Source organism: Vipera berus (genome assembly GCF_964194415.1).
Source record: "Vipera berus genome assembly, chromosome: 4".
In the NCBI taxonomy this organism is placed as follows: Eukaryota; Metazoa; Chordata; class Lepidosauria; order Squamata; family Viperidae; genus Vipera; species Vipera berus.
Genome location: NC_138206.1, coordinates 40,089,963 through 40,309,766, shown reverse-complemented (window position 1 = coordinate 40,309,766; position 219,804 = coordinate 40,089,963). Strand labels below are relative to the sequence as shown.

Genomic DNA, 219,804 nt, shown 5'->3' with positions numbered 1-219,804 from the left:
GAAGGAGATATTTATCATTTCCTCCTGTGAAAGACGTGTCCTCAGCGGAGAAGTGTTTTCTGATTTCCTATCTATATTTATAGTAGTTATTTATTTAGTGACCTTCTCTTCTCATCCTGGAATCCTCCTTTGCCCTTTTTTAGTCTGGTGGAGAATCTTAGGATTTAAAACTTTTCCCTCAGAGGCTGTTTGGATTTAAACAAAATCAAACCTCAGAGGAACTACAACTGCATCGGTGAAAATTCTCCTGTACCGTTGAAATCAGAGACATATTTGTCAGAAAGTCGGCTACAGGAATGACTAAAAGCACACACACACACTTCAACTACTTCTGTTTGCATGCCATTAAATGTTACGAGAACTACAGAAATATCTACTTCCTGCTTAGCACCCATAGCCATTATTTTTATTTTTATGTTAAATGATGCATACATGGAAATAAAACATAGTATTTTAAAAGTGTGAGACTTAATGTGAATATATTAAAATATAGAATAGCCAGTGCCCACATCTGAGATTCTTTTAAGTTTGAGGCAAGGTTAAATAACCCTCTTGCCACTTCGTCTTCTGATTGGCCCTAATGCCATCCGTCCATCATTGAGGCAATAAATCAAAAGTAATGTATTGACCTAAAAACGGAGTGTTGCTTTAAATGCAGAAATTTTTTATTTTATTTTTTATTTTATTAAACTTATATACCGCCCTTCTCCCGTAGGACTCAGGGCGGTTCACAAGGTTTTTTAAAACAGTACAACAAATTACATAGATTAAAAACAATTAAAATAATTAAACTAACCTTGAAACTAAAAACCCCCAATAACAATTAAGATACAATTAAAACCCCAGTTAATATTCTCAGTCCAGAAATGACTTTAATTAGCCTATTTTCTTTGTGGAAAAGGTAACTATTTCCTAAGATGTGATTAAAGTGCCACCACTAAACAGAATTGTAACGATTCAGACTCAAAAGTTCAGCAAATACCTTTTATACAATACTGCCTTTTTCTTTTTCAATCAGACTCAAGCAAGGAAGAAAATACAGAGGTTACATTATTTATTAAACCAATGGAAAATATTGTTAGGGCTGGACAGGCAAGAGAAAACTTTCTGGCTTTCTCCTGATTTGCTGGAGTGGACATTTGGCAGAGGTGCAGAGGGTATTAAACATAACTTGGCATGTCTCTCTCTCTCTGTCTCTTTAAAGTTAGGCTTTCCCAATCTGGCACCCTCCTGATATGTGTGATTACAATTCACATAGCATGACCTTTTGCTGTGTTGGTGAGGAATTATGAGAACTATAAATCAACAAAACTGAAAGACACCAAACTGAGAAAGGCTACTCACTTGTGACCTAAAAGGAGTTTACAGAATACCAATGTACAGGATTTGCAAATATAAACATCTGCAACCAAAGGCAGTTAGTACTGCCGTGCCAAAAGGTAGAGGTTTCTCTACCCCACCTCACCCATCTTTAAAGTATTTGTATACAATCTGAGACAATTAAAAGGTGGCTTGCTTAAAAGCCCCTACGCCTCACCTATTGGGTTATGATTCTGGAATGTGGCCTTAACATTGCTTTAATACTTTAAACTGGTAAATAGCCTCCTCTTTCGCTTGTTGGGTTAAAGTAGAGAGAGCCAGAAAACTATGGGGAAAATACTACAACAAAAGCTTTTACCGGAAAAAAGATGCAGTAAGAAGAGGAAGTGGAAAATTGAGAAATAACGAGAAAGGCAAAAAGCAGGGTGCAAAACTGATTCTGCCTTGCTCTCTCTTCTCTCCCCTCACTCCTGGAAAGGCAGTATCTGTTTAGTTTTGCATCTAAATTTAAACCTTGATTGCTTTGTCTCCCTAAACGCCGGCTCTCCCCACCCTCCCTTCCTCTCCTCCCCCAAGCAACCTTCCCCCCCTCCACAAGTCTTTACAGCAGGCCACATAGGACTCTTGACAGTTTCTAAGCTGAGCTGGAACTTGGATTTTTACTCTCCCAAGCAGTGTGTTCTTATTCTTTTCTCTTTTTTCCCTGCCTGCCTGGTCAGAAGCTTTGAACAAACAGAGGAAATAAAGGGGAAAATAAAAGAACGGGATGGGGGAAGAAATACTTCCCAAGACCATCCCACACCTGCACAACAGAGAGGTAAACATATTTTACTTTTTACTTTCTCTCTTATTTAGCTCTGTGATCTTTTGGAACTCTGAAGTAAACACGTAGTTGAACCTTAAACAGCCCAAATATCAAGTTTGTACCTCAACTGCTTACTCATTAATGGGTAATGATGTTAATGTGAGGAATGAAATACCATTTTTGTCCTTATCAGAGATTTTTGAATTTGAAGCAGGTTAATTTTACTTGACTCAAGGCATCTGTGTGTCTTCATAAGAACGTTCGTATTCAAGGCCGATGTTAAATAACTGACATTTGGTTTATCTGTTTATTTTTTTACTTGAAACTAATTATAATATATTGGGGAGAGAATTTGGAAATTCAGTCTTAAGAGTTAACATATTCACAATAGCTACTGCTCAGGTTGAAGTTTCCTTCTCCGATTCAAATGTTCTCTTTGTGTATTCTTAGTCCTCATATCATTGGTCTCAATTCCTTATCTTCTTTTCTTGGTTCATACCTGCAGTACTTAGCAAAGCTTTTTGTACTTCATATTACCTCACAAATGCACAAATCCAATATGTCATAAAAGCAGTGGTAATCATTTTTTTTTCTTATTTGAATTGCGTGGATAAATAGATTCCGGGGGGGGGGGGTTGGGTTGCAATTCTGTACTTGTTATTTTAAAAAAACATTCTTACTTACAACAATTTCAGTAATTGTAATGTAGAAAAAGTTTAATACATTGCAATTCTGTCCATAGGACTTAATGAGTGGAACTTTCTATGGATAGTATCTCCCTTTAAATTACTGATTTGCAAGTATCATATCAATACATCATTAAATGGATAGTCTGGCATTAAATAATTTGAAAATTGATAATCTACTGAGCAGGACATAAAAATATGCCCATGAAAATATGAGAAAAACACACATAATAGGTATGCTAGCAAATGCAATATCATGTTCTTGTTTTCATATTTCAAGGCAGGAGGAAGAACATATTAGATCTTTATAGGTCCGCATATGTCCAAACATGCATGTGTGCACACACACAGTGGCATGCTGACAAATGACTGGGTACATTACTTGTAAAGCGGTTAATAGCTAGGTTGATTATTTGCTATTATCAAATCTGTTCTTTAGATCTGTTACATATTTGAATGCACTGATCTACTTTTTAGCTAGCATTCTCATGATTTCAAAAAAGTAGAAAAATGAAGATACATATGATTATCTCATTTCCTATTATACAGTTAATTTGTAAAAGAACTAAAAGAAGCTAACGTGCACCTTGATTTATTTAGTGCACAGGTCTGCAACCCGCGGCTCCGGAGCCACATGCGGCTCTTTCAGCCATCTCCTGCGGCTCCCAGTCCTCTGCCATGTGCAGTCGTCCCCCCCAAAAAAAAGTGGGACTAAAAAAGTTCAACCAATCAATTCAAATATGCAGGGTAGGTGCATATCTCGCCTTGGCTCCACTCTTCAAACCCTGTTCTGCGCATGCGGGCATGTACGTGCATGTGCACACATTTTTTGCGGCTCCCAGTTTTTCCTTTTGTGAGGGAACCGGTTCCGAGTGGCTCTTTCACTGTTTCAGGTTGCTGACCCCTGATTTAGTGAGAAAGACTGTAATGTTTACAAATTGGATTTCAGGACTGAGATTATTAAAATTAGGTATTATTCAAGGAGAAAATAGTTGCCAATCGAATTGCACACTGAACCCTTGGATTTTGGTTTCTATTTGACCTTTTCCAGTCCTTTGCTGGGTTTACACCTAATAAGTACTCATAATTTACTTGTTTGCTTTTTGCTTAGTAAAACTGTTATTCTAGCTTAGTACTGTATACAAACCAAGTCACGATGGTCTGTTCAATAAAACCTGATTATAAAAATTCTGCTTTCAGATTATGTGTGAATTCAGCCCTTATTTGCCCTTATCAGCCCTTATTTGCTAAGATAACATAGTGTTATTTGTGCTATTCATTCATATATGGGACCACGAATCATCTCTAGATTAGTGCTTTTTCTAAGTATTCGTGAATAGAAAAAAACAAACTTTGCTCAGTGCTAAGCCTAAATATTTCTGAATGTCCACTTTCAAGTTCTGATGTTTTCATAAATTTGAAGGCAGTAGCAGATTGGATCAGAAGATTTATCAATTTAATCTTTAAAAAGATTAATTTCCTGTTTAGAGAATCACATGCAGAAACCAGCTAGCATAGCTTATAAATATCTGTGGGCTTTGTCAGAATGTTGCTTGCCTTTTTACTGTCTGTGGTAAAATCATCTGGGGGAAAAAAGAAATGTAGAGAACTCGATATAGGTAAAAATTAATCAAGAAGAATTAATCCATAATCTATATTTAAGCATTAGGTTGGAAAATATCAATATGATTTAGTGTACTGGTCACAAGTATCCATACAAAGTAACAAGAAGGGGGCAATATGCCATCACAATGCAAGCTCTGCCCTTTTTGTATGTGCATGAGGAAGAATGCCTCTGGAGTGACATTTTTCATACTTCACAATGTTGGTTCCTCCAGAGAACATGGAATGATAACAGCTAAGCAGCTAAGCATGTTAGACTCTGAACTTGTATGGGAAACCACCGTGGTTAGAGTCAAGATAGAATTTAGGAACTCCTTTCTCCAGGAACCATTCCCCATTTTTAAGATTGCTATGCCAAGCTTGTAGAATTAGAAGCCCATCATAGATCTTTGTGGTGACTGTGACTATAAAGTAGCAGAAGTTTGCCTCAGGTGACAGACATAAACCACTTCTAATAAACTGATGGGAAGATCCTGGCCTATATAATTACACAGTGTAACGATAAAAAAACCCCCTTCTTTACAGATTAGTCTTAAGCACTGAAAACAGACATGTTCTCTTCTCCTTATGCTAGCCATTTAATATATGCTTTCATATAGTTGGACATGATTGGAGATAGTTAGATTCTTCAGATATTTATGTTTCCCAAAACTAATATTAAAGTAAAAGGTATGAAAGAAATCTGCAAATGAACTTCAAATATTTCCCATGAATTGCCTTATGGAAAAAAATTGTTGATGCTATCTTGTGTTATACAGATAACTGTAACAACAGAATTTTCAAAACAGACTATATTGCTGACTCATTTAGACCTGTCCATTGTATCTATATATTACCACTTTCCAAAATCAGTGACAGCTACAAGTAGTAAATTTAAAATTATAGTATATGAAGATGAAGAAGACAAGTAATTGTAAAATAGTGAAAGTAGTAATTAGCAGACGTGTGTCACTATAGATTATGCAAATACATATTGCCATTTAAGCATAGTACAGAAATGCCATCTATTGTTTCAGAAATGAAAGGGAGAAAAGTGAAAGGTAGACTATAGCTTCTTAAGGAAGGTAACTATGCTCTGACGTTTGCTTTAAAGAACTACAGTAGGTTTCCTTTTGGAAAATATAGAAAGAAAAATAAATAAAACATTAGGGTGAATACTTCTCATTAGATCAGCCAACTGAGTGGTATTCTTTTTTAAATTTTTATTTATTAGTCAAATTTATATGGCTACAAATCTCACAGAAAATGACTCTGAGTGCTGTACAGCAATCCAATAAAACAGTTGAAATATAAAAATGTCCTATCATTATTTAAAAGCCTTAAAAACTATAAAACAAAACTAAAACAGAAGGAAATGAACAGGCAGAGGAATATTAACAACGTGGGAGTCACCTCGTTTACTTGTCCCTGGAGTCCCAAAGCCTGCTGAAATATCCAGATTTTGTGGGATTTTAAATACTCAGAAACAATGAGGCTGATCTCATCTCTGAGGAGGAGAAGATTCCACAATGTAGAGACCATGACAGAAATGCCCGCCACTTATAGCCCATCGAATGAAGCTCCCTAGAAGAGACAACCCATAATATGTCCGTTCTATTGGATCCAGTAAGATGGGCAGATGAAATCGGAAAGAGGCAGTCCCTCAACTAACCCAGTCCCATGCATTTGGCTATGTAGTAATTTTTCCTTCATTTTGTAGAACTATCTTTGAATTTTAATCATGCTGCACTAAAGATAACATGGCGGATATCTCAAGGAATGGAGGATACACATTCCAAACAAGATGAAGCTTAATGTTTACAACAGCTGTTGCCTGCAGTGGAAGAAAGGAAGTTAGTAATATTGTTTGTCTGGTGGAATAGAAATTGATATAGTTCTAAGGTCTAGAATCTAGATATTTCTAATTTTGGTCATTACTAGAGTTGTGTGAACCATTTGGAGACGTGCATCACAAACCTATTAAAGTAGCTTTCAGAGAACCAGGGAGGCACATATCCTCTTAAAAAGTCAAGGCAGTTATTTTAAAAGTTTCCCCATATTGTCTGAAATTGCGTATGCCTACATAGAAGACACTTCTGTTATGATTGTCACCAAAGCAAAACTGGCAATGAAATCCCTTATCCTAATTACAAGGGAAAGGGAAAGAAGGTATGTGTCTTTGGAAGAGAAAAAGCAAACCTGACAAAATGCATGTCAATTTCATCCCTCTTAATTTGGTCTGGGCCACTGTGTGGGAATTGAAAGGCATTTTCCTCTGAAATTAAAATATTCAATGAGTTGTCATTAGCCACTTTGACCGTTTAAAGGTAGAATTCCATTCTACATGTAAAATTCTGAGTCAGTGTGGGATAATTATTATTACAGTGACACATTATGTTTGGAGTCACATGGTACATTAAACCAGGATTTATTTAACTACTATTTATTAAATACTGTTAGCCAAGTTCACTTGATATCCTAAATGATAAGTCATAGTTAACAGACTGCAATCCTGTGACAAATTGTGAAACACTAAGCAAATTAAATAAAGCACATTTTGTTTAACAAGGTAAGTGAACACTGTCTTATCAGTCAAGATTGCTAGCCTCTCATTTGACAAAAGCTGATTGTAGGATTGTAGGATACGATCTATCAGTTGATCCTACTTTGATCCTACTTTTTACACACACACACAGACACACACACACACACACACACACACACACACACACCCTACTACATATGCTGATATAAATATTACAGATATAGATTTATAACTCGTGGATCAAGCAGTTAAAATATGTTGAGGAAATCACCCATAAACCATTTGACCTTCCTGAGAATACCCCAAAGTACTGTTCATCTAATATTTCTCAGTTACCTTTGTCCATCCTTAGCATTATTACTCAGATCTGAATGGAACTTTTGCTCAAGAAAGTGTCCATCAGATTGCAGCTTTTATAAACTCTTTCAGAAGGAGATATAGATCTATCCACAGAATCAGATTACTTCCTCCCTCCCCCATAGCTTTCCCATACTATTTGGTCTGTGGGTGTGTGATTGTATGATTGTGCCAGGTCCCAGATTCCTCCTGTTCCAGTTTATTTGAAGCAGGGGGAAAGCAGGATCTGGTGTGATTCCATGTGCCTGGCATTGGTGCAGTTGGGATGCAGGAAAGGAGTTCAGATTCATTCCTTTTGGAAGAGTCTCTATCTATTATTTAATATAGTTCATGTAGCTTTATACTTTAGCAAGCTTTTTTTATATAGTATTTACATCATTAGCATTTATTTCCAGACACTGTATAGTTTCAAGTATAGAGGAAATATGAGAAAAACATATTGCTTAGATCTAGAATATTATTAATGTAATAATGTAATGTATTATTAATGTAATGGATATTATTAATGTAAAGGCACGTTACTGTGTATGCTGCTAGTTACTAAGAAACAGATTCCCATTCTCATTCAGGAAATGTTATAGATATAGATATCTGAGAAAATACTGTAAGTGCTGTGTATGTTTTGTTACCTTGCTTCCTGCCAGGATGAAAACTGCATATCTTTTGTCATCATTTAAAAAAACAAAAATAAAATCCTATACGCTCCAAACAGGATTCACTATGAAGCGAATGCTACGTGGAAGATACAGATTTTCAGTTTTGGTTTTTAAAAGATAACAAAGGATGTGCGATTTTAATTTTGGTTACTATTCGAAACTTTTATAGGAACTGCTACAGAAACCATGTATCTTAAATTGCATAGTAACCCAATGTGAATGGCAAGACTCAGTACTGCTTGGGAGTGTATAAATGCTGCTTTATTGTATTGCCATAGAAACATTATTTTTATCAAGATGATTAACCAGTTACTAAGACCAAAACATGACTTTTATCAATTACTAAGATGGTTGACATGTCTTTTTAATCACTGATGGTAGCTTCACCCAGGAAAAAGAAAGAAAACAGCTTCTAAGTGCTCTGACATTCTTTAATTTGTCCTTCTTAAAAAGCGTGCATTGTCCATGAGCAAGATGTCTTATGAATGGTGATGTTTTAATCTGTTCACAAAGCCACAGTATATATTCTAGGACAGCTAAGGAATTAAAATACATAGCTTCAACCTAGATTGACCATTTTATTACCAGATACTTGAATTCACATGTTTAAAATAAAAGGCTTGCCTGGAGTTCATAGAATATAAATTCATAGAGGGCAACATCTTGCTACAGTTTAACAAGACCATTCTTGAAATTTCTTAGTGGGAAAAATAAATGCATTAAGAAAAACTCTGTTTCCTTTTAAAAAAGTGAGTCCTGTCTCTTTGTGGATTAGTGGCTAGTGAGTCCTTCGGGAGAAGGGTGGTATAAAAATATAATAAATAAATAAATAAATAAATAGTGGTACAGGAATGTCTTTCATCCTCTTTGATGGTGAATAACATATACTGTGTGTGTGTGTGTGTGTGTGTGTGTGTGTGTGTGTAAGTGTGTGTGTAAATTTGTATACATGCAATTATCATGTATGAGTTCAGTGTTAGTAATACAGGGAGGGGAGGAATTTACTATGTCCTGATATTCATCATGGTTTTGCTCTGGCCTTGGCCACCTGGATTCAGAAACAAGGCAACATGAAATCAGGCCATTTTAACAATGGGGCTGTGTCTAATCAGTTTTTAAGTGTAACAAACAAGTAAATAAATAAACAGTGGTATTTACAATCCAATTAAACGTGGCCCTCTTTTCCATCATCAAGAACCAACCATTTACTTATAAGATGCCAAACTTTAGTGGATACTTTGGGCTCTTACTAAAGAAGGTACATTGGTTAGATGCAACCTGCTCATTGTAAGATAGCATACAACATTTTCCAATGTACTCTAAAAATATGAATAATCGAGTTCCTCATTTCAGACAACCAAACAATAATTGCCTAATAAGCAACACTTTCATGAACTTCTCAAAAATATCTTGGACAATACAGGTTTCAAAAAGAAATAAATTAGCCTTGTTGAGGGTGGGTACTTATTCTTTGGTTTTTGTGCTTTTAAGTCAATGTTGGCTCCTAGCAACTGTCTGAACAAGACCCTACAAATTTCTTGCCAAGATTTCAGAAGTGGTTTGCCATTGCCTCTTTCCTAGGAGCAAGAAAAAGAGTGATTGGCTCAAGGTCACCCGGCTAGTTTCACACTTAAGGTGGGATTAGAAGGCACAGTCTCTCAGTTTCTAGCCTGGTGCCTTAATCACCACATTATAACTTCGCTTTTTCATATATTCTGCCTGCGTTTGAACTTAGGTTAAAATTGTTGTCCGATTGAAGCTTGACTCCTAGTAACTACATGGATACTGTACAATCATTGCCAACAGCAAGAAGCATTTTGCAATAGAATTTTATGATTTCCTGATCTAGTTTCCAGTCTTAGGATTCACTGATGGTCTCCCAAAGACTTACTTAACTTTCAAGTCCAGCTACCTGTTGACAACAGTGTAACTTGCCAGTTTTTATTTGCCAATTCAAAAAGTAGAAAAACTCAAGCCTTTTTAAGGCATTTTCATTTAAACATTAGCATTTAACACTTTACTCTTTACTACTGAAACTCTTTGAGTGCCAAAGGTTAATGAATGCCATTTCCCCATTCCTCTATAATTCCCTTTGAATTCCAGTTGAAAATACAAGAAACCTCTCAAGAATGCTAGCATACTTATTCAATAAATATTCAGAGAATATTTTTTCATACCACATCGCCAACCATTGACAACAGCTCTTACTTCAGTTGTATTTAGAGATGCCAAAGTCTTCTAAACTTGAATCTTTCTACACGTGTCTGACAGTGATGTTTACGTAAGTCAAAATATTTAGCTTGGATCTTGGCTATCTTAAATGTCCGTGCAAAAATAATACTAATGCTGGCTGTTGAATTGCCATTTAATAAATTTGATAAACTTACCCATATATCTGATACTCATGTTATTTATTGTTTCTGAATTTTTATTTTCAGATTTCAATCTTGTAACATTTAGGAAAAACAGCTTCTGACATTTATTTTTATTTCTTGGAACATTGCAGTGAACTTTGACTGAGGGCACTATATATTTATTGTGCTATGCAGCAGGTGCTGTACAATTAAGCTATGCCTTTTTGGCAGGGTGCCGATCAGGCTTTGTAACCATGCTGACTTTCACATTGGCTACTGGGAAACATAGCTGTTGACTTCAACATAACTAGATTCTTTTTCCACTGTGGAGCACTAGCCTTCTCCTCCTTATTCATCCAGCAACATTGTCTTCTTACTTATCCAGTAAACTGGAGGAACCCAAGCTTCAATCTTTCATGTTCTACTTTTACATTTCATTTGTAGGAGGTTCTGTTTGAAGGACATCCAAATATGAGTCAAAGTGGAGATTAACATGTGAACGTTTGGGTCTAAACTAATTCTCCCTAGTCAACCATGTTGTGCAACATATGTTGCAGAGCTCAAGGCTGCAAGTTTTAAGACAAAATGGACTTCTCTCCCTTCTGCTTAAAGATATTCCTGCAAAAATGGATGGTTGTAGATAATTCTGTCTCCGTGTTCCTTTTACATCTCACTTCTGCAGACTCATGGGGGTGGGGCTATGCATTTAAAAATGGGAAGGGTGGCATAGGAAAATAAGATCTTGTTGGTAGTAAACGGAAAGATTTAAAAATGGCTACCAAGCACTGCTGGCATATTAGGGTGACTCCAGGGCAGTAGCTCAACTGCCCAGTCATCCCATGTAAACAGAGTCTTTTTTTTAAAACACTAGTAGGCTACATTGGATCTGGAATGAAATTATGTGAGAATGTGTTTTTGCTCTACTGCCTTAGTCTGGTGAAAATCTGTTTAAAAGTATTCTAGTGATAGGCAAAGGATAGTGCGTTAGGACGCTGAGCTTGTCGATCAGAAGGTCGGCAGTTTGGCAGGTCGAATCCCGAGTGCCGCGTAACAGGGTGAGCGCCTGTTACTCATCCCAGCTTCTGCCAACCTAGCAGTTCGAAAGCACGTAAAAATGCAAGTAGAAAAATAGGGACCACTACGGTGGGAAGGTAACAGCGTTCCGTGCGCCTTTGGCGTCTAGTCATGCCAGCCACATGACCATGGAGACGACCTCGGACAAGCGCTGGCTCTTTGGCTTTGAAACGGAGATGAGCACGAGCCCCTAGAGTCAAAAACGACTAGCACGCATGTGCGGGGGAACCTTTACCTTTACCTTATTCATCTGAAGTGACCTATAGTTTACTAATAAACACAGTTGCTTCTATGTTATATAAGAAATCTTTAATTTGCCAGGAGAGGTACGTACAATGGTACTGTTAGAGAAGTATTTTGTGGTAGCAAAATATATAGTTATTTGGAAATCTATAATATTTAGAAATATATCTCCTCAAAATAAATCATGAAGGCAAATTATTACTAGGAAATATAAATAGGATTATAGCCTTAATCTATATTTCCAATACACCCCGGGTTTTGATCATTTGCACTTTTTTCCCCCTCCCAAAGATATCAGGGGTCTCGACTGGCAAGTTCAAAACCTCCTGAGAGAAAACAGGGGCAAATCTCAGATATAAGTGATTCTTTCTAGCCAAAACTGTTTTAGTTCTATGATTGTGCTTGGATAATTCTCTCTCCCAAACATCAATAATGCTACATATCTGAATTTATATTGTATGCAGCTTTCAAGAAGCCCCACAGCATGTTACCTCTTCTAAACTAATCCAGATTTAGCCTTCACTCAAATGTATCCTCATGAGAAAAGTTCTAACTGCAACTGGACATTTCTCTGGCCAAGTTCTATTTATGAATTTTAGTTGTCACAGGAACTCTTGGCATAGTGTAATGCTATTCTATCCAGTCGGGCAAAGAGGTCACAGAAACAAGGGGAGCAGAAATTCAATGGAAAGCTTTTTCTGAACAAGAAATATTGTTAACTATTCAAATGGTATAGATTGTTGCTGTTCAAATGAAAAAGTGGTCAATTGTTTTTATCTTCGTGGCTTCCTGCAGTTCACAGATGTTTCCTGTAAATTGTTTGAGAGAAGCTGTGCAAGGCAATCTTGCACTTGCTTTGTTTGTAGCCAGAGCAAGTTTTGTCTCTCACAACATTGTGCTTTTCTTTCAGGTAGAAAATCACCGTAAATTTACGTCCATATTAAAATAGTAGTTTTCATTTTCCCAGTTTGGTTACTGCATCTCATTCCTACAAGAATTGCAAGCAAATAGTCCTACACAGTTCTTAGAAAGAAAATTTGATATATGAATTCCTAAAATCTCATGTCTAATATTAACAGTGAAAGAAAACTTTCTCTATAAAGGAGATGTCATATTGACTTTCATTCATCCCTGGCAAATGGATTTATAGAATATTTTTGACTATGGAATGATTATGTTCCTATTAATCCAGTAATTGCCCCAGCAAGAAGAAGGTGCCACTACTCCTTCAGTCATTCCAAGAAGGCATTGTCATATATTGCCTTTCTATCCACTAAATCAAGGTTGATTTTAACATAAAAAAGTAAAGGTAAAGGTTCCCCCGCACACGCGTGCTAGTCGTTTCCGACTCTAGGGGCCGGTGCTCATCTCCGTTTCAAAGCCGAAGAGCCAGCGCTTGTCCGAGGACGTCTCCGTGGTCATGTGGCCGGCATGACTAGATGCCAAAGGTGCACGGAACGCTGTTACCTTCCCACCGGAGCGGTCCCTATTTTTCTACTTGCATTTTTAACGTGCTTTCGAACTGCTAGGTTGGCAGAAGCTGGGACGAGTAACAGGCGCTCACTCTGTTACGTGGCACTCGGGATTCGACCCGCCAAACTGCCGACCTTCTGATCGACAAGCTCAGCGTCCTAACCCACTGAGCCACCGCTCAGTGGGTTAACATACATATGATCAATTTACAGATAATAGAAACTACAAACCTTTAGGTCACAACTATTACCAGCTTTAGGAGCAGAAATCTCTATGTGTTGTTACGATTAAGGTAAATGCCGTCCATACTGTTTCTTATTTCATCTCCTTCAAGAGAGAACTGTATGGAACCACAGAAAGGTTCACTGCTCTTTAAACTTCAGATGTTTACAGTTACTTCTTAAAACCAGTGAACGTTTATAGCAGATGTAAGGTCAATATAATTCTGCAGATTTTATTAGACTGCCCACTGCCATAATGTAGCAGAGCAAGAGGAGAAAATAAAGCAGGTTGCAAAAAAAAAAAGGTTGCTCATTGGAAAAAGGAGATTAGTATAGCTAGAGCTGCAGCCATTTGTTTACTTATCTCTTAGCATGTGTTGTTTCTTGAGCAAGGGGCCTAGCTTGCTCCCATGCTCTCAATCACAACAGGCATTGTGGAATTTCCTTCTATGGAAATAATCAACAGGCCAAAACAAGCTTCACACACCCACTTCCTGAGTAGTTTCTGCTGTGCTTGACTCCATACTTCAACTTGCGAAGAGAAAAGCAGTTTGAATAAAGGCTCTGATGATTCACCCCCTTCCTTCTGCTCAGGGCTGATTCTTTGATATACCATCAACTTTATTTGCTTCTTCCTTTTAATTATTAGAGCACTTTTTTCTTTAAAGTGAAACCATGTATTTGAGAACATTGACAACTTATCCTTTTTTTCTATTCCTTCACTTTTGGTAAAATATCTTACTTATTTTAGACAGATAATAGTCCTAAAGGATCACCAAAGGTTTAGTTCTATTAAAGCCACAGTCTTCTGTCTATCATAAGAACAAGTTAATTTCTTAAGGGTATCTCCTGCTTGAAATCACAGATGCAACTGGATGAACCCTTTCTTCTGTAATAGTAGTAATTGCTGCTGTTTTAAATTAAGTGTAAGAAGAACCATTTACTATGATTATCAGCATGGGTGGACTTACAGTATGATGCTAATTGGTTGTTACAGCAGAGGATGAGCAGTTGCTTGTTCATCTCTAATATTAGATATTATAGTACAATTATGATAATTTAAACCTATTCTGCATGGTGCTTAAGCTAGCTGTTTAAGCATCATTCCAGAAGGGACATGGATCACCCCAAAAAACAAAACTGCGCACAGTTGCATAATATTTCAAACTACACATGTACGGGTTTAGAAACATTGGCTGTAATTTAGATACATCTCACCATAGTGGGAACATTGCACTAAGAGTTCAGTCTGTCTTCTAGATACAAACAGTTGCAGTGCAATTCAAATTCTCCTTAACATTTGTCTTCAACTGGATTTGAAATGGGCAAGTCTTCAAATGAAGAACATGTTCAGATGAAGGACATATTCAGTAGTTGTGACTCCTAGTGTCCTGTCTACAACCATGATGAAGTGAGGCAGTGACTATTTGCAGTTATGATGGCAACTATCATGGAAACCTGCCATGAACCATGCAAGAGGGGAAGGTAATGCACAATGTATTTTCTGTAGTATTGTGGCAGCTCTTGGAGTGCTCAGAATACTGGAGCTCTCCCTTCTCTAACCAAAAACATGCCTTTATTTATAAATTGAGAAAATAGTATAGTCACTTGGATATTTTAAGAGAGATACCAAGTAACACATAAAACTTTGTGTTTCACAGGCTTTCAAAACAACTTCTAACAAAGAGCCTTGGTGGAGCAGTGGGCTAATGCCTCCTTAAGTAACACCAGCTGCCTGCAATTAGTGCAGGTTCGCATCCCACCAGGCTCAAGGTTGACTCAGCCTTCCATCCTTCCGAGGTAGGTAAAATGAGGACCCAGATTTGGGGGCAATTAAGCTGACTTTGTAATAATGCCGCTTGGGTTGTGTGTGAAAGCCCTAATAAGCAGGCATATACATAGAATGAAGGCTACTGCTAAGCTTGTAAGCCGCCCTGAGTCTTCGGAGAAGGGCGGGATATAAATGGAATATATATACCGGTACATATACATATACATATACATATACATATACATACATACATACATACATATATATATATATATATGCTTTAAACTATTATTATACACACAGAGTAATCTACAAAATGAAAGAAACTATCAGAATATATTCATAAAAATATCTCTAAATAAAGTAATTAGTGCTATGATCAAAATAAAGGCAAATGTTTGCTAAATTGAAACTTTAAAAAATCAGATTACATTTTATACTTAAAGAAGGACATAAAATTCTATTCAAATATAGTTTCCAAAAAAAGTTCATAGATTTGTGTGGATTATTCAGTATTATGATGTTTCTGTCCAGGAACAGAAAAATAATGCAAGAAAGGTGATTATCTTTCCATAAATATCATTCTGGGATTGTGATGCATACAATAAATGTTTATGTGAATTGTCTGAATGCTATATTCAGACAATTCACATAAACATTTATTGTATGCATTGCAAACCCAGAACGACATTTAAGTCGATACCCAAAATACATTCACTTAAGTTATATTTCAAATCAAGACAGCCTTACCAATTGGTGTGTAATACTCAGCAATTCATTATAAGTACTCCAACATTTTATTCATAGAAGATACTGTTAAATGATGAAAGAAATAGAAGTCTAGTTTCAGTCTTATTTGAATATTGCTTTTAAACGATATTGACAGCCTGCTTGAAAATAAATAGATATAACAGTACCTTACTTCTCACATACAGTGTGTCATTCAGTCCATTCTCCTGCCCACATGAGAGCTATTGTTACACCCTAATACTCCATAGGTAGAACAGTGCATGTGTCTATGCAGAGTTTCTGTGCACATTATGAGTTTGCTTATATTTATTTTAGCATGTGGAATGATCATATTCAGAAATCAACTTTATTTACACAGCCTTACTATTACTGTAGTGTTATAGTAATGACAATGAATTTGTACTAGGATTTCACTCAATTTATTTTTACCTTCCTACAATTACGTTATCTTATTCTTCAGTTAGCCTGGAACATGTGTCAAAATGTATTCCCCTCAATGGATGGAATTGCTACTGTTTCCAAGTGACTCTTAAATACAGTTGCAAGAAAAAGTATGTGAACCCTTTGGGATTACAGGGAGTTTTGCATGAATTGGCCATAAAATGCGCTCTAAACGTCATGTAAGTCACAACAATAGAAAAACACAGTCTGCTTAAAATAATACTACACAAACATTAGCTGTTGTCATGTTTTAATTGAACATAACATGTAAACATTCACAGTGCAGGGTGGAAAAAGTATGTGAACCCCTAGCCTAATTACTTCTCTAAGAGCTAATTGGAGCCAGGAGTGAGCCAACCTTGACTCCAATCAGTGTGATGATATTGGATGTGTTGCTGACAGCTGTCCTGCCCTTTAAAAACACACACCTGTTTTGGGTTTACTGGTCTCAAGAAACACTGTCTGATGTGAACCATGCCTCGCAGAAAAGAGCTCTCAGAAGACCTACGATCAAGAATTGTTGACTTGCATGAAGCTGGAAAGGGTTACAAAAGTATCTCCAAAAGCCTTGATGTTCATGTGTCCACAGTAAGACAGACTGTCTACAAATGGAGAAAGTTTAGCACTGTTGCTACTCTCCCTAGGCATGGTCGTCCTGTAAAAATGACTGCAAGAGCACAGCACATAATGCTTAATGAAGTAAAGAAGAATCCTAGAGTGTCAGCTAAAGACCTACAGAAATCTCTAGCACATGCTAACATTTTTGTTGACACATCTACAATAAGGAAAACATTAAACAAGAATGGAGTACATGGGAGGACACCACGGAGGAAGCCATTGCTGTCCAAAAAAAATATTGCAGCACATTTGAAGTTTGCAAAAGAGCACCTGGATGTTCCACAGCACTACTGGCAAAATATACTGTGGACAGATGAAACCAAAATTGAGTTGTTTGGGAAAAACACACAACACTATGTGTGGAGAAAAAAGGCACAGCACACCAACATCAAAACCTCATCCCCACTGTAAAACATGGCGGAGGGAGCATCATGGTTTGGGGCTGCTTTGCTGCCTCAGGGCCTGGACGGATTGTTGTCATTGATGGGAAAATGAATTCCAGAGTTTATCAGGACATTTTGCAGGAAAACGTACGACCATCTGTCCGCCAACTGAAGCTCCGCAGAGGATGGGTGATGCAACAGGACAATGACCCAAAGCATACAAGTAATTCAACAAAACAATGGCTTCAACAGAACAGAATACTCCTTCTGGAGTGGCCCAGTCAGAGTCCTGACCTCAACCCGATTGAAACGCTGTGGCATGACCTTAAGAGAGCGATTCACACCAGACATCCCAAGAATATTGCTACACTGAAACAGTTTTGTGAAGAGGAGTGGTCCAAAATTACTCCAGATCGTTGTGCAGGTCTGATCTGCAACTACAGGAAACGTTTGGTTGAGGTTATTGCTGCCAAAGGAGGGTCAACCAGTTATTAAGTCCAAAGGTTCACATACTTTTTCCACCGTGCACTGTGAATGTTTCCATCTTATCTTCAATTAAAACATGACAACAGCTAATGTTTGTGTAATATTATTTTAAGCAGACTGTGTTTTTCTATTGTTGTGACTTACATGACGTTTAGAGCGCATTTTATGGCCAATTCATGCAAAACTCCACGTAATCCCAAAGGGTTCACATACTTTTTCTTGCAACTGTAGCTTGGAAGACATGTATCAAAAGTATATGCAGCATTGATAGAGGCAAACTATTTTCTTGTCCCTGGAATACTATAATGGCTATTTGTTTTCCCAATGATTTAATTCTGCCTTGCTGAATTATTTGTGAACAAGGACAGAATGCTTGTTCTTCCTCCCACACACACACACACTTCTTTCCAAACGTTTTAGAGTCATATTTGATTTTTTTCAAACTGTGTAATTTGGGAATATACTCTGTGCATCTGTAGCTGACAGTCTTTTGCATGATCTAATCGAATCTTAGTATGTTTCCTGAGTCCAATGCAGTGAAGGACAAATCTTTTCTTATTCACTGAGAACAATATGTGCAGAAATAGATGTTCAGAGGGAAACAGAGCTTCCTTTAAAGAGAAATATTGGCAGGTGGAAGCTGTTTAACTCTTCTATGGCTTACCAATAGTAATGCAATCAAAGAAGGACATAAGGATGAAGACTGTGGCTCCACTCAGCAAATGGACCGGGCAGGAGGCTCTCTGAATACAGCAATTAAGTGGAGAAATTGATTTTATAATCAAAGTGGCGAAACATTTTGTAATCAAAAGTGGAGAAATAAGTGAAGAAATACATTTTGTAGTAAAAAAAAAAGTTGCCTCAATGTAGCTACTTATTCTAGTGGTCACAACCTAAAATTATTCAGTTATACTGCAGTTTGTCTATTCTTTCCTGCACATAATTAATTTACTCTACAAAACAATTGAAACACTATTTAAATGAGTGGTGTCCTGGTATTCTGGTACTCTTAGCTTTTGGATTACTGATCAAAGAATACCATCAAACTGCTAGCAAGATTAGATTTATGGGACATCATGGATAGAATTGTGGATTTAGCTAGCAATCCTCCTACCTTTCCTTTCTATAATCTGATTCTAATTTGAAAGTATACGGTTCCCCACCTACTTCCCAGTATAATATTAACATATTACATTAAATAAAAATATGCCATAGTTGTTCTCCAACTAAAATCTTTTCCAAATACTCTGCAGAAGAGAACTGCAGAATTTCTTTTTACCATTCTCCTAAAGAATAAGTGGACTAACCTGACTTCAAGAGGTATTCTACTTCTGGATCCCAACCTGAATCTTTTCCTATGGTATCCCCAGACCCACCTACTGTAAAATGATAAGACTGTGACACACTCTTTCTCTCCCTCTCCCTTTTCTGGCCTTCCTTCGTTAGCTCCTGTCCACGTCCCTATTCTCTTTATCCTGGGAACAGACAATTTGTTCATTTAACACCTGTTCCTCTTTCCCCAAGTTCTCTCACTACTGTAGCCACCAACCTCACCCTAAAAGAGGGCTATTCATCTAAGCCAGGGCCCCCCAAGTCCCAGTCTGTGGATCTGTACCGGTCCGTGGCATGCCAGAAGCCTGGCCACGCAAACAAGCAAAGCCCTATCCCCGGGGTGCAGGCAGAACATGAAACCACACACACTCTGGTCTGTGAAAAACCTCTCTCCACGGAACCGGTCCCTGGGGCCCAAACTGATCTATGTTATCAATCCCACTTCTACTTTCTTCAGTTCTAGATTCCCACGCTTCTACCAACACGATTTCCAGCCAAGAAGGGATTGTGTCACCTTTTCCCCCCACAGGTTTTTGTCTTATTAGTTTAGTATGTGATAGCAACTACACCCTCTTCCACTAACTTCTATCAGCTGAAAGACGTTGTTCATAATGATGATCTCCCAGCCACCAATTTCTTTTTTCCAACTTCTTCCTCTTTTCATACCTAAATCTCTTTCCATCTATGAGTATTCAACTCAGCTAAATGTCTCACCAATTCAAATACTCTTAAGCGTCTTCTTCGTTTCTTTTTCTAGTGTCTACTTTCAAATAAATCCATTTTTCCTCTAAATACAATATCAACAGCAAAAACAATGCTATTATCTTGCCACTCAATTTTAAAATTGAAACAATAATGGAATGAGCTAGTAAGCAGATTTTGGGAAAAGAGTTGTCAGGTAGAAAATGATATTTAAACCAATATTCATGCCAGTTGCATTCATACAACATAATATAATTTCCTAATGCCATTTATTATTCCCTAAAATAGTAAATGATTTGAATATATTATTTCTTAAAATATTCACGTAGTAAAACAAAATGTGAGACAATCTGATCATCAAGATAAGTGCTACATATCAGTAGGATTTTTGTTTTAACAATAAAAGTTTTAGGTTTTCCCAACTTTTCCCCCTCTATTTCTTAGATTGAGAAACATTTCATTTCTGGTTTTCTTTCAGGACAAACCATCAGAAACCAAGATGATGGTGGAAAAGCCCACAACTCCATCTGTGGCCCAACTAGCAGGAAAATTTCAAGAGCAATCCTCAGTTTCTGGAAAGGAGGTAGGGATAATACAACTACAAAGGGAAATTCAATTTACACATCGGGGCAGCCCTCCCAACTTTGTGTATATAGTATTGAGCATTCCTTAAAGAACCAATATTACATATGTTCTATTCATATCTATCTCTTTGCTCTTTCATACGTTTTCCTTTGTTTTTAGATCCCAGCTCCTAAACCAGTACGCAGAAAGCCTCCTTGTTCTCTTCCCCTCCATACAAATAAGATGGAGCTAGGACAGAATGGTGAGCTAGTAAGTATTAATATTTTAATGAAACTGTACTTCTTTTATAAGACATGTTAATAAAAACTCTAAAACTGAAGTGCTGCAATTGCTGTAGGGTTGTTTGGTATGGTACACAGTAGTGATTTCCTTACATCACAGAACCTGATTCTATCTCACCAAGTTCTTCCAAAGGTGCTTTTTCAAGAGGCAACTGGTCTTTCTGGTTTTTCTTTGAAGACATTTCGCTTCTCATGCAAGAAGCTTCTTCACTCTGAGTGGATGGTGGAGAATGGCAGGATTTATATTTTTTGCAGATAGCTGGTCATTTGCATTCTTTTAGAGAGTCATTGAGGCCTCTTGGTGGTTTATCTGTGTCCTCAGGGTCACCTGAGTAGTGCAAATGAGTATGGAGCCTTCTTGGAACTGCTTGTTGTGATTCAGGGTCAGCCTGTGGGTTCGGCATTTGGGTCGGATGATTCAGAGGAGGAGGAGGGGGGTGTTGGAGAGGTTGCTGAGGGGGTTGGAGAGCTTGCTGACGAGAGCCCTCAGCCAGGCCCCTCCCACCTGGTCACGACGCAGACCCAGCTGTGTGAGCCTGACAGCGTGGATGAAGATGACCCACAGCTGGCCCTGTTCAAGGACGCCCGACGCAGGAGGCAGTCAATCAGGAGTAAACAGAGGAAGGCAATGGGGCACCTCGGAAGGAGGCAGAGAGAAGCCACGCCCTGAACTGTATAAAAGGGGAATGCGTGGGAGGGCTGGTTTGCTGAAGGCAACCGCTTGAATAGCTCCTGTTTCATGGTTCATGTCTTGTTCTGTTTGCTTTTGTGTCCATAAATTTGGCAGGCTTAGTTCCAGCCTCTTGCCTTCTTGTAAAAGGGGTTGTCCCTGCCTTTTCTGCAGGGCCGGTAGCAGGCTGGTACAGAACACTGCTGAAAAGAGCCTGGAGATAGATGTCATATCCCTCCCCCTCTGTTGAGAGATGGCTGTACAGTTTGGGATTTGATGAAGGCCCACTTGGGAGAGCCACATGTTCTGAGGGTTGCTGTTAAGCAGGTCTTCAACTCGGTGGTGTAGGGTTCTGATAACTCCCATTTTGTGCTCCAGTAAGTGATGAGAATCAAAATGTAAATATTGATCTGTGTGAGTTTTCTGTAAACTTCAATGTTAAGGCTTCTGTCTTCTGTAATGTGTATGGCACGGTCCAGGAAGGCTATACTATTTTCCTTAATATCTTCCCTCATGAATTTGATGTATCTGTCTACAGAGTTGATATGTTTGGTGAACACTTCCACTTCCTGTGTTTAGATCTTGACCCAAGTATTGTCCACTGGGTGGAGTTCCTGTGAAGGAGTTTAGGCCTTTGATTTCTACCTCTTCTATGTAGAGAGTGGCCACAACGGGGGACACAGGTGAACCCATGGCACAGCCGTGTTTTTGTCTGTAGAAACCTTCATTGTATTTAAAATAGGTAGTGGTCAGGCAGAGGTCCAGCATGGCACATATCTGGTCTGAGGTTGGTTATGTCACCTGAAGTGCTGTCTTGTAGCAGTCATTTCTCCACTACTGTGATAGCTTCAGTTGTTGGAATGCAGGTGAAGAAGGAAGCCACATCTTAGGAAACCATGGTCTCATCCAAGTCCAGTTTTAGTTTTCAAATCTTGCTAGCAAAGTCCTGTGAATTGTTGATTTGATAGGTGGTGTTGCTAACTAGAGGAGCTAATAAGGTGGTTAGATGTTTTGCAATGCTGTAGGTGACTGAGTTGATGCTGCTGACAATTGGTCTGAGCGGAATTCCCTCTTTGTGGATTTTGGGAAGTCCATATATGCATGGTGTGGCTTCCCCTGAGTAAAGACGGTAGTATTGTAGCTTGTCGATGGCATTGTCCTTCAGTAGTTGCAAGAAATCAACGACCTTTTTCTTGTAACTGCTGGTGGGAAGTCTTCATACATGGCAGTGTCCTTCAGAAGACTGTTCACTTTGGCCTTGTAGTCACCTGTGTTCAGGATGACTGTGCATTTTCCTTTATCAGCTGGCAGGATGGTGATGTTTGGGTCTCTTCCTAGGGATGTCACTGCTATCCTTTTTTGAATTGTGAAGTGGGAAGGGGGAGTTTTGGCACTGGCGAGGACTGCAAATACCTTCATCCTTATTTGTTCTGCCTCTGGTTCTGCCAGTTTATTGTTCCTGATGGCTGACTCTCTGGCTGTGAAGAGATGCAATTGGTAGCTGTTCTGGTGTTGCTGCAAAATTCAGTCCTCTGGCTAAAATATTATTTTCTGTTTGGGTAAGCTCTCTGACAGACAGAATTCTCACCTATCGGTCAGTTTTCTGAGACATGTCACTATCCATATGGGTTGGTTCTTCTGTTTTGTGTGTTTTTTTATGCCTAAGCTATAGTGTAGAAAAATTGCCTTTTTGCGGTCCTTTGCTCTTGTGGTGTTGTGCTAGTTGTGCTTCTTTGTAAATTCTGTGATCTCTTCCAATACTTCTGTTGATAGAAGTGATTTCAGGTCTTAGAGTTTGTGTTCCACTCTCTCTTTCAAAATCTCAATTGTAAAATTAATCTGTCTTATTCTTTCATTGAGAATTTGGAGCTGTGCTTTCTGCAGGATGTTTACTGCCTTGTGTCCCTTCACTGTTGAACACAGGCGCAGGCTGTTGGGGATGAGTTTGTGTTACCTGCATCTCAAGTTGAAGCGCAAATGATTCCTGTAGTCTGCAATTTGGGGGCAAACTATTCATACTCCAGCCCCATTTGAAGGGTGTTCACCCCAAAGTGCATAACTAAAGGTCCTTGGAGATTCTCAGTCATCCAGATAATGTTTGTCCCAAAGGTGCTTTTTCAAGAGGCAACTGGACTCTCTTGTTTGTCTTTGAAGCTGTTTTGCTTCTCACCCAAGAAGATTCTTCAGCTCTGAAGAAAGACTTTTAAAAGGCATTTAAAAGACAAAGGCCACTTGTTTGAAGACAACAAAGTCCACATTTTAGACAGAAAGGGCCACTGGTTTGAAAGAGTGATCAAAGAGGTCATCTATGTCAAAATTAAACAGCCCTCCCTCAATAGAGGGGGAAGGATAGAACAACATCTATCTCCAGGCTACAACACAGTCCTTTCAGCAATTCCAACAAGGCTTCACATCCATTTGCACCACTCAGGTAACCCTGAGGACACAGATAAACCTCCATGTGGCCTCAACGACTCATTAAAAGAATGCAAATGACCAGCTTTCTGCAAGGATATAAATCCTTCCATTTCCCACCATCCAGTCAGAACTGAAGAAGCTTCTTGGATGAGAAGTGAAACATCTTCAAAGAAAAACAAGGAAAAACAAAGAAAAACCAGTTGCCTCTTGAAAAAGCACCTTTGGGACAATCACAGCCTGGATGACTGAGAAGCTCCATAGACAATTACCGAGTGCTATTACTACAGAGTTCCTGCTTGCCTCCTGATGTGAAACATCTGTCAACTATGTTTTATAAATACACCGGCATGTTACTAAAAGAAACCACCCTATTGGTTATCACGACCCAGGAAGAATTGGGCTTCCAGAAGATGCGTAATCCATGTAGACAAAAGCAGACATATTTATCATCCGCCATATATGTCTATTAGATTGATCATATATTGTTACTACTGTATTTTCTGGCGTATAAGACTACTTTTTAACCCATGAAAATCATCTCAAAAGTTGGGGGGTCGTCTTATACGCCGGGTCGTCTTATACGCTGGAAAAAAAACATAAATCAGTCGAGCGTCCCCGTTCTTGCAAAGCCGGGCCGCCCCGCGCAACCGAGCTATCTCCGGCGTGGCTCCGGGACACGGCTGGGCGGGAGCGTCGGGCGGCTCTCCCCACGCGAAGGCGGCGCTGCCCGTCGGCTCTTGGCCCGAGGGGAGGGCCTCGTGCCCGCCGCACTCACCTGTCACCAGCACCGCTCTCCCCCCGTGGGGATGCGCTTCCGCCGGGCGGTGCTGGCCGAGATGAGCCAGCAGGCAGCCGCCGTGAGCGCGGCACTGAGGGGCAGCGGCAGGACGGCCTGGCCCAGTGCCTGCAGGACGGCCAGCAGCCCTACGCACAGCAGCAGCCGCCGGCTCAGCAACAGGTCCGAGCGCAGAAGCCGCACCGCCAGGCTGCCCAGGAAAAGCAGCCACACCGAGAGGCTGCACGCCCAGTCCAGCTCCATGAGGGGCAGGGCGGGAAGCCGGCCGGGAAGAGGGACCGGGAGCCTGGGCCGAGCGCACCTCGGCCGACAGTGAGAGGCGGCGGGCGGAGCTGCCCCACCCTGCGCCCAATGGGAGAAGTTCAAGGCCTGGGGGGGGAAGCAGGAGGGGCGCCGGCCGTGGCGGGGTGGCGGCTGCCCTCCAGCGCTGCCTGCCGCCTGGGAAACGCTGCGCCTCGGGGGCCGGCAGAAGCGCGGGAGCAGCGGGAGGGCCGGCGGGGCCAGTCGGGCCTTCGCCTCCTCTGTGACGGGCAGGGCATGTAAGTATTTTCCGGCGTATAAGACAAAACCTTGAAAATCTTCTTAAAAGTAGGGGGTCGTCTTATACGCCGGAAAATACGGTACTAAAATTAACATCAATCTTTTTAGATAATTTGACATGTTTCTAGTTGAAGATCAACACAGATGTAGAATCCAAAAGCAAATATCTCCAAAATATAGCTTATATCTTCCCAAATAAGGCAGGTATGAGTACATAGATATTTTTTAAAAAATTAACATTGAATCATTATAGTAAGATAATTTGATAGTAGGACAGACAAGATGAAAGCACTGAATTCCCATGAAATAGATAATGTCTATGTGGCTGATAGGAAGAGTTGAAACAAATAGAGGGTAGAACTAATGACAAAAGTAAGCAGATATTTCTTACAGTTATCTAAATTTGTCAAGAGTTCATCCAATTAATTCCAGGACTTCAGGGCTCAGATGTCTGCTTCTTATTCCACATATACAATAAATATTCATTATACTGTTCCCTTTCAGGGTAGACAAGGTAGTTTTACATTCTTTCTCCATACATTTCCTTTTTGGGATTAATAACAGTCTTCCAACTGCCATGTGCAGATACAGTCTTCACACATACATTAAAAAGTTATATAGCCACAGTAGCCTTAAATTTAACATTTCTCCACATGCATCATTTACTTCTTATCATTTACATCGGTGGTTCAGTGGGTTAGGACGCTGAGCTTGTCGATCAGAAGGTCAGCAGTTTGGTGGGTCGAATCCCGAGTGCCATGTAACAGAGTGAGCGCCTGTTACTCGTCCCAGCTTCTGCCAACCTAGCAGTTCGAAAGCACGTAAAAATGCAAGTAGAAAAATAGGCACCACTACGGTGGGAAGGTAACAGCGTTCCGTGCGCCTTTGGCATCTAGTCATGCCGGCCACATGACCACGGAGACGTCCTCAGACAAGCGCTGGCTCTTCGGTTTTGAAACAGAAATGAGCACCGGCCCCTAGAGTCGGAAATGACTAGCATGCATATGCGGGGGAACCTTTACCTTTACCTTACCACGTGCATCATTTACTTCTTATCATTTACATCTTATCATTTTCAGTACTCTCAGTTAATCTCTTACTTGCTTTTTATCCAATTTTTATTAAATGGCAACAATTACACTGCTCACTTCAATTTCATTTTTGAAATACAATTTTCTAAAATATTCCTTATAACATTTCTTCATTTCAAATCACCTCAGATCATATGACATTTATTTTTAATAATATCTAGTCTCCTGGTGACTCCTTGTTTAGCCCTTTTTATGTCTGCTTCCAGTAATTCTGCTGGGAGATTAATCTAGTTTCTAGTAGATTACTTGAGCAACTGCATGACACTGCATTAAAAGATGTATTAAAAGATAACAATCTATGGCAGTGGTGTCAGTGATGGCTCAGAACCACTCTAGGTATTCTCCAAATGTGTGGATGTCAATTTCCAGAAAGCACAAGCCTCCCTTGGTCAATGTTGAGAAACATATGAGTTGCAATCCAGACATCCAAAGAATGCTATAATTGGAGAAGGTTGTTGTGATTTAAGTAGCATATTTCTATTCAGTGACCCTGCCATCTGAATAACATCATACCTCTCCACAGTGGCAGCACTAGCAACATTCAAATGTTGCATTACAAGTTGTAGTCAAGGAATAATCTCTGCATTGCCATTTGTTTATTTTAGCAATTTCAGAGATCACTCAACTCAAAGGACTCTGGAGGCCCAAAGACTGACATAAAAACAAATCCCCCCTCCAAAAGGGGCTCAACCATCAACCACTTCCAAGGTCTCATTTCATCCCAGATATAAAGCCAATAAAAATGAGAGAAGGGCGACATAGCAACGGTGGCAATAGGAATTTTCATCCTTTTAGTTACTTCTCTAATTTCTGAATCCCTTTAATTTATCTCCAGAGTGAAGTCAGAATATCTAGCAAAAATATGACAGTACAGGCCTTCATAAGACCCTACAAACCTGTCTATTGTATCATTTATCATGACTATAAGGTAAAGGTAAAGGTAAAGGTTCCCCTGTACAAGCGTGCTAGTCGTTTCTGACTCTAGGGGCCGGTGCTCATCTCCGTTTCAAAGCCGAAGAGCCAGCGCTTGTCCGAGGACGTCTCCGTGGTCATGTGGCCGGCATGATTAGACGCCAAAGGCACATGGAACGCTGTTACCTTACCACCATAGTGGTGCCTATTTTTCTACTTGCATTTTTACATGCTTTTGAACTGCTAGGTTGGAAGAAGCTGGGACGAGTAACAGGCACTCACTCTGTTACGCGGTACTCGGGATTTGACCCACCAAACTGCTGACCTTCTGATCGACAAGCTCAGCGTCCTAACCCACTGAGCCACCGCGTCCCGCATGACTATATTTATATCTAATTCATATACATCTTTCTTTTGTGGAATATAGTCCTTCCCAAGGAGGGTTCCTTAGGGATACTCCATATTGATAACAAACATTTTCCTAAAGACTTTTTATATTTAATAATAAAGAAAATGTAATAATTAAACATCAAAGATTTTTAGAAAGTAGCAAAAGATGTCTCTTTCAACCAACTCTGTTTCTTACTTCTGTTTTTACAGAAACAATCCCCAAATGCTTCTCGGCCTATAAGGATAAGGCCCAAAAGTTCTCCTCTCATTGAAAAAATGCAGGTAAGATCTGAATGCATTATTGCTCTTCTCCTGATGTTTTAAAGACATTGATAGTTAAAACATTTGGAACTTCTAGTTGCTGATGCTGTCATGCAGGCAGAAAAAGTCCAAAGCTGCAAAGACAGACCTATAGTGACAATATGGAATGCCAGAAGCCTGAATATAGGAAAGCTCAACACAATGAAAATGAAACACATTGTCTACACATTGACATCTTGGGCATCACTTCATTCACATGGAGTGAAATTAGATACCTTCTTTCAGAATATCGTAATGTTTACTGCTACTCAGGACAAAAAAAATCCACACTGCTTGGATACAATACAGAGAAATACAGAATAATATCAATTGAATTTTGTGGACAGCTCTTTAATATAATGATTATTCACGTTTAGCTCCAACTACTGATGCAGAAAAGAGGATTATTGAGTTTTATGGTTAAATTCAATCTGAAATTATCAGAATATGCAAGTAAGATGTCCTGCTTGTAGTTGGAATGCAAAAGCTGGAAAAGTAAAAAAGCAAAAATGTAGATGGATTATATAAAATTAAACAGGAGGGCAATTTACAAGTTTCTCAACTTTTTCTTTGATGTTTATATAAATGGGTGTAACTAGGTGGAGTACACAATAATCATACTTGATTATATTATTGGTTCAAAAAGGTGGAAGTGCTCCATTACAACAACAAAAATATGGCTATGTGCTAGCAGTGAAAAACATTATAAATTGCTCATTTTAAAATTTCAAGTAAATCTAAAGTGGAAGACCAAAGCCAATAAGTTTCCATAATAAGAATTTCAATATATACCATCATTTTCATTTAGAACCACTTTGAGGCCTTGAACTCTATAGACAGGGAGCCAGAAGGAGGAATGAGGCATGAAATTAAAGTGTTACAGTAAGGGGGAATATAAAAAAAGACTGCCAAAGGCTAAGAATTAGAAAAAAGCAAACTGGATTTCAAATCGAATAGTGGATATTGCCAAAAGGAGAAGAAAGGGAAGGCCAAGAAAGAAAAGACAACGTTCTTAGGAAGAAACTTAAGTAATTTCACAGATCTGTTAAGTAGCAGTATTAGAATGATATCCATAAAGACATCAAAGAGGGAAATAAACTCAGAAAAACAAACAAGGTCTTCCAAAGATTTCCAAACTCAGAAAAAGGCTCCAACTTTGAACTGATTTACTAAAGGATGACAGTCAAGGTGGACGGAGTATATTGAAATTCTATGCAGTAGAAATGCCAATATCCAACATGATGAAATGACTAGGTAGCTACAAGTCACTGGAAAACACTGTATATCCTCTCCCTGCATTTGTTCAGCTATGTTCAGCTAGATTGGAAGGACATGAACAGAGTTTTAAAAGTGGAGTAAGAATCATCCATAACTGCTCAAGACTGATGACACTGTTATAATAGATGAAAATTCAAATGGTCTACAATCAATTCTCTGTTGCATTTAAAAGCCTATTGTTAACTGCAATGATGAAAAGTTAACATGCCAGCAATTTTGAAAACCAGGATTTGTTTCATTAGTTAGAATCATGGGTGCCTGTTAGTATTATTAAACGTGTCAGATGGGGAGGGGCAAAAAAACAAAATGGTCGACATGACTAGCTGATTGAAGCCACAAAGGGATGGAGCTTCAAAGTCCCAAGGGCATCCCTTTGGAGCTTCAATCAGCTAGTCATGGGTTTGGGGGGGTTTCCTCTCCCCTCTGACATTTCTAAGAATAATTGATTGATTGCACAGTCCTGCTTGCCAACTTGGCTTCTTGCTCCCCATCTGGCAGATGCCCTGATGGCTGATGTTGAGGAGTGGTGAGATGCTAAACAAGTGATACAAATAGGTAGTAGGAAGAGGGCACTAAAGATTGTCTAGGGGCAGAAGGAAAGAGAAATTGAGCTGCAAGAAAAATCCCCTCATCCCCCACTGCACACAAAGAGAAAAGAAAATAAGTTGTTAGCCTCCTCTCCCATCCGTAAGTTCTATATTTTTTCCTATGATCATTATAGATTATTGGATGGAAACTAATCAAGGAGAGAAGCAACCCAGAACTAAGGAGAAAATTCCTAACAGTGAGAACAGTCACCCAGTGGAAGCTTTAGAAGCTGTGGGTGCTGCAACACTGGAGGCTTTTAAGAAGTGACTGGAAAGCCATTGGTCAGAAATAGTATAGGTCTCCTGCGTGAGCAGGGGGTTGGACTAGATTACCTCCAAGGTCCCTTCCAACTCTATTACTGTTACGGTATGCTGTTACAATTTATATCAGAACTATCTCACAATTCTGGAAATAGAGAATTTAAGAGAAGTTTCTAGACAATCATGAATATAGAAAATTAAAATGCTGAAATTATGGCCATATTCACCCTTTCTTTGATACCAAGCCACTGTTGATATATTTTCTTGGCTGAGATGCTAGAAAATCTATAAGTCAAGCCACACACAAGAATAGTGTCTATATTCAAATGTTTTGGAAAGGCAGCTATTCTCCACCTCTGCTCTTCCCCAAATTATTTGACATTGTCACCACTAGATACTTTGGTTGGTGAAATAAATATCTTAAGCACAAGAGCTCCCTCTTGTGATTACAGTATTATCAGCAGTGATTTCTGAAAGACTGAAAGGTTTGCTTTTTGCTCTACCATCTAATAGTAGTCTAGTCCAGGGGTAGGCAACCTTGGCTCTTTTATGACTCATGGACTTCAACTGGCTGGCTCAGGAATTCTGGGAGTTGAAGTCCATGAGTCATAAAAGAGCCAAGGTTGCCTACCCCTGGTCTAGTCAATTCCACTCTTTATTACCTTCTCTCCTAGAAACTCATGAGAGACTTATTAAATGCCTTGCTGAACTCAGAGTTAACCTGTGAACAATTAAACTGGTCATTCTATTAAAAAAAACACATGGCTTTGCGTGACTTGTTCCTGATACACACATGTTGTTGGCATTATTCTTTAAATCAGGGCTTTTCAACTTTTTCACAGATTGTACCACTTTTAGGACATATTTGAGTACCACCAGTGCTTAGCAAGGTGTCAAAAAATTGATGACTAAAAAAGGGGGGGATTTATTGATTAGATTTATTTGTTGTTATAGAAATAGCTAGTTTATTATGGAAAAGTAAAAAGTTGAGGTTCAATGTTAATGCTTCCTTCTACTGCAACAGTCTGTTCTTTTTCCCTTCTCCCCCTCACTTCCCCCCCTTTTTCCTCCCCACAGTGTCCTATTATTTCCTTTTGTATTTTTGTATTTTATTCTATAATCTAATAAAATATTACAAACCGTAGAAAAAAAGGAAAAAGTACCAGTTTTAAGTACTTTGGTGGCTGTTCCTTTGCTGAATCACTTTCCCTTTGCACTGACAAATGTATGATGAATTTATCCATGTTTACTAATATGCACCACTACCAGCTAGCTCAGGGGTCTTCAAATCTGGCACTTTTAAGACTTGTGGACATGGCTGGTTGAGGAATTCTGGGAGTTGAAGTCCACAGGTTTAAAGTTGCTAAGTTTGTAGACCCCTGAGCTAGCTGGTTGGCCCTTTTACTTCTCTCCCTTCTGAGCTCTTTCCACAGTGTAGTAAGAATGCACCCCACCCCCAATCCCTTCCCTGTGCCCTTAAAGACACAGGAATCAAGTGCAAAGCAAGAAAGGCTCACAAAATAAACACATAAACTCAGTTTTCTTCTCTTTAAGCTGCCTCAGGTGTGTCACGTGTCACAATTTTGCAACCTGAGACTGAAAGGCTCCTGCAATTGCAAAAAGCTTTAGCTTTAAATTAAGCCTGTTTACCTTCAAAGAAAACTTTCTAAAAGCCGTAGACAGACTCAGGATAAGGGGGTAAAACTAATTACATTTGTTTAAAGGGATTAAACCTTTCTTTGTTGTCTTCTTTTTTCCTTTCTTGCCCAAACCACCTCCTTTTATAGCCTCTCCTCTCCCCCCCTTTTTCTTCAGTTCACCTCCAGCTCCGAGCTGCTTCTGGAAGCGCCAATCAGCTGGAGCCCTGCGGGCTCCTGGGGCTTCTGCCAAGCCCAGACAATACTGCAGCTGCATCTCCCTCAGGCTTGGGTTGCTTCATCTCATTCCCCTCCCCCAAGGACGGTCGCATACCACTTGCCACATGGCAAAGTACCACAGGTGGTACGCGTACCACTGGTTGAAAAGCCCTGCGGTAAATCAGGGGTGTCAAACTGCCAGCCTGCGGGCCGGATGCATCATGCCGAAACCGTGCCCACCCCATTGCCGGCAATGGCAAAAAAAAGTGACGATATGTCACGACACGTCACTTGACGTTGCGAGTTTGACACCTCTGCTCTAAATGCTCACAAGCCAATTGTTTGATAATGTGTTGCAGAGGTTTGCCTGGGTCTCTTTGACTCTCATGTAAAGATATGAAATACATTCATCTTTTTCAAGTCCTCTGACACTCTGTTTGTCCTCCATAATGTCAAGGATTTACAGATGAAGCTCCAAAATAATACCTACAAGATCCTTCAACACTCTTGGATGTAATTAGTCTGGGTCCTGGAGAGTCAAACCCATTCGTTATAGTCAGGTGGCTATTTTTTTTTAACTGACTACAAGCCATTTTGTCTGTCAGTTGTCCTACTTAGATCCATTTGCACACAGTTCTCCTTTGCACAGAAAATTGAAGTAAAATCAGATATGTCAAGTTCTACCTCTTTCCAAAATTTGTTACTATCCTGCCAATTTCCCCAAGCAGCAGCTTCTCTCCTTCCCCTTTCTTCCTTTTTCTTGGCAAAATATTCTTTAGTATCCTTTGCAAACCTACGTTCCTTTCGGACTTTCTTTACACAGATAATATAACTGCTTATTGTATGCCTGTTTAGCTATCATATCCCAACTGACATTTTGTAAGCATACCCTTTTTAACTCTCAGCTCCATCAAAATTCATTATGCATTCACAATTATTTCTTAAAACTGTCCCCTATTCTTTTCTCATTTAGAATGGTGGTGACTGTATTTCCAGTATCTTATTTTTTAGAAGTTCCTAACTCTCCTGCAAAATCTAAAAGAGCAGGCTAAGGATAGATCATCATGAGAAGATGTAGTTGCTAAGACTCAAGAATAGTTTGATGTTACATAATCACTCAGTCAACTCTCCTGTATTCTCTTTGACTTGAGGATGTCTGTCTGTGGGATTCTATTCAAAAGGCAAAGGTTCCCCCGCACATGCGTGCTAGTCGTTTCCAACTCTAGGGGCCGGTGCTCATCTCTGTTTCAAAGCCGAAGAGCCAGCGCTCTTCGGCTTTGACCACGTGGTGGTCAAAGCCGAAGAGCGTGGTCTCCGTGGTCATGTGGCTGGCATGACTAGATGCCAAAGGCGCACGGAACGCTGTTACCTTCCCACCGTAGTGGTCCCTATTTTTCTACTTGCATTCTTACATGCTTTCGAACTGCTAGGTTGGCAGAAGCTGGGATGAGTAACAGGCGCTCACTCTGTTACGCGGCACTCGGGATTCAACCCGCCAAACTGCCGATCTTCTGATTGACAAGCTCAGCGTCCTAACCCACTGAGCCACCACGTCCCTGGGATTCTATTAGGCACTTGGAAAAGTTTATTAAAACTGGATATTCTAAAATCTGAAATGCATATACAATTCTGCCCCAGTTTCTCTTTCTGGAGTATCTTGAACCTAAGATAATAAGGTAATTTCTTCCGATGTTCCCACTGCTTTTACCTCTTTAGCCAGCAGTTTTGTATTTATTAGCATCAGAAGAGCCAAGTCTCCTGTTTCTCCTTTAAGAAACACATGAAAGACAAGAAACAAAATCAGGAAGACTACTACTGACTTTTTGGAACTATATAGTCTCTTGGCTGAGTTGGTTTTCCAGCAGATGTCTTCAGAGTTGAAGCCTGAATGTTTTTTAATCTGTATTGTCCAGATGTCTTGCCCGGCTTTGCTAGCTACTGTAATCCTATAGTAAAATCCTTTTTTTTCCTTTTCTTGTATTCTTGCCCAATGCTCTCAATTAGACATCCATATTCAAACTCTGGGATCTTAATACATGTGTGCACTTTCATCACATATAATGCAACTCCTTCATCTGGCATATTTTGGTAAATAAAATTCTATTTGTTAATCTTTGTATTTCATTCATGCACTCTATCCTGTCAGATTCCTTCCTTCTTCTCTTTCCTTCCTTCCCATAAACTCCCTATCTCAATTGCATGAGTCTGGGTGACTAACCATTATTAAAAGCAAGATAAAAACATTATAACAAAGTAATAAAGCAACAGCAACCAAGATAAAATTAACACCACCATGGTTGTTCTCCATACTCTGTGCAATTGTACATAAACAACTGGGAAGCTTAAGTTGATCTAGCCAGACCTAACATATCAGATGCCTCTGTGTCTCACATACTCCTCCCAGTTGAATTTCCAGGACTTTGGGTTGCGCTATTTTTCGAGTTTTCTTCTCCTTCCTCCAAGGGACTCAGTTTAAGGCCCTCTGAATCTACTTTGCGTGGCACCTTCTAAAAGTTTTCTCAGTTCTTGTGAGATGCAAAAACCTTTTACAGAAATTGTTTATCCAAATAGTTCCTATTGGATCATCTGTGTTGTTAGTTGTTCATTCTCGTATTCTTCCATCTTCCCAAGTCATATCCTTCCACAGGAAGGAGTGAAAAAATACCATCTGGACCTCGGGTCTTTCACTTTCCTGTCCAACTCTTCATAATCCTTTGCTGCCCTTCCATTGCATGTTTAACTGGGTAATTTGTTCCCATGTAAATCAACAGAAAAGGAATGTGTCAACAGGCGTTCAGTCTTCGAAAACTTTTCATCACATCCTAAATGTGTGCGCTAGGAAGGCAGCATGTTTTTCTTGGTGCATTATTCAGCCAACAGACTGTGCCTTCTCAGCAAGGAGTCTCTAATCACTACCCCCCACTGCTTCCCGTTCTTCAAGACAGAGGCGAGAAACCTTCCCTTTGGACAGACAATATTGTCTTCTTCCTCTGTCTCTGAGGTTTGGCTGCTGCTGCTTGTCCAACAATATGAACAGGGAAGAAAGATTATGGAATTGCAATTTATTCTGAAACTCAGGAGAATAAGAACTCTTTTTTTTAATGTAGGTTTGGATGTTTGCGTCATGTTCCTTCATTTCTCTGGCCTCTTTATCTGCTCTTCTCCTATATTCCAGGAGGCTTCTTCTTGGTAACGCTATGTAAAAGTGCTTCTCATGAATGTTGAGGGTTCTCCCATCATAATTTGTCATTAATTTGGGGGCTGAAAAGGGGTGACTGTCTTCTTGTGTGTGGATATTATAGTTTTTACCTCACAACTGTGTCTGGTCAATAACTATAGAAGAGGAGTCCGTTCACAATGTTGCATCGGATTGCCATATCCCGTGAACTATCGGTGGGAAGGAGCTCTTCCCTTCCAGACCTCTTCAATCAATTGTATCTCTCATCCTCAAGTTGCTGCCCCCACTCTTAAGTTCCACTCAGGCTTGCATTCAGAAGAGGACATTGTGAAACAGCTTCCTTTTTTGTAAGGCTCACACAGCTGTTTTGAAAGCTATTCTCTGTTGTCTGGATATGGGACAATATATGTGCTACGTAAATGTGCTTTAGGAAGCATCTCTTTAGGATGTTTTGAATAGTCTTATATCCGGTGTTCTTGGCTGTTAACAGAACATCTGCTCAGAACCCTGGTTTATGTTTTCTTTGGTTTTTGGGTGTAGCATTTTATTTACTAGCGGAGAGGGTTGCCCTTCCGTAATTGCACGTCTGATAATACCCTTCACCCCATCTCCACCACCAATTATTTCCTACCCTTTAATAGGGAACTACAGAAGGTCTCCAATAATGCCTTAGCCGTTCAGAGATAAATAATAATAATATCTCAACTCCATAGACTACATCTTTTTTCTTCCACTTCCCCCTTTCCTATTTTTTTTCCTCCCACAGAGTTGGATGCTATTTTATATTTTCTACAGAGCCTTTGCTGAAATATTTTTGGCTCTTATTTTTTTTAAAAAAATTGCTTATTTATTCAGGAAGTAAACGTGATTAATCCCTCCCCACAAAATAAAGTTGATACTAGTTTTGAAGTTCCCTGCTCATCTTTGAATGCTTTTTTTTTATTTCTTCATGGATGCTGGCAGAGGTGCTACAATTATTCCAGAAAAAAGATATTCAGTACAGTATGTCATTCCTTGGCAGATATCCTTATTAAGCATTTAGGAATCTCACTGTTTCACTAATATTAAGCGTGCTCCATAAACTAGTTGACTTCAGCAATACATAACGTGACTAAAATTAAGACAAAATTTCAAATATTGAGAAGGAAGTGAAAGTACTTATTTATGATTCACTCATTTTCTTTACAGGCCAATTTGGCATTTTTTCCAACGTCTATGCTGCCAGGAGCTTCTCCTAAAAGCCCTGGACGGAAGGCAATGGTGTCTCCCTTTAACAGTGCACCTGTCAGCCCACACGCTCATTCAAGTAGTCCTGATGAATCTCCAGTTAGTTTTGATCAACCACCAGAAGGCACTCATCTTCAGTTTTATAATAAGGTAAGATATAGGCTGGGGACATGGTGGCTCAGTGGGTTAGGACGCTGAGCTTGTCGATCAGATGGTCGGCATTTGGCGGGTCGAATCTCGAGTGCTGCGTAACAGAGTGAGCGCTTGTTACTCGTCCCAGCTTCTGCCAACCTAGCAGTTCGAAAGCATGTAAAAATGCAAGTAGAAAAGTAGGGACCACTACGGTGGGAAGGTAACAGCGTTCCGTGCGCCTTTGGCGTCTAGTCATGCCGGCCACATGACCACGGAGATGTCCTCGGACAAGCGCTGGCTCTACGGCTTTGAAACGGAGATGAGCACCAGCCCCTAGAGTTGGAAACGACTAGCACACATGTACGTGGGAACCTTTACCTTTTAAGATATAGGCTGGTCACCATAATATTGACAATTTAAAGATGAAAAAGGAAAGGAAGGAGTCAAGGGAGCAGGAGGTCTCTCAAGATGTAGTACCATCAAAACATGAATACGAAATAAAATGCGTCAATGAACAGCTGTAGCAGTTTTCAAACAGATAACAAAGTTTTGACCAAGTAACAGTTAACTAATTGGAGTAAATGAGTCTTTATTTTTAAAGAAAAAATTGAAGTTCATTTGACTGGAATATTAATTTAATTTGTTGAATTTTATAACAGTAATAAGGACATTGCATAGTTTTGATCTTTTTAAAAAGTATTCTTGAAGTACGGTACATATGATGTTCCTAGTATAAAGTAGCTTCCTGAATTCTGTCCTGGGAACCTTTTTAAGAAGAGGAAATGTTAGAATATCATTTTATTTTTATTGTTAGGCAATTGTTCACCTTGCTTCCTAGCTCCTACTGCTAGCTTTCCAGCTTTGCTTGGGGCTACTTTCAGATGAGGTCATTTCTTAAAACAAAAACCACATTGGCCAAAGCACTTGTAACATGCTAGTTAGCACTGAAAAAATATTGGAATATTTTTTTGTTAAGGAACAATCATATGTTCTTCAATGTGAAAGAAATGATAATGCCAAAAATTAATCATGAAGAATAATTAATAGAGTCAAGGAATGAATGCAGTTCTCTTGGTTGTTTTTAGTGATGTCTGGTCTAGGTCATGTTCTTATTTCAATCACAGCTTTATCCACTTTCAGGTAAGGACACGAGGATCAATCAAACGTAGACCGCCATCTAGAAGGTTTCGAAAATCACAGCCAGAATTTGGAGATGACCTAGATTTAGAAGGGATAGTTTTACCTCAGGAAAATGGTTCCAAAGCTGAGGAGAAGGAGGATGTGGGTGTATTTATGGACAAGAATAAAACTATGAAATCCTCACTTGCCCCTGTGGATGGCATAGATCATCATAAGAAGAAAAATCATCAAGCTTCTGATGAAAAACCCTCATCAGATCTACAATCTAGTGGATTAGAAAACAAAGAGAAGGAAGTGGATACAGAAAAAGTAACAAAATTCAAAGAGAGCCAGGAAGACAAGACACACCAGAATCTTTCAGAGGAAAAGCCAAATACGACTGTGAACGTTGAGAAAGAGAAGAATGCAGATACTGATACTGCAGAAGATACAAAAAGAACACCATGGAACTGCAATGCTTCCAACCTGGAAAACGCTTATAAAGAAAAAAAGGGGAGAAAAATAAATGAAAGTGAAGATTCACATCACGAATCAAGCATACAGGATAGTGGGACTTCACAACCTAATTCAGATATGAAACTATTCTGAACTCCAGGATATGGTGCTAATATAATTACTAAGCAAATGATAAATGGGAAGCCATTTATTACAGTTCCTATTGCAAAACCTGCTTATAAACTATTTCTAGTTTATAAAAGTTTATAAAGAAATAAATTATTTCTTAAATGAAAACACCAAAGAAACGGAATTGTTACTTTCTGCTGGCAATTCTTAAGAATATCTGTGATGAACAGCAGCCTTACCAAGTTCCTTAAGTTTCTCAAACTTGGGGACAGGCCAAAAGCATGTTTTGGAGATTGTTGTCTATTAAATTTCAACAGTTGCTAAGTGGTTTTTTTTAAATGGAAAGGACTATGATCCATATTAATTACACTTTCTGATTAAAGTTGACATTTCCAAACCATTTCTGGCCTGCGAGCTAGAATTATCTTGCATACATATCCATTATAGAATCAGGAGAGAGCCACCAAAAACTCAGTCCCTAATGGTTTTCTTAGTGCCCTTGGAATAATTTGTATATGTGATAAAGCAAAAAACAAACAAACAAACCCATCCCAAAGTGATTTCCTACAACATTTCATATCTTTTGAGTTTTTCTGAGTCTGCTATTAAGCATGGGAGAAAGCTATGACTGGATTCAGCAAAACAGTTATCATGGATTCGACCACATGATTGCTAAGCCATTGTGATAAATAGGCCATGGCTTAGGGTTTAACATATGCAAATTCAGTTATATGACTTATTTAGCAAAGAAGAGTGAAACTGTAGCTTGATATGATGTGTGTATTAAATTTGTGGATATTTTTATACATGAATGTTACATTACGTTTGAGCCTCTTATGCTATTTATCTAATCCTCTTGGTTATTGTTCATATTTTTTTTAAAAGGAAGAGTTATTTATAATGTAAATGACAGATCTTCCTGTTGTCTTTTTAAAAATGTATTACATACTGAATTGACTGAAGCAATAACATCTTTCAGTTTCACTTGTCAAAATAACATACATCTTACAAAGTCTGTTCTTCTCTTTAAGAAGTCATTTATAGTGATTGCTTAAGTAGACATCTCCAATTATTTTAGGAAATAGGAATAGAATAAATATAAATATAAAAATAAAAATAGGAAGCACTGGATCATGCCCCATTATATACTGTTTTAGAAATGAAATTCCTAGTCAAACATGGGATCTATAAGAAATAATGGCTGAAATATCAAATGCGGAGAAATCACATAATCAATAAATTAGGGAAAAACAAACTGTTCACCTATGCATTGCTGAACTTCACACAGTTCTACTCGACGTGACTGAAGAATGAAAGCATATACCTATCAGTGTGAATAATGTAAGTGTAGCTATTTGGAAGGAATTTTGCCTAGGTCTGCAAATATTGCTTATACATCATAGGTATCACAGACAAGTGAACATGGTTCACTGCAGTGTATTTTGCATATTGTGCTGGTCAGCTGTAGAATTGTTCTGCATCTCAGTGATCTAAGGAGAGCATAGCATCATTTTCTGAATAGAGAAAAAATCAGGTACTGCAGCAAGCAGCATGGTCTAAGAAATAATTTTTCCAAACTGTGACTTGCAGATAACTTCTAAAAAACAGAATGACTACTAAGTGACTGAAGTTTTAGTATCATCACAATGAATGGTGCTGATCTCAGAAGACAGCACACTGTTAGACTGTCATCTCTTCCCAAAAGCTATCTTCAAAGCAGAAATATGAAGTAGTTTAAAAAACAACCATACTGTTAAAGAAATAATATGGTATATTAAAGAAAAAGTTTTGTAATTAAAGATACCCATTTATACCAAATGGACAGTTTAATTTTGTGAATTTCTCAAGTAGGTATGAACGAGATAATAGACTCTCGTTGACTGTACAATTAAACTGGTATGTATTGCTTTCTGATTGTCAAGGATAATAGAAATGTTATATAAATATTTATGTAATGTATGGATCATGTCATTCTGAGAAATGAATTTTCTTATGCAATTATGATTTGTGTAAAATGTGTTAAATTTCAAAGCTATTGTGCATTCATTTATTATTTGATCCAGAAAACTAACATTTTCACACCGAAATTGTTTTGCTTTTTGTCCCTTCCCCATTGAGCAAAGATGCATCCCATGTTGATCATCTATTGTTTCAATTATTACTTTTGGGGAACAATAGCTGTGGAGGAATGATTGGATTCTTTTTTTTCTTGGATTTTCATAACGGGTGCACTGCTAGCTATGCCTTGGCTAAAACATTAACCTCAAGAACAGTGTAGAGATTTTTGTATTTGTTTTGCTAAACCATCTCAGTTATTAAAAACTTTTAGGTTTCCCATTACATGTCCTGGATTAAAATGTTAAAAAATGACCTATTCTTGATTTGCTGCAGAAACCAGGATATTTATACGAAGACTTATTCACATACTAAATCCAGAAAGAATATAATTGTTTAAAAAAATTGGAAAAGTTTAGTTGGAAAACTATCTGGAGGTCCCATGAGATAATACTGAAATTTTGTTACTAGGATGATCTCATTTTGTATCTTTTTTGAGATTAGCTAATCAATACCTGAAGCACTGAGCCTTTTCATAGCATCTTAAATTTCTGACATACTATATAAAGATAACGAGGACACTTTAGAAACATAGAAGGAAGTAAAAGAATTTAAATCTGTCCTTTAATTGGTGCCACTATTGAGCCATGTTTTTTTCAATATATTCACTTATTTAATACTTCCTCTTACTGGAAAGCATTCTGTTATCAGGAACATCCTTAAAGATCTGACAACCATAGTTTTATTGTCACATAAAATCTATTAAATAGCATAGTTTATTGAGACATGATTCACAAATACATGCACATGAGTTGTGTGTTTTCACTTGATATTAATGTAAAGGAGAAACATGTTTTTAATGTAGGAGTGGTGATGCAGTAAGTATACATGACTCTGACTATTTATACATTGACATTTCATTTGTGTTGGGAATATTTCATTCATTCATTCATTCATTCATTCATTCATTCATTCATTCGATTCTTAGGTAAAGGTAAAGGTAAAGGTTCCCCCGCACATGCGTGCTAGTCGTTTCCGACTCTAGGGGCCGGTGCTCATCTCCGTTTCAAAGCCGAAGAGCCAGCGCTTGTCCGAGGACGTCTCCGTGGTCATGTGGCCGGCATGACTAGACGCCAAAGGCGCACGGAACGCTGTTACCTTCCCACCGTAGTGGTCCCTATTTTTCTACTTGCATTTTTACGTGCTTTCGAACTGCTAGGTGGGCAGAAGCTGGGACGAGTAACAGGCGCTCACTCTGTTACGCGGCACTCGGGATTCGACCCGCCAAACTGCCGACCTTCTGATCGACAAGCTCAGCGTCCTAACCCACTGAGCCACCGCGTCCCTATTCGATTCTTAAGGTAAAGGTAAAGGTTCCCCCGCACATGTGTGCTAGTCGTTTCCGACTCTAGGGGCCGGTGCTCATCTCCGTTTCAAAGCCGAAGAGCCAGCGCTTGTCCGAGGACGTCTCCATGGTCATGTGGCCGGCATGACTAGACACCAAAGGCGCACGGAACGCTGTTACCTTCCCACCGGAGTGGTCCCTATTTTTCTACTTGCATTTTTACGTGCTTTCGGACTGCTAGGTTGGCAGAAGCTGGGACGAGTAACAGGCGCTCACTCTGCTACGCGGCACTCGGGATTCGACCCGCCAAACTGCCGACCTTCTGATCGACAAGCTCAGCGTCCTAACCCACTGAGCCACCGCGTCCCTTCCATTCGATTCTTACCCTGCCTTTATTATTCTGTAAGTAAGTCAAGGTGATGAATATACTTAACACACCTAATATTCCTTCCTCCTCCTATTTTTCCCACAACCACCCTGTGAGGTGAGTTGGACAGAGACTGAGTGACTGACCCAAAGTCACCCAGCTGAGTTCATGTTTCAGCCAGGATTAGAACAAAGATTCTCCTAGTTTCTAGTCCAGGTCTCTACTGATGGTAGAGGGATATGGTTGATAATGGCTTTATTTAGTCATCGGATTTAAAGAATTTATAGTACTGAAATTGTAAGACTGATTTTGAAACAGAATTGTGTACAAATGATGAACATGTGATTGCTAAATTTATAAATTGTTACTGAAAGTTGAAACAGAAAAACAAGTAAAGGAAGAGTGATAGTCAGCTAAAAATTTTGGTTATAACATACAGGTGGAAACATGGGGAAATATGTAGTTGAAAGGAATGAGATTTACACTGTTCTAATCTTAAAGAGAATTTTTATAAAATGACGTACCATGGATATGCAGTATGACTCCAGAAATATTATCTAAAATGTATAAATGTACTTTACATTTATGTTGGAAATGTGAACAACAAAAAGGGTGAAAAGTGAAAAAAACGCTTTAAAAAATTAGATTCAACTAATTCAGGGGATTTTAAAGATTAACACCTCACAGGGTTATTGTAGAGAAACAGGGGGAAGTGTTGGATATGCCTTGAATTATTTGTAAAAATAATACAGGCAGAATACAATTTAAATAAATAAAACATTCAACGGAAGTTAGAACTTTTCTTCTTGAGATTGATGGATAGTTGGAAAAAAGTTATGGAACATTATTTTTATATATGGTAACTAGTGAGATAATTGCATGCACATGTGGAGAGCATGGCATTTCATACCACAACTTATTACTTATTGAAACTACTATATCCAATGAGATGGAAGAAAACTACCATTTTCTCAAGGAGATCAATGCATCACCAACAATTGTGTGCTCCAAAGATGTTATACAATAATTCTCAGAAAATACGGCTCAGCTAGCATTTATTGAAGTTGGTTCAAGCTTTCTGGAAAACATGCTATTTGAGAACGCTGATGGAGAGTTCTGAGTAAAAGCAGAGATTTTATTTATTTATTTATTTATTTATTTGTTTTTATAAACCGCCCTTCTCCCGAGGGACTCGGGGCGGTGTACAGATTTGCTAGAGATCAGAATAAAAAGCACGTCTATGACACTCACCTTCCTGTGCATATGTTAGACCCACTGGAGTTGGCCTGATGTCCGGATTTGTCCACTGGGATTGTGCAGATTTGTGCTGATCAGATACAGATCCTATCATATACGTTTTATAGACCATGGAAATCAATGAAAATAGACCTTTCGGGGCGGGGGGAGGGGAACAGTCTACATGCAGAATAAGTGGATGAAATGCTATTTTAAATGCATCTTATGGTCTGAAAAAACTAAAAATGATGCATGTTAGGCGTTACATGCCACCCTCTCCGGTGCATGTGTCTAACTAAGCCAGAGGTCTTCAAACGTGGCCCTTTTATGACTTGTGGACTTCAACTCCCAGAATTCCTCAGCCAGCCACGCTAGCTGAGGAATTCTGGGAGTTGAAGTCCACAAATCATAAAAGGGCCAAGTTTGAAGACCCCTGAACTAAGCCCTCCTCTCTGCAGCCCTCCTGTACTTTTATCTTAGAAAATTCCGCAAAAACCCGGAAGCCAATGAAGATTTTTTTCCCCCCTCAGGATCTTTTATTTATTGCCATGCCTGTTAGAGGCACAGGAGCCCTTACAGACAAAGTAACTTGTAAACTTTATTATTTATTTAGAGAGAAGAGGGGAATCGGTTGGAGAGGAGAGGAAAGGGATCGAGAACGCCTCGCCGAAATAAACTCCATAAAGCTCCTCGTTTCATTAGAAACGGAACAGATTCGCACCCCGCATTTACTACCGTACATGCTATGTCAAAAAAGGGCTTATGAAGAAGGAAGTAAATCCGGGCCCCCCCTCTTCCTCAAGAGCGGAATGGTACAGTCTTCCTCCGAGAAGGCTAAAGCGCCTTCTCTTCGGGGACTGAGTTTAAACGGAAAAGATTCTCCGTGAGGGAGGGAGGCACTAACGGCAGATCTTTTAAGTAGGCGAGAAGCGAAGCTAAACGCCACGGCTACTACTGTCCAACGCAGGGGTAGGCAACCTCGGCTCTTTTATGACTCATGGACTTCAACTCCCAGAATTCCTGAGTCAGCATAGCTGACTCAGGAATTCTGGGAGTTGGAGTCCATGAGTCATAAAAGAGCCGAGGTTGCCTACCCCTGGTCCAACGGAACCATTTTCCAAAAGCCGCCCCCCCTCCCCCGCCCTTGGGAGATTGCGCAGTATCATAGGGGCGGGATAAAAGTGAAGAAGCGAGCCGTGGAGGACTTTGCTGAGAGCGGCTCGTTGGTCTAGGGGTATGATTCTCGCTTCGGGTGCGAGAGGTCCCGGGTTCAAATCCCGGACGAGCCCGTAATCGGAGGAAAAAAAAGTGGTTTGGTTTCCTTCGTATTTTGAGGGAAATGAGGCCATTTTTTTTTAAAAAAAAATGTTTTACAGAATCTTTCATCAAAACAAGAAGTCAGACAAGGACCAGATACCAAGATGCAAATAAATAATCTCCCCAAAGTCGAGGAGAATGGATTACCAGAGCTGCTTTTGAAATTCCGCATAACTTAAATTTATATATTTTTTCATTTGTACGAACTGCCGAAGAGACCGATTGCGTTTACATTTTTGTCCTTTTTGATAAAAGCTTTTTTTTAAGCATTCATTGTCACAACTTATTATTTCGTGTGTAGGAAAGCACCGGAGTAAACGAGAGGAAAGGAATAGGCTTCCTTTTTTTCATTTTACTTAAAATTGCAGCATGAATTGTCGAACGATCAATAATAAAAAGAGGAACTAGTCGATATAGCGACTCGCGTTGCAAGCGTCGCTGGCGAATGAATTGCAATTGCAGTTGGTGAGAATAAATCCTGCTACAACGTTTTCTAAAGCCCTGGAGCGAACCGAAAGCATAGCCTTCTGTCAAATATTCATATACGTTTTTAAAAACAACCAGGTATTATTATAGAAATGATTAAAAAAAAGTAGGGCTCGTCCGGGATTTGAACCCGGGACCTCTCGCACCCTAAGCGAGAATCATACCCCTAGACCAACGAGCCAGTCTATGCGTTTACTCTTATTCTTCTTCTGGATCCTAATTTTAGTTGTTACTACGATCACTTCTGCTTAAAAAGGATCACAATTTCGGGACGCTGCTTGAGAGATCATCACTGAACCACACCGAGAACCGCGTGATTGTTTTGTTTTAATATCTGTGCTTTTTCTAAAGCCTGCAAAATAAGTAATCCCCTTCAAAGGCCGATGTTCTTGGCACAGAATGTCATTTAGATAAAAGTATAGCGCAGGGGTCTTCAAACTTGGCACTTTTATGACTTGTGGACTTCAAGTCCCAGAATTCCTCAGCCAGGCATGCTGGCTGAGGAATTCTGGGAGTTGAAGTCCACAAGTCATAAAAGCGCCAAGTTTGAAGACTCCTGGTATAGCGCATATTGCATACTCGCATGTACGTTAAACACGGATACGCTTCTGTCACAGCAAACGTCAGAATAGCCCTTCGCACAAAGGCTGTGAGAGCCTTGGAGGTATCACACCTCCGGCGTTTTTTTTTAAAATCTGGAAAACATTTTGCATTGGGCGACAAAACGAAAGAAACAAAGATGCATTTACGGGGTTCTGTGTCAAATGAGGGGAAGAGGACAATCCGATACATTTTTCACAGCTATCATCCTTTAATAAGGCAGGGTTTTTCCCCAATCCGTCAGCCTCAAGATGGGAGACTTTTAACTCCCAGAATTCCCCAGCCGCACAAGGCTTTGCTGGGAGCTTCTGGGAGTTGAAGTCCACCCGTCGTAACGTCGCTGAGGGTGAGAAATAACCGGTCTAAGAAAGCCCGCCAAATCCACTCGGAGCTGATTTCCGAGGAAACGCGCCGCTAGAGCTAACTTACAAACCGGAGAGTTTGGTTTGCTGCCGATACACAACGAGCCCCGGCCGTCAGAACTATTTGGAATTCGCTTCGAAAGCTGATTGTGCCAGAAACATTTGCGCGTTTTCCTTGGGTCAGCCGGAACGTGTTCTCCGCGGGCTCGCCTTTTCCACTTTTCTCCGGCGGGTCTCCTTAGCCTACTTCAGGGGTAGGCAACCTCGGCTCTTTTATGACTCATGGACTTCAACTCCCAGAATTCCTGAATCAGCAGGAATTCTGGGAGTTGAAGTCCATGAGTCATAAAAGAGCCGAGGTTGCCTGTTGTTGTTAGTTGCGAAGTCGTGTCCGACCCATCGCGGCCCTATGGACAATGTTCCTCCAGGCCTTCCTGTCCTCTACCATCTTCTGGAGTCCATCTAAGCTCACGCCTACTGCTTCAATGACTCCATCCAGCCACCTCATTCTCTGTCGTCCCCTTCTTCTATTGCCCTCAATCTTTCCCAGCATTAGGCTCTTCTCCAGTGAGTCCTTCCTTCTCATTAGGTGGCCAAAGTATTTGAGTTTTAGCTTCAGGATCTGGCCTTCCAAAGAGCAGTCAGGGTTGATCTCCTCTAGGACTGACCGGTTTGATCGCCTTGCAGTCCAAGTGACTCGCAGGAGTCTTCTCCAGCACCATAGTTCAAAGGCTTCAATTCTTTGGCGCTCAGCCTTTCTTATGGTCCAGCTTTCACTGCCATACATTGCAACTGGGAAGACCATAGCCTTGACTATACGCACTTTTGTTGACAGGGTGATGTCTCTGCTTTTTAGTGTGCTGTCTAGATTTGCCATGGCTTTCCTCCCCAGGAGCAAGCGTCTTTTAATTTCTTGGCTACAGTCCCCATCTGCAGTGATCTTGGAGCCCAGGAAAATAAAATCTGTCACTACCTCCATTTCTTCCCCATCTGTTTGCCAGGAATTGAGAGGGCCGGATGCTTCCCGCCGACGGATTTCCAGTTTCCCCCCAATAGATATAAACAGAGTGCCATGGGAAGGAAAAATAAGGGGGCTCTGGTAGAAAGGTGACGCCGGTACTAGCGGCAGCACCCGCAACAACAGCAGCAAGGGGCGGCCCCAGAAAGCCCAAAACCGCATCAGCTCGCCCTCTCGCTCGCCCGCCCGCACCATGGCTAGTCCTGGCGACTCTTCCTCCCTCCTGGCCAGTCTAAGAACTTAATCAGCCTGCTTCCCCCTTCTCCTCAAAGGCAGGGGACCGCTTCTCCCCGGCAGGCCAGGGCAACGCTTGCCTTAAGTCAGGCACCCTTTACCTGCTTGAGAAGCAAGCTCACAAGTGGTTGGAGCGATCCCCTTGGAAATCGAAAATGGGATCTGAAAACTGAGGCAGGGATACTGCTCGGAATGTAGATGAGGCAACGATCATCGAAATAATAATAATAATAATAATAATAATAATAATAATAATAATAATAATAATAATAATAATAATAATAATAAAAGAAGAAGTTGGAAGGGATCTTGGAGGTCATCTAGTCCAACCCCTTGCTCAGGCAGGAAACCCTATACCATTTCAGGCAAATGGCTGTCCAGTCTCTTCTTAAAAACCTCCAGTGTTGGAGCATTCACCACCTCTGGAGGCAGGTTGTTCCACTGGTTAATTGTTCTAACTGTTTAAATGTCTAAATGTTTGTAGAAATCGTAAATAACCTCAAAAGATTCTGTTAAAGAATTTTCTTTTGAGGGTGCACTAACCCTCCTGGACCTGCACCCATAAAGAAAGGCTATATAACCCTACGTAAATGAGCGTACTCGGGTTTTCTCTTGAGCTGACATTTGAATAAAGTGGGGTTATTGAAATCATATTTCAGTTTACAATGTAATAACCGTAACGGAAAGCAAAGTGAGCCTGTATTGGGAAAGGGCAAGTGTTGCTTCTCCTTTTTCTTGTTTAGTGGTACTAATTTTTAAACTGGGAACTTTGGGCCTTAACTATTAATTCACTCCATTAATTCACTCCAGATATACCGATTTTATTTTATTTTTTGGTACAGAAGTATTTGTATTTTGGTTTCTTAGTAAAACTGCACGTGCACCTGTAGAATCAAATCGGGGTCTTGAAAATTTACAGTCGAGTTGACAATCATTCAAGTTCAAACTGAATATTATTCATGTATTTTCTTCCCATACCTGGGTACACAACAGATACCATTTCTTTAGCTGTGCCTGCATTTTGAGGAAAAGGAATGTTCAAGATTAGAAACATTTGTGGAAAAATTCCAAAGCAGCCAGATAATATGGGAACCTGGTGTTTGTTGATGAGGATTTTATACTACTTCTCAATCGATTTCCAGACTATAACTGGAAAAAAACAATTGAACCAACATAAAAACAATAAGTTTGCAAGCTGGTTGCTACAGAGGCATGAAAGCTAGCTGGGTGAATTTGGGCCAGTCACTCTCTCAGCCCAACACACTCTCTAGATGTGGTATGTTATTGCAAATCGATTTCCTAGACTTAAGCTTGGTGTTAGGGAGAGAAACTAATATTTTATGTATCAATAGATCTCTAGGAGTCGATGGCCTTATTCCACTCTTGAACTGTCTGTTGTTGTCACCTGGGATCAGGAAGGGCAATGTTAGAAAGAGCCATCAGAGAGGTGCAGACTTGAGGGTTCCTGATATTATTCTCATTGTGTTGTAAAAATAAATATCAATCTTGTTTGTACAATTTCTTCCCCATACAGGTGTGCAGTATTACATTACGAGTGAATGATTGTGCCATTGTATGAAATGAACAGGAGTAACCGAGAACCAATAAAGTGATGTGGTTTTATCAGAATTTTTATAGCCAATATCTAGCCAAGGCCTCATCTAAGCTCTCCCATCTCTATCTCTTACAAAGGATATGAAGAGGATAATATTTTACTACTGATTTTTTTCAGATGTATGCTTTCAAGAAATTATCCTATTTTAGCTAATGGATAAAAATATTCATGCAGATAAAGCTGAATTATGTTGAGACTTTATTAAAATATAAGTCTTTGTGGAACCACTCTTACATTTCAATGCAATGTGAGCTAATTGCATAAATTATGATATACATATTAATTATATGGCAAAAAGACCAAAACATGTGTTTTATCTACAAATGAGTTCTGAAACTGAAATCTTTGAAGGGTGCTCATTGACTTAAGCAATTATGAAACTACTATTTCGGAGGTGTCAACCAACCTATATATTCTTGGAGTAACAGATTATAAACATGAAAATAAGGATTTCGTTGCCTTAAGATAATAAAATTTGTAAAAATAATAAAGGCTGGATATAAATAAATCATCCCACCAGTTATGTTGGACTACCTCTCATAAATTCAGAGCCAGCATAATCAAAGCAGATAGTAGATTATTACACTACTAGACTTCTAGACAAAATATAATCTGCAACATGAACAGGAAGCTGGAACATGGGGCGAAGACAAAAACATAGATTTTTTACTTACTGTTAGCAAGGTTTAGTAGTTAATATATCGAACTAGGAGCTGGAAGTTGCAGGTTCTATCAACTGTGAAGTCAGTGGCCCCCAATCTTTTGAGCACCAGGGACCAGTTCTGTGGAGAGAGGTTTTTTTCCACAGACCAGTGGAGATGTGGTTTTGTGTGCTGCCTGCATCCCATATATGGGGCTTCACTTTTTTGAGCAGATTGGTTTCTGACTGCTGCAGACGTGCTGGTCCACAGACAGGGTGTTGGGGACCTATCCCCTAAGTGACATACTTTTGAATCACTTTGTGATTCATGACTGTAGACAGATTAGCCTGGAAGTGAACAAGCTGTGGTTGGAAGATTTTTTTAACAGCAAGCAAAAGCAGAGTGTGATTTGCCAAAAGCATTTTATTGCTGTTTATTTATGAAAGAATATATTTATTTTAAAGGGATAGGGTGGCTCAGTGGGTTAGGACGCTGAGCTTGTCGATCAGAAGATCAGCAGTTTGGCGGGTTGAATCCTGAGTGCCGTGTAACAGAGTGAGCGCCTTACTCGTCCCAGCTTCTGCTAACCTAGCAGTTCGAAAGCACGTAAAAATGCAAGTAGAAAAATAGGGACCACTACGGTGGGAAGGTAACAGTGTTCCATGCCCCTTTGGTGTCTAGTCATGCTGGCCACATGACCACGGAGACGTCCTCAGACAAGCGTTGGCTCTTCGGCTTTGAAACGGAGATGAGCACCGGCCCCTAGAGTCGGAAATGACTAGCACGCATGTGCAGGGGAACCTTTACCTTTACCTTTTTATATTTATTTTAATCAAATTTATTTCTGATATATATTTGCAATCCTTAAAAATGTTTTGGCATAGTTTTTCTTTGACCCTTATCTCTTAGGTATTTACAACTATAATGGGCTATCCTAGTAGCTCGGTGTCTGAAATAATAGGAAAATTTGTTGTTTAGAATTAATGAAAGTATCTAAGGTAAAGAAGAAAGAATAGAAGAAACCTTGTGTGCCTGTAAAAAGGGTTTGCTTTGTTTTTATTTGATGCATTTTGGAAAATGTATTCTTTTTATGTGTATTGAAAATAACTCAGTAAAAAATTTAAATTAGCTTTAAGTTACAAATATAAGCAATCAAATTAGTTATTTGAAAAATTCTTATGTATGTTTGTTATAAGGCAGACATGTCAAACACAAGGCCCGGGGGCCGGATCCAGCCTGCAAAGTGGTTTCATGTGGCCCACAAAGCCGTCCTGGAAACAGTAAGGGAACGGCCCCCACTGCCTTGGCCCTGGCCCAGAGACCCTCCTTCTGCCAGAGACCCTCAGATCTGTCCCACTCCTGCCCAGGCCCCCATAGCCACCCTTGATGTGAACAATGTAGGGCTGGCCATGCCCACCCAGTAGGCCATACGCACTCTAGCCACGCCCACCCAGTAGGCCACACCCACCCGGCCCCTTGAGGGCAACCGCAATGCTGATGCGGCCTTCAATGAAATTGAGTTTGACACCCCTGTTATAAGGCGTCAAAATTAGGAATGTTACTATAATAAACCCTGGAATATCTAGAAGGAATGTGAGAGTTATTAAAACATACAACATATGGTTACTTTTATTGTGAACAAAACTGAAAAAAAGATTGACCCACATGATGGCAAAACTGACTAACGTTGAGAGTAGCTATGATGATTTCTACTGCAAAAGTATATTGTGGGTTGCAGTGGCAAAATTCTTAAAGAGAGGTTTAAATCAAGGGCAGGTGCTGAATATCTTCGTTTGATCATTTTATTAAGGATACAGTGAAGGAAGGAAGAGTACGTTTAATTTATATCCATGTTTATTTTTCTACTACTACAAATCCTACTTTGTGTGTCACATTCCCCTTAAGCCATCATTAACTAGAACAGACGAATTTGCATCCAAAGGGTTTTGTATTTTGCACTCAATATTGTGCTTATCTGTTTGCTTGTTCAATATTCTATACTTCCATCATTATCTAACAATAATGGCTGTAGACTGTATGTAGATTGTATGCAAGCAACCCTCAGATTCCTTCCAAATCTGGTGGAACTCTAGCTCTGAATAAGACAGAAATTACTAAACACATGGAGAGTATGTTATTTAATTTATTATTTAATTTAGTTATTATCTGATCTTGTCCGTTTTTAAAATGTGATTTGCCACTATATCTGTCAAAAATCAAAACACAGTTCTTGCCCCTCTAAATGTTTGTACTCCGCTGAAATAAGGGAAGAAATGTGTAAATGGAAAAGAAAGGAAAATAGGATCAGTCTGCACTGTTATTTTATTGAAAATCATTTTCTACTGAAACTAAAAAAGTGGAGTTTTCATAAGTCGTTTCAGGCTGCTGAAAAGGCATATCAAATCAGCATTCAGAAAGCCACCTTATGTGGCTCAAATGTGAAAAGTAGAGCTGAGACAGGACAATGAGGTAGTCTTTTATCTTTTAAAAATCCTAATCTTCAGTCTATACTGAAGCATATTTTTCCAAATAAGTATCCAATACAACATCAGATTTGATTATAGTTTGCATAGTACAGCCTTTATGGCACACTTGTCACAGAGGTGGGTGATATACTGTAGCTCCTTCAGAACTCCAGGTAAAAGCTGTTATGTCAACAGAGAGAGAAATTATTGTGTGCCATACAATCAGTCATAAACAGGTAAGACTTTATTAGCTGAGGGAATCCCATTGTACAAACTGCTTGCTTTTACACTAATACATGCTAGCAAGTGTTGTCAGTTTTTTACTAAAAATATGAGCAGTTTTTCAGCATAGCACAATGTAATATTGTGTTTCCCCAAAAACAAGACCTGGTCTTGTATTTTTTTTTTTGCCTCCAAAAGGGGCACCAGGTCTTATTTTGGGGGGACGTATTTCCTGCTTACCTTAGGACTGCCGTAGCCAGGCCTCTCATTCCCCACCACTTCTGCGGTCTCTTTGGAAAGGCCTCTGATGGCGAACTGGAGGCCAGGGGGCACGACGCTCGTCAATCTGGAGCTTGTTTCTCGGCTGCAGAAGCCTTTCCTGAAGGCCTCTGATGGCAAAATGGAGGCTGGGGGCGACATGCACGAGCAGTGGCAAGCAGCGACAGAAGAAGTTGGCCGGAGAGGCGAAGCAGGTGTCGGGACATGGGAGGCCTGGCTGCAACTGTCCTAAGGTAAGTGGGTGTGGGGTGTGTGGGGTAGCTCTACCCCATTCCCACACTAGCTTGATTTTTACCTGTGCGTCTCGCTCCACCTCGTGCAGCCAGGTGAAATGGAGTGGGAGGGGTCTTAAGTAGGGCTTATATTGGGTACACATGTAAAAATCAAGCTAGGGCTTATTTTGGGGGTAGGTCTTATTTTCGGGGAAATACATTACATGTACTTTAACATTTATTCACACAATTGAAAATAATAGAATAAATTAAATGTGCTGAGAATCATATCTTTTGGGATAAGGATTTGATTATAATCCAGTGATCAATTTATAATGAATGTAATGAGAAACTGGGATGGAAACAAAACTGCATGTAAGCTCTATATAGTTGAAGAAAATTTCTTCTTTGAGGTCTAGTTGATTAAAGTGTTCATTATACTATTATAATTATATATTATATTCTGTAGAATGTCTTTGCCATTTCAGCACATTTCTTGAGCCTTCCAATTTGCCTCTGGGTACAATTCAAGGATTATTACTTTCTTGAAATTGAATGATGTCTCTTCTTACCTGGTGGTTACCTGGTGGATAGATTATGCAATGTGCTGTACAAGGGCTTCTCAAATAATATCTAAAAGCCTCAATTGTTCCTAAGTGTGGCAGCACAGGGCAATTGCACAAAGATGTCTTTAAGCATAAAGGGCCCAGTTTGTCTACTGGATGCTGGGGAATGATTGTGTTAAATGCTGAACTGAGTCAACAAACAACAAACACACATGAGTTCTTCTAAGTCCTCCAAGCTCAGATGGAGAACAGAAGAAATAGCATCCTCTGTAGAGCAATTTGGTCAGTAAGCAAACTGAAGGGGGTTAAATCCTTCTGAAAACATTTCATAATGATGGATTTCAGTGCAACCGGACAGTAATCATTGAAGCCTGTAATTGTGGACTTTTTTTGGCACTGGCAAAATGATGGCCGTCTTAAAACACGACGGGACAACTGCCTGCTGCAATGAGAGATTGAAAATATCTGTAAGAACACAAGCAAAAGAACACAACACAAGAACACAACACATTTGATGCAATTCAGGACGCTGATTATTACTTATAAAATTATAGCATGGGGTTGGGGTATCTGAAAGATTGTATTATACCCAATGTTTTTACCTTCTCATTAGGTCAGGCAGTATAATCCTGCTGATTATATGGTCAGGGTGACCAGGAAGCATGCCTATTCTGTAGTTACACCTGCCCTCAGGAAGATCATATCATATCCGCTTGGGGGGGGGGCGAAAGCTCTAATAAGCAGGCATATACATAGAATGAAGGCTATTGCTAAGCACATTTGATTTGTGCTTAGATTGTAAGCCGTCCTGAGTCTTTGGAGAAGGGCGGGATATAAATGGGATTAAAATAAAATAAATAAATAAATAAATATCTCCTGAAGTTAAGTTGGCTCCAGCTCTGCTCACCTTTTAAAAAGCCTTAAAGACCTGGCTGTTTTCTTGGCACAGGATTCAGACAATAATTCAGGCCATATTGTTAGTGCATGGTATCTTTGTTAGCCACTTTGTAATTTACTTAATCATATATTATACATTTTTGTTGCGTAGTATAACAAGTGCTGGTCATACTTTCCCCTTGACATTTTTTTTCCTCTTGTGAGTCAAGCCTAATTATTTCCTGCCCTCCAAAGTTAGACATACTTTACAAAAAGCTTAAATACTGAGCAGATAATTTGTGTTAAAGTATTACCGGTAATTTCATCTATGCACTAGTAATAGCTTCAAATTGTTTTTCCTCCTGTAATAACTGCATAATAAATTAGATTGAACCAGAATAACTTTAATGGAACACTGACAGAAATATTGGGACAAGTTGTAGGAATTTATAATATTAAATATTTATATTAAAATAAAAGAAAAGTTAATTATAAATAAGGGCTATTCTATCATACATATCCAGTGGTTCTAGCTGAATAACTGTTTCTTGCTGTACAGCCAGATTTCAGTTAGCAAAATTGGCTACAATCAATGTAAAAAACTATTATTTTACCATACCATATTATAAAATTGTTCAAAATTAAAATTACTTCAAAGAATTTGTTTTCTTTTTCAGATGTAATATTATGCTAGTTTATACAAGACCTTCCCATCTTGTGGTTTCACTGAGTGGTTGGCTTGAATACTTCTAGCTATAGTTGCAGTACACCTGAAGAAACACCTAAAATAATTAGTTTTCCTTAATTACTTATTTTAATTAAGATGCTTAATATTTTAATGGGTAATATTTACATGTTTTTGGATTGGGGTGTTTAAGGTTCCACTATAATATTTAGGGATTCTTTTGATGTGGCAGACCAACATGGTTACTTTTACTGGCTTCTACCTGTTATGCTTGATTGGAAAGAAAGAAAGAAAAAGAAAGTTTTTGAAAATCTCAAGCTCATCAATGTGCATTCATTTTTTGTTATAGTTCTGCCTATTTATGTACCCACAGCCAACACTTAGCATGGCCTTTAGACACCACAAGTTCTCTATGTTGTGACTTAAACATAATACTGCAGTCATAATTTATTGCCTTTCAATCTTCATATTTTGCATTAAAACTATAAGAAACACAATTTTAAAAAAATGGAGGGCAAAAGGCCACCTAGCAACACACACAAAAAAACAAGGAAGATCTGAAAAGCATACATTTTGGAGGCGAAAGAAGGAAGGTGATGAAAGAAAAAGCAACTTCTTAGCCAATAATTTTAGAGAGAATCAGGAAATGAAAGCTCAGCTAAAACTTTATATATAGTTCAAAAAAGAGAAAAGCAGTGGTATACTGGCTTCCCTGTGAAGTTGATAAATGTTAATAGGTAATAAAGAAAAGTTAGTTTTTTCCTAAAAAGAAGGTATCACCAGGTAATTCTGAGGGAGAGGATGAAGACAAAAAAAATTAAGATTTTTGGGAATATTTGTCTTTGTGGGAAATGGAAAATATAACCCCCTCCTCGTATACCAAGATGAGGCTGGAGCAAACCTGAGATAGGCCCCACAGTAATGATTTAAAAAACAAAAGCGTTAGCTTGAACTCTTTATTGTTTCACATATTGTTTCACAATATAAACATACTATTTGTAATCTGCTGAGCTTTGTGCAATATGAAATTGCAAAGTAGGTAATTCTGTATATATTTGGAACATGAGTATTATAACCATGGGAAAAGGGGAACTAAAAGTAGCAGATGGATGGAGGGTTCAGATGAACATGGGTATAAAATTATTACCGTAGTTTAAGTGTAGCTCAGGGCCATTGGCCTATAGCTGTCCTTTTGGATTCTGCTATACTATATGGTCCTCACTGCAATGGGTTATTAATGTAAGTGATGTTGTGTTATTATGCTTGCTATTTTCCAAATCATTAGCAAAATAAACCTCTGAATCTTAAAGTAAGAATTACTGTTTTGTGTTGCTGTCTCTTGTCTTTTCCATTGGGCTTTTCCATGACATCTTGAATGCATATAACTTTCCAGCTCACCTTTAGGAACTGAAAAAAACTTGCAGAAAGTCTGGGTGCATTTTAATATATTATCCATGAGAAATTTTGAGAAAACTATATACAAGATGACTGAAGAAAGGCAAATATTCCGTTTCAAAGTTGTGCGTGGGAGGGAGAGAGAATCCAAAGATCTTCAGTTCAGTAAGTCTGACACCAACACCTGATAAGATTCTAGAACAGAGCATGGAGACACCAATTTCTAAGCACTGTGAAAATAATGTTTATTAACATGTCATGGATTTATCAAGTCTTGCAAAACTATCCTGATCATATTTCCTTGATTTGGAAACTTTTTAAATAAAAGTGTAGCAATGATGTGGGCATCATTCAACAATGTATCTGACAAAATACTCCATGATTTACAAACTAACTGATTATATATATATATATATATATATATATATATATATATATATATATATATATATATATATATATATATATATATATATATATATATATATATATATATATATATATATATATATATATATATATATATATATATATATATATATATATATATATATATATATATATATATATATATATATATATATATATATATATAATCCCATTTATATCCCGCCCTTCTCCGAAGACTGCATGGCTAGCTTCAGAATCATGCACAAGATTAGCAATGACCCCAATTACCCACTGGACTAGGTAATTACCAATTACCCTTCCTTTTCCTGGGTGGGTTAGAGTGGAGACTAGGTACTGGAGAGTGAGTTGTTTGGAGAGTTTAAATGGGCCATTACAACTGTATGATTCTACCCCAACTTCTACTGTGTATTAAAAAGAATAAGTAGAAGTATGCTCCTTAAAGTAGCATCTTGAGAACTTAGTTTAAATCAACAGTGCACAAAAAGCTATAATACTTAATTTCTAATACCTGTCATAATGGAATACTTAAGCATACTTTTTTTTTACACTTTCCTACCTTTTAATGGGAGAAAACAGGAAATTATTCACTTGGCTATACCTGACATCAATCACCAAGCAAAACCTGTTAAGAATGCGTTGAAATTAATGAGAAAAACAGCCCCTGTTCATTTTTATACGAGGAATTATCTCAGAACGAGGCGTTATCTAGCCTTGAACAGAACGCGTACTTTCACAATCTGGGCAGATGCATGGTTAATAACTGGGATGCCGAAGAAGGAAATAACCGTCGGATAAAAAGCCACGAAATCACTATCATGTCTGGGATACTTCCACTTGAGCCACTGCCGTACTAAAAAAAAACACCCGGGCAGAAAGCGAATCCTGCTGCAATATTTGAGAAGGCTACAAAAAGCGCCTAAAAACAGCTCCTTATCACGAGGGCGGGGCGGTGCTTTTTTTTTTTAATAAAGCCTGCAAGGGAGAGTGGCAGCTGGAATCTCCAACCGCTTTCCGCCAGTGGGAGCGAGAGGCAGAGCCTCGTGAAAAGGAGACGCGGGATTCAGGAGGTGTGCGTGATTGACAGAGGCGCAGCTCAATGGGCGTGCGGTAGTCCCCCCTCTGCTTTCCCACCCCTCTCCAACCATGGGTGGGGGTGGAACAATGGGAGGAAAAGGCGATGGAAGCAGGAAAATGGCAGCGGCGTTGGCAGCGGCGGCTTTAGCGGCGCTTTCGGGGAGCGGCGGTTCGCGGCAGGGCGCGGCGCCTACGGCCTCCTTCCCGGCACTCCTCCTTCTGCTGCTGCAGCTTGCGGTCCTTTCGTCCCTGCGTGAGTCGAGGCGCGTTTTCAGTATCGTATTGGGCGCCGGGGAACTGGGGGAAGCGGAGGGAAACGAAGCCAGCGCTGGAGGAAGGAGAGGCTTCTTCCTCCGCGGAGACCCGTTGCCTTCTTAGCCAGACCGGGCGTGGGCCGGAGGTGGAGGACCCGGTTATCCGCCGACTCCAGTTTGCGCTGGGAGGGGAGGGGGGGCATTAGGCTGACCGCTGGGCAAAGGGCGAAGGAATGGAGGGTAACGCTGCTTTTGTGAGATGGACGGGGAGGCTGGATAGGAGCTCTAAGCAACACACACACACACACACACACACACACACACGGTGCCTCATTTACTCCCTTGTAAAGGGGGGGGCAGAAATAAATGTACTACGCGTCAGGATAATGGTGCCTGTGTACATTTTAATCGCTTTGCAAAACAATCTAGAACTGAACCTACTACAGATGTTAGTAGGTGTTCTCTTGTCTCGCACCTACAAACACACACCCCGTTTCCCGTTTTGAATGCTGTATCCCCTGTTGTTTTTTGTTATCACGTCCGCGACATAGTGCAATTGCACAAATGACGGGGACGTTCTGCTTGGGGAAAAGCGGGTGTGCAAAGGTAGAAAGAGTTGCTACGTTCTTGAATGAATACACTACACATAAGCGGCAGGACTTACTATACTTATTATAGCGCTCGTACCGATAGTAGTGATATGGTTGTTGGCTTTCCAGGACTGTTATTTGACGAGTACAGAATGAAAATAAATCGCCCCAAATTGGCATAAGTATAAATGAATGCTTTACACTGTTTTAGAATTTCAAGTTCTTTATTTTACTTGTTAAACAACTTGATATAGCTGCTTATTTACCAAGAAACCTTGGACTTTGTCTTATTGGGAGCAAGCAGAACCCAATTATTCTTAATTCATCATATGTCTCAGATGTCCTAACTGAAGCTGATGATGTCCTGATAAAACCCAAGTTGTGCTCAGAATCGCTCAGCTCATACACATTATGTATACTGGTTAGACCTGAACATCAGTTTAGGAATTGGTTCCTGTGATATGATAAACACTCATACGTTATCAGAGGATTTTGCTCAACTGCAAATAGGTTTATCTAAATGATATGATATCATTGATGTCACTAGTTTGCTAATCTGTGTGCAGGCAACAGTGTGATAGGGAATATTCTATCCTATGCTCCCATTTCTCATAATCTGTTTAGATGGATTGCAAAAGTATTACATGCAAAAGGACAACATTAAAATGATTTTATAAATCCAATCTGTCCCTTAATTGTGGCAGAGTGCTATATTTCTACAAATTAATTGATACGCACACATTACTTCATTCTTTCCCAATCTGGTGCCAAGTTAGACAATATTTTTGTACCCTGAAGCAATATTAGCAGTATGAAGGTGGCATTATTCCCTATTTCTGAGTTTTATTACCATGACAATTTTACACGAAATCAGCATTTCATATTTGATGTACTTTATATAATTACACAGCAAACAGAACAATAGTAAAATTGTGTAACATTTATCATTCAGTATGGATGCTAAAATTATTTTTCATGTATAGCGTGGATATAAGTGAAGCTAATATCAAGATTCAGCCAGTGTGGTGCTTTAAAGTTGTTTTTATAATGGAAATATTGTATTAGTTGAAAATATTTTTTTCATTTTCGAGTTCCATGCTTTCTACTACAGTAGTTACAAAAGGTGATGTAAGACTTGTTAATTTGTACTATATATTTATCAGAAGTGAGATTTTTCCACAATTAGATCATCAAAGAAAAAGAATGACTAATGAAATTAGCAGTGGTTAAAACGAATGCAAGTTTTGTCATGGTTTATTGTAACCTTGTGCCCCAGAGGTAAATGTGAAGGTGGATGAATTTTTTTCCTTTTTTGTATATGGCATTTTTTATGCCAAAGTAGGCTCTTGTCTCCCAGAAAGAGAGTTTAGTTTTAGAATATGAAATACTATATTATTTTCTCCTCCATTTCTATGCTTAGCATTTTGTTTGTATATTGTTCTATTTCTTTTTTATTAGCACAGAAAACCTACAGTATTTTAAAACTTAATTCAGTATTTAAAACCTGATTTGAATTTTGAACTGGTGGTCTTAGGGCTCAGTTCAAAAACCTACTTAGAGACCTTATCTCTTGAATAGAAACTGAGTTAGGTCTGGTTCCATTGTAACCCTAAGCTAAAATGTGTCTTTTTAATTTTTGTTTAGCAATATATTCAAAACCATGTTATGTATGGTCTACGCATCACAGTAATCCAAAGGCAAACAACATTTCAGTTTAGCATTGGAGGATACACTTTGGATACAATTTATTCCAAGATGGAAAGGTTTTTTCTTTCTAAATTTCATCAAAATATTTCCTCTCATATTGCAATTATTGAATAAACATCTTATTTTCTTCCATGAAACCAATATTTTTAAAAGACAACTGAATATAAAAGCAGTGTTATCTATTAGTCAGATTTGAGAGTGCCTTCACAAAACACTTTTAAAAACTTCAATTTAACGGGAAAATAACCTTAGGATGATTGTTTATACAGTGTTCTGGAGGAGTAAGAACTTTTTTTTTTTACAATTGGCTACATTCTTAAATCTAAACTCGATTTTTGTCTTACATTAAACTGGTTAGATAATAGCGATTTCTCAAAAATATAAACCTAGCTGTTGCTGTTACACATGTTGCGACAAGAATTCTCCATGAAGCAACAATTAAGTGAGTGTTCATGTTTCTTCTGTCTATCTCTTATAGTATAAGTAGGATAATTTGACTAGGGGCAAAAATAGTTATTCCTTTCAGATTGGTTCTGCAAGTTGAACTGGGCTGGGCAGATATTAATAGGCAAATGAAATAATGCTCCAGATGGTTGCCTACATACAGCTTGCTTCAGGTGTAGGTTACCTACTATCTTTCAGGTATTCAGATATAAACCACTGTCATTTCGGACAGCAAGGAAGGACTCTGGGGAGTTGTCATCCGTACCATTTAGAGAATACCATGATAGCAACTTCTTGCGGAGTTATTGATCCAAGCATTACATTATAAAGTCAGCAAGTTCTACTTCTTAAGTCATTGAGTTGGTAAGGTACTAGATGCTTATAGAATCGTACTGATCAAGATAGGACAAAAAAAATGTTAAAATGTTTCCATGTTCAATCAGACTGTTTTAAAATCTAAGAATACATCACAATTTTTCAATAGTAGATCAAAGGAGCATGGAGTATTCTTTAACAAAATATAATAACTTAATATATTTTCAGAATCTTTCAATTCTCATTGTAGCAGTTCATAGTGGTATCAAGTAACATGTGACCATCTAGATGTTGTTGAACTCAAATTTAGATTAGCCCTTGTAAGCCTGTCAAATGTTGAGGAATGGTGCAAGTTGCAACTTGATAACATTTGAGGTGGCCATAGACTGTCCATGCTTAATCTATGCTTTATCTATAATCATACCAATTATTGTACTGCTGAGTTCCTTCTTACTATAAGGAAATCTGCAAAAAAAAAACTCTTTAGTGAAACCAGAAACTAAGCAACTTAATGTGTTAGTCTTCTATCAACGTCAGCCCTGGTCAACATGACTAATGGCAAGGAAATTTTAGTCCAAACTATTTACATGGCTTGAGTCAGGCTACTATTACTTTCTGGATTAATTGAATATAGTGTGATAATCAAAATTAATTGCCCCTAATGTTTAATTTTTTTCTAGACTAAACTCCAGTTGTTGAACAATTATTGTCAAAACTTTGTTTTACAAAATCTTGGTATATAATTTAGAAAACACTTATTATTCCAATTTGATTAATGTGGTGTGCATTTTGTGTATTTTGTGCCGTGACTCTTAAAAAGCTTAGGAAATGTGAACTCCAAAAAACAATGGGATTGAGTGTTGCTCTTTACCAGTGCTTTTTTGTAAGGAAAAAAGGTGCTAGAACTCACATCTTGTTAATCTTCTATTTATCTTTCCCATGTAGTCAAATCACTGTACACACACCCACACACATCAGTTGTGTAATGAAACATAACGGTTGCCGCCCGCAGTAAGCACTCAGCACATGACCATACGACCAATCACAAGCCAGCAGTTGGATGAAGTACACATGCATTTGACCTCACACACAAGCAGCCCGCATGCATCATTTTAATGATTTTGCCACTGGCCTGCTACGCTCGACAGGGCGATTCAAGTCCACATGGAGCAAACATCAAATTTTCAAAAGTTACTTTTAAAACTTGGAAAATCCATCAAAAAAAGGTGCCAGAACTCCTTTCCAGTGAGTTCAATGATGAAAAAAGCACTGCTCTTTACTATGTTCTGGCATTATTAAAGTCTGTAAATATTGGCAGGTGATCTAGAATAATCAGTGGTGATTCTGTGTCCCAATCTGTTATAAGGAGGTTTTGATAATTACTTTCATCAGGAATATTATTTTAAGCTGATTTGCCTGCGCTTTTGATCAAAAACTGAAACAGCCTTGAACTAATGCAGAATCCTGTAATATTAGTTGTGAACATTATGAATTATACTATGAAAGTCAGGAAACATCAAGAATGTTGAAAGAGGAATATCATGGTGTTGCTTCAGAGTAATCATAAAGTATGATTTCATCATCTGAAAAGAATAATGTCAGCCAGCTCTCCCAACTGGGTGCTCAAAGGTGTAATTTTCTTATCTCTTCTAGCCAAATGAGTTGTTCCAACTCATCCTGCATATACTAGTTTTAAGAAGAGGTTGCAAGCTAACGGTTTCTGGGAATTTAAACTTTGAATTCTTAAAAACTAGGTCACAAATGTCAACCTACTTATTTTTATAGAGAAGTTCACAAAAAAGCTAAAGCCTAATTTGTGTACTAATCTGGAATGTTAACATGCTATTTGTTTTGGTTTAATTATTGGTGTTCCCTAGTTAGAAAAATTTAGTGACTTTTTTTTAAACTAAACTGCTCTCTGAGAGCATGTGAAAATAAAACATGCAGTTTAGGATATCAAGATCCTGCAATTATGATTCTGAAATCTATTGTTTTCTTAAGCTTCACAGGGCCTGGGTGGAGTTTTTGAGAGTAAACATTGTTTTTTTCTCTCTCTAATTTCAGAAAACTCAGTGTTGCATTGAAACATTTTGGTACATTGTTTTTCACAGGAAGTTGACTGGGTACTGAAACAATTGCTTCCTCTAGTTGTGTGTGTGGTGTTTTGATTCTATGGATTTGTCATTAGAAAACATTTTTGGATGTTGCAACATTTTTCTGGAAAAGGAGGATTAACTTGTTTGCCAGTTTCTAACTTTGTTACTAAGTTTTCTTCAGTATTTCAGAAACAGTATTTCATGGGATACCATTGCTTGTAAAACAGCAACAAACTCCAAAGCATTTTAGGTAGCTCCTTATCAACATCCAAGTATAAATTTTGAAACTATATTCATGTTTTTATTAGTTAGAAAGCCTTTGATTCTTATAATCTCTGGTTTGACAAAATGGGAGGATTCTTCCCAAAGGTTGCTAGATGTTGCATTGAAATGTTCAAATGTATTTTCCCTGTTTGATTTTCTAATACTGGTATACACCTACATTCTGCATTCATTGAACATGGGATTTTTTTTTCACCTTTATCTCCAAGTATGTCACTAGCTGACTATAATTTTTGAAAGAAACATACCATTGTATTTGTTTCAGAGTGCTGATTTACAGAATGCCAGTGTTCAGTATTGATATTTCTATTGTGACAATATTAGGCGTACTTGGTTCATGATTCTGAATCCTATATACCTTTTTAACATCAAACCAATGTGCCATGTGCCTTAATCCACCCACATGATCAGCACTAATACTACACGTCAGGGGTGTCAAACTCAATTTCATTGAGGGCCGCATCAGCATTGTGGTTGCCCTCAGGGGGCCGGATGGGTATGGCCAGGGTGGGCGTGGCCTACTGGGTGGGCGTGGCTAGAGTGCGTATGGCCTACTGGGTGGGCGTGGCCAGCTCTACATCGTTCGCATCAAGGGTGCCTATGGGGGCTTGGGCAGGAGTGGGACAGATCTGAGGGTCTCTGGGCCAGGGCCAAGGCAGTGGGGGCTGTTCCCTCACTGTTTCCAGGATGGCTTCGCGGGCCGCATGAAACCACTTCGCGGGCCGGATCCGGGCCCCGGGCCTTGTGTTTGACATGTCTGCTACACGTCATTGTCATTTGCTGTTTGTTAGATAGATACCTTCTAACCTGGGGTGGGGGTTGACATTCTGTAGTGACCTGTTTACACTGATTGTGAATGTTAATTTACTCTCCTTCATGGGAGTGGGTTTCTACTTACTTTTCCAATGGATCATACTGTGTTCTCTTGTATATGACCTATGGCCATTGGCGATCTTTCTAGGAATTTAACTCACAACAATTTAACATACAGAAATTTAAACCTAACTTAGTATATATCCTCTGAGGTCTCTAGTGGGTTTTTTTTTACAGTTTAAAACATTTTTTAATTTGATGAAGAGGTGACCGTTAAATTTCATATTTGGTTTTTGGTTTTCCAGAAAAAACAAGATGCCTTGGTGAGGAATGAATTGTAGAAAGAAAAGTGTAATATGATCAGGTCTATTTTGAATCACAGTTAACTGGAACCACACATCACACTAATTATAATTCATTTTTATTTGGCAAATATTGAAAATTGCCATTGTATAATGGCATTAGACACATATTCAACACTTTCATCTAGAAATGTTTGTTCTGCCAGCCAGCTATGAAAGCAGATTGAAAAGAAAGGATTAAACTGAGTTTGATAGAAATGCTCAGGGTTTAATTGTGGAGTCCTTGTTGCTCTCTGAGCTTGACTGCTTGCAGACATTCTGTTACTTCATTAGGTAACATCAATGGTGCTGCAAACCAAGGATTCTCCAGTCAGTTTGAATGCATATAGGTTTTGAAAAAACTTCGTGGTGTTATACCTGTTCTGAAGGATAATTGATGGGTCATCTGATTGTACAAGAACAAATGTTCCACCTACATTCAAAAAGTGGAAATTTATTTTTGTAGATTTTGGAATGTTGTCAGTCCAGATTTAATCAAAGCACGATACTCAGAGGATTTGAGGGTTATGTTATCTAAGTGACTTTGTGCATCACAAGCTGAACTTGAGCTACTAGCATGATGCAACAGCTGTGCATGCCCCACACCTCGCAGCAAATTTAATCTGAGAAATAATAGAAATAAAGTAGCCAAGAACCAGATAAGTTTTTTTTCTGTATTACTGAACATTGTGTCCAGTAATAGGCACCAGATTTTAGAAAGGACATCAACAAAATAGAGCTTGGTCGGAAGGAAGCCATTTGGGGAGAGGGTATATAAATCAAATAAATAAATAAATAAATAAACTATGATTAGCTTACAAAAGTCTGGGTGAGGCATGATGCCTATCCTCAGCTACCTGTCAAGCTGCCATGCAGAAAACTGGAACAGAAATGGTAGGGTTAATTAACAAGGAAATATATTTTGGTTGAATATCAAAATAAAATCCTAACAATAATGGTTCTTCAACAGTGGTATAGAATTACTTGGGAGATGTGTTCTCTGCCACAGGTGTTTAAACAGAAGCTGGATGGCCATCTGTTGAGGATGGAATAATCCCCGGCTCCTAAGGAGTCCTCGGGGATGCTACCTCAAGAGGGAAGAGCGTTGGGTGGGAGCCGGCAGGGCAGTCCTGCACACGCACGCACTCCCCGGCTACTAAGGAATGCTCCTTAACAGCCGGGGAGCGCATGCGTGCGCAGGACTGCCCTGCCAGCTCCCGCCAGACGCCAGCCTGCCCTGCTTCCTCCACAGTGAGAGGGGAGGGTGTGCCTTCCCGGGCTCGCTGATTTTCCGGCGTATAAGACGACTGGGCGTATAAGACGACCCCCCCCCCAACTTTTGAGATGATTTTCATGGGTTAAAAAGTTGTCTTATACGCCAGAAAATACAGTATGTGCAGTTGTTTACACTTTCAAAATCAGCAACAGTGAACAGTGATAAAAAATGATAGAAGTTCAATGTTTTACCAGACACAGGAAAAACAGCTGCTAACATATTGAACAGTGGGAAAATAAGCCATCAGTATCTTAAGTCCTTTATTAATTCTAAATCAAGAAGTAGGCAGGGGATAGAATAGTGCATCTATATAGTACCATATGACAACTTCATTAAGTGCATGCAACACTTATTTAGAAAACAGCTATATAATATTGAGGAGAGAGAAATGTCACGCTGCAATTTACAATTGCAAGTGGTTGCTCTTATATCAAATGGATAGCAGAAGAGGGAGTAAAGAAATACTGTATTCTGTCTGTAAATTAGGCTTGCTGGGAAAGAAATTAGATGTCTGTATAATAAAGATGAAAAATTCTTGAAATAATGTGTTGTACTGAGTTTCTCTCTTGAGAATGTAAAAAAAGCCTGGTCTGCACATGACAGTAAATTGTAATGTTGCATCCATACTTTACACAAAATCAGAAACTAACCAGCAACATGATGGCTTAATAAGATAAAGTGAACGGAAACTGCTTATTTTTTTATTCAATCTTTCATTTAATAGATTCTTCAATCTTCGTTTGGCTGATTAAACTCTTCATACCTATGTTTGATATAGTTAATATTTATGTAGGATCTGGTATTCTGATTCTTGTAATGATATTCTTGATAGTCCAGGTTTCAGCTGTGGAGGTATACACACCGCAAGACTTTCCTGTGGAGAATGGGACTGAAGCAAAGCTTCCATGCACTTTTACTTCCACAGAAGTGATCAGCAGTTCAGCTTCTGTCACCTGGAGTTTCCAAAGCGAGGGATCATTATCTCCTGTCTCGGTAAGATACTGTTTGCAAAAGAAAATTGTAAGAGGTAAAAAGCCGTGCCTGTTCTTGCTTGCTCCTTGTACTACTAAAAACCTGATTGTTCCCTTGAAGTGTTGGCTAAGATATTAATTGTATTTTGCTCCAAAATTGGTTGCTACCAAAAGCCTTGCTTAGATGAGGAAATGCTTTAACCCACTTCACCTGCTTGGTTAGTTATCTTTTTATCTTAATATGATGGGGAAAATAATAAATTGATAACAGAAGGAAATCATGTAATAGTAATAGTTATCAGTTCAGTTTGGGGGGGGGGGAAACAGAATTGAGGAAAGTGAGGCAGAGCAAGATACCTGAGCTCCTGAAACTACTCTGAAACTTTTAAAATTCTTGTGATATTATGTGTTAAATATTTCTCTGACCTTTCAGCTGGTTTAAAACCAGCTTTACAGGCTCTCAAGTAGAGTATTATCATTGTCACTTGCACTGGTTTGAAATTCATGTATTGTATGAGTTGAGTTTTAACGAAATTTGGATTAGTTAAGAAATAGGGGAAAGCAGGTTTTTAATACAGCATATTTTTTGTGTTTTCGATTATAGTTCTTCTATTATTCCAATGGAAAAGCATATCCTGGGAAGAGTACACAATTTGATGACAGAAGCAGCTGGGCTGGAGACCTTAACAAAAAAGATGCATCAATCACTATAGCAAACATGCAATTTCAGGACAATGGAACCTATATCTGTGATGTTAAAAACCCTCCAGATATAGTTGTTACACCAGGAAAAATCAAAGTCAGGGTTATGGAGAAAGGTATAGTAATAAGTGGATGGATGAAAAATTAATTAATGAGTGATGGAGAAGTTGTGCGTAAGTGGCATTCTTTCTCTAAAATTACTGTATGTAACAATGCACTGAAGCAAGTACTTGTTTGGCTGTTCTGCTGCATTTTATTCCATTATTTCATTCTGAACAGTGGAGTAGAAATTTCACCAGCATTTTACTGTAATAAAGGTCATGGAATAACTTAGAATGAGCTGACATTTTTAAAAAAAGGGAAGTCTAGAGCACGTCCTAATGTACTGTCCCACTGACATACACACACACACCATGGTGTTAGGAGTCTTTATTAAGGCTTCCAAGCCTTAATTAGTATTCCCCAGCAATTCTGTGTGCCAGCACCTGCTCACCCACAATGAGCTTGGCAGGGTACTCAAAAGAAGCCAGCACTAGTCCACAAGGCAAAGGGACGTCCAGTCCACTAGTCAAAACTAAGTCTCCAAGACAAAGGCATGTGCCAAGGCAACAAGGCAAAACAAGTCCACAGGACAAGGCAAGTCCACACAGAAGGCAAAGATGAGCCCACAAGGCTAAGGCAAAGGTAAATCCACAGGGCAAAAGCAAGGCCACAGGGCAAAGGCAAGCCGAGAAGGCAAAGGCAATTCCACAGTTAAAGAGGCACAATCCGAAGTTCAAGGCAAGAACACAGAGCAAGGAAATGGACATGTTCCCAGCATTGTTTCACTCACCTTACTGAACTAAATAACTGCTTCCTGGTGCAGCCCCTCAAGACGGACAAGGCTGCCTTTTTGCAAGTAGACTGGCTGATGATCTTGGTGCCTGCCTCCTCTCAGCCCTACATGCTCTTGGATCTGGAGGAAGAGTCGGAGTCAGGTCTTCTTCATCTCCACTGACCAACTGCACCTGTGTGCCCTCTCCGTTCAAAGTCTCTGGGCTTCACAGCTTCAGCTGTGCCTCTACTGTCTCTAGCTCAGCCAGCTGCTTGTCTGGTTGCTCCCCTGTGCTCAGCCCCTCCGCTCTTGGCTTGTAGCCTTCAGCTGCATCCCTTCCTGACGTGCCTGAGACTGGCTCAGAACTCTAAACTAGCATCTGGGGAAGCATGTAGGGGAGTCAATCACACCTAAAGAGATGGTTTTCTAAGTGGTATAAGATTGATTAATTGTCAGAAGGCCACATGAATGGTAATGTGAATTTGTCAGGAAAGTTTGCCAAATTATTCCAGATTAAGGATTAATTATTCCTTAATCTGAAATCAATTTTGTTTGATTCATAATGTTTTTAGTAAATGACAGAAATGCTGCAATAAAACATAATTTTATTTTAGTAAAATATTTTACAAAGTGCTTCGGCATTCTGATGTGCAAGCTAGTGTATGAATGTCATTGCAGTTAAGCATATATGTAGTTGAAAATCATACTTGGAGAATACTGTCAAAGGTTCCTCCTCAGAGTGGAATAAACACCAGTTGGAGTAAACCACTATATAGTCTTGGGCCCTGTGCAATTCAAGTTTTTATTAATGACTTGGATGAAGAGATGGAGTGAATGCTTATTAAATTGCAGGTGATAGAAAATAAAGAAGGATATTTTAAAAGGCAAAAATAAAATTCAAAATTGCCACGATGGGTGAGAGAAATATGCTAAGAGAATTAAATATGAAAAGAGACAAATATAAAATTCTTTTTAAAAAACAAATCAAATGCACAAGAGTATAGTTAGGGACATATGGTAATAATGCTTGTGAAAAGTATTGATTACAAACTGAATCTTAGTTGGCTGTTAAGGGTTTTTTTTGGAAACATAAAGGCAAGAGGCATTCTATATAACATATCAATGGGTTTCACTTCATGTTTAATAAGTAAATAAAAAAGCATACTGATAATATAGATGCATCCACAACTGAATTAAAAATTCTAATGGAATAATGTGTGATCAGTTTTAAAAAGGTATAGGATAACTGAAATGAAAGTGGTTTTTTTCCCCCTCTTCAGGTAACCTGACTGTAGTTCCTCTTCCCCTTGTGTTCGGGATAACCAGTGTTGGCATTCTAGTTTTAGTTTTCGTCATCATGCTTATTGTGTGTGTTACGATCAGAAAGAAGAATTCCAAAAAGCATTATTCTGGGTAAGGCACTATATTTGTTGTTTCTTTAGATACGCGAGGGTGGAGGTGGAGGGAACACGGAACAGTTTGAAACATGAATTGTGTGTTTATGTTAAGTTACTGGGAGAGCTAGAAACCACATCCTCCTGTGCTTATAAATTATCAACTTCATGGCGTACATATGTTCATATGTTGCTCCTCTTTGTGAGCATAGGTCCATTAAGCTTAGTGTCCTCCTTGAAAGTAGTCTAAAACTACTCCCTTGCAACTCTTAGAATAAAGGAGGCTGTGGCCCTATCAGGTTACATTCTGGATGGCACAACTTTTTTTTCTAAGATTGGGGGGTATGACTGCCAGTTCCTTTTACAACAGTCCGCTTTCCATAGCTTTCCAATCTTGGTTTTGGGAAAACTGCCCTTCTGCTATTTTCACTGGCTTTATCATATGCATGACTTCTTTTTGTTCCTGTTGCGCTCATGATGCCTCCTGTAATTTGGCTCTGAGGAACTTCTATTAAACAATATCTTCAAAGCAGATTATATGCCATGAAAAATTGGTTGATGGGCTCCTTTGAACTGGTGGTGGCACTTACTTTGCTTTGTCACTTAATCCCAACTGAAATGCAGTTCTGTGCGTAGAAAATGGCACGTAGCAATTCTTTCAGGATCAATCATTTCATGGCCTGACTTCTTGCTTTTGTAGATCCAGTAAATATTATTCATACAGTGCTAAAAACTCGATCAGTACTGGGTGTACGTAATTGGCATCTTTTTTGTAACCTTTCAGAATTTAGAAAGTGCTGCAATAGATGTCAGTGGTAAGGTTGAATGAGTGCAGTGAATTGACTGTATAAGCTCTGGTTCAGAGTGGCAAGCTTAATTTCCCTCCTGCATGTAACTGTTTCCATAACACCTGAATACTGATCTGCATCCACGGATGCCAAGTCTTAATATGAATAATAATTTTTTTCATCAAGTTGTATTATTTCTAAAGGTTTGGGACTATCTTTGTTTAAAATTATTGTTCTTTTGTGGTTGTCTCTAAGCACCAAACATTAACATTGACTTCACTGACTATACTGTGTTTCTGATGGTTACTAAGTGGTGGGATGTCTATTCTAGTAATTACAAATAAGAACGTGTGTGTGCGCACACACACACACACATTTGTGTGTGTATAATATATGATATCTAATTTCTAAATAAACTAACAGAGCTGTAACTGAGATGGGTGGTGGTGGGAACTCTTGCATGGCAGTATCACAATGTCTATTCTTTCTTTGATTTTTTTCCCTATTACTACTTTGGTATGCTGGGATTGGATCCTGCTTTTTATCTTCCTTTCCTTACAGAGATCCTGATATAGATGCAAGACTGGGAATGTAACAGGGCTGGGTCATCTCTTCCAGTCCCACTATATATCATGGTAACAAATCATGCCAGTAGTTCTTTGGTACTTCATGTCCATATGTATATAATTTCTGCCTCCCTTGCTTACTATCCTGCTAACATATTTCCAACACTTATGCTGAATTTCTGTTTTGTGGACTGTTGGTGAAGGGGCAGCATATCTCATCTATTGTCTGAATTTTGTTGTCTCATTTCTTCAGTTTTGGCAACAAGGCTATGTACCTTCAGAAGCAGCTAATTCAGATGTATGAATGAATGGAATATTTGAACTTTTTATACTATGACAAAAAATAAGGGTGTCGTCAGTAAAAATATATATATATATACCTAAAAATATTTAATGCACAAACTGTGAATTCAGTATTATTAACTGGTTCAGTGCTGAGTTGCACGTTCTCTTAGAATAGATTCCAGATGCTTATTTGTCCTTTGATCGTTGTGTGCTGGGGTTTAGTCTTAATAAGAATGAAGCCCATTTACTAGTACTTAGGTATTATTTTCTCAGTATTGTGTTTCTGTGTATTGCTTCATATCTCATGTCTGTCTTTTGAATGTTCAGTATTTATATTTGATAACAAAATTGGTTAGTGGAGACTGCTTTCTGCTTAATCTCATTGTCATCTTGCCATGATCACACTTGCATATGATTTTAAATGATGCTTAAAAGTTTTGAACCTTTCAAAATTTTTCAATACTTGGTGTAAATATGACCTAAAACATGATTTGTTTTCCCGCACAAGCCCTAAAACTAAATAAAGAGAACTCAATTAAACAAATGAGTCAAAGACATATTTGTTCATTGAGGAAAATGACCAAAAGCTGCTTATTTAAAGTATAGAATTCTTGATAATCACAATCAAAGTCTGATCTTCACATCACGGGCATGTGGAAATGTGCCTTTGCTTAAACAAGGTTTCTGAGGACCTCCAACAAAACAGTTGTTGATGCTCACCAGACTGGAAAAGGTTGCAAATCTATTTTCAAAGAGTTTGGATTCCATCAGTCCACTGTAAGGCAGATTGTGTGCAAATGGAAACAATTGAAAACCATTTTTGCCCTTCCCCAGGACTAGTCAACAAATCAAGATTATACCAAGAGCAAGGTGTGTAATGCTGTGAGAGGGCTCAAAGAAGCCCAGGGTAATGCCTGAGGAACTTAAGACCTCGCTTGAATTAGCGAATGTCAGTGTTCATGAGACCACTAGCAGATTACTGAACAATGGCAAGATCACAAGAAGAAATGCGGAGTTGTTGAATACAAGATGGGTGGCAAATACATTTTAGGAAGGAAGGAAGGAAGGAAGGAAGGAAGGAAGGAAGGAAGGAAGGAAGGTCATTATTTTCCCAAAAGAACATTGCTTCTCATTTACAGTTTGCAGAAGACCATGTAAATAAGGAAGATAGCTACTGGAAGAATGTTCTGTGGATGGATGAGACCAAAATAGAGTGTTTTGGTCTGAATGAAGGCAAACACTGCAATCTACCAAAAAAAACCTTAACCCATCTGGGAAACATGGTAGTAACAGTATCATGTTTTGAGCCTGTTTTTCTACCTCTAAATTAGGATGACTTGCTTGCCATCATTGATGGAACTATGAATTTTGAATTGTAGCAGCAAATTCTATAAGAAAAGGTCAGGGTATCTGTGAACTGTAGCTCAAGAGAAAGTAGATCAGGCAGCAAGACAACAACCCAAATGCATAGTGATATGAGGAAAGAATGTTTAAAGCAGGACAAAGTTAATGTTTAAAATGACCAGATCAAAGTCCTGTCCTTAATTCTATAGAAATGTTGAGGAAGAACCTAAAGCGGGCAGCTGATGCAAGGAATGGGAAGCTACATAATTGGAAATGAAACAGTGGAAAAGTTGCTTATGTAAAAATTTCTATATATGGAGGAACGGACTAAAATTCCTCCAAACTGATATGCAGGGCTGCTTAAAAGTCACAAGAAACTTTTAGTTGCAATTATTGCTTTCCAAGGGGGACACACTAGTTACTGAAAGATTCATGTACCTCTTCCATAGCTTGGAATTATTTTCCTCAATGACAAAAAGAACAAATAAAACATTTTTGATCCATTTGCTTAATTCGGTTCTCTTTATCTAGTTTTAGGCAATGTATGGAGAACAATAATGTTTTAGGTGATAGATGTAGAAATATTGAAAATTCAGAAGGGTTCTCAAATTTTTAAGCATCACTGTGTACGCTATGTAGGAAGAAAACCAAACTAGATTAGATTTCCCCAATATGATAACTACAGATACTTTGGGCTACAGTTCCCATCAGCAGCTATTGACCAAAACATTTGGAAATCTTATGAAAAGCTGATATACTAGAAAAGGGTTAATTACTATTCCTATTTTTAGAACCAAAGCTAGGTATTTCTCCTAGCAGCAAATTTTTATATAGAAAAGTCACTTCCAGGTGATGTAATACTCAATTCTATATGATCTGACAGAGTTGGCAGGTCTGCGTTCCATTGTTTAAGCATGGTCAATTCAGGAGATGCTGGAAGTTGTCTATCCAGCAGTAGCACCTTTTCTCCAGAGATGAAATCCCTTCTTGCCCTACCCTGATCTTATTTAGATGAGTGCTTACAATCTAGCTTTCTTCCCAGGACCAGGGCTAGAGTGAGTGGTAGGATCCTTGTTAATTGTTTTAATTTGTGAGATGATGGTGGTTTTCTCCACTAGGGGTCTCTGTATTTTTAATTGCGTGGATTGTTTGACTTAAACGTTACATATTTTATACCACACAGAGTCATAAGGGAGTTGGGTGGCTTTTAAATCTAATCAACTCTAAATTAAATCATATTCGATGAAGATGGCAGGGGAAGTTAATCCTTTATGTGGTTATGAGTTTCTTTACCTAACCTAGAGCTAGAATGACTTTCTTCTTTGTATGTGAGGGGAGAAAATATAGGCATGACTAACCTGAGCAAGTATAAAGCAAGGATGTATGTGTTGTCTGTCATTCACTGAGGTCACTCTGTTTGGCCTAATGCCACCTCATCTTGCCATCACTTGCCTTTTTTTTGTTTTGTCTTTTATTTACTTCTTGAATGTTATTCTGCAAAATCTGCTTGCCACCTCATCAGCTGCAGTACCTCTGAGAGTTTGATGTCTCCAGTTAAGCAGGCTCCACGGAAGTCCCCCTCCGACACAGAGGTTTTGGTAAACAGCGTGCCCATCCGATCTCATCAGGTAAATGGTATCATACTCTGACTCAGAGATTATCTAGTGGCTGGAAAGGTGGTATTTTTTGCTAAGGGGAAGAAGGGACGGTTCATCACTGAAACACATACATGGAAAAATATCTGGATAAAGCCCTGATGTACCAGACCCTGTGGTGAGGGATGTAGCTATCTTTTGGCTATTATTTTTGTGATATTTGCTGTCTTTGGCAAAACTAAACTACTGCAGGGTGACTAATCTTAATAAATGATAAATTTCTGTAGTGAGGTAAATTATTAAAGGTTGTCTACCTTCATGTAGGTCTTCAGTCCTAGATATTTGATTTATAAAAATTCTAGAGGATTGAGTAAATAGCTCTTCCACAGTATCTCAATTTCTTTCAGCTGTAATTATATGCCTTTGGGAATATTAAGTATTTAATGTTTTAGATTCATATAGAATTGTAGGCATCATCATCATCATCATCATCATTATTATTTTTTATTATTATTATTATTATTATTATTATTATTATTATTATTATTATTATTATTATTATTATTATTATTATTATTATTATTATTATTATTATTATTATTATTCCTCAGTCTTGGCCCAACACTAAATATTACTTAAGAGTATTATATCCAAAGAGACTGAGGGACTTTAGAATCAGGTATGGCACTAAGGTAGTAAGGCTGGCTTGAAATAAATAATAGGTCTCTTTTTTTCTACGGTGAATCATTTTTGTTGGATGGAAAGAAATAATAGAAATTGTATTGATTAGAAAAGATTGTACTTTTAAAAATCTGTTCAAAGTTACCTATCTTAATAGAAAGTCATAGACTATGATGTGGTTTGGGATGCTTAAGTAAGGAATAAAATCTCATCAAAGAGAGCACAAAACAATTATGAAGTTCTCTTTGGAAAAATGAGAAACATATATATATGTTTCATGGAGATATTACTTATTGATAATTTGATGTTATAATGCAAATTTAGCTATTTTCTAGCTAACTTACACAGTTCCACATGATATTTTCAGGGGTTGCAGTTGACTATTAGTAGTCTTGACTGTAAGTCCAGAAATTAGCTGGCAATATTTGTTTTATTAATTGCTAGAGTGTTGTGGGAAAGGAAAGAAATTGTAGTCTTTGTATGCCGAGTTCCGAAGGAATGGTGTCAGCCATTGCCAACATGGAGTTTCTTGTCATTTATGAATACCAGATGAGTGAGTACTTAAATATAGATCTGGATTATGAACCTTAAAATGAAAAAAATGACAAACCTTAAAATGAAGCCTTGGTGGAGCAGTGGGCTAATGCCTCCTTAAGTAACACCAGCTGCCTGCAATTAGTGCAGGTTCGCATCCCACCAGGCTCAAGGTTGACTCAGCCTTCCATCCTTCCGAGGTAGGTAAAATGAGGACCCAGATTGTTGGGGGCAATTAAGCTGACTTTGTAATAATGCCGCTTGGGGTGTGTGTGAAAGCCCTAATAAGCAGGCATATACATAGAATGAAGGCTACTGCTAAGCTTGTAAGCCGCCCTGAGTCTTCGGAGAAGGGCAGGATATATAAATGGAATTAAATAAATAAAATTAATGATATTGATGAAAATGTTGGTTTGCTTTGCTGCCTGGCAAATGAAGTTGACTTGGTTTTGGAGGCTATTCTTTGAATTTTATAATATAGTTATAAAAATTTTATAATATTGTATTGCTGCTGTTAGAATAAGGAGGGGTTTACACACACACACACACACACACACACACACACACACACACACACACACACACACACACACTGAAGAAGGCAGGGGAAAATTAAAAAAAAATTCACCAGCTTAATACTGTACCTTGAAAGTAACAGCTTGTGCATTACCTATCTTAGTCACCTCTTTACTTCCTAAACATTTAGTCCTAAAGTTGATTAACATTGCTTGTTCTGAAAGCAGAAACTTGTTGCCCAGGTTGGATTTCAGATGGCATGTCTGAAAACAGCCTTCATAGATTCATTCCATTTTCAACTAGACTCATCAGGTTTGCCTTCTTGTCCTTATCGATAAATTCATCTGAACCATAATTTCTCACAATTGTGCATGTTTGAGTGGTATATAGTATTCTCCTTTTCCTTTGCTCATCTGTAGAATGCTTGATCATTTTGAATGTGATAATTAACTATGTTCTCTGCTTTCTAGATCTAATACTGACCCGATTGGTTATCTGGGTTCCTATATGTACAATGAATAAATTAGAAGACAATATCTCAGTTACATAGCACTTCAGACAGCGCTTCTGAATGCTAAAATCTTTTTCCCGTGATTTCTGCTAGAAACTTTTCTGTCAACATGTACTGTATATTCTTCCTTTTTTTCTGAAATACAATTATTCTTGCGTACTTCTCCATGCTTATTCTTTTTTCTTGAGATTTATCTGGCAATATTTACTAGTTGTGTAAACTAAGATATGATTAAAAGTGATTAAAATGTGTGCAAGGACCCACCTCAGCTAACCACCCAAGAAAGCAGAACTCTTGAAACGGGCATCGTCTCAAAAGGAACTTTTATTAGGGGTTAGTGACAGTAGGAAAGTCAAGGTGAGATCTGTGGAAAATCCCGTTTAAATGGTATAGTTAAACAAGCAACCTTTCTCCTTCCACCAAAGTCATAGTCTCCATTTGAAATCCGGCCAATCCACAGGTGGCACGATGTTTGGGTAACTGGCACAGTTGGCGCGCATCTCAAGGTTTTGTTTCTCTGTAACTGTGTCCCTGATAAGTGAGACACATTCTCTTCTCAAGTGGATAGAGGTGGGAAGGTAAAGTAGAAAGCAAAAGTCATCCCAAGCGAAAGCAAACCCCCGCCACCCAGCAGAATGGCAGGCCCCAAACAAGAGGCATAAGGCATGGGAAAACAATAAGGATTTGGGGACCTGACAATGTGATTGCCCTTTCCAAGGATTGACATAAATTCAAATAATTTATTTAAATGAAATTCAAACAATTAACATAAAATGATTGCAAATTAGTACTTTTTGCAGCAAATTACTATTTATATAACTGATTACAGTTGGAAATTCCTGCAAGAGACTATGATGTTTCTCTGATCAACTCTCCTTGCTAGAAAATAGTTACACATAGTAGCTAGAAAAAGCATGTTAAATTAAAAAAAGATGCAACTTCTTTTTAAGATGACAGCTGCATATTAGGGAAAAATTAAATCTTCCCCTTTTTCCTACTTCTTTGCAGTTAACATAGACCTTATTGATTCTTTCCAATTACTTTTCTCCTTATAAAATGCTTCCTTATCTGCACTGTCAATCCATTAAACAAAACCCTTTGACTTATGTCCTAAAGAACTGGACTGTTAAGTACTTTTTTTCCTGTACAGAAAGCAGATACATGAATTATTCAATAACTCTAATAGATATAATGAAGCTATACATTATTGCTTAAAGGTTTGAGGAGGCCTATTCTGAAAAATATGGGACAAAGTTACTGTAAAGAATACATTTTTGTACTCCAAATGTTGTCAAGAAAGATTGACAGAGTTGTAAAATATAAATGCCTAGGAATTATTCTTCAGTTACTTGCTCCTTTCTTGTTGGTATTCCATATGCTTCCTTTTCTTAAATTACTGCCACCTACAAAAATAAATGTAATCTGTGATGGTGAGTGTGTGGAAAAGTGGAATCTTGTGAGTTAGCTGTTAGTAGGGCTGTGATTGCTTGATGTACTTTTGAAGTACTTTTTGTCTATGTAAACTACACATGATCTTACCTCCCTGAAGCATGAAACCCAGAGAGCTATATATTTGCTGTGAATTTTATATTCATTTATGTCAACAGATCGATGGTTACAGGAATAATCTATATAATTGGTATGATTTCTAAGATTGGATTTCAAAAAGAGGCTATCAAATCCCTTGTTTTCATCTGCATGTGATTCTGAGTTTTCATTAGCCGCTGATAGAATAAATAATGTTTATACCATGTTTGTTTTTTCTGTTTTTAGGGACCAGTAATTTATGCACAGTTAGATCACTCTGGAGGGCATTGCAGTGACAAAATCAACAAATCAGAGTCTGTGGTCTATGCTGACATTCGGAAGAACTGAGGAGATTACAACCTATCCAAAGCTTAACAAAAGTTCAAACTGGAATTGCTTGAAGAAAATTGACCCAGAGAACTCATATGTGGCCTTTGATGCCTAGGCTAAGACCAATGCATGTGCATACAGAGAGAAAGAGATTATATATGAACTGTGTGTAAATAGTCTATTTAATCATACAGAAATGAGAGCAATGTTGCATGTTAAAATATGATGATAATTCTGCTTATAAATGGCCAAATAGTTCATTATATATTTAGGAAAAGGGGGAAAAACAAACATTCATGTTACATCTTTAGGCAATTTGTCAATTGTTATATGGAAAAAACTGGAAATACTTGGATATTCTAATGGAATTGGTACCTTTTTATGTTACTTTTGAAATGGACACAAGAACTACTTCTGCATGATTTCTCTTAATATTTTTGCATTTTGTTTTTACAGATCTAATTTTTCATACAACTTAGGTCTTCTTCTGCTCTAATGTCCTCCTTTTCCAGGAGAAGTAATCTTTACCTGCTTTAGTTTCCAACCCAATGGAAGGCAAAATTTTGTCTCCAAGGAATTTACAGGCAGTCTCCCATAAACAAACTCTGAGACATATAAAAGTTTTAATCAAGTAATTTTTATAGTACAACATTAGCAAATACCTTGAGATGTTTTTATGGCTCTTTTCTGGTTTCAGCAACAAAGATGAAACTCAGTTACCTCTTTGAGCAAAATAGGGTGCTGATTTTGATATGCCTTTCTATAATCTATATACCATCTCTTCACAGTAGTCTACTTCTAAGAGTTACAAATGGCTGGTTGATGTTGCAGTTGTAAAAAGAAATGGTTACAAGTTAATCTTTTATGGCACTTCATGGAAGGCATAAATATATTAGGACGGTTTTACTGCCACTTGTTCTTAACTCTCATTCAATTTTACTCTGAAACTTAAATAGTTGTATACTTCTCTACTGTGGAAGAAGTCTGCCTTTCATCTTTTTGATGTCATTCCTATTAACTCTGAATCTGCTCTTTCTCCCTCCCTCTACCTCAGTGTTTCAGGTACACTGGTGCTATTTGCTTTTTTCTTAAGTACTTTACATGTCTATAATATCTGCTCATATGCTTTTCAGCTTTTTACATGAAAAATAGGTTTAAGGGTTCTTTTAAAAAATGGTGCTTTTTCACTGAAACAAGGGTTGGCTAATACTAAATTGCTAGTCTGTGCAGCACACGAGAAGTGTGCAGTTGGGTCTCCATATTTGTAGAGGTTACGTGTGAACATGCAAAACTTTAAATTCTCTGAAAATTTGTACTTTTGTCCCAATATCCGTAGATCTAAACACTTGGGCAGCTATTTAGAATTATCCAAAAGATATTTAAATTTATTTTAAATGACTTCAGTGTGATTTAGAATAATGAGTAACATTTTTGAGCCATATTTATGGAAACACTGTATCAAAATTATATTACATTACTGTAATTAAGAACAAGGCATGCCTCGGTATTCACCACCGAATTCATTACTCCTCAGTAATAGGGTCTCAGTGAGTGGCAAGAAACAGGTTTGGGTGATGCTGAGATTTGTGTTTTGAGAGGGATGAGGAGTTTTAGATGTTAATGTAGAAGTTGTCTTTTCAGGAACATTGTAATGGGAAGCTTTGCTTCTTTTGTTTGAATCATTGAACTTTGCTGTGAATGGTGTTAAAATATTCCTTGATCTTCATTACATAAACCATATTGTCATCATATTTCTAGAAGTCCAAACACATTTGGAATCGGTCATTGTGTTAGGTTTTTCAAGTTGAGCTTCTTTGACATAATTCTTTCTCAACTTCATACTTGGAACAATGAAGCAACTCGGATTTATCATGATACTGTTGTTTCTTGCCTGTCAATTAAATCTCTACAATCTCATCCTCTATATCAACCTTTTCTATGCTTCACATTCCTAGGAAATGTTGGATTAATGTTCATAACCCCTACAAAAATATTACATTTGAAGATGAAGTCTAATTTTTGAACAAGAAGTTGAATCATACCAGTACTGCAGAAGAAATTGAACAATTAAATTCTAATTTATTCAGAAAAAAATATAAAAGGTAAAATCAATCCCAACTGTGAACATAAAATTCAGTGGCATCTTTGCTTCTGCTTCTCATTCATGATTTTGCCAAAAAGTGGGACTTTTTTTTTTTTGCAGGACTGCAATTTGCAGGTATGACTATGGATTCAGACAATTTGCAGATTTTGTCTTGATTGACAAAGAACTGAATTTAGATTCACACGTATGTTGTTGCAAATGTAATGACATGGAGTTCTTTTCCACCAGGTCATGGGAACATATCCAGCACTGCACACAAAAACTCTTCCAAAGTCTTGCTTTCAGATTACATTCCGTGAGCTTGATTTGTCCACAAATCAATATGATTTTCCTTCAGCTCTTCATCATCTGGCATTTTCTCCAAATTGTAGGACTATGGATCCATAATCCATTCTTATAAAACCTTCAGCTCTACAGATCAAACAATTTTGACAGCATTTCTAAATGAACCACAGTCTCATTACACATGGTAGGAATTATGGAACCAACATCATCAACCATTTTGTCAAGCGAAGGAAAATTTGAGAGATTGCCTCCTCCTATCCTTCAAGATGAAATATATAAATTTTCTTTGAAGGGATTCAATTTTTCCCCAACCTTCAACATGTTTATCTTTTTTTAAAGACAAACACTCAGGTCATTCATATGAGTGAAAATGTTAGTTAAGCAAATCTATGTTTGGGCAAATTCATTTGATTCTAATGCCCCAACGAGATCCCATTCATGCTCCTCCAAAAAAACCTTTGATTTCTTCCTGCAGTTCAAAGAAGCAGGGTAAAGCTTGTCCTCGTGACAACAGACTTTTTTGTGGAAAAGCAAAACTGAATGCTCACTTCCCAGATCCTCACAAAATGATTTGGAGTTGTGATGGTTTAAAGTATGCCCCTTGATCCAGTTGATGATCTTCATACAAATATCAAGTACTTTCTTTAAATTTAGAGGCAATATTTTGATGCCAAAGAGTGCCAATGAAGAAAAAATGGTTAACTTGCAAGTGTATAATCTTTTTCACCAATGCAGAAGAGACATTTATTTCCAAGCATTACAGGTGCTGTGTCAATGCACAGAGTACCAATTGCCTTGACATCCAAATCGGGTGTCAAACTGCCGGCCCGTGGGTCGGACGCGTCATTGGGAAGCTATGCCCACCCCATTGCCAGCAACAGCAAAAAAAACCCTTCGATACGTTGCACAATGTCACATAACATGAGTTTGACATGTCTGATCTAGATCATGCTTAGTGAAAAAGTCTTTCACCAACTGCATCACATCCTTTGCAGTTGTGTTTGTTTTCAGATCTTTTCAAAGCAGGAAGTCACTCTTCCAAGCACCATCATTGACATACCTCACTAATGTTGTGAGTTGACTACAGTTGGAGACATCAATTAAATGGAGATTTTAAAAGGACTAGGTCTGACATTTGAGATGATTTGGCCCAAAATATCATCATTCAAATCAATGATTTGGTTGTGAAGGACATTATTTGGTGGGTGCAACTGTTTAATATTTTTCTTGCTTCTTTGCTCTTATAATTGTTGCCATTTCTACTGCACATGGATTGTTCAGATCTTCTGCAATAGTATCAGGCTTCTTGGATTTGGCCACTTTATATGCCACTTTGTATGACACAAAAGGTAGGTTTTTCCCCCCAACAAAAATGCAGCCTAATTTTGGAAGAGTTTCTTGTGAATCAAAACAAGCTCTCTTGATTTTTGATGACTCAACATCATGCCCTTCAACATCAGCTGCCCCATGCTTATTCTTGAAATGCTCTTGAAGCTTGGATGGCTTCAGATTTGAGTTGGAAAACACAACACTGCAAAAAATGCACCAGGTCTTTTCCAAGCCATCATTTCCTGTTGTGCAAGTGAAAAGAAAGCACAAATAGTCATCATTCCATTTTCTTTCTCTTTTTTGACATGAAGTCTTAGTTTGTAAAACAAGGAAAAATATATGACCAAGTATGAGAAAAACTATAATTAAATCAGGGATGTCTGCTTTATTCAGTCCGACATGCCTATAGCAAAATATCACAAGAAATACACTTTCAGTGTTATATTACGATATCCGAGTTACATCAACATAAATCATCAGGTGAAAACTCTACAGCAGGAATGTAAAACCCGCGACGTCACATGACATTGCGTGACATATCAGGACTTTTTCCCATTGCCAGCAATAGGGCGGGTGCGGTTTCAGTGAGACGAACTCCTGCTATGCATATATCAATGTGTGATAGACATGATACATCACAACTATATGTCGTCTAATATTATTCACACAAGTGGGCTTATTTAAATGTGCTGCTCGAGTGATGAAATTAGTGATAAACAGTCACAACGCACTCAACCAATGCCATAATTTATATGAGAGTAACATCTGGAAGTGAATGACACTGTAGTTGGTCTATTTCACTACTAATAAACCTACACCTGGCTAATATGAGTGAATGAATAGATTGGGCTACCAGAATATGGTGAAATGAACACACGCAAAGGAGTTTACATCTCTTTCTACTTGAGCAGCTGAAGACTTGGAGTGTGCTTGAGATAAACAGTACCTCCTGTCTTTTCTTCAATCCTTTCATCTTCCGTTTCTTCGATTATATATGGGAGAAGTCAGTGGCTATGAGGGAGGTATTTGATTGGTTGGATAAAACATAAGTATGGGATTGGCCAAGTGATGTTAAGTGAGGTGCAAGTGACAGAGGTGGTAAACAAGCTGAGAGGCCCTGAGGGGTGAAATACTTAAGGAACTCTTGAACTCATTAGTTTATGAGGGAAACAATATACAATTATGTCAGATGCTGCACGATAATGATTTTAAAAGCAGTACTCTGGCAATCAATTACTTATGTTATTAAGACTACGCAACACAACCACCTACTACCACTGCTCAAGGTACGTGGCTGGCTGGCTGAGTGATGACTTGTGACTCATCACTAAGGGACACAAGCCACTTTTGGCTGCACCCCTTGAAATTCCATCTTGCACCTTTCAGAGGTGTGGCCAGGAAGCCCAGATTGGGAATCGGCTATAAAAACCTGTACCACTCTTCTCCTACCCAACTCCTTTATTTCTTTAATGGTTTCTTGTTTTGATTGCCTGGAATGGTTCCTAATTTGTCTGGATTTATCTAATGTAAACTTTGGGCCACAGTTTCTTCCAACAGGCAGACTTCTCCTTGATGTTCTCCAGTGCATTATTTTTTGAAGTAATTATGATCTGTCTTGTAACTAGCTCAGTTTACACTACAGAGTTTTTCCTTTCTCTACTTAGTATGTTTTGGTAGAAGCAGAAGTAATTCAGTCGTCAACACATGAGCCTGAAGCCTAAGTCTTGTTAAGAGATTACAAAATCATGTAACTGTCTGAAACACTTCATAATTGTTTCTATTTCTATATGCTGAGTTGCACTTTTCACGTATTCAGATTCCAAACTAAGGTACAAAAATCTCTCAACTTATGTATGAGCAGTGTTTTTGTGGTGCTGTACATTTCTATAAAATACAAATGACTTCCAGTTGTGAAAGTTAACTTCCCAAACTTTAGACGTGCTAAAATTTCCTGTCACTAGGTAAATCCATTCCATGCAACACTGAGCCCTTTTTTTACCTTGTTTCTGCACTTTTAAAAAACTGGAATTTTTTATTGTACAAGTCTTTCTTTTCCATATTCTCATAAGCAGCTTTATATTGTACTCTTGTGAATATTTTAATAAACTTTTTTCATTACTGGTCTGTTGTATGTTTCAATTTGTCAATCTACTATGATAGACAATGGAATAATTTGTACTTTAAATGGGTAGTCAGAATTCAAATAGCTGGATTCATATCATACAAAGCCAGAAAAGATTTTATTTTATTTGTTTTGGCTTAACTCAGTGGCTTTACTTGCCATATAGTGTAAGCAAACCGGAGCAAAACAATTAGTGCGCCTATTCAATGAAGAGTAAATGTGGAGTAGAGAGATAGAAATGAGTATCAATTTTCACATTTACCCAGAAGGGAAAAAGCATGTTGCAGAGACTGTTACAACATACATTCCCTATGTTGGGACACAAAGAAACATGTTTTATTTTTTTAAGGCTAGTTCTTCAATTTTAAAACAAGGCATTGCTCAGGTTGCGTAAGTAGTCAAAATAGTTGAAAAACAAACTATATTTATATGTAGCTTGTGGCTTTCCAAATTTTGCAACATACAGTAACCTTAGCCAGCATATTTAATACTGAATGGTACTGGGAATTGTAGATCTACAACATCTAAAGATGCATAATTCCTATCTTTACACCCCTGAAGTCATACTGCTGGGCTCCAGTGTTATTCACTTCCCTCCTGAATAAAAGGAAACTCGGATAGTAATTCTTAAAATGCGGGTAAGCAACAACCTGTCTATAGCAACCACCCCTGTATCCATGAAGTCTCTAGAGTATTAAATACCCATACATCCATACAATCAGGCAAGGCAGTATTGTTATATACAATTGCTTTATTCTGAAAAGCTGCTGTCTATCCAAGGAAGGGGAAGAGAAGAAAAAAAGACTCCACTGATATTACCAGGTAAGCAGGAGGGCTTGGAAATCATGATGAGTTATACCAGAAATAAATGTAACTATGATGAGAAGCAGCAGCAAGATAACTGGAGCAAAGATATGCAATTTAAGACAGAGGAAGGAATAGCACAGGCCTAGAATTAGCAAAACATAGGCCGGCGATCTCAGTTTTTTTATTTAAAGAACTTAACTGGCTGCTTATCCTGCATATTAATCCTAGGTGGCTCATAGCAAAACCAATAAAAATAAAATCCCAACAAGGCACTATAGTAACCCATCCTACTAATCCCATGACATAGCCCCATCCTACCCTAATGCCTAAGGGAAGAATCGGGTCTTCAAGGCCTCCCTCATCTCAGCTGAGAGGCTGTTTCAAAGGGCAGGGGCAGCTATATGGAAAGCATGCTCCCAGGACCCAACTAGGTGGCAATGTTTGAGGGAAGGCCCCTAAAGTGTCCCCTATCTAATCTAATGGGATGGACAGATAGGATATCCTAAGGGAGAGGCAGTTGGGCAAATAATCTGGCCCTGTGCCATGTAGGGCTTTAAAAGTGATAACCGGCACCTTGAATTGTACTTGGAAAACAAATGGAAACCAATGCAGCTCAAGCAACGGTGCTATAGCACAAGCACACATGTGGTGTAGGATCCATTGCAGTAATCGAAGTTTGTCTCTGGGCCAATGAAGTTCAGGAGCACTCTGAAAAAGTAACATTTCTCTAGCTATGTAAAAACAAAATATAACATAATCCCAATCTTCCACAAAGCACTTTTTTAAAAAAAAAATATGATACTGATTCTGATGAATTTTCATATTTTGAAAAAGTGAGCATTTCTAAAATATAGAAAAATATATGAATTCGGTCCTGCCCTGTCCCCAGTTTTCCAGTAGTTTGTGCTGTTTGGGCCATTGGATCTATAGCTATTAAGACTGCAGCAATGTTGAAGAAGAAATTATATTTGGCATCTATGCATATGTCAGCACCTCCTGAAACCTAATATGTCTTTTTCTGATTATGAAGTGGCAGTTCCCTGAGCCTGGGAAAGATTATATTTAAGTTGCTGGTGAAAGATATGTGAGACCCCTGAATCCCCTAAATCACATTTTCCCCCTTCAAATTCTGGTTTCTGAGAGTCGGAAAAGTCATCTTGCTTCTGTCCTTAAAAATACATGCATCAGTTGCGTTTGGGCTTAAGAAGAGACTTGGAGCTTATTAAAAGAATTTATTTAAATGCAAAGAGGCTGCTTTCTATCTTTATAGAAAAGCATGCTCTATCACTTTTAGTAAAAATTCACACTAGGCAACTGAACAGGATTAAAACTAGGTCCCTTAGGAAGTAGTTTACATTGAGATTAGAAGAAATTAACTAGAATGTCTACTGCTGCTTTTCCAGTTCCTTGGCTTTTAATTCTTGGTTATACCTGTCAGAAAAGGAGAATACAAATTATTCAATATTGCCAACATGTTGTGAAGAAGAAAAAACCATTGCATTAAATCAGAAATTACAGTTTTCTTTGTTTTTCCTATCAGTTCTTTAAAAACATGGTTGATATGCAATACGAACTAAAACTAAACTGCATTGATTTTAATTTGCTTGTAATTTAATTCAAGAGAGAGGTTTTATTATATATTCCATTTAAGGAAGGCTATCGGATCTGGACTGCAAAAATCTGGACCACCATTATATGTCAGGAAAACATTTGTATTTTTTGCTAGATCAGGTAAATGTATGAACTTTTGCAGTTCATATCTGGCAGGTCCTATTTTAAATCAAACTAGATGGCAAAGTTTATTTGTGCACATACATGTTTCCTTGTAATAGCATGACTTGTTAGGAAAGTTCAGCTTCATATTAATTCAAAAATGCCACTGCACAATCTAAAATTATATCACTTAAGCTTGCTATAAATATGTATTTTCAATTAGTAGAAAGTGGTTTATAACAGTGCAGTACTTTTAGCAAGATGAACCCTCAAAATAAGTGGTTTTCCATTTTCTACTGAGATATTTTTTTCACATCCCAATATAGCCTATATCCTTGGAATCTTCTGGTATTCCCCTATCCAGATACAAAAAAGATCTAGTCCTATTTAGCTTTTTCAGGATATGTCAGAATTTCCTAGCTCTTGCCACCTGCTCCAACAATATTGTTACTAAACAGAAGATGAGTAACACATACCGTATGGATTGCATAAAATGAGAGTAATCAGTAGAAAAAGCAGACCAACGTTTTCCCAAGGACTTTTATGTTTAAAATAGGCAATGTTCAAAGCAAAGAGGAGCAAGATAGTTTCTACCAGGTCATCAATTTGCATTATGCAAGGAAAACAATGGGTTTGAATAAATCTAGATAACTGAAATATTATCTACTAGCAGCCTAAGAAAAATCACTTCTATTGAACCAGGACTGTTATAGTAGGCTTTCAAAGACTGGCCTGCTAAGGAACCAACTAATCCTATCCTAGAGATACTACTACTACTAGTTCAGATGAGCTGAACAAAGGAGAACCAAAGATTACAGTATCAGCTAATAAGGCACCTAATGCTTCCATTCCTTGTTGGACAGTTTTTGTTGTCGTTGTTTAAAAAAAACAGGAATTACTTTTTACATATCTCTAATACTGACCAGCCCCAACTCCCTATAATAATAGTTGGGAATAGGATCAGACACCAACATGGGGAAAAATGGTTGGGAAGGCTCCCCCTTCCCCCCTCCTTCTCTGGTCCTATCATACAGTCTTTCTTATTTTTAAATACCGTATATACTTGAGTATAAGCCGAATTTTTCAGCCCACTTTTTGGGCTGAAAAAATCCACTTCGGCTTATACTCCAGTGAACAAAAAAAAAAGAACTTACCGAGGACTTGCGCGCGGCCGAGGCTTCGGTGCTTCCGGGATCGCGCGCACCTCTCCCAAGCCGCTGCCGTCCGGAGACCTGCCGAAGTTTGGGGAGGTTTGGGGAGGTGCGCGCGCACCTCCCCAAACCTCCCCAAACGTCGGCAGGTCTCCGGACCTCCGCGCCCTGCCTGCCTGCTTCTTTCCGCTGCCTGGCTGCCCTACGATGGACGTGTGGGGGAAGTACGGGGGCCGTGTAAACGGAGTACGTGCGGCGCCGCGCAGGTCTGATAGAACTAGGCCGGCAACGGGTGCTTGTGAAGCGGCTGAGGGCTGGCTAGGAAGGGGGCGGCGGCGGCGGCCGCGAGGAGCTGAGGCGCCGTCCGGTAGGTAGAGGCCGTTATGGGAAGGAGGCGGGAGAAGGGACGTGTGGGGGAAGTACGGGGGCCGTGTAAACGGAGTACGTGTGGCGCCGCGCGGGTCTGATAGAACTGGGCCGGCAACGGGTGCTTGTGAAGCGGCTGAGGGCTGGCTAGGAAGGGGGCGGCGGCGGCGGCGCTTTGCGGGTGGGACAAGGCTCTCGAGAGAGAACATGGCGGAGGCGGAACCGACCCCGCCGCTCCCTGCAGGGGAGAGAAGCCGGGCAAGCGCTGCTCCAGTCCTCGCTCTTCTTCCCTCTCCCGATTTTGCCTTCCTCTCCAAGATAAGTTCGAGCGGTAGGGGAAAGTTAGAGCCCCTTTCCGAGGCCGCCCCTTACTTGGGATTGTTGGGCGAGAAGGCGACGTGGGCACGGAGGAGGAAGTAAGTCGCGCTTTACTCGTCGCTGCGGGGGGGAGAAAAAAAGTTCTTGCCGGCCGGACTTGGATGGCGGCAGCGGCCTCAGCTGGGAGCCGCAGCCCCGCCTAGTCCGGCTGAGCTGAACCAGCTCAACACAAAGCGATCGGGCCTTTCCTCCCCCCCCTTTCCCTCCCCCCTCCCGCTCTAGGGCAGAGATCCCCTTCCTATCGCTCGGGGCCTTTCGTCTCTTTGGCTCGCCACGGCTGGAGCGGCGAGAGCGAGCGGCAGAGGAGAGATGGTGGGCTCCTGGCTGCCGCTTCTGCTCTGTGCAGTTTTCCAACAGGCCTTTTTGGAGAAGAGGAGGCAGAGGCTTGCGGAGCGCGGATCCAGCCTCCGCCGGCGGCAGAGGCTTGCGGAGCGCGGATCCAGCCGGCGGAAGAAGCTTGCGGAGCGCAGATCCAGCCTCCGCCGGTGGCAGAGGCTTGCGGAGCGCGGATCCAGCCTCCGCCGGCGGCAGAGGCTTGCGGAGCACGGATCCAGCCGGCGGCAGAGGCTTGCGGAGCGCGGATCCAGCCTCCGCCGGCGGCAGAGGCTTGCGGAGCGCGGATCCAGCCTCCGCCGGCGGCAGAGGCTTGCGGAGCGCGGATCCAGCCTCCGCCGGCGGCAGAGGCTTGCGGAGCGCGGATCCAGCCTCCGCCGGCGGCAGAGGCTTGCGGAGTGCGGATCCAGCCTCCGCCGCCGACAGAGGCTCGATCCGCTGTTCTGCAAGCCTCCGCCGCCAGTTAATACCCTGTATTCAGCTCTGGGAAGTGGGGGGAAGGGGGAGAGAGGGGGAGTTTGGGAGGAGGGGGAGGGGGAGCTCCACGGTGCAAAAATAAAGCCCTGCCGCTCTTCGCGTTGCTTGCCCAACTGGCTGTCATGGGACCGCACGGATCGCCTCGCTCCCACCGGCAGCTGATTCCTTCGAGTTTGGTCTCGAGCGATTTTGCATTTTCTCCAGTGCTGAAAGCCACTCGGGGAACTTGAGTTACCGGCTCCCCGATCGCTCCACCCTCATCTTCTCTTCGTTCCCGCTTCCCCTTCCGAAGGTTCCTCTCGCCGTCCGTGACTAAAGTCCCACTCCCACCCCCCGCGGCAGGTTGGATCCCCCCCAACTATCTTGAGTACCTCCTAGAGCCCCGCGCTGCCCTCCCCCAGGCCACCGCAGCCGGAGAGGACGGCTCTGAAGTTAGATATTCCGCCCGTAAGTCGCAGAGGGACCCCGGGTGTTCATAATTGATCCATAAAAACCTAATACCGAATAAAAGTACGATACATCAATAAAAAGATCCAATTTGATTTCCCCCCCCCCGCCACACACACACACACACAGGTTGGAGACCCTCCGACATGGCTTGGGCACCCAGAGGCTCCCGCTGCCCCCTTTTCTCCACCGGGCGAGAGAGGCAAAACGTGCACCAGCCCTGCCCCCATCCACCTCCAGTGTGGATGGCTCTGCCAAAAGAAAAGCAGCCGAAGCAAGCCTCCCATTGAGAGAATGGGGCAGCGGAGGCTTGCAGAACGGCGGATTGAGCCTCTGCCGGCGGCGGAGGCTTGCAGAACGGCGGATCCCAGCCTCGGCTTATACTTGAGTCAATAACTTTTTCCAGTTTTTGGGGGTAAAATTAGGGGTCTCGGCTTATACTCGAGTCGGCTTATACTCAAGTATATACGGTATGTTGGAGATATAACTTTCAGAATTAAGCAATGGAATACAACATTGGCAAACATTTCCTAATTACCTACCTCCATATGCGGTACAGCTGAGAGCCACCAGCACAGCCAAGAAAGAAATTAACAGTAAACAGGCCCCAGTTTTTAGGAATAATTACTAGAGAATACCTTGACCAGATAAGGCCTGTTGAATTAGAAAACAAAATACAGATCTATTACCAATTTAAAATAATGATTTGATTCTCAAAATTTATCAAATCTATTAGGAAAACTTCACAGTTGCTCACTTTCAGTCTACTCTCTCATCAAGTTTATTCAGTAATTGCAGGATTGCTGCTATTTCCCTTACAGCTGAATGAAAGCTTGCACCATCTAGAATTACTATCTTAATCTAAAACCCAGAAGATCTGTAGATTTGCTGGTGCAAGAAAAGTATATGTTTAATGGCAGATTAAAAATGTTATTGAACAATTCTGTTATCCAGCAATGAACTAGCAATAAAGTACTGCATAGAGTTTTGGCTCACGTTTTTACTATCATGAGATGAAACAGGAACTAATGTTTGAAACTTGCAACCTGTTAACACTTGTAAAAATCATGTATGTAAACCAATTAGTTACACTGTTACAGCAATGTACAGATTGTAGCCAGTTTAATTTTCAGAATAGAATTTAGCAATATTCCTTACATCTCTGCTGAAAATCAATAATTTTTATACAGGTAAATCTCCTTCACTGTCTGTTCAAATTTACAAAGGTAATAAAAAATAACTTTGGGACCAAGGTGCACATTTACAATCTTCGGAGTTTTTCCTCAGTCACGTGATTACCATTACAGCCAGCACTTGTTGTCCTGTGCCTGACCCATTTCTCCCCCCCCCTTTCCCTCCTCATAGGGCAGAAAAATTGGAAACGATTACAAGAAATAACAAATAAAGTGGCTGTTTGCCTAGCTTCCAGCCTGAGTGTACTCGGAGTTGTAGTCACTAGGGCATTCCTTTCAATGTGTGTTCCCTATTGTGTGGCTGTTTACTTTCTTGTTATGCACTTCTTTCCAATGAACGTAAATACAAATATTAATTCTCTTCTTGCTAATTATCCCAGCACTGGTGAAGCATTTCAAAAGCCAGAGGCGTAGGGAAAAAGGAAAGAAAGACAAAGTAAAGTCACAAGCACAGTTGCAATTACCGTATTTATCGGCGTATAACACGCACCGGCGTATAACACGCACCTCATTTTAAAAAGGTGCGGTATTTACTATGGGTCATTAACATTATATCGGCGTATAACACGCACACATCATTTGCCCCCTATTTTCAGGAAGAAAAAGTGTGTGTTATACGCCGATAAATGCGGTATGTAATTTCCGCCTTGGAGACTGCATCATTTAACAATCAAGTTGCCAGTCCCAATTGTGGTTGCTAAACAAGGACTACGTATTTAACCTAAGCAAAACTTCTAGACTAATGTACTTCTGGTTCAAATATATCTACTTTTAGGTGTTCTAGTTAGACAGTCAGGTAAACTTAATAATTATATAAACATTTCTAAAATTTTATATCTATATTTCAAGTATATGGCTTGAAAACCTTTCATAAAATAAATTGTTAGTTCAGTTTTGTCTTGGTATTAAATTAGAGCTGATGATTTAATCTTTTTTTCCTCTATACTAGATAATTAAAAGAGAATACATACATACCTGTAGCTGTTAGGACGGCAGATTGTGAAGTGCTGAGTTTTTCAGCAGGCCTACTCATATCAGCCATTCCAGCACATACCAAACCCTGCAATAGGAAGCAATAGCTTAATTTAATGTGTCAGTAATAGTACTTTCATTTTTTATTAATACCAAAGTGCTACAGTCTAAACCAGCAGTTCTCAAAGTATGATCTAGGGGTCCTTTCCTTTGTCCTTGAAGTCAAATAAATCAATAGTTTTAAATTTCTCTGTTTTAATTCCTAATACAGTAAATATTGATAGATATAACTCACATAAATCAAAGCTCTTTGGGTGTCTTCTATCATTTTTAAGAATGTAAAGGGGTCCTGAGACCAAACTGTTTGAGAACCACTGGTGTCAGGACCCACCCCAAACCACGTCTTAGGAAGACAAAACTCTTGGAGCCAAATCTAGTCGAAAAGGAATCTTTACTATGACATGCTTGGTGGTAGGAATACAAGACAGGACTTAATATTGTTCTACAAACTAAAACCTTATAAAGAGTTCCCGGTTCAACCCCCCCTTAACCCCACTTGGTCAGTCCCCCATCATTTACCTCGTATCATCCCTCTTGTGGGAAAAGGAACTTAGGACCTTTTATGTTTATTGCTCTCTTCCTGGACACAAGCCAGATGCTACCTGCCCTAACCCTCCCTTTTGTTCCCCCAGTTCAAAAGGCTTCTCTTTTCCTTTGAAATGCCTAATACAGGCTCAATACACATTCGTTCCCTCCTCCTCGGGAGATGGCAGAATCCAGGAACGACGTTTTAAACATACATTTATGAATATGATATAAATGGACTCTGACAACTGGTCTATACCATTCAGTTTGAAATCATATATTTCATGCATGCCATTTAGATAGCTGGAGTTACATGTTCCAGTCCATTTTGAGTTTTAAATTGGGTTAAGGAGAAAACTAGGATTTGAGTGGTACGTAATTTCATATCAATGCAATGGACTGGCATTAACATGCTTGTATCAAATAAAACCATGTTGATTTGGGGCTCAAATTAATCTACATCCCGATATATATGAGTCATACAAACCAGAGTTGTTTTCTCATTTTTGTGATTTCACTTTCCAGCCTACTTCCATGGTCTTATGGGGGGCAAGGGGGGAGAAGGGGCATGAAAAATGGGCAGACCTGACTAATGGTGAGATACGCCTCGCCCAAATTGTCCATGATAATGCTGACCACAATCACGACATTGTAGATTTTCCCATTCCAATGAGACAGAAAGTAGGAAGTGAAGGGAACCTCCTTTACAATGGCCAAAAGGACTATAAATAACCAGCCCAGATATTTCAGATTATGTTCAGTTGACACATGAAGATTTTATTATTTACTTATTATGAAACGTATGTTACCCAACTTGCCAAGAGGTGACCCCAGGCGGCTTACAACAAGTTGAGGAAATTGTATAAAAGATGGGATTAATGGGTCAGCCATCTTGTCCTAACACCGCGGGCTGGATACTTCATGCAGAAACCGAACCCACCCCAGCTCCGGCAAGGAGAAAAGTGTTGTGATAAGTCACGACACATAACGTGACACAGCGAGTTTGACACCACCCTCCTAATAGGACCATTATGTTAGAATCTAACTTATCTATAATGTGTTCCTTATTTAAGTCTGGCTACATAACTAAAAATATTTTTTAATGTAGACCTTTGGGAAATTCCATTGAATCTAAAATCTAACAGATATTAATAATTTTTTCATCAAGTTCTCAGATAACGTTTCACACAAAGAGGAAAGATTTTTTTTCTCAAAGATTAGATTAATATGGTCTTTGACTATGGAAAATAAAGTGCTTGTCTACCAGGAGACCTTCCAGTAAACCAATTTTTTTAACTAACTACAGTTAAAGTATATAACTGGTCTTTAACACAGGAAACACTAGAATTATGTATGTTTTGTATGAACCATCAAATCAACTTACCCATTTCATAACAGGTGCCCAAAAAAAGACTGTTTTGGGACCTGCAAGAGAAAATTTTACTTAGTCTCAAAAGCTATTAAATTCATTTCAATAAAACAATTTTGATATGCAAGCCACAAAAGAAATGTTACAATTAAATTTCTCTGAGTAAAATCTCTATAGTAGTTTGACATGTCTTGCAATTCATGAAGTATATCCACGTTACAGAAAAAAGGAATTGTGATGACAAAAATACATTTTTTCCCCAAATGAATTAAATAATGCAGCTTTTCTTCATTTGTAGAAAATGTTTCATGTTTATTTATTTGCAAAATTTATATTACCGCCTACTTGCTCATGGCAACTCAAGGTGGCTTATAGGAAATAAAAACACAATATAAAAGAAATAAAAATAATACAAAATAAAAATAAAATAATAAAATATCCCCCACCCCCCAGTAACCACACACACTCATACCAGCGATTCAATGGTCTCCATCCTGCTCTCAGTTCCCCAGACCCACTGGCAGAGCCACATCTTCAGGGCCTCCCGAAAGAGTGTCAGAATGGGGGTTAGTCTAATTTCCAGAGGGATGATGTTCCAGAGGGAGGGAGCCAGCACGGAGAAGGCCTTTCTTCTGGGTCTTCTCAGATGTATCCCCTTAGGGGACGGGACCCATAACATGCCTCTCAGCTCTAGTGGGTTGGGGTGGATGTGACCAGCAAGAGATGGTCCCTCAGATAATCTGGTCCCAAGTCATGAAGGGCTTTAAAGGTGACAACTAGCACCTTGAATTGCACCCGGAAGCAAATTGGGAACCAATGCAGCTCCCACAGGAGAGGTAATACATGTGCACACTGAAGTCTGCACAAAACCATGGGGGCCACTGCATTTTGCACCAACTGGAGCTTCCGGATGCTTTTCAAGGGCAGCCCCATGTAGAGCGTGTTGCAATAGAAAAGATGAGAGGTGACTAGGGCATGAGTGACCGTGAGTAGGGATTGTTGGTCCAGGAAAGGGCGTAACTGGTGCACAACTTGCAGTTGCACAAAGGCCCTCCTGACCATGACTGCCACCTGCCATTCGAGCAGGGGAAGCACCGGATTGCACACTGGGTCTGTTTGGGGCAGTGCCACCCCATCCAAGACCAAAGGTGGCAATTCTCTGTGGACCAAAGAACCCAAACCCAGAGGCACTCGGTCTTGCCAGGGTTCAGTTTCAACCTGTTGCTTCCTATCCAGTCCCTAATAGCCTCCAGGCATTGAGAGAGGAAGGTCATGGCATCGCTTATCTCACCACGGGCTGAGATATACAGCTGAGTACCATCAGCATATTGATGATAGCTCAGTCCATTGTGACAGATGATCTCACCCAACAGCTTCATGTAGATGTTGAATAGGAGCGGAGACAGTACTGAGTCCTGCAACACCCTGCAAAGTAGTGGGCGAGGGCTGGATCTCTCGCCCCCTATTAACACTCACTGAGCGGCCACAGAGAAAGGAAGTGAACCAGGATAGCACAAAGTCTCTCACTCCCAACCCCTGAAGCTGCTCCAGAAGGATACCATGGTTGATGGTATCGAAAGCTGCCGAGAGGTCAAGTAAAGCAAGGATGGATGCACTACCTACATCCTGCTCTTGCCAGAGATCATCAAAAAGCGTGAGCAATGCCGTTTCTGTGCCATATATAGGCCTGAATCCTTACTGGTAGGGGTCTAGATAATCCGTTTCATCCAGAAACCTCTGGAGCTGCAGTGCAACCACCTTCTCAACTATCTTCCCCCAAAAGGGAAGGTTGCAGACAGGTTGGAAATTATCCAACAGGGTGGAATCCAGCGATGGCTTCTTGAGAAGAGGGCGGACACCAGCCTCTTATGTTAACAGTTATTTGTACCTATATAGAAAAAAATCTTTTTGGTAAACTCTTAACAGTAAACTCTCTTTCTACTAGTCAGAAGTATAACAATAAATAAGTGAATGCAAATAAATAAATAACACCTCCTACCCTGAAATTAACCTCAATTGTAACCAGCTAGTATGTAAACATGTCTAGAACTATCAGAAGTGCTTTGGGTCATCATCATAAGTGGAACAGAAATAAACAGTAAAAATAAAAAAATTATAAAAGTAAACTTTAGAGAGTCAATTTAGTGTAGAAGTTAAAACACCAGCCTAGAAAGCAGGAAAACATGATTTCTAGTCCTGCCTTAGGTACAAATACAGCTGGATGACCTTAGGCCAGCAATTCTCTCTCAGACTTGGGGGTGGAAAGATAGACCTACTTATACAATGGAAATTCCCCTTATTTTCCTAGCTTTTCCCCAGATGCTATTGTAGTGTCCCAATATTTGGTACAGTAAAATATCTAAAATGCATTCATAAAGCTGCTTTTTTCCCTAGGTCATAGAACTTTATACAGTATTTTCTTCTGTTTTCTAACAATGAACCTGGTCAAGCTGCTCTTACATTTTCATTTTCTATTGTTATTCCAGAGAGATTGTATCTGTAAAATCACTCAGCTTAGGGATCACATAGGTTTATAATATAATTTAAGAGATGCAAATTGCTATTTGTGAAGTGAAATAACCCCAAATACAATATTGATCACTAGAAATAATTTTTCTGAAAACTATCCAAGAACCTTCTACAATTAATCCAAGGGATGAATGAAATTTTTGTAATAATCTTTTAATTTAATTTAATTTAATTTAATAATATTTCTATACCGCCCTTCTCCCGAAGGACTCAGGGCGGTGAACAGGGCAAGAATAAAAATACAGGATTACAAAAGTTAAAAAATAATTAAATACATGCCCATATACTAAAAACAATTAATACATCTTAAAACCCCAATAAAATAACAATAACAACCCCCCCCAGTCCCTCATCAGGCCAGGCCAGCTTGTTCAAAAAAGTATGTTTTTAGCTCGCGGCGAAAGGAGCGAAGATCGGGCGCCGTCCGGAGCTCAACCGGTAGCTGATTCCATAGCTCCGGGGCGCCCACAGAGAAGGATCTCCCCCTGGGGGCCACCAATCGACATTCTCTGACCGGTGGCACCCTGAGGAGGCCCTCTCTGTGGGAACGCACAGGGCGGAGGGAAGTTGATGCCGGCAGCAGGTGTTCCCTAAGGTACTCCGGACCCCTGCCATGTAGGGCTTTGAACACCATTACTAGTACCTTGAATCTCACCCGGAAGACAACTGGTAACCAATGCAGCTCACGGAGCAAAGGTGTAACATGGGAGTATCGGGAGACTCCCAACACAACTCTCGCGGCTGCATTCTGTACCAGTTGGAGCCTCCGGGTGGTCCTCAAGGGCAGCCCCATGTAGAGAGCGTTGCAGTAGTCTAGTCGAGAGGTCACGAGCGCGTGAGTGACCGTGCATAGATCATCCCGGCTTAGATAGGGCCGCAACTGGCGCACCAGGCGAACCTGGGCGAAAGCCCCCCTAGTCACAGCCCCTATGTGATCTTCCAAGGTGAGCCGTGAATCTAGGAGGACTCCCAAGTTGCGAGCCCTATCTACGGGGGGTAATAGTTCACCCCCCATAGAAAGAGGTGGAATATCCGAATAAACCCGGGATGAAGGTATGCAAAGCCACTCAGTCTTGTCGGGGTTGAGTTGAAGTCTGTTCCTCCCCATCCAGACCCGAACCGCCTCCAGGCAACGGGACATCACGTTGAGGGCATCACTGGGGTGGTTTGGGGTCGAAAGGAAAAGCTGGGTATCATCAGCGTACTGATGATACCCAACTCCAAAACCACGAATAATCTCACCCAGCGGTTTCATATAGATGTTGAACAGGAGAGGCGAGAGGACCGACCCCTGAGGAACTCCACAAACGAGAGACCTCGCGGTCGACCTCTGCCCTCCTGTCAACACCGACTGCGAACGTCCCTGGAGATAGGAGGAGAACCACTGTAAAACCGTGCCTCCCACTCCCAATCCCCTGAGACGCCGCAGCAAGATACCATGGTCGATGGTATCGAAAGCCGCTGAGAGGTCTAATAGGACTAGAACAGAGGAATGTCCCCTGTCCCGAGCCCTCCAGAGATCATTCACCAGCGCGACCAATGCTGTCTCCGTGCTGTACCCGGGCCTGAAACCCGATTGGTACGGGTCTAGATAATCCGCTTCATCCAGGACCAGAGGGAGCTGATGCGCCACCACACTCTCAACAACCTTCGCAAGAAAGCGAAGGTTGGAGACGGGACAAAAGTTGTTCAATACAGCTGGGTCCAAGGCAGGCTTCTTGAGGAGAGGCCTCACCACCGCCTCTTTCAAGACGGCGGGGAAGCTACCCTCGTTCAGAGAAGCCGATATAACTGCCTGGAACCAGCTGCGTGTCCTCTCCCGGGCTGCATAAACCAGCCAGGAAGGGCACGGGTCCAATAAACATGTGGTGGAGCTCAGCCTCCCCATGATCCTGTCCACTTCCTCCGGAGTCACAGAATCAAACTCCTCCCAGGTAATATCGACAAGACCGCCCGCGTCCTGATCGCCAGACTCTGCCCAGTCAGAGTCCAGACCGGTCCGAATCTGAGCGATTTTGTCCGACAGATGTTGGTTAAACTCCTCGGCACGACCCTGCAAGGGTTCTTCCCTCACCTCTTGATTAAGGAGGGAGCGGGTCACCCTAAACAGGGCGGCCGGGCGATTATCTGCGGACGCGATAAGGGTAGCGAAGTGATTAGACCTCGCCTCCCTTATCGCAGCGAGATAAGACCTAATATAGGCTCTTAGTCGCAATCGGTCGGATTCGGATCGGCTGGATCTCCAACCGCTCTCTAGGCCCCGTCTCCGACGCTTCACCTCCCGGAGCTCCGCGGAGAACCATGGAGCTCGACGGGATCTGCACCGGGTCAGGGGCCGCAAGGGTACAACTCGGTCAAGAGCCTCAGTGTCTGCCCTTTCCCAGGCTTCCACTAAGGCATCTGCCGAGCTGTGAGCAAGGGAGGCAGGTGGGGACCCCAGCGCCGCCTGGAACCTCTCGGGATCCATTAAGCGTCTGGGGCGGTACCATTTAATTGGTTCCACGCACCCACGGCGGGGGGTGGCAAAACGGAAGACCAGCCGCAGGAGATGATGATCGGTCCATGACAGGAGCATAACAATTGGGGAGCCCCCACCAAGATCATCTAACCACCGTCCAGATAAGAAAACTAGGTCAAGGGTGTGGCCTCCCTCATGAGTCGGTCCCGAAATTACTTGCGTCAGGTCCATGGCCGTCATGGAAGCCATGAACTCCCGATGTTCTGAACCAGCCCTCTTCCGGCCTTGTAGTAAGGCAAACCCCTATTCCAACAGAAGAGACTGGAGAGCGTCCAAGGCTGAAAAGCGTTTGCCAAGATTTAATAGTCAATTAACAAAACAAGAAACAAAAACACAGGAACTTGAATCCTCAAGCAGAAGGGTTGCTTTCAGCAACCAGCCCCTCCCCAAACACTCCTTTTATTGAGAGCTCAGGGCGTGGTCTCCCTGTGCCTCCTCCCGAGGAGTCCCACAGCCTTTCTTTGTTTGTTCCTGCTCGACTGCCTCCTGCGTCGGGCGTCCTTGAACAGGGCCAGCTGTGGGTCATCATCCTCCGCACTATCGGGCTCACGCAGCTGAGAAGAGGTCCCCGGCTGAGGGCTCTGCAAAGCCTCCAAACCATCATCAGCCGGTTCGTCTCCCTCCTCCCCCTCATCTGAGTCATCCGATACATCGGAGCCGGCTGTCGGACCCACAGGCTGGCCCTGAGTCACAACACCCGAGCCAACTCAGATGATCCTCCCAGCGATGGTAGATTGAAGTCCCCCATTTCGGGAACTCAATCACCAACCCAGAGAGGACATCGAGAAGCTCAGGCAGGGCTGCTGCTGTGTGACTAGGCAAAAGGTACACCAGCAGCAAGCCCAACTGCGCACCAGGGCCGCATCTCAAAAAGAGAGACTCACACCCGACTATCTGGGGAACGGTGGCCTCCCGCGGACACAAGGTCTCCCTCATAACAACAGCCACACCCCCGCCCCTACCCTGAGCCCAAGGCCGGTGTAGCACCCGGAAACCTGGTGGGCAAAGGTCAACCAGAGGAATCCCGCCCTCTGGGCCCAACCAAGTCTCCGTGATGCAAGCCAGGTCCGCATTCAAGTACACTCCTCGGGGACCTCGGGGCGGAGCCAGAGGGTCGGAGTGCCTCACCGCTTGTAAGCAGCAGAGAGGCCTTCCTCTGCTCCTACACCTGCTGCCATTCCCTAACGTCGTGGGAATAGGTAATCCCATGACCAGCCCTGGAGCCCCAGAGGCAACCGACCCCCGCTCCTCCCCCCCGCGATCTACCTTGGCACTGGCCTGAACAGAAGTTGTTGGACTGCCCCCCTTGTCCAAACAACCAAAAAGAGTACCCTACCCCCTCCCTAACCCCCTAAAAATTTAGAAAGAAAACTAACCAGGGGCCTCTTGTTGGGTTTCCATCGAAGGCCCCTACCCGTGCCCAGCCATCTCTCAGGGTCCCAATAAATGGGCCCTTCCTCGAGATCGTAAGCAGCTAGAAAGGCGGGTCGCACCCAGGAAGGGGGAGCACCCCTGAGGGCGAACAAGTCCGTGCAAGAATATTTAAGAGAAGGCATAAGGAGTAATCGGCTTCCTTTTTGAAATGTCAGGTGCTGCAAGGGAAACTGCTTTTCATGCTGAAAGTTAGGAGACTGTATACAAAGCCTCCAAAAAAAGAGCACATATTATTTATAAGTAATTATGGGTGTATAAAATGTATTGGACCATTATACAAAACTGTTCTATTGGCAGAGGGTTCAGCATTTTCCAGAAGTAAACCCTCCAAAGCAGAAGCAGGTCACGATGTTCTAGATGTAAGCATTCTGCATGAAACATTAGACTCATTAGAATACTTTATTTGGCCAAATGTGATTAGACACACAAGGAATTTTCTGGTGCAGAAGCTCTCAGTTTACATGCAAAGGAACAGAGCAATAATAATCATAATGGTAATACCAAAAATACACTGGAGTAAAGAAGATAAGACAGATAATAATGCTACAGCCATACAACATGGGTAAATGTACATAGACATTAAACAGTACTGTGTTCAGCAGAGTGATGCCATGAGGGAAGAAACTGTCCCTGTGTCTAGTTGTTTTGGCATGCAATGCCTTATAGTGGTGTCCTAAGGGGAGGAGAACAGATCTATTTCAGGGTTGGATCACACTAAGAATATCTCAAAACCATTTCCAGTTTGAAGGATGTAGTTCCAGGCACAAAAACAAAAACAAAGCTTTATCTCTGTTTTAGCTAGAAAAATGCAGTTATAATCACACTTCTGGTAAGCCCTGATGATGAACTGACAATTGTCCAAAACAGAGAAACCCATTGTGACTGAAGTGGCACCTGATTGCAAGAACTGGGCAGCTGAAATCTCTCTGAAATTAAAGAGATTATCAGATTATCCACATAGCTGTTATTTTGCAAGTTATTTTGTGACCAGAAAAATTGTAAGTCCAACTCCTATTTAGGAATAAGTTTTAAGTAATGTCCTTGAATGTCCGAGGACCTAAGGACAATATGAGCAAAACAGCATGCTTTAGTGTTTTAGACTTCAGTCTTTTACATACTTGTTGGGGTTGATGAACATTGAAATCCAAACTACCTGGCAGGCATCAGCTGGCCTCTCTTTTGACATGGGTATTTTTTTTTTCATCCTGGTGCTTTAAATTCCAGCATTTCAACTCTGCATGGCCAATAACTATGCCGTGCCAGGAATGCTGGAGTTTGTTTCTCATTATATTTGGAAAGCACTAAGTTCAGTAATATTCTATCCACGGGCCAGATACCTCACATGGAAGCCGCGCCCACTCCATTGCCGGCAATGGCAAACTGTCCCGATACGTTGCACAACGTCACGTGACGTCACGAGTTTGACATGTCTGTTCTAGGGTGTGTATTGCATCTCTGAGTAGTGTACTTTTTTAAAAAAGAAAACTACTTTTCTGTTATTTTAAAGATGCTCTGGACATTAATATTTCACATCATTCTAGAGAAGTATTTGATACCACCTTGCAAACTAAAGTTAGCACTCTGAAGTACTCAGTTCTAAATTAAATCTTTGAGAAAACTATTGAAATTTAGTGGTATGTATGTATCTTTTGTACTAACTAGTAGGTGCAGAGACAAAGAGGATAACAAAGCTCTACTGAATTCAAGAAATGTTCTCAGTGAACAACTCATGGCAAACGTGGATATGCCCTTGCATAAATAATAATGCTGTGATCATGAGATTCTTAAATGATATAAGATGAAATATAAAGGTTGTGACAGTTATTTTAAAATAAAGTTTAAAGGTTTCCCCTGCCCAATTGTGACCAATTCAAGGGGCAGTGCTCATCTCCAATTCCCAGCCGAGAGCCTGCATTGTCTGAGAGATAATTCTGTCATCGTGGCCAGCGTGAAAATACAGAATGCAGTAACCTCCTGCCGAAGCGGTATCTATTTATCTACTTGCATTTGCATGCTTTCAAACTACTAGGCTGGCAGAAGCTGGAGTGAGTAAAGGAAGCTCACCCCATCGTGTGGAGCTTGGGTGTTGAACCTATCAGCCCAGCATCTTAACCGCTGAGCCATCGTGCCACTCTTAAATACATATTGTTGGATCAGGCAGTTGCATACATCAGAGCTGGTCAGATTTTAAACTTTACTTTTCACTAGAATGCTAAGTAACTAATAACATGCAAGGAAAATAATGGTTTAGTAAGGTGAATATGGAACAAGGAGAAATGTGTCTCTGAGTACATGTCCAATATAGGAATTGGTTTTGAGTACAAATTGCTTCTCACAACTTCTGTTATTCAGTGCCCTTATTTTTTCATCATTTAATTTCAGGTTTTTGTTTTGGTACGGTTATTAAAAATAAAAAATCCCTCATTGTGGGCTTGTACTAATTTAATTCCATTTTATTCTCTTTTTGTACTGTTTTGAACTGCCCTGAGTCCTTCGGGAATAGGGCGGTATATAAATTCAACTAATAAATAAATAAATAAATTTACTTAAGTTTATATCAGAATGTCTTGGTATATCTATACTTATCTTATGTGAGTCCTGATCCAGGTGATTATGAATGCTACCTTGAATTATAACTAGCAATTGTTTTATAAGACACTTTCTTTATAAATACTCTTAATTGTTACAAGCCACAAATTATTTCCCAGTAGGGTTAGTTATTTTTGCTGCCTTAGAGATGTTCTAAAGAGTTTTCTATTAAAATAAGTATTACAATGGATAGAAAAACCAGCTAATTTCTTTTACTGCCTTTACTTTTCACTGCACGGTAATCATCTTAAATAAAATGATTGTCTGTAGGGTACAAGAAACTACCGTACTAGAAAAAGGGAAGTGTTAACTGCAAAGAATATTTCACAAGCCAAAAGTAAAAGGATTTCTCTCCAATACTGCAGGTTATGTTCCAATCTAGGGGAAATGTCATAGTGTATCAAATTAGGCCATCAAACTGTTCCAGGTTCACATGGCATGGACTTTGAAAATATGTTTAAAATTGAACAGAAACTGACACTAAGGCTAAGAAAACAGTGCCATCAGGATAGTATAACTATCCTGATGTTATACTGTAGCTCAGCAAAAACAATGATTCATTGTATAACTGTTGAGAAAAGCAGTAAGTCAGTACAACTACCAGAATAATAATGATTTATATAAATGTATGGTGCAACTAACTACAGTTAGAGCACTTAATATAGTTCTGTTCAGCACATGTTAAATATATTAAGACAGAGAACAGCTACTGAAGGAACAACCAAAGTAGTCAATAGGTTGGAGAAGAAAAGCTACGAAGTTTGAAAATAAGGTAAATAATGTTTTTTTTATTCCAGTATGTTTATTTACTACCACTGGTATTAGCTTCCCTTTCAAAACCTGTTGCTAAGGAAGAAAAACAGTAATGTGTTAGTGTATTCTTGTTCTTTTTTGTGAGTTTTCCATATATACTGGTTGAGCCACTGTAGGAGAGACTGCTAGATTAAATAGGCACATCTCTTCTTATATTCAAACACAATTCACATTCAAGTGATTGAGAAAGAATCTTGTTAACAATTTTACTCTTCTTATACAGCCCAGCTACTACTAACCTGAAAAAGTATACCGAAGAGACACTGAAGCTAACTTCATACAAAAGAAATAACATTTTGTTGTTAAAGTAATTGTTACACATACCACATTCCCTTTCTTCCAGTGAATAAACCCAAAGGGATACAAATACAGTTGAATGTGATATCAGTGAGATGAGGAATTTTGCTTTGTAGTTTATAGTATGCCTATACAATGCAATAAAATGTCTACAGTCTAACCACAGAAATAAAAATTAACTAATCCCTAACTACACATAAAGCAATCAGTAACTGATGCCATCAACTCATGTCCAAAAGCTGTTTTGAATAACTATTTGTTGTAATTTACTGGAAGTCAATAGTATAGGTCTGACTGAATTTCTGAAAGAAATAGTTCCAAAGGGCAGATAAACATACACACAAACACACACGGGGGGGGGGACACTGCCTGCAGGCCTCCACCATTCTTACCCCACTGAATTGGGGAACCACAAACGGGTTCTTCCAGGACATACAAGTTGGGATGGATAAAACTGGTTGGAGAAGGCACTCCTGCAAGTACTCCAGTTTCAAGCCATGTAGCTGTTAAAGTCCAAACAATAGTTTGACTTGTTCTCAGAAGCCAACAGGAAGCCAGCACAAGGCCAGACCATAGCTATTTGTACTAGCATGTATCTGTTAACAACTATGTACTTGCATCTGAGACCAATTCAAATTTCTTGACGGTCTTCAAAGGCAGCCTCATATAAAACAACTTGAAATGAAACCAATACATGGTGATGGTGGCATGAATAACTGTTATAAGGTCCTCATAGTTCAGATATGGCCACAACTCCTATACCAACCAAAACCGGGATAAGGCATTTTTGAATTTAAAAATACATTTGCTCTTGTTATTGCAGTATGACAGGATTTCAGAACCCCAAGACAGAAAAGTTCTAAGTCTGTTTGCATCCAGCTGTAATATAACAATAGCTGCATAATAGATGTACTTAGTTGCTACGTTAAATATGGGGTTGAAGATAATTTTTCCCCTTTGCAACTTTTATTTAAAAATAATATGGAACAGGAGCCATTGTCAGTTTTTCTTACAAGGCTCTGACACCAGCCATGGGGCAGGCACACCAGTCAGCACTTCTGGACAGACAAGAACTCAGCAATGATCCTTTCTGGACTAGCAAGTTTCTGTTGCAACTTAACATTCTTTCACCAGAGAACTTTTGAAATAGATGCTAAGAGTTACACATTTATTTATTATTATTAATTAAATGTGTTTGCCGCCCATTTCGCCATGAAGCAACTCTGGAGGTTTATCTTGGAACCTTAATTTTAGGCTGAGTATCAGCAATTCAAGTCACTATTTTGAAGCGCTACAACATCAATTGTATTTTTCCTGTATGACAGTTTGACTTTCCATTTAGTCGCTTTAATTCAGTCTTTCACTCTTTACTGCTAGCAATAAAGATAACAGATCTTATTTCTGAAGCTTCTATGTCAAGTAGAACAAACAGATGTTATGTTTTCTGCAACCTTTGTCAATTCCTTGATGATTATATTACTGAAACTAAAGGCGAAGGTGAAGCAGTAGGTGACAAACTTTAAATTATAAATGATTCTATAAGATTTAAAATGTATTGGAACTTCAACATCTTTTTTGGTAAGAGGGAGGGGTTTAAGAAAGGATGGGGAAGGAGGTTATAGGATATTTCCCTTCTGCCACTGAAATGTAGAAAGGACACTATTGGATTGTTACCCTCACCCTGTCCAGATATTTTATAGCTTTCCCCAACCTAGTGCCTAACAAATGAATTTGAACTACAACTCCTAAAGGTGCTTTTTCCAAAAGGCAATTGGACTTTGCTTTTTTTTTGTTGAAAACATTTTGCTTTTCATTCATGAAGTTCCTTCAGTTCTAACACTGGAAAAAGCATCTTTGGGACAACCATGACCTGGATGATTGAGAATCTCCATAGACAGTTACAACTCCGAGAACTTCTTTATTCAGTTTATATGGTGGTTGCTCACATAGCTGGGATGTTCAACGATGTATAGAAATCTAATTCTAAAACTCTAAAAGGGTAATAACTTGGGAAGGCCAGCCTAGCTGTTTGTAAACTTTGTCCTCCAGACAAGAGGAGAGATGAATACTTTGCGGAATTTCTTGAGAGAAAAAAAAAATGTAATGCCACATCAGTTTAACCATCAGTCACGCACTCTAAGTCTTCTGTGTTATTTATTTATATTCCGTCTTTCATTTTGGAGTTCAAGAAAGTATTGAAATAGGATTAAAGTACAGTACCTGGTCCAAGGTCACTTAACAACCTTCATGGTAAATTGGCCTTAAATTTCCAATTCCTCAGAAACTAGCCAGATATTTGACATTCGACATAGGGGTAACACACCACATGCGGACACCTTATGGTAAATGCTGCAATAGGAGGGGCAAAGCATCTCCAAAGGTTAACCGAAAGCCAGGACGTGTAAACCTGCATTTCCTGGAAAACACTTTTCTGGACGGCTGGTTAAAAGCAGGCCTTCTTCAAGTGGACGTCTGCAGGACCTTAACTTTTTTTTTCCTTTTCGTATTCACCTTCTCACACATTTACACCGATCACCTACAGCAGGGGTCTTCGAACTTGGCCCTTTTATGACTCGTGGACTTCAACTCCCAGAACACCTCAGCCAGGCACTCTGGCTGAGGAATTCTGGGAGTTGAAGTCCACAAGTCATTAAAAGGGCCAAGTTTGAAGATCCCTGACCTACAGCGACTAAAATGCCGGTTTTTCCCCCCTTTCTCCCCCCTCCCTCTTTTCTTCCAATACCTGCAGGGTGGTTATAGAGAGGGCGCAGGCGGGGTGGCAACATAAGCTCGATCTTGTCTAAGAAACGGTGGTAAGAAGCACGGAAGCCAGCCACGGCAGCCGCCATCCTGTGCGCCCGGTGACAGCGGCAACGGGAGCCCCGAATTCAGCGACGGCGCCACTCGACCTGCCGTCCTTCTCCTCCTCCTCCTCCTCCTCCGCCTCACACGACCCGAGCAGAAGCCGAAGCCGTCCCACGGACATAAGCCGGCGGTAGGACGAGCCCGGTTTGCTTCGTTCCGATTTGCTGTTGGAAGGAGAAAGGGGCGTGGCTCAACAGCTGTCCTTCGTGTTATTGGCCACCCACTCCTATTGCCACCACCGGCTTCCTCTCTCTCTCTCTCTCTCTCTCTCTCTAGCCTCGATGACAAGCAGCGGTGTCAACACTTGTCTGCTTTTTATGACGTTCGCAAAGCGAGCGCGAAGCAATGACGAGGGAAGCCACACAATTATTTTCTGTTATTGGAACATTGGCTCCGGAAATATAATGTCGCCTTAGGGTGCTTCTTTAACCTTATTCAGGAAAGACGAGCTTGCTTTCAAACGGTAGCCGAGGCCGAACGTGCCTTTTGCCAACCGCCCTTTTAACTCGTCCTGACTTGTTTACACCTTTGAATGTTCGGTGGGTCGACAACGTGGCCGCGACCTGAAGACTTGGCTATTAATTTTTATTTTTTATTTTAATTCCATTTATATCCCGCCCTTCTCCGAAGACTCAGGGCGGCTTACAAGCTTAGCAGTAGCCTTCATTTTAAAAAAAAATATTAAATTTTAGAATGTGTTTATTGTTTAGGGCTATTTAATTTAATTCTATTTTAATTTTTATACATTATGTGTTATTTATAGTGTTTTAATTGCCCTGTACACCGCCCCGAGTCCCTTCGGAGAGGGGCGGTATATAAATCCAAATAAATAAATAAATAAGCGTGAGGGAAGGAGGGGGACGTTTAAAGCGTCAGGCGGTCGGCTCGGTCTCTCGTCCAGAAAGCCAGCGCGAGACGCGTCGGGGGGGGGGAAGGGGCAAACGGTTATTCCTCTCCACACCCCGCTTTCACTCTCGCGATGTCTCCAGCCAGCCGTTTCCCTCTCTGTGGGCGGGGCGGGGAAGGCGGGGGGAGGAGCTAGCGTTGCTGTGGCAGCTCTCCGAGGAGGCGATGGGGAGGGGAGGGGAAGAGTTGAATGGCAGCGGCGGCGCTGTGGTTACGCGCGCGGGAGGCGCGCGCGCGCGGTCTCCATGGTGAAGCGGGGGAGGGGTGGCCCCTCGGTAAGTGGCAGCGACTGATGTCGCTGGCGCCCGCCGTGGCAGATCCGATCCTCCTGGCCGAGCACGCGGTGCCATGTCCCGGGGGTGCTGCACCCACCTCCTGTGGGATGTGAAGAAACGGAGTTTGGGCCTGGAGGAGCCCGGCCTGCTGAGGAGACGGTATCTAGGTGAGGAAAGAGCGGGGAGGGGGAGGAGGAGGGCGGGGTCGGGGGCGCCGGGACGCGGCGGCCCTGTGTCGATTTCCCCCCCACCTACCCCCCCCCCAAGCGCCGAAGCTCGGTTCGATCTTTTTTTTGACGGCGAGCCGTCGGGACCGTCGTCGTGGAGCAGCCTTTTCTGATCGCGAGCCCCCCCTCCTTAAAGAGCAGCGCCGTGTTAAAGGTTTGAATGCCGAAGCGGGGAGCGGTCGGTCGGACAACCCCGGGGTGGTCGGTAAAAACGGCTAGGCAACCTCGAGCGATCTAGCTCTCTTCCGCGCCCTCCGGTACACCCGCTTCCCCCCCCCCCTTTATTTCCCCCTTAACAAGTTTTCTCGGCGGCGAGTCCCGGGAAAGAAAAGCCGCCTCTTCCGAACGCGAAAGGTCGACTTGCGGTTTTCCTCTGGTCTGCTTTTAATTTTGAATATCCCGTTCTTCGGCACGTTGTTGCGCTTGGCCAGGGAGCGATACTCAATTAATTGAGCCGAGTTCGGTTTAATCAACTGGACCGCTCTTCTTTCCCGTCCGCTGCCCTATCATAGGTCTCTTGTAGCGCAGAGAAATCAATCAGGACGGGGCTTTAGTGCCGTTTGCTGCCTTCCATTAATTAGCATGAGCTAAATCAGGGGTCGGCAACCTCGGCTCTTTTATGACTCGTGGACTTCAACTCCCAGAATTCCTGAGCCAGCTATGCTGGCTCAGGAATTCTGGGAGTTGAAGTCCACGAGTCATAAAAGAGCCGAGGTTGCCGACCCCTGAGCTAAACAAACTCAGGATGTACATAACCTTGGAAATGTTTAACTCAGACGGTTATGAGGTTCTGGCTTTCATAGACTTGGGGATTCAACCTCCCCCCCTTCTCCCCCCCCCCAAAATATGTAGTACGAATCGCTCCGGAATAATCAATCATTAAAATATGATAGCGACCTTATTTTATATCTGCAGGACGGATGCATTTTTACCAGAGTTGAGCCGAATCGACAGTGTTGGGGCAGTGAAATAAAATCAAATTGTTATCTTTTAAAGCCCTAATAAGCAGGCATATACAGAGAATGAAGGCTACTGCTAAGCCTGTAAGCCGCCCTGAGTCTTCGGAGAAGGGCGGGATATAAATAGAATTAAAATAAATAAAATAAATAAATAATGTTTATTAACACAGGAAAAATAATGTAGCACTAAATTTTCTTTATTTTGGTATGTGTGGTTATGGACTTTCTAAAACTTTGTAAGAAAAAGGTTACTTTTAATCAATTTCTGGGTAGTAGCCACACTATTTTTTTCCCCCCCAACTAATAACTTTTTGTTTTTAAAACTGCCCAGCATGGGAAGGAGATGGCGAGATTACAAATGATTTCTGTGTGCTTTTGCTGTAGCTATATATTATAGTCTAGATATTATAATTTATTAAAAAACTGATATTTGGTAGAAAAACAAGTGATAGCAGAGTTGCACCTGTGATTTGCCTGTTTACATCCAGGTGTATATTTCATTGCTCCCAAATTGGTTTCAGTATGTACTATTCTAATGAAAGTGAATATACTCTTTCAAAAAACCAGGAGCGTGGCAATAATTTTTCTGAATACTAAATTTTAATAAAAGGTAAAAGTTTTATGAGCTGCAGAAAAGATGCTGCCAGACTTATTTTCATTACCATAGGCTGTTCTTCCAATACTCTCACCGCCCTGAGTCCCTCGGGAGAAGGGCGGTATAAAAATTTAATAAAACTAAAAACTAAAAAAACTCTCTTGGAAAAGTATTAATCACATCTGTCAAACTTGGTCTAGAAATCTGCTAGAGCCACTCTTGTGGCTTTTTCTCCTGAAAGCTGATTTTTTAAAATATTACGCAGAATTACAACCTCATTGCCATCAATATGTGGTTAAATAGGTCAACATTTATGTATATAATAGGGTGTAATTATGGCACATTAATATCAGCAAAATGGATATTAAAAGAGTTAAATGACTAAAGAAGAAAAGAAAAGCCAATTCTAGAAAAATCAGACAACAGGCACAATCCTGTTCTTCCTCCAAATACTATTTTTTTCTTGCATAAAAGTGTGAATGCATTTGATAAGTTTCCTCAAGTTAATTTGAAGAGTAGTCTTCCAATTACATCCCAATTACAGGGAGTGATGTTATGATGATATTTTGGAGGCCCATGGCATGCTTATTGTTTGAATATTTTGTATGAATTTGGTGTAAGTTTAAGATGGGAACAATTATAAATTTTAGATATGTTGGGCATAGAATCCCCATTTAACTATAGCTAACTATTTTCTCTTTTTTGTTGCTTCTTATCTTTAATTAGTATAGCTTGCTATTTCTTACTTGTTTTCTGCACTTTTTAAAATGGTGCTTACCATGAAAAAAATAGAGTAATATCTTGAATGTATATAATTTAATAAAGTACTAGGCCACTGATTGCCCATCATTCATTTCTGATTGGTCCAGGTGAATATTTCAGTCAATGCTGTATCTAAGACTGGGCAATGATTTTTCAATTCTTGGAATTCTTCCCTCATTGCTATGAAGAGATAAACTAAAACATACCAGATTGACTTGTTTACATTCAGAATGAATTGGCTTTTCTCCTAAAGATCTTCAAGTTCTAGTGATACTGATACATTGTATTAGCTAGTTTCAAAGATCAATTGTATTTGTTGCTCATTTAAAATACTAAGACCCTATAACCACTCAAGAGTTGTTCAGAACTATTCAGATTCAGGCAACATATAAATGTTAATAATAATACTAAAATGAATATGATCGGAACAAGTTTGTTGCTGCTTAATATTTTAGCTATTTTACATTTGTTTTTTCTATTGTATGAGTGATGCTGATAATATTTCTATGAACTTCTGACATAACAATAAGTGGATAAAAAGTGTTTCAGTAAACAGGTATGACCAAATGCAGATTGAAAAGGTATCAAGACAACAAATTGTAAACATGCTAACATAAGGACTGTAGACTTATTTTTGTCAGGACTACTGCATCCACTCAAAACATTCTTGATTTGGTTTATTATTTTGATTTATATGCCACATTTCTGATAAAATGATTTAAAGTTGTTCATAGTAAGAACAACATACACAGATGCAAAAATACGAGGCAAAATGTATACAGTAAAATATAAAAAGTGGCATCTTCTTCCTACTGCCACATATGAAACACCTGTTCAGTGTCTAAAGCATGCAACATTTGTGCATGCTCTCAAGCATCAGATAAAAAACTAATCTTAGAATATACCCTCATAGGAAAGCAAATAACGTTTCCTTGTATTGCAATTTATAACTAATAGATGAAGATGCATCACATTTCTTGAGATAAAACTAGTTATATATAGTAGAGTACTTTTAGAGCATTGTTTATTGTGCTGCTAAAATATGCCAGTTTTAAACTAACTTTAAACTGAAATGATTGAGGCATAAATGTTAAATGGTAATGAACTAGAAGGAAAATATTAAATATAGTCAATGTTTCTCTTAAAGTGTAAACTCTTACAGTTCAGTAATGGTATATAAACAGTTAAAAAGAAGCAGATATCAAAGCAAATTAAACATTGGATATAACATTTAGAATAATAAATGATTCCAGTTAATATATATCTTAGTCTTTATTGAACAAGACAATTACCAACCACTTCAAAGGTTATACACACTCTCCCTCCCAGAGATTGATTATATGTAGCACATTTTAAATGTACTTGAGTGACCAGGTACAATAGAATACGTGAACCCATCTACATACAATCCCAAGTGCAAGATTGATGTAGAGAGTATTTTGTTTAATTCAGTCAGTGATTCTGGATCACCATGAATGAACTAATTTAAGAGAATATGTAAATTTGTTGCTGCTAGGGAAGTGACTTTATAAAAACACAAGGAACTATTTAAAATATATTTTAAGAATAACCAATGTATACCAACCATTATAATGAGAATATTAATTTCATGGCAGTATTTCAGTATTTGATATAGGTTTATAGTCACAGAATTCCTTTTTAATGCTTTCCAATGCAGTGTGAAAAAGTTTATAGGTCTTCTGAGAGATCTTTGCTGAACATTGCATTTTTTACTGGATGACACAACTATTTGTTCAGCACACTTGGGATTTGACTAGATTCTAATACAATTTTGCTTTCTCACATCTGCAAGCATTGCATGTGCAGTTAATAGACAACAAAATATATCAGAATATTATTGAGGGTTTCAGTAATTGTTTTCCTTTAATACAAATGACTAAATTATTTATCATTCAAATAAAAGATATCTCTGGCACTGATATATAAAAACTGTATCCAGTCATTTGAAGGTAATACCATGCCAAAGAGGATAGTTCAAAACATAATTCAACAACAGCTTTACAGTTTGTAGCTATTTAGGGCCCTGTGAAAGAAGTAGGAAACACATCTTTTTACATGTGGCAAAATACCCCCCCCTGGGGAAGTTCTAACACAGACATGTCAAACACAAGCCCCGGGGGCCAGATCCGGCCTGCGAAGTGGTTTCATGTGGCCCCCAAAGCCATCCTGGAAACAGTGAGGGAATGGTTCCCCCTGCCTGAGCCCTGGCCCAGAGACCCTCCTTCTGCCAGAGACCCCCACATCTGTCCCAGTCCTTCCCAGGCTCCCATAGACACCCTTGATGCCAATGATGTAGAGCTGGCCATGCCCACCCAGTAATCCATACGCACTCCAGCTGCGCCCACCCAATAGGCCACGCCCACCCTGGCCATACCCACCCGGCCCCCCAAGGGCAACCACAATGCTGATGTGGCCCTCAATGAAATTGAGTTTGACACCCCTGTTCTAACAGATTGGATGGAGTTTGCTTACGGGTATAGCTTTTAGTTACAACCTGAGCTTTAAATGCCGACTCAAATCTTATGATCTGAGAATATCCTCAGGAATTACGCCTTTCCATAGAAGCACAGGATACATGTTGCCTCTTTTTTTCTGCATATTGGGACAGTTGCAAGGATCTGAAGAAAGTCAAAACAACCCAGTTCCATTTTAAAGTATCAAACACAGATTGCATTTTTCCAGGTTATGTGCAGAGCAATCAAACTTTTGAGCAGTTACTTTGAAGATGGACTACATAATAGCAGAATTGATTTTGGAATGGTGCAAAGGCCGTGTATGAAATGGTTTTGAGTTTGTGGGAGATAGTCATTGAATGGGTGTCTAATTTTAACTCTGTTTATAATCAGGAACAATATGAAAATGGTAGAAACGTGAAAGAAAGTTCTATTTTGAGAAAGAGATAATCTGATTGATGACTGTGCATGTCAAGAAAATTATTCAGGCTGCTTCTCACTCTGTTAGTAAACCCCTGAACGGCTGTACCATTATCAGGTCCTATAACTGAATGCTAAAGAAGATAAACATATACAATCCTCTTCCCACTTAGATAAAAAACTTTATCTTCGACTTTAGTTTACTATATAGAAGAATTTTTTTAAAAGTATGAAAGAAATTCAAGTGAGTGTTGTATAGTTGCAGTCATACTTTAGTGAGGACTAAGTCCTTGGGTCTGTAATTTGCTTCCTATAAAAATAATTTCTTGAGTTTATACAGTTGTTTTGTAAAAAATATGAAATATGGGAAATAAGTATATTTAAAGAAAATTTAAAAGTTATGCAAGCACACATTACTTTTATAGTGGAAGTAACATTTTCTTGCAAGTTAATATTTTAAATCTAGTCTGTTGCTCTAACACTGTTTACTTCAGTTGAACATTCAAGTATGTGTAACATTATCATTCACTAAGCAGGAAGGGTTATATTTAGCTATGTACTCATTTGGCTGTGTCATATGTTTAAAAGTCCAATAAAGATTGCAATATTGCTATAGACAAAATTGCTTTTCCTTACATAATAATGTAATCACATGACAGCCAAATGCATCTCAACGATTAAAATTAAAATCGATAGTAAGAATTACTTTAAAATTGATTAATTATGTTAAGCTTTTAAAAATAGTGATACAATATTTGAAGTTTAATAATTTTGTCAATCAAGGAAACAAGGTCAGAAATGTCAATTGCGATTATAGCTTCCTCCTAAAATATGGGGAGTATTTTTAGTTAAGATAGCTCCTTTTTAATGAACGAAACAATATGTAATGATTCCTTATATTGAAGAAATTAAGAAGTACATCAACTGAAATCACATTATTTTGTGAGGTATACTGTACTAAATGCCCACAAGTTGCGATGTACTTTGATCTGAAACTCTTTGATTTAGTTCCATAATCATTGTTCAATAAAACAAAATGAGGTATGAAATCAATTACAGAGGACAAATAAGTTATTTAATTACAACAGTTGTAGAAGAAAAATATACACAGTTTAGAATTAATATTTTAAAAACTGATGTTTGCAAAAAATACTGAAAAAGTGATGTGGAATATTGTCCAGCAGTAATAATAGGTTTTTTTATGCACCAATAACTATATGCAGACTAATACGATCACAACAAAATATAAAACCTCTATAGCTGAAGAGCCCATAACATTTAAAACTATTGCTAGAATCAGTATCTAAATAACCCTAGATATCCATATAAAGAATTAATGCTTAAATCAGCTTTACTGGTAAGAATAGTAATTAAATCTAAGCCAGGGGTCTTCAAACTTGGCCCTTTGATGACTTGTGGACTTCAACTCCCAGAATTCCTCAGCCAGCGTGCCTGGCTGAGGAATTCTGGGAGTTGAAGTCCACAAGTCATTAAAGGGCCAAGTTTGAAGACCCCTGATCTAAGCTATATTTGTAATTCACTGCGGTATGCTCTTGTGATATCAGTGTCCATATAAATATGATAAATAAACATTTTCTGGAGATAGGAAAAGAAGGGAGTAATATGCCATCTTTGATAGATAAATCATATTCACATAGTGATGTATAAACAATGAAAAAAGAGAATATTAGAAGTTAATCATTATGCCTACTCTGATCTAATGTAAGAACCAAACGTTGCTATAACAAGGAATCTTGAAAATTCTTACATGATCTATTTTTAAAAATAAATTGTATTTGCTTTGTATTCTACATTCCTTTATTTTGCAGTATAGTACATACAATTATAAAAAATATGTAAAACCATAGGTTTTATATCAACTGTAACTGAAACATTTCAGTTATGAACGGATTTGTACTTTCCTAGCTACCTTACATTCCAAGTCTGTTCAAGCACTTATAGGTTAGTTTCATATTCTCCCAACTAAATAGCAGGTAGACTTCTTTTTGCATATATTAAATGTCTAGAGTTCAAAAATCAAGTTTTCCCTTGGCAGATCTAAAATGATCGCATTGATCGTAACAATGTGCTCAAAGTAGAATGTGACATTTGCATTTGTAGAAGTGAGGGTAAGCTGGATACAGTATTGACAATTCCTCTATTTACAATTTTTATATCTTTATATCCTTTATAAATAGAAGCTAAAAAGAATAGTGCCCTAATCCATCATTAATTTATATATATTCATGGAAGAAAACTTCAAAAATTTGATACTTACAGTATATGTGGGAATTGACTCATCTTATCTGTTAAATAAATATTTAGACCTGTGTTCATATTTCGTTAGCTGATCACTTGTGTAGGTTTGCCTACATTCATTCGGAATACATATGTATTACTGGATTGGAAAATAGTGTTTTCTTTATTTTTATTTTTCTTATTTTTATTTTTTCTTATTCTTATTTTTCTTTATTTTTGCTTTAGTATTGTGTTTTAAAGAATTTCTGCACTAGGTATTTGATTATCATTGCAGTTGATGTTTCCCTTAAAACAAAAGCAATTCACTCTTCCAGAAGTGTTCATTTTTGGAATAATGCATGTTGGAATGTACTCAAGGAAAAGTCATTATAGTAACTTTTCATGTGCTGAGGCAAGTTGGGAAATTTATTCAAATTTGAGGACAGTTGTGTTTTGCCTTTGACATTATATTGAATGTGTAATGCTACAGTATATATTTCTGACTAAATGCTTGTTGGATAACTCTTTGCCTGCTTGGTTGGCTGATTGGGCTGAACAAATGCTTATCCATTGTCCAGGAAGTCAAATTCCCAGTCTCTAAATATTGGTTAATAATCTTGGGTCTACATACAGTGTGATACCTGCCCCAGAAAATTGAGAGCAATGGAGTTTTTCAGGTGGTGTTTGTAAACATTAAGATATGTTAGTTAATCTTACAGTATTTTTTTTCCACAGGGAGAAGAGAATTTATCCAAAGATTAAAACTTGAAGCAACATTGAATGTGCATGATGGCTGTGTAAGTGATTTCTTGTTCCTTTTAAATTTTTAAATACTTTTAACATTATCTTTTAAAATTGTAACTGATTATACGCTTGCAAACCTCCCTCCAGATAAGAATATGAGGGCAGATTTGTAGAGTTGGCAAGGATCTCCATTTAAAAGTTTCTATTGCACAAATGGACAAGCACAGTAACATGCAATCTTGGTTATTTTAATAAAATAGTTGCAAACAATTTCGTATAGTGAAAGAAAGGCTGTGTCTGAAAATGAACATTCTATTTTCTTTCCCATCTCTGCCCTTTTGGCTGCCTGGCACTGTATTGCCTCTGCTCCCTTTGTCACCCTGCACTTTGCTCATCCTGCTGACCCTCTTTGCCCACATTCCTTTTGGCCTGCTGCCTTGCACTTGCTGCCCCTGCTGCATTGTGTTCATTGTCTCTGCCATCCTGCACTCTGTTTGCCCTGCAGGCCTGCCATCTTCGCTACCTGCAGCCCACTCACCCTGTTGTCTTAATGTTCTGTTCCCATTGTCCCGCTGCTCTGCACTTGCAAGATTGGTGCATGCTATTTGGAGAACATGCAAGCGGCTTTGGAAAGAAGACCTAGTGCAGCCAGCTGCTGCCCCACACATGGCCAGGCCAGACATGTCTTGCCAGTAGTGGGAGAAACATGGTGAAAGTTGGCTGGGCATGGCAGGGTCTGCGGAGTAAAGGCTGGCAGAGATGGCTGTGGCTTTGCACTTGATGCTGGAATGGCTGGCTGCAGTGCATTCTAGGGTGATGGCAGCAATAGCACTAGGACTAAATAGAGGCCTGGGATGCTGATGGCTGGCTGAGACTGCTGCAGGTGCTGGACCTCTACTTCAGCCCCTGCTGAGAAGTGGCACTGTGAAGTGCAGCTAAATGGGTACAAGTGTTCACTAAGATCTGCGGGTGTGAACAGTTGAAGTGCCCTAAACAATATTGCTTATTTTAAGTATTAAGTCAGTACAGATAGTCCTCGACATTCATTTAACAATTGTTTGAAGTTACAACTGCACTGAAGAAAATGACTTACAATTGGTCCTCACACTTACACCATTTACAGCATCCCCCTGGAAGCTTTGCATTGAGACAAATCAGCCATCAGCAGACACACAGAGATAAACCACATTTACATACCATTCAAAAGAGACAATAAAAAGCTAAGAAGAAAAGAAAAAGATCAGAACACATTCTCTTTAACAATCAACACACAAATAAGTATGGATTAATATAAGTCAAACAATCAAGCAGAAAACTGTCCCAATCAAGAAACTATCAAAGACAAAACCACAACCCCACCAACACTGGCAGGGCAAGCTACTTTATGGAAACAGGGAGCAAACCCTACAGTAACGAGCACTGATGATGTTACTTACAGTAAAATTGTGGAAACCTTTTGGGAAAAGTGTACATTTGAGGTTTGATGGCTAATAACACCACTTTTTTTAGAGTAGTACCATAAGACTATATATCAATGGAAAGATAATTTAATCAAGAATGTAACGCAACAAGGTTTGTTCAATTATTTGTATTCTATGAAAAGTTATAGCCAAATAACCAGAAAAAGGAAGCACAACTTGCTTAGGTTAATATCAGGTAGCTTTCCTTCATCTGATTGTAGCCAAAAAGCATGAGTGTTTAGAGAGCCAATCAGGTGTCATCTTGTTTTGGCAATGAGCCAATCAGATCACAGTAGGATTCAGTTATTGATGTCATGTATTGAAGCTGAGAAGAGGACATTTGGCAGTGTTTTATGTGATCGCTATCAAGTTGGTTGGGTTTTTTTGTGTTCTTTCATTTAGTGAGCTTGTAAAACGTAATAAAATTAAAGTAATGGTGCAAAGAATTGACTGATCACCCAGAAAGTGATGTAAAATAGTATTATTAAGTGAAGAAGGCTAGAGTTATAAAGAAATTAGAAGAAAAATTGGTGGAAACTTAACCAAAGGTGGCATTTCTAAGTTTTTGAAGAGGTATAAGGAGACTCCGTCACTACAAAACCACACTGGTAAAGGCAGGAAAAGGTGCACAACAGCAAGTGATGATAGAAGAATTAAGAGAATGTGCCTACGTGACAGAAGAAAATCATCTGGGTGTATACAAGATGAAATGGCACAATGCAGTGTGAAGCTAAGTGCAAGGACTGTTTGGCGCAGACTGCAGGAATTTGGCCTAAAATCTAAAATTCCATGAAGAAAGCCACTTTTATCTCTCAAACAAAGTTTGAAAAGACTAAACTGGGCTAAAACCCATGTTACCTGGACAGAGGAACAATGGAACAGTGTTATTTGGTAGTGATGGCATAAAATAGGTAACGAGAAGAATCGGAGAATATTTGCATCCTGATTGCATTATATGTACCATGAAACACCCAGTCATTGTTATGATCTGAGGGTGTATGACATCAAAAGGTGTGGGCAGAATTTATTTGATTAATGGGAATATAAATGGCCAAAAATACATTAATGAATTACTTGAGCCCAAACAGAAGCCTTCTGCACATGATCTTTTCCAACACAATGAAGCATTTATATTTAAACAGGATTCAACTCCATGTCATGTTGCTGCTGTGTGCAAAACGTGGTTTCAAGATAATCATATTCCTCTGCTGGAATGGCCTGGGAATAGCCCAGACCTTAACCCAATTGAAAATCTATACAGCCGACTAAAAAAACTTGTTAGTCAGAAACAACCCAGCAACAAAACCCAGTTAATAGAAGCAATCATTCAATCTTGGTTTTACATTATAACAACTGCAGAATTAAAGGACTTGGTTCACTCCATGGGAAGACGTTGTAAGACCGTAATTCATGCTAAAGGTTACTCAACTAAGTATTAACTGACATGGTGGTAATTTTTGTATATCTTGTTTTTTCTACATGTTTCACTTCTTTATAACTGCTATTCTAATAGCAAATCCTTCATAAACGTTATTGCATTACATTCTTGATTAAATTATTTTTCCATTGATATATAATTTTATGGTACTACTCCAAAAAAGTGGTGTTATTAGCCATCAAACCTCAAATGTAAACTTTTCCCAAAAGGGTTCCACAATTTTGGCCACTACTGTAGTCAGTTAATGATCTAGTCAGTTAATGATATGTCTGCGAGCAAAACCCAAAAGCACCCAGGATTCCACCGTTCAACCATGAGCTACGCATTTTCTATTGGAAACAATATTTCCATATGCAGAGTACATTCCCTGGCCTAGATCTAGTTTATTCCACACTAATAACATTCAGCTAAATATTTTTCACATTTAAATTAAGATTTTATTTGTTCATTTATATTGGGAATTGATTATTAATCTTGACAGGGTTCAACCTTCAGAGGTATTATTTTTCTATGGCTTCAGTTTTCAGAAAAATAGGCATGTTAATAATGTGAGGCCAAACCAAGGATCGTGCAGTATTTATTAATCATTAATATTTTGTTGTGGCCAACTAAATACTTTTAATATTTTTAGATGTAATTTTGAAAACTCTTCAAGATTAATTTAGCTGCTAAATATTTATTCACAGGTGAATACAATATGCTGGAATGATACAGGAGAATATATTCTATCTGGATCTGATGATACTAATCTTGTAATTACTAATCCATATAGTAGAAAGGTAAGGTAGCCAACTATTCATTCTTCTGATTAAAATGCTATTATAAATACATGTTTTGATGATACTATGTGTATCATGTATCCTATATACTTTCAAAAAAAATTATCTGTCCTCAGTGAAAGGATTGATGCAAAACCCAATAAGTCTCACAAAAACACAGGAAAGATCATATGAATTTCTCCTATTTCCTTTTCTAACACTCCCAAACATGTTATCGTGTAAATATTGTACTAATGCAATGGCCAGATTCTTGTACAGCTGTGACATTAATTGGCTGATTTGGAGACTTTCACCCTCAACACGTCAGAAAGAATCAATTATAAATATAAAGTGGCATCATAATTAAGTGATTTTGGTGGATGGATGAGGTGATGGTAGAAAAAGGTAGATAGGTGTTATCATTCCCCATCCCTTGTATAGGCTAATCAAAATATTAATCTTGTTTCCTAGGTATTAACAACCATTCGCTCAGGACACAGGGCAAATATTTTTAGTGCAAAATTTTTACCATGCACCAATGATAAGCAAATAATATCCTGTTCTGGAGATGGGGTCATTTTTTATACTAATGTTGAACAAGATGCTGAAACCAACAGACAGTGCCAATTTACTTGCCACTATGGAACTACATATGAGGTACTACAATATAATCACTTGTTACTATAAAGACAGCATTAACTAAATACTTATGCAAATTGTGACCATAGGTGGAACTTCAGTGACTTGCAAATAGAACAGACCAAAGTATATAAATATTTGGAAATCTATTTTAAATCCACTGTTGAATGGATATATCAAATTCAGTCTGTGCCAAAAAGGCTTCAAATGCTATTCAGTATTTTTCATTTAATTGTATTCTGATTATATAATTCAAGACCAAAATCAGTTTATTATATTATTAATTGCATATTAATTGATTTTTATTATATAAGATTATATAGGTACAGTTTATGGAATTTTTGGGTCTTAAGCTCAGTTTTTAAAGCAACTTTTGCTGCCCTTTTTAATTCTACTTTATTTTGTAGATCATGACAGTCCCAAATGATCCCTATACATTTTTGTCTTGTGGAGAAGATGGTACTGTAAGATGGTTTGATACAAGAATCAGGACAAGTTGTACAAAAGAAGACTGTAAAGATGTAAGAGAGATTTGTTAATGACATGAAGTATCACATAAGGTTCAGAACTTAATTTGCTTGTTGCCGGCAGTAGAAATTATGGAAAAGCGTCTAAGATACACAATCATGTTATACACCGTATTTTCCCCGAAAGTAAGACCTACCCCAAAATTAAGCCCTAGCTTAATTTTGGGGGGTGGGCCTAATGTAAGCCCTACCCCAAAAATAAGCCCTAGTTTGGGGGTGAGGCACACACCTAAAAATCAAGCTAGGATGAGGGTGGAGCTGCCCCACATGCCCCCACCCACTTACCAGGCCTCCCATGAATCAACACCTGCCTCTCTCTGACTGCAAAATGCAGTCTGGAGCTCCATCCTCAGCTGCAGAATGAAGCTGCTGCTTCAGCTGCAGAAGAAGTGGACTGGCTGGGCAGGGCTGTTGGTGCTGCCACTGTGAGGTGAGTGGAAAAGACACCTGCTGAAAATAAGACCTGGTGCCTCTTTTGGAGGGGAAAAAAAGGAAAGAAATATGATGATTGCTATATTTTGATGTTTTGAAAGGCTCTCAGAATGTGGTTATGTTGTCAGCCCTGGGTGGCCCCTTTCTTAGATATCTCGACTGTTGAGGTGGGCATTTTTATTGTCCCTTTGGCCTGTGGTTTGTATCTTTGTTTTTTATGATATTAATACGGATTTTTATATTTTATATCTGTTGTTTTTACATTTCTTGTTTTATCTGATTTTTGTCTGCCACCCAGAGTCGTTTTTGGTCAGGTGGGTGGCTATATAAATTTAATAAATTACACACACACACAAACTGTTTTGGTGGTCTGATCTTGGTCTGGTAACTGTATCCTTGTCTGCTTTTCAATGATTAAAATATATTTTGATGAGAGCCATACTTAGCTTGTATTAAATTAGTCATTCCAAGTTAATTTCATATTGTAGTCATAGATCAGATAATACAATATTTGTGTGGACTTTTCAAATAAATGCAGTATTTCCTCTCCCCCCCCTCCTCAGGATATTTTAATCAATTGTAGGAGAGCTGCCACATCTGTAGCCATCTGCCCACCAATACCATATTACCTTGCAGTTGGCTGTTCTGATAGTTCAGTAAGAATATATGATCGACGCATGCTTGGCACAAGAGCAACAGGTACTATGATGCAAGCATGACATTATGATATACATTAATGTTGAATACATAGCTGAGGTATATTAGATGTGCATTTCCAATGAATTTATGTAATGCAAAATATTTTGTCTACAGCGTTTATATTCATAATATCATAATATTCAGAATGCTACTCTTTTAAAAGACTCTCAAAGTCTGTTAAGATTGTTCTCAATATTTTCTTGCAATCTGGACTGTAAAGTATCGACATTCTAACTGTTTGTTTAAATGGGATTTGTGTACCTTATCTAACAAAATGAAATTCAGTGGTGAAAAAAGTAAGGTTCTACATTTAGGCAAAACCCCCCAAATGCACAGGTATAGTATAAGTGGTACCTGGCTCAATAGAAATAACTGTGAGAGGGATCTTGTAGTCCTAGTGAGCAATCACTTTAAATATGAACCAGCAGCGTGCTGCAGCTGCCAAAAAAAGCCAATGCAGTCCTAGGCTGCATTAACAGAGGAATAGAATCAAGATCATCTGAAGTATTAATACCACTTTATAATGCCTTGGTAAGACCACACTTGGAATACTGCATCCAGTTTTGGTCACTATATTATAAAAAAGATGTTGAGACTCTGGAAAGAGTACAGAGAAGAGCAACAAAGATGATTTTGGGACTGGAGACTAAATACATATAAAGAACGGTTACCGGAATTGGGTATGTCTAGTTTAATGAAAAGAAGGACTAGGGGTGACATGATAGCAGTGTTCCAGTATCTAAGGGGCTGCCACAAAGAGAAGGGAGTCGATCTATTCTCCAAAGCACCTGAAGACAAGACACGAAGCAATGGAGGAAAACTAATAAAGAGAGAAGCAACCTAGAAGTAAGGGGAAATTTCCTGACAGAACAATTAATCAGTGGAACAACTTGCCTACAGAAGTTGTGAATGCTCCAACACTGGACGTTTTTGACAAGAGATTGGACAGCCATGTGTTGAAAATGGTATAGGTTTCCTGCCTGATCAGAGAGTTGGACTAGAAGACCTCCAAGGTCGCTTCCAACTCTGGTATTCTGTATTCTGCATTCGCCCTAGTATTATTTTAGGCCTCATTGGGCTGGCTTTTCACTAATTTCCAAGTTAATTTTTGAACTCCAAAGAAAATATAGCCTTTAGATTTGATGTAAAAAGAAATTGCACGTCTATCAACAATATTCTTTTCTTTTTATTTTTAAACAGTCATGAGAAATAAATGTAGAAATATTCTCTTTTAAAAACTGTTTTTTGTTGTTTAATGTTTAAATACTAAACATCATGGTTATTTATATTTATTTATTTATATTTAAATTTATATACTGCCCTATTCCCGTAGGACTCAGGGCGGTTTACAGGGAAAATTAAAAGTTAAAATACATCATATACAATTAAAAATGATTAAAACTAAGATTAAATTAAATAAAACTAAGATTAAATAATATTAATTTTTAATTAGGGTAGCTTTGGAACAAATATTAGTTTTACTTGGTTTTGTTTTGTTTTGGTTTTTTTGTTTTTGTTTTCTACAATTGCCAAAAAATTTTAGTATAGTTTCCTACCACTTTGAGATGGAAAACCCATAAAAGTATAGTTTAAACTCAGAAAAAGACTTTATGAATTAAATTTATTTTATATAATTTATAAATAACCTATTTTATTTATTAATTTATTACAAATACTTTATACCACCAAGCAGAACATGACTTCTTGCAGTGGCATATCCAAACTAATGTCCTGGAACTCTGGAGGACAATATTTTGGAGGCCATTGCAATCATGAAAAAGTCAAAGATTGCAGTGTACAAAATAATAATTTAATATGAGGAAGAGGGAAGCTAAGATTTAGGGTTTTGGAGAGAAGAGGATTGAAAGGGCCTTCTGGGAGATTATTATTAAGCTTGAGTGGACATTTGGATGTTTATTGATTGGTCCGACTGACCAACTGTATTGTAACCAATTTTACTGTTTTTTACTGATCCCGGTTTCATTTTATTCTACACTGCTACTGATAGGAAGAAAATTTTGAATATGTCATTTTTGTTTGTTCATCCATGACCAAGTCATGAACAAATGCAGTTTTATTACAAACAGACCTGGCTTTTATCAGTGGAGACTGAAGCTGAGATCATGGGCAATCTTCCAAAACCATGAACAAGGCTAGATGAGACATGAACTAAATTCCCTGAAACAGCTCACTGAGTGATTCCTGACATACCTTCCCTGGCCCATCAAACGTAAATTTGCCCAACTTGTCAACATATCACAAAACCCTATAAAAGTTGGCTCTCCAGATATCTCCATACTCAACTGTTGTCTTTGTTGTGTTTCTTGTGAGATAAGTAAAGAGTTTTATTTTTCTTGCAAGCTGCATATTTTTTCAGTAAAAGTCTCTTCATTTCAGATGAACACTAGAGAGATTTGCATATACTGTTTTGCATTTGAAAAATGGAGAATATTTTCAGCTGTTGTTTTTTCATGTAGGTAATTATGCAGGCAGGGGTACTACAGGATTGGTGGCACGTTTTGTTCCACCTCATCTTAATAATAAATCCTGTAGGGTAACATCTCTCTGCTACAGTGAAGATGGACAAGAAATTCTTGTGAGCTATTCTTCAGACTACATATACCTATTTGATCCTAAGGATGATACAGCCAGAGAATTGAAAGTTCCTTCTGCAGAAGAGCGAAGAGAAGAGGTAAGCTTTCCATAGTGCTGATTTGATGTCAAGATAATTAGCTATATTTTTAAAAAATACTTCTCTTAAACCACTGTTGTTATGTCAGTGTAATTTAGCTAATATTTTAAAAAATGAAATATTTAATAAATGATCAATGTCAGATAGGTAATTTTGTTAAGAGATTCTGAAAGAATCATATTAAAAGAAACCTGTGAACAAAAATGGTGGCTAAAATTTCAGTCCTAGAAGAGAACAAGAGTGTTTGTTTAAGCATTTAAATGGCTGCCCAACAGACTATGTAACTTTGGGCAGCATATAAGAAAATAAATGTCTTAAATTTGCTATGAACAATTGCAACACCGAGTGATTCGACCTATGCTAGAAATTCTGATACTGTAGTTTTGATTTAAGGAAGTTTACTGACTATCACTATCACCTAGCAGTTCGAAAGCACGTAAAAATGCAAGTAGAAAAATAGGGACCACTCCAGTGGGTGGGAAGGTAACAGCGTTCCGTGCGCCTTTGGCGTCTAGTCATGCCGGCCACATGACCACGGAGACGTCCTCGGACAAACGCTGGCTCTTCGGCTATGAAACGGAGATGAGCACCGGCCCCTAGAGTCGGAAACGACTAGCACGCATGTGCGGGGGAACCTTTACCTTTACCTTTACCTTTACTGACTATCAAGTATAACAATGTGCTACCTATATTTTTTCACTTACATGAATTTTCATTGCTTTTGATTTGTTATTTTCTTTTATTTTCTCTTGCATAAATTCTTTTTATGCAAAAGCAACAAAAAGATAGTATTATGCAATTTATGCTAGAAAGTCAATTCGCACCAAAGGTCTAAAAACATCACAAACTTCTTGCCAAAACTGCTTGACCTTTCCATCAGCAACTTTTGTTTTTTGCTCTCGCGTATTTACCATCATGTTGTATGGTCATTCTAATTGTGCATCTCATCTCCCATTTAATCCCATACTTGCAATCACTACTACCATTACTGTGGAGACAAAAGAGCTGTCAACCTATTGTCGAAACCCTTACACAAAAGGGAAAGGATCTGTCTGATATAAGAAATTTGGGCAAACTATATTGTGCCGAAGCTGGTGAACAAGTTTTTAACATAGGCAACTCTGCAGTGTGCAACATAGCAAAGAATGCCTAACAAAGGTTTTAGTATTGTAGTGCATTTGGTCTCTTTGTCATAATCAATCACACACATTAGAAATCTAGTGGCAGAAAACATGGAGAAGATGTTTCACTATATATACAATTTGAGATAAGGACAAAAACATGTTTGAATAATGTAGTGCTTAAGATTGAGACTATTTATGAGCACATTTGTCAATGCATTTGAGTTACAAATTTGACATCATGCCCTGCAACCCCCTTTTTTTCCTTTTGTTCATAGGTTTTATGAACAATAAATGAATTCATTTTTATGCAAAGTTTTCAGGAAACATTGCTCTATGTATTCATGTATAGGACAGTAGTTATTCGTAAACATATTGCTTACTATGCAGAAGATGACTACAATGATTCATATCCATATCATCTATGAATTTGACAATTGCAACATGCTCTACAGCTGGTCCTCAAACAGTTGTATTCGTTTAATGACCATTACAATGGCACTGAAAAAAGTGACCTCACCGTTTTTCACTTTTCCAACTGTTGCAGCATCCTGGGGAACACATAATCAAAATTTGGATGCTTCGCAACCGGCATGTGTTTATGAGGGTTGCTGTGTCCAAGGATAATGTGCTCATCTTTTGCGACCTGCTGACAAGCAAAGTCAGTGGGGAAGCCAGATTCACTTAACAAGATGTTACTAACTTAACAACTGCAATGATTCACTTCGCAACGGTGGTAAGAAAGGTCATAAAATGGGGCAAAACTCGCTTAACAACTATCTTGCTTAACAACAGAAATTTGGGACTCAGTTATGGCCGTAAATTGAGGACTGCCTCTATTTGAGTCTTCCTGGGCAGAACACTTAGGAAATACAGTGAGAACAGAATCATCTATCCATTTCCTGATGGGTAAGAGCAGCTTTAACAAGCACTGCATTTCAAGCACTGCACTGATATAAATGGGATTCTGAATGAAATTCAAAGTTCAGATCTTAAACTATAAGCCTTACATAGGTTGGGTTTTTTCCCCATCAAGAGCATATAGGCAGTGTTATCAAAAAGATGCTTTGGGTTCCTTCTCATGCGAGGAAAGGTTGAAGCCCAGTAGACAGAGCTTTGTGATTGTCCCATTATCAAGGAACAGCTTGCCTTGGATTGATCCTCGCATTTTGAATATCAGAAAAGCAAGTAAATTTGGGTTTGTTCTTTGAGGCACTTGGAAACTAAATAATGCTTAGCCTCCCTTTGTTGTTATTTTTAGTGTTTTTAGTTTTTACGTTTTATATGTGTTCCAGTTTTATTTAATATATTTTGAATTGGTGTTACATGGTTTGACTTGTTTTGGCTGAATTGTTTGCTTGCTGTAAACCCTCAAAAGTCTGTTGATATGACAAAAGACAACTGTTTGTAACAAATAGCAGATGAGATGTGACAGTTTTGCTTTTCTTATTTTAAAGCACAACAGACAGTCCTATTTTTTCTTAGCTGATTATTAGAGCTATGTACACATTTGAAAATGATTCAGAAGGAGTATTTGAACTTTCCACACAAACCTAAAAAAAGAAGGCTGATTTGATGAATAGTAAGAGTGCTGTGTTTATTCAAGGTTTAAAGTACATCTTTTGAATTGGTGTTGAAGCACCACTATGCTATCACACAGCAAAATAAATTCGGAATTATTATTAAATCATGGGAAAATTGCAACTACACTTAAGACGTTTCTGATTTTTTGGCATATATGTAAACTGACTGCCTAGAGCTCCCATTCCATTCCATGGCTGCAAAAACTGTGGGTTCCTTACAAGTATTAAAATCCTATTCCAGTAATAGAGAAGTGTCCCTGTGTTGACAACATTGTGTTTCCTTGAAGAACATAAATAGCATCATGAAGAATTTGTCAGGCACTACTTGTTGGAATCCACCAATACTACTTTACTAAAAATGTGTTCTGCCCTGTGTGTGATTAAAAAAAGGAAAATCTTGGGGATAATATGATGTATGTAAAGTTATTATTAGATTGAAAGTTTTAAATAGCAAAGCTAAAATTATTAAGACTACAATCACATGCTCTTGTATTTGGCTAGATTCCACTAGGTTTTGTAGAACATTGATGAGTTGATATGTAAAAATGTTCCTATAGAGTACATTGAGTCTTCTAAATAGAAAAGTAAAAAAAATTAATGGCAAATTTTGAATAATTATCTATAGCAAAAGATAAACATTCATTTATAAAATTGCATTCTTTTAAGTATCGCTCTCGTGTGTATGTGTCCATATATACAATGGGAAGGGAAACATCATCTCAAAGGATTAGCAATTGCACACAGGTAATTCTCAATTTATGACCATAATTGAGCCCACAGTTAGGGGCTCAGTTAAGTTGTATCTGTTGGTAAGTGGGTCATCACATAACAAACCCGATTTTCAACATTTCTTTTGTGGTTGTTAAGGAAATGCTGCAGTTGTTAAGTAAATTTTTATGCTAGAAATTAGAAGTAAATGCTGTTTCATTTATTGATTTGATTTCTATAGCCACCCATGTCCACAAATAATTCTGGGTGGCTCACAATTTCTGACAAAAAAATGTTGTAAATCATGTTTATATGACCACAGGATGCTGCAAACAGCCATAGATGCAGATCAGTTGCTTATTTTTTATTGGATAGCAATTCCTTTCTTCACCAAGCTGCTGGTGCTCTAATTTTTTTCCTTTTTATTTTGATTAAGTGTAAAGACCTTTTTGTTATTCTTGGCATCTTTTGCTAAACTTCCTTTCTGGGAAGCCTGTGGTATTCTTACTTTCTGGACTAATTCTCTACTTCTGTGTCCTGGTTTTTGTTTTTAGAGCTTCACTGTTTTATGAAGCCACATTGGCTTCTTTTTATTATCCTTTCCCCCCCCCCCCTTTTTGGAGTTATATAGATTTGTACTTTCAGGAACTCCTGCCCACATTGAATTCCTGTCAGTTTCTCATGTCATGAAGTCCTATTTATCATTTCTTTGAGTTTACTAGAATAAAAGGTTTCAGCACTACATGATCATTTCCTGCTCTTTCTGCTTTCTCAACCAATTTTTCCCTGTTGATTAGTGAGATTTTATATTTATCCCCAAGTCAAATATAGCTGATACTCATTATCTAAAAGTAAGTTGCAACTATATTAGGGTTTAATGTTAAATCAACAATCCTTAAGAAGTTAACCTGACTGTTATTAAGTGTAAGGGCTGAGGTGAGAATGAGCAATTCCCAAGCCACGATGACTGTTATATAAACAAGCAACAACTGTTAATCTGGAAAAGAAGAAATCATTGTTTTTACAGCTTCATTCTTACCTTAATTTTAATCTAGCTGAACCTTGTTTGTGAATCTTTTGCCAATCTTTAAGCCAAGGATTCAAACTAAACTGTGATGTTTCAGGAAATTTCTGATTTATTGCCAAGTCCAGGTCAAGAAGCCTGATATTCAGCCTAGTTTAAATGTTCTTTCTCTGAGATTAGAAGAAAAAAGGCAGTATCCTCTGGCTAGGAGAGAGATTGAGGGAAGGGAGTATATAATACTGTAGCCAGTTCTCTATTTTTACTAAATGTTAATTTAATTAATTCCACAGCTCGTTGTTTTCAAATATACAGCTCACTACAGAATGTGTATCTGTACTTTATGGTATTTTTTTTAACCTGAAGAAAAATTGAAAAAGCATCTATGCTTTGGCATAGATTTAGGCAATATGGTCCTCTTTTGATGACTTAAAACTTAACACTATAAATATCAACTGACAGAGTTAAAGACTGGAAAGTTTAAAAAAAAAGTGCATCAGTTTGTTATTCCTGGACTCTGATACTAAAGAGAAAAAAATATTAAAAATCTCACTCATCATTCTCAAACTCTTACAGATACCAAAAGTAGTCCATTTATATATAACAGTACTAGTTTTCTACTTTCTTCCTAAACCAAATTATGGTTGCACGTTTGTCCATGTTGGTAAAAATAAGACAATAAAAGTGCAAGAATTTTAACTGTATCTCATATTTTTAACTAAATAGAATAGAACCTTTGCATCTTTTAATTTCCTTGCTTTTTTCTTTAGTTACGGCAGCCCCCTGTCAAACGTTTGCGATTAAGAGGAGATTGGTCAGATACTGGACCAAGAGCAAGGCCGGAAAGTGAAAGAGAAAGAGATGGTACTATATTTTGATATTTATATTTATCCTAGTTTTTATTTAAACTTTGCTTAATATTATATGTACAATGATGCTGTAATTTTAGACATGTTCTATCTCTAATAATATGGTCTAAATAATGACCATATTTAGACAGTTGTCCATGACTTCATAAGTTATGTTTTTTCAGGCTGCAGACAAATTGTTCCTTATTCTTTTTTTGTATCAAGCATCAGCTCTGACACAGAAATGTTACTTTGTGTTAAGCCAAAATTCCCCATTATAATACTAAATTGGGAAATTCTAGTGAAAAGAATTCTAGTTTCTGAACTTTTCCAAATCTATTCTGATAGATTGGGAACCCACTGAAATGGGTTTTGTAGTCAATGCTGGAAGAGTATGAGAAGGAGGGAGATGTAACAAAACCTCTGCTCATACACCATAAGCACAATTGATTCAGATTCAGCTCATAGTGACAGTATTGCCAAATGCTTAAGTCTCTGATGGTGAAGTCCTTTCATTCTAGCAGTAACTTTACTTTCTTCTATCCACTTTATCCATTGTCTTGTGCTTCTTCTAATTCTCTCAACTTGTTGTCCATCACTGGTTTCTTTCACACTTGAGTTAACTTGACTTTAATTCCCTAAAAAGTCAATTTTTATTTGACATAAAACTTCATTGAGGGAGACTCTCCTGATTCATGATACGCTTAGCAACTGTTTCTAGATCCATAATTCAAAATTATCATTCTCTCCCATTCTCAGTGTCCAGCTTTCACAGCCAAGTGCTACCACTGAAGATTGCAATGAAAATCCCATTGTTTTAACTATCCTTATCTTTCTCCCTGAGATTAATCTTTTCTTTACATTTCCAGCAGATTTTCCTTCTTTTTTTATATTATTGCGCCTGCCTACCTACCAATGTCACTTTTTCATCTTCAGATAAAGTTGATAAAGCATGTCAGTTGCTGTAATCTGTATCTTATTAATATTCAGTTTTAAACCAGATTTCTCATGATCTGTTTTTATTTTCACAATCAGCCTAAGTCATCTTTACTTTACTTTCAATTACCAAGACTGTGTTAACTATCTGCACATTCCACTTAACATTATGAGTTCCTATTCAGATTCCAGTTGTCATCTCTTTTTGTTCTGTTTTTTCTTTTTCTTTTTGTTCATTGTACAGATTCCTCAGGAAAATAATATTCCGGCACATCCTTTAGCTTTAGTATATTTCACCTTCTGCATGATCATTAAAGCAAAGATTTAAAAAAACTCCTTATATTCTCTTGATGTCTTCATTGTCCTGCCTGTCCTCTGCCATTTTAGAAATCTGGTTGTTAATTTGACATACTACTCTCAATATATAGCTCTAAGCTTTTTTTGTAAGGATTTAAGTGAAAGTTTTGTGTGTAATTAGTGCTATGATTTGGTAATTTTTACATCTCACAATTTTACTATAGATGTATCCCCCCACTAATCTTCTGTGTATTCTAAACCAGATAGTGATGTTTTATATTTTGCTGACACAGAACTGTTCAACTACCTGTTGTCTGTGCCTTTAAAAGTATTTCATCTGTGCTTGGTGCGTTGCTATTTGACAATTGGCATATTGCCTGTCATACTCTACCTACTTTTATCAGTTCCTGAATGTATTCACATTCTGCAAACGTTTCTTACATTCTAATTCTTGTTTGTTAGAGTTTCAAAAGAGTGTTTACATTTATCTTTAATAAAATTTCCTTACTTACATTTCTTCTGTTATTCTTAAATGTTCCTACTTCTGTAGATTTCCTTTTATTTCTCTGATCTTCTTAAAAAGATCTCTCCTTTTCCTTTTAATGTTATATTCTTCTATTAGTCAACACTCTTGATTGATATCTTTCCTTATTTACCCTTACTTGTTGAAAATTGTGATTCAGTAATATGTCCTGTATATTGCTCAAGTTTTTCATCCTTTATGTTTTCTGGTTGTTGTAAATAGCTTGTTCTGAAAACCACTTGGATCTTTTTGTCTTTGGAATTTTGGGAACATTTTCACTTTGTTTTTCATAATGTTTCTTAAATCTTAGCTCCTCAGATTCTCTTTCACTTAAATTAAGTATACTAACTTTTTCTTTGCTCTTATACGTCCTCCAGATTGATTTTGTAGGTTTAATGCATAAATTTGATGCCAAGAATTCATGGTCTGTTCCAAAAGTCTGCATCTGGTAGTATCCTAATTGACTGAATTGCACTTCTTATCATCTGTTTCCTATCATCGAATCATTTTGATTCCAGTGTTGTGCATTTTATGATGTGATTATGCTGAGTCTGCATTTCTAGTCCTTAAAGCAGGTATTATGTTAATTTAGTTCAAATTTTCCTGTGATTCCTGTTCCCCCATTTCTCTGATTTCTGTATTAAAGTCACCCCCAATTAAAAAGTATTACCGGTATATCTTTTTAATACTGTTTTTAGCATCCCTTTCAATAGGCAATACAATTCTCATTTTCTTAACTGCATATGTAGCAAGTACATTCACTAATATTCATTATATATACTCATTCTAATAGGTCCTATAATTTTTGGGGTTGTTGTCAAGTATACATTTAGCAAATTTCTATTTGAATCATTGCCATTTTTCTTCTGTATGGTCCTATGTCACAAATTATATAATTACATGATTTGAAGTTGGCTTCTCTCATACTTGCAGAGCTTACTCAATCTTACCACCATTGTGATAATTAAGGATTACCCTTAATTTTGCCACTGCACCATTAGCCTTTGATTTTTCTCATCCTTTCAGGTTCTTTGGAGTTATTCAGGAGAAAAAGTAAAGATAATTTCTTTTGTGCAAAAGAGTATTAGTTTAAACAAGATTGAAATTTACCTGAAGTGTTCATAGTAGCATGTACACTTTTAGAGGGCTTTGTTGCTTTGTTTCTTGCTAGCCTTTCCTCTCTTCCTTTAACTGTTCTTACAGTTTTCTTTCTTCATTTTCATCCTCCTTTCATTCATTTTCCTTTTTTCCAATTTTTAACTTGCATAGGAAAATGGATAGGGTTGATATTGGATCGTGCTTCAGTTCTATTCTGATTTTATTATAAAAATAATTTGCACAATACTTTACATTCTGCAAACTGTTTTCATTGCCAGTATGTTTCTGGGTTATAACGTCCTGTAAAGCCCTATGCAGCATAGGATAAGGTTATTTGAAATCACCTCTCCTAGATGCATCTATCTGTCCCAGTGGAATTGGCAAGAGAGGTTACAAGTTCCATCCATGAAAAGAATGTAATCTAGTGGAACCCAGGAAGAAAGTCTTTTCTGCCGTAGTCCACAACCTGTGGAACATCGTCCCTGGAATTTAGATTGACCCCAACTATACTGGCCTTTTAGAAGGGCCTTGAAGACATGGCTCTACCACCACACCTGGGGCCTGCCAGTGATGGAAGCTTTTACAGCGGCTGTGTTGAACTGATGTAATGTTAGATTCTGCTGCTGATCACGATTATTTTTGTTTTTCAGTGATTATTGGTGGTTTTAGATGTTTCCATATTTGTTCTTTAACTTGCTTTTGTTAGATTATTTTTAACCTGTTGTGAGCTATTCAGATTCACCTGGTTAAGATGGGCAGCCATTCAAATAATAATAACAATAACAATGGTAATAAAATACAAAAAACCCTACAAAATATAAAAATTAAATATCACATGTTTTATTTTTTTATTTTTCAGAGATGTAAGTATATATGATTGTGGTTAGTAAAAGCAAAAATACAGTAAATGCATTAGTATCACTATTTATACATAGGTGAACAGAGCCCTAATGTTTCATTGATGCAAAGAATGTCTGACATGTTGTCAAGATGGTTTGAAGAAGCAAGTGAAGTTGCACAGAGCAACAGAGGAAGAGGACGATCTCGCTCTAGAGGTAAATGCTTTTAACAGCCCTCACAATGATGGTAATGAGTCTATTTAATCCAAAATATGCTGATATTATAAGGTTGCTATCAACTCAAGAGTAAGTATGTCAAGAACAAATCTTTTCTGATTAATTGTACTTAGGTTTTTGATTGGGTAACTGATTGTGAGAGTGCTATAGAAATGAAATTTTGTGACTTTAGCATAGCATGCTGATTAATAAGTTAATAAAATATTGACTGAATAATCTGAAAATTGTTCTCAAAATTGGCTCAAAAGTAATACTTTGATTGTTCACTAATGGTTCTTCATTAAAGAGAAATATCAGTCCTGTATGTGAAATATTACATATTTCAATAAAAAGGGAGAGAAGAATGTTTACCATATTTGCAGATGATACAGATAAATTGTATTATAGAAGACAAAGAAAATTATCTTGGTAGAAATTATCCAAAAGTTACAACATCAAATTTAACAGAAACAAGTACAAAATTCTTTACTTAAGAAACAAATATCAAATGCCTAGGCATAGGATGAAATTTATAAACCCTGACTTGTATTTATAAAAAAGATCTTGGAATAGTTGAGGCCAAACTCAATATGGGCCAATTGTGTGAAGTGGCTACAAAACAGCAAATTGTATTCTAAAGTACATAACAGAAGCATAATTTCCAAATCCATCCTCTCCAATGCTGGTTGTGGTTAACTCAAATACTTTGTTCAGTTCTGGGAAATAATTTTAACAAAGATTCAAAGAGAAAATGGAATGGCTCAAAGAAGTGCACCATTGATTGGGGGGACTAGAAACTAAGTCCTGAAAAATGAGATTGAAGATGATGGACATGTGTAGCTTTGAAAAGATACAACAACAACAACAAAAAGAAAATGATACCATTCTTCAAATACCTGAAAAGTTATCATGTAGAAGAATATCTCATTTTGTCTCATTGCAGATTACAGAACATGCAGTAATGGATTTCAGTTATCGAAAGGTGTAGACTCATGTAACACTGAAATCAATCCAACAAAAACCAGACAAACATTAGAAAAAAATATCCTAACAACAAGATCAGTTTGACAGTGGAAATTATTACCCAAAAATTGTGGGCTCCCCTTCATTAGAAGCCTTCAGGCAGAGGATTGACAGTATCTGAATGATTTAATTGGCATCCTGCATTGAGCAGAGATTGGACTTGATGGCTTAAACAGGCACCTCCAAATTTAAGGCGTTTAAGTATCACATTTAGCACATTTAATCTACTCTGTTGAAAGTATTAATTTGCTACTGTGTTCAGTAAATATAAACCGATAATCTTTTTTTTAAAAAAAACAAGCAAAGTTAAGTTGATGCTTTTCTTCAAAGGTGGAACAAGTAGATCAGATGTTTCTACCCCAGGAAATGTCTTGGCAGGTGCTGAAACAGAAAATTCCATGGAAGTAGATGGTCCTGAACAACTGCAGTCATCATCCTCTACAGTGTCAGCTCAAGCTCCCTCAACATCTTCATCAACAGAAAGTCCTCCTTCTACTTCTTTACTCTCCTCTCCTGACAATGAACAAAGACCTTTTTTGGAGATACCTGCACCTCCTACACTCCACCAACCTGGTATGTAAAGTTTTCTTGTTAAAACAGTACATGTATTTAATCTGTATCAGGGGTTTAAAATACATATTTATTATACCAATATTCAGTGTGGTCACGTACTTGGACGCATGACCTCCAGTTCTAAAATCGACTACATTAATCTTCGCTCAAAATTTTATTACTCTGACGTTTGGCTATAATTTGTTACAACACAGTACATTGCTACTTTTCTTCAAAAAGATATGCCATTAAATGTTTAGCTCATTTTACTGACCTCCCCCCCAAGAACAGTTTTTCAGCTGTGTAATGTGTGTGTTGAAGTTTGTAGGAGAATTGAGTTTGTTCATTCCCAGAGTTTCATTGATAGAGCTTGTTTTAAAATTTGTTCAACTGTAGTTAGGTTACAAATATTTTTGAATTCGTAATGCTAGTATGTAAATATGAAGTAATTGTTTTATAACCTAAATTAGCAATAATTAGTGTGGAGATGGTTCTTAGAAAAAAAGTAGATTTGAACAACTGCTTTATATACTCAACCATCTTTCACAAGAATGACTGTATATATTGAACGTAAGACACTGTTGCAGTTTCAAAAAAACTCCCCCCCCCAAAGTTGCTTACTACATGAATGGAAGCTTATTGTTTAAGAAATATAAGCATAAAAATGCTCTTTTGGTTTGTAGAACTAGTTGCATGAATCTTTAGGTTCTGACCATGTGTGATTTCTATGAAGGAACCAATCAGTTATTGTCTCTTAATTGTTCTGTTCTTTACTGTACTAATCATTTACAGGCAAGAATTAGACTTACATTACAATGGATATTTTCTTATTTTTATTGAACCACATCTGCATTGTGTTCATGTAACTTAGTGAGCTGACTGTTACAATATAGTAGAAAGTAGTTTTCCCTTCCTTGGTTAATGCTGCTTTTGCCTAGTTTTTCTACCTGTAGTTATATTGCCAGTTGATCTATATGAAGATTTATAAAACCTGTAATAGTAGAAAGTAATTGAAAATCTATATCAAAAATTGTGGTCAAAGCACCTTTAGCGCCCTTTAGAAGTGGAATATTCAATATGTTGGGATTCTTGCTACAATCCTATAGAAGCAATTTTGTGAGTTACTGGAAATTGAGCCTAAATTCCATTCTCACTCTGTTTTTATTAGAATATACACAGTGTTTTTTTAGCATTTCTATAATTTATATGGTAAACAACAACACTTCATCTTTATTACCATTAGAAACAGAGGATGGGAAAGAACAGAGGTGTTAGTAAATTGAAAGCAAGCTTCAAAAAAAATTGGTTATAGAAAGGTTCACATATTATGTACTATTTTATATTGCCATTTCATTGTTAAATTTTAATTGTAGCTTAGGAGGATTTTATCTCAAATTCTTGTGAGCCATTTTATTCATTTTATTAATTTAATTTATATAGCTTCTTATCTCACAAGAAATGATTCTGGGTGGGATACAGTAAGTAATCAATAAAAAACAATGTAAATATAAAACAGATATTTAGAAATACAACATTAAAAGCATATTAATTAAAACTAAAGTATATGCAAACCCCAAGCAGACAGGATGTGAGTACATCCATCTCAATAGTACAGCCATCTAAACAAGATTCCAGTTCTGTGGGACCCTCAGCCCTGGTGGCATAACCAAATCTTAAAGGACTTCTGGAACAGCAAAAGGAATAAAGCTGATGTAATGTCCAGTGGGAGAATGTTCTGTAAGGCCAACATCATGGCAGACAAGTCCCATTTTCTAGTCCCTGGCAGATGGCATCCACAGCATGTTCTCTCTGCCAGATCTAATGGGCCAGGAAAGATGGCTCAAAATTGATTTACATCTGCACAGAGAACCCTGCATAGCATAGACTGTGCAAATATGTTTTGAGTAGGAAATATGTACTGGCTAGGAAAAAATAATATCTGTGAAAATAGCTTTGGCTTCATGTATTAAGTCCTGCAATTCCTTGCTTCCAGGAATGAAACTAAAAATATTTAAAAGATATAAAATCCATTTTATGCTCCATGTGTAGCATGTACAATAAATGCTACTATATTCATAGGAAATATGATTTCTGCATTAAATATGAAACATTTTAGTAAAGAATATTGAGCTGGATTACATAAAAAGACTGTAAAGATTAATACATTCCATAAAAACTGCTTTAATATTTCCGCTGTTTCAAATGAGCCTCATCCTCTTATGGCTTTTGCTTAGAAATCAGTCCACTTGCTCACCATTATTCCAGAAGTAAAGAAATGTCATTTTTAGCAATTGAGCATCAGGTTTAGGGTTAAATTTGATGGGGAATGAAACCATAGCAGGCTTAATCAACTATAATAATAAACCTAGTGCCAGTTATTGAAGAATCTGTTTTCTTACAGTGAGGGGAAAAATGATTTGATCCCCTGCTGATTTTGTATGTTTGCCCACTGACAAAGAAATGATCAAACTATAATTACAATGGTAGGTTTATCTTAACAGTGAGAGACAGAATAACAATAAAAAAATCTAGAAAAATGCATTTCAAAAAAGTTATTGATTTGCAATTTAATGAGTGAAATAAGTATTTGATCCCCTATCAATCAGCAAGATTTTTGGCTCCCAGGTGTCTTTTATACAGGTAACTAGGTGAGATTAGGAGCACTCTTTTAAAGGGAGTGCTCCTAATCTCAGTTTACCACCTGTATAAAAGACAACTTGTCCACAGAAGCAAACAATCAATCAGATTCCAGATTCTTTTTTGAAATGTGTTTTTCTGGATTTTTTTGTTGTTATTGTGTCTCTCACTGTTAAAATGCCTCCTTAATGCCTCCTCCAGCTGCCTGCAATTAGTGCAGGTTCGAGTCCCACCAGGCTCAAGGTTGACTCAGCCTTCCATCCTTCCAAGGTAGGTAAAATGAGGACCCAGATTGTTGGGGGCAATAAGCTGACTTTGTAAAAATGCCGCTTGGGGGGGCCAAAAGCCCTAATAAGCAGGCATATACATAGAATGAAGGCTATTGCTAAGCACATTGATTTGTGCTTCTTAGATTGTAAGCCGCCCTGAGTCTTCGGAGTAGGGTGGGATATAAATGGGATTTAAAAAAAATAAACCTACTGTTAAAATGATAGATTGATCATTTCTTTGTCAGTGGGCAAATGTACAAAATCGGCATGGGATCAAATAATTTTTCCCCTCACTGTATCATTTTGGAAAATGCTCCTCTCAAGTGCTATTAGGATAACTTGAAAAACACTTAAAGGCATACTTAGGGATTTATATCAACTCAGTGGAATTTTGGATTGCTTTTATTTGAACTGGTAATTCCCAAGTAATGCCCCACATGTACTTTTAAAACAGCTGTTCCCTTCAGTTTCAAAATTAGTATGGTATGTTGTATTAATTCTTAGAAAACAATATAAGAGATTTCTATTCAAATATTGAATATCACTATAAAACTGTTACTATATTCTTTCAAATGCAGTATAGAAGAATTGGATTTAGAGGTAAAACATATTTATCAATTGTAGATTTTTCTCAAACATTGCTTAATGTGTGCTTCCTCATCTATAGAATTCCTGTGGATGAATTAGTTTTGCAAATGTGTATAGAGTGAAATAACTGGGAGAAAATACTGTAGCTATTACTATTCCATAAACCTTTATTTGTCTAAGTTAACCTGATTGTTTCTGTCCTGGAGGATTATTTATTTATTTATTTATTTATTTATTATTTGGATTTATATACCGCCCCTCTCCCGAAGGACTCGGGGTGGTGTACAGGGCAATTAAAACACTATATACAACACATAATATACAAAATTTAAAATAAATTAAACCAAGTAGCCCTAAACAATAAAACACGTTCTAAAATGTAAAATTTAAAATCTAAAATCCCAGTCCCTCAGTCCAGGCCGGCAAGTTCAAATAGCCAAATCTTCAGGTCGCGGCGGAAAGAGCGAAGGTCTTAACTGATTCTGTTGGCACTGGGAGGTGAACTACATTTACCTGGCTTTGACATCAGGGCACCCTTGATATCTTGAGGTGACTCTATTGCTGATCAGATCTCTTGTGTGTGCTTTTGTAAAATATGACCGTGTTTGACATGTTTCTTGTTTTTATACTTTTTACTGTACGCCACCCAGAGTCACTTCTTGTGAGATGAGTACCCATATAAATTTATTAAATAAACAAATCAGAATGAAACAATTAGAATGCAGTTTATTTTGAACTTATTTTATGTGTTTATATTGTTCAACCCTGTCACAATAAAATTCAAGCGTGTGTTCCTTTGCCAGGCCATAGTGTTCTAAGACCTTTCACAAAAAAGAATATCTTCCAAATTAAAAAAATGAAGTTTCCTTGGAGGACATCTTAACTCTGAGGAAAATATGCCCAGTTTGTTTTCCTGGCAAGAGTGGAGGTGGCTTCCCATTCCACCTCTCTCAAGTCTAGTATAGGAGTGAAATTTCTGAGGCATCTCCCATCCAAATATTGACTCCATCCAACCTTGATTACTTTTTTAAGATGGTTTGATAGTGCCATATAACTGGACATCTTCTATCTACCTTTCAGCAATTAGCTCACTGTGTTGTGGCTGTTATAGCCAAGCAATTTTTAAGTGATATATAGCCAGAAAACAAATCAGTTAATCTGATATAAGGTAGTTAATACTCCTTCAAATGGTAATGCTCTAAATATTATTTAAATCAGATTGTTACTAAGAAAAGGTATTGCCTATAGGAGAAGAATTTGTTGCAGTAATTGTCCCTGTCATTAGCACAAGTGATCTTGAATGTTTAATTCCTTTTTTCTTATTTTTAGTCCATATTTCCAAAAAGTGTCATGAAACCAATTCAGCAATATAATAATGGTCTGAAAATAAAACAATGAATTATTATGCTCTGAATTGCATAATGTTAATTCTTTACATAAGATCTACTGTTATAGTAGTTTTTAATGTCTCACTTATTCATATACTAGAACATGAAAACATTGTAATATATCAAATGGCAATTCTTTCCTTTCTGCAAATTGAGCACTAAAATCTTCTAATTGCCCTATTCCTCGTGGGTGATTACTGCCGAGTATTGGGAAATCTTTTGATATGTTGTGGTTGACTGGGATAGAGGAGTAATTCATTACAGTCAGCTTAGCAGTTGCCTAATCTAATTACTGTCATCATGAAAACAAAAATTATGACACACGCTTATACGTTAGAGTAAGCATGGACCTTCATGTTTCAGTTTTGTTCTTTATTGACAGAAGGACCAAATCCCAAACTTGAAAACTGACTAAGCAAACAAAAAACAAAAACACCCCCTCCCTCATTTCAGCATTAAACAACTTTTACAGTGGTGTGCTTTATCACAGTCAAATAGGACTGTATTTTATATTGTAGTTTACAGCCTAAAATTTTGATGACAACTTTGATAGTTAAGCTTCACTTTTGCCCAGATACTGCATTGATCTCTTAATTGCCGATAAATATTGTTAGAGTAGAAACAGTTATATGCGTGGGAGTTGTGCAGGAAAGGATCGTTATATATTTTTTGCATCTTCATGGTTATATCTTGTTTTTTTTAATTTTACAGAACTTAACTGCCTTAGTAGTTGAGCAGGTAGAGCTAGAAAACATATATAATGAGCATAATTCTCATACTTAAAAAAAATAAAATAAGTAAAGCACATTTTGCTCCTGTGCTAAGTCTTAGTAGTCTGCTTTTAAAAATGAAATTTGATGCTTGTCTTGTATTTTCTACATAATATCTATTACCTTGCTCTTTAGTCGTATTCCTTTTATCTTATGTTCTATGCCTGTTTCTTTTTTACACCCTTTTTCCTGTCAGAATTAATGGCACCTGAGTTAGCTATACTCCGTAGGGGCCTGCAGCGGCTGAGGCTTAAGAAGGCTGAACAGCAGAGACAGCGAGAGCTAGCGGAGGGTTCAGCACAGCAGTCCTCCAGCTCTGATCAGTCTTCCCCTAAGGGATCCTCACAGGACCCTCAGCCTACAGGTTGTCATTTGTCAAGGTTTATTAAGCAGCTAATGTAGTTACGTAGTTTGTGCTGCTGTTGTTTGCTCAAGACGCTTTCCCTCAGGAACAAAATAGTGTATGCAGTTGCTGCTTGCCTGTTGCATTTGTTGGTATTTATCGTCACACACTTAACTGACTAATACTTGGCTGGATCGATCTTTACATCTGTAACACGTTCAGTTAAGGATATGTCACGTCTGGATAAAATGTGATTTTTTTAAAAAAAAAATACTGTTCCAGCATAATCATTTGTACCATTAAAGCCCTTCTATTCCAACCTGAGGAACTGAAAGAATTCATTAACCCTAGTGCACAGGTCTGCACCCCGCAGCTCCGGAGCCGCATGCGGCTCTTTCAGACGTCCCCTGCGGCTCCCAGTCCTCTGCCATGTGCAATCCCCCCCCCAAAAAAAAAGGTGGGACTAAAAAAGTTCAACCAATCAATTCAAATATGCAGGGTAGGTGCATATCTCGCCTTGGCTCCACTCTTCAGTCAAACCCTGTTCTGCACATGCGCGCATGTACGCGCATGTGCACACATTTTTTGTGGCTCCCAGTTTTTCCTTTTGTGAGGGAACCGGTTCCGAGTGGCTCTTTCACTGTTTCAGGTTGCTGGCCCCTGCCCTAGTGCCAGCGTTTAACTAGATTTAGTTAAACTTCGTTAAGTATTCCCTGGAATGGAAGTCCAGGAGAAACTACCTCACTTCATTTCTGCTAAAACTGCAAAGGTAGCCTTTGAGATCAACCAGGAATTGTGTATGTTTTTTCTAAGATTGTTGTTTGGGTATCTGATCTGAGGCTGTTTATGGTAAGGCTTCATAGTAGATTTTTTCCCCATTGTGATTTGTAAGAATAAAGGGTTTATGGATTTTTGGCTTTGTTTTCTTTTATTGGGATACAGAACTCAATTTCAAATAAATAGCAGCTGAATTATAAGATTTTTCCATTTGAAGAAGTAAAAAAACTATAAATTCATCCTTCTGTTAGGTGGCATTTTAATTTAACTCACAAATTACTAAAATTTATCTCATGTGTTAAACAATGCATGACAAAGATAGGTTTGGCAGTTTTGCACTTCATGGTTTGGATTTTTTATTAATTGATGTTGCTAATCCTTGTAAAATATAAATATATAAAGGTTAATGAAGCATAATCCTTGTTTGAAATGAACTTGAGAAATTCCATGTTGCTGATATTACCCTTGATCTTAGAACAAACAGAAAATCTTTTTCATGCTTTAACACAATATAAGATAATAAGCTTTTGCCTTTTAGTATCTTGCATTAGATATTTTTTGAAGAATGAAATTCCAGTCTATTGGCAGAATGAAGCTCTGTCCTCAAAATATTTCATATTAGTTCCTTTTTTCACTGAGCAACACAACAACATAGAGTGATTGATCTGCATGTGGAAATGAATTGCCTTTTAGGGCTTGAGTGTATGGGTGAACCCCTTAGACAAACTTCACTTCCTTGAAGCAATCAGTTTCTCAAACCATTTATAACACGAAGTCTTTAGAAATTACATTCTTTGGCTATGCCATATACTCAACTCATGCAGTGCAAGAAAAAAAATGACAAATATCCTGTGACATTATGTGGGAAAGAGATGAACTGATGTCTTGAGCCAAGCCTAAGTTCTGATATATTGTATCTGCTAGTATGATATAGTGGTTAAGTGCTGCCTACAAACTAGGAGACTATAAGTTCTAAGCCTCTTTTACGTATGAAAACCAGTAATGTAGCTTCGGACCAGTTGTCACAGAAAAGCCACCTCACAGGATTGTTGTGGGGAGAGTAGGCAGGAGTATGAGGTATGCCCACTGCCTTGAGTTTTTTATATATATAAAGGTCGAATAATTAATAAACATCATCATCATCTTACATCCTGTGACAATACCTTTAATATTATTAAACAACAACATCTGCCTATCTCAGGTCTTTGGGAAAAATTCGATAGATGGGACACAAATGGTAAATCCAGTCTAAATGTCTGGTTTACTACACAATCATCCATAATATGCATAAAGTAATATTTTGGAGGCATCCATTATCAGCATGTTGAATTACAAAACTTGTGTGAGATCCCGGTTTTTGTAGTTTCTGTCATTCCTTCTATGACTTTTGTTATATAAGATGAATTTTGTAAAATAAAAACAGTGATCTGTTACACGTTTTTGGGCTTGATGATGATGTGCCATCAAATTGATATTGTCTCTTAGTATTCACATAGATCAGGATAATGTGCCCCAACTTGGCTACTGGTGTGTGTGTGTGTGTATGTATGTGTGTATCAGATAATTCAACATGAAGTTTATTTTTAAAATATCTAAATTCATGAGGTATAATTATATTTTACTTAGTTCTGTTGTAATAAGAAATTGCATTTTTTTATTATTCCTCAAAAGAGGTTAGGCAAGCCATATATAAACATAAGAGTACTAGTGTTTTAGTCTGTTACCCTCCTGACTTCTGAAGTTTTCTACTAAGTTACAATAAAAATTGGAAGCTATTATTTTTCAGAATGTTTCAATTGTCAAATTAAAATGATTAAATATATTTACTGGAAACATTCATACACAGAATATAATAAACATTACTATTTTTAAAAAGATAAAATAGCTCCAGCATTTATTAGTGTAGAAATTATTTATTCATTTCTAAATTTTAATTTTATGCCTCCTTGGCTTATTGCCTTTGCCAAGCAGGACAGAATTACAAATTTGTTATTACATATTGTACATCAATATTACATATTATATATCTTTAAAAGACCATGGCTAGCACAAGCTAACTAGCACAATTATGTACAAGTTTATTTTTTTTTGTATACTGGGGTTTTATCTTTATAAGCCAACTGGAGTAACTGTGAGGGAGGTGGGCAGCAGTAAAAATTTTATTTATTAACAAATGAATAAACAAATAAATAAATAAACATATTTTTATTTGTAATACTTTCTTTTTAGATGATGAAAAAGCAAGTCCACGGCCAGGAGCAAGTGAACCTGTTTTAAGTTTACATTATAGCACAGAAGGAACAACTACAAGTACAATTAAATTAGATTTCACTGATGAATGGTAAGTAGTCATTACAAATGCGGGCTATATTTTGAACTGAAACTTTTATTTTTATAGTTGTTATGTAATAGTATAAATAATTTGATTAGAAACTAAATAGTATCTGATTCTTTTTAGAAACTTTGGGAAGCAGATAGAGGATCTATATTTTTAGACAATTAACAATATTAGAATAATATGAAGAAATTGTAATGACAATGCTATGATTACTCATTGCATTGCATATATCAGGATATTTTGGTACAGCATATTAAGTCATTGTTCAAGTTCCCCTTTAGTCATGAAAGTCAGCTGGGCGATTTTGGGCTAGTCAGTCTCTCTCAGCCCAACCCACCTCAAAGGGTTGTTGTGGGGAAAAGAGGAGGAAGCGTGTTCAATATGTTCATCTTCTGAGTTATTTGTAAAATTATAAGGGTGGCATACAAATAAATAAAATCAATAATTGGACATCTGATTTCCATATGTCCCTTGAGTAAGCGTAGCATCATTTATTGAGGCAATATTCCATCCATCCTCTCAATGCTAATGTCCATTCAGAATACACAATTCTTAATCTTCTGGAACACTAGTAGGAATGAGGCTATTCCAGGGTACAAGCTATTCCAGAGGAGGAGGTTTATCATCAAGAAGGGCTAAAAATGACAATCTAAAGCAGGGGTGTCAAACTCAATTTCATTGAGGGCCGCATCAGCATTGCGGTTGCCCTCAAGGAGCCGGGTGGGTATGGCCAGGGTGGGCGTGGCCTACTGGGTGGGCATGGCTAGAGTGCGTATGGCCTACTAGGTGGGCATGGCCAGCTCTACAATGTTCGCATCAAGGGTGCCTATGGGGGCCTGGGCAGGAGTAGGACAGATCTGAGGGTCTCTGGCAGAAGGAGAGTCTCTGGGCCAGGGCCAAGGCAGTGGGGGCCGTTCCCTCACTGTTTCCAGGATGGCTTCGCGTGCCACATGAAACCACTTTGCGGGCCGGATCCGGCCCCCGGGCCTTGTGTTTGACATGTCTGATCTAAAGTAACCCTTTTCTCAATCCTACTGGACAGATTGATTCTATTCAGAATAGGCTATCATGTATATCACCATGTCCTAAATTATATCAACATGAGAAAACCAGTTAGGAAATAGTAGTTTGCCTGCCCATAACAACGATTCCTGAAGTGGTTATTTATGCATACATAGTTTATGTTTCTTATGAACCTCTGACAGATATTTTCTATACAAAATGATTTGGGGCAAAAATGTGCATGTTCCTGGCAATAATCATGATCCTCAGACAGTTCCATAGGGGCTCTATAGTCCTCGAATGATACATTGGACTTATTACAAAGGTTTATTTTTCTATAGTAGAAGTAGGGCAACCCCCACCTACCCCAGAGGAAAGACTGAAAAGTCCTGCTGCTGCCCCTCCATTTTCTTGGAAGCTGAGGCTTTTTTTCCATGTTCTCTTGTTGACTGGAACATTCCAACATAACTTGGACAAGGAGCAGGACTTCAGAGAATGCAATTAAGTGTCAGTTATCAACAGATGCAGTGAGCGTCTAAGTTAAGAAATTCAGCTCTCCTCTTCTAAAAGGGCAGCCCTATAAGAGAATGTGAAGAGCTTGAAATCTGATTAGTTATAAATTCTGAACTATCATTCTTATCTGCTTAGAAACAGCCAGCTATCTTATATGTTCACCGATTCCTGGAATACAATGAAGATATGGTTTATATTATTTTTATATTATGGGTTTTCACAGAAACAAGGTGAAGATAATGGCATGATGTCATGGTGCAATGTATGTACTTGTGATGCAAGTACCAAACCATGTTATTTTTGATGATAATGTCATGATACATGTGCTATCATTTGACATTGTTGCAGCTTGTTACAAATGCCACTGGTTTTCTAGCCATGTTTGTCTTTATTTCTGTGAAGTCTTTCATGGTGGTTAAAGCATTGCTATCTTAGAAGAGGAGACTTGAATTTCCTTTTATCTTTAATATCAATTGATGGTGGATGGTTGTTTACATTCTTGTCATTCCTGCTCTCCTATTCAGGTAAGTTCAAAATAGGGTGGAATCGTACAACTATATGACTCTGGTACTGTAATTGAGACTCTTAAAAACGTAAGTGCAAACAACTGAGGGGATTTCTTAATATTGGAAATACTTTCTATCAAATTATTTCCCTTCTATCTGACAATGAACACATTGTTACACTAATGTAATTTTGTTACCCTTCTGATTTCCATAGACATTTTCATTGTGAGTTTTGATTCCTACTATTTGAATTTTATATTGCTTTATTTCTGATATTTTTAAAGTGTAGCTGTATTAATTTTTAATATTAAATTTGTAGAGCTGATCTTTCTGTCTGTACTTTACAAACGTTTGAAGAATTTCTAAAATATCTAAAACAGTGCATATGCTATTGCATGCATTTGTTGCTAGGAGTAGCACAGCTTCAAGTTCAAGAGGGAGTGGAAATCAGAGCAAAATAGAAGGTCAGGAAGAATCCCTAAGAACTGCAGGTTCAGAGGTACCAGCACCAGAGACTGAAGAATCAAGTAAGATGTGCTATAATTTCTGTTATAAAAAACACCATGTTTTTTTAATTATAACAGTGTTGACCTGCTCTCATGAAACTCCAACATATTTGTTTAGACAGACCAAATAATATTTTTGTTTCATTTTGGATGCAGAGGACAAACAAAAATATATTATTTGAATCACAAAAGAGCTTAGTTAGGAAGCAGATGTTCATTACCGTATTTTCCGGTGTATAAGACGACCCGGCGTATAAGACGACCCCTGACTTTTGAGAAGATTTTCAAGGTTTTTCGTCTTATACGCCGGAAAATACTTACATGCCAGTTGCCAAGTGTCCGACACAAGCCCGATTCAGATTCAGCCCCGTCTGATGCAAATGGTGCAAAGCCACGCGCTCTTCCAGGCCAGACTCTGCAAACAGCACGCCAGAAGCCGCAACCACCGCAGGAACTCTGAGTCCCCGCCAAGCGCGGGGACGGCCAAGCGCGATTCAGCTTTGAGATAGCATTTGCAGACAGAGCAGCCGCCGCGTCTGGAGCCAAGCCCCGCCCAGGAGACGGTTGGCCAGTCGGGCCCGGAAAACGCGCTAGAGAGCCGGCTGGCGAGGGCCGCTGCATGGTCTGCGGGCAAGAGGGGCGCCAAGTACCGCTGTTCCGCACTGCGTGACCAGGCAAGCGATTCTTCCGGTCGGCGCGGGTCAGGTGGTGCCTCGGCAGGAGCAAAGGTGCTCCCTTCCTACTGTCTGTCGCAGCCTACAGGCGCGACATTCAGCAGGGCCCCTCTTCACAGCACGCCGCACGGGCCTCACCCGTCTCCCCATGGACGCGCCTCCCTCGCTACGGGAGCCACCCCTGCCATCCCTGCACGTCACAGACGCAGGCCCACCTCGACTCGTCGTGAGCCTGCCTTCCGCGCGTCGGCTGCTTCTTCCGACCGTCCGACGCCGCGTCTGTCCCTCCAGCGATCGCCGGCCTGGCTCGGAGGCAGGGGAGGCTCGCGAAGAGGAGGCTTCTCCCTCCCGTCCGAACCCCGGTGGCGACGGCGACAGCGGCGGCTCAGCTCCAAGCCGTTCCGTCCCCTCCCCTGATCCGATGAGTGATTGACACACCGACGCCCGGCAGCTGGCCAGTGCGCGCGCACGCAGGACAACTCTGCCGGGTCTTGCCCGGTGCCAGCGGGCTCCGCGGTGTCCTTGACCAGGACCGGAACCATCCGCGGTGTGGGCTGGGAAGTTTGGCGGCGACATGCTGGCTGGGAGGCGGCTTCGGAGCGCGTTGCCGGGGACTGCAGATCAGAGAGGTGAATAGTATTTTCCAGCGTATAAGACGACCCGGCGTATAAGACGACCCCCAACTTTTGAGACGATTTTCATGGGTTAAAAAGTCGTCTTATACGCCGGAAAATATGGTAACATTGTTAAATTGGTGACTGTTTCTTTTTATAATATATTTTATACCATTTTTTCATTATACCTATTTACATAACTAAGTGTTGAAAGCTGAAAGATAATAAATTTAACACTATTGTGGAATTATGAATATCAGTAGTTCTTGGCTTAAGTCCATTTGAATGACTATTCAAAGTTACGGTGGTACTTTAAAAAATGGACATATGACTGGTCCTTAAAGTTCCCTCCCTAGAGTCCACATACAGCACCTATATTGTCTCCCACATTCCCTTTCTGGGATTTCTGGCTCTCTCACTTAACCACCCGTGTGTTCTGAGATCATGATGGCAACTGGGGCTGTTGGGATTTCAATTTATGACTGCATCACTTAGCAACAGCAATCCCAGTTCCAATTTTCATCATAACCTGAGGACTACTTTACTATTTGAGCTGAGCAAAAACTGTTAGAGAGCTGGAGCTATGCATTAAATAACCAAGAATTTTCAGAAATTATAACTGTACATAAGTGCTGTAAAATGCTAGCTCAAGAATTACCTAATATGTACTATGTAGCATTAAATATGTATTAGTAAGAAGACTATTGGGTGAAGAGAAGATTTAAGAAATAATTAACTCGTATTGATTATGAAAATATAGAAACTAATTATTATTTATTGTTTTTAATGACATGAATCCAGACAACATGGTGTTTGCTAAATACTAAAGAATGTTATCTTATAAAAATTAATAACATCATAAAAAAAGAATCACCTACTACAAAAATGCTACAACCTTAAATAGATTTTAATAATTGTTTAAATAATAGTTTGAGCTGACCATAAATACAATAAGGTTTATAAAACTAAATCATCATACATATCTGAAATCTGCAGCAAAAATAAGAATAGGAATCAGGATTTTCTTTTATTGGGATTACAAAGAAATGTGTGCCTCTTTTGTACCTCCATGTTTTGAGAAAGCATGTTTTAGCTGTAACTTTTGTCATATGACACATTGGTAAACTCAACATTCTTTAGACTTCATACTTATCACTTTTGCTAACAGGATCAATATCAAACACTTACTAACAGGATTAGAAAGAGTAGTTTAAAACATCTGCAAAGCACCATCTTGCCTCTTCCAATGTAAAATATAGCAGTCTTTGAAATCATTCTAAACATCATTTATAGTAAAGAGCAAATATTAGAAATGGTTTTTATCTATCTGCAGTATTCATCCATTATTTTAAATTCTCTGTTTTAGAAATTCCTGAAGAATCACCTGAAGAAAGTACAAATACTGAAGAGCTAATGTCAACAAATGAAAATGTTGATACACCGCATTCGGGTATGTAAAATAATTACAGATATATATGTTAAAGGTAACGTCCTGTAATTTTTTGGAATATTTGCAATTAATTTATGCTGAACCAACAATTTCTTACTATAGAATATTATGGTTTTGTTACTATAACTCTGTGCTACCAGTGCATTATCTAACTACTATCAAAGAGCTGCTTTGAGTAAAATGCTTGTGGAAAATGTTGTACCCAAATAGAGCAACAACTAAAAGAAAATTAAGTGCTTTTTCACCATTTACAGCTATTATATCTCTTAATAGATTGTATCAATTTTGTATAGTTCATTGTTCTTTCCTGTTAAATATATTCAAAAGTGTTTGATTACCAAATATTATTTATTCTATCAGACAATGAGATATCTGACCAGCCTGAAAGTACTATGGAACAAGGAAATGTTCCCGATCTTGATTTAATCTGCCAGATTCCAAGAGAAGATTTATCAGGCAAAACCATGGAAGAGCAAGCAAGCTTGAGTCAACAAAGTACAGATTCTTCTACCATCCCAAATAATACCAATAATGAACCTCATTCTCAACCAGATTCCTCAGGACTTGCCACTCATGAAGAATCATCAACAAGAAGTTCTGTTTTCCATGAAACTGATGATAGCGATGATGACCCTGTTCTCATACCTGGTGCACGATATCGTGGAGGCGTTAGTCATAGGTTAGTATTGTTGTGTTTGTTTCCTGCCTCCAAAAACTTTGCAGCACATTTATTCAGATCTCAACATTCTCTCACTGGCAATTTGCATTGAGTAAAAGCATGACAGATCAATTCTTCACCATTTACTCTTGCTGTAACTACAGTTGTGGCTTTATGTATGTATTTGCACTCAACTTCAGTGATCTTACTGAATATATTATTTTCTAGATTATATTTATTCAATAATTTAGTACACAATTTGCTGCACAGATTCATCAAGGGTGGAGTTCTGTCACAGTTTCCTAACTGGATCATTTAACCTCTGGGGATATACAGGTGAAACTCGAAAAATTAGAATATCATGCAAAAGTTCATTTATTTCAGTAATGCAACTTAAAAGAGGAAACTAATATATGAGATAGACTCATTACATGCAAAGCAAGATAGTTCAAGCCGTGATTTGTCATAATTGTGATGATTATGGCGTACAGCTCATGAAAACCCCAAATCCACAATCTCAGAAAATTAGAATATTGTGAAAAGGTGCAATATTCTAGGCTCAAAGTGTCCCACTCTAATCAGCTAATTAAGCCATAACACCTGCAAAGGGTTCCTGAGCCTTTAAATGGTCTCTCAGTCTGGTTCAGTAGGAATCACAATCATGGGGAAGACTGCTGACCTGACAGTTGTGCAGAAAACCATCATTGACACCCTCCATAAGGAGGTAAAGCCTCAAAAGGTAATTGCAAAAGAAGTTGGATGTTCCCAAAGTGCTGTATCAAAGCACATTAATAGAAAGTTATGTGGAAGGGAAAAGTGTGGAAGAAAAAGGTGCACAAGCAGCAGGGATGACCGCAGCCGGGAGAGGATTGTCAGGAAAAGGCCATTCAAAGGTGTTGAGGACTTTCACAAGGAGTGGACTGAGGCTGGAGCCAGTGCATCAAGAGCCACCACACACAGACGGATCCTGGACATGGGCTTCAAATGTCGTATTCCTCTTGTTAAGCCGCTCCTGAACAACAAATAACGTCAGAAGCTTCTTACCTGGGGTAAAGAAAAACAGACCTGGTCTTGCTCAGTGGTCCAAAGTCCTCTTTTCTGATGAGAGCAACTTTTGCATCTCATTTGGAAACCAAGGACCCAGAGTCTGGAGGAAGAATGGAGAGGCACACACTGCAAGATGCTTGAAGTCCAGTGTGAAGTTTTCACAGTCTGTGATGATTTGGGGAGCCATGTCATCTGTTGGTGTTGGTCCACTGTGCTTCATTAAGTCCAGGGTCAACGCAGCCGTCTACCAGGAGATTTTGGAGCACTTCATGCTTCCTTCTGCAGACGAGCTTTATGGGGATGCTGACTTCATTTTCCAGCAGGACTTGGCACTTGCCCACACTGCCAAAAGCACCAAAACCTGGTTCAATGACCGTGGGATTACTGTGCTTGATTGGCCAGCAAACTCGCCTGACCTGAACCCCATAGATAATCTATGGGGCATTGCCAAGAGAAAGATGAGAGACATGAGACCGAACAATGCAGAAGAGCTGAAGGCCGCTATTGAAGCATCGTGGTCTTCCATAACACCTCAGCAGTGCCACAGGCTGATAGCTTCCATGCCATGCCGCACTGAGGCAGTAATTGCTGCAAAAGGGGCCCAAACCAAGTACTGAGTACATATGCATGCTTATACTTTTCAGAGGTCCGATATTGTTCTATGTACACTCCTTGTTTTATTGATTGCATGTAATATTCTAATTTTTTGAGATTGTGGATTTGGGGTTTTCATGAGCTGTACGCCATAATCATCACAATTATGACAAATCACGGCTTGAACTATCTTGTTTTGCATGTAATGAGTCTATCTCATATATTAGTTTCCCCTTTTAAGTTGCATTACTGAAATAAATGAACTTTTGCATGATATTCTAATTTTTCGAGTTTCACCTGTATGCAGATAATTGTATTGAGCACATCTGTATTTGAAGTACATAGAGTCCCGTGAAGTTTTTGCAGTGGTGTTTACACACATTTTGTTTGATTTATATCCTGCCTTTCATGTAGCAACTCAAGGCACCATAGGTAGTGTTCCTTCCTCCCCCTTTTCCTCACATCAAGCCTTGAGGTAGGTTTGGCTGAGAACAGAGTGACTGGAACAAACTCACCTAGCTGACTTTCATGGTTTGGCTGAGAGAGTGTTTGGTACAGAATTATTCAGAGAGCTGTCATAGCTGACTGTGGATTTGAATCTGGGTTTTCTGTAGTGTCTTTAGTGTCCTTAACCTGTGCACCACGTTGGCTGTCTCACCTCAAATGGTGTGACTTGAAGCTTGACCAAAATAGAATATCTGATAAAGTTTCTCCTTTTGCGCAAATTTTCTTTGACTTGTAGAGAATAGATGTAATTTGACTGGCGAACATGAATACATATTATTTTACGCATTACGTTCACCCCTTTTGAAACTGTGATAGAAAATAGAGATAATGTCATCAGAAACAAATTATGTAATGTACACACGCATAATAAGAGCTTTTGTTCCTCATTTTTATATTTTTCTCTAAATATAAAATATGTTGCCATTTCCTATAAACAAGTTGATTTTTAAAATTTCTAACAGCAAATGTTCCTAGTTCTTTTTCATGTCTTTCAGGAATTACATTTTCTTTCTGATTTATTAAAAAAGATTCTAAAATGAGAGGGCTTGGAACAAATAGGTTCCATTATGCATTATGATTAAAAGAAAAGATACATTATCTATAATTCAGTCATTTTATTATGGTCACAGAGCAGCATTTAGAGTGTCTATAATTTACTAAATAGGAATATTATTTTTTTTAAAAAATTTAAATTTGCTCAAAATGGGATAAGTAACATTTTTAATTCAGAGACTGTACTAAACATTTTTGGGATGTCTGAAGGACCACTAGATGGGGTTATGTGATACTAGTGATGCCAGGTTTATTTCGTGTACATTTGATGAGAAGAATTCATTCATTTTTTAACCATGTTAATTTAAGCCTGGTCAGGGCTTACTCTAATATATTGCAATTTTTTCCTAACTTGGTATATTGAGAAACCATGCTATCACTTTTCAGCATTTTTGTTTAATATATGCTGTATGGGCCATAAAAATACAGAAAAGTTTGCATTCTTTTGGCTCTGAGGTCACACGATTTCAATTAAAGCAAAAAGAATTGCAGCCTCAAATAATAATTAATGCCAAATTTCAGAGTCATTAAAACATAGATTTTTATTCCTAACTATCAAGATATAATTTCATGATGCAAGCTCCCTTCCTTCATACAGTAGTTGCACTGTGTCATGGCACACATGCATGAAAGTGGTAGTTTGCATCAAAATGCTGTGAATCATTTAGTTTCATGTCCCTACCCCCCTTGAACACCTGCATACTAGCACTAAATACAATCACACTTATGTCTTGATAAACAGTGGAAATAAAATGTTTCTTTGCAACTGAGCATTTTATTATTACAGAGTTGTGTAAAAAGTGATACTACAGCAACATTTAATCTTATTTTTAACTGTGCTTTGTAAAGTCCCAATACATTAACAAATTCTGTTTTAGAATATTTTGATTTATTGCCCACTAAAAATTGGTATGAATTTAAGCTGTATGCTATTCACATAGATGTGCATGTTTCAGAAGAATTGAGAAACCCAGTATTGATTTTTAAAAGCAGTATTTGGTTTTGCCATAGCTTTTTGGTTCAGCCATTCAGATCTATTCATTCGATCTAGACCTCAATTGGTCCCATGTAACTTTCTGCATCAAGATAAGTAAAACAGTAAAAGGGCTAGTTGGGGAGAGATACATAGTAAAAAAGCCAGTTTTTCTTTTTCATCATCAGGGCACTCAATTGCTGCATCTTCCCAATTTCCTCATCCTAAGCCAGCACCTTTTTTGTCTGTAGACTGATATCTATTATGGGGATAGAATTACTCATTACCGGTAGTTGTTAATAATTTGTTGCAGTTTGGTACTGCAATATTTAGCTCTTTCATTTATGATTACAATTCCAGTTCTTTTTTCTGTTGGATTTATAAGATACATCCATAATCTGATCAGAAGATCTGCCATATCCAGCCTAATGACTGGATTCTTCAAGAACAATAGGATTTAAGCACTCTGCTAAAAGATTTAGAATGAAGTCATTTCAGGACCTAGATTGCTGTAATAGTAATAAGGTTTTTCTACACTGATTCTCTGTTAATTCTCACTACTAAATGCAAACCAAAAATATTTTCTTCCACTTTTTATTTTGAATACAAGTAAATTGGTATGTTTGAAAACAATGTAGGTACTGAAGAATTAATGGTGATTTTGCAGGAAAATGTAATAAGGAAAAAAGATCAATTATTAATACTTAGAGTATTATGAACATGGAAATCAAATGGTTAATTTGGCCTGAGGATGCAGTTTTTTCTTTAAAAATAATTCATATAGCATTTTTGCTTGAATGACTTTAGCTGTTATTCCTTTTGCTAGATATATCAGAGGAACAGCAGTAGGTGATAGAATAATGAGGTAATTCAAAATTCCCATTCTATAAACAATTCATTAAAAAAAGATTGGTGCAGTATTTAACAACATTAGTGATTATATTACCTGTTTTAAATTTACTAAATTGCATATAAAGGATGTTATGAAGCGATGATTTAGCTGCATGTTGTGCCCAGGAACAGTAAGAAGAAAATGTTGTGTATGGTTTTAATAACTTTATTAACATTGTTTATTGGAGATGATTGTATAAAAACAGTGAAAATCAAATTCAGCCTGTTTCCCTTTTTAAGCACATAGCATATTTTGCATGAACCACTGCTAATATGAGTTTGAAATGATTTGTTTTGATTGATTTAATGTTGTTTTTCAACAGTAATAGTAGACAACATTTAGGATAACTATAAAATGTGAGTTGGGAACCAAATGAGTATATGGGACCCTTTTACACTGAGATTTAATGTTTAAGATTATTAAGTTTACTCTTAGAAAATGTCTCTCTTCAAACTTCTGAAAGTTCAAAAATTAGCTTAGTAATTATACATTATTTTTAAAAAAAATCCATTTAGACTGTTTATAATTTAATGCCCAAACTGCTTTTTAAGTTTCTGGGGGATTTAAAGTTATATAGAAAATGTAAGCATATGTGTCTGGTTCCTAGCCACATGATAAAAGCTGGAAGACCTTTACAATTTGCTTCTGATAATAGGATATCTTATTATGCTAAAGAAGGTTTGGAAGTATATAGTTACCTATTGTCTTGACCTTCTTGACTTAGTGCATACTAAATACATAGCATATTCCACAAAAAGTTTAAGCCCATATCCATACCTAGTTAATTCCTGCCGTCTGACAAAAGTACAGAAAGGATAAGAACTAAAACATCATCCAGGCAAACAGGTCAGAGATTCCTGATAGCAGGTATGGTACAGTTTGAGGCATTCAGGTAAAGAAACTGGCCTCCAGATTCCCTCAACTTCTACCCAGGACTAGGTGAGCCTACTGTATACAGCCCTGGTTACAAAAGTTGGCTTTGGCAAAGTCTCAGCATTGCTTACCCATATTTGGGAGAGTTCATCTATTTTGACTCTTCCTAGTCCTTTATTCATAGGGATCATTATTTTGGGGAACTAAATGGCTCTGGCTTGGATGCAACATCCACATCCTCATGTCAGCATCTGAGTCATCTTGACTGGGTTTTGTCTCCTTGAAGTTGCTTGGACATTTTTCCTGAGGTATGGGTAAAGGGGAAATGGAGGAATTCTTCCACTTCTTTTTCATCTTTATCCTAAACCATATATTAATATGTTTTTCAGGCCCCTTGGCACGTATATACATTCAGGCTCTATAATTTAAAACCATGTTAATAGGTGATGAAGGTATCCTTTAAGATAAGTTTTAAAACAAATAAAACCCCACAAAATTTTAGAGAAATCTTCAGAGTACCAGAGAACGAGACCTTGAAAACAAATATTTTGCTTGCACACGTTGAATCTTTAATTTAAAATAAATTTTACTGTCAGACATTTAGAACACCTGATAACTTTATGTGATTAGCATGAAATACATGCATATGTTTGAAATTTGATTAAATTAGGAAGACATTAAAAAGAACAAGTCAGGTATGAACAGAAAACAAATAACATGAGAGAAATTTACTGGACAAATATTTTAAATAGCCAAATCTGCACTTAATTATTACTGGCTGGGAGTGAGGTGGTATTCAGGAGGAAATAAATAACATTCTGCTTGTTTTGCAATTTGTTGCTCAGTTTCACTGGTGTAATATTTGGGGTTCTCCAGAAAATGCAAAAAGGTACATTCAGTTAGTCCATACTGCCTTGTCTGTCTGTCTATCATGCAACTCATCTTGTGTAGAAGTGACTTTAGGCAACTTATAACCAATAAAAGCAAGAAGATGAAACATTAAAACAATATTAAGACTAAAATTGTCTTAAGAATGAACAAAGATGGCAAAGAAGGAGCAAGATATCCACAGGGAGGAGGTGGGGGTCTTATCTCAATCTATTAACTACCTCCAGTATGATGTGGCCCTTTTTAGTTCAGAATCCTTATTTTCCTTTTTTCCAGTCCATAAATCATTCAACTCAGCTACCTCCAAACAATATCAAATAATGTCATTACCCCACCCCCACCCCCAAAATTTCATGTAGTCTTGTTTTACACAACCAATTCAGCAATCCCAAACTGAATCCTCAAATCACAAGAAGCAATTAAAAATTGCTCCATTATTTTCACAATGTGCCTAAATTATTCCCCTTAATTTGGTAATTACCCCCAGTTTAAAAACAACTGTGCTAAATATTCATTTTCCGCATTCCAAGACAACTTTGCTTTTCAGGCATACATATTCAATACCCCCGTCTTTCCGTTGCCTCACTTTTCCTATATATGGTGACTGCTGGCCAAGCATAGTGTTCTACTCTTTATAACATTCCCACATGCAGACATTCTTCCATTACTTCAATGCTGGGCCGTGCCTTAGTTATTTCTTTCCTTAAGCATTTGCAGTGTTGTCTAGGGTTCATCTATCAGATGCTCATTCTGTTTTAAAATTTACTTACAACTGACCATAGGATGCCCTTACTTAATGATTTATTGTTTTCTTGTCTATTTCTCGATGCTGCAGAATGTTCTTTTGCTATCTCAGTGGAAAAGCAGGGTACTATGTTACTATGTAACTGAAAATTACCAGTATTTCTGTCCATAAAATGAAGCTATTATGTAATTTTCTGATACTACTAGTCTTTCTGTTCATAATCTACAGACGATCTGCTGTTGCTCGTATCCAGGAACTTTTCAGACGAAGAAAAGAAAGGAAGGAAATGGAAGAATTAGAAACACTAAATATTAGACGCCCTTTAATAAAAATGGTTTATAAAGGTCATCGGAACTCACGGACAATGGTACCTCATTTCTGCTAAATATATTGCTCTACTATCTTGTTTTAGAAACTATTATTTAATAATAAAAGTTATCTTTTACTTTATTATTAAATAATAAACATTAAATAATAAATATTTTAGCAATTACTATTATCTTCCTGGAGAGGTTATTCTCAAAGCATTAATATCCGGTTTATTTATTAAATAACCTTGTAATGTAAAAGGAAAAAAAGCATAGAAATATTCTGGTATATGCAGATAATAGAGTTGTCTCTTTTCTAAACGTAGATATTGTATATCTATGATAATTTATTTAATTTTATCTTAATAGCTGGCAATACCAACTAAATTTGAGTTATCTCAGAAGCTGGTCAAGGTTGGACCTGGAGGACCATCTGAATATTCCAGGCCCCTAGGCTAGACTGGGAAGAAAAACAAAATCCCAGAAGAAGGCAGTATCAACCTACCGTATATACTTGAGTATAAGCCGACTCGAGTATAAGCCGAGACCCCCAATTTCACCCCCAAAAACTGGAAAAAGTTATTGACTCGAGTATAAGCCGATCCGCCGTTCTGCAAGCCTCTGCCGCCAGCAGAGGCTCGATCCGCCATTTTGCAAGCCTGAATACACAGGAATAGCCTGTGTGGCCGCGGCTCTCGGGGAAGCCCTGGCTGTCCGCTTCCTCGCTCCACGCTGCCATTCAGGGCCCGCGCGTTCCCCGGGCAAATCGCGGCGCCCAGCAGGCGAGGAAACACGCCCGCTCCAGTCGCCCCCCCTTCCCTCAGGAGACGTGAAGCAAGTGACCGCCCGGAGCTTACCGAGGACTTGCGCGCAGCCGAGGCTTCCGTGCTTCCAGGATCGCGCGCACCTCTCCCAAGCCGCCGCCGTCCGGAGACCTGCCGAAGTTTGGGGAGGTTTGGGGAGGTGCGCGCGCACCTCCCCAAACCTCCCCAAACCTCGGCAGGTCTCAGTTCCTCCTGCCGACCTTTGGGGAGGTTTGGGCGCCTCCCCAAACCTCCCCAAACCTCGGCAGGTCTCCGTTCCTCCTGCCGACCTTTGGGGAGGTTTGGGCGCCTCCCCAAACCTCCCCAAACCTCGGCAGGTCTCCGTTCCTCCTGCCGACCTTTGGGGAGGTTTGGGCGCCTCCCCAAACCTCCCCAAACCTCGGCAGGTCTCCGTTCCTCCGCGCAGACCTGCCGACGTTTGGGGAGGTTTGGGCGCCTCCCCAAACCTCCCCAAACCTCGGCAGGTCTCCGTTCCTCCTGCCGACCTTTGGGGAGGTTTGGGCGCCTCCCCAAACCTCCCCAAACCTCGGCAGGTCTCCGTTCCTCCTGCCGACCTTTGGGGAGGTTTGGGCGCCTCCCCAAACCTCCCCAAACCTCGGCAGGTCTCCGTTCCTCCTGCCGACCTTTGGGGAGGTTTGGGCGCCTCCCCAAACCTCCCCAAACCTCGGCAGGTCTCCGTTCCTCCTGCCGACCTTTGGGGAGGTTTGGGCGCCTCCCCAAACCTCGGCAGGTCTCCGTTCCTCCTGCCGACCTTTGGGGAGGTTTGGGCGCCTCCCCAAACCTCGGCAGGTCTCCGTTCCTCCTGCCGACCTTTGGGGAGGTTTGGGCGCTTCCCCAAACCTCGGCAGGTCTCCGTTCCTCCGCGCAGACCTGCCGACGTTTGGGGAGGTTTGGGCGCCTCCCCAAACCTCCCCAAACCTCGGCAGGTCTCCGTTCCTCCTGCCGACCTTTGGGGAGGTTTGGGCGCCTCCCCAAACCTCGGCAGGTCTCCGTTCCTCCGCGCAGACCTGCCGACCTTTGGGGAGGTTTGGGCGCCTCCCCAAACCTCGGCAGGTCTCCGTTCCTCCTGCCGACCTTTGGGGAGGTTTGGGCGCCTCCCCAAACCTCCCCAAACCTCGGCAGGTCTCCGTTCCTCCGCGCAGACCTGCCGACGTTTGGGGAGGTTTGGGCGCCTCCCCAAACCTCGGCAGGTCTCCGTTCCTCCTGCCGACCTTTGGGGAAGTTTGGGCGCCTCCCCAAACCTCCCCAAAGGTCGGCAGGAGGAACGGAGACCTGCCGAGGTTTGGGGAGGTTTGGGGAGGCGCCCAAACCTCCCCAAAGGTCGGCAGGAGGAACGGAGACCTGCCGAGGTTTGGGGAGGTTTGGGGAGGCGCCCAAACCTCCCCAAAGGTCGGCAGGAGGAACGGAGACCTGCCGAGGTTTGGGGAGGTTTGGGGAGGCGCCCAAACCTCCCCAAAGGTCGGCAGGAGGAACGGAGACCTGCCGAGGTTTGGGGAGGCGCCCAAACCTCCCCAAAGGTCGGCAGGAGGAACGGAGACCTGCCGAGGTTTGGGGAGGTTTGGGGAGGCGCCCAAACCTCCCCAAAGGTCGGCAGGAAGAACGGAGACCTGCCGAGGTTTGGGGAGGCGCCCAAACCTCCCCAAAGGTCGGCAGGAGGAACGGAGACCTGCCGAGGTTTGGGGAGGTTTGGGGAGGCGCCCAAACCTCCCCAAAGGTCGGCAGGAGGAACGGAGACCTGCCGAGGTTTGGGGAGGTTTGGGGAGGCGCCCAAACCTCCCCAAAGGTCGGCAGGAGGAACGGAGACCTGCCGAGGTTTGGGGAGGTTTGGGGAGGCGCCCAAACCTCCCCAAACGTCGGCAGGTCTGCGCGGAGGAACGGAGACCTGCCGAGGTTTGGGGAGGCGCCCAAACCTCCCCAAACGTCGGCAGGAGGAACGGAGACCTGCCGAGGTTTGGGGAGGTTTGGGGAGGCGCCCAAACCTCCCCAAAGGTCGGCAGGTCTGCGCGGAGGAACGGAGACCTGCCGAGGTTTGGGGAGGCGCCCAAACCTCCCCAAACGTCGGCAGGTCTGCGCGGAGGAACGGAGACCTGCCGAGGTTTGGGGAGGCGCCCAAACCTCCCCAAACGTCGGCAGGTCTCCGTTCCTCCGCGCCCTGCCTGCCTGCTTCTTTCCGCTGCGGAAAGAAGCAGGCAGGCAAGGCGCGGGGGTCCGGAGACCTGCCGACGTTTGGGGAGGTTTGGGGAGGTGCGCGCGCACCTCCCCAAACCTCCCCAAACTTCGGCAGGTCTCCGGACGGCGGTGGCTTGGGAGAGGTGCGCGCGATCCCGGAAGCACCAAAGCCTCAGCCGCGCACAAGTCCTCGGTAAGTTTTTTTGTTGACTGGAGTATAAGCCGAAGTGGAATTTTTCAGCCCAAAAAGTGGGCTGAAAAATTCGGCTTATACTCAAGTATATACGGTATTTCTGTGTCTGTGTAGTTACCAGGAGTTAGGTTCAAGTGATGGGCACTTTTGTCTTTTTTATATTTGTTCATGACAAATATCATGAGCTGCTTTATGTATAGATGTCATCATTTGGGTAGAAAATAATCTTAATAAAAAATAATGGATTAGATTTGGCCTTGCTAATTTTATAGAAACAATCATTCCATGAAGACAGATATGGAAAACCACTGAAAAAAATTAAGCATACTTTTTTAAAAGTGCTGAAAGCTACAGATGCTATACTAGTGACAAGAGTTAAGTTGTGACATGTTAAATTTTAAAAAAAATGTTTCTGTCAAGTCATTGATTAGTAGATCTGCACTTAGAATATACTGCTCACGAAAGAAATATTCTCCATGCGTGCAGGTGTTAATCTTCTTTGCAAAAGAGAAAAACTTCTTTCTGAAATTAAATTCAGAAGACATTTATATGTCAGATGCAGTGCAGTATTTATTTTATTATTTGGTGAAATAATCTATATAGCTTAGTTAGCATTTGATCACTTGACAATTTGTGCCCTTCAGCTTTATTTGTTAGTGTAGTTGTTTGTATAATTTAGTTCTTATCCCAAGTTAAATCGTTTTTCCTTTAGGGATTGCTGAAATGATTAACCTATCTGTAAATACTTCCCTTATACTATGTTGTACAATCTATAGTTCTGTTCCAGTTTTAAATAATCTCTACATTTTAAAACATATATGACACTTTGTCATCCACCCTCTTCAGCTTCCTTTTAATTAATCCATATCACTTTTTGGAAGTTTCTTCTGAAATGAACAAAATTTACATTGGCCTTTTGAAAGTTGTGTTTACTGCCTAAATATAATATTTATTGATATTGTACTGACTGTTCCAAATTGATTCAGAAAAATTCTATATTGCATCAACTGGATTGTTATGTCTGGCTTTGTGTCGGATGGTAGGAAGTTGATGCTATAATTATATAAAGATGTAAAAATCAAATACAGCAGTCTTTTGTTTTTGCTTTTTAGTACTGTATTTATTTTCAAAGCATAATCCAAGCTACTTGAAGAAAAATAATTTTATTTTTTCTCTAAACATTTCCCGATTTTGGCACAATAAATTGTAATTATCTAAACATTAAATGTGAGAACTTCCCCTTCTGCTAGTGAAAACTACCAAGCCTGTGTTCAGGCCCAGTGTGTCTCTGATTTTAGAGAACAGATTTGAATGCTTTCTTTTTCATGTTTCTCAGCGATGCTTCTTAAACGTAAAAATAAAGTGCCTCAGTTGTTGTATTAATTAATTTACCTGTAGATAAAAGAAGCCAATTTCTGGGGTTCTAACTTCGTAATGAGTGGTTCAGATTGTGGACACATCTTCATCTGGGATCGGCATACTGCTGAGCACCTGATGCTCCTGGAAGCAGATAATCACGTAGTGAACTGTCTGCAGCCACATCCATTTGATCCAAGTAAGACTTGTCTCCATCTGTAATAGACAATTTCATAGATACCGTGTATGGAATCCTTTGCAAAGTTGGCTGGTGCAAAAATAATGAAATGTGTATTGCAAGATAATCCAAACCCTGGTTCATCATCTTATATCCTGACATTTGAAGCAAGAACATTACAATGACCGTTTGAAGCTCCGATGACACTGAAAAAAGTAACTTATGACCATTTTTCACACTTACGACTGTTGCAGCATCCCCAATGTCACATGGTCAAAATTCAGAGACTTGGCAGTTGACTCATATTTACGATGGTTGCAGTGTGCCGGGGTCATGTGATCATCTTTTCTGACCTGACAAGCAAAGTCAATGGGGAAGCGAGATTCACTTAATAATCATGTTACTAACTTAACAATTGCTGTGATTCACTTAACAACTGTGGCAAGAAAGGCCATAAAATGGAGCAAAATTCACTTAACAAACATCTCATTTAACAACAGAAATTTTGGACTCAGTTGTGGTTGTAAGTGGAGAACTACCTGTATTTCAGTTTCCCCTTTGGAAAGAAGCCTGTGACTGAAATATCACCTTTTCTATCTAAAAAAAGTCCTCATTATGTTTCATTCTGTTTTTGTCTTTATTTCTCTTAACTGGTGTGGGAAAAATCCACATTTGCCCCTATTCCATGATTGCAAATCCTACCTTGTGCTACACTCCATCAGGATCCTATTTCAAAAGACAACAGATTGATACTCAGCTGGAGTGGAAAACCAATGATTTAAATATTTTTCATATTTTATTTTACATCATGAATATAAACATCTGTTCCATGGTTTTAACAAGTGAAGAGCACACAGTCCTTCATTGGAGTAACTCAAGTCAACCAGAGATTTTACAAAATAGCAAAGCAGTGCTATAAATGTAAAGGATAGCCTCTTCCTTGAAGAAGTACCATTCCCTGGAATAGTAAAGCAGTGTACAAAAATAAATCAAACACTTAAAAATAATAAAATTAAATATGTGGGCAGAATTATAATCTTTCTCCTAGATGCGATATCCATGGTGACTATAGTGCCTGGAAAGTTATGACAACGTAACAGCTTCCTAGGAGGAATGTGCCTCTATAAGAGGATATCGATACTATTCTATATTCAATTACATAAATCCTTCTTATGAAGGCTAATTTAGGGCTAAAGTTTAACTCTAGTATTCAAAATATCATAAATGGTTAAACTGATTAGTTATCACCCTCACCAGATTACAGTGCTCTATTATAGATAGTATGCCATCCCCGAAGCTTTATTTGAAAGTAGAACGTAGAAATATTTTTAAAAGGGTAGCAAGCAGTTTAACCATTCAGAATATGTTGATTTAAACTTTTGCCCTCAAGCCTTCATCATTCAGTCATGAGTTGTTTCCGATGTTTTTCTTAAACATTTTCTTACTTTTTATATAATATAAAGGAAATTAAAAATATAGTTGCAATTCTGTTTTTATCAGAACACAGAGGACTAAAGGAGAGTAAGGGCACTTAAACGGGAGATTTGGGCCATATAGAAATTAATACAAGGGACGCGGTGGCTCAGTGGGTTAGGACACTGAGCTTGTCAATCAGAAGGTCGGCAGTTTGGCGGGTCGAATCCCGAGTGCCGCGTAACAGAGTGAGCGCCTGTTACTCGTCCCAGCTTCTGCCAACCTAGCAGTTCGAAAGCACGTAAAAATGCAAGTAGAAAAATAGGGACCACTACGGTGGGAAGGTAACAGCGTTCCGTGCGCCTTTGGCGTCTAGTCATGCCGGCCACATGACCACGGAGACGTCCTCAGACAAGCGCTGGCTCTTCGGCTTTGAAACGGAGATGAGCACCGGCCCCTAGAGTCGGAAACGACTAGCACGCATGTGCGGGGGAACCTTTACCTTTACCTTTTACCTTTAGAAATTAATAATTTTATTGAAACAATTTAATTGGTAAAAAAGCAAATCATTAATCAAATAGAAATTATTTAATTAAACAATATTCTTTAATTAAATTAAATAAATGTATAATTAAGCCTGGGACCCAGTTGACTGGTTCTCAGACTCACATTTGTCTGGTAAACTTTTTCTCTCCTATTGACTTATATATTTATTCCTGAGATTTTTTTAAAAAAATGCTTCTGTATCAAGTATTTACATATTTGTTAATGTGAGATATCTTCCTGTTCTTTGTTTTTTGAGTAACATATCTTTCCATTACTTGAAGGATAGTGCAGGATAGGGATTTCTCGTCTATCTTAATATTTTTTTACAAAAAAAAACTTTCAGATGTAGGTAGTCCTTGACTCATGACCACAGTTGAGCCCAAAATTTCCATTGTTAAGTGAATTTTGCCCCATTTTATGACCTTTCTTGTCACAGCTGTTAAGTTAGTAACATAGTTATTAAATGAATCTGGCTTTCCAATTGATTTTGCTTGGCAGAAGTCACAAAAGTGATCACATGGCTCTGGGACCCTGCAACCATCATAAATACATGCCACTTGACAAGCATCTGAATTTTGGTCACACGACCACAGGGAAAAACATAAGTAACTTTTTTCCAGTGCCATTGTAACTTCAAACAGTCACTAAAGGAATTGTTGTAAGTCAAGGACTATCTGTAATTACTGATGTAGTAGAGTACTGTCAAATGCTATTTATATTTACAAAGCTTTACACATGTTTTCTAATATATTTCTAAACAACTGTTTAGTTTTAGCTTCATCAGGTATTGATTATGATATAAAAATCTGGTCACCACTAGAAGAATCCAAGATTTTTAATCGGAAACTTGCTGATGAGGTAAGATGTACTTTTGCTCTAATATCAATACTATGTTAAAAGTGATATCTCTTTTTCAAATTAAGTTACCCATATTTGAGCAAATGAACCTGTTTGCATCTCTAATAACTATAATTTAGAAAGAAGTACTATTTTCATAGCTGCATTACCTTAAAAAGATAATAAATTAGGAGGTGGAGGTGGAGGTGTTTATATGTTTATAGGTTGTAGTTTTAGAATTTAATGTTTAGTATTAAAGATAATATGAAATAATGATTGTTAAATGATAAGAAATTAAATATAGGTAGATATTAAATACGATTTAAAATTATGTAATAGAAATTGCTAATGAGGATTAACGAAGAAACGCAGATGGGGGTATTCGAGGAAGTCACCCGAAAATGATTAGAAAGATTAGGAATAATGGAAGTTAAATATTCTTTTTGTATTTTTGTTATTGATTGTATTGTTTATGTCATGTCTTGTTTTTTATATGTATTTTTTTGTTTAAATATATGTTTATATAAAACCAATAAAAATTTTTAAAAATAAATAAATAAAAAGATCATAAATTAATCTTAGGATAATATGGAATGGATTATGAAGTTTATGTGACATGAATTGAGACATCATTAAAGTGTACATAAAGCTTAGCAATAAATTCATTTCAGTGGTTGTACATCATACGAAATTCAAATTTGCAAGATTTGTTTGCTAAATATGAGCAATTACTGAGACAAAATCATTGTTGTGTGTTAATATAATAGTTGCACTATTATATATAATTGGCCAAGAAAACAACTACTCTATTAAATGTTTGTTTAATTACCATTCTACTCCTTTATAGGTTATAACTCGAAATGAATTAATGCTGGAAGAAACTAGAAACACAATTACTGTTCCAGCTTCTTTTATGTTAAGGATGTTGGCATCTTTGAATCACATACGAGCAGGTAAGATAGCTCCAGATACTTTTGGGGCTTGATTTCTTGTGAGACATGCTTTCTTAATTTCTTTTGTTACACCCTCCTCTTCTTGGATACTTATAAATGTAAGCATAAAGGCCACTGTACATGCAGGTTGCCTTTTGCCAATAATAATAATGGTGGTGGTGGTGGTGGTAATAATAATAAAGTTGGAAGGGACCTTGGAGGTCATCTAGTCCAACCCCCTGCTCAGGCAGGAAACCCTATACCGTTTCAGACAAATGGCTGTCCAGTCTCTTAAAAACTTCTGGAGGACACAACAACCATTTAACAGAATTTTATATTTGGGTAGTAGATTCTATTAAGGCACTACTTTAAATTAGGAAAGCTTTGCATGTTTTTATTCTCGCATTTTCTTTCTAATATTTGTAGAAATATTTATAGAACAAATATATGTTATATTCTATTTAAAAATGTAAGAATGCTGTAAGACTAAGAATGCTTTTGTCTTTAAAATATTGCTTTTATATCTCATAGACCGGCTGGAAGGTGACAGGTCTGAAGGGTCTGGCCAAGAAAATGATAATGAAGATGAAGAGTAATTGGCTATTTTCTGGAAACAACAAAATGTCATGAAATTTGTATAACTCGTGAATTATATTTTTCCTTACAAAGCTTTAGTGCAATTTTAAGGTTTTGCTTTGGGTAATCTAACATTCTGATTTTTGAATGTGTGTGCATGACTTGTGAGAGTGTGCAAGTTAAAAAAGCAAAATGTTTTTAAAATGTTTTGCCATGTATGAGGAGTGCTAGACAATGCAAAGTGCAATATTTTCCCTTAACTTGCAAATATGGGAGCTTGGATCAATGTTAAAATAACTTACCTAATAGTAAAAACATTGGTTCAAATAAATTTCTATACCTGCTATTTGCATGTTTATTGCTTTCTATTAAAAGATGTGGTTGTTTTACCTTTGTGTGTGTCTTTTCACTGTGACTGTACATAGCAAACCAGCCAACCTGTTAGAATACATTACATTCTTACTATTGGAGTGATTTCATTCCTCCTTCTGTTCCCAAGTGATCTTCTGTGGTTAATATTTAAAAGATTAATCTTTTAAAAAGAAAACATGAGAATTTCATTTGTTTTGCTCACTGCAAGTGTTGGAATGAATGGAATGAAATAATTTTATATTAAGGTATTTATAAAATCATGCTAATATTCCTTGTAAAAGCAGTTTGTTATATATGTATGTGTGTATTTGTGCGTTTGTGTACACACATACATAAGAACATACACATTGCAATATGACTCTTGTGTTTTACAACAGTTATAAAATACAACATGTCCAAAGTAAAAGTTAAAATAAACTTAACACTGAAAGTAATATGGAACAATTCATAAATTTGCATGCCATCTGTGTGCATTGGCGTGCTAATCTTCTCTCTGTTCCAATTTTAATACATGTCCGGTAAAAGTATAGCATAGAGGGCTGCTAGAGGAGTAATTACAAGACCATTCTTTGTGTAGATACAATCACATAGACTTACTATGGAAGACTGTGTTAGCAAACTTAAGCTTCACTAATATTATTGTAAACTAATAAGAGTGCCAGGTGGTCTTTAGATGAGTGCTTCCTAACCATAGTGATCCACAATGCGTTGCAAATAATCCCTTTGGAAATGACAAAGGGAAAATATTTTTTTAAAATAGCTAAACCTTATGAGGGTATTAGATTTCATAACAGGATATTCTTGCTGGAAATCACAGAAGACAATTGTATTTTTGCAAGATGACAGATGGGAGTATCGTATTCTTCTGACAGTTCACAGTTCATTATTGTTTTTTAAATTTAATTTTGGAGCATCAACTAATATCAACTTCGGGAGTGTAGGGCCTGTTGTCATGTTCTATGTTGTATTTATTAAAAGCCATAGATGATAGTGCATGGATCCATAAAGGAAAAGATTGGGAATTACTATTTTAGTCTATTGTTTCTTCCCACCAAATTTTGTACTGAAATCATTCTGTACTCTTGCAATATTTTATATCTGAATACTGGGCTTTGGAAATCAAATCTGCTAAAATCATTGGGGTTATTTTTCAAAATAATATGTAATTTTTGCAGAATGTTTATTTCAGTTTATATAACTGAAATAAATTCAAATTTATTCTCAAATAGATCTCAAATTCATGACTGAATGTTTATCAACAGTTATAAACATTATTAAATACATAACTATGTAAGCAACATATGCATAATCAACAGCTCTGATTAAAAAAAAACATTGCATAGGATCAGCAACAACATTATAATTGTACAGGCTCTGTCACATCTCTGGATCCCCAAGCCCATTAACGGAAAACATATCTTCAAGGCATTGCAAAAGGCCAGCAGTATTAGTGCTAAAGAAAGGCTGAGCGCCAAAGAATTGAGGCCTTTGAACTGTGGTGCTGGAGAAGACTCCTGCGAGTCCCTTGGACTGCAAGGCGATCAAACCGGTCAGTCCTAGAGTAGATCAACCCTGACTGCTCTTTAGAAGGCCAGATCCTGAAGTTGAAACTCAAATACTTTGGCCACCTAATGAGAAGGAAGGACTCACTGGAGAAGAGCCTAATGCTGGGAAAGGTTGAGGGCAAGGGAAGAAGGGGATGACAGAGAATGAGGTGGCTGGATGGAGTCACTGAAGCAGTAGGCGTGAGCCTAAATGGACTCAGAAGATGGTAGAGGACAGGAAGGCCTGGAGCAACGTTATCCATGGGGTCACGATGGGTCAGACACGACTTCGCAACTAACAACAACATCAGGGCTAATCTAATCTCTGGGGTGATGTTCCAAAAAGGACTGGTGTTTAACCAGTGAGAAAGAATTCATATTCTGTAGAGGGAAGTGAGAATGGCCTTGAAGGACATGAAGAGGAGCCACTATCAAGGCAATGGTCAGATAAAAGGGACCTGATCCCTGATGGAGAAAGTAAATATCTCAAACAAGCCCGTGCCTAGCTCACAGGAAGATAAAGGGAGGAAGGAGACAAATGCATTTAGACACATGAGTTTCTGTTACTATAGCTTTATAATAAAATTACTGATCTATATGGCATTGGTTCCTAGTCTGGACTAGCTTGAACAGCTGACATAGACAAACAAGATTTGTATGAAGCATATGACAAATAGGGGAGCAAGAAATGAGAGCATGGATAAAGCTAGCACTGTTAGATGACTTTCTGCTCTTGGCTCTTCTGTTCTTATAACCATCCTATTTGCATTGGTGAGATCTAATGAGCAATTTCAAATTCTAATGCTGCAGCAATCTGGCAGTAACATCTGGACCAAAGTAACAACCTTTTAAAATTTAATTTGGCGTACAGCTATTTTGATGGTTAGAATCGCTCCAAAAAATATCTAGCACCTTTCTGTACAAATGAACATCACACACACACACACGCCATGATGTAAAATTCAATATAATTGCAGTCTGGTTTGATCACTGCAGTCCAGGATCGAGACAGTTATCTATTTAGCTTCAGTTAATGTTGACCTATTTTTGACACATTCTGCCCCTGTTCTAGCAACTTGATGGTAAACAAAGTTTTATTACAATTAACTGCTTAGAGGGATTTCCCCAAATGAGAGACAATTCTGGACACACATATACTGTATTGATGAGAACGTAGGGCCTTTTTTTGTATTGTATTGATTTTGTTTCATCAGAAAAATGTAATCATCTAGAATAGCAGGCACTAACCTTTCTGGCTCCATGGACCAGCAGCGGGGGTGGGGAGGAAGGGGATGGTTTCATGTGTGCAACCTAGATCCAGTGCATGCACAAATGAAGCTTTGTGTGCTTGCCTGCTGCTTCCATGGCCCACTACCCAACAGGCCTGCCATCCTGGAGTTGGGGACCCTTGTTCTAGAAGTCAAGCATTGCAACTATTATCCCACCTTTTCTCTTAGCTTGCCCAACCAGAAAACAATGAAAAAAGGCTGAATTCATTGGACCGCTGGAGTACTGCACAGGATCTCTTCTGGCTAGATGGGCAGAAATTGCTGAATTGTGAACCAATTTTGGAAATACAATGCTTGACAATTATGAGGGCTAAAATTCAAGCAATCCGGAGGACATTTTATTTTAGCACCAGTACAGCAATGAACAACTTAAGCTTGTCTCCATTACGGATTGGGGAAAAGATGAAGGCAACTTACTAGGGTGAGAGCAGAAAAAAATGTTATTAGAATCTGGTACAAATGTGGAAAAGGCCAAACCTATTTGGAAATACACATATTTTCACTGAAACTTGTTTCAATACCTTTTCAAGTGGATAGTATTTTATGTAAGAATCTAAGTGCTCTGATCAATTACCGGTAATACCATGGGTATATTATGCTTTAACTTGCTTCCATTTTATTTCGATAAACAAGATACTGTGATGGTAGGTTTTCATTAAATATCTACAAAATTGTTTATGTTTACTTTTCGTACACCTAATACATAAATAAGCCCAATGCTCTGAATTATTTTCCGCATATGTAGTAAGTTTATTTGCCTGACCTTTGTTTATTAAACACAGATTTTCATGGGGAAATGAAAGTTTTTCTTATTAAAAAAAACCAGTAATGTGGAGGATTAAGGAGATTAAATATGACATCATTCTTTTGTCTGTGTCAATGCTTTATCAAACAGTATACTGAGCATTAAGGCTTTGGGCTAGAAATGCTCCCACAGAGCGAGAAACAATGGATGAAAAAGAGAGTAAACAATACGCACAATATTATTTAATATATTTCTAAAAGTAAACTTGCAACAGTAGGAGAGATAAACCACAGGATGTGAATGCTGAGGACTTCTAAAACTGCAGAAATAAGAAGAAACTTCAGATAATGAAAAGTGGAATGTTGTTGTTTTTTCTTTGAATTTGTGATGCTTCATATTATCTACACCTTCATCGCGTGAGTAGATTACTTCTTAATAAGTGGACCGCTGGAATGAAAGATGACTGATAGAAATTGATTTGATTTTTATGGATTGGAAGACATGGTCCCTGCATTAAAACTGCTGCTCTTCACCTGTATTTGGCCTACTTCTGTTTTACCCAATAACAGCGATCACCATAATCATTGCTGCAGCCACAATCATTCTCAAAGGTCATTCATGAAAAGACATAACAGGTAAGCAAGATGGCCAGCACGCATCACAACTGATGTTCTTTTAAACCCATGTAATTGAAGGTTTGTATTATACAGATACATTGGCTTTAATCTGGTGGAATTATTTAATTACCAAATATAAAGAGAAGCTTTTTTAGCTAGTTATTCAATTTCAATTTGAGTTCATGAAGCTAAAGGCGTTTAATGCTGTATTTTAAGACTCAGTCGATTGGACGTTTTACATTATTGGCCTTACCAAAATACGGTACGGAGAGGGGGTATTAAAATCTCAAGCATTGCTACTTTGAGCCACGACTCAGAGAACAGGGTTAGTGTCAGATTTAGGCTTCTCTATACAGATTACCCCTGTCTCTAATTCTCCAGCTTATCCATCAAAAGTTACAGATGGGAGAACAAAAGTCAGGCAAATTACTATGAAGCTTTGCACTTCAAAAGCCCAGTGTGGAATTGGAAAGACTCTTGCTTGAATGCAGAGCCAAACAGAAATTGATTGGGTGGACCCATAGTTTAATCTTGTATAAGGCTACTTCCTACATAGCTTCTGATGTGCTCAGTGTGAGGGACTGGAGAATAGAGATGAGATATTGTTACCCTTAGCACTTCAGCAAAAAAGATAAAGGCACATGGCTTACATGCTTTGGTATACCAGTAGTTATCTGGATCAGTTAAGAACAAAGTGACTATTGTAACTGCTGTGTTTGTCTGAATTAGAATTTGTCTGAATTAGAATTTGTCACAACTGCTGAGATCGATCTGAAATGAATCTGAAAGGTGTTTCCAATTTTCCATTGCACTAAGTTAAGTTTGGTTTCTATTTTAATGATAGTTTGCTGATAAAGGCATATTCAGGTTTCCTCATGTTAAACCATAAGCTATGGTTTACAAACTACCACAATTTCATGCACATATGAAGTTTAAATATGATGTGTGATCTCAGCCAATCAGTTTAAAAGCAGTCCAAGTAATTGCCTGAGATGCGAATGATTGCTTATTATCTTGTGTTGCAAAGGGAGACTTGATTTCCTGAAGTACTGTACAAATATTTGAAAATACAAGCATTCACTTTCACTGAAGCTATATTAACTCAGAGCAGTTGAAATCGAGAAGCATTTGCTCACTCTCTTTCTTGACATTTATACCACAGTGAGGACATTTATACCACGGTAAACGGCTAGTCCTTGTTAGAAAGGACATTTCAAACCAACTTTAGTTCTATATAGAATCTTTCTCAGCTGGTTCTGTTCAGATGACAAACCTGAGCACCCTGATCAACAAGATTTATTTTCCATTACCACTGCTTAAGGGGTGGTGGTGGAAAGATGTTTGAAAGGGAGCATTTTCTTGTAATAGAGATTTCTAAATCTTAAGTTTTTTCACTGGTCAAGTGCCAAAAGAAACACAATGCACATGCACTGATTTCACAAGGAACAGGACTGGATTATTTGGGGAGTCTGTTTCCCTCATTTTTGTATGTTTTAAAAGTAAAAATAGGACCTTTTATATATTTTCTTATTTTGACACAAATGGAGAAGTCATAGTTAGCATTTTGTCACTACATTTTATTTGCAGTTCTATAGTAAGGGGAAAAAAAGTGAACTTGCCACTGACCTGGGATTAGGTTTCATTTAAATTAGCAGAGTTATTTTTCATCGAACACTGGACCAAGATTTAAAATCTCCTGTTCCAGGTTTTGGAATCTGGCTGCAGAAGAAATTACACCTCATTTTATATATAAGTCTTTAAAATGAGATGTAATTTCTTCTGCAGCCAGATTCCAAAACCTGGAACAGGAGATTATAAGTAAAATTTCAAGCAAAGGTATTTGCAGTGTGGCCATAAAAAGGGCAAGACAGTAGCATGATAGTGTAATTGAAGCATGTGTTACAGCCCTAATATTGCAAAACTCAGAACATCATGATTGCCATCTTCATTTTGCCTACCACACCTGTGGATACCTTGATTCCCAGAATCTACCCAGGACTCCATATTAGTTATGAAAAATGGAAGTCTGACCAATGGGTTGGTCACTTAGTGGCATATGGGTAAAATAGAGAAAAGAGACAGAGAGCTAATGCTGCCACTGTTATTTTTGAATAACTATTAAATTACTATTTATCCAGCTAGTCTATAAGCAGAGTCTCATGAAATGGTGACAGTATGACTGACCTTATTTGAGCTTGGAAATGCAATGGGGTTGGACCTGGAACATATTTAAGATAGAAAATTGCTAGTGCTGTACTCTGCAGTAAGAAATATGTATCAACACACCCAAGAAGAGGGTCATAGTAAGTCAATGTTGCACTCTTGCCAACCCCCCCCCCCACCCGGGTAGCTCATGAATTAACAAGGAACCAAACTCAGCTCAAAGGTGATGCTATGGAAAAATGATATTTTTAGGATATTGAAATAAAGCCAACAACAATATTATTTAGGGGAGTAACCATACCAGCTTTCTCAAGAAAATATAAGCCTATTATGAATGGAATTAATTACATTTAAAGCAAACATATATACATAAATTTAGTATCCTTTTATCTAAATACAAATTATCTTGTTCCATGGATTTAGCCTCCATTAAAAGGAGCAGAAAGGAGCAGAAATCCAGTTTCTGTGATGTGACCTAATTCACAAACTATTAAATACTTGTTTGTTGTATATTCTCCATTTCATAGTCTGAAAACAGCCATATCAGTTTAGATGATCCGAATGTTCTTAACTGGAATTTTTTAAACAAAGGATCAGAGAGATCTTTAGAAAGATCTGACTTCCTACAACCTTTTTTAAAATTTTAATATAAGATTATTGGACATTTAGCCTTGCTCTAGTAAATGTTTGCCCACCAAGTCCATATATGCAACCATAATTTGGAACCTTGATTTCAAAACACAGTTTCACTGTTTTAAATAAATGCAGTGATTCAAAGAGATATGAATAACATTAAAAAATACAGTGACATTGAGAACATGAGAAAATTATACCAAAAATGACAAATAGATGACAAAAATGAAGAAGACTGGCATAAAATATGTGTACTGTAGGGTAAATGTGCAAACAGTTACTCTGTCTGTTTATTCAGCTGTCCCAGTGGTGGTGGTTGATGACACCTGCTCTGCTTCCTTCTTCCTCTAAGGCAGTGTTTCTCAGCCTTCACAATCTTGAAGACGTGTGGATTTTAACTTCCAAAATTCCAGGGTCTAAGCTAAGGCAATCCTCAGCTACAATTGTCACAAGGCTAAGCTGGCTGTTTCCCATGCAGCTTCCAGCTGTTTCTAAAGCTAACTTCAGAAATTGCAGTTCCACTAATAAAACAGCAGGAAACAGGTGGTCCTACTGTTCCTACAGTCCTCTGTAAGCCAAAGGAAAAACAAAGTAGCAATGTTTTTATATTACAAATTAAAAACGAAAGGGAAAAGGAAAAGGAAAAAAATCTTGCAGTACTCCAGACAGGCATTAGGAAAGGAAGGGAAGCATGTTTAGCACATGGGGCAGAAAGTGAAAGGGGGGGGGGCTAAAGAGTTGTAAGGATTAAATGGAATGTACTTGACAAAGGGGAGGTAGTCCTCATCTTCTGACTATTCATTTAACCACCATTCAAAGTTATGATGGTACTGAACAAATAATGATTATGATTGATCCTCAGAGTTGTGCTCATCCCTCACACCTACAACTGGTTGCAGTGCTCCATGATCACCTGATTGCCAAAAAGTCAGTAGGGAAGCTGGCAGGGAAGTTGGAAGTTGCTGAGTTACAGTGCGTTCAGGAAGTATTCAGACCACTTTTGTCAATGTTTGTCAACCTGATGGTCTCTCTGACTGAGCTCCAGAGATCCTGTGTAGAGATGGGGACAGAGTTCCAGAAGGACAACCATCAGTGCAGCCCTCCACTGATCTTGGCTTTATGGCAAGAGTGGCTAGATGGAAGCCTCTCCTCAGTGCAAAACAAATGAAATCCCACTTGGAGTTTGCAAGAAGCACTTGAAGGACTCTCAAACTGTGAGGAACAAGATTCTCTGGTCTGCTGAAACCAGGATTGGACTGTTTGGCCTCAATTCAAAACATTATATCTGGAAGAAACCAGGCACCGCTCATCACATGCCCAACATCATTCCAACAGTAAAGCTGTGGGGGTGTTTTTCAGAAGCAAGGACTGGAAGACTGGTCAGGGTTGAGGGAAAGCTGAGTGGAGCAAAGTACAGAGATATCCTCAATGAAAACTTGTTCCATAGTGCTCAGGACCTCAGATTGGGCCGAAGGTTCACTTTCCAACATGACCACGATCCTAAGCACTTAGCCAAGACAATCAGAAGTGTCTTAGGGACAAATCTGTGAATGTCCTAGAGTGGCCCAGCCAATGCTTTACTTGATCCCTATTGAGTCATCACAAGACTCACTGATGACTCACACCTGACCCATTACAAGATCCATCACAAGACCCTCACTCAAAACACCTACACCTAAAGTCCTTATAAACTGAAGTACACTGACACTGGCATCCCCTAAACTCCACTGAAGATGTTACCTAGCCTGGTAATGAAACATTCAGAAACCAAACCACAAGCTAAGAGAACAAACCTTTTCCCTCATCTCTGGAGGGACCTGAAAATGTCTGTCCACTGATGGTTACCATCCAACCTGACTGAGCTTGAGAGGATTTGCAAGGAAGTATGGCAGAAAATCCCCCAATCCAGGTGTGCAAAGCTTGTTGTGTCATACTCAAAAAGACTCGAGGCTGTAATTGCTACCAAAGATGCTTCAACAAAGTACTGAGTGAAGGGTCTGAATGTGGTATCCCAATGTGGTATTTCATTTTTTTCTTTTTAATAAATTTACAGATTTCTAAAATTCCTTTTCACTTTGTCATTATGAGGTACTAAGTATAGATTAATGAGAAAAAAATGAATCTCAACAACTGTAGAATCAGGCTGCAGCATAACAAAATTGACAAAAGTGAAGGGGCTCTGAATAGTTTCTGAACGCACTGTACCTCAGCAACTTCCAACTTCCCTGCCAGCTTCCCTACTGGTTTTTTGGCAATCAGGTGATCATGGAGCACTGCAACCAGTTGTAGGTGTGAGGGATGAGCACAACTCTGAGGATCAATCATAATCATTATTTGTTCAGTGCCATCATAACTTTGAATGGTGGCTAAATGAATAGTCAGAAAATGAGGACTACCTCCCCTTTGTCAAGTACATTCCATTTAATCCTTACAACTCTTTAGGACCCCACCCCTTTCACTTTCTGCCCCATCTGCTAAACATGCTTCCTTTCCTTTCCTAATGCCTGTCCGGAGTACTGCAATATTTTTTTCAGCTGCAGCATAACAACATTGATGAAAGTGAAGGGAGTCTGAATACATTCTGAATGCACTGTACCCATGCATCTTCCCTCAGCTCCCCTCAGCTCCTTGCCAACTACTTGTGTGCCCCTGCATACTCTCCCCAAGGCTCATCATGCCTCCCTAACATTCTTTATGCACCTTAGGAGCCCTGGTGGTGCAGTGGTTAGAATGTAGCATTACAGGCAAGCTCTGCGCATAGCCTGGAGTTCAATCCTGATGGGGCTCCAGGTTGACTCAGCCCTCCAGCCTTCTGAGGTTGGTAAAATGAGAACCCGGTTTCAACACTGAAACAATCCTGCGAAAACCATTTTGTTTTGTTTTCGGTTGCCACAGGACTGGGAGGGGGGGAATGGGTGATTTTAATGTTAGCCTAAACAATATTTTGTCCCATGGGAACCAAGGTCATTGCTGCCTGGGAATTTGGCGGGCTGAGCCTTCCATTAGAAAGCCCGCCAAAGTATGCTATTGGGGAACGTAGTTGATTACACAGTGCTGGGTTGGGAAGTTCAACTTTGTAACATTTCAACACTTTGGAGGGAACTCTAGACTTGGTTTCACTTTTGACTGTGCGGATAACTTGTAGCCAATAAACATGTTACTTAAGGAATCCTCTAGCCTTGCAGTTCTGCTTTTACTGGTCTCATCTATCGGAACCATGACATCCAGATTGTTGGGGGCAATAGACTGACATTTTAAACTGTCCAGAGAGCGCTGTAAAGCATTATGGGGCAGTATATAAGTCTAAATGATATTGCTATTTGTGCATCCTCCTGCACCCTTGCCGCACTTCTCTTGCACCCTTACATGCCTCAAGTACCCTCGCACACCCTCCCAAATCTTTGCCATGTCTCTTTCATGCTCTCACATACCCCCTTGCACCATCCACCCAGCAGCAACCATTGACCTTCCTATTTGCCTGTTTGTGAGTTGCCTAGGACTTACAAGTTCCTGCTAACTTCCCAAGTGGTTGTGGGAAGCTGAAGAAAATTGCCTCACCTAATGATCATTGGTTTGCGTTGATTATGGCAACTGATACTGCAGGGATTGCCATCACCAAATGATGCAATCACACTTTATGACTACATTGTTTAGCAAAGGTATCAATTTCCTTGGTAAATTGAGGACTACCTGTAAGTTTCTGGGGAAGAGTATAGTTTATTGATTTAATGTTGCAAGACTGGATCAACTGCAAGTTTATAACATGTGTGAGGGGCACAGCCTAGCAGTCAAGAATGAAATGGATGCACAGGGTACAGTTGTCGAAGGGGAGTAGGGCCTGTCTGGTACTACAGCCAATTAGAGTTGGGGTTGTTACATTTGAATGAAGTGCTGGAAACCATCCATTTAGAAAAGCTTAGGATCACTCAGTTTGGGGGGAAAAATCAAGCTGAAGCTGGAAAACATAGGCATGGAGTGCATTTGCAAAGAGTTAGGCATGGCAGAAGGATAGTGTCATTTGTTCATGTACTCTGGGGATAACAGTGTGACAATGGACTAGGTAGAAAAATTTCTCCCTTAAGGAGAAATTCTTGATCTACAGCATATGAAAGAAGCTATGTTTCAAAATGAATATTGAAATAGAACTAACAGATTAATATTTCATCCTTTTAAATTCACTATTCTTACGTTGCTTGCAGAAGAGAATGGAACAGATTTAGATATTTATTTCATAGATTTTATATATTTCTGCTAAGAGCAGCAGGAGTATTCCTATTACTATTCTGGAAGGGATAAATCTTTTTTTGACCTGTGGAAATAGTTGCTCAGAAAGCAACAAAATCCTTTCCTGAGACATTTAAGAACTATTTTCTGTGATTTAGGGACCAATGGATACAATAATTTTATTCCTAACCATAATTCAAATATACTTTGGGGCTTTGCATTCATTTTGTAATGGGATGGCAATCCATACTGCACCTACTGACAGAGGAAAAGGATAAAAATAATTCCTACCACATAAACTAGAAAAAATGTTCTTATTGATACGGACAAGGGCTCTCTAACTCTGTAACAATTAATGTTTAAAATCATTTCTGCCAAGTATTGATAAAGCTATCAAGAATGTAATTGCCATGAAATCTTGCATTTCTGAATTCCTGTATTTACATACATTATTTTATTGTATCTGTACATGTATTCATGGAAAAGGAAATAGCATCTGCTGGAACCCCTCAGATGTGGGCTTGTTTAAGCATTAATATATGGTTAGGACCAAAACCAAGATTGGATTATATCTCCATATTTTGCTGGGATACTTAGAATGTTCTGGCTGACAGTAAATGTTGACTTATTATTTATGTAAGAAATCAGAATGATTTAATAATTTCTGGTGGATGTATCTGAACAGTATATATATGTATATTTATTTGTTTATTTATAATCCAGAAAACAAGAATTTAAGGTGAGGAAACTGGATAGCACTAAAGTACCACCCATGAAATCAGAAGAACTTCTCCATATAGAGAACCATGATTTTGCCATGAGACCTGGCTTTGGAGGTAAAAATAGTTCTCTTCTCTTCTTTCCTATTTATTCAGTTATTATTTTCAATTAAATTGGAAATTAGCAGTTTATAAAACAAATTGCCAGTGTCAAGCATAACTTTTATTTCCAACACTGCTTCTGGATCCTGCATGTACTGAGAATGCACTCTTAGAAAATGAGAATTACGGGGAGTTGCAACATTTTGGAAATATGTCCATATGCTCTGATATAAAATTAAATTTGGGTTTATTTATTTATCAAATTTTGAAACTGTCCATCTGCCTCACAGAGGCAGTCTGGGTGGTGTACAGATAAAATATTAAAACATATTGTTTTTTATGTAGAGAAACAATGTTCCCAGTTTGTCTTCCTGTAAACGGCTGCTTTGTGACTGGCCACACCACCACTGCAGCCATTAGGTGCAGATATCACATAATTTTTAACACACTCTTAAAATTCTAGCTATAAAAGGTTGGTAATCCCTATGTTAACATTACAGACAAGCCTGATTTGTACAAATTGAGGTAACTTACAGCTAAAAGTACACTGTGCTTTCCTTGGCGGTCTGTTTATTTTCTTTAGTAGATTTATAACTGGTTGTACATCTCAACCACAGTGAGCTGACATATTTTTAATTTTTTTAAAAAATGCTTTTAGTAATGACTTGCTATCTTTGAATGTGCCCAAATGAATCTCCAGTGATTTAGTTGGAAAATGATTATTCTGGAATCTGCTCTCTATTCTATGCACTACTTCTATACAGAATGATTGCAACTGAATTAAAACGCTGTTTGAAGGACACTTTCTGGTATCAGGGCTAGTGTCAATGTCCTTTTGCCTTCTACCATTAGGTAAATCCACCAAAGTACCACAAGGGGTTTGTCAAACTTCAAGTAGGTCACCTGCTTCATTTGTGATGGGTTTTCCAGGAAGTGGATGATGACAAGATAGGTGCTTAATTTTAAGTCTTCCAAGTGCTTTGATTGAGCTCTCATTGTGTACAGTAGTTTGCAACATCCATCCCAACATCTAGAAGAAATTAAGTCATCTAATGCAGAGAAGGGAGAAATCTATATCCTAGACTTAAACACTCCAGTCATTTATATGATGTTAGCTGAGCTAATAAGCTGTTTTACAGTTGTATAAATGTAGTACAGGGACGCGGTGGCTCAGTGGGTTAGGACGCTGAGCTTGTCGATCAGAAGGTCGGCAGTTTGGCGGGTCGAATCCCGAGTGCCGCGTAACAGAGTGAGCGCCTGTTACTCGTCCCTGCTTCTGCCAACCTAGCAGTTCGAAAGCACGTAAAAATGCAAGTAGAAAAATAGGGACCACTACGGTGGGAAGGTAACAGCGTTCCGTGCACCTTTGGTGTCTAGTCATGCCGGCCACATGACCACGGAGACGTCCTCGGACAAGCGCTGGCTCTTCGGCTTTGAAACGGAGATGAGCACCGGCCCCTAGAGTTGGAAATGACTAGCACGCATGTGCGGGGGAACCTTTACCTTTACCTTTAAATGTAGTACAGTAATTATGTGATTTACTTTAAAATCAACAGAATGGAGGTTGCATTAACACTAGGTTCATGCATATTTATATGATAGCATATCTCAGTTATTGAAATAATATTGTGTTAATCAATAATTGTCTTTCAACTCCATAGTCCCAAAATGGTTGTGATTAAAGAAAAATTGCAAACTGCATGTGACCTAATATGAAAAGTTATGTAACACATACTCGGTTTTATTATGTTTACAGTATTTGGAAGCTTCAAATATTATTTATAAATATTTTATACAGTATTTTAATGGGAACTGTAAACAGAGTCCATTTTTTAACAAAATTATTTTTATGCATTAGCTTTCATTCAGTTAGATAAAATATGACAGTATCGCAAAAGGCCCTTTTAGAAGGATTAACTGGATTTGAGATTGTTAAAAGGGTCAAATATTTGGGGGTGTATTTGTCACCCTCTAATACAAAGTTATATAAAAATAACTATGAAAAGTTATGGGGAAAAATTCAAAAAGAATTGGAGAGCTGGGAAAAACTGCAATTGTCTTTGTTGGGAAGAACTGCAGCGGTGAAAATGAATGTCCTGCCTAAATTTTTATTTTTATTTCAAATGATACCGGTCCTTAAAAAAGATTCTAATTTGGAAGAATGGCAACGGGGTATCAATAAATTTGTCTGGGCAGGGAAAAGGCCACGAGTTAAACTTAAGATTATGCAGGATACTCGTGAAAGAGGTGGTCTTAAAATACCTAACCTTAAATTATATTATGAAGCTGCTGCGTTATCAGGAATAAGTGATTGGATTAATTTGACACAAGAGAGATTATTAAATCTTGAGGGCCATGACTTGTTATTTGGCTGGCATGCATATTTGTTGTATGATAAGAAGGTGGATAATGTGTTTAAAGTGCATATTTTAAGACAGGCATTGCTGAGAGTTTGGAAGAAGTATAGACATAAGTTAGATTACAAGATGCCGTTGTGGGCAATCCCAAAACACGCAATAGAAAACATAAATGTTGGCTTCAAACATGATGTGACTACGTATAAGGAGATATTAAGTTTGGAAAGAAATGTCTGGTGTTTGAAGCCGTACAATCTCTTGCGAGATGAGAAGATCGTTCAAACTTGGTTTCAATATATTCAGTTACGGGCCAGGTGGAAAGAAGATCAGAAAACTGGTTTTGCAATGACTGATGAAAATTTGATAAAGCAAATTAGAAACCAGGGTCCAGCACATATCAAACGGATATATCTTGCATTGATAGAAATCGATTCAGAAACAGAACTTGTTAAAGATTGTATGATAAAATGGGCTCAGAATATCCAAGAAGTTATTACGTTGGACACGTGGGAAAAGATCTGGGTGAGGAACGTAAAATTCACGCAAGCCCAAAACCTAAGAGAGAACTTTTATAAAATGTTTTATAGATGGCATCTAGACCCTAAAAAGCTTGCAAGTATGTATCCGAATTATCAGCCTAAATGTTGGAGGTGTGGAGGTGAAGACGCAACGTATTTTCATATATGGTGGACCTGCAAAAAGGTTAAGGCTTTTTGGATAAAAATTTGGTGGAATATGCAGAAGATCTTTAAGCAAAGGATAAAGTTTTGTCCGCAACTGTTTTTGTTGGGCATAATTACAGAAGCTACTGTGGTGGACGTTAAGTTGATGCTGAACTTAATCACAGCAGCAAGACTTTTAATAGGTCAATATTGGAAAAAGGAGGAACTGCCGACTATAGAAGAATGGACTCTAAAAGTTTCTGACCTGGCGGAAATGGCAAAGATTTCGGCTTATTTGAAAGATCATTCGCAAGAACGTTATATTATGGAGTGGAAAAAGTGGATTGATTATATTCAGAACAAATATGGGACTAAGAAATTTCATTTAGCATTTGAGTAAGTTTCCTTTTCTGTTTTTTTCCTTTTTGTATGTAATTATTTTATATGAGCTAGAGGGTGATAGAATTAATAGTTTATTGTTGTTAGCATATGGATGCTTATGATTGTTTTTTGTTTTTATACCCTGTATTTAGCTCTGGGAAGTCGGGGGGGGGGGAGGGGGGAATGGGTGGGAGGGATAGGGAGGGTTAGGTAGGGGTGGGGGGAGGGGGGATTGTTAAAGTTAAAATGTACTGTAAAACTTTTCAATAAAAAAAAAGAACAGAGAGAATTTATTCTGATGATTAGAAAGAACTGATGTAAGAATTTTTTTATGTAAGGGAATGAGAAGCCTTAAATTACTTCTTAATATTTTCCCAGTTTCACAAGCTGAATGAAAAAGACACCCTAAATGCAGTATATATTTGACCTCAACCATGAATTCTTAAGGTCATTTATAAAATACGTTGTACTTTTACTGACTTACAATACAGTGCTACAATGCCTATCCCAAAATGTATGGCACATTCCTGTGCAAGTGCTTCAGAATTTCCATGGAATTATTTTTGCATCCCAGAAGCATTAAGAATGCATTTTGAGAAAGGCCACGTTTTCTAATACAGCATCCTCTTTTCTCAATTGGCCAGTCTAAAAACTGACCTACATTACAGAATCAATGCCATAGACCTTTTCTCCCATTAATGGTAGCAAGGTGAACTTTAGGTAAAATGGAGAGGGAATAAAGGTAGTCCTCAACTTATGACCACAACTGAGCACAAAATTTCCTTTGGTAAGCAAGACAGTAGTCAAGTGAGTTTTAATTTTAGTTTTTCAATCTTTTTGCCACCATTAAGTGAATCTGTGCAGTTACTTAGTAACATGGTTGTTAAGTGAATCTGGTTTCCCAATTGACTTTGCTTGTCAAAAGGTCACAAAAGGTGATGACAGGATGCTGGGACACTGCAACTGTCATAAATATGAACCAGTAGCCAAGTGTCCAAATTTTGATCCCGTAACCGTGGGGATGCCTCAATGGCTGCTAGTTGGGAAATGGGCATACGTTGCTTATCTGAGTGTTGTTATAACTTCAAATGGTCACTAAATGAATGGTTGTAAATTGATGACTACCTGTACCACTTTATATTTGCAAGCCTGTTGGCTTCTCCAGTGCGTGCTAGCCCATTTGGCCCTTGTAGGTCTACTATATTTTGAGACAAAGCATCCATCATTTTAAACTCCCAAGGAATTCATAGCTTCACGTGAGGGTATTTAAGGAAATACAAAATAGTGGGTGTCCTGCAATCACCAACCCTTTGAAGGAATAAGCAAAAACAGGTGACTAAATGTGTATACAAGTTATATCCGGTACCACAGATAGTTCCCATGGATCTTAGGTTGCTGTCAACTGCTGTATATAATCAGAAGGCTCTCTTCTGTTTGGAAAAAAGTGCTCATACAGTTGCTTCTAAAAAAACTTCAAAGCAATAGTGAAGTCCATATTTAAGCTGTGGTTAAACTCCGACGAAGCAAAAGACTTAAAATAATCCTTTATTACTGCTGTTTGTTCTCTGTATGTTAAAGGATCACCAACCCCAGTGGGCATTGATGTGCAAGTAGAAAGCATTGACAGAATTTCAGAAGTTGACATGGTAAGTTTTCTTTCAGTTGCTGAAAATGTAATTCAGAAATGCAGGTGAAATAATCAGCAAATTGATGATAAGGAATAAGAGGGGAAAAATGGGCAGTGGGGAATCTTCAAATAATTGTGTATTATTCGCTAAACAAGTGATTGTTTTATACAACTAATTATTCTATCTGTTCCCTATCAAAATGTATCTCTATCTGAGAAACTAAGAAAGATCTTATAAAACCAAACATATTTTATATCATAAGCATAATAAAGACCTATTTATTCCTATAATAGTCTACAATTATTTTCGCAAGAATAATGCAAAAAGTAAAATAATCATATAAATTAAGAATAGGTAGACAGAATTCCTAAATAGTCCTATCAAATGAAAAGAGAGACGACTTATTCACATCATTGTGTAACTGGCAGAGAATGTCCTTTCAGCTTTATAATTTTGAGTTTTTGTGCCCATTAAACTTATAATACTCATTTCCAATACAGGTGGTCCTTGACTTACAACCATTTTTTTAGTAACTGTTTAAAGTTACAATTGCACTGAAAAAGGTTACTTATGACCAGTTTTCACACTTATGACTATTGCAGCACCCCCAGTCATGTGATCAGAATTCGGGGACTTGGCAACTGGCATGTATTCATGACAGTTGCACTGTCCCTGGATCATGTGATCATGATTTGTAAGCTTCCAAGACAGCTTCTGGTAAGCAGTTAATGGGGGAAGCCAGATTCATTTAGCAACTGCGGCAAAAAAGTCATAAAATGGGGCACAACTCACTTAACTCTCTTGGAAATTTTGGGCTCTACTGAGGCTGGAATTTGAGGACTACTTATATCCTCCCATTAATCTTCAATTCTTGGTATGTATTTTCAGAATATGCCAGCACAGGGAAGTACGTGATATGAAGATTATATCAAAATTATGAAATTTTCATTGTGATATCATAATGTAAATCTTACCCTTATGGACTTGTATTGTGATATCTGATGCAATTACACAAGTTATAGAGTTTGTTCTATCCCTGTAGCTGTCTATGAACATAAAGGTCTACAAAATATCTGTGAATATTAATAGGCAAACTAAGAATTTTTGAGCCCCAAAATTATAAAGTTTAACATTGATATTAACATTTGAGCACCCACCCCAAAAATTAGCTGAACCTTCCAATTTGTTTATAAAAAGACTTATAGGTGTTCAATACATAGAAACCATTTTTCCTAAGTGCATTGTAACTTTAAATCTATTGAAACATTGAATAATACTTACTATTTAACATATGCAACCTGTCCTGCTGAAATATTGGTTATGCCTCATGAAACAATATTCCATAAAGTATTTTGTGAATAAACTAGGGCATAGTATTTACTTAAGATGGCTGTGCAGTCCTTTGGATTCAAAGGGAAGGAAGATGTTACAAGGTATATTGAGATGGGCACAAAGCATCTCTCTGCAGCTCCTTAAAGCAGCTACACCTTTTCTTGGAATCATGCTTCTTAATAGTCCAAAGTAAATTTTTGACTTTTAATGCTAATAGTTTAACTACTAATTCTTATTAATGGCTTCACTACTGAAGAGTAATGTTAGCCTTGGCATGTTTAACAATTATATTATTAAATGGATAAACGCATATTTGGTATTTTTTCCTCTTATTTTTATATAGGTTTTCACAATGACTTTGTATCTCAGGCATTACTGGAAGGATGAAAGACTCTCATTTCCTAGTACCAGAAACAGAAGCATGACCTTTGATGGAAGGTTAATAAAAAAGATTTGGGTACCTGACACATTTTTTGTTCATTCTAAAAGATCTTTTATCCATGACACAACCATGGAGAACATTATGTTACGTATCTATCCAGATGGCAATGTGCTCTTCAGTTTACGGTAAGCACAGATCTCTTACCTTTCAGTCAGGAGAACACATACAACAGAGGAGAATTACCATGGGGAGTGGGATACTTTAGTCCTCCCATAATTGGTACCTTCTAGATCAGGGGTCCCCAAACACCGGTCTGTGGACCGGTACCAGGCCACAGCATGCCAACAACCGGTCCGCACAAACAAGCACAGCCCCATCTGCGGGATGCAGGCAGCAGACAAAACCATGCATCCTCCAGTCCGTGGAAAAACCTCTCTCCACGGAACTGGTCCCTGGTACCCAAAAGGATGGGGACCACTGCTGTAGATGTAAGGGAATATACCTCTCCATAATTCTTAGCTAACAAGGTTATAAAAAACATAGGAATGATATAATTCCACAACATGATTGGAATATGTCTGTTTAAGAAAGGCTGGTTTATTTATAAAACCGGTAGAGCCCATACAACCCTCCCTGAATTTACATCAGTGACTTTCAGCCCCACAGATCACTTTCACTGCAATGTTTCTTCCATGTCTGTCTAAATTTGCATCTGTCTAGCCATCAAAAGTCAGTTTACATTAGACAAGCCAGATTCTCTCAATCTTAAGTTTATCCACACCGCCAAATGGAGATGATAATAACACACTTCCTTGGTCTGGTTTAAAACAACTAAAATATAGTAATGTATGTTTTGCCAATTCACAACGAATACACAAATGTTGTTTCTGCTGATTACATAATAACATATCAACATAAGGCTGTCATTTTCCTGTGCTCTGAGAAAAGAATCCTTGGGGTGAGTTTCAGACAAAAGATGGGCCTCTGGCTCTGCTGATGATCTTGTATGTTCCATAGGAGATAATCATGAAGATCAATCCAGTTATTGATCTAAAAATGACCCAATACTGTATAAGGTTGTATTAGAAAGCTCAGTTAAAAATCTCAAAGTGAAGAAAAGAATTCTGGTCATAAATCAGGAAAAAAAAGAAAGGAAAGGAGGTTGGAAAAGCATGCAGAATCTTCCCAACCCCTTTACCAATAGTGGTCTTATGTTCAGATAAATGCATTCACTGTGAAGCCTATGGCGAGCTGCACAGGCTCTACTCTGGATCAGATGAGTTGGAAGGATGAAGGAAAGAAGTTCATAATGGAGCAGTTTTAAGTTTTATTTTAAGCTGCTGCCCATGTGCCTGTTTCCTAAAACTGTACTGGGAGAATTTTTATTTTTTATTTTTGGTCTGCAGCCCCCAACCAGATTCAGTGCATTTCTGAAATCAGGGTTGTTGTTGTTTTGCCATTTATTCCTTTTTACGTCAGCTTTTGCCCCATGTTGTTCAGAGGATTATGCTGCTGATGGACTGACAATTGGGTTCCTTTGCATACTTCCTTTTCAATATTTTGTTGGTTTGGGAAAATAAAAGGAAAGTAGGAAATAGGAGAAAGGAGTTTGGTAACAGAAGTTCCTCCCAATGGCAGAAAGATAATGATGATGTTATTTTTTTCATTTATTTATTTTATTGAATTTATATACCGCCCTTTTCTGAAGGACTCAGGGCGGTTTACAGGGTACTTAAAACATTGATACAAAAATTAAAAAGAATTAAAAAGAATTAAATTTAATCCCTGAAAAAAATATAAAAAACCCCAATTAAAAACTTTCAGCCTGAGCCGGAAAGCTCGAAGAGCCAGGTCTTCAGGTCCCGGCAAAATGAACGAAGGTCGGGGGCAGTCCTAAGCTCCGCGGGCAGCTGGTTCCAGAGGGCAGGTGCACCCACAGAGAAGGCCCTCCCCCAGGGTGTTACCCGCCGGCAATCTTTAACCGGTGGCACCCTGAGAAGTTAACTGCTATTGTCTAAGTCAGCAGTCCCCAACCTTTCTGGCTTGGTGTCTGGTGGGAGGGGTGTGTGAGAGGATAGTTTGCTGTGAGTGGTAGGCAGGCGCGTGCAAGTGGTGCAACTCCATTGGTGCAAATGGCGGTGCATGTCTGCTGCTCACACAAAGGGAACTTTATGAGTGCAAGCAGCTGCCAATTGTACAGCTCAGTTCCGAACAGGCCACTGTCCTGTATTGGGCCACAGCCAGGGGTGTGGGGACCCTGGTCTAATCCCTGCCTTCAAAATCACAGCAGGTAGGAATTTCATGGTGCTGGAGAATATCATCACATTTATCCTGAAGTGACTGGGATATGATAAAGTGGGAAAGAACTGAGCTTGTGGACATTGCTGGAGCTTTTCCCCTGAAAACTCCTTTGTAGTTTTATTTTTGCTGTCTTGAAACTGAAGCCAATCCATATTTGATATATTCTCCTCTGAATTAAAATGAGAGAGCACAAAAGTACTTTTAGGAAAACTTGAAAAATAAATATAGGAGCCCACTGAAATACTTCATATTTAAGCACTTCATAAATTGTCAATCATTTTATGATTATTGAAGTTATTGTCTATTCTTTGCTTTTGACAGGATAACAGTTTCTGCTATGTGTTTCATGGACTTCAGTAGATTCCCACTTGACACTCAGAATTGTTCTCTAGAGTTGGAAAGCTGTAAGTCTAGCTTTGCTAAGAAATATGGTTTCCAAATGTAATAGGTAGCTTTACACATAATTCATTTTAAAGGTATGTAAATCAGCATTTGGCTATTGAAGAATATTGGTGTTACCAAATGTGTTTGAGAAGTGATCTCCCAACGCATTTCTAAACATTTGTGAAAGAAGACAGAGAAACCCAAAGGCAGCAGTCCTCAACCTTTCTAGCTTGGTGGCCTGCCTGCCGGGTGTGTGCGTGTGAGTGGCAGGCATGTGTGGGAGCCCACAGCTCCATTTATGCTAGTGGCATGAGTGGCCTCCACTCGCACAAATGGAGTTTCCTGAAGTGAAGGGTGCTTGCGCTCGCACACGAAGCTCCACTTTCACGAGTGGCAAGCACTTGCGCTCATGTGTGTGGCTCTACTCACATGAGCAGAGGACGCTTGTACTCACACATGAATGGAGCTTCGTGCGTGATTGCAAGTGCCCTCTGCTCATGTGAGTGGAGCTTCACGTGTACGTGCTTGCCCATTTTTCCTGTGGCCTGATTTTAAACAGGCTGCAGCTCGATAATGGGCCACCGCCTGGGGGGTTGGGGACCCCTGCCCCAAGGTGCTTTTCAAAAGACAACTGAACTTTGTTTTTTGAATTGAATGGTGGGCAATGGAAGGATTTATATTGTTTGCAGTCATGCTTCTTTGACAGCAAAGAATATAAATCCTTCCATTCTCCACTATTCAGTCTGAATGGGTGAGAAACGAAACGTCTTTAAGGAAAAAACAAAGTCCAGTTGCCTTGGGACAACCATGACCTGGATGACAGAATATTCACAGACAAGGCAGAGTAACCAGTTCCTGTGCCAATAAATATATTACAAGTTTTAACTTTTCATCTTTGATCAACTGTGCTCTGACAATGGATGAACAAAACCAAGATAATCTCCAGCCATGAGCCACATTTGCCCCTAAACTCGACCACAGCCCCAGAAACACCCCAAATATGGTCACTACATTGCAATTTGAATGTGATAAGAGTAAACACAAAGTTTCCCTCAATTCAAAAGGGAATTCTGTTTTCTTAGCAGCAATGAAATAGCTAGTCACTGATTTCTTCCAAGATAATTTTTATTCTTTTAATTTTTATTTTACTTTCCCACCCTAGCCTACATCTTGGAGGTCTCCCATTCACATTCTGACTAAATTTAGTTAGAGGTTAAGAAGCAGTCAGACAGGCAGAAGATAGGCAGATCAGATCTATGAACACCAAGTAACAGCCAGAACAAAGAATAACAATTCTTTAAATTCACGGTACATGGACAGACTCAACAATAGTTCCAACTGGGAAACTGAGCATTCTACAGTCCAGAAGCACTATGGAATTCCTGGAAGCTTAGCTTTCAGACAAATCAGCCCTCAGTAGACACAAAGAAATAATTTACATGCCACTTTAACGAGTGAAAAAGCTTAGAAACAAACAAAAAGGCCAGAACACATCATCTCCAGCAGCCAACATCCAAGTAAACAGGTACTAACACCAGGCAAATAATCAGAGAACAATATCCTAGTCAAGGAACTACCATACCCCCACCCAAATTGGCAAGGCAAACTATGGTATTTACACAGGGAATAAACATCACACTCATTTGCACTGATGATTTTCCTGTCAGTAATGAAATGCCTACAAGCAAACAAACATGCTCAGAGAGTACCAAGGATTCCAAGATCCAGGGCTTTTTTTCTCATAGAACGCTCAGAACGGAGTTCCGGCACCTTTTTTGGATGGAACCTTGTAGGATAGGCAAGGTGGGTTGTATGACATGTGTGAGTTCCGGCACCTTTTTCTTATACAAAAAAAGCACTGCCAATATCTATCCTAGGATTAACTACTATTGCTCCATTTGAAGAACAATACTCTATCTGAAGGGATCTTTTATTTTAGCAGTGAGGAACTGTAAGCTCCTGAGCAGCAGAGGATCCAAATCTTCCTTTTGGGAGTCCCTTCTGACCAGACCTGCCAAAAACAAATGCATTTTTTTCAGTCTGAGATGGAGAACATAGAAAACATGAATATACTGTATGTCCTAAAATGTGATGATAAAATTTAAGAAAATAGAAAAAACCCTCCTGAACTTCTTCTTGTCAATCGAGACAATAACTACATAATATGAGACTATTATTTAGCATATGATGAGAACATGATAGTAGAGAAATAAACATACAGTATATACACAGTCCACTTAATTATAAGTGAAACTTCTATGGGGATATGGTAGTGACCTCATAACTGGATGTCCAATTCAGCTATCCAGGTGATTGCCTCTGTATTGCTTCATGCAGATCTTCTAGGGAACCAGAGAACACATCTTGCACGATATGTTTAATAGTTTGCATAAGACAATCACAAGACTATTTCCATCACCATTGATTCAAGGCAGAGGCACTTTTCAATTTCAATTTCAACCAGAAGAGAGCTGGAAGGGACCTTGGAGGTCTTCTAGTCCAATCCCCTGATCAAGCAGGAGATCCTATACCCTTTCAGATAGGTGGCTGCCCAGTCTTTTCTTAAAAACCTCCAATGATGAAGCACCCACAACTTCTGGAGGCAAGCTGTTCCACTGGTTAATTGTCGTCACTGGTAGGAAGTTTAGTTCTAGGTTGCTTCTCTCCTTGATCAGTTTCCACCCATTGTTTCTTGTCTTGTCTTCTTGTGTTTTGGAAAATAGGTTGACCCCCTCTTTATGGCAGCCCCTCAAATACTGGAATATTGCTATCATGTCACTCCTAGTTACTCCCTTCTTCCAGTATCATATCTAATCCCAAGCAGGGCTTGGAAACCACTTACCAATAGTTAAATAGATCAGGCAGGCAAAAAAAGATCACTTTATCAACCTTCACTGCTTTAGTGAGGTGAAATAGATTTCTAATAAAATTATAATTCTTTCCAAATTTCCATCTATGGATTACAATGATGAAAGCTGTAGTCCAGACATGTCAAACACAAGGCCCGGGGGCCGGATCCAGCCCACGAAGTGGTTTCATGTGGCCCGCAAAGCCATCCTGGAAACATTGAGGGAACAGTCCCCACTGCCTTGGCCCAGAGACCCTCCTTCTGCCAGAGACCCTCAGATCTGTCCTACTCCTGCCCAGGCCCCCATAGGCACCCTTGATGCGAACAATGTAGAGCTGGCCATGCCCACCCAGTAGGCCATATGCACTCTAGCCATGCCCACCCAGTAGGCCACGCCCACCCTGGCCATACCCACCCAGCCCCCTGAGGGCAACCGCAATGCTGATGCGGCCCTCAATGAAATTGAGTTTGACACCCCTGCTGTAGTCATTGGTGTACCAGGGTGGTGTGGTGGTGACAGTGGTTTGGTCAGAGTGCAGATCTTAGGTTATCTCCACGTAGATGCTGCCAAAGACAAGGGGGAGGATAGAGGTTGGTATGGAGTTGGGTCCTACTGCCAGTGCACTAACACAACGCTGGCACAGGGAAAAAAATGTGTGCCGTTAAGTCAGCTTTGACTTCTGATAATGACCCCTACAGTTTTATTGACAGCACTTTTCAGAAGTGGCTTGCCCTTGCCTCCTTCTAGGGCTCAGAGAGAGAGAGAGAGAGAGAGAGAGAGAGACCCAAGGTCATCTTGTTGGCTTTGAGCCTAAGGCAGGATTAGACTCATAGTCTCCTGTTTTCTGTCTGTTGCCTTAACTACTACACCAAGAGGAGGCGGCTGTTTAAAAAAAACCACTTGAGGTGTCAAAATGCTATGTATGTCATTGATTACAGTCAAAGTAGGAAAGCAAGAAGTTGGAGATATGTACATACATGTATAATAACAATCATAGCAACTTTTTTTTAATAATTCCACAGATGCTTACAATGAAGAAGACTTGATGCTGTACTGGAAACAGGGCAATGAATCTTTAAGTATAGATGAGTACATTTCTCTTTCTCAGTTTTTCATTGAAGAATTTAGTGCTTCTAGTGGATTAGCATTCTACAGCAGTACAGGTACAGTACTCTTAAGAGTGAGAAATAGATGTCCTGTGATAAATGTGTATTTATTTTGACCTTAGCAAATAAAAATATCAGTAGGATTACAAAGGAAATCAGTTCAAAAGAGGTGCTATTTTTCCACACACTGGATATACAGTGTTTATTTAATCTTTGATTTAAATTTTACTAACTTTACATGACATCCATATATTTAAAAAAGATAATAAAAGACCTAAATATGTTTTTTTATTAAATGAATGAGCTGAATTTTCCTCAAATCCTTTCTTGGATGAAGTACGTGGCCATGTTTGTACTTTGAACTTTCTATACTGGTGGTTCCCAACTGGGGGTGCGAGACGATATTCCAGGGGGTGCAAAAACTTGGGTTTTCAAAATCATAGTGTATATGCATAATTTGTTGCCGTTATTTCAAACTTTTGTAAGGGATGCGAGAATATATCAGAAGCGTTGTAGGGGTGCAGGGTATAGAAAAGTTTGGGAGCCGCTGTTCTATACCTATTTGATTGTTCTATGCAATCTGTCTACTGCCCACCAAGCCATCTTTCCAAAGGATAAATTTCACTTGAAGTCTTGTTTTATAGTGTTCACTATAGCTGAAGACAACTGCAAATCAAATAATTTTAATACTTTTGCACTTGACTGATGGTTTAAAGAGGGTACCTACCTTAGAACACATTGTTATCAGAATAGTTCTTGGAGACTTTAATTGTCAGCAAATGCTTATTCAAAACTTCACATTCAATTTATTAAAATAGAATTTTGTGGCAGTGTCTAAGAAAGGAACAGCTTTGCTGTAAGATTGATAATACAATTGTTCAACTCTGATTTGTGCAAATGGTGATCCCCTGACTGCAATGGTTGTAACTGCCCTGATTGCAAAGCACCCAAATTTCATTCTTGAGAATCACAGGGATGCTTAATGGTTATAAGTGTGAGGATCAGTTGTAAAATCATTTTTTCAATAAGATATAACTTTGAATAGTTGCTAAATAAGGCAGTTATTCAGTGAGGACTATCTGTAGTTACATTTCCCTACTATTGAACAACATTTCTTTTACTCTCTTATTTCTTTATAGAGCTGTGTTGATGTATTGCTGAAATGAAATTTCTTTGTTACTAAGCGCATAATATACAGGACGTGCATACTGTTGAATTGCTGATGTCTCTGCTATCAAGTCTCACTAATGCAATGAATTCTTCCTTTCTCCAATTTTTACTGAGACTGTTCAGTGTTTAAATAGCTATACATGGGTGAAAAGTCTCAGAGATAGGACCCACAGTAGTTTGTATATTCCCATATGAGGTCTCAGGGTGAATTGACCTGAGGATGATAAAATTATATCCCAGCGTATCAGTCTGAAACTGGAAAAGATTCTTTTATAAAGTGGAGTTGGGACTGAACCCATAGTAATACTGTAAATATACCCATACTGCAACCTTGTCCAAGACAAGGCATGATTAGGCATAATTTAGACCTGATTTCTCTCACTAATTTATTCATAGAAATCTACCTGGATATCAAAGAATGTGTCAAAAATAAAACTGAAGGTGAGAAGTCTTTCATATAAAGAACCATTAGAATAAATAGCTAAAGCAGCTATTTAAAAGTAGAAGTCACCTTATCATGTCAGGTTTTTAAAAAAGCATTAAGCCAGGTGAAGTAAACATAGGTGAAGTAAAAACATAAATGGGAATATAATCCAAAATTGGGATGGAATGATTCACATTACAGAATACTTTAGGGTTAAAGGTCATTAAAGAAGGACATTTAAGTAAATATTTAATAAGTTTCTCATAAAAGAAAAATGTAGTTCTTTTAGAAAGGCATTGTAAAGTCAAAGGATAACATAAAATCGCATGGGCTAGATAGTAAGATATGTCTATGTTTTTCTACAGGTTGGTACAATCGGCTTTTTATAAACTTTGCTCTACGGAGACATATTTTCTTTTTTGTTTTACAATCCTATTTCCCCTCTATGTTGATGGTGATGCTATCTTGGATTTCCTTTTGGATAGACCGAAGAGCTGTTCCTGCAAGAGTATCATTAGGTAAATTTTCATTATAAATTATTTTAGGTTGTTTGAAGAGCCTGGTATTGTATTTATGAAGTGTCTTACAGGAAAGCGGATAATAATTATTCCGATCTATCTAGTTTTATATAGTTTTCTATTCCATTATTAGGAAAAAGAATGGAGTTCCTCCTTCCACAAGTTGCCCATTGATCATAAAGGTGCTCTGATATAACGGGGAAATATAGATTTCCTGAAAGAATTATTAGCACCATTTCTTGGAAAATGGTGTGTTCCAGAGGGAATAATTACTTTGTTCTATATGAAAAAAATCTGATTGAATTCTCACACACACCACACATACATCTATGCACCCTCACTGAGGCAACATATATAAATCCATCCTGAGTAGACACACACATACTGTATATAAGCAAGGCAAAGGCAGTATCTATGTAGACATCCCAGTTTGACTCTGGAGATAAAAGTTATACTGTACTATGCTGTAAATTCACACAAAAGAAACTACAGATGCCTCCTATGGCCACCTTTGCTAAAGAAGTTTAAAAAAAAAGAACGTTCACTACATGCTTTCTTTATATTGTTTTAAAATCCTGCTTAAGATACAAGGCCACATTTTGAAACCAAATAAATAATTGATCTTTGATGCTTTCTTCTTCAATTATTAATTGTAGAATAAGTGAAAGCTATGATGCTTAAAAACATATTTAATGGATTACGATATCCTAGCTTTCAATCATGGTTTTGACGTATCTGCTTCCAGAATCAGAACTGCAGGAAAGATTTAAAAGAGAATATTAATTTTCCATGATTCATCCTAATTAACATAACGGGACTCCCCATATGGAATTTTGCTTCTGTTTTAAAATATACTGTTAAGAGCTATCAGTTTAGAATAATGATGTAATAATAATAAAGGAATATGCTTAAAAAGCAATTGCAGAATGTTTTAAAAGTGAACAATTGCTATTCTCACGTAACGTGTCGGCACATTTATTATTGTTAAAGTGAGAATAAACAATCTTAACTAAATATTGGGTTTTATATTAAATATTTATAAAATGCCCACCATATAGGAAGCATAATCTGTTCCAGGATAATTGTATTCAAATATAATTGTAATTGTAATCAAATATATCCTTCACACTGCATTTTTCTCCAAGCTTGAGTTAAAAGATTTCCTGATTCTACATGCTGAAGTACTAAGACAAATAGAACTGAATCATTTTCAAAAGGTAAAGTGAAAAAAAAATCAAGGTCAGCTTCATATTTTCAGTCAAAATCATAAATAAATTAGTGGTTCTATTAACCTATTGTTGATGTGTGTGTTGTGTTCTGTACCAGCCTGCTACCGGCCCTGCAGAAAAGGCAAAGGGCAAGAGGCTGGAATTAAGCCTGCCAAATTTATTAAGATAAAACAGAGCAAAACAAGACACCAACCATGAAACAGGAGCTATGAAACAGGAACTAATCAAGCGGTTGCCTTCAGCAAACCAGCCCTCCCACGCATTCCCCTTTTATACAGTTCAGGGCGTGGCTTCTCTCTGCCTCCTTCCGAGGTGCCCCATTGCCTTCCTCTGTTTACTCCTGATTGACTGCCTCCTGCGTCGGGCGTCCTTGAACAGGGCCAGCTGTGGGTCATCTTCATTCACGCTGTCAGGCTCACACAGCTGGGTCTCCGTCGTGACCAGGTGGGAGGGGCCTGGCTGAGGGCTCTCATCAGCAAGATCTTCAACCCCCTCAGCAAGCTCTTCAACACCCCCCTCCTCCTCTGAGTCGTCCGACCCAACTGCCGAACCCACAGGCTGACCCTGAATCACAACATGTTGGTTGAAATCTGGCAACAACTTTATATGAGGTGTTCCATTAGTTATTTGTTATAATAAATACTACATTTTCTATCCACGGAAAGAAAGAAAAACAAGATACCCACAGCCATTTCTACCCATAGCCTTTTTGTGCATATTTTCATAGAGTGCAAGACCAAACTGATAGCACTCCTATCTTTTCCTTTCTTTTGGCAGGTACAACTACTGTGCTGACGATGTCAACCATAATTACTGGAGTAAGTGCCTCAATGCCCCAGGTGTCTTATATAAAAGCTGTGGACGTATACTTATGGATCAGCTTTCTTTTTGTCTTCCTATCTGTTATCGAATATGCAGCTGTAAATTATCTCACAACAGTGGAAGAGCGAAAACATCTGAAAAACAGAGGGAAGGTATATATTTGCAAATATTTTTCCTCATGTAAAAATATTCAAATATAAGTAAAACAATGATACCATACACTTAGTAGAAGTGTTTTTTCTTCATCAGTTTCACTTTTTCTGATAATGTTCATTCTAAACATCGACAAAACTATATCAAGGCCACATTTTCCTTAGTATTTGGCTGTGGATGATAGGAAGAGTAGTTCAAGACAACTGAAAAATGTAGGCTTGTTGGAATAAAACAGTTTGAAACCAGGTTAGTCCTTAACCAAGAAATAGGAAATAGTTTCAAGCAGTCATACAATGAAGATTTTTTTAAAAAAGACCAAAGAATATAAACACTGCGTTCGCTATGGCTATTGGAGACATGGAATTCACTGAAATTCTTTTAATATTCTTTCATAATAGCTTCACTGGCTTTTCTATAACAAAACAAAGAAGTTCTTTGTATGCCTTAATGCCTGTTGTGTCTGTTTTCTATTCAGCCTGACACAGACTGTGGAAGACTACAGCTGCAACAACATGAGTTCCCCAGTGAAGTAAATCCATTGATTCAATTGTTCTTCCTTCTAGGTTGCTGGGTTGTATAACATTGATGCAATGCAAGCCATGGCCTTTGATGGGTGCTATCACGATACTGACATTGATCTTGCCACCTTGAGTGTACTTTTGGAAGAGGGAGCAGCACGCGAACGAGAACCCAGTATCACCCATCTGGATGAAGCTCACTTAAAAAGAAAAAGATTTTCGACAGGAACTGTGGGCAGAATTATTTTGCAAAATAACCATGTCATTGATACGTATTCCAGGATTGTATTTCCTGCTATATATATTGTATTTAACTTTTTTTACTGGGGTTTATATTTATAAATGAAGAGAGTCTTATTTTATTTTATTTATTTTCATGTGAACAACTGAGACTTGGTATAGTAAGCTAAAGAATCTCTTAGGTGAGCTGGATTTCTTGCTGATTACACTTTTTTAAAGCTAAGAATAAGTAGGTGCTTTTACATTCTAGCATATACATTGTTTAAATGTACCCAAGCACTGATCAATATAAATTTTCTCTTGTTATTAATGATTGGTGAATTTGTACAATAAGCAGTATGCTGCTTCCTTTGTGATACAGCAATGACAATTATAGGACTTTTCAAACTGCTTTCAGAACAACTTTAAAAGCTTGTAAGACCAGTTACATGAATGCTACGTCTGCAAGAACTCTTCTCATATCTGCCTGACCCTGCCACTTGTAAAACCAATGTCTCTCCTCTCCCAACATCTGATCTCATATCCAATTTTTGATTATATTATGTATTTCAGAAGACCTGACTTTCAGTTTTTGTATTATTATGGAGGAGATTATGGTCAGACTGTGTTTAGAAAGGAAGTCTTGTTAGCCAAATCAGACAAGATGATGATGATATCATATTCTCAGATACATTCACATGGCATTGGACACAAATTAGATATGGGTTGTATTTATTTGTGTTTTGATTAACTGCAGGAAGAGATTTTAAAGGAGAAAATGACAAACATGAAGAAATGGTTTGTTTAATATTTGTTCTTCTGTTTTTTGTTCCAAAGTATTTCCACTTGTCGTTAATACTTCAAGAGCATTAACATATATACATATACACGCATGGGCTAACTCAGCTCCCAGATGTGTATAATCTCCCTTTATATTTATATACTACAAATACATAAATTCTTGAGGCTTTTAATTAAACCATAACTTTTAAGGAGGTGGCAGTCATTTGTTTCTAAACTGAGAAAATATAAAGGATGATTGTAAGGATTATCTATAAGGTACCTCTCATATATTAAGTATGGCTTTTTGCTTGTATACTTTTGAACAGTTGTGAAGCTGTTTCAAGAACACTTTTGAATATCATGCTTTCAAGGCTGGTTGGGGATCTTTATGTATCTAATGAAGCAAAGTTTAATCTATGAAAGAGCATGTAATACATTTATTATTTAAAATGCTATACCACATTAATAATTCATATTTTAAAACATACTTGCTCAAACCGTAATTTCCTATTTATTCTTGATAGCTCCAGAAACATTGGAGTATCTCCAATCATTGCAATAAAATTTCAGAGAAACTGATTTGTAGGATGCAGTTTAAATTACTATTTAATTTTTCAGTGTACTTTTCAGTGTAGAAATATTTTTGATTAAAATATGAAAAATATATTTTCATGGTAGATTAAAATAAAAACTACTTTAAAACAAGAACACACTTGTCTAATATGTATAAAGGCATTTCTAGTCAATACTGAAAAATGAAAACTTGGTAGGCTAATGAAAAAGCAAAAAATATTGAATATGTATCATATTTAATGATACAAAGAATTTTGATGATGAATATTGAGAGTAAATGAGGATTCTTTATTGGCACTGAAGAATAGTAAAATTAGAAAACTTATGGAAAACTGTGTTATATATACTTAAAATAAGATTATTATATGCATAAAGATGGAGAAATACTGAAATATTGAAATGGAGGAATGGATTCTGAAGATAGCAGAACTAGCAGAGCTGACTTGCTTGGTTAGGGACAAAACACTAAGTTATTTTTTATAAAAGACTAAAAACTTTTAATGAAGTGTTAGCTGAAAATACAAAAAAGTGAAATGGTGAAGAAATTATTGTAATGTTAAGAAAGGAGGAGGGTAAATGAGTTTGGAATTGTTGTAAAGAAGTGCAAAAATAATTTAATTCTTTTTTATTTTTTCCTATACTTTTTCTTTATTCACTTCTGTATTGTCTTTGTTACCTTTAACAAAAAGTTATACTAAAAAAAATGAAATAAGAACACACCCTGTGCCTTCCCTATCACAGCATCTGCTGCACACTAGAAAATCAATGCTCCTGAGATACATCTAGACCAGATGTGTCCAGTACTCACACCTGTGACTCTGGGCAGCTAGTAATGCAGTCCCACAAGATAATAAAAAATAAAGTTCGTTATTAATATACGTTAACTATATATCTCATATGCGACCCAAGACAATTCCTCTTCACTCATGGCAGCCCAGGCTAGCCAAAAGATTGCGCAACCATGACATTCTAGACTGTAATCCGGCTATGTTTAAAACAGTTTTGAAAACTTGGCTTTTCCCCTGAGGCTTTAAGTTAGAGTGAGTGTCACCTCTTGTGTATCTTGAGTCATTAAGTGGAGCATGGGGTGCCTTAAAGGTGGTGGAGACCCTGGGGGCTTAATGCAGACACAAGGCTACCTGCTTTGGGCTCCCAAGGCCTTGGCCCAGGCCCTGAAATATCCCATGCTCCCATTCTTGTTCCTTGGACCCCCCACAGCCACGTGGGCCTCCTCCCCATCTCTTGTCACTAATCATTCAAAGATCTCAAGAGCTCAGGAGGTCAGGGTAGGGAAGGAGGACAGGCTGCTCTGTTGCTGGATCATGTGGCACAATCTCACAAACGACCAACTTTTTCTGAGTGAAAAATAACACTGGCAAATCTCTCCGTTTTCTTTTCCTTGATAAAGCTAGCCTGCATTATGCCAGCACAGCTAATGCTGGAGGAGCTATGGCTAGTGACAGCAAGAGAAAAACCCCACTTGTTTTTTTCTTTTTCAAGCTAAAATTAGCCTTAGCATCACCAGGCTAACGCTAGCACAGAGGACCTCTAGGTCTACATATCATGCTACAACTCCTGTTTTGATGTGCACTTAGTAGTTCTTGCTGCCACCATCTTTCTTCTAGGGTGGATTTCACCTGGCACCCTCCTCCAAACTCTGATATGTGGGATAGGCTTTTACATTCTGTATAACTTTTTGGCCAATTAAAGAAAGAAAACAACAACAACACTATCTCCTTGCTCTGTAGTGTTACAGATATCAGCCTTTTCTCTCCCCCCTCCCATTTTGGGGAAGGCTAACTACTTTCACAAGAGATAAATAACATCAAACTTTTTTTTTGAAAAATGAAATTAGAGTATAAAAATCTTTTTTTAACAGGCACAAGCAAAATTCAGTGGCAAAATTGTACACATCTTAGAAACTTATCACCTTATAAATATATAAAGGAAAATGTAAGTTCCTAGATACATCATAAAATGATGTTGTTCTATTTCTAATTTAAAGGGAACTTTGCTATAAGAGATTGCATAAAGCCCACAAGTACTCACTTTGCCTGGAGAACATAAATACCAAAGGTATTAAATTAGACTAAACACATGAAGACAATGTAAAGAAATACCCAAACTTACCGTATGCAATATTTCTAGTTGATTGTTTTTCATGTACCGGTATTCTTTCAAAGATAACTTTTTTTAAAAAAACAGACTTTTCTTTGCCCCAAATGTTTCTGAATTTCTCTTCCAGATCCCTAAGAATTTTAGTCATTTAATTCTGAGGTAGTTGGGAATATATAACAAGTTGCTTTCTCTTGTTTTGATCCTCAACTTTTGCCTTTGCTTTAAAATGACAGCTTTTATCCTTATGAGAAAGGAAGGGATTTGGGTTAATCCCCATTATCCAGTTCTCAAATCATACTTCATTTGGTTAGAATAGGCTTTGAAACCCAGAAACTGCTGGCAAACAATGGATGTTGTGGGTAGGGTTACAGTATTAATGTGGTTTTGATATGTTTTCTATATAGGAGGTCCCCAACCTTTTGGGCATCAGGGACCGGTTACATGAGAGAGGTTTTTCTGCGGACCGGAGCGGGCTGGTTTTATGCACTGCCAGCATCCTGCGGATGGGATTTTGCTTGTTTGTGTGGACTGGTTGCTGGTATGCCGCGGCCAGGTACTGGTCCATGGACCGGGGGTTGGGGATCACTGTTCTAGATTGCCTTACCCCTGTGTTGAAAAGTGAGTGTTATTGTGTACATTTTATGAATCTATCAATCACAGAACAAATCACAACAGCACAATGATTGTGGCCTTATCCATAAAATACACTACCTCAGTTACCGGTAATTAAACCACGATTTGCTGGAATTAGCACAATAATCTGCACTTCAGCAAAACACTAAATAGTAAACTAACCACAGTAGCTGGATTCATACAGCACACCAAATTAAGCAGCTACATTTTAATCAAGAGTATTATGTAGTGTTTGATGAAGAAGTATTTTTTAATCGGGACATTTTAAATGTGCATAACAACTCTATAAGAAGACATAATATAAATAGTGTCACATACTAAAACTCAGGTGTCCCTTTTCTGTTGTGATGCCTGCCTTCTGAACAGCACATTCAAGACTTGGATGACCTTGATCCTGTTGACCTTCCATAAGGCCTGGAAAACCTGGTTTTTCTCCTGGTATTAGACCAGAGTAATGGATGAGCCTGGATTGAAATTGAACTGATTTGGGGGCTGCCCTTGTTTTCTTTTGTGCTGTTTTTCTTGTGTTGGTTTTGTTTCTTTTTAATCCTACATTAGCTGCCCAGAATTGTAATTTATGAGTTCAGTGGCTTTATATTTTGATTAAATAATTAATAAATATCCAGTTTTTAATCTTGCAAATCAAACTATTAACAGTTTTAATATTTTCAATACTTGTAATAAATGGTTTAGATTTCACATTAATTTCTATATTCTCTCTTCTGGTAATCCTTTTGAGCTAGGACCACGGTTAGCTGTAGAAAGAAGCTAACTTTAGTTTGTGAATTCTTAAACTACACTGACACTGAAAACTTAAGTTTTCTGCATTATCTGGGACTATACAGGTGAGACAGAGAACAGAACCTGGCTAGGATGTAGTAGAATAACAAGAAAAACAGAATTGGATGAGACCTTCGAGGTCTTCTAGTCCAACCTCCTGCTCAAGCAGGAAAATCCATACCATTTCAGACAAATGGCAAAAAGAGAATATATTTAAAATAAGGTGGTTTTTTTTTAAAAAAAACACACGTATTTGCAAACCCTTTGCAAAGGGCTAAAAAATAAAGTCTCCGGAGGGGGTGGTGGTGCATTTCATCCTAAATCTGAGTATCTTCTTGAAGAGAGCATCTTTTTTTTTTCCTAGCCAACCACGGAAAAATGAATTGCCATTGTTTTTTCCGGGATATTTTTCGACTACTGGCAAGCTGGTGGTTCCATCCAATACTGACCAAGTCCAGAAGAGCGAAGGACAGGTCTACATCGAGTTTTAAAAGGCAGAAATTCGAGTTTTAAAAGGCAGAAATTCCACCCGTGCCGGTTCTCTAAGCTAAAGAGCCTTGATGGAGCAATGGGCTATTGCCTCCTTAACCAGCTGCCTGCAATTAGTGCAGGTTCGAGTCCCACCAGGCTCAAGGTTGACTCAGGCTTCCATCCTTCCGAGGTAGGTAAAATGAGGACCCAGATTGTTGGGGGCAATTAAGCTGACTTTGTAATAATGCTGCTTGGGGGAGGCCGAAAGCCCTAATAAGCAGGCATATACATAGAATGAAGGCTATTGCTAAGCACATTTGATTTGTGCTTAGATTGTAAGCCGCCCTGAGTCTTCGGAGAAGGGCGGGGATATAAATGGGATTAAAATAAAAAAAATAAAGAGGGCGTGGCGTAAGACAACAAGACACTCACCAGAGGTCTTCAAACTCGCCCCTTTTATGACTCATGGACTTCAACTCCCAGAATTCCTCAGACAGGGTGCCTGAGACAGGGTGCCTGGCTGAGGAATTCTGGGAGTTGAAGTCCATGAGTCATAAAAGGGCCGAGTTTGAAGACCCCAAGCCGAAGCTCTCGGTGCCACAGAAGACCGCGAAGGCGTCGCTCTCCCATCATTTGTCAGGAAAGCTAATGCCCCGCCTGGTCTCTTTGATAGGCGGGTAAAAGCAACAAGTCCGCTTCGAGTACGGGAGGGCGCGTCCACGCCTCCTCCTCCTTCCGAGCAGCAGCGTTTGCAGCCCACGTGGCTTGGCCGGCGCCCTTCCATAGCCGTATGCTATAAGCGGGTCAGGTCGGGACGAAGTGCGCGTGAAGGGACCAGAAGCGGGAGCTGCTATTTTTGCCCGCTTCCCGAAAGGGAGGCTGGCGCTTCCTTCGTCCATTGCAGCTTGTGTGAGTCCGGTCCTTTTTGTCCTTTCCCTCCCCCCACCCCGGCGAATGCTGCCAGACCTTGCTGTCGGATCGAGCGATGTTTTCTGCAAAGGGCCTCCCGCGCTTCTTTACCAGTTCAAGCCTCGTTCTTGAAATGGGCATGTTCGGAGCTTCCCGGGACGCCCGTGTTTCGGAGGGAGTTGGGAAGCTCCGAAGCTTGCTGTCCCAATTGGGGGACGGGAAGCGGCCTGCCAACCGACGTGGAAATCTGTTCTTCCCGGTAAACCAGCGTTTCCCAACCTTAGGAACTTGAAGATGCGTGGACTTCAACTCCCAGAATTCCCCAGCCAGCTATGCTGGCTGGGGAATTCTGGGAGTTGAAGTCCACGCATCTTCAAGTTCCTAAGGTTGGGAAACGCTGCGGTAAACGTCGGTACCTATTGTAGGAAGGAAAACATACCTTTTGCTGATTCGGAGGAAGAGGAAGGAAAGGGACCTGGTGCAGAAGAATGAAGTCTGTTCTGCGAGTTTGGCCCTTTGCAGATCTTAGGAGTATTGGAGCCTAGGATATGAGGACGTGTTGCTCCCAGTAAGGGTCTTCCAGACTGTAGTATCCACCTCTCCCCAATCTTTGGGGTGTAGATTTCCATTAAAAGCAACACCGCTGCTGTGATTATGGTACAAGGATAAGCCTAGGTGTTTTTTTCCGTTAATACTCACATCCAGTCTCTTCTCCGTGAATTTGTGACAAGCATGCTGTCTTGATTGAAAATGGAATACGTTCCTGCATTAGAATAGAAAGTATATACACACCCTCAGCCACCGCCACACCCCTTTATGGGGATAAGAAAAAAATGTCCTGATACCATTTCAAAATAGCATGCAGATCAGGTAAGATGATCAACAAGCAGGGGGGGGGGGAAGGAGAAAGCCAAGGTCAGGGGTAGACAACCTCGGCTCTTTTATGACTCATGGACTTCAACTCCCAGAATTCCTCAGTCAGCTGTGCTGGCTGAGAAATTCTGGGAGTTGAAGTCCATGAGTCATAAAAGAGCCGAGGTTGCTTACCCCTGGCCTAGGTAAACAGCCACTTTCCCCTCTCTCTCCCCCCTCCCCCTTATTGATCATCTTGCCTGACCTATATGCTATTTTGAAATGATATCAACATTTTTTTTCTTAACCCAATAAAGGGGTGTGTGTGTGTGTGTGTGTACTTTTCTGATGAACAAACTTGTTCCGTTTTCAATCAAGACAGCATGCCTGTCACAAACTCATGGAGAAGAGACTGGATTTAAGTATTAATGAAAACAACACTTAGTTTTATGTAGACTGGATGTAGCTGAAGTGAGTCTGTCTTACTTTACTACTGGATTAAAGCCATAGCCACTTCTTGAACCATCATAAAGCAACACTGGAATTTGATCCTAATTGCCAAACTGCTCTGCTTCTGTTACATCTGTGAGTTATTGCCAAATAGTGATTTTCTGATCTGTACAAGTGCCATAATTGGTTTTCTGGTTTTACTGCTGGATCTCTTCAGCATATCAGCCATCTGGAGTCCTCATCTTAATTAATATTTTTTAATTTGGTTTTTTTTAACTTTTGTATGGTGGATTTTTTAATTTCCTGTAAACCGCCCTGAGTCCTCAGGGAATAGGGCGGTATATAAATGTAACTAAATAAATAAATAAATAAATCTTGCATTCCATATGGCATCTTCTACTGTGAAATAAACAGATTGGAAAAGAGGGCAGCAAAAGCCCAGGAGGAAAGATACAGCCTCTGCCATGATTATGCAACTAATAAGGACCTGTATACTAGAACTATAGAAGCTGTATAGCTGTTGGGAACCACATATTTTTCAGAGGGATTTGTGAGAAGATGGTTGAAACTGACAAATACAGGGAACTTGTAAATAATGAACAATAACCAAGTTTATGTTTCTTTGTTATTTTCTTGACCTTGCAATAAGGAAAAGGATTCATTTATTTATGTAAAATATTTATATAGCCTCCCATCTTATAACTAACTATGGGTAGCTCCCAATCAAAAATTGTTCCATCTAAAGTTAACAGCCCAGGGTTGCCATTTCAGGTACTCTTTAATACAGAATTATGCTGATGTATTCTGCCTTTCTCCTGAGATTAAACAGCAGGGGTCTGCTGTTTTAATCCAATGCCTTGTTAGAAGCCTAAAAAGGACTGACTACATACAATTATACACACATTCCAGTTCTTTGGTTTCTGAACAGGTAAGAGTTGTAGGCTAAATGAAAAATACTGGTTATTACTTATAAAGCCCTTTATAACATGGCTTTGTGCTGTGTCAAGGACGATTTCTCCCAGAATGATTTTGCCGACCCTTTAGGTAATCTTGAGAGAGCCTGTTGAAGGTCCTATCCACTGGGTAAGTGAGGGAACTGTGGGCACAAATGCAGGCCTTTATGCTAGCTCAGTGATGGCGAACCTTTTAGAAACCGAGTGCCCAAAACCCGCCCTGCACCGCACCCCACCTTGCCCTGTGCCCCACCCTGCCCCCCACCCTAACTCCACCCCAGCCACCCGCAGGGCCACTCATAGCTTCCACGGCCCGCTGTGGATCGCCGAAGTGGCCCAGCAGTACCATGGCAGCCATGCCCTCCGCCTGCGCCCCGCAGCATCAGCTGCATGCAACAGGACATGAGGGTGGAGTCTTGACCCCCCGACAGGCTGCCATGTCCTTGGCTGCGCTGCTCCTTGCGGGCTGTGCACGGGGGCGATTCTCCTCCAGGGGGGCTGCTGGTGAGGGGGCCCCAGGGGGAGGCAAGGCTGGGGCGATGGCATGTGTCCTCACAGAGAGGGCTCTGAGTGCCGCCTCTGGCACGCGTAGGTTCGCCACCATTGTGGTAGCTAAAGGGTTGGGAGGTGTCCTTGACACTTTCTCAAAGCTCTCAAAACAATTTTACTCAAGTGGGCTTTTGAAGCTTTATGTTACTGCCCTGTTTCTTCTTTCATGTGCTTTTATGCTTGAAAGGATTTGTTCTCTGTGGTTGTATTTTGTGATGTTTTCTGCATTTTTAAAAAAATGTTTCTATACACTTCCTTCAGTGGTAGGAGCAGTGTAATAATGATAATGATGGTGATAAAAATTAACACATATTTTTCTGCAAGCTTTTTCCCCCTCTGTGGAGTATCATTCCAAAGAAGTATGTTTCATACAGCAACCTGTCATCACCTCTGTTAATACCTGGGATGATGACATACTTTTAGATTAGTTGCGGGGTTCTCAGATTTGCAATATTGGGATTTCTGGTGATAAGTGAATTGGTGTGAGTGATCCTATGTGAATAAAACTTAAAGGTTTCTTGGGGGGGACTAACTGGTTTTACAGATGTTGATACTATGTTCTAAATTTTATAATTAGGGTTTAAGTTTTATAAGCCTCCTTGTAGTTACATTAAAGGAACAACAAAATATAAAGCCAAAAAAAAAGTTGAACAGAATCTAACTGCTGGAAATTGAATCTAGTAGTGCGGCTATGCTTCCTGATCCTAAGCAACTTTGCACAGAAATAAAATCCACTGGTTTCAGTACGTTATGTTATGTCATCCTATCTACGTGGAAAATTAAATTTGAATGTACCGGTACTTGTTGGGTGTATTTTGTTGAAATAAGTATAAAATCAGGTGTTTATTTCTTTGTTTCTTGTATAGCATCATGCCCAAGAAAGGAGGAAGACGAGCTAAAATAGAGAAGGAACCAGATTTGCCAAGCAAGCAAGCAAGAACAGAAGCAATTGGTCCTTTGCTTTGGAAATATGACAATCCAGAGAGCTTATTTGAGAGTTTGATTGCTCCTGTCAAAGAGGATGAATTTTTTAGAGAATATTGGGAACAGAAGCCACTGTTGCTTCAGAGAGATGACTCCTCCGTGGCCTCATATTATCAGTCTCTCTTTCAGTTAGCTGACTTGAAAGACCTAGTCAAACTAGGTTTGTACTATGGAAAAGACATCAATATTTGTAGATGTATGAATGGCAAAAAACTTATTTTTAATAAAGATGGAAAAGTAACTTATGCACAACTGAAGAAACATTTCGATCAGAAAAAGGCTACAATACAATTTCACCAGCCACAGAGATTTAAGGTAAATAAAGAACAATGGTTTGCATTGCTGAGACTTATCATTTCACGTTACAAGTAGTCCTTGGGTTATGATATCAAAGGGAACCCGGATAGCTGTTTTTAAGTAATGTAAAGTGCAACAATACATGAATTTATCATGTAATGACAACAATCCCAGCAGTTCTATTTGCCATCATAAGCCCAAGAGACATAGATTGTTAAGCAGCAGTTATCCTAGGGAAGGAGTATGAGGGTGCCATGGGTGGTGGGAGAGTCCTTGGGAGACCCAACACATGAGCCATGGCAAGGGGAAAGAGACCATGGGCTGGTGCAAGGGAGGTAGGGGGAAGGAGATCACAGTGCTGCAACAAGTGCAGAGAGGCCACAGGTGGCTGTGAGCACAGGGCAACTGAGGGAAAATGGCCGTGGGTTTGTGTGAATGCAGGGAAGCTTCATGAAGGATGCCTAATACTTTTTATGAATGAGAACCTATTTGAATTTTAGGATTGGTTAAATATAAGTTCAAAATTATAACCTCTGTATAAAGCCTTAATTCATTTCTAGTAGAGCTGAAGTAACTATGATATCATTGTTTCAATCCTTTGTTTCATTATTCCAAAGGCATTCATCAATCTATAGCTATTATCTGATTTCGTTGGAATTATTTGCTGATCAACCTTTTCTCACAAGTAACCTTGTCATACACAGATCTTAGGTTTTCCTCAAATATGCTGATATTTGCATAAGCTGAGGCTTCTTAGTAGCCTCATAACGATGAGGATAACATAATTGTATTAGGACTTTCTTTAACCATTCTCAGTTGCTGTTCCTCGCTTGCTCTCTAGCTAAATGGAGTTAGATTGACCAAGTCTTGGCACGGTATATTTAAATGTCAGAAGAGTTTTATATTGCCAGGGTCCTGAAAATGACCTACACAGAAGTTTGCTAAAGAAGATAAAGTTTACTATTTTTGCTTTAGTTTTTGCTTGTTTGAACATTGATTTGTCTCAGTTAATACAGGTATTGGTGAGCTTTATTTAGGCTCACTTCTGAGTAATACACAATTTTTGTCTTATCTTGCCATATTTGGAATAGTAGAATGCAGATTTGTGTTATAAATGATAGTTGCTTTTCCATTGTTAAAGTTATTTCTTTTGTATTAAAATAAGGATTTGCTCTGGAGGATACAAGAAAAACTGGAATGTTACTTTGGCTCATTGGTTGGATCTAATGTTTACATTACTCCTCCTGGATCTCAAGGCCTACCTCCACACTATGATGATGTTGAGGTAAAGAGACCCTTATTTGCGTGTAAATTTTCTGCTCAGGTATTTTCAAGAACAGAAATTTTAGGGGAGTTGTCACATATGCTCTGGACTGAAAAATATAGAAGTTGAATTGTAATAAATTAGATAATCTTCATGATAAAAACTGATGTTGGATGCTGAGCATATATCTACAAGCACATTTTGCTTTAAATGAAAAATTCTTGCTGTCTATTAAAATTTCCTTGTGGAATTTGGCTGCCATAAATGTGTATTCTTTAGAAAGAATAGGTAAAGGTACAATTTACTGTAGGGTGTTCTGATGTGTGTTGACTTATGGCACTTGTAGGTGTTTATCTTACAACTTGAAGGAGAGAAACACTGGCGACTCTACCGCCCAACTGTACCTCTAGCTCAAGAATACAATGCTGAACCTGAAGAGAGAATTGGAACTCCAACTCATGATTTCATATTAAAGGTAGCATATGCAAAATCTCTCTTTTTATTCTTAAGCCATAAAAGAGAGAATAGACTTAATTTAATGTTTTCAGAATACATTTATACTCATATAACAACATATCCCATTACTGTTCTTTTTCCTTAACATAAATTGAAAAAGCACGTAAAAAAAGAGAAAAGGAATCTGTTCTGTATGTCCAGTGTAGTTAAGATGTAGAATTTGAAATCTGCTTTTATTCCAATATAGCGCTGCATGAAATGAGAGCTTATGTCATGACAAAAATATATATTCACCGTTTTGTTATTGTCAGTAGGTAGGCAAACATAGCAACTTGGACATCAGCACTTACAGTTCCTATTGTAACTACTATGCTTGCATTTCCTTTCAGCCAGGAGACATGTTGTATTTTCCAAGAGGAACAATTCATCAAGCTGACACTCCTCTTGGGATATCTCATTCTACTCATATTACCATTAGCACGTATCAGAACAAGTAAGCATCTTGTATTATATTTCTAGTATAATTTGGTTGATGATTTTACTGAAATTAAAAAGTTGTTGGCATGTTGATAGTGCAGTCATACCAGAAAAGGGTTAAAAACAAAACTTGGTAAGTTTTGCTATTATGTGCAGAAATTGCTCTATTATGTTTGGGTTTGTGTAGTACCCAGCAGCACAGGAAATACTGTACCATACAGGTGGTAGGAAGAATGGATTCAGCTAAGCATCAATGTATCCTAGAAGTTAGTTTCCCATGGTCACTGAAGAAATGGAACCTGGAAAGTGATTGGATGTTTCAGTAAGATTACAGCCTGAAAAGTACCTCCAAATTATTGATGAAATAACTTTTGGAATGGACTTCATAGTCCCTCAGGTTGAATATTTCCGAAAATCTACGGGGAGACATCAGACATGTAGCATAGGTAAGAACACTTTAGAACATTTATTAACTCAGTTGTTTTTCTTGGGCCTTTCCTTGGCTTTTCATGTTCATGTACATTGAAAAATTAATTTTTTACTGGGATTTGAGCACTTCACCACTTTCTATTTGGGGTCCCCTTTGAAATTGCAAATTAATCGAAAGTTCGGCAGTCTGCCTCTTACGGAAGGAGACAACCAAGTTTTTAAGAAAATCACAAGGATGTTTTAACATTTTAGAACCATTTACAATACTTTGAATCTGGGAAACTGCCATGGAAGGTGTCATAAAATAGTGGCAGGGAGAAGTTGGACATGCACAAAGCATTCATTTCACAGAAAACTAAAATCAGGAATCTAAATGACATGAAGGTGCTCAAGACCTTGAGTACAAGGTAGAGGTGGATCCAGACAGTGCTGGGAGCCATGGGTTCGATGTCATCCTTTCTCCAAAACATGCTATCTGATACAGTCCAAGCACAATGGTAAAACTGAGTTCACTCTGATGTCAGTGGGACTTCTGTGAAAGTCTGAATGTATGGTGTGAAGTTCTGAGTTTTGCTAGTTTGGCCCCTATGCTTTAGGTACATTTTATCTTCAATAAGAAACATTTCTGTAGATTGTTAATATCTTATTTGTTCTTAATAACTTTAATTTGTTTTGTGCATGCCAGCTCTTGGAGAGATTACTTACTGGACATGGTTCCTGGACTTCTTTTAGATATAGCAAAAGAAGATGCTGAGTTTCGAAGGAACATTCCAAGGCAATTGTTAATGGTAAAGCTGCGAGGCTAAAGGAAAAATAATTTGTTTGTCTGCTTTTAGAAGCAAATTTTGTAGCCACGGTGTCAATTGTAAAGTAATTCCTTTTAATCACCACTAAGAGTTCCATGATGCTATTTTTGTCAGAACTGTGAGCTTTGACTCTTAGCAAAAGATCTTTAAAATGTTTTTATTTTTAAATGCCTTTATGTGAAAGCAGTATGTTAATGAGTCCTCCATATTTCTAATGGGATATTTTTCATGCTGCTTTGTTAGCTTATGGTAGGATCATAGAACAATTATGTTCCAAATATTTTCCGGCGTATAAGACGACCCGGCGTATAAGACGACCCCCTACTTTTAAGAAGTTTTTCAAGTTTTTTTGTCTTATACGCCGGAAAATACTTACATGCCCTGCCCTCCCTGTCTGTCGCAGAGGAGGCGAAGGCCCGACTGGCCCCGCCGGCCCTCCTGCTGCTCCCGCGCTTCTACCGGCAGGGGCCAGTCAGGCCTTCGCCTCCTCTGCGACGGACAGGGAGGGCAGGGCATGTAAGTATTTTCCGGCGTATAAGACAAAAAACCTTGAACCTTCCGGCAGCTGCCTCAAGAGGGAAGAGCGTCGGACGGGAGCCGGCAGGGAAGTCCTGCGTGCGCGCGCGTGTGCAGGACTTCCCTGCCGGCTCCCGTCCGACGCTCTTCCCTCTTGAGGCAGCATCCCCGAGGACTCCTTAGGAGCCGGGGAGCGATGCTGCCTCAAGAGGGAAGAGCGTCGGACAGGAGCTGGCAGGGCAGTCCTGCACACGCGCGCACTCCCCAGCTGCTAAGGAGCAGCCGGGGAGTGCGCGCGTGCGCAGGACTGCCCTGCCGGCTCCCGCCAGACGCCACCCACTGAGTTTCCGGCGTATAAGATGACTGGGCGTATAAGACGACCCCCCAACTTTTGAGGTGATTTTCATGGGTTAAAAAGTCGTCTTATACGCCGGAAAATACGGTATATTTCTTACAAAAATTTAAAACTTAAAAATAATCTAAAACTGAATATGAGTTTCGGTGTTGGCAGGGGGGCAGAGGTCGACTGCGAGGCCTCTCGTTTGTGGAGTTCCTCAGGGGTCGGTCCTCTCGCCTCTCCTGTTCAACATCTACATGAAACCGCTGGGTGAGATCATTCGTGGCTTTGGAGTTGGGTATCATCAGTATGCTGATGATACCCAGCTTTTCATTTCGACCCCAAACCACCCCAGTGATGCCCTCGACGTGATGTCCCGTTGCCTGGAGGCGGTCCGGGTCTGGATGGGGAGGAACAGGCTTTGACCAACCCTGACAAGACTGAGTGGCTGTGCGTACCGGCATCTCGGGACATTCAGGATATCCCACCCCTCTCTATGGGGGGTGAGTTATTACCTCCTGTAGATAGGGCTCGCAACTTGGGAGTCCTAGACTCACAGCTTTCCCTAGAAGACCATACAGTAGCTGTGACTAGGGGGGCTTTCGCCCAGGTCCGCCTGGTGCGCCAGTTGCGGCCCTATCTAGACCGGGATGCCTTACGTACGGTCACTCATGCGCTCGTGACCTCTCGTCTTGACTACTGCAACGCTCTCTACATGGGGCTACCCTTGAAGACCACTCGGAGGCTCCAACTGGTACAGAATGCAGCCGCGAGAGTTGTGTTGGGAGTTTCCCGACACTCCCATGTCACACCTTTGCTCCGCGAGCTGCATTGGCTTCCAGTTGTCTTCCGGGTGAGGTTCAAGGTGTTAGTAATGACCTACAAAGCCCTACATGGCATGGGTCCGGAATACCTTGGGGAGCACCTGCGGCCGGCGTCAACTTCCCTCCGCCCAGTACGCTCCCACAGAGAAGGCCTCCTCAGGGTGCCACCGGTCAAAGAATGCCGACTGGTGGCCCCCAGGGGGAGGGCGTTTTCTGTGGGTGCACCGTATTTATGGAACCATCTTCCGGTCGAGCTCTGGATGGTGCCTGATCTCCGCTCCTTCCGGCGCGATCTTAAAACCCACCTTTTTGAACAAGCCGACCTGACCTGATGGGATGGGGTTGGGTTTTATAAATTGGTCTTAACTTTTAATCTGTACTAATTTATTACGGGCATCGCTGTTTAATTACTTTTTAATAATTTTTAATTTTTGTATCTTGTTTTTATTATGTATTGCCCTGTTCACCGCCCTGAGTCCTTCGGGAGAAGGGTGGTATACAAATTAAATTAATAAATAATAAATAAATAAATAAATATGAAATGTACATTTTCATTTTAAAAAATATGTTGTGTTCTTGGATGTACCGTATTTTTCGGACCATAAGACGCACCAGACCATAAGACGCACCCAGGTTTTAGAGCAGGAAAACAAGAAAAAAAATTCTTTCTCCTTCTCTCTCTCTCCCTCTCTTTCTCTCTCTCTCTCTTTCTCTCCCTCCCTCTCCCATTGTCCCTTCCTTCCTTCCTTCCAGTCGCCATTAAATGGATTGGACTTCAGGCAATGCTGAGCGTTACTCGAAATACTTTACATGGGTTATTGTTTGAATTATCCTTCACTAATCCCGCAAGATGGGGTACCAGCAACTCTTTATTTTGCATCCCAGAGAAATTACGAGAGAGGATTGCAGCGGGGGTCTTCTAGAGACTCCGTTACACAGACAAAAACTATGGCTGGGCTGCTAACACGTTTATAAGCAAGCATGGCTTGTGGTTTGTCACCATTGCAGATGTAACCTGAGAATTTTCACTTTGTCTGGAATTAAAGAAACAAAACAAAACCATGGATCCCTTTTTAAAGTTCACTTGGTTGACGGCTTCCTTCCATACTCTTCCCAGCAGAGAAAAGAACACGAAACTTAGCTAACTAGATTAGGGACAGTTTGGGAACTTTTTACCAGTCAGGCCCAACTTACTGAGGCTCATTTGTTTTGCTTGTCACTTAAAACAAACTTGTGGCTCCTTGTGATGTGCAGACTTCCTTCTCTCTGAATTGCAGTTCCAGATTGTTTACCAGATGTTAAACGGGATCTCTTCTCAGAAATGCAGCTGGCCCTCTGTTTGCTTTCACTCGTTTTCCCACTGAAAATCTGAGCCACTCACCTTGCTGGTCTTTGTGCAATAGGAAATGGTCTGTGTGTGAAACGGAGCGAGGGAGATTGCCAGAAATGCGAATCGGCTGATCTCGCGCTCCTGCAAACTCCCTCGCTCGGTTTCAGCTTCCCTTGCTACAAGAGAAAGCAGGCTGAAACGAGGCAGATTGCAGCAGCGCGAGATCAGCCGATTCACATTCCTGGCAATCTGCCTCTTTCGGTTTCAGCCTGCTTTTTCTTGTAGCAAGGGAAGCTGAAACCGAGCGAGGGAGAGTGCAGGAGCGTGAGATCGGCGTTTCTCAGCACGTGCCGATTCGTGCTTCTGGCAATCTCCCTTACTTTCCACTTGCGGAGGTTGGGGCTGGCCATACGGATCACCTTCGGACCATAAGACGCACCCTCGTTTTCCCCCTCACTTTTGGGAAAAAAAGTGCGTCTTATGGTCCGAAAAATACGGTATGTATAAAGCATTCACAAGTCTCCTTTATCATTCCATGAATGGCCTCTGTAGTAATTAAGTTCTCATTTCAGGTTTTTAGCAAGTTATTCTTGTCTTTTTGTTTAGAAAATGGATTTATCTGATTCATCTAAGCAGTTAAGTAGCTTCCTGAAACGCCTTGAAGTCCATTTGAAAAATGGGAAGAAACTGAGATCATCCTATATGAAAAAAGATTTTATTACGAGCAGATTACCTCCGTTTATTGCAACTGATTTTGATTTTCTCACTCCAGGTGACATTTAAATTCCCTATGGATATATTTGCAAAAAATAAGGGGACAACTTTTATTGTGATCATAATTATAAAATATTTAAAAACCAACCACATGGAAGCAGCTTGCAAGAATTCATACTTAAAGAGACAACACAGTTACTACATTAAAAAAATCCATGCTTCAATTTATATTTATTAATAAGGAGATTTGTGGAAGATTGCATTAGCAGCCTCTTGAGTCTCCACTACTCATCCAGGCAGACCACCTGAAGAAGACATTGTCTGTCTTTGTGGTAGCTGCAGCTGCTTTTCTTAGTTTGAGTGTGACAAGTAGTTAAATGTTGCCAACAGCTTTTCTCTTCCAAATAATGTGGATGCTGTTGTTTTTTTTTAGATGGACCTCTACCAAAAGTTGATAGCACAATCAGGCTAAGGTTTAAAGACTACACAATAATTACAACAGAATTAGAACAAGATCTTCTGGTGAGTACAAAGGAGGAAGACAGAAAACATGTTTTTCCATGAGGCCATCTCTATGGTCAGCATGCTGTTCTTCGCATGCATAGTTGTGCCCAAGATCATCTAATTGAGCTGTGTAATTGTATTATAGTAATACTGTTGCTCTGTTCCATAAATAGAAAGTGCTAGCATTTAAGAAGGTTAAAAGGCTACACAGTGTAAAGTTGAAATATGAACTGAGATAAGGTCAGAAATCTCATTACATTTGTAAAAAATAATAATAATACCGAGTATAATTAAGAATCACCACAAATAATAAATGAAAGTTAGTTATTCACCCAGTCATGAAGAGGAGAAATGATTGTATGAAAATGCTTTTACGTTATATACTAGCTGGCTAATGTATAAAAACATATTTCTTATGGTTTTTCAGAATGATTCAGTCAGAGAAATGGTTTTTGTTTATCACTGCTTAAAGAATAAAAGGCAGATCCATATGATGGGGAATGACAATATGAATGAAGAAGAAACAGCAGAGGTTGGTTTTATTTCTGTTTAGCAGATCTAATAGTGCTACAGTCCATTTTTTATTATTTTTAAATCCTAAACATCTCAAGTGGCATTGGCATTGTTGTCTATATTTTCTCCTTTGCAGTTGTCAGGAGTACAGATAGTCCTCGACTTATAACCACAATTCAGATCAGAATTTTTGTTGCTAAGCAAAATGCTTATTAAGTGAGTCATGCCCAATTTTATGACCTTTTATTCCATGGTGGTTAAGCAAATCGCTACAATTGTCAAGTGAATGTAGTTGTCAAATGAATCCAGCTTCCCCCATTGACTCTGCTTGTCAGTAGATGGCTGGTACGATTGCAAATGGTGATCGTTTGACCCTGGGATATTGCAGCTGTCATAAATACATGCCCATTACCAAGCACCTGAATTTTGATCATGGGACCGTGAGGATGCTATGATGGTTGTAAGTGTGAGTTTCAGCTATAAGTCACTTTTGTCTATGCCATTGTAACTTTGAACAGTCGCTAAATGAATGGGTTGTAAGTCGAGGACTAGCTGTACATACATCTTTTTACAAATTTCATATAGTTCACTTTTCCTCATTTTTCAAATTGCTTGGGATTCCTCTTCAGCCCTTTTTTGTAGATAAATGTAGTTCATAGATGCACCTTCTTTATGTTATGTGTGAATACATGATCTCAGGACGAATACTTAACCTTTATTTATACGTTTTGATTTATTTGGCTACCCTTCTTGCCAGAGTGACTTTGGGAGACAAAGAAAATTTATAATTGGAAGAATAAAAATAACTATAAAGCACTGTGTATAATCAAAGATTAAAAAAGAGATGGCAGCCACAAAGTAATGATAAATCACCCTGGCCTCATTAAGGTCTGACTCCTATGCCTGGTCAAACAACCACGTTTTCAATGCTATTGGAAGGCCAGCAAACTTGGGACCAATATAATTTCAGGAGGTTCCAGAGGGTGAGTGCCATGACAAAAAAAGTTCCATTTCTTTTTTAGAGGATGAGCATAGAAATAATAACTTATTTCAGGCTCAAATATTTAGGAGTATGGTTTTGTATATGCATTTATGTACACGTGTATATCAATGTATGCTGGTTAGCTTACATACTGTAGCAGTTCTTAGAAGTCTTGGTAAGTCATATCTTTGGATGCTAATTTTCTTCTTAATTGAAATGGGGAAACACCATATGCTACCCAATCTTCTTTAGCATAAGGAGCAAACGTAATAAATGAAACTATAAGAATATTGTGTAAGTAATTTGAGTTGGGAAAGAAATTTAGTTTCTCTTCAACCGATTGTTAACCCCCCCCCAAACAAAACAAAAAACCCCCCTCCAAACTCCAGGAAATAAATTCTCATAAACATGCTACTATATCATCATTTTGTGTTACCATTCTGCAAGTATGTTACACATTTTCTCCTCATTTGGAATAGTTTTCTAGAATTAGATCTATGATTGCATACTGTATCCTAAACATAATGTAGTTTGATTTTGATTTGATATGTTATATGGATGTAGTCTTTGTAACTTGATTTATGGCTTGATGCAGTTTGTGATTCCAATGTCTTCAACTGTTACTTAGAAAATTGTGGTTTAATGTACTTCGTACGGACAACACATATATCATATAGTTCTCTTCCACTATAGCTTTATAAATTTTATGGGATATCTTGATACATGACACTTGGGTTCCTACAATAATTATAACCAGCATGAGCCTTAGCCAACTGAAACACTAGTTATACTAATAATTGTGTATAGAGTTACTATAGAGCACATATTACATATTACATAGTACTATAGAGCACATATTGATATGTTCTGTAAATTTATATGTAACTAACGTTTAATTTTACTTGATTTTTTTAACAAGCATTTTTCTTCTTTAAGAAGGCACATGGATTACGATTTCCTCTTTCTCACATGGATGCACTGAAGCAAATATGGAGCTGTGATGCTGTTTGCATTAAGGACCTTAATCTTGATTCAGAAGCAGAAAAAGAGAACTTAGTGATATCATTGTGGACTGAATGCCTTGTTGAAGTAATCTAAAGACAGGTTCTCATCACAGTTATGAAACCTTATATATTTTGTATTTGTGTAGAAGAGTCTACTAAATTACCTTAAGGTAAATCACCTTAATGAACAAGGACTTGATAACTAGGCAAAGCATATTACATAGAAATTATTCCTAAAAGGCTTTCATACAAAGTCTTAGGCATTTAGTAAGATTGTGAAGCATCTGATGCTTTTCAAAATGCCAGATAGTTATGAATTTAGGGATGAAAACATATAAATCTGAAATATGAGCAGGAGTCTGCCTGATTTCTTAATGTGCAAAATAAGAACACATTTAAGGTAGTAAATATATAATTGGGGTCAGTGATGACTTTATACAGAAAGTTGTTTATTTGTGCTAATTAAATTTGCTTCCTAAAGTGTCATCTGATATTGTGAATAGTAGTATGTTCTTTGAATGAAGCCAAGACATGCAGTATAATAAATTTAAGTGAAGAAAATTCTACAATTTGTGTAGCATCTTGTGTCCATGAATATCAGAAGCAGCATGTTGCTAACCATGTAAGCTTATGAGCAGGAGAATGAAAATTATGACTTTTAGTATCTTTTCCTTCTTAACCCAGTGTGGGAATAGTTGGAGTGTGTTTGCTTTTTCATTGAGTGGAAACCTTTTGGCCGTATTCCCTATGCAGCTTTGAACCTACATATATTTTAGTCTAAAGTTCCAAGCCACCAATACGTCTCCCTTTTTCTTCTTCAGCATGTGTGTTACTTTGGTGACAAAGTTGGTTTGAAAAATATAGTGCAACTTATGGCATGGATAATTACTTATACACCCCATATATGAAGTCATTTGGAGGTAACGTTTGTTAACTAGCCTATTGATCTTTTAAAAATAATAATAATAGGAAGTTGTCTTTATAAAAACTCCCTTTGTGCTATTTTTAAAGAATTATTTCACTTTAGCATAGAACAAAAAGAAAATTCTTTTTAAAGTTCTGTATAACAGTAGCAAATAAAACTTCATAAAACCTTAGCATGGTTTGCCATTATAAATATAGGGCATGAACCTGTGACAGTTCCCAAATGCCTTTTAAAAGCATGATGG

The 219,804-nt window shown here is 38.8% G+C and overlaps 6 protein-coding genes across 16 annotated transcripts; 5 read left to right on the top strand and 1 right to left on the bottom strand.

Annotated features, from left to right (window-relative positions):
* The first annotated feature begins 1,655 nt into the window (after positions 1–1,655).
* Positions 1,656–40,603, top strand: RCSD1 (RCSD domain containing 1). Of its 3 annotated transcripts, XM_081327306.1 has the most exons (7): positions 1,656–2,137; positions 6,134–6,266; positions 20,298–20,402; positions 20,564–20,653; positions 27,713–27,784; positions 36,151–36,339; positions 37,462–40,603. In XM_081327306.1, the coding sequence occupies exons 2-7, from the start codon at positions 6,228–6,230 to the stop codon at positions 38,047–38,049; spliced, it is 1,083 nt and encodes a 360-aa protein (XP_081183432.1). In that variant the 5' UTR covers positions 1,656–2,137; positions 6,134–6,227; the 3' UTR covers positions 38,050–40,603. The 3 variants fall into 3 exon arrangements, with proteins under 3 accessions (XP_081183432.1, XP_081183431.1, XP_081183433.1); XM_081327305.1 differs by lacking the exon at positions 6,134–6,266; XM_081327307.1 differs by lacking the exons at positions 1,656–2,137; positions 6,134–6,266 and adding an exon at positions 14,357–14,821.
* Positions 40,604–57,555: 16,952 nt separating this feature from the next.
* MPZL1 (myelin protein zero like 1) lies at positions 57,556–83,995 on the top strand (the record flags this gene model as incomplete). 2 transcript variants are annotated; one of them, XM_081326435.1, is made up of 6 exons in its annotated part: positions 57,556–57,739; positions 66,437–66,597; positions 67,180–67,393; positions 69,372–69,504; positions 73,991–74,096; positions 78,079–83,995. In XM_081326435.1, 6 exons carry the CDS (start codon positions 57,556–57,558, stop codon positions 78,178–78,180), a joined length of 900 nt encoding a protein of 299 aa, XP_081182561.1. In that variant the 3' UTR covers positions 78,181–83,995. The 2 variants fall into 2 exon arrangements, with proteins under 2 accessions (XP_081182561.1, XP_081182562.1); XM_081326436.1 differs by having other exon boundaries at positions 57,574–57,739; positions 66,530–66,597.
* Positions 83,996–86,027: 2,032 nt separating this feature from the next.
* On the bottom strand, positions 86,028–106,977 carry MPC2 (mitochondrial pyruvate carrier 2). Its single transcript, XM_081327399.1, has 5 exons — positions 106,717–106,977; positions 93,809–93,849; positions 91,843–91,927; positions 90,217–90,328; positions 86,028–86,240 (listed from the first exon to the last, which is right to left on the bottom strand). The coding sequence occupies exons 1-5, from the start codon at positions 106,820–106,822 to the stop codon at positions 86,195–86,197; spliced, it is 390 nt and encodes a 129-aa protein (XP_081183525.1). The 5' UTR covers positions 106,823–106,977; the 3' UTR covers positions 86,028–86,194.
* A 971-nt stretch (positions 106,978–107,948) lies between these two features.
* Positions 107,949–167,671, top strand: DCAF6 (DDB1 and CUL4 associated factor 6). 7 transcript variants are annotated; one of them, XM_081327392.1, is made up of 21 exons: positions 107,949–108,186; positions 116,430–116,491; positions 120,023–120,115; positions 120,566–120,751; positions 121,141–121,254; positions 122,256–122,391; positions 124,869–125,083; positions 130,287–130,380; positions 134,154–134,273; positions 135,675–135,869; positions 141,697–141,864; positions 144,850–144,961; positions 147,391–147,506; positions 150,140–150,223; positions 150,584–150,902; positions 155,381–155,419; positions 158,181–158,319; positions 162,845–163,001; positions 165,709–165,797; positions 166,624–166,729; positions 167,240–167,671. In XM_081327392.1, the coding sequence occupies exons 1-21, from the start codon at positions 108,093–108,095 to the stop codon at positions 167,302–167,304; spliced, it is 2,703 nt and encodes a 900-aa protein (XP_081183518.1). In that variant the 5' UTR covers positions 107,949–108,092; the 3' UTR covers positions 167,305–167,671. The 7 variants fall into 7 exon arrangements, with proteins under 7 accessions (XP_081183518.1, XP_081183520.1, XP_081183516.1 ...); XM_081327394.1 differs by having other exon boundaries at positions 135,627–135,869; positions 150,776–150,902; XM_081327390.1 differs by having other exon boundaries at positions 135,627–135,869.
* Positions 167,672–171,735: 4,064 nt separating this feature from the next.
* Positions 171,736–198,404, top strand: GABRR3 (gamma-aminobutyric acid type A receptor subunit rho3; the record flags this gene model as incomplete). The annotated part of the gene is made up of 9 exons (XM_081327223.1): positions 171,736–171,869; positions 179,595–179,707; positions 184,671–184,738; positions 186,396–186,619; positions 189,057–189,139; positions 192,991–193,131; positions 195,034–195,186; positions 197,193–197,389; positions 197,954–198,404. 9 exons carry the CDS (start codon positions 171,736–171,738, stop codon positions 198,248–198,250), a joined length of 1,410 nt encoding a protein of 469 aa, XP_081183349.1. The 3' UTR covers positions 198,251–198,404.
* A 5,824-nt stretch (positions 198,405–204,228) lies between these two features.
* Positions 204,229–219,181, top strand: RIOX2 (ribosomal oxygenase 2). 2 transcript variants are annotated; one of them, XM_081326519.1, is made up of 10 exons: positions 204,229–204,394; positions 208,065–208,497; positions 209,645–209,764; positions 210,090–210,218; positions 210,589–210,692; positions 211,791–211,893; positions 215,525–215,690; positions 216,066–216,154; positions 216,564–216,668; positions 218,571–219,181. In XM_081326519.1, the coding sequence occupies exons 2-10, from the start codon at positions 208,069–208,071 to the stop codon at positions 218,727–218,729; spliced, it is 1,404 nt and encodes a 467-aa protein (XP_081182645.1). In that variant the 5' UTR covers positions 204,229–204,394; positions 208,065–208,068; the 3' UTR covers positions 218,730–219,181. The 2 variants fall into 2 exon arrangements, with proteins under 2 accessions (XP_081182645.1, XP_081182644.1); XM_081326518.1 differs by having other exon boundaries at positions 218,568–219,181.
* Positions 219,182–219,804: the final 623 nt, after the last annotated feature.

Coding starts and splice junctions, on each gene's coding strand:
- RCSD1 (XM_081327305.1), top strand. CDS start 2,087: ATGGGGGAAGAAATACTTCCCAAGACCATCCCACACCTGCACAACAGA. Junction 27,785..36,150: donor CTCTCATTGAAAAAATGCAG/GTAAGATCTGAA, acceptor TTTTCTTTACAG/GCCAATTTGGCATTTTTTCC. Junction 36,340..37,461: donor ATCTTCAGTTTTATAATAAG/GTAAGATATAGG, acceptor ATCCACTTTCAG/GTAAGGACACGAGGATCAAT.
- MPC2 (XM_081327399.1), bottom strand. CDS start 106,822: ATGGCGGCTGCCGTGGCTGGCTTCCGTGCTTCTTACCACCGTTTCTTA. Junction 93,850..106,716: donor TCTCTATAACCACCCTGCAG/GTATTGGAAGAA, acceptor TTTCTCTTGCAG/GTCCCAAAACAGTCTTTTTT. Junction 91,928..93,808: donor GGGCACCTGTTATGAAATGG/GTAAGTTGATTT, acceptor TTCCTATTGCAG/GGTTTGGTATGTGCTGGAAT.
- DCAF6 (XM_081327390.1), top strand. CDS start 108,093: ATGTCCCGGGGGTGCTGCACCCACCTCCTGTGGGATGTGAAGAAACGG. Junction 141,865..144,849: donor ACAGGACCCTCAGCCTACAG/GTTGTCATTTGT, acceptor CTTTCTTTTTAG/ATGATGAAAAAGCAAGTCCA. Junction 150,903..155,380: donor CGTGGAGGCGTTAGTCATAG/GTTAGTATTGTT, acceptor TCCTTTTGCTAG/ATATATCAGAGGAACAGCAG.
- RIOX2 (XM_081326518.1), top strand. CDS start 208,069: ATGCCCAAGAAAGGAGGAAGACGAGCTAAAATAGAGAAGGAACCAGAT. Junction 210,693..211,790: donor ATTAGCACGTATCAGAACAA/GTAAGCATCTTG, acceptor TGTGCATGCCAG/CTCTTGGAGAGATTACTTAC. Junction 216,669..218,567: donor ATGAAGAAGAAACAGCAGAG/GTTGGTTTTATT, acceptor TTCTTCTTTAAG/AAGGCACATGGATTACGATT.